The sequence below is a fragment of the Meles meles genome, chromosome 6 (assembly GCF_922984935.1).
Source record: "Meles meles chromosome 6, mMelMel3.1 paternal haplotype, whole genome shotgun sequence".
Classification (NCBI taxonomy): Eukaryota; Metazoa; Chordata; class Mammalia; order Carnivora; family Mustelidae; genus Meles; species Meles meles.
In genome coordinates this window covers 108,811,243-109,099,600 of record NC_060071.1, presented here as the reverse complement: position 1 = coordinate 109,099,600, position 288,358 = coordinate 108,811,243, and the positions used below count along the sequence as shown (strand labels likewise).

The 288,358-nt window shown below is 38.4% G+C and overlaps 3 protein-coding genes, 2 long non-coding RNA genes and 1 pseudogene across 5 annotated transcripts in view; 2 read left to right on the top strand and 4 right to left on the bottom strand.

Annotated features, from left to right (window-relative positions):
• Positions 1-17,406, bottom strand: part of NAA30 (N-alpha-acetyltransferase 30, NatC catalytic subunit) — a 21,433-nt gene extending 4,027 nt beyond the window's left edge. The window contains exons 1-4 of the mRNA XM_046009102.1: positions 17,237-17,406; positions 16,197-16,968; positions 10,856-10,979; positions 8,984-9,039 (exon numbers count right to left, since the gene is read on the bottom strand). Coding sequence (XP_045865058.1) covers positions 8,984-9,039; positions 10,856-10,979; positions 16,197-16,967 — 951 coding nt within the window. The 5' untranslated portion in view covers position 16,968; positions 17,237-17,406. The remainder of the gene's footprint in view (positions 1-8,983; positions 9,040-10,855; positions 10,980-16,196; positions 16,969-17,236) is intronic.
• Positions 17,407-21,031: 3,625 nt separating this feature from the next.
• LOC123943275 lies at positions 21,032-31,338 on the top strand. The gene is made up of 3 exons (XR_006818607.1): positions 21,032-21,111; positions 26,214-26,317; positions 31,279-31,338. It is a non-coding gene; the product is annotated as an uncharacterized LOC123943275 (long non-coding RNA).
• Positions 31,339-57,056: 25,718 nt separating this feature from the next.
• LOC123944438 lies at positions 57,057-74,179 on the bottom strand. Its single transcript, XR_006818790.1, has 3 exons — positions 73,257-74,179; positions 61,509-61,706; positions 57,057-57,207 (listed from the first exon to the last, which is right to left on the bottom strand). It is a non-coding gene; the product is annotated as an uncharacterized LOC123944438 (long non-coding RNA).
• Positions 74,180-82,320: 8,141 nt separating this feature from the next.
• LOC123943661 lies at positions 82,321-85,511 on the bottom strand (annotated as a pseudogene).
• Positions 85,512-93,628: 8,117 nt separating this feature from the next.
• Positions 93,629-113,831, bottom strand: AP5M1 (adaptor related protein complex 5 subunit mu 1). Its single transcript, XM_046009547.1, has 8 exons — positions 113,473-113,831; positions 107,925-108,570; positions 103,394-103,621; positions 101,732-101,871; positions 100,778-100,863; positions 100,571-100,689; positions 97,648-97,744; positions 93,629-94,355 (listed from the first exon to the last, which is right to left on the bottom strand). Exons 1-8 carry the CDS (start codon positions 113,544-113,546, stop codon positions 94,273-94,275), a joined length of 1,473 nt encoding a protein of 490 aa, XP_045865503.1. The 5' UTR covers positions 113,547-113,831; the 3' UTR covers positions 93,629-94,272.
• A 145-nt stretch (positions 113,832-113,976) lies between these two features.
• Positions 113,977-184,532, top strand: EXOC5 (exocyst complex component 5). The gene is made up of 18 exons (XM_046009546.1): positions 113,977-114,223; positions 140,703-140,797; positions 141,483-141,630; positions 143,628-143,822; positions 147,996-148,060; positions 150,885-150,913; positions 152,089-152,198; positions 157,712-157,756; positions 157,862-158,002; positions 158,997-159,079; positions 160,100-160,309; positions 162,289-162,436; positions 172,260-172,368; positions 176,618-176,738; positions 177,936-178,022; positions 181,143-181,251; positions 181,448-181,663; positions 182,306-184,532. Exons 1-18 carry the CDS (start codon positions 114,197-114,199, stop codon positions 182,492-182,494), a joined length of 2,127 nt encoding a protein of 708 aa, XP_045865502.1. The 5' UTR covers positions 113,977-114,196; the 3' UTR covers positions 182,495-184,532.
• The last annotated feature ends 103,826 nt before the right edge of the window (positions 184,533-288,358 follow it).

Genomic DNA, 288,358 nt, shown 5'->3' with positions numbered 1-288,358 from the left:
AGTTACTACTGTAACTACTACTACTAACCCTCAGGTGTTTGAAGCGAGACAAAAAAGAGCAAAGTATAATTAAACAAAGGCCCAAGTGAAGCCTATGAGACTCTGTTCTATCTCAAGCTATCAAAACATTTGACAAGAATTCAAACGGATATAAATAATAGGGAAAAGAATATACCTCAACTCATCCTCTGCAAAAGTGAACTCATTCATGATCAACTCCTCCTCCACAATTCTGTATCTTAGTAACAAGATCTCCATCCTAACAATGCCTCAAACCTGAAACCAAGAGTCATTGTTGAACTAATTTTTTTTCCTCTCTATGCCCTGCTACAAACATCCAAGCATGAGTATTGCAATTTTCTCTCTTAAATCTCTCAAATCAAACCTTTTCTTTCTCTCCCTGATACCATTCTAGTCCAAGCTCCCAGAACACTGAAATTTTAAGATCTGTCTAACTCAAAAGTCTTCCATACTCTGGTTAATTCCCTGCTTAAAACCATTTACTGACTCCTTTTTGTCCTCAAGATAAAGTCCACAATCTAAAAGCAATCTAAAGAAACCTAAAAGGCCCATTAAAATATGGCCTTTACCTACCTTACCAACTTCACTTTAGGTTCCCTCCAGCCCCCTGCCTGTGCTCTTTCAGCTCTCCATGATCAACACTGAACTTTCAGTTTCTGGAATCCACGGTGATCTTTCCCACCTTAGACCTTTCACACAAGTTGTTTTCTCTGTCTGGAAGGATGCTCTTCCTGTCCTCCTTGCTTTTGTTGTTAGTTTGTCCCTTCCAGACTGGGTGAAGTAGTATCCCCTTCTTTTGTATTACCCCAACAGCACTCTGCACCACTCCTTATCCAACTACATTCTCATTCAACATTTTAATGACTGTGACAGCTCTCCTAGGTGATGAATCTAAGAAGGGCAGGGATCATGTGTACCTCCTTCACAGCCGTTTCCTACGTACTTAACATACTGGCTAACACAGAGAAGGCTCTTAAATATTTGTAAATTATATACATCCTACATACCTTTCATTATATTACATATATTACATAAACATTAGACAAATGAAAGTTTTACCAAACTTTTAAATGACCAAAGTACTGAAAGAGAAAGCATCATCTTAAAGCAACTGCCTATACTATTTACTCATTAAAGTAAATCACTTGCTAAATATGAAATTTTAAAAGGTCTAAAAACAAGTAATGACTAAATCAGGAGCAAGAGAAAATATTACTAAGAAGGAACATTTAAATAAATGTTGTACAACAAATAAATTGGTTTAAGAATAAAAGTCCCCCTAAACTACCAGAACTCATACAGCAATTCAGTAATGTGGCAGGATACAAAATCAATGTACACAAATCAGTTGCTTTCTTATACACTAACAATGAAAATACAGAAAGGGAAATTAGAGAATCGATTCCATTGACTATAGCACCAAGAACCATAAGATACGTGGGAATAAACCCAACCAAAGAGGTAAGGGATTTGTACTCGGGGAACTACAGAACTCTCATGGAAGAAATTGAAGAAGACGCAAAAAGATGGAAGACCATTCCATGCTCTTGATCGGAAGAGTAAACATTGTTAAAATGTCTACACTGCCTAGAGCAATCTATACTTTCAATGTCATCCCGACCAAAATTCCACCAGCATTTTTCAAAGAGCTGGTACAAAAAATCCTAAAATTTGTATGGAACCAGAAGGGACCCCGAATTGCTAAAGAAATGCTGAAAAAGAAAAACAAAACTGGGGGCATCACATTACCTGATTTCAAACTTTACTACAAAGCTGTGATCACCAAGACAGCATGATACTGGCACAAAAGCAGACACATAGACCAGTGGAACAGAGTAGAGAGCCCAGATATGGACCCACAACTCTATGGTCAAATAATCTTTGACAAACAGGAAAAAATATACACTGGAAAAAAGTCTCTTCAATAAATGGTGCTGGGAAAATTGGACAGCAATGTATAGAAGAATGAAACTCGACCATTCTCTTAAACCATACACAAAGAAAAACTCAAAATGGATGAAAGATCTCAACGTGAGGCAGGAATCTATCAAAATCCTAGAGGAGAACATAGGCAGTTAACCTCTTCGACATTAGCCACAGCAACTTCTTTCAAGACATGTCTCCAAAGGCAAAGGAAACAAAACCGAAAGTGAACTTTCAGGACTTCATCAAATCAAAAGTTTCTCCACAGCAAAGGAAACAGTCAACAAAACAAAGAGGCAACCCACAGATTCGCAAATGACACTTCAAAGGGCTGATACCAAGATCTATAAAGAACTCCTCAAACTCAACACTCAAAAAACAGATTATCATGTCACAAAATGGGCAGAAGACATGAACAGACACTTCTCCAAAGAAGACAAACAAATAGCTGACACATGAAAAAATGTTCATCATCATTAGCCATCAGAGAGATTCAAATCAAAACCACATTGAGATACCACCTTACACCAATTAGAACGACCAAAATTAACAAGACAGTAAACAAGAAGTGCTGGAGAGGATGCAGGGAAAGGGGAACCTCTTACACTGTAGGTGGGAATGCAAGTTGGGGCAGCCACTTTGGAACAGAGTGGAGATTCCTTAAGAAATTAAAAACAGAGCCTATGACCTGGCAATTGCACTACTGGGTATTTACCCCAAAGATACAGATGTAATGAAAAGAAGGGCCATATGTACCCAAAGTTCATAGCAGCAGTGGCCACAATGACCAAACTCTGGAAAGAACCAAGATGTCCTTTAACAGATGAATGGATAAAGAAGATCTGGTTCATATATACAATGGAGTATTATGCCTCCATCAGAAAGGATGAATACCCAACTTTTTTATCAACATAGATGAGACTGGAAGAGATTATGCTGAGTGAAATAAATCAAGCAGAGAGAGTCAATTATTATATGGTTTCGCTTAACTTGTGGAGCATAAGGAATAATACAGAGGACACTGGGAGATAGGAGAGGAGTGAGCTGGGGGAAATCGGAGGGGGAGACAAACCATGAGAGACTGTGGACTCTGAAAAACAAACTGAGGGTTTTGGAGGGGAGAAGGGTGGAGGGTTGGGTGAGCCTGGTGGTGGGGATTATGGAGGGCATGTATTGCATGGAACACTGGGTGAGGTGCATAAACAATGAATTTTGGAACACTGAAAAAAAATATCAAATCAAGTAAAAAAAAAATATGTAAAAGTCAACAGGGGCGCCTGGATGGCTCAGTGGATTAAGCCTCTGCCTTTGGCTCAAGCCATGATCTCAGGGTCTTGGGATCGAGCCCTGTATTGGGCTCTCTGCTCAGTGGGGAGCCTGCTTCCCCCTTCTCTCTCTCTGCCTGCCTCTCTGCCTAGTTGTGATCTGTCAAATAAATAAACAAAATCTTAAAAAAAAAAAAAAAAAAAAGGAGAAGAAGAAGAAAAGTCAACAATTTTTCCCTGCTCTTAAAAATATGGACTTTATTTTTTAGTAATGTATGTCATCTTCCAGTATGGAAGAACACTACAATCTGATCGATACAGGTTTTCAATTTTGAACAATTCTCTTGGGTAACTCCTAGAATTCTGTTTTAGGCCACCACCTAATTAGAGCTAAAATGTGTCAAAACAATTAACATGTGAAGCAATAAAAGTACAACAACTCAAAACTTGGAACTTGATTTCACAGAAAAAGGAGTGAAAGTTTTTTTAAGTTACTATTTACTGAAGGCTTACTAAATGCTTTGTAAGTGATTTTACATGTATTAAGTCATTTTACATGCATTTGTCATTATGTTATTTTCAGAATAACCCTATGAAACAGATATGATTTTCTCCAATTTACAAAAGAATGAAACTCAAGGCCACCAGTACTGCAAAAACAGACCAGACTGCAAATCTGAACTAAAGCTTAATAGTATCCACTCTTCTGTGCCTCCCCCGCTGATTGCTTCCCAGAGTAAAACAAGGCAGCAAATGGGAGATCTAACCTACTTAAGACACAATGAAGGGGATCTAAGTCTATGTTTGTTAATATTTGGCAACTGAAAATAGTCAAGACACATCTGAAGCTTATTATGGCAACATAAATACACACATAAGGTGTGGTAAAGAGCTGTATTCATGTTTGCTGGCATCCTAACAGATTAGTGAAATACAGCCCAATTACACAGAAATGGAATTACACAAAGGGCTGACCTTAGTTTAAATGAAAAGATTCTCTCAGTACTCACATTCTCTAAACAAAGAGATCATCTGACAAAACAAAACGTAAAAAAAAAAAAGTAACTACTTTTTAATACTTAATCATTCTAATTCTTATAAACACATTAAAAGAGAATCCGGGTTTACAGTGAACTCAATGTAAAACTATTCTTTCAGTCCACATCATGGGAGTATTACATAGGAAGCCAAAGGATAATGAGGCTACTTTGGTCCCAAAGAAATTTGCCAAAGTAGAATTCTACTTAACAGAAAAAGGATTACTGTGAAGTTCCACGGACTCTCTTAGCAACACACCATTGTCAGGATAAGCCAAACTATTACAGTTTAGAAAGACTTTTTTAATATTGTAGGCTGGAACTGCTGGAGGGAGGGCAAGCTGTTCACTGCTAGAACCTAAGCACTGGCCTATGGTCTGGCACCTCACAGACCTTCCATCAATACTACTGAATACTACTATTGCTTTTTTTTTTTTTTTAAAGATTTTAATGTTTTGACAGAGAGAGATACAGAGAGAGAGGGAATATAAGGAGGGGGAGTGAGAGAGGGAGAAGCGGGCTTCCCGCTGAGCAGGGAGCCTGACGTGGGCCTCGATCCCAGGACCCTGGGATCATGACCTGAGCCAAAGGCAGACGCTTAACAACTGAGCCACCCAGGCGGCAGGTACTATTGCTTTTCATAATATTCCTTTAAGATCAGAATTACGCTCATATGGCACAGACAAAGAGACTATAACCCAGGACTCTCATAAGCAGTTCTTTAATTAGGACAAACTACTCAACCAAAAGTTCTTATAGCTTAAAGATCTCCATTTCACTCTGTTCTTTACCAAGCAGCCTGATAGCCAAAATATGTTTCCAGTGAAACTAAAACATTCAACATGTAACTGTTAAACATAAAAGGCTTAAAAGTCATCTTTGTACAATATCAAAAAAAATCACAAAAATGTATGAGATGTATTTGCACATATCAAGATATTACATGTATTTTACTAATATGTAACAGATTTATTATTGGTTATAAGAAATTAGGCCACTGTTGGTAGGAATGTAAATTGGTACAGCTATCATGGAAATAGTTATGGAGGTTCCTTAAAAAATTAAAAATAGAACTACTATATGATCCAGCAATCCTATATTCCAGAACACTTTTTCATGCTATTTGTATTTTTCTTACTATTTCCTCTACTGTAAGACACAAACCCAAGATGCTTGTTCTAGAAACGACTACATGTTTGGCAGCCCCAGCATGTGGGGGTGTAACCAAGTTAAAGCCAGGTCAGCAATCGGGGTAATGTATTTCTCTTCATGAAGCAACAAATCCACTTGTTTCTTTTTTTGATGTTATAACTTTACAGACAGCTCCATATATATAGAAAATGAAAAAGATATTAGTTATGCTGTTTAACATGTCTAACTCTGACATAAAAAGTTAGGAAAGACATAGTAAGGCAAAATGAAGATAAATATTAGATCCAGAGGGTATTTCATTATTATTCAAACAAAAACATCATCTACATTTCAACTCTGTGATTACTAATTTTGGTTTAATATGTTGTGAATTTATCTTAAAAATGAAAAGAGCTACCAAGAGCAATAAAATACGACTCAAGGTCGCAAATTCTACAAACAGAACAAGAAGGAAAAATTGACTGGATGTACATGGTAAGGCTTCAGAGAGATTTCCAAATGTAGCTCTCTACATGTGCAGAAAATTAAAAATCTCTCTAAGAATTAAAAAAAAATAGCAGTACAACCTAAGTGGTGGAAAATGTAATTTAAATCCCTCCTCAAATCTCTTTCCAATAATTTGCTGAAATTTCTTAACACTTTAAGAGAAAAGAAGGTTGACCTAACTTAATAAAAGTAAAATCACATGTTGGTTACTTTATAATTGGTTACTACATTCTTAGAAATTAAAATTTCAGTTTTCCTCAAAACAATGAATTATATACAAGACAGTTTTTACACATGATTTTGTTTTTACCAAAAGGTATTTTAACAACTGATAAACTCTGAGGATAGTTTTTTTTTTAAATCTTACTATGTACAAAGTAAGTAAGATGACTGCCATTCCTAGAAAGCTTATAGAAAGCTCAGAAGCAAAGACAAGGTAATAATTCAAAATTCAAAGTGCATTAAAAAAAAAAGAGGTACAGATAAAATGCTGGAAGCCCTGACTTAAGCAGTCAACAAATACTTAGGAACCATTGTACTCTGTCATAAATGCCACACTAAGTACTAAGAAGACAGCAGTAAACAAGAAGAGGAATCTCTGGTCTCCTTAGCAGCTAAGGCTCAGACTGAACAGCAAAGTAAATTTTTCAAAAACAGAAGCCAAGAAAACTTTCACAGAAGCCACACAAATGATTCTGTCCAGAAGGATTAAGGAAAACTTAAAAAAGTTATTGATATTTATTTTGGAACTTAAAAGACAGAGAAGTGTTTAATAAACAGAGGAAAATCAAGAAGTTACTAGGTCTAGCAAATACATCAGTGAGAAAATAGTTACACTGGGGTTGAGGGGGAAGAAAGCAAACCAAAATGGAATGAAACGGTAATAAAAGGAAGTGGAACCAACAAAGACAAATTAACTATCAAAAATTAGAAGGGAAAAAGGGATAGAAACACAAGGAAACACACAAGGAAAGGGAGAAGGAAAGCCTTATAAAGAGTAAACAAAGGTTCTAATCCCTTCATAGAGAAAAACCTTTATCTGAGCAATGTGGAACATAGACAATTTTTTTTTAAACATAGCAGAGTTCTCTAATCCAGAGACAGAGTTACTCAAACTGCAAAAACATCATACAAAAGAAATAAGTTTATGGAACTATCCTCATTTCAGACTAAGATTAGTTAAAACGCTTTTCTTCAAAAGTAAGGAAAGTAAATCAGAATTAGATTTTTAGGCCCACAATGAAGAGTATTTCTAACATAAAATGTGTCACTAATTAAGGATCTAACTTTGAGACTAAAACAATATAACCCAAATCTCTGTATCAATCCCCGGAACTTTCAAAGGAAAACCAATACTATTTAAACATTTGTTCAGTTAAGGTAAAGCACACTACTGTGTCTCACAGGTAGTGACTAGGCTAACTCACAGAAGGTGTAACACCATTAGGGAACACAATACTCCCTGTTTGTACATCCCTCTTCACTGGAAACCACTCTTTTCAGTAGCAGTAGAGGATTGAAACATGGTCTTATCAACCCAAAGATTTCTCCAAACTGTTCAGCAGCTTTTAGGAAGCTTAACTTCTCCTGATGAACTAACCAGTGTGGCTATGGTCCAAACATAGAGACTTACACCCATCAACATATACAATCCAATCCACTTCTGCAAATTTTAGTTACCAGCCATTTAAATGATCAGGGTCACTGCATCTTTTACTTTGCGACATTATATTAAAAGCTGTAAACAATATAAGCTCCTTCACTATGTGTGAATTATCTCATCTGAAATAACGTTGAATATCCTGAAATGCCAGGATGATTTCTTCTACGCTGCTCAACATGCCTGAAGGCCTTCTCATAAAACCACCATGTAGTGTGATGTCAGAATACAAACTAATGTGAACAAGAAACGTTAGTCTATGGTAAAGCTCTGTATTCCAACATGGAAACATGTTCATGACATATTGTTAAATAAAAAAAAAATTGCAGAATAATAATTATGGCTTCATTTGTGTAAAGAAAAAGTATTACACAGCTTAGATGTGTACTTAGAAATGCGAGGGTACATGATCTGATGAACAGTAGCTGTAAGTGGAATGAACAAAAAGAGCTGCAGAGTGTGAGGACAGTGAATGAAGGGACTCTGTACCCCCAAATCACACATCACGCTTAATGACTATATACTTTTTGTACAGAAAAAAAAATCCACCTTAAAAAAAAGTAATCAAAACAAGTTGTCTTTTGAGGAAAAACACCTAATTTCAAGTATTTTGAGAACTCTCTAAGGCATAGTTACACTCCAATAATAAAGATAATTGTCACCTGTACTGTTCATAAATTAGCACAACATAACCTTGTTCCTTCTCTGTCACCACACCTATATTAAAAACATCTATACTTCTCTAGTTTATACTTATTTCCTTCCACATTATGACAGTAAATCTTAACATTCCCAACCATCACCATGAATTATGGAGCACTCACTATGTGTATAACACAGTGCTATAGGAAACAAATTATAGCCATGGTTAGGCTGTACAAACAAGGTAAGGAGATAAGACACTCTTAGGCTAATGCACAAAGAGGTCTACATTTAAAAAGTGGTTGTCTTTTTTTCTCCTCAGCCTTCTCATTATTTAATGCTGAGAGATTTTTTTCAAACATGGAATGTCTTTCATATGAGCTGACAGTTGGCACACAGTTTTAAAAAAAAATGTTATTTAGAGAGAAACTAAGGCTAGTATGGAAGGAAATTGCAGTAAAATTAGTAATAAGATCTACCTTATATGACTTTAACTGTAACAAATCCTCTGAATACCAATTCTTCTGAATATCAATTATTTACTGAAAATGTCTAAGATTTCATCTTTACATTTTGACAAAGAGCAAATTTTAGCTCTCATTATCATCTTAAAATTTGTTCTAGGTCAAAATTCATGTGTTTTTAAAAGGAATATAATTTTTACCACAAGTGACAATTATATAATTATGTAATAATAGTTTGCAATGAAATTTGCAGTGTAATTTATTATGAGATATTAAAAAAAAACAAACTGGTAGAATACCAGTTTAAGGTTTTAAACATTTAGAAAGACTTACCTCATCACAGTCTCCTTCAACCATGGCATATATAGCTTTCTTAACCAAGTTAGTACCTAGAATATAGATATGAGTATTAATGAAGGAAAATGTAGTTTCTTAAAGATATCTAAATTATCATATTCATAAGCACAGAAATATCAAATGCTGGATTCTACCTTGAATGCCCATACACACAATCTTAAGTGAGAAAAAAATTTAAACTGAGAGGCCAAGAGAACCTACACATAGCAATGTAAGTTTCCTTTTAAAAGACCTATCTCCGTGTGTATCCTTTTTTCTTAGGTGTAATTACGTGCTCAAAGAAGGAGTTTGTGCTGTTCTGTTTAAAAGTAAGAGAAAAAGGGAAAAAGAAAAAGGCAAGATATGGTATGGCCACAGCAACCCAGGAAACCCTTGAACTAGCCCGAAGTTACTATAAGACTCTTGAGCTAATTTTGCCAAAAATCACACCAGAAACTGCTGGGACGCAGAGCGGGCCCAAAATACTGGTTGATTCCTACAAACCCTATAGGGAGCCTGAGCATACTGAAGTCCAGTTTTCCCAAATGACACCAGTGTTGTCTCTGTAAATGTCTCACAAAATGTATCCTAGTTTAGGGTCAGATGCATTTGGCTCGTAAGAGGGAAAACAACTGCCAACTCTGATTTTAAGAAATCCAAATTCTGTAAGGAATCTCTTAATTTCCCAACCATGCACATGAGGAAGAACACATTGCACCGGCCAAACAAAATGTCTATGGGCTAGCATACAGCCCTCAAGCCACCAGGTTCTGCCCTGAGAACTAGCCAGACAATTGCTTATCTTTTGCCATGAGCCCTTATCAACTCTTTTAAATGTGCCAAAAATGCAAACTTGGCTTATATAACAAGTCCAATTCATTAAAAACCTTAGTAGTAAAATTTAACCTCTAGTAAGAAAGGTTGGTTAAACCAAATGTATTAAGTCTACCTATTCATAATGATTTTTACTGACATCTCAAATTATGTGAAACGGTCTTAAATTGGACAGTAACACTCGTATTAAAAAAAAAACTACAAGTGACAAAAAAACTACTAGTAATTTAATACTGGTATAGGCATTAAATCTTTCACAAATACTTACTTAGCTTTACTAGATCCCAGAATGTGACATGGTCAGACTAGTGTTTGATCCCCATCCTGAACAAAGTGCCAGTAGATCCTAGACACTAGGACAATGGCTCTTAACCAGGCTTTCATCAGTCACCTGGGGAAACTCCAGCCCTACTTCTAACAGGAAAAACAAGATTCTCAGGAGGAGGGACCTACACATTTGCTTTTAAACCACCCAAATGATTCTAATGACCATTATAAATCACAAGCGTAAGATTAACTGAAAATGCCAGGAAAAGTAGACCCAAGAAAGAAATGGAATTGGGAATACTAAGAAAGCATTCTTTCTCCTGGTCCTCCCTGAACTGTCAATGTTTGAGGACTAGTACTAGCACTAGTACTAAATAATGGTAACAATTTCTCCATAATTTTGCCTTGAGGCCCACTTAACAGGTATAGACAGCTCCTAGAGGGCTGTTATCAGTGCCCCAATGATGCTACTGAAAACTGCAGTATACAGTATAAACGAAGAATTTTGAATATGATCAAAAGAAATGTTTGGAGGTAAAAACTGATAACCTGTCACTTGCCAGAAAGATAATTTCTCAAACAAAACAGTAATAAAGAAAACAATTCATTTTAAGAACATTTTAAAGATATTTTGAAATAAAAACAACCTTAATTTCCTTCTCTTACCTTCTTTCTCATTCCTACATATTTACATATAAATCTTTTGCTTTAAAAAACAAAAATGAAAATAACTTATGCATTCATTTAGTGACATAGTATTTTCCTTACCAATGCCATTTCTCCTGTATTTGGAATCCACGGCTAACATGGCTATATAACCTCTGCGGAACATCTTTTTGTGCATATCCAACTTGCAAACGATGGCACCTACACATTCCTCCCCTACCATGGCCTTAAAAATAAACAAACAGTTATGAAGAATACATTGCCATCAGGTACAGCACAATCACCCAGGGAAACAGCAACCAACCATTGGTCACACTTTTGAGGAAGAAGAGATAAGAATTCTAGTAATAGTAATCCCATAAGTTTCAGAAATCTCAATTCCAGAACTCCTTCAAATGTTCCAGTTTTAAAATCATTCAACATTGTTTAGGGCGCTTCTTACCAAACCCTAGGGGGAAAAGAAGCAAGATTTCCACAAAGCAAATAGTCAAGTACCTTATAAAAGGTGCTTACAATTATTTGCAATAAAGACCTACATGTTCAAGATTTGGGAAGGAGGAAATATGTGAAAGTAATTTTTTTAAGAAAATTCTTTAGGATATGATAAAATATTGTAAAATTTGTGTATCAAAGTACTGTAAATTTAACTCAATTCTAATAAAGTTCTGCTGAAAGAAAAATATAAGACATGATATCTATACATGAACAGTAGAGTTAGATTTTGACCAGAAAAAAAAAAGTAATGATTTTCAGAAAAAAGACTTTTTTTTAAGGTATTCTTTGAATCTTACCCAAGGCGTCTTCAGTGAAGGACTATGAAAACGAGATATACGACGGTCTCATTTTTAGGACACTCCTGACAGTATCCTTATCATAAAGCTCAGAGAATATCCAGAGCTTAAAATCAGAGCTTCATATTAAAGCAAAAGCTTTAATATAATTTTATACTTATTTTAATAAAAATGTATGTCTTTCCAGAGTGTTAAAGGTTATATGTTGAATAAATGCAAACCATCCCCCATTTTCATTAAGATTTCCAGTGTTACCATTAAAAATGTTTTCAAAAGTTCCTTCATTCATGAAAAGTTCTAGTAATACTGTATTCTGGTAAATATCAACAGGGATATAGCTTAAATTATTTAATAACATGTCAGCTTGCTAGAAATATGTGTTTGCTATAACGTGCACTCATTAAAAAAATAGCAAAACTTCAAATTATCTCTTAATAAAATTAAATTTTCAGAAGAAACTATTTCAACAACAAAAACCAGGAATTGGGTTAAAAAATTACAAAGACCAGTTTATACTTAACTTAAACTTAATTTTGACGTGACATTTTTCAGTTCATCATTCTGTAATATGATTAAAAAGCCCTTTTTTAATTATGGAGAAATCCTATAGGCAAAGTAATTCTAATCCATTTCACACAAACCTGAACTAGGTCAGAAAAATTTTTTTGAAAGGCTATTAAACTGAACAATCCACACTAATTCATTCCTGTTTTATCACACAATCAAATAAACCTCTAAAATTTCTATTTCCATTTTCATTCACAATAAATCAATCTGGTTTTATCAAAATTCTTTTGAAAACTAAAATTTCTTCCTGAAATAAGACCTGAAAAAGACACAAAAATTGGCTGGCTGAACAACTCTTAACAGCATTTTTCTGATTCGAAAGTAACTCACCTCAAATATATGTTTATGTGGTTGTGTATGTGTATACATGTTGTACACATTAAATGGTACATTAAAAAACTTTTTGACCTGGTAAGTTAAGGAAAATGGAAACCTATATAAATCTATGACACAAAACTGTAGGACAGCTACACTTCACAGTTAGTAAACCATCCAAAAGAAGCTTCTTCAAAATCAGAACCACTATAAACAATACAACTGGACAATACTTTCAAACTGGATAGGAATTTCAAACAAATCTTTGTCCTTTGACCAAGGAAGTAATAGGCAAACAAGTATTATACCAGTTCACACTTAGACTAGATTGTCTTCTTCCTAATTAAGAGTATGAAAGAACAAAGATCAGGTACAAAATCAGTAAAAAAGATAAAAGCCCAATATATAATATACTGTTACTAATAAGATGTTGATAGTGATGAAGTCCTATTTTTTTCCTGATAAATTACTGATGGTTATACACTTATAAGAATCACTAAAGTAGGGACACCTCGGTGGCTCAGTTAGTTAGGCATCGGCCCTCCAATGAAGTCATCATCCCAGTATCCTGGGATCCAGTCCCGCATCGGACTCCCTGCTCAGTGGGGAGCCTGCTTCTCCCTCTGCTTGCCTCTCCCTCTGCCTGCTGCTCCCCCTGTTGTGCTGTCTCTCTCTCTCTCTCTCTCCCTCCCTCTGACAAATAAATAAATAAAACCTTAAAAAAAAAAAAAGAATCACTAAACTGGGGAACAAGTGGGTGGATCAGTCGGTTAAGCATCTGCCTTCAGCTCAGGTCATGTTCCCAGGGTCCTGGGATCCAGTGCCACATCTGTGCTCCTCGCTCGGTGGAGAGCCTGCTGCTCCCCTTGCTTGTGCGCACTCCCTCTCTCTCTGACAAATAAATAAAGGCAATCTTAAAAAAAAAAAAAATTGCTAAACTGCTTGTCAGTTTTTCTAAATAAAAGCTCTGCACATATACTTGGAACTCTTACTATCAAATGTGTTCTTTTTTCAAGGATGGAAACTGAAAAATTCCTGGCAAGATTAAGACTTAACTCTACAAGGCCAAATGCTTGTTAATCTATAAAACTTGAAAAATGTAAGTTGTGTGAAATAGAAATTCCCCAATTCCAGAATGTTATACATGAGAAAACAGAGGAAGCCATGAAGTTAAATTTAGAATAAACAGACTATAATACATCACTGGTAGTAAGCTTACAATGTTCAAAAAGGCACCAACAGCTGAAAATACCATGAACTCAAAAAAGAGATAAATTAGTTAAGACTAGAGTAAGTGACAGTGTCCCGTTTGTCTGGTACCCTACTTTCACACCTTTTACAATTATTAGGAAGAATCATAAGAAACCGCCATTTTTGTTAGTCAGGTAAGGTCAAGTATTGGCAATTTTCTAAGGTTCAACCTCATACATTCCATTTGATCCATTACAGGTTATACAGAAATCAAAAACATTTTGGAGGTTTTCAATCTTTTCAGATTATTCATGTTTGCAAGGACAATAGTCCCTTGATGAGGCATAATTTGGTAACACAATGACCTTCACTGAATAGGTCAAGAATATGTAATTTTTCAGGTTCTTGCTTATTTCCATATTGAGAGGTCAGATAAAGTTCTAGCTTTACCTATCAGCCACTAAATACTTGAAGCTTTATTATTTTCTTTTTTAAAGATTTTGTTTTTATGTAATTTCTATACCCAACCTGGGGCTCAAACTCACAAACATGAGATCAAGAGTTATACATTCCACTGACTGAGCCAGCCAGGCACCCCTGACTATCTGAAGATTTAAACATTTTAAGTCATTTTGGTCCTTAATTTTTTTGCATTAAAAAAAGTGAAGTGAGCTAGATTATATTTAAGATCCTTTACAGTTCTAACATGATATGACTTAAAATAAATATATACACTTATATTTGTTTTAAATTAGTTCTTATAGGAAATTCAAAAATTGGGGCCAACATAAAGGCCCCAATTCTAAATGGCTTCTGATTAACTACCATTTTATGTTCAATACCTCCAGATATGTATTTGCACTAGTAAATCTTAGATGTCAACCACCTGTACATATCTCAATTTCCAGATATTCAGAATTTAATGTTAAACAAATTGGCTATTAAAGAGCTAAAGTACAAATTAGCTGATGAATTGGAAGGAGTCTATGAAATATCAAAATTAAAATTTACTAAGTTTATCAGAGTCTAAAATGGCAGACAAACTCAGAAAGGTCAAGGTAGTATCAGAATCCAAAGTTACCTATACTATATATACAACTGTTTTCTATAACAGAAATACATACTTCAATTTAAGGTGTGACTCAATTGTATGCTTTTGTGGGTAAACTTACAATTAAATCAATCATAAATTCTTAGCAATTACATTGGCATTTAGTATTACATATAGAATAGTATTATAAAATCACTTTCCCATGTTCACTGGCATAGGCATGGCTAAGAACTCATATTTATTTTCTTCCAGGTTTGAATCCTGGAAGAGCAGTTCTGTAGACTATAAGATAGTTCCCACAATTTAAACAAACATACTACATTGAAGTTTAGTAAACTGAACATAGGAAATAGCAGAACTACCATTACCTACAATACTGGAGTTATATTTTCAGATTATCAACATATGGAATAAAAAAGGTAGATTTCTAAAGCACTGTCAAAATGTCTTGCAGGGATTTGCTAAGTGCAACTAAGTCAATGCTAAAACAGTAAATAACAGTAGTGCTTCTCCCTTTACATATCATAAAATACTTCTTAAAAGCATGTTGCTTTTCCTCAGTGAAAGTCAATGGAAATAAAATGCTCGTGAGGACACAAATATAATGCATATACCCTCAGTTAATATTTAAGTGAAAGGTTTCATACAGACTAAAACTGGTCAATATTACTGGGAAGAAACTACTGGTACTGCCAGTACTGCATAAGTTAAAAAAAAAAAAAAAAACTATTTAGCTTATTTAATAGCCAGATCTTTTTTGTTTACACATAAGTAAAAAAAAATTTTTTCAACTATACTTCACAGAAGCCGGTGTTACTACTAGTATTTAGGTATATCTATGACCATTTTCTTAAAGAAAAAAATTAGTAACAATTTCACACTTAGTTTCCTACATTCCAAAAAGGCATTTTGTTCAAGTTTCAGGAGTCTTTCAGCCACCAGAAGTGTTAGTAGCGCCTTCTACAATCTAGCACTAGAAAACAGGCTGGCTACAACTGTTAATTGTCCTGTTGAAGTAAAAGGAAACAATCTCCATAATTACAGAAAATGCTTGTAAGATTTAATTCTCCAATGTGGCTACAGCAAGTTTACTGACAATCATGTTCACCAAAACATGTTTATGCATACACTCTTCCCTGATTACGGCTGCAATTGAGAGATTAATAAAGCCTGTATCCGAACAGAACCATGTTCAAATTAAATAATTGCAAAGTGCTTTGAGGACGAGGGAAGGTAATTAAAGACGGTTAAACATGATTATAAGCTAATATAAACAGGATCCAAGACCCCCAACATGCATCACACAGGCTTGTCGCATTTACATATCAAGTTCAGCCAGATGAAGACGTCTTACCTTCAGAACACTTTCATTAAATAACTAGTAATGTGCACACGCACTTTACATCATGTAACGTACTATGAAACGCAGGAGTATACATCCACTGCCACTTTCAGCCCTCACACTCCCTGCCCTGCACGGCCTGGATCTCTCTGCTGGGTTCACCCTCTTTGCATTCCATCCACTTACCAAGAAGCACAGCTGTGGCCAGTTGTGGATAAAATATCTATAGGTATAAATGGAGTAGGGTTCAGACAGATCTTTGGTGATCAGTCTCATGATATCGGGCATTTGTAGCTCGGATTCATATCGGACATAACGTATCGTCCGATCCTCCCCAGGCTCAACCTCCCTGCCTGAGGGGCTTCTTAAACTGCAGCCGGCGGTCAGGGATGAAGACAGCAGCCGCACCTGCTCGTCTTCCTCCTCCTCCTCCTCCTGCTCCGTGCCCTCCGCCAGTCCATTGCGGGCCGCCGCAGGATCGCTCGCCGCCACTGCCTCTGCCGGGCTGGGGAGCGCAGTTCTTCCATTACTGGGAAGGCAGTGAGGGGGACTCTCGCCCGAGTGTACCCCAGCTCCTTTTGTTGCAGTCGCTCTGGGCCCCCCGTCGGGGGTGGCCGTGGTCGTGGCCGTATCGGCCACGCTCAAAACCTTGCTCTTGAGGGAGGCGGCCGCCCGGAGGTGCCGCAGTTCGGGGCTGATCAATCCGTTGAGCTGCTGCTGCTCCTGCGGTGGCTGAGGGCAGCGGAGGCACGGATGCCCCTTGGCCGCCGGCGTCGCCTCGCCGCCTGCCGGGCTCCTGCCGCCGCCGCCTTCGTGCTCCTCGTCGTCCTCCTCGTCCTCGCTGCAGCAGGCGAGGGCGGCCCCCGCCGGGAAGGGACAGCGGGGCTCGGCCGCCGCCGAGGCCGGAGGTGCTGGTGGTGGGAGGAGGCTGCTAGGCCCAGGCGGTACCTCCGCCATCCTAGAGGCGACACAGACCGAGAGGGGAGGCCATGAGACCCGGCGGACTAGCGCGCAGCAGAGGGGGCGGCGGACGGGGGGGCAGCGGTGAAGGTGGGGGGGGGAACAAAGGCAGAAACCGTCCCTCACGGAGCAGCCCCCCAATTCCGCGCCCCCCCCCGCTCTTCAGCGCCGCCCAGCTGTTCAGCCGGCCACCGTCCCCGTCCGCCCGCACCCATCCGCTGGCCCTGTCACCCGCGGCCCCTCCCTGTCCCCTCCTCGCGGCTCACCCCGCACAGGTCCCCGCCGCCACTGCCGCCACTCCTCTTCCTCCTCAGCCGCCGCCGCCGCCGCCTCCTTCGCCGCTGCGGCCGCCTTCACCGCCGCCAAGGTTCACACTCAGCCGCCGTCGCCGTAAAGCGCCTCGGCTGTTACCCGGGGTAAAGTTTCCTAGGCCTGGCTTTACGACACTTCCCTGCCTGCCGGCTGCCGGGGCCAAGGGAAAGGGGCGTGGAGGGAGGTGACCTGTGGAGGGGCGGGGACGAAGGTGTCTCCTGTGGGCTCTGGGGGAGGCCGAGTGGTAATGGGTGGGGCTGTGGGGCGGGGAAGTTGCTCAGGGCTTCAGAGTATCCGGCACCCACCCCACTGTGCTCGGCCTTGGAACTCCTCCGCCGGCGGAGGTTAAGACGCTGGGCGGGGGAGAGATGGGCAGGCCCGGCGTCCACCGAGCGGCCGCGAAGCCCGCGGGCTGGTGGCCTGCCGACCCGAACGCACACGAGTTCGCTAAAACTGCTCCTCCTCAGCTGTACTATGTTTGCCCTGACCAGAGGAGGGGCAAAGGAGGAAGGCAGAGGGGGGATGGCGGTTAACTGAGTCCCTTAAAAATGGAGCAAAACGGGAGAAAATCGAAAGAGAAAGGCCGTTAAAAGCTGTTAAAAACTGGTTGTTTGCAGTGAGTTAAGTTTAATTAGTCTGCCCCTTTGAGACAAGACAAGCTGGACAGGTAGTCCTTTTCCTCTCCCCTTACCCCTTTCACCCCACCCAGGGATTTGGAGGTAAATGTGATTAAAAGGTGCGGGACAGATCAAGCACGTCTGGGGAAGAGTTAGAGATGGTGGAATAGAGTTACAACGGCTAGAAAAGCACAAGCCTAAACTTGTGACACAAACTGTCACCAGTAAAGTGATGTCCTGAACCTCCTCCTCACTCACTCCACCAAGTGGTCTGCCGGAGCGGATGCAAATAGAATTGAACAGCGGCACGCACTTGAGCTTGTGGATTCCCTCTTTCCTCTCTAGTCTGCAAATGATGATTTCCAGCGGATCTTTTGTAACTCTCCATCACGCGGAGCAAATTAAGTTTTTCGAAAATTGATTTGTAGAGCTGGTCATGTCAGCAGCATATAGATGTTTTCAGGGACTTAATTCTATGACTGATTATGTTTGCAACTTTCTGCCATGATAAAAACTCTGGAAAGTGGGTTACACTGTGTTGTAGCTGTTAAATACAATTGTTAGGATCGTTGTCACTAAAGATAGGACAAACTATCATCTTCCATCTAGAAGTTCAATCTATAGTAATAAAAAAATAATAAAATCTGTGACTATGTGCCAGGCACTGTTCTAAGCACCTTATGTGTATTTGTTAACTTATTTATAGGTTTTATAAAAACTAATTTATAGATTTTCATAGAAATATTGACATTTATGTACAAATAGAGGTGTAGGTGCTTATTTATGTCAGCCTTATCTATAACTGGAAACAAGTCCAAACCACCTAAGTATCTATCAATACAGGAATGATTAAAATAAGCTTATGATACCTAAATACTATAGTTAATTATGTTATTGCTGAAAGAATGATATAGATTGAATATAATGGAATATATTGGTACACTTCCGGTTACTATGATTGCATTGCAAATTACCCCCACGACACAGTTGTATAAAATAAACATTTAGTATGCCAATAGATTCTGTGGGTCAGGAATTCAGACTGCACAGCAGGAATGACTTTTCTCTGCTCTCTTTATGCATAGGGCCTCAACTGGAAGGCTGAGGATTAGAATCATCTGAAAACTTTTCACTTTCATGTTGATGGTTGATACTGGCTGGAGGCCACAGGCTGGAGAACTCAGTTCAGCTCCACGTAGATCTCTCCAGGTTGTCTTTTAATATGGACTGCTCCGGGCTTTCTCACAGCATGATGACTAGTTTCCAAGGGTGAGTATCCCAAGAGTAGGAGAGCCAAGTTTCTAAGGTCTTACCTTTTTCTGCCTTAGAAGTCATGCAGTGTCAATTCTGCTGCCTTCTATTTCTCCATACCCTCACAAAGCCTCATCCAAGTTCAGGGAGTGGGGAAACAGACCCTACTTCTTGAGGAGGAGAGGCAAGGTTTTTAAAGAGAACATGGGGCCAGAAATATTGCTGTGGCCATTTTTGGAAAGCAAAAGTTTTCATAGGTGCTTAAGACTTCCTAAACACCCAAAGGAGGTAAACTAATAAGTACAATGGTCCCATTTATGGTTTTCAAAAGAAAAACAAAACCATATTTCCAAATGTACATACATTGTTTAACAATACATATTTTTCAAATGACATAGGTTTGACGTATAATCTGGATGGTCAGCCAAAGAAACAATGATCTGTTCAAGTCATGCAGGAAAAAAAATGACCAAAATGGCCCCACACAACTCCCCAAAACATATTTAAGGGTTTTTTTTTAAGATTTTTATTTATTTATTAGAGAGAGAGAGTGAGAGAGCATGAGAGGGGAGGTCAGAGGGAGAAGCAGACTCCCCATGGAGCTGGGAGACTGATGTGGGACTCCATCCCAGGACTCCAGGATCATGACCTGAGCCGAAGGCAGCCGCTTAACCAACTGAGCCACCCAGGTGCCCCTAAAGTTAATTTTTACTTAGAAAAATGTATCTTGTTATCTGTGGACTATAACCTGTCTAATGTGACTCTATTGTAAGGAATGAGTGGCAGCAAGTCTTAATGTTTTTTTCCATACTGTAACTTGGCATTGAGCTTTCTTGCTGAGGAGCTCACTTAATGTTGTCTCACAGTTATTTTCAGAAAGACCTCCATGAGGTCAGTGATGGAGTCTTATTCACTTATTATTCACATATCTAATACTTAAAAGGAGATTTGTTGGGATTTTTTTTTCCTACACTGTGCTATTCTCTTAGCAGTCTAGGATGTTTATAATTACAAAGTAAATTCTGGCCTCCTTGCTAGTTAATAAGCTAATAAGATCTCTGATATCTAAGCTCCAATGACTCCACTTTATATCCCAGTATTAAAATCCCAATGCTGATCTTCTAAGAAGACTTCTCTAAGAAATCTGTCTTTATAAGCCTTTCCTTTTTTACTCATGTTTATTATATGCTGATATGATGGCAGCATTATTTTAGATATAAAAATAGGATTAGTTCGCTCTAACGCTTTAGACATATTTGTCTATTAAGAAGCTCTGAAAAGACAACTATCTCTGACAGTAATGACTTCAGAGGAAGGCATGGTCTCTGAGCAGGGGAGGTATAACCAGTGATAGTCTTCTATCTGGATAATTGGTATTTTCATTGCTTTGACATAACCTTATGATACAATAGTCGCCTGTTTACTATTGCCTTTGTTCTCTTTTGAACAATGAAAGAACACACCTTAAGTTTTTTAGTAGGAAAAACTCATTAAATCAATTAAAATAACCAAGAGCAATTTTGAAGCAATATCTTAAAGCAACTTCCTGAAGGAGAAAAGTTCCTTCCAAATTCTAACAGGTAGACATTTCTCTCTTCTTGGCCGGGTTTAAGGGGGAATCCTAGCTGTATACCTACCTGAAAGGTAAGTGGGGGAATGAAGATGCTAATAATGGAGAGATGCTTTAAGTTCTCTTGACTCAGCAGGATGTCATGTTATGTGCCATAGGCACACATACTGAGTAATTTAAATATTTGTGTAGTTTTATTTTACATGCCATATTGCTCTTAGTCCTGCTAATCCTATCCATTGGACATAAAGCCTTAAATATGAGTGTCTTTAACTTTTTTTTATTCTAGATGAAGGGAAGGGGATACATCAAATTTGAGATTCATAGCATTTTATCAAAGGATGAATATTGTTTTGCCACCTGTAATCTTGGAACACTGTGAGATTCCCAGGTAAAGTGCTTTGATTAACAATTTGATTCTTCCCTTTGAATTTGAGGGAGTGACGGTCTGTTCTTTAACCCTCTGACACTTTGACAACAGTGGTTGGCAGTCCCAGTTGTAGGCATAGATTTTGTTTGTATGACTGAGGCCCTTGGGGGTGTATGAGGAACCAGAGAAGACTACGGTCAAATGATCACTATTTCCACTACCTTGAACCTCATACTTCCATAACTTGCTGAGGTCACAGACAGGCTCTTTCTTCTATCTCTATCTGGGTAGGTGAGAGGTGCTCTAGAGAATCATATATTCCTATATATTAAAGCTATTGAAAAGTCTTGGTCTCCAATTTAGCTATGCCCTCAGCTATCAGTACCCTAGAGTTGTTTTTACCTGTTTTCCAGGCTAGCTTCATCCAAAAGCAACTATCATTGACCGCTGATTGCTTCACACTCTCCTCAGCAGATGACCCTGCCTCCACTTCACTAGGAAAAAAGAACTATTCCAAAGTTGAACTCCCTCTACCCCCACCCGCCATGTCAATAAATGCATCTATATCTGAATTTACCCTGATCTACCCCCCAACCCAGGAAAACCATTAGAGGGTAGAAGATGGCCCAATTCTTCAAGATTAATACCTCCCTCTACCTGTGAGCTTGATGTCATCCTTTCAATACCCTTTGGCACCTGTCCCATTATTGTTCTCATTCTCTGCCTCAAAGTTTATAAATGCTGACTTTCTCTCCTTTCCATCACAGTGAAATTGCTAATCTGCAATAGGTAGCCACCATCTCTACCCAGATGAAAGTTTGCTCTTTAGCCAATTGGTGGCCCTTCTACCTCAACCCTTCCACTAACACCTCCCTGGCAAAAGTCACCTGTCATGTCCCAAAGACTAGATCCATTCCACTCTTCAACTCTTCATGCCACTTTATTTTCCCATGGCATTTGATTTTGCTATGCCTTTCCTAAACTCTTCCCTTGGCTTCTGTCATACCATATTTCTTTCCCCTCCTTCTCTGAACATTCCTTCTCAGTTTTTCTTGATATATAGTAGTCTATAATCATCACAGCAGTAGCTAGCATTTACTGTCAGCCTACCATATATTAAGTATGTTATAAGCAATAGTCCACTTTAGTTCTCACAATAATGCTATGAAATACACAGCATGAACTGGTGGTTAGAAGCCAGACCGGAATTGGGTCACCAGCCTATTCCTGAGTCAGTCACTGGAAACCCAGTCACAGTGGTTTACTGAGAGGAATATGTGCTTCTCCTGATATGTATTACTGGGGGTAAGGGGTGTGTGAAGAAATGTCTATTATAAAATTGGGCTCAAATCCTGGCTCTGCCACTAGCTCTGTGATCTTGGACAACTTAATGTCTCTGAGCTTCAGATTATTCTATTGAATTCAGATAATACTACATGCCTCATAGGGGATGGGAAGGGTTAAATGAATTAATATGTGTAAAGTTTTTAGCCTAGTAGAAGCACATGGTGTGCCCTCAGTAAATGTTAGCCAGTCTCCCATCCCACCCATCTATCCTCAACATTTCTGCCACTGCTGTCCTCATAAAATGCAAACTATGTCCATCTCCTGCTTAAACTTCTTCAGTGAGTCCCCTTCGCCTAATAATCAAATCTAGATTAGGGTGCTTTGGCCACAAATAACAGAAAAACCATCTCAATCCAGCTTTTAGAAAAGTCAGAGAGTGAACTAGATGATGTAAAAGACTGTCAGAGGCAGGGTGAAGTTCAGGGTCAGTTGGTTCAATTATATTATTTAAGAACCCAGGTTTCTTTCTCTCTCATGCCATTCATAGAGTCAGCTCCATCCTAAACCTGCTTCCTTTGTAGTTACCATATGGTTGCCATAAGTATTTGGAGCCATGTATTTCTTGATTCATGCCCAGTGAGAGGAAGGGAGGGGTTTTCAGTAACACACCAAGAATTACTTTCCCAGAGACCTCTAGCAAACCTCTCTTGGTGTGTCGTTTATCAGAATTGGTCATGAGCTATAAAGTCAGTCTCTGGAAAAAGATTAAGTGTAACCTCTCTTGGGCCACATGGAACTAAGAGTGAGTGAGCTGCTTTGGAGGCATATGTGTTTTGGGGGGAAGGGTATATTCTAAACAAAATTAAGTTTCTGTTAGAAGAATGGGGAATGGATTCTAGGAAGGCCGCGTTCTATGTTCACTGCATAGACAAGGCCTTCTTAATGATCTTATCTTGAAGGACAAGTTATTTCTTGACATTCACAATTTTAACTCAAAGTATTCAATTAATAATTATTGTATCTATGGATGAGTGAACTTTGAACCAAACTATTACTTGTAGTACCCAAAATGTGCAAGATGGTTTTCTGGTCTCTATATCTGTGCTCATTCTGGTCCTAGAAGTCACCACCTTCACCATTCCTAATCTCTCTCTCTCTCTCTCTCTCTCTCTGACACACACACACAAATAGCAATCATTAGAATTATAATCCATCAATGAAGTGCATTCTTTATACATTCTTTATACATCTTCTCTACTTGCAAAACTGACTCCTCCCTGCTCAGGGACTGCTTTGGATTTCTGTGGCCAAACTTGTTCATGACTTCTTTGCTCTTCCGTGGCTTCTTCTAGAAGACTTTTAAGAGTGGGAATTATGTCTTATCCTCTTATTCCTGGTAGATGCATAATACATGATTCTGAATGTATGCATCAAAGATCGATCTCGTTCTACAATCTTTTCAGATTGTAGATGTCTCTCTTGATGTAAATGTCTTAAACAAGTTTATTTATATAGGACTTTTATTACTAGAAGTGATAAGAAAAGTATCTTTGAAGGTCTTAAGAATCTAATAGTATCTTCTAGGGTCTTTTGCTTAAGATCCTTCTGCTTAAAATAAGCACTTACAGGATTGGCTTGAGGGTCCATACTTGACTTTCATACATTCATTCTAAGTTGGAAGTAGAGACAAAAATTGGAGAAGCTGTCCGTCATTAATCAAGTCCTGGCCATTGGGGTCAGTTGTTACAGAAGTTAGTTTGGATTCCCAGATTGTTACTAGAGGTAGCAGTGTGACTTCCTACAAATCCAACTCAGAGCAGTATGGCTTCCTGGTTTATTCATGATATATAAGGGGTTGGTGGGCAGGGTGCTACGGGTTGTGGGTTAGAGCTTTATTTTTTTAATTAAAATTTTTTATTATTTATTTTTGAGACACACAGAGAGAGAGAGAGCATGAGCAGGGGGAGGGGCAGAGAGAGTCAGAAGCCAATTCCCTGCTTTGAAGGGAGCCCAAGGCTGAGCGATCCCCCAGGACTCCAGGGATCATGACCTGAACCAAAGGCAGATGATTAACCAACTGAACCACCTAGGTGTCCCCAGAGCTCTATTTTTATACATGTCTGGCCACTGTTGGCTAGTACAGTAAGTATCTCAGAGTAGAAGTCAGGAACGTGGAAGAGGGCCCAAGAGAGAGTTTTGAAGTGCTAGAAATATTCTATAATCTATTTTTTTAAAATCTGAGTGCTGGTTATTACATGAGTGTATCCTTTTTGTGAAACTTTATTGAGCCATAAACTTATGATTTATATGTGATATTCCAATATAAAAATTAATTTTTAATAAAGAATTTCACAAAAAGTGAAAAAAGATTACAGATGCACATGGCTGACTGAGTTATTTGGGCTATAGGTCACCACAGCCTGCATGAAATGCTTTACTGCAGAGAGAACTTCCATCATTGGGGACCTGAGTCTGGAAACCAGTTCAGGAAAAGCAAGTGACTTTATAGACTTTATTTGAATATTGAATTAAAACACAAACTATGCAAGGCAAAGTGGTTATTTTCTTTCTGAATGAGAAAATATAGCAACAACCAAGACACTAAAAAGCTAGGTTTAGAAAGCACGAAAAGAGAGTAGTGCTGAGAATAGCGCCGTAGCGCTCATTGGGAATGTGTAGGTCTCTAGTCCTAATCTATTTTGATTTATTACTCATTTTAATATGTGTACAAAACTGGTAAAATCCAAAATGCGACCACAGCAGAGAAGTAAAATAATGTAATCGAGATATTTGTTCTATTTCTATACTGCAATGGAAGTCTCTCAGTCATGTATAAACTCACAACTGCTTCTCTGAGTTCTCAAGGAGAAACCTTTGAAGTTCAGGGAGTGGTTAATGGTTCCTTTGATCTTCTTAGTCTTTTTGCACTTCAGGGAGCTTTCCAGGAGGGCAATTTTGCTTATCACTGGACCTATTGTTAAATGAAAACAAAAACAAGAAAGCAACTTCCTAGATCTATTGGGATAGGTGGTGCAGGTGAGGGGCTTTCCCAGGCTTGTCCCAACTGCTGCTTGTGGCCTGTTTCAAGAGGGAATTCTGCCCAAATTAGCCTCTCCCCTAATCAACTTCCAGTACCTATATGCTTATTAACTGCCTCCAGCCTATCCTTTAATCTCTTTTTTAAAAATGCCATCTCATTTGTGCTTGGCATAATAATGTATGCATTAATTTACTTTCCAAACCATTTCATAAAATACTCTTTGTTCCCTTTGAGAAATAAGGAAAACTCCCAACATGAGGATATCGGAGAAGTCAAATTCAAAATGATTGTAGTTCTATAGTGTCTTCAAGTAGTATCTGCATTAAAGGTCATTGCATTAGTAAATCTATTAAGTATAAAATCTTTGCATTATTTAATTTATTCAGTAAAATATTTTTAAGTATATATGTGCTGTATGGGAGTATACATACATAAGTACAAGGAAGAAAAGTACTTTTCTGACAGTGATGACTCTCAGAAATAATCACAATATACGTTTGATGCATTTTCTTCCAATCTTGGTATTATGTAAATGTGTGATATGTACCTTTTATATGTAGGAGAGATGAGCTTGTTCTGTATATGTGGTTTGTATACTTTTATAAAAATTTGGTTTTATATTATTTTCTTATGTCTTTAAAGATTGTAATTATTTTATGAATCATAATTAAATTACTCCTTTATTGTTGGATGAAAATATCTTTTTTTAAGGATTAGAAACAATTAGTTAATGTATCATAGTGACCCCTTTTTCTCTCATAAGGGGCTTGAAAAATTAATTTGAAAAATCTCTTAGGTATATACACACATGCACATGGATCTGTGAAGTGAGACTTGGATTCAGCATGGCAGGGCTGAACGAAGAACTCACAGCGTCCCCAGGACCACCATCATCACAAGGTATCCTCTTTATATTAATATGCACCTTCATCAGTTAGAGTACATCTTTAGAGAGGACATTTGGGGGAAGTTGAGTATAATGAAGCTATCTCACTTAATTCATCCATCCATTCATTTATTCAGTAAACACCTGTTGCTCTCCTGTTTGGCACTTAGGTATCTAGTTGAAGGGCAGACTCAGCCCTTGCCTCACTCAGAGCCCAAAGTCCAGATAAAGACCGTCAAAGCAGAGAATTTAATAACACCCAGAAAGGGCTCTAATCGGGAAACCTGGGATTATGATAGGTGCACATAGAGGGGCAGCTGCATTTTCCCAATGAAGGCAACACTGAACCAGACACTTAAAAACTAAGCAGGGTTAACTGAACAAGAGACAGGATGGGCAAAGCCTGGGGAAGATCAGAATGCTTGGAGAAGACCAAAGAGGAAGCTGGATATGTTTAGCCAAAGCCAGACCATAAAGGGCCTGTCAACCCCCATAAATTTAGAGTTTATCTCCAGAGGCACTGGGAATCTGTGGAAGCTTTGTTCTTTGAAAAGATCACTCTCTCTGCAGTCTGAAAAATGGATGAGAATGGGAGTTAAGGTAATCAGGGATTGTTGCTCCAGGCGGGAAGAGCAGCTCTTTGGCTACAGTGTCCCTGAGGGGTCCTAGGAGATGGTTGGACGGGAGACTGTGTAACCATCCTTTTCATCCAGCCATTCATTGCATTTAGCTTTTGACCCCTTCAAACCAACCTAGCATATATTAAGCACCAAATAAATGGTTGTTGCTTTCTTTGCTCGTTTCTGTGTTTGGAAAAGAAATTCACCACCTAATTCTACCTTTTTCTTCTCCCAAAGAATTAAGTATTGAGAGAGAAGGTCTCCATCCTATGGAACTATCCCACTCTTTTCCTAATCTAGGGGCTTCTCCAGTTTCCTACAGTGGCTCAGCTATCCTGAGCCAGCTGCACAGAAAACACCAAATTCCTGATCTGTACAATGAGGAGAGTACCTCAATTCTGCTGATATTCGTGACATGCAGGGTCCCCCTATTGCAACAGTAATGCATGTTCAACATAAAAACATGGAAAACACAGACAAGTGAAAAGATAGCCACCATAGAGGTGGCACTATGGTTGTCCAATGACAACCATATGTGGTTGTCCAAATGACAACCACTATTAATATTTTGAGGCATTTTGTTTTAGTCTTTGTTCATAATTTGGGAAGAATTTCTTTAAATCATGGTGATACACACCCACACATACACACATGTATATTTATACCCTGAATTTTTAAAACTTAACATCATAACATAGAAAAATTTCATGTCATTTTAAATATTACATTAAAATTGTAGTTGTTGCAAAAATTCCACTCTATGTATTCCAATCGAATTCAACACACACATAGCCATCTTTAGGCTGTTACCAGTGTTTGCGCTATAAATAAGGCTATGATGAGTAGTAGGGGCATGAAGTTTTGGAGGTACTTAGGATTGTGCTTTTGAGATAAATTCCTAGAAGCAAACCTAATAAGGCTTTTTTTTTTTTTTAAGGCTTTTAGAATACACTGCCAATTTGATTTACAAAAAAGCATACCAGATTTACATTTCAATATATGAGAGTACTTGTTCTAATTAGACAACACTGAAAAGAAATCTTGGCTAATTTAATAGACAAGGAAATTTTTCTTAAAATAATTTGAAACGGGGGCGCCTGGGTGGCTCAGTGGATTAAGCCGCTGCCTTCGGCTCAGGTCATGATCTCAGGGTCCTGGGATTGAGCCCCGCATCAGGCTCTCTGCTCTGCAGGGAGCCTGCTTCCTCCTCTCTCTCTGCCTGCCTCTCTGTCTACTTGTGATCTTTCTCTCTGTCAAATAAATAAATAAAATCTTAAAAAAAAATAAAAATAAAATAATTTGAAACGTTGGGGCACCTGGGTGGCTCAGTAGGTTAAAGCCTCTGCCTTCGGCTCAGGTCATGATCCCAGGGCTCTGGGATCGAGCCCCACATCGGGCTCTCTGCTCTGCAGGAGCCTGCTTTCTCCTCTTTCTGCCTGCCTCTCTGCCTACTTGTGATCTCTCTCTGTCAAATAAATAAATAAATAAATCTTTTAAAAAATAATTTAAAATGTTATCAGTGTTTTTATATAACCATAATAACTAAGTAAGCTAATGGGGGAAACTGACTGCTAGGTTATTAAGCCAGACCCATATAACAGACGAATTGGCTGCACCTTCCATAACTTGGTAAAATGAGTAGTAAGTATCAGGATTTCAGTATTCATTGACATAATTCTAATTTTTTGTTTATGTATTTACTTCTGATGTACTCTGTTTCCTTGTAACTTTAGGCCACAATATTTTAAAAATTAACTCAGAGATTTAAAGGAATGGGTGTACTATAAACCATAGCACTAACTACTGATCAGTAGGGTTGTGAATATAAGGCTTTAAAGTTCCTTTGGCAGTGGGTTAATTTTATTTTATTTAATTAATTTGTTTTTCAGTGTTTCAGGTTTTTATTTAAATTCTGGTTAGTTCACATAGAATGTAATATTGGTTACAGAAGTTAGTGATTCATCGCTTTCATATAATACCCAGTGTTCCACACAAGTACCCTCCTTAATGCCCAGCACCCATTTAGCCCACCCCCCACCTCCCCTCCAGCAACCCTCAGTCTGTTCTCTATTGTTAAGAGTGTTTTTTGGTTTTCCTCTCCCCTTTCCCCCCCATATTCATCTGTTTTGTTTCCTAAATTCCGCATATGTGTGAAATCATATGGTATTTGTCTTTCTCTGGCTTATTTCACTTAGCAGTAATACGCTTTAGCTCCGACCATGTTGTCGAGTGAGTTAATTTTAGATGGAAAAGTTGAAAATTGAATATGAAATTGATAAAAATAATAATGACTTAACTAGAGAAAACACAAGAGGGCAATCTTGCACAACAATAAATTATGTTTGCATAAGATAAAATAATTCAATGTTTTTAATCAAGCGTAATTCTTTCAATAGACATTTACAATCTTGTCAGTATGTGTTATCTTTTTAGTGAATTTGCAAGGAAACTTAGAGCCAACATCCATACAATGAATTTTGCATGTATTTGAGTTATATTTTTTAATACTGGAAAGAAGTGAGTCTACTTTCCATATTGCCTAGTTTCTGTTTATAGAAAAACAAGGATATAGATCCACTACAGAAAAGACGCCAAAGACAAAATATCTTTTTCCTCCTGGATTCATTATATATATGAAAAAAATATATATTACATAAAAATATATAAATACGTACATACACATGTATACACATATATTTATTTTTGAACTGGAAATAATTTCATTTTTTCTGACTAGGAATATGTGACCCATTAAATCTCAATGGAAGAGACTACTTTTTTTTTTTTTAAATATTTTATTTATTTATTTGACAGACAGAGATCACAAGCAGGCAGAGAGGCAGAGAGAGAGGAGGAAGCAGGCTCCCTGCCAAGCAGAGAGCCTGATGTGGGGCTTGAACCCAGGATCCTGGGATCATGACCTGAGCTGAAGGCAGAGGCTTTAACCCACTGAGCCACCCAGGCACCCCAAGAGACTACTTTTTAAGATTAAAAAAATAATAAATTTCTAAAGGAAGACCATGTTCTAATGATTAGATCAGAAAACATGTATGGTCTTTTACATATTTTAATTTCCTGGTACTTAAATAGGACTGTAATTTGATTAACTAACTAGGTTCTAAAAATTAAGAGCACGAGAAAATGGAAGGTTTAAGGCAATTGCACGCACCTTAGTATGTGCAAATTCTCACACATTTTGATTTCCATTTGCAAAGCAAGCATGGAGATAGTATCTGTGTGGTCATATTTTCCATACCCCCAGGGCCCTCCCCTATCTCAAACTCATTTGGAGTTTAGAGTGCCAAACAGGGTTAAAAGAGCATGCTGGTGGGAGCATACTGGTTTTCTGAGCATTTCTGAGCATACTAATGGGAGCAAGCCCTAAGAATTCTGTGATCAGGGGCGCCTGGGTGGCTCAGTGGATTAAGCCGCTGCCTTCAGCTCAGGTCATGATCTCAGGGTCCTGGGATCGAGCCCCGCATCGGGCTCTCTGCTCCGCAGGGAGCCTGCTTCCTCCTCTCTCTCTGCCTGCCTCTCTGCCTACTTGTGATCTCTCTCTCTCTCTGTCAAATAAATGAATAAAATCTTAAAAAAAAAAAAAAGGAATTCTGTGATCAAGTACTTGGTACTGAGAAAAGCAATATGACATAATAGTTAATCACCTGGAGTTTGAATCCTCAGTTTCTGCTAATACTAGCTGTGTGACTTTGGGTAATTTCTTAACCTCTCTGTGCCTTATCTTCCTTATATGTGTAATGCACTTATAATCATTCACATCTCATGAGGGTTTTTGTGGTTTTTTTGTATATTAAATGAAGATATAAATACTTAGAGCAGTGTCTGGTACAAAGGAGCTTTACATCAGTAATTGCTACTATGCAAGGAGCCTAGGAAAATCTGTAATGGAAATAAGAACCCAGATGTCAGAAATGAAAATGCGGGCAGGAATCCTATTGGACATACTGAAGCAAAAAGAAAATAATTTTAGACTATAACAATTCTTTCAAGCTAAGCTTGGCTAAGGGTTTTCTACAATTCCTAGGGGGAAGGATTCAGAAATTAGCAATAGTTAACTTACTAAATGCTGTAAGAGTTTTGTTCACATTAACCCATAGAAAACCGTATCTGCTTTTTCCTCCAATATGAGGAATGGCTAGTTATTCTCAAGTGTTGAATGTCTATAAAACTCTCTATTAAAGAGCCATTACTCACAGGATCTGAACTGATAAGTATGCTTCTACTGGTGGAGTTAGTGTAAGGTTTTCTGAGAGGGCAAATGAGAGAAGCAGCACCTATTAAAAGGTTAAAGGTTAAAGCTAAAACTTTAACAAAACTTATTTCTGCCATACGTGCAGGATAGTTCCATCAGGGCACTTTCATATGCAGAAACTTGTCTCTCTTCAAGCAACCCTGAAATTGGAAACCCAAGATAGATGAGTTCTATTCTAGCCACCACCATTGCTACGTTCTGAGAACAGGTAAAGGATTCTCCGTGGTTCTGTTTATTCTTTGAGTGAATTTCTCACCCCCATTATAGTGGTTTCTGAGTTGTTTGAAATATCAAGTGAAAAGTTAAACGAATCACTTAAAAAACTATTAACAATACTGTACTTTTGCTTTGCATTATTCCATCTATATTTTCCACTTTAGATAGAGTGATTAAAATCTTGCAATATCTTACTAGGAAGAAATAATTACAGTAATTTTAAGTACTTGTGCACATTTCTACAGAGATCATTTTGGAATATCAATGAAAATTTCTATTGTATCCCCACGGTGCTTGAGCAATTCTGAGTGTTACTGGGGTTTAAGAGGTACCCAGTGTGTGGGGAAGATTTCATCAGGGAAAGCAGCCTGATTGACTTTATTATATGGTAAGTTTATCTTGGTGAATTACCTGAAGTTACAGCTTTAACTTTCAAAGTTCTGGCATTTAATTTCCAGGTTCTGGTCTGAGTGGATTAGACCAACCAAGTCTATAAAAGATTAATGGTAAATGTAGTGAGCACTGTGTCATTGAGCTTAAGGGAGAGAAAGAGTAAATTAATAATTGCACAACTAATTGTCAAATTAAAATCTGAATAAAAGGGACACCTGGGTGGCTCAGTTGGTTAAATGACTCTCTTTGGCTTAGGTCGTGATCCCAGGGTCTTAGGATCGAGTCCTGCATTGGGCTCTCTGATCAGCAGGAAGCCTGCTTTTCCCTCTGCCTCTGCCTGCCACTTCCCTGCTTGTGCTCTCTCTCTCTCTCTCTCTCGCTCTGACAAATAAATAAATAAAACTTTAAAAAAAATAAATAAGTAAAAACTGAGTAGAGAAGTCCTGGGAGCTATAGAGCATGTCATGGTTGGGGGCGGGGCATGATCATCAAGTAGATTATGAGAAAAGACTATTTTTTTAAGCTTTTATTTATTTACTTATAAGAGAGGGGGGCAGAGAGAGAGAGAGAGCAGGTGAGCGTGGGAAAGGGCAGAGGGAGAGAGAGGGAATCCCAAGAAGACTCCACACTGAGTGCAGAACCTGGCTCGGGGCTTGATTCGATGACCTCGAGATCATGACCTGAGCTGAAATCAAGTCAGTCGCCCAACCGACTAAGCCACCCAGGTGCCCATGAGAAAAGACATTTTTTTTAAGGTTTACAATTTAGCATTTTTGTTTATTAAATATGTTATCATACTGTAAGAAATTGCTGTGTCTATCTCCACAATAAATGTCTCTGTTCCACAGACTTGTAATTTACAGTGTGCCTACCAGGGATCTCTAACTTCAAATTGCATCTTCAACTTCTGCTTTCTCTACACTTTTATACAAGCCATTTCCAGTTATTGATACTTTTTTTTCTTAAAATATCCTACTATCACAGATCAAGTTATATGAAAGGAAGGAATTCTTTCAGCTTTGGAGACTTTTCTTCCACTATGTGTTACTGTTAATAACTAATGTTATTAGTCAAAATCTGAATTTGGGGGCAGCTGGGTGGCCCAGTCGGTTAAATGTCTGATTTTGGCTCAGGTCATGGGTCCTGGGCTCTCTGCTCAGGGGGGAACCTGCTTCTCCTCTCCCTCTGCCTGCCCCTCCATTTGCTTGTGTGCGCGCTCTCTCTCTCTCTCTCTCTGTCAAATAAATAAATTAAATCTTAAAACACACACACACACACACACACACACACACAGAAAACAAAATCTGAATTTGTTGGTTCTTTAGTGCCCTACTACAAACACTCATGGCAAAAACAAGCTTCTTCAGGCCAGGAACTATGTCTGCCTGATCTTTGTAGCTTCAGAACCTAGCACAGTGCTTGGCACAAAATAAGTGTTCACGAAATGCTTGTTAAGTACTGTCGGCTCAGCTGGGCAGCATTTGTTATCTTGAAGTGGTACAATGTGGTCACCAGATGGACGTGCACTTGAGGCTACAATACACTGCTAAACAGTGATGTCCTCACGTAGTATGTGAACCTGGCCTGTTTACCGTACCACTGTACATCACGTGGTTAAGGCCACAGCCTACTACCTACTTTGAGAATCAGGAGTCCAGCGATATGAATCATGCACAAATAGTTTTCTTCTCCCAGAGTCCCCCCAGTTCAGGGGTAGAGGTGACATTCTTCTATGTCAGATTTCTAAAATGCCAACCATGAGCTTCAGGGGATCTCAGAATCCTAGATGGTTTTCATAAACAAGAGTTTGGAAGGGCCTTTTAGATTTATGCATGGCAGTCTTAATCTGCTAAATATTTTAATAATCTCCATCTGTAAAATATCAAGTAGAGGGGCAATTGTGTTCCTAGGACAGTGTGCTACAGCAGAGGTGGGATCACCACACCATGTAAATGTGGATTAAACACAAAGAATAAATGGAAATTTAGGTGCACTTAATTATTTCATACTTTTGCCCCAAACTTCATTTAATCCCTTTCATTTCAGGGTTTAAAAGTTAATATCATGAAGTCTATTCCATAAAATACTATTTTTAAATTTACGATGATAGACTATTTTCACAGGTTCCTAACTTTGGTTCCATTGCTAGTTGTGTGACTTTGGTCAAGAAATCACTTGACTCCTTATTATTGGGTAGATTAGTCAAAAATAATCAGTTTCAGCTTGCATGACTTTAACCTTTAGTCTTTTGGTTGTAGATGTGGGTAGCGCTTTGCGGAGGAGGCCTTTAAGGCTATGTGTCAACCCTCCCAGAAGATGCCATGGTGACTCGGCCCCATGCGTCATGGGCATGTGGAAGAGGAGGGCAATATACATGTGGTTGTATGTGCAGGTGCTGTTTTCTGTTTATTCTGTTATAAATGAATTTTAAGGGTTCTTCAGTTCTAAAAGTCTGTAATTCTGTTTATAAACATGAAAATATGTTAATGATATACTATCAGTGCATAATTATAATTATGTATCAGTCCTTTCTGTGTATACATAGTTTAGCACAGAATAAATTTGGAAAGATGCTCAACAGATTATTGCTTGATAATCTCTAGGTGGTAGAAATAAGGATATTTATGTATTTTTGTCTTTCTTTTCTTTTTTAATTTACTGAGTTGAGAATGAAGAGAGGACAGGAGGGAGTATGCAAGCAGGAGGAGGGGCAGAGGGAGAGAGAGAAACCCAAGCAAATTCTGGCTAAGAGCTGAGCTGATACAAGACTTGATCCCGTGACCCTGAGATCATGACCCTAGCCAAAATCAAGAGTCAGATACTCAATTAACTGAGCCACCCAGGTGCCCATTGAAAACACTGAGAGCTACTTTTCAAATTACGCTCGAAAGAAGTTTTACTTATTTACATCCTCAGTATCTTGTATGAGAATGGTAGTCTCATTGACTCAATGCCAAAAATTACTTACAGATGGAAATAGTAACTTGTCTTGCTTGCTCTTGATTTAATTATGAGCAGTGTGATCTCTTTCTGGATTTTTTATACCTGATTCTGAGAACTGCCTGTTAATTTTCCATTCCTCCATTTTACATTGCATTTTTTTCTAGGAGTTCTTCCAGCAATGGTTAATGAGTTAACAGACAATAATAAAACATTATCTCAAAATTAGTCTCTTCTAAGTCGTTTGTCATTAATGTCTTGAAAAAACAAAGATTCCATTCCACTTAGTTCAATAAACATTTAAGGAAAGCTTTCCAAATGCAGAGCTGCACATGCTAGGGGGACAAAAATTTGAAATTGATAAAAGGTTAGCTGAGGAAGCCCACAACTTAATACAGAAAATGAAAACAAAAGGTCATGTTCTTATAACAGTATGAGGGTATAGGAGAGTGCAAGACATTACTTTAGACATTTTGGAGTCAGTCATTGAAAGTTTAGTGGGGTAGGTGCCGTATGAACTCCGTATGAACTGGGCCTTGAAGGACGAATGTATTAGTTTCCTAGGCCTATTATAACAAAGTACCACCAACTGGTGACTTAAAACAGCAGAAATTTACTATCTCACAGTTCATTTGGGAGGTCTAGCCTCCTAAATGAACATATTGGTAGGGCCATGCTGCTTCTGAAACTCAGGGTGTAAAATCCTTCCTTTCTTCTCCCTTGCTTTTGGTGGGGGCCAGCAGTCCTTGGCCTTGCTTGGCCTCTGGCTGCATCCACCCAGTCTCTGTCCCTGTTGTCACCTGGCAGTCTTCAGTCTATGCATGTCTGTGTCTGTGTCCACATTTCCCCTTTTCATAGGGCCACTGGACATACCGGTTGGGTAGGACCCACCCCAATGACCTCAACTGAACTCGATCATCTGCAAAGACCCTATTTCCAAGTAAGGTAACATTCTCGGGATGGGGGTTAGGGCTTCCATGTACCTTTCTGGGGTATACATTTTAACCCGTAAGAATGGATAAGATTTCAACAGAGGAAAAGGGAGGGCAGTTGGTAAAGGGTAAGTATCCTGGGAGAAGAGAAACAAGTAAAGACTGGTCAATACAGGGCATGTCCAGAAACATCAAGTACTTTGTCTGTTTTTTTGAGAGCATGTTGCAAGAAAGCTGTGGGAGAGGGCTTCATGCCCGTGCACTCTCCAGGGTAAAGGGAACCACTGAAGCTGTCCATCATTGGTGTCTCAGGGAGATTATGCTGCAGCTGTGTGGAGAATGAATTGGATGGGGAAACTAGCAGAGGCAGGGAAACCAGAGAGGAAACTTCGGGCAGCAAATACAGAACTCGAGCCCGGGGGTTAAAGCATCTGCACTCACCCCTAGACCCGCTCCGACTGGGGGACAAAAGGCCTGCTTGCTTGTGATTTGAAAATTCTACAGTCCTGAGGATCTCCCCGCCCATCAGAAAATGGCTTGAAATACCCTCCTATATTTCTTCATCTGACCAGTGGCTTTATGAGCTGTAGTACCACACCTGATGGAGGTCACACAGGTCGCTTACTTTACAAGAGGCCCCCGGGTTGTTTGTGACTCTCTGGAAGACCTTTCTTTCTGCCTTTCTCCTTAGCAGTTTCAGACGGGCTCACCAAAACACCTGGAACCCAAAAAAATGCAATTTGAAAAGCGTCTTCACCTTTAAGTTCTTAAGAGCTTTTCTGCACCTTTTGCTCAAAAGAGTATATAAAAGTGGGTTAATGGCTGAGTTACGCAGTGCCAGCCAGGCAGGTATTGTCTGCGTCTGCAGAGGCAGTGTCTACCCACTGTTTACCATTGTGCTGGCCTGCAATATGCTTACGATTATGTAGGGGATCCAGCAACAAAAGAAAATAAAAGTCACCAGAAATAGATGAAAGGTACCATTGTGTATTCAGGACCGAAGTGTTGCACATTTCCAAAATGCCCTATTTTCTGTTCCCCGGAAAAGAGGAGCTGGGTACGTATAAAGTATCAGCCATCCTCTAAGACTAGGAAGCGTTCCCATCTGGGGGTGTTTTTCTTGAGATCCTCAAATACCTTTAGAATCTTCTTGGCTCTTCTTCACAGAGAAGGCTATACCTGGCTTTCTCTTTCTCAGCAATTGCCTTTCAATGTCACATAGCCAGTTGGCTTGATCCCTGGCGGCTTCTGCTGCTCCAACAGAACACAATGTGCCAACAGGCAGGTAGGGAGCAAGAAGAACAAAACTTTGTAAGCCTGAAATGGGTTAGCCTGAGTGCCCAGTGTTGGCAAGCAGCTGGCTGATACTCAAAAGACCACAGTCTCAACAGAGAGGAAAACTTGAAAAAGCAACTTAAATTCAGATTCAAATTCCAGGGCTAATACTTGTTTTAAGGATGTCTTCTGTTCTGTGCCAGACACCATGCTTCTATCTGGACACATTGTAGCCAGTGTGTATGCTCAAGGTATGCAGGAGACCAAAAAGCTATCCACCAGACAGGCAGGACTGAATGCAGTAGGCTGAGTTCTCACCGATAACATAAAATTTATAATCACAAGGTGTCCCAGTGGGAGATTAGGGATCCTTGATTAGGTACATTTTCTTAATGCAATGTTTTTAAATTCTAGCCCCAAATGTATTCATTGCCCTCTGGAAGAGTTAGGTATCAATTTTTCAGAGAGTAATTTAACTTTAAGATAGAAATGGCTTTTGTCAACACTACAGTTTATTTACTTATTGCAGATTTTTTTTTTTTAGCACATTTCATGGGTGGGAGCTGAAGTATCCCCTAATACATGCAATTAGCCTTTAGAATAAACAAATATATGAACACCTTAACAGCAAGTATCAGCCTAGGAAAATCTACACAAGCAATACTTCTTTTTAAACCATAAATAATAACCAGCCTGCATTATCCTTGCATTCAAGAACACTGCGAAATAAAGATCACTTTAAAGAAAGCCCTTTTCTCCTTAGTATATAATAGCAGAAGAGAAAAGCATTCAGGATCATTCTTTCTTAGTATGGTGTGTGCTCAGGAAATAAAGACCTTTATTTAAAGAAGTATAGATAATTTTATTTCTTTAGGGAGAGAGAGCACACAAGCATGCACGGGTAAGTGGGGGGACAGAGGGAGAGGGAGAGAGAATCTCAAGCAGACTCCACGCCCAGCATAGAGCCCAACACAGGGCTCAGTCTCAGGACCCTGAGATCATGACCTGAGCCAAAACCAAGAGTCAGATGCTTACCAGGCTGAGCCACCCTGGTGCCCCTAAAGAAGTATATATATTTTAAAGTTAGAGTAACAAGTTTAGTCAGAATTGTAGAGAGTAATTGCTTCATGTTTACCCTTTTTCCTTTTTGCCTCTCCATTTTTTTATCAACTTCTCTTTTATTTTCATGTTCTTCCTTGATTTCAGTTCTTTCCCCTTTTATTTCCATCTTCCCTTGTTAAATTTCCCATTTTTCCCTTCCTTCCTTTCTTTTTCCTCTTGACTTTTCCCCTCTTTCCTCATCACATGTATAAATATAGCAGCATATGCAATATAGTTATTATTTCATCGAAGTTAAACATGTATTAAGTGTTGTTATTTAATAAAAAAAACTTTCCAAAACCCAGCCTGTAACAAATAAAAGGATACAACTCATCAAGAAATTGAAACTTTTCTGCCTCTTATTTTACATAATGTCTACAAACAAATAACTCTGCATTTGCTATTCAAATACCAGAATGTAAAAATAAAGAGAAAATTTAAAAATTACTATTTAATAGAAATCAATTATATGGAAATTTAAAAGAAATTACATAGCTTCTGTGATATCGTTCTTTAATCTTTATATTACCAAAAACAATGCAACTAGAAAAGTATTCACCCATATTTGTTACTCTTGGTTGATAAGAAATATGGACATTACAGAGTAAAAATACATGGTAACAGAAAATACACTTGGAGGAGAGCTTCCTAGGGAAAATGGTGCCTACAGATCAAAGCAGAATACTTGAGATACTGGTAAGGCATGGTAACTTCGAAGATGGTTCTCCACACAGCTGTGTATCTGCTTTAATGTAAAAAGCTTGCAAGAACTTGAACATCCTGAGAACATTCTGAGTAATGTCCCAGTTTGAGGATATTTTGAAATGAAAATCCAGGAAATTAATTTCTAAGATATTCCTTTCTTGGGGAATCGTTTCTTAGGTAAAAGCATGACTTCAACATTTTGTTCAGAAACTGTGGTTAATAAACTATGACCGTTCAAAACAAACAAACATACAAACTCTGACTGTTCAAGTCAAGGAAGAATGGCAGATGCAGATGGATCCTAATTTGTAAATGTATGAAATACCAAAGATTACATCAGCAATACCCGATATTTTTTCCTTTAGGTTTTGCAGCTTAGACTCACTGCCTCTCCGTGCCTTCTGTTATTTTTAATCAGATTGAGTCAAGCCTGGTGCATTGCCATCCTCCTCCTCACCGCTCACTTTCTGAGACTTCCCTGCTGTGTTCAAGGGTGACACCTTTGTAATGAACAGACTGGGGTGCAGAAGGAGTATTGTTCAGATCTAATATTTCGATACGAACTCAATAGACTTTGTACTGAAGTGGAACAAATGTTAATCTCCCTTGTGCATTTACATCAACTTATTTCTTCTCTTCCTTTGTTTTCAATGATGTCATTTTTTTCTTCTACAACGCTCAGAAGTTATGCCCATGCAATGCCCCGCATGAAATCTACAAATTTTGCATGCTTCTTTTCCCATGTGGATCTCTTCCCTGCCAAATGTAATCTTGGTTTTACTGCACATTGGGACTTTCTTCTCCCATGTTCTCCCATTATAATGTAACTTATCAAATTGTCCAACAGTAATTCATCAGTGAGGTAAATTGTCCTCATGATGGCTTATCCATGAGCACCAGTGATTCCTGCTGCTAGTTTACACCCTCTTGTTGACACCCTCTTCTGTGGCAAGACAACTTTAACTGTAGAGCCACATTCTGCCCATGGAGACATTAAGAAGTAAAGACAGCCATCCTGTGGACGGGATTCCAGCCTCCTCAGCTCCCCCTAGCAGAGAGGATCTGCAACCATGTTTAAAACTCTCCCCTTATGGGGAGCCTGGGTGGCTCAGTGGGTTAAAGCCTCTGCCTTTGGCTCAGGTTATGATCCCAGGACCTGGGATCAAGCCCTGCATTAGAAAAAAAAAAGTCTTCCCTTACTTTTCTAGTAAATCCAGGGCAGACTGCATGTCTTATTTTCTTTCTTTCTTTTTTAAGATTTTATTTATTTATTTGACAGAGAGATCACAAGTAGGCAGAGAGGCAGGCAGAGAGAGAGGGGGAAGCAGGCTCTTTGCTGAGCAGAGATCCCGATGTGCCCTTGATCCCATGTCCCTAAGATCATGACCTGACCAAAGGCAGAGGCTTAACCCACTGAGCCACCCAGGTGCCCCCCTATTTTCATGCTAATATTTAATCCCCACAATACCCAAGGTAGGAAAACTGCAGGTGTAATTAATCAGTATCCTCTTCCAAGGGAGAGTGAATCATGGGAGGAAGATGAGCTTTAAGGTGTTTTCTGGTATTACAAATCCAAGTCTAAAGCATCTATAATGGTGACTAATTGTGACTATACTTAAAATGTTTTATCAGGGAAAAAAATTATGTACTGGATCTGTAAATGGGATCGTAACAGTACTTATGTCATAGGGTTATAATAAGGATCAAATGAGATAACACCTGCAAAGCACTTAGTGCCTGGACTAGTACTCAAAAATTCTAGAAACTACTAGCATTTGCTACTAATTAATGTATTGTTCAGTAAGCTACACTTTTTCACTATTCGATATAAAAATCACATAAAGGTAGGCAGTATTGTGTTTAAACAAGAAGTGATTTTTTAAAAGCATGTATTTTTTTCCACCCAAATCTGCTATGTAATTAGTTTACTCAAATGCAGGTATTTAGTGAAGAAAATAGATTGTTACTTTTAGGAACCTAATTTTTTATTCTCAATAACGTGCTGTCTCGATCTTGAGACAAAGTGTTGGAACAGAAGATGAACCAAATAATATTGATTTTCTCCTTTTATCTCACTCCCTAAATGTGAAACCATGTACATACTGTCCTTTTTTTTTTTTTTTTCTTCCATTCTGGTAATGGAGAATCAGTTAAATGTCCAAGAAGGCATTTTGTAATATTTGCTTGCCCTGACAATAGGCAGCTGTAATATTGCTCCCTTTAGACAGATAATGCTTTTCTTTCTGTTAATACTGTGGCCCGAGTCTATATGAGTCTAATCTTAAACAATTTTCTCTCATCATTTTTGTGTTTTGTTCCTTAAAACACAAATCAGAAACAGGCAGTTTAATACACTGTAGGTGTGAGGATAAATTGATATGATATGATATGATTTGGAAGTTGCTTTAACAATTTTTATTAACCATTTAAGTGTGCATCCTCTCTCATCCTACAATTTCACTTCTAGGGATTTCCCCCAAAGAGATATTTGCACAAGTGCCCAAAAACATACATACTAGGATGTTCACTGCAGTGCTATTTATGGTGGAATAACACTATTCACAACTCAAAGTTAGATCAGTAAGAGGGCTGGTTAAGATATGATGCATTCAGAGAACAGAATACTATGCTATTGTTAAAAAGACTAAACTAAATATGCATGAAAATATGGGCAGGAATGGGTACAAAACCACGAAAGAGTGGTTATTCCTCTAGAGCTGTTATGGAGGATCTTAATTTCTCCACTATATACTTCACTAACAGTTGAATTTTCAAAATAAGAATTAATTGTTTTGTTAGCAAAAATGCACACACATGCAAACACATACTAAATACATATAAAAACCCAAAAGACAGTGCCGGGCAAACCAGAGTGGTTGGTTGACCTAAGCAGTAATCGACTTCAAGTCTAGCATGCTTTTTTTTTTTAAGATATTTATTTATTTATTTGACAGAGAGAGCCATCACAAGTAGACAGAGAGGCAGGCGGGGGTGGGGGTGGGGGAAGCCAGGCTCCCTGCTGAGCAGAGAGCCCGGTGCTGGGCTCGACCCCAGGACACTGAGATCGTGCCTGAGCCAAAGGCAGAGGCTTAACCTACTGAGCCACCCAGGTGCCCCTCTAGTGTGTTTTTAAAAAAATAACCCCACTTCCGTTCTTGTGCAAGCCACGTATGGCATCAGTGTATCTGTGAAAGCAGGGCTATTAGAAGTCAATAAACTCTGTTCTCTAAAAATTTAGCATTCTTTTTTTTTTAAAGATTTTTATTTATTTATTTATTTGACAGAGAGAGAGAGAGAGAGCACAAGTAGACAGAGAGGCAGGCAGAGAGAGAGAGAAAGGGAAGCAGGCTCGCCGCCGAGCAGAGAGCCCGATGAGGGACTCGATCCCAGGACCCTGAGATCATGACCTGAGCCGAAGGCAGCGGCTTAACCCACTGAGCCACCCAGGTGCCCAAAATTTAACTTTCTTTATGACCCCAGGACTCCTCCTTCCTCTGTCCCTACTGGCACACCCTTAATGACTCACTCACTCCCTGGCCCCCAGCCTCTGAGCGTTCTTGAAGGGACTCTGGTGAGTGAGCTTGTTCTCTTGAGGCAGATCCAATGGAAGATTCGTGCTGCCTGTAGGAGGCTGCTGTAAAGGGGAAGGCAACAGCCTTGAGAGCAAATCTGGGGCATAGTGGCATGATCAGTTAGAGATGCCCACCATCTTGCATTTGCTAACTCAGACCATGCATACCATGATGAACACCATCCCCAAAGCGACCACCATTTCCACAGCTTCTCCCCAGGCTTGGTAACTCAGGACATTAAGAAGTTCTTGAAACTTGTCAAAACAGAGAGCAAACCTCCAACACATTGGGTTCTGAGTCATCATTTGGGTTAGAGCCTATTTGGTTTCTTGGAGTATATACTTTGGAAAGTAGAGGAGGATTATCAATTGCACAGAATTGTTCTACTTTCTTTGAATGGTTCGTTTTTCCTTGGATGTTAAGAACTTTTATAAGATTATTTGCTGTATTATTACACTCTCTCGGAATAATAGAATCATAGATTTATTTCATTCTTTGGCTGCTGAACATAACTATACTCGAACTGACTCTGTTCTTGTTTTTTTATCTCCCGGAGGCCCTATAGCTCTAAAATTTGGCATCTTTTTTTTAATGCTTATTTCTGTCATATATAGATCTACTAAATGACTCAGTATTACCTTATTTTGAAATCTATCCCATCTTATCATATTCCAAATTCAATGTTTGCCTATTTTATCAGCTTCTCAGTTGAATAAATGAATGTTAAATGTCAGTCGAAAAGTGTTAACGATCAGGGTTGCACTGAACCTAATGATAAATATTTGGCCTTTAAAAGATTCTTTAAAATGTGACTCTTATTTGTGAAAGTCTTTAAAACTAATCGTTTACTATTACTAAACTTACTTTTACTAAAAATAGTATCAGAGGGAAGGGACCAGGGGTGATACAGCTGACTGCTGAATCTGGGTTTTTTCTCTGTTAAATATTTTTCTTAGTATATAGCGACGGAGCTTCAAAGAGGACCACAAGTTTATAAAGAAGAATTCCATTTCTCTCCTACTTCTATGTTTTGGATATATGAGAAGGAAAGAATGGAGTATCTCCTTTGGATTCAGAATGACAAATAGACCTCACTCTAAGCCCCTTGGAAACTCAAGGAATTCTAGTTCTCTCCATTGCACACACAATACATACACATACACACACACACACACCATATATATGTACACATACCTATAGCACTATATACATAAGTATATATGTATATATGTGTGTATATATATATATAAAATGAAAGTTGCAAGGTATTTCTCATCTGACTTGAGTAAATTATTCTTATCAATATTTTTACACATCTCCAAAGGGAAATCTTTTTTCAGGAAGCTAATCCTATTTATGTCTATAGGAATTGGAGTAAAAAATATAAAGTACCTTGGGGTGCCTGGGTGGTTCAGTCAGTTAAGCGTCCAACTCTTGATTTTGGCTCAGGTCATGATCTCAGGGTTGTGAGATTGAGCCTCGTGTCCGGCTCTGTGCTGGGTGTGGAGTCGGCTTGGGATTCTCTCTCTCCCTCTCCTTCTGCTCTTCCGTCCCTCCCCCATCTCTTAAAATATATACTGTATATATATTATATATATATATATGTATGTGTATATATATATAAATACCTCCTATGCCGGATCTTATATATATTATAATATATAGCATATCATAATATATAATATATAGTATCTAGACCTGAGTTGTCATAAATGATACTAGTTGCTCTTTCCAAAGAATGCGAGTTCAAACCACAAGGTTGGTACCAGCTCTGTGCATCACCGTCTCCAAACTTCACTGTGAAATAGTTTCTGAAGTAAGCTGAGGCAGTATGACGCTACAAGTGCTATGAACCTCCTTACTGCACTGAGACCAGTGGCACTGGATATGTTTTGGGATAAAAAGCAACAGGAACTATATACTTTAAGATTTTTATCAGACAACTGTCTAGCTCACTTTTTTTTTTAATTTATTTATTTGACAGAGAGAAATCACAACAAGGCAGAGAGGCAGGCAGAGAGAGAGAGAGAGAGGGAAGCAGGCTCCCTGCTGAGCAGAGAGCCCGATGCGGGACTCGATCCCAGGACCCTGAGATCATGACCTGAGCCGAAGGCAGCGGCTTAACCCACTGAGCCACCCAGGCGCCCCTGTCTAGCTCACTTTTAAAGTTTTAAAAACTGACATATAATTGACATACCATAAAATTCGCCCTTTTAACATATAATATTTAACACATACTGGATTTTTGTATATTCAGAGCTGTGCAACTATTACCACTACCTAAAATATCTTCATTCCCCCAAAAGGAAATCCTGTACCCACTGGCATTCACTCTTCCTCTCCCCCAAGTCCTTGACAACCATGAATCTGCTTCCTGTCTTTATAGACTTGCTTATTCTGGACATTTCATACAAATGGAATCATATAATATGTGGTTTTTTGGTATCCCCCTTCTTCCCTTAGCAAAATGTTTTCAACGTTCATCCACATTATGGGAGTGTTGGGGTTAATGGAGAGCACGAAATGAGCCATAATACCTGGCTTACTAAAAGGGAACAAAAGGTTTGGGAGAAGGGCATAGGCCTTCAGAATGCCTAGGCCTGCCCTGCCGGACCACTCTGCCTTTGGAATGCGGCCTGGCTGTTACCTTCCCCAAAGCTTTCTTAGCCCAAACAGCTGCCCTGTGATCTAAGAGATGTATTCATTGTCCCTTAGGCTATGTTTAGCAGAACTTCTAGAACATGCAGATTAGCATCTCATATCTTTCCCATAAACAGATCCTCCTAGTTCCTGTAAGACCCCTTTGGCACACATCCTGTGCTGGAGAAACAGTGATAAGGATTTGTGATTATTCTGCAGGACCAATAAAAGTGGGAGCAAAGAAGAGCAAAGAGCAAAGAAGAGCAAAGGGTCTTCCTCTCTGAGGGTTGACCCCCCCCCCACCTTGTCTTCTTTCACAGCAAAGTTTGGAGTAATCTTTAATACAGTGATTGTATTACATATACATACATGTATATATACATATATGTGTATGTACATATATATATGTATACACACACATATACATATACATTGTATGCAGTATATACAGTGATTGCTGGCCTTTGCCTGCACGGGAGATGTTAGTATTTCATTCTCCTTTGTAGTTAAATTTCATTATATGAATATGCCACGTTTTGTTTATGCATGTATCCACTGATGGACATTTGGGTTTTTTCCACCTCTTGGCTATTGTAAATGGTGTTGCTATGAATATTCACATACAAGTATTTATTTGAATGCTTGTTTTCAATTCCTTTGAGTATATACCTAGAAGTGTTTTGGTAAATTCTATGTTTAACTTTTTGAGGAACTACTAAACTGTTTTCCATAGGAACCACACCATTTTTCATTCATACTAGCAATGTATGAAGATTTTAAGTTCTCTATGTTCTTGCTAATATTTGTCAATCTTGCTGATTATGCTATCCTAGTGGGTTAGAAGTCTTAGGTCTTTGTGGTTTTGATTTTCATTTCCCTGATGACTAATGACGTGGACCATGTTTTCATGTGTTTATTGGCCATGTGTATATATTTCTTCAAATCTTTTGGCATTTTGTACTTGAGTTGTCTTTTTATTCTGATTTCTTTTTAGGAGTTTGTCAAGCACCCGACATACCAAATGTCATTTATCTAGAATGAAGGGAAACTACTCTCAGACTTCCATAAGGAAAAATATCCAAATATTCTTTTCTTTCATCACAGAAAAACATATATTTAACTAGATTTACTTTTTAAATATGTAGTAAAAGGACCAAAGTTTCAGTCTTTTTCTGTGTGAGGAAAGTATTAAATAGTCCAATTTTATTTGTGATATGTGAATGAATAATATCTATCTTACAGGGTGGTTATAAGAATTAAATAGATATTTAGTTTGCCCCTATATCCTAGGGCTTAGTACAGTGCAGGGTATATAATAGACACCCAGATGCTGAATGAATTAATAAAGTACCCAATGGAGTCCCACAGTCATATGGAATACGTACATGGTCCCTTCCCATCCTCTTCGGGAAACTTGGAGGGAAGAATAACCATACTACTAGCAGATCTAGAATCCTCTGAACTGTGTTGATTGTCACTTGCCACCTAAATACCATGGGATTTATGGAGCCCTATCATTTAAAGGTAGGAATACTGGAGGGGCATCTGGGTGGCTCAGTGGGTTAAAGTCTCTGCCTTCGGCTCAGGTCATGATCCCAGGGTCCTGGGATGGAGCCCCACATCGGGCTCTCTGCTCAGCGAGGAGCCTGCCTCCCCCTCTCTCTGCCTGCATCTCTGCCTGCTTGTGATCTCTGTCAAACAAATAATTAAAATCCGAAAAAAAAAAAAAAAAAGATGGGAATACTGAAACTCCGCTTGTCTCCATTGAAAAATGGGAGTTAGAATATGTTGGAGAGTGTTTGGGTTTAGAAAGGTAAGAAGACACTCACAGGTTATAGCATGCCTAACTTTGTGATACTGAGTCCCTTGTCAGTGTGTTTCCTGATTTGATGTTCTGTATGTCGGTACGTGAGACCCCCAGCAAGGAGATGCCCATCATCACTGAGCCTTAAATGGAGAGTGGAAAAGCAACTCAAGGCACTGAGGTGCCTTCAACCCAGGGACGTTGTTTGACTTCTGGAAATGGTTGCAGGGCAACTGTCATAATTGGTATTTCAGTTGACAATAAAAATTTCAGATAACCTCTGTCTCACAACCCACCCCCTCATAACTCCCCCCCATTTTATCCTTGGTTATTTTATCAGGAAAATTCATTACTCACCTTCTGATATTATTGTCAACGTGCACAGTCCAACACATCCTTTTACACATCTTTATAAACAGTGTTTGATGCTGGACGTGAGGAAAAAGAGTTTATCGCAAACTGAAATTTTCAATCTCTGTAATATGAAATTGCCTATTAGGGGCAAGACAGTTTGTAATATGTAATAGGTGGAAAGTAGAAATGACTTACGTATAGTTTAAATTAATGCAACATGAATAACTCAAGTCACAGAAAGGATTATTTTATACTTAAAAGTAATTTAAAAATAATCAACAAACTTTGTGCTTTTAAAAAGATCTTATTTTTTTTTTAAAGATAACATTGCTGAACACTTGAATAATCTTTAGAAACAAAATGAAATTTACCTCTTAAACCTTTTAGACATACAGTCACCTGGGTGGCTCAGTCGGTTAAGCATCCATTCTGCTGGGGTCGTGAGGGTCCTGTGATGGAGCCCCAGTGGCTGGCTCTGTGCTCAGCATGGAGTCTTCTTGAGATTGTCTCCCTCTCCCTCCCTCTCTGCCCCTTTCCCTGCTTGTTTCCTCGCTCGTTCACTCTCCCTCTCAAAATCTTTAAAAACAAAACAAAACAACAACAACAACAAAACCAACCGTTTAGACACAGGGAAAATACTGTGAATCTACAAATCTCTTTTAGTTCCGATCCTAAACTGTGGTTAATTTCATCTCTTGAAGATACAGCAGGCAGAATGGAAAGACTAAGATACTCTGGTAGCTTGGATGAGTTCCCAGAGGAAATACATTTTCTAGCAATGCCCTGAGGGATAACATCTGCCAATTCTATGCTACTGAAAGATAGTTCTTACTCTATGGGATCTGGAGAGCAGAACTTCTTTCAGCCTCTGGGATTTCGTAGCAGTTGCTATCTGTGGTCTGATCACCCAACAGTGCACTTTAACCAGTTGTGGGTCTTCATTGGGCTTTGAAAGAGAAAAGCAATGGCTACTTACATATTTGCAATGTTCTCTCTCTCACGACCCACTGACTCGGCTCTACTGACTGAGATTGTTAGCTGAGATTTAAGGCCAAAGTAGAGCTAAAGGAAAAGGATGTGCCTGTGAAGCAGCAGATGTAATGTGAAAAACCAATTAGAAATAACATCGAAACAAATTTATGAAAATAGCTGAATTGTTTTGGCTAGTGGTCAAGTTCTTGGAACTTGAAGCTGCAAAAGATAATGGTGTGGCGTGGTAAGCACTCCTACTCTGTAATACAGGTTTTATCTAAAAGGCTGTAGATGCAGAGAGACAGTAGATGATAGCCACAGAGTGTCATCCCTGAGATGGAGCCCCTTGTTGGGCTCCTAGCTTAGCAGGGAGTCAGCTTCTCCCTTTCCTTCTGCCTCTCCCCTTGCTTGTGCTTTCTCTCTCAAATGAATAAATAAAACCTTTTTAAAAAAGAATTCTAATAGATCACTAATAGAACAATTAAACATACTGGCTTTAATTTTTTAAATTCAATTTAACATATAGTGTATTAGTTTCAGAGGTAGAATTTAGTGGTTCATCAGTTGCATACAACATCCAGTGCCCATTCCATCAAGCACCTCCCGAATGCCCATCACCCAGTTAGTGAACCCACCTCCCCTCCAGCAACCCTCAGTTTGTTTCCTATAGTTCAAAGTTTCTTATGGTTTGTCTCCCTCTCTCTTTTCACCTTATTTCCATCCCTCCCGCTATGTTCATCTGTTTTGTTTCTTAAATTCCACATATGAATGAAACCTCTGACTTATTTTGCTTAGCATAGTACACATGATAAATGGCAATACTCCATTCTTTTTGATGGCTGAGTAATATTCCATTGTGTTTATCTACCACATCTTCATCCATCAGTCAATGGACATCTGGGCTCTCCATAGTTTGGCTATTGTGGACAATGCTGCTATCAACTTTATGTATTCCTTTGAATCACTATGTTTGTATCCTTTGGATAAATACCTAGTAGTTCAATTGCTGGGTTGTAAGGTAGCTCGATTTTTTTTTTAAAGATTTTATTTATTTATTTGACAGAGAGAGATCACAGGTAGATAGAGAGGCAGGCAGAGAGAGAGAGAGAGAGGGAAGCAGGCTCCCCGCCAAGCAGAGAGCCCGATGCGGGGCTCGATCCCAGGATCTGAGATCATGACCTGAGCCGAAGGCAGCGGCTTAACCCACTGAGCCACCCAGGTGCCCCGGTAGCTCGATTTTTAACATTTTGAGGAACCTCCTGTTTTCCGGAGTGGCTGCACCAGTTTGCATTCCCACCAAGAATGTAAGACGGTTCCCCTTTCTCCACGCCTACACCAACATCTGCTGTTTCCTGACTTGTTAATTTTAGCCATTCTGGCTGGTATGAGGTGGTATCTCATTATGGTTTTGATTCGTATTTCCCCAATGCCGACTTTAATAGCAGTGGCAAGCATATATTTAAGTATGCACCGCTTATCATTGCCAACCTATCGTATCACATTAATACTGTCAATTACAAATAACAGCAAGACAAGCATCTTGATGAATGCAAAATACATGGAAATACACTTTCTGGTTGTGGAGTTCTGTGTATCACAGTGTCTCACATATATTATCCCCAATTTCAAAACATGAATTATTTTATACATTACACATAGTCACATAATTAAAGGTCTCTTTTCACTGAAGAAAACCAAATATCTACAGACTCTTACACCAGTTTCTTTTAAGTAAGTTGTTTTTTAAATGTTAACTTTTTTTTTTTTTTTTTTGGCTAAGTCCTATTTCACTGTGTCTACTTTCCCTGTTTTATTCTCTGGAATACTGCTACCCCAGGAAAATCTCTATCTTCATGATCAGGACTCTCTTATGTTTTCTTTCCTTCTCCCATTGAAGAGGACCACTTGAAGTCTTCCTTGGTAACTATGGCATATTTGTCTGTGTATTATAACATACTATAACACCATTCATCTTGTTTTGCCACAGGACGTATTGTACTACTCAGGCTATTTTCTTTACTTCTCTAATTTGTACATTTCACTTAGAATATAATAATGGAGCAGAGATAATAAAGATTTAATATGGAATCAAGTTTAAAATCATGTCTGCTATATAATAAAGGCTAGATTTTAAGACACCAGAAAAAAACGTATTCTGTATTTTCATGTTTTTATTACGACTGCTCTTTAGTTGAAACACCTACAAATGCACAAGAGTATGTACTTAGTAACTATTTGTTAGCATAGAAATATCTTTAAGATACTCTCTGCTGAACTGTCTTTAAAATGTATCTACAAGTCTATATGAAACTAGACTTACCAAAATAACTTATTTTTATGCTTCCTCATTTAACTTTCTCAAACTCTGCCTAAACTGAATTCTATTTGTCTTTGTGACAGTTTCCTTGGGACAGTGGTATCGGTTCCTTCCCCCAAATTACTGGTTTTATAAAATCTGTGTGGAGTCTAATGGTTTATCACTGTCCAAGCTACAAGAACTTATCATCTCATCGCTACGGCAATGCTTGTTGCTCAAGATTTGTACATTTTCTATGTACATGTTCATTGTTAAGTTGTACTCAGATACCAGATCTCCTACTTTGTTCTTGAAGTCATCTTGTGAGGGAATTATCCACTTGAAAACTTCCATAGAATTTATCTATGGCAAGCAATCCTCTTGTATCTTCCAGAGCCTTCCCTTCCACCATGACCCCTGGCTCCATTTGCATGTCTCACGCTGGCTGTCATGTCAATAAAGAGGAATTGTGTGATTGACCATGAAATGAAACAACCCTGGTGTCATTTTCACTTGTTTTATCTTTTTAAACTGGACTCTGAATGAATTACCAAACATGTGGGTTATTAGCTCTACTGTGCAAAGTTGCGTTGCTTGACCCTCTCACACTGTATTGTTTTAACAAGTGGTGGGAGTAGGCTGGAGGGGTGGATTTTAAGAGATGGTAATAGTTGCAAGGGTCGTCATCACAGTATTATAAACTTCTTTAATGTCTTTATATGTTCTAGTCACAGATGATATTTGAACTTAATCCAGGGCCATTTCCATCTTGTTCAAGTGAGAAAATGGCTCTCGTGGGAATTCTTTTGACTGCGTCCACCTGCCACAGGGTATTAGCAGATTAGAGCAAATGTTGGGAGGCGCCTCATGTCATCTAAGTGAACAATAGCACATTTGTTTGCCTTTCTACCTTCAAGGATATTTGAAGGTCGACTTTTGAAGAGAGCACTTTGTGAACATAAAAATAGCCACTTATTTGTAGAGAAATAAACAGACACTTGACTAAAAGGGGGATCTTCCAACTGCATAGTCACAAATAAGAAAGGCCAACATAGCAGACCAGTTCTCTTTGTGCGCTGAGGGCTTCGCTCCCCCTGGACATCTCCCACTCTGGGAAGCCCTGTCTTAGAGATGCTCGGGATCACACTGAAGCTGTGAACAGTGGTCTGCAATCCTGTCCCACTGTTGACACAGGAGAAAACCCCAAAGGGGAGGGGGTGAGAGAAGTGTTTTTTTCTTTGCAGAATGTTGCATTCCAGAAAGGATTGAAATGGGCAGATTTCTTGATGCTGTTCCCATACTAAGAGAGAACAAGATAATAGCGGTTAAGCCATCTTACTTGGTATTATTCCTGGAATTTTTCATGTCCCCACTGCATGGTAGGGGTCTGCAGGAATCATGCAACGGGCCCTTATTTCTTTTTCTACAGAATGGAAAGAGTAACATGTGCCTCATTCTTATGTAATAGGATGTTTTATGCACACCTAAGAAATGTTCACTGAAGAAATAAACCCTATGGGCAGACAGTTTTTAAGATGCAATAAATATCTTATTTTTAACATCCATAATATTAAGTGAAAGAAAATGCTTTTCCTTTTTACTCCTTGAAGAAAACAATGATATCTTTAAAAAGCTGATCTGCCATGACAAGTGGCAGAAGACACTCAGAACAGTGGTCTGTGTGGATTAGTACTGCAGTAAAGAGTAAATGGAGAATTGAAAGAGTGATTAGTTTGGGTTGTCAACCAGTAATGTGGGCAATAGGAAAACAAATATTAGAGGCTTGTAGCTAATTCCATATGCCTCTGGAAACAGCAAACTGCACTGGGCGTCGTTATTGAAGAAGAAATTATTTTTAGCAGTGTGTCATGCCTCATTTTATAGTTCATTTAAAAAAAGAAAAGCTCAAGCTTAAAACTGGTGAAGCCCGAGGTCTGAAATCTCCATCGGAATAAGCCTTCCAACGAATACACAGGAACAACAGGTTTGGGTGACCAGAGTCCTGCCTTCTCACAGTGGAGAGTTCTGCCGAAGTCTGGAGGATGAGATGTGACCGCGCTTCAGCTAGATGCAGGTGCCGCCACCCTTCTGCAGAGCAAGAACAATGTCTGGACTGAGCCGGCCCTGGTTTGTCATACCCCGTGGTGACTGCCAGTCGTTTGCGGGCTTTTGTCTATGCTTTGTGTATTACTTGACTCAGCTTGAGCCAAAGGAATCAGCAGACTAAGCTGGAGTCTACCTTTCTGCAAAGAGTGTAATGTTTGATGTTTCTGAACATTTTTGCCACACGTAACCCCTACCCCGAGCTCCTGCTGCCTTACAAGCTCTTCTCACATGAAAGTACAAGACTCTAAAACAGTACCTTCCACACACTCTACTCCCATTTAGGAGGCAAGCAGACAGTGTTTTCTGACAGCTGGCTGTCCATCTGGTGTTTGATGTGTGGCAGAAAAGCACGGTGGGGTAATAAGGGAGATGGATGTTTCTCTGGGTGACAACCTGGCGTTCCAGAGAGCAGACTCCCCTGGGCTCCCTGCCCTTCTGCCCTGAACACTGCCTCTCCCCACAGGACTGCAGGCTCTGTCTTCTCCGTATAGTGCCGCTGAGCTCTCTCTTGTACCTACCTGGCTTTTCATTGATTCGCAATATCCTCATCACAACAAACCTTCCTACCACTTTGTTCTGCTGCTGTCGGCATGAATCATTGGTAAAGGTTTGTAACAACTTCCATTCTTTTCCCATTTTGATTCACGCCTGAAATTCTTCATTTTTATTTATCTGTGAACGTTTTCTTGTGTCTGTTCTACAAAACTAGGAGGAACATTTAGGCTATGACAAAAAGCCATCACCTTGCAAACCATGTCAGACCAAAGATAATTTTTTTAGACTTTGAAAAAAAAATTCTTTTAAACTTTGATAATCTTCAGTTTGTTATGTTTGACGTTAACGAACAGTTCAAATATCGGCGTACACATTGCCATTTTACGCATACCCCGCTTAAGAATTATTTGGGCAGTTAAATTCTGAAACAACTACATTTTAAAAAATTATACTTGGTATCTGCAAAAATGTTTTGCACTTTTGACAGATGAATGCTTTACAAGTAATAACATGTGAAAGAAGCATGAATTATTTACATGTCAGAATTGTCTGAATTCCCTTAGTAATAGATAAAAGGACTATTTCCAAAACAATGTAAGTGCCACCCTTAAAAAAATCAATCATTGTATACACTCTAAAACATAGAAAATAATTTAAAATTGTATTCTCAGTCTCAGTGTTATCTTAAAATGAGCTTTACTTGGAATTGATTAAGGAGAAGTACCCAAAGGCTGTCACTTGAACAGGAGCAACTGCGGTGAGTTGTGATTATCAGAAAATCCACCCCACTAGGAAGGAGAGAAGCATCCCAAGGGCAGCCTGGCCTTCTCACGGTTTAGAGCCCCTCTTCGGGATCGATGAACATTTTGCTGTAAAGATGACACCGACCTGCTCATCCAGTGCTCTTTTCGCTGTTTTGATTCCTCTTCATATTCTTTGTCCATTGGCAATGAGAGGGAAGCTGTCGTGATTAGCTGTGTCCTGATGTCTAGTCTCAGGAATCCTTTAGTTCATGAGATGGGAGAAAACAGCCCAGCGATGGCCAGTGTCAGCCAGGCCTGCTTTGGGCCTTGCTCCCACCTCCTATGTCAAAAAACCAAGTGCTTCCGTCCTCTCCGCGGAGACAGAAAAAAACAATGGACTGAATTTTCTTGCAGCTTGTGAGGCCAAATTGGCTATATGTGGAGTGTAACAAACATGGCAATCTTTGCTGTGAAATTTATGGTTTCAAATAAGTGAATTGAGGAGTCCTTTGGAGTGTTAGCACATAGCTGTTTTATTTAAAATGGAGGGAAAATCTCCTGTTTTAAGAAGCACAGTTTGAAGGGGCCTAATGAGGTACCTATACATGCAAATAAGTAGCCTAAAAAGTAGCACCATACCATCTTGAAAATAGACTAAAAGGTAAATCAAGAAGAGGCAAGAAATAAAAAGATGCCAACACAATGTAACAACAAAATATGTTTAAAGAAATGTACTAAGTATGCACTAATTATGCAGTTTCTGAACTTCAAGCACGATGAAAAGATCAAAAGAAACAGCAGTTAAAAAAAAACCCACTTTCATGAAAGGGGAAAAAAATATTTCAACACCTGAGCCTGGTTTTAGATCATTTATTTTTTATCTAAAACATAATGGCTTAATATGCTTTCCGATTTTAATTTTTCTCTGAGGTGGCTATCCTGCAGAAAATATTGCTCACTCCCCACTAGACAAAGGACAGACGGGAAGAGAGTGAACAGCAGGGAGCAGCAAGGTCAAATGAAAGACAGTGTGACCAGAAGTGACAAGGCATAGGACAGTCTCCGTCTCGCCCTCTCTGAAGCTGAGGTAAGGACTCTGGTCTAATTTCCCAGAAGCAGGCACATGCCACAAAGCATCAGGGAGTCTTACGGTTTGTACTGAATCTCATGGAGGTGGGGGGTGACCTTGTAAGACCATAGATTTTATTGAGAATTCGTCAGTGAATGCCTTGTTTCCATCTTTCTATTTCACTATCAACTGCGAGGTGTTGAAACTCTTTTCCGCTCATGGCCTTTTTACCTTTTGATTTTCAGCAGTTTGATTATGTCTGGGCAAGCTTTTCTTTAATTTTATCCAGTTTGCATTCACTGAGCTTCTTGAAATCTGTAACTCTATGTCTTTCACCAAATTTGGGAACTTTTCAGCCATTTTATTTTCAAATAGTTTTTCTGCACCAGTCACTTTCTTCTTTCCTTCAAGGACTCCAATAACATGAGTGTTGGACCTTCAGTATTGTCTCGCAGGTCCCCGAAGCTCTATTTTGTTTTGTTTTGTTTTCTCTCTTCCAATGGATCAATTATATTGATCCACATTCAGGTTTATTGACTCTATATTCTGCCATCTCTGTTCTGTTACACAGCTCATCACAGTTAATTTTTTTTTATTTCAGATATTTTCAGTTCTAAGATTTCCATTTTTTTTATGCTTTCGATTTCTCTGCTGAAAACATTTCTTTCTATTCGTGATTTCAGTAATACTTAATCTCACAGAGATTCATTATAAAAGTGCTTTAAAGTCTTTGAATTGTAATTCCAACATCTGGATGATATGGGAGGTGCATTAATTGATGGTCTTTCTCTTGAAAGTTGGTCAGGGTTCAAGGTCCTTTGTATGTCAAGTAATTTGGGATTGTATCCCGGACATTTAAAATACTATGTTGTGATTCTCTAGGTCCTGTTAAAATGTCTAGAGAATGTTGGTTTTATTTTTCCAGCAGGTTATCAGCCTGTGTGGGTTTAGATCACACGCTGGATCTCACCTTCTGTGGACAGTGTTTCTAATATCAGTTTGGTTCTCAAAGCCTTTGCTATGCTTGGAGGAGAGCCTACGACTTGTGTCAGTTCATTCACAGAACTGAGTTCGTTTTTCGGATCTCTCTTCTCTGAGATTTTCTTCATGGGTCCTTTTTTCAGGCTTCTCTGGGTGTAAGGATGGTTTTCTTTAAGAGTTTTTGCTCCTGTGCTAAAGGAGATCACAGGTCCACACACTGACCATCCCCTTTAGGGTGAAGCAATGAGAAAAAAAAAGAAAGAAAGAAAAATAGCAGGGCTTCCTCCACACCCTTCTCATAACAGGAGCCCTTTTCCTGCAATGACAGTGCAGATCCACAACTGGCCTCAGGTTAGGGCTGGGAGGGGAAACAGAAAGTAGAAAAATGAGACTCCTCCCTTGCTTTTCAGCTTAGAGCGATTCTGCTTCCCACTCCTCTGATGAGAAAGTGAGCATTTCACTGATTTGAATCCTCTCCAGGAAAAGCTATGCGATAAGAAGCAAAAAAAAAAAGAAAACTACAAAAAAACTCCAAAAGGCCAAACCCTCAAAAATCCCAGCAGAAAAACTGTCACCACCACAGTGGGTGTTTTTTTTTTTTTTAATTTCATTTTATTTTTCAAATTTTGAATTCTTTCCTTAATCTTCCCTGTTCTTTTTTTACTTTTCAGAGTCTCCAAGTAGCATATTCAAAGGGAGAAGTAAAGTTAAAATAGAGTTTAATTATATATATGTAAAAATATTTGCTATTGCATATAAAACTTCTTTTAAAAGACCAGTGGGTCAAAATTATCATCTTGGTTATTTTGGACTGGTGAGATTATGGTTTCTTCCTTAACTTTTTTTTTTATTTTTTTATTTTTTTAAAGATTTTATTTATTTATTTATTTGACAGAGAGATCACAAGTAGGCAGAGAGGCAGGCGGAGAGAGAGGAGGAAGCAGGCTCCCCGCTGAGCAGAGAGCCCGATGTGGGGCTCGATCCCAGGACCCTGGGATCATGACCTGAGCCAAAGGCAGAGGTTTCAACCCACTGAGCCACCCAGGTGCCCCTAACTTTCTATTTTTTTAAATGTGTTATAACACACCTTTCTCAACTTTCCATATTTAATTCTGTTTCTTCCTCATCTTTGGTTAGTTAAGTCTTTGTTGAAGAAGCATGTAGTTTACAATCATTAGAAACCATTAAACTCTGTACCAGCTAGATTGTTTTCAGCTTCAAGAAACAGAAATCACCAACTCAGTGACTTAAACAATAACAAAAGTATTTTCTCACCTAATATAAAATCCACAGGAAGATAGTTGGAGAGTTGGTTGACTCTACAGCTCTATGTTATCACCTGCCATTCTTGGGTTTGGCTTTGGCTTTCAGCTTAGTTCCTTCATGGTTGCACTACGGCTGCAGCAGTTCCAGTTCACATCTAAAAATAAGCCATCCCTCTCTTTGAATTAGTATTTGATTTGACTGTAAATGACAGAAAACACAGAGTAACAGTGGCTCAGGTGTGGCTTCTTTTTTTGTTCTTCCAGACATGGTCTCCATTCCCAAGGTCATCTACCATCCCAAGTTATTATTTTACCTCTAGCTATCACATCCACCTTTCACCAAGAAGAATAAAGGAAACAAGAAAGAGTAAGTAAAGGGCACATGTCAGTTTCTAATAAGGAAGATTCTCAGGAGTTGCCACATCACTTTTCTGCCTTTATCCTCCCTTTCCTCCCTGCTCCTGCTCTCTCTGCTGTGTCTGTCTCTCTCTCTCTCGAGTCAATAAATAAAAGCTTTAAAAAAAAGTTCACTTGAATTAAGTTCTGAATATCGAAATTTTTTGCATTCAGAATGCAGGATTAGACAAGCTTCCCAGGAAAACTATAACTGTACCTTATTTAGGGTGAATGAGGAGGACCCCCGAGGAGTATAAAAGAGAGAAACAAGTTGGCATTTAGAATTTAGTCATGTGTACATTTTTTGGGGGGGGGCCACATATGTACTTTTTTGAAAGGAAGGAACCAACATATGAAAAAAGATGAAATGAAAAAAAAAAAAAGAGGGAAGACAATGGCAATGAATGAAAACAGGTGAGAAAGAAACAAAGAGGGCATGTATGTGAGAGGGAGGGAAGGAAGGGGCTGTGTGCTTTTGTCACTATTTTGTTTCTATGGTAATAAGTAAAATTGGGCCAATGCTGCTCTATTGATTTTGTTTTGAATGAAGGACCAAATATGTGCAAGCAGAGTGGCAAATTAAGTCTTCAGTAAACCAAAAGGACAGTCCACTATATTTCCTCTAAAAATTCAATATAAGAACTTCTACATTCTTTTGAAATAATAAAATCTAAAGAAGATTCTGTAGACTTATACAAAAAAATTGAAGTTTCTTCTTAGGAATTCATAGTGAGTGAAAGCTTCTCAATTATAAAATATATGCTCACCACAGAAAAAAAATTTAAATACATAAAAGAACAAAGCAGATTATTAAAAAAGACACGTGATCTTGCCTGTTAATGTTTCCATGTATAACTCTTTAGTCTTTTTATTTACATGCTCTTGCCAATTGGGATCACATTTTATTATTGCCTATGGAATGTTTAAGTTAATTCCAGTTTTTCACTGTCTTATTCAGCTTGGGCTGCTGTAAATAATTACCACAGAGAGGATGGCTTAAAAAACAGTTATTTATTATTTCTCACTGTTCTGGAAGTTGGAAAGTCCAGGGTCAAAATGGCGGCAGACACAGTGTCTGGTGGGAGCCGTCTCCCTTCTCATAAGTGCTCAGTCCTTATGACCTAATCACCTCCCAAAGACCCCACCTCCAAATACCATTACAATGTATATAGATTAGGGCTTCAACATTTGAATTTTGGAAAGACAAACATTCAATCTGATTACAAATAAGATTGTACATACTGTTACATATAAGATTTCAAGGAACACATTTTACATACTTTTTTTGTATCTCCATAAAGTACCTAGAAATATTCTTTAATTTTTACTGTTTTTTAAAACTTTTTTACTATTTACTATTTTTTTAACTATTTTTTGTTTTTACCATATATTTTTACTATTTATTTATACTATTTTTAGCCATTGAACAGATAGGAATTCCTATGTTCATTAATCACCACACATTGTTTAGTGTGGTCTGTAATTTACCTCGACTTATCAACTGGGGTTCCTTTCAACTATTATAGAAGGTAACTTGCAGGGGTTCTGTCCAAGAGGATGGCTGGAGGGTTAGCAAGCCTTCTGCTAGAAGGTCCCATAAGTGGCATCTACTTCTCTATGGCTTTCAGAGCTGAGTTTTGTACAACCTACATCCACCTATGCAGTCAGAATTTGGGGACGCCAACTCACATAACTAAACTCACAGCAGAGATGGCCAAATACGATTGCAGGAAGATGGTGCATTTTCATTCACAAAACCAGTACATTCTCTACTTATAGTCAAACAACAACTACTAACAAGAAACTCAGAGGTCACTAATGCACAGAATCAGGTAAAATGTTAGTGTATATGGAGCGTTGTTATTCAGAGAGGTCACTCTCTTTCATAAACAGTTCATACACTCTGTCTCTAGTTCTGGCACCATATAATTCACTACCCTTTTCTAAACACAATTCCAGATGACCTTGATTGGAATTGTGGGGGTTCCTAATTGTAGGGATGTAAGTCATGTACTTATAGCCCCTGCCCTGGTTTACTTCCTTAGAAGGCTGTTCGTGTTCATTTTGTATAGATACAGCTAGTTTAATTCCTGGCGTAAATGGGTAACTTCTTCATCACCATATTCTTTAATGGTCCCTGTTGGTTGGGCATTTTGGCAGAGAGAATTGAAAGGTTTCAGTCTATTTATTAAAATGCTTACAGAATAAAAATTTAGGGGGCGCCTGGGTGGCTCAGTGGGTTGAGCTCTGCCTTCGGCTCAGGTCATGATCTCAGGGTCCTGGGAGGGAGCCCTGCATCAGGCTCTCTGCTCAGCAAGGAGCCTGCTTCCTCCCCCACCCCTGCCTTCCACTCTGCCTACTTATGATCTCTCTCTTATATAAATATGATCTCTCATATAAATATGACCTCTCTCTTAATAAATAAATAAAATCTTTTTAAAAAAAAGAACAAAAATTAAAAGGTTATGGATGTATGCTGAAAATATCATTTGCTTGGCAAATATTTTTTGAATAGTTACTGATAAAAAAGAAGTGGACTGGGGAACATTCATTGTAACATTCATTGCTTTACACAGTACTCTTCTACCCTTTGGGAAATAATCCTTTCAAGTAAATGGTTCCAGTTGAGGCTGCCCAATAAGGAAACACACCTTCTTGGCCATAGGGTTGGGCATACCGTCCAAAGCAGTCAGAATCCTTCCACAAGATTTTCCAGTACCTAGGTAAGTGGGTGGTAGAAGGAAGAAGACATTTCCTCTCCAGGTAATGAACTGTGAGACTACACTATCTGGGACAATGCTCCACATGACCTCCCAAATCAGTATCTGTGGCTCTAATCTCCCTGTATCCTCTACAATCTTCATAGTCGTCCTCATCTGAATGTCTCGTCAACCAATGGCCCAGACAGAATTGCTCATCTCCCTCGACCCAAACTGATCGTCCTGCATTGCTGCCAGCGCACCAGATATCCAAGCCAGAAATCTGAAGTCATCCTCAACCACTCCCTCTCTCTGTCACCCCCAAACACAATCGGTCATTAACTCCTGTTAATTCTACTTCATAAATATTTGTAAATTTCCTCTCTTCTATTTCCACTGCTATGGCCATAGTACAATTCTTTATCACTAGCTCTTAACTGGACTTCTTGCCACCAGCCTTAAAAATCTCCAACCTGTTCCATTCTGTCCCATGCTCATCCTCACCCTAGGGAGAGTGAGGTGCTCCCTCCAGTCCTTTAGGGCTTGCTCCTGTTCTCGGGGCAGCCCCTGCCCTCCAGCCACACTCAGCAGCCCAAGGTTGCCTCCCTGCTCTAGGCTGCTCACATTACTTAAAATACTTTTTTCTTTCTTTCTTTCCTGTATGTATTTTTTATTTTTATGGGTAACCCCTATTGATGGTTTGAGATTGGAAGTGGGTGTTACTGGTGCACGCATCCTTTGGTGATAGTTTCCATCGTTCCCCCCTGGGCTCCTCCGGACGTGCGTTCTCAGCACCGTGGTTTATGCTACCACACGTCTCGCTGCCCTAGCCGGTGAAAGCACATCTATTTGTGTTTTTTCTCTACTAAGCTGCAAGTTCTTTGAGGAAAGGGATTGGGTCTTGTTCAGATTTGGATCCCATGCCCAGATTTGGAGTCTGACACATAGTAGACCCTTAGTAGTCATCTACTGAAGAATAAATGAATGAATGGGTGAATCTGGGGAAGACGTGCCATTAACTTCACTTCTTTGACTCTGTGAACCCATTCTCTTCTTGAGCATGATGATTTTATGAAGCACTGCTAGATCAAGTCTTGTTTGGATACTATATACTCATGACAATTTCTTTTGCTATTAAAGCTGGAAATAGACATCTTCATTTTTACAGACAAGGAAGGTAAGGCACAGAGAGGCTACGTGACACGCAAGGGCACACAGTAGAGCCAGGCTGGGTTAGGATCCTGGTCTCCTCTGTCCTGACTTTTTTCCCCCCACTACTCAGCTGCTTCCCTCAGGCACCTATAATTGTTTCTTTGAGGAATGTGTTGAAGGTTCTAGCCTCAGGAAATGAACATTCTCACCTCGCAGACAACTCCCAATAGATATTGAACTCCTTTCTGAAATGATTTTACTCCACACTTTAGGAAGGATGGTTAAATGGAGCACTTTCCAATTCAGCTGGCCCTGGTTGCCTCAAAGGTCACCTTCTCCTCTCATCTGGCCGGGAACATGAACACGGTCTCTGAGCTAGGATCCATTTGGTGGGGTAATGTGCCTTCCTAGAAGGTTTTTATAAAAACCATTCATAGGTTAGTCACAAACCTAAAGCATTTGGTGCTGGAGGTGGTTGGGTGGGTGTTGAGAAAATAAAATGCGAAGCTGAGAGCTGTTTCCGGGATCATTTTTCATAATAGTTTCAGCTTCTTTTCAAGCCAGACCTGGTTTTAGCGCATGCTTCTGTTGTCTTTTCTCCCCTAGTCACTCTGTGTATCTGCCCCCATCTGTTAAAATAATGTCTCTTGATTTGTCTTCACTTTATTTCTCCGATTACTGTACTTACTGCTTATGGCATTTAAACAGGTTTAACAAGTCAGCTTGACTGAGGTGTCCTTTAGTTATATAACATAACCCAGTTTAAATATTTGATTTATTCGAATTGTTGAATTCAAAAGCTTGTTGGGTATTTTACATTAATTTAAAAAGAGGATATCTTATATATGGTTGGTCTGCTTGTCAAATGATTGCTTTTATTATTTCTCAGGAGTTTTCATATTTCTTGTGATTGTTAAGGATGTTTATTCACCCAAAGAATAATAGGGAAAAAAAGCCATAAACCCAAACCCTAACGGGCAAACTGATGTGGAAGTCTTGCCATCTTATCAAGGCTTCTCTAGGATCCATTCTGAAGCACAGATAACTCACAGTGTATATATATATGCTGTGGGTATGTACATCTGTACCCATAAATAGATGTACTAAATATAGCCACCATGCATGCTTGTTGGAGTATTAGGTCAAAGCACCCCAAGAAACATTCTCACCAAGGACAGGAATAATTTTGAGCACTGTGGGGAAATTCCAAGGAAGCCTGATTAAAATTATTGCATGAACAGATATTGCTTTTTCATATCAAGTATTTATCAGAGAATTTGACGTTTCTTAAAAAAAAAAAGCACTCAAAATGTTTACTAATGAAATCTTCAGAATCCATTTCTTGCTCACCTATAGTTGAGAATTAATAAAAATTCTAGGTGATAGGGGCACCTGGGTGGCTCAGTGGGTTAAGCCTCTGCCTTCGGGTCATGATTTCAGGGTCCTGGGATAGAGCCCTGCATTGGGCTCTCTGCTCCGCGGGGAGCCTGCTTCCTCCTCTCTCTCTCTCTCTCTGCCTGCCTCTCTGCCTACTTGTGCTCTCTCTCTGTCAAATAAATAAATAAAATCTTTAGGAAAAAAAAATCTCGGTGATATGCTTAAGGTCTGTGATTACACAATAGAGAAGAAATGATTCTGGGACTGATGCTGGCGGCCCCACCTGGCAGGTGGAGGTCTGAGAATCCTCACAGATTCCTTTCCCCCTGCCCGTTCTTCCCAGCAGCCTCCAAGAATGCCTGTCCAGGCAGCCTCAAGCCTCCGGTAGGGGGTGCTGTTGTCTAATATAAGGCCTATTGTTCTCAGTACAATTTGATTATCCTTCAGATCATTTCTAACCTTTGCCCTTTCCCAGGATTTAATCTGTTTAAATTGATATGGGTTATTTGCTCTTGAGTTTAATGTGAATTTAATCTTATGTTACTGTCTAATACATTACAGTGCTATTTTGGTTGCTGCTGCTGTACTGATTAGCATTAATTTTCCCCAGAATGTGTTCTGAATATCAGTGAGCCTGTCTAGGAAAATGAATGATAATTTTGTTTTATTTGATCACTTTATAAAAATGCATGGAAGTGAATTTTGAAGTGATCGATTCTGGAATCAAATGAAGACTTTAAAAGGAATTGAAATACTGGCCTTACTATACAAGTTCTGCCTTTAGAATTTTATTTTTCTACTGGTAGACAGATGCATTATATTTGCATTTTTGAGCCTGAGTAATTTTAATTCCATTTTTATTGTACAAACCCAAGAGGAACATTTACTTTGTTTTCATTGATTGGTTATACAATTATTCTTTTCAGATACTAAAAGAACCATGAACCATAATATTATATTCCTTGCTAATACATTTGGCCAAAGTATTTACATGAAAACACAATACATAAATGTAATGACTTTCTCAAATGAGTACATTGTTGCCAATCACCTTTATTTTAATACAAGTAAAATTCATTAAATTTTTCTCAATTAGCAAAGCGATTTTTCCAAATGAACTAGTGAAGGAAAAACATTGCCTGTTTTATCCTAACCCAGCTGAATTGCCTTGTATTACCAGATGCCTATTTAAAGAGGAGAAAAAAAACGTTTTAATTTTAATACACTGAATGCAATGCTGACTTCTAGGAGATTAGCTATGCTTCTGATACACTTAGTTTCTTTTTGGTTAGTTTCAAAGTAAAAGTTAGATTCAAATGCAAAAGCCTTTCAAGCAAAGATTCTACCTTCAAGACTCTCTCATGTTGAAAGAAGGAACTTGAAGGCCCAAATGAACAAATCCTTTGAACTGCAAAACTTAATTTAAACAAAAAGAATATTGTATTTGTCCCCTTTCACTAAAATGCTTAAATTTCCCCATAAGTCTAATGACCAGATTAAGTCATTTGACACAGACAGTTGAATTGAGCCTTGTATCTGTAAGTGCAAATGTAGTTTTTTGGAAAAAGAATACAATTAACTTTGAATTCACACTTATATAGTATAGATTTCAGGTTAATTTAACTGTCTCTTTCTAAAGTAATTTTTAAATTCTAGTGTTGTTATTCATTTTGTGTGTCTAGTGAAACATCCTTTTTTTTTTTCCTTAAGAAAAATGACACCAGCTAGGCACACACTGAATGACTCAGGGTATGGGATTTATAAAATCTGTTAGATAGTCCTAATAAAAATGCAAAGCTAAGAAGTTAACTATCCTATGTATTTATGGGGTTCCTGCTCTTAAAATACTTAATATCACTGAATCTAATTCTTGGAATGCGTGTTTAGCATTCTTCAGATGGGTTGTAAAATGTTAGTCAAATAATATTTCTAAGGATATGTTAAGACTGAAAATTCCAATTTCTTTTTTTTTTAAGGTTTTATTTATTTATTTGACAGAGATCACAAGTACACAGACAAGCAGGCAGAGAGAGAGGAGGAAGCAGGTTCCCTACAGAGCAGAAAGCCCAATGCAGGACTTGATCTCAGGACCCTGAGATCATGACCTGAGCTGAAGGCAGACACTTAACCCACTGAGCCACCCAGGTTCCCTGAAAATTCCAATTTCTAACACTGTTCTTCTAGGATAAGGAACAATTAATATAGTCTCTGTCTTGTAAGAAGCTAGAGTAAGGTGTTAGAATAAATTCTACATTAATCTTGAGGAAACTTATCAAAATCTTTCTCTTTCCCTATTATTCCCAATAGCTCTTAAATTGACAGAAGGGTGAAGTCCTAAAGAAAAAGGAAAAAAGAATCATAGCATTAAATTAAGGTGGTATGATATTCTCTAATAAAGGAACCAGGTTCCTTGGGGACATGGCTGATTATAGGGCTGAGGGAGCAAATATTCAAGATGAACTGACAGGATCCTGTAATGTTAGAGAGTAGAAAGTGCTCAAAACACGAGCAGGAAATGAGGCATAATCAAGGAAAACAGGAGCCAACCTAGAAGAGCTACCAATGGACACACCTGGAAAAATTGAGGCAACAAAATAAAAAAGACGGTATTAGATTATAATCCAAAGTATAAAATAAATACACAGTTGAACAAATGCAAGTAAAAAAGGGATAGGGGAATATTTCCAAATGATTTATATAGATATTTACCACCCATCTTCATTCTTTACCCCTTGCGTGTGGGCTAAGCTTAGTGACTTGCTTCTGGGGAGGAGGTTGTGGGAAGGAGAAATAATAGCTTTACATGGATAAATGTGGCAAATGCTATCTGGGCTAGCTCATCATGGTTGACTCATCAGTGATGTCACACTGATAGCATGTATCCCAGATACGCTGTGACAAAAAATGACACTCACCTCCCTGGTCTTCCTCCCAAATACCCATAATCCCCAGTCTAACCATGATAATAACCATCAGAAACCCATATTTAGGGACATTCTATAAAATATTTTATCAACACTCTTCAAATTGGCCAAAGTCACCAAGAATAAGAGAAGTCTGAGAAATTGTCAGACTGGAGCAGCCTAAAGAGACATGTATGTAATGTGATGTCCTAGAATATGATCCTAGAACAGGGAAAACTGATGAAACAGAATAACTATAGAGTTTACTTAATGGTAAATAAAGTACTGGTGTTGATTCCCTAGTCGTGACAAATGAATCACTGTATGATGTTAACAGTGGGGACATTGAATGAGATGTTACCAGAGAACTCTCTATTTTTTTTCCAACTTTTCTGTTAATTAAAAATATTCTAAAATTAAAAAGTTATTTAAAAAAAAACAACCCAGGGGCGCCTGGGTGGCTCAGTGGGTTAAAGCCTCTGCCTTCGGCTCAGGTCATGATCTCAGAGTCCTGGGATCGAGCCCCGCATCAGGCTCTCTGCTCTGCAGGGAGCCTGCTTCCTCCTCTCTCTCTGCCTGCCTCTCTGCCTAGTTGTGATTTCTCTCTGTCAAATAAATAAAAAATATAAAAAAAAAACAACCCAAAAGGTATTTAAGATCCTACTTCTGTTACATAGGTCTTAATAGGTTTGGGGGAAGTTGGGAAAACAGGAAACTGTGACACAAGAACTAATCCTTCCTTTAAACAGCAGGTTTGAAAGTATCATACAGTAGGGGCACCTGATTGGCTCAGTGGGTTAAGGCCTCTGCCTTCAGCTCAGGTCATGGTCCCAGGGTCCTGGGATCCAGCCCCGCCTTGGGCTCTCTGCTCAGTGGGGAGCCTTCTTCCCCCTCCCCCTGCCCATGCCTGCCTCTCTGCCTACTGGTGATCTCTGTCCAATTAAAAAAAAAAAAAATCTTAAAAAATATAAAGTATCATGCAGTAAAACTGACCTTTTTTGCTTGTTTGTTTAAAGAGAAAGCACAAATAATATGTGAAAAATGCTCCCATCCCACACACACACCCCAACTTTTTCGCCCTTCCAGATATTAGTGATTACAATGTGAATTGGGAAGTCTTCTGTTTTGTATTAAGCTAATGGTTAACACAGTGGATATGCCTGACTGTGTGAGGTACAGGTTAGAACTGATTCTGACATAACCTAGAGGACATTGGCATCTGATTGCTTTTATTCCGAGGACTCCATTTGCCGCTTGAATGTAGTGGGATCCCCACTCTGTTGGACTCCCAAGTTTTTCAAAATTGTCAACCTCATCAATTTTGGGGGTCTCCTTCAGTAGTTACATAAAAAAGGACACACAAAAAAACAAATTTTGGGGAATTTGAATCTCTGAAAATGTCTCTTTTTAGCGATATTTATTTATTTATTTGAGAGAGAACACAAGTGGGGGCAAGGGGCAGAGGGAGAGGGAGGAGCAGAGCTCCCTACTAAGCAGGGAGACAGACTTGGGGCTTGATCTCAGGACCCTGGGATCACGACCCGAGCAGAAGGCAGACACTTAACTGACTGAGCCATCCAGGCACCCATCATTTAAGTGATATTTTGGCTGAGCCTAGAATGACAGAATGGAAATTATTTTTCCTGAGGATTTTGTAGGAAATACACCATTTTCTTCTAGTTTCTTGCGGGCTCTAGAGAAGTCTGTTTCTCAATCTTGATTGTTTATATTTAATCTGTTTCCCTTCTTTGGAAACACTGTGAATCTTCTAATTATCCTCTGAGTTCTGAAATCTGATATTTAGGAGCCCTTTATAAGTCTACTTTTTATTAACTTACTGGATTATTTTCAATGTGGAAATCATATTCTTCATTTAATTTTGGGAAATTTTTATAAATGTTTTTGTTGATGATTTCTACCTTATCTTCCTTGTCATCCTATTATTCAGGTATAATCTCCTGTATTTCTCTTAAGCCTACTCCTTTATTTTCTATTTGTATTTTAATCTCAGTTCTGGGAGAATTTCTCAGTTTTTCTTCTAATCCATTTATTGAATTTCTCATTTCTTTTATCAAACTTTTAATTTCCAAGGATTTTTTCTTTTACATTTTCTGAATATTCCTTTGTAATGGAAACTCCTGTTTCATGGATGCAATATCATCTTTTATTTCTCTGAAAAAAATTTGTTTTCTCTGAAAATTTTAATGATAGCTTTTTTAAAAGTTCTCATGTTCCTCTGTAGTCTTTGTTTTCCTCTAAGTTGCAACTTACTTGTTCTTTTCTTTTGGTTCATTTTGGACTTTATCTTTTATGTTGGACGTTTCCCTCAGATATCTAAGAATCTATAGCTGCTTGATAATAATGAAGAATGGATTACTTAAAAGCTCAGTGAAAGTTCTCGGGTTAGCCTGGGGGGCTTGATGATTATGGGTCTTGCTGCAGAGTCATCAGTCTGTTCTGTTTATGAGAACTCTCAGCCCACATCAGTATTTCTAGGTCATTTTTCTTGGTGGGGTCAGATTTCCAAAAAAGAACCTTTATTACTCCTCCCTGGGTTTATAAAGCTGTCTGCCTTCTGGAAGCCAGGTTGGGAGGCGTACAGGCAGTAGTATCAACATTTAGTAGGGATACATTTTCGGTACAGGGTCAACATTAGTAACTTCTCCTAGGCTCCCCTTCCCCCAAGTCCAGAGGCCCTCTTTCTCCTAGCTCCGTAAGGGAATAAGGTACTGGTTTTCTCCCAGGTAGAAGAAGGGATGGCATCTAGGTAAAATCCGTCTACCACTCTTCCCGTTTACAGTTCATCTTCTTATACATATTCTTAAGTCTCTGGGGCCATCAATTCCTGAGGATTTAGAAATTCAATATGCAAAGCATGCTGGGTTTTTGTTTTTTTCTTTCCCATAATTGCCTTAAGACTCAACTTTCTCTTTGTTGGCTTTCCACCTTCCAACATTCTGTTGCTATCATCTCCTTTCCTACTGTCTTTGAGACTTTATAGCTATTTAAAAAAAAAAAAACTTTTCAAAAACATCTTAATATTATACTTCCTGTGAGTTTTGGTAAGGGTGTCAGAGGAAATGTGTATGCTTAACCTGCCATCTCCAGATGAAGTCCTACATGTGTTTACTGAGCATCTACCTGAAACGTGCTGTACAACTTTAGCTTGTTGTGGCCTTGTGGAAATGAGCAGTCCAGGTTGCCCAGGGAAACCAGAAATCTGTATTGAGTATGAAATATTGAAATAAGATATTATAAATTAAATACTAAAATATTAGTATGAAATAGCCCAATATAAATTTCTTAAATATTAGCAAGTAGTTAAAAAATTTTAAGCACTGTACAAAGAAAACATTTGTGAACCAAACTGAATTGTAGATTTCCAACCTATGCCACAGTTCTATTTATCCTGGGTTCATGTTTCAAGATTATATATACAGTGTTGGTCATTCATAATTTTTATGGCAAGTGTTGCCCTAAATTTTGATGTTAATTTCTGGGGAAGAATAAGCTTGTTAATATGCAAAAAAAGGAGATGTGGATATACTAAGAAGGGAGCCTAGAAATTCTGTATATTCTTTGCCATGGAGCAATCCTATTTTCTCAGATAGAGTTGACCCAGCTCCTCAAAATCAACCTGAATTTCCAAGGTCCTTCTAATCAAAATGGATTCTGTAATACTATCTAGCTGCATAAAGGAGGAAGTCCTCTATCTATTGATAGGAAAATTTAGACAGGATACACTGTTAGGTGAAAAAAGCAAGTTGGAAAACAGTAAGTCTAATTCATTTTCTGTGGTAAAATGGAGAAAATACAGATGTATTTTTTTTAAGATTTTGTTTTTTATTTATTTGACAGAGATCACAAGTAGACAGAGAAAGGCAGGCAGAGAGGGAGGGGGAAGCAGGCTTCCTGCTGAGCAGAGCCCGATGTGGGGCTCTATCCCAGGACCCTGAGATCATGACGTGAGCTGAAAGCAGAGGCTTTACCCACTGAGCCACCCAGGCGCCCAATACAGATGTATTTTTATAGTTGCTTGCATATGCAACTATAAAATCAAAAAATCTTAAAAATTAAGAATGACTATTATTAACCTATGGGATGGAAATGGGCAGATGAGACAAGGTGGAGAGGAGGTTGTTGCTTTATGTCATTTTCTTCAGGTATGATATCACCTTTTTGAAAAATCAATTTTTTTAAAGATCTTATTTGAGAGAGAGAAAGCATGAGAGAGAGAGAGAGCGCGCAAGCACAAGCAAGGTGAGGAGCAGAGGGAGAAACAGACTTCCCACTGAGCAGGGAGTGTGACGTGGGGAGCATTCCCAGAACCCTAAGACCATGATTTAGCTGAAGGTAGATGCTTAACCAACTGAGCCACCTAGGTGCCCTGAAAAGTTAAATTTAACATATATACTACTTTAATGACAAATGCATATCCATCTAACTTAAATTTGAAAAGGGTGTTTTGTTGGCTTATGTACTAGAATTTCTTTCTTTCTTTCTTTCTTTCTTTTTTTGTACTGGAATTTCTGTCAACTCTCAGCTCCTGGGTGTTGGCTGCTCTCTCTCGCAGCAGATGAGTGCCTCAAATGTTCAGTAAAAATGGCCACAGATGCATGAGTCACGGCTTATATTACTCTGATAGCTTCTGAGGAAGAGAAAACATCTTTCCTTCTCTGGCAGTAAAGGCCTAAGAACTCTGGGCCATCCTTCTTGATCCCTGAACCAATCACTGTGGTCAGGAATTAACATGCTGTACCCTGATTGGCCATGCCTCCAGGCCATGCCTGGGTCACATGGGGTTGCCTTCACTTGGACCACACAGAGAAGGGAGATGTGTAATGAACCGTATGTTCTGTAGAGCCAATTGTGCTTAAATCCAGAACAAACCTAAAGGCTCAGACCTTTATATCTATACTTGCTACAGAATCCAGGGAGCCATGATGCTAGGAACATGGAAAATGACCATTAACTATCCAAAAGTATGCTCTCTATTTATGTGGGCTGCCAAGTTGAACCTGGAATATGACATCTTTCTCTAAGACCCTACCTGATTGAAGTTATTGTTGCAAACTGGGAAAGGCAATAAGTCCCTTCCCCTCATAGACTGTTTATTCCCTCCTGGTATAGTTTTTGAGTCTAAACTTAAATGGTGAGACAAAGGAAAATTTCTGCCAAAAGAAGGAATAATATAAGAAGCTCTGGTTTCAGAAATGCTGAGTTAATCTTCACAAAACTGCCACCTTTTTAGAAAATAAAAAACTCAGCTAAGCTTATTAAAAAGTCTTCTAACCTAGGGGTGCTTGGGTGGTGCAGTTGGTTAAGCAGCTGACTCTTGATTTCAGCTCAGGTCATGATCTCAGGGTCCTGGGATAAAGCCCTGCTCTGGGCTCTGTGCTGAGGAGGGAATCCACTTGGGACTATCTCTCCCTCTCCCGCTGCCGCTCCTCCTCAAATAAATAATAGATCTTTTTTTAGAAAATCATCTAATCTGATACCTGGAGATAAAAGAGTAGGTGTGCAGTTAGCACGTTACCTAATGCATGCATCTTGCCGCTTTCCAGAGACTTGGGACAACACATCTGCTTCAGGAGAGAATGCAGTTCTACTCAAAACTGGCTACACCTCCCCCCCCCCCCATGCATTGTGAGAGGAAACAGGGTGAGCTAAACCACTTGAATCCCTGAAATACTAGCTCTCTCAACTATAAAATGGAGATGATGAGTCTGTTTTGTAAAACCGTGGAGAGTTATATAGTGTCCTATTGCTGTTTCAACAAATTACCCCAGATTTAGTGGCTTAAAACAACACGGACTCGCCATTTACAGTTCTGGTGGTTAGAGGTCCTAAATGGGTCATCAGGACCACATTGTTGCCAGAGTCTCTAGAGGGATAATCCATTTTCGTGCCTTTTCCAGCCTGTGAGGCTGCCCACATTCCTTGGTTCATGGCCTCATCACTTCAACTTTTGCTTTTGGGGTCATATTTTCCTTTCTGACTCTGACCCTCTTTCCTTGCTCATAGTGATCCCGGTGATTACATTGGCCCACCTGTGTCCATTAGGACACAGGCTTGTTCGGAGGCCACTGTTCTGCACTACCACAGGAGTAGAAAACAAAATCATCTCTGTGAAGATTTTTAGTGTTGTGCTTGCCACATAAGAGTTAATTGACCAAATGCCAATTTGCAGAATTTAAGTTTTGACAATTCATGTATTTGACTATTTATCCAGTCTGCTTAATTCTTGCATGTTCAAGAATCTAGTGGGGGTGGGACACATAATTCTATGTTCTCATGGATGCCAGCCTCACTTGTTTATATATATGAGTTCTGTGTACTGACCTCAGAAGATACCTTCAGTTCAGAAGTGAGGGACAGTCCTCGAGTGGAACTATTTTAAACAGCAAAATCATTAATATGCAAGTTCTCCATAGTGACCCTTTAATGAAAGCCAAACAGAACACATAGGTTGTGGAGAATTTTCAGAGACTACTCCGTGTCCTAAAAAAAGTTTCAGCTCATAAAAGATAGTTAAAGGGCTATTTTATCAAAATATGTTGTAAGAGGTCAAGGTTAGGCAATAGAGATGTTTGTGCCTCAGCAGATCTCCTCATTTGTATTATAACAGGTTCCTAGGGTGTCCCCATATCCCTCCTCTGGGGAGGGTCCTGCTGACCTTGGGCTGTACTTGGTACACCCCTGTGTCCTGAATCAGGGTAGTGGATGCTAAATTTTGGTGTTTCTCTCATGGCCCATTATACTCCAAGGACCTCAGTGGCCACATAAGACTCCCCATTACTTTGAAGATGTGCAGAATCCCAGAAAGATTCATGAGGCTTTGTTAATACGTCTAAAGAAAGGTAAAGAAAGACAAAAGATTCATTAATTTTATTGAAAAAAAGAAATATCCATGATACCCAGAGGGGTCATTTTTTTGCAGTAATGAAGTTTGTATTTGGTATGATGGGCCATCCCTAGTACGTGTTCCCTCTGGTTAATAATAGTCTTTGTTTGGTAGGCACTCTCCTGGGAGGGAAGGCTAATGTAATACTCACTGAGTTTTCTGCTGCTGGCTGGGAATTATCAATAGGTCATAAATAAACTACCACCACATAGGAAAGACCATAAGATTATATATACTCCTACTACCTCCAATTACAGTAAGAGCAACAATTATAAGGTTGTACTCCTACAGCCACCCTAGGGAGAAAATGAAAGCAAAATGTTCCATTAGCTTAATGAAGAGAGCACAGCAGAGCTGCAGTCAAATTTTCTCACTATTAGCACCTATGGTGTGCCCCAGTGCACAAGGGAAGCTCAGTACAGGGTAACAATTAAACTTTCTGACAATTAGCCCCTACCATGTATGTTCCCTGAACCCAAAGGAGACATTTCAAAGAATTACATTTACGTTTTTCCTTCACCTCTTGACTATGAAATTTTAGTGAGTCATTTGCTTGTGGAAATGGAGTTGGGACTGAAAGTTTATCTTACCGCTGACGATCAAGTATCATGGGCAGGCTTGCTGGAAAGTACACATAAACTGAGCGGTACAGCTTGTTAAAGGGAGGGTTGTGAAAGACGGAAGTGGAGAAATGGTCACACTGACCTAATTAGGGAACAGATGGACTGGATCAGTGTTAGTAAGTTCAGGGTTTAGAGTAACTTCACTCTTACCTGTCTTAGGAAGGAGACCAGTTGGTGGACGTGGTGCTGGAAAGGGATGTGAGGTCTCTTATTCCAACTGCCAAAGAATCAGGTTTGCTTCCTGGGAGGCACTGTATAGAGGAAGGCACTCCTGAGACTGGCTGCCCTGTGCCCAGATTCTGGTCCATCACTCCATCTTGCCAAACTCCAATTTCCCTCCTCTACGAAACGGAGGTACCAAACTTCCACGGGTCATTGGGAGGATTAAGAGTGAAAATACCTAAGGATTAATCAACAGTAAGTGCTTAACAAATGCTAGTTACTACGATCTCCATTCAGAATCAGCCTAGAACATTACGCATTTGTATGGCATAAGTAAATATATGTGTGTAATGAATCCTTAAAATTTCCCTCTGGAGACCAAGATTTAAACTTCACTTGAGTGGTAGAGGGTGAGCAGTTGACTTTGTTTCTTTTCAATTTAAGAAGTAAAAGATGTTTTTGCAATTTGGGGAGGCAACTGTCTGAACTGTTCTACAAATCATCCATAAATATATGGATAAAGAGAGACATATAACGGGTTCCCCACCGCCCCCGTTATCCAGAGCATACGAGGCTTTTGCTTGGTCCAACTTCTCCTCCACCCCAGGAACTGGAATACTGACCTTGATCACACTAATCTACAACTGGTCTTGCTTCTTATTGTCACATGGAGTTGCTGTTGAAAAATGGGTGCCCCCCGTCCAGCAGGCCCCACCTGTACAAAGAAGTCTCTGGGCAGGACAAAGCACTTCTTAGGTGAAGGCCAACTCCTCTTCCATGAAGCTGGCTTTGACCAAAGTTCAACTCCAGTGTAAGCCTTTTCCCGTTTTATACCCCAGGACCGCCAGGACACCTGTTGGCCTCAGTAATTCTGGATTAGAATGAGTTCAACACAGAAGCCTCTCTTACCACACTTCCCTGGAGTTCACGCCTCCAGGAATCAGGTAACTTCTCAGTTTAAATCCTATTAATTACTGGTAGAAAGCTGAAAAGGAAAATGTCAAGTCAAGTAGTAGACTCTGTCTTATTGAGAAACAGCATTCCCTGGGATAGGGTATTTGAAGCATTATTATCCTTAGTATCTGTGGATTTTGTTGGTGTTTTGGAAGGTAGTTTGCAACTGCAGTTAGAATTTAGGTGTTTTATGATATTGCCACCGTTGTTTTATTTTTTCAAGGGAGGTTTTTATTATTTATTTATTTAGAGAGCATGGGAGGAGGGGCAGAGGGAGAGGGAGAGAAAATCTTAAACAGGCTTCATGCTCAGTGTGGAGCCCAACCTGGCGCTCCATCTTATGACCCTGGGATCATGACCTGAGCCAAAATCGAGTGGGACACTTAACTGACTGAGCCACCCAGACACCTCACCACCGTTGTTTTTAAATCATTTAGTTTGTATGAAGATACCGTATTTGAAAAGTAAAAGTCCTTCACCTGTCCTTGTGACACTTGCTGTTTTGTGATAAGCAAGGTCACTTCCTGAATGGTGTAGAAGCTGTTTTTCATAGCACTTGCTGCTCTCTCCTGATCACCAGAAGGTTCACTCTTGCCCCCTGCCACACTTGCCTTTGGTTTCTATGACAATTGTACATTATTATGTTGTAAAAATTGTGCTCCACTTCCATCCCCCAGAACTCTTCATTCCCCCCCCCGCCCTTTTTTTAACTCTAAAGAATTTATCACTACTGATGTACTACATATTTTACTTATTGTTGTGATTTTGTTAACATTTAGAACTCCAGGGTATAGGATGGTGGGCCACAATTCAACAAAAACCATAAGGGAAAGTGAAAGGGAAAAGAGAGAGAGAATAAGAGAGAGAGAGGAAAACCCGAATAGGAAGTTTCCGTAAGAGAAGGATTTTTATAACTCCACACCTGGCTTTCCTAACCTCGAGTCCTGTGATCTTTGTCACTGCCATCACATTTTCCTATTACTAACAATTTGTTTCTTCTCTTTTCCCAAAATTATGTGCCTAGAAATGATAAAATTTGGTTTATGTAAAATTTATTTTATATGTACAATAGAAATACAGAAGGTGATAGGGACCTTAGAAATCATCCGGTCATCTTGCCTTCTTCCCATGTTTTGGGGATAAAGAAACTGACAATAAGAGATAGTCATGATCGTATAGGCACCAGCACTGCCTTCTGTTTCAGTTTTGGGATAGAAGTCTTGTGACTTTTTTTTTTTTTTTTAAGTCTTGTGACTTTATAAAAAGATTGGAAACCTGTCCTTATCAAGACAGAAGCTCCCTTAAACTCATAATGCCCATGTGCAATCTTGAGGTAATGACGTGGGATAAGTCACTGTATCAGATGGACCGTGTGAGTAAGAGGAGCAGAGTGGTTGATGTGGTGTGATATGAGAGGTGGTATGAAGGCCCTATAACCCAAGATACAGAACACCGCTGTGTCAGAAATTGCACCTTTGGTTTTTATGCTAAGCTTTACTCACTCTGCAGTCCTATTTGAAAAGCAAATCCTCTGAATGGTGGAACACACAGGTTTCTAACACTTGAGTCGGGACACGGGAACTCTGAAGTGGTCCCAGAAATCTAGGATACAGTAGCACTGAGATTCTAGGATTGGGGAAGGAACAGAGTGGAAACCGGGAATGTGCTCAAAGATGAAGCAAACATGCCGAGAGTCTGCTGCCTACTTAAGGCCAGTCTGAGTTTCTTCTCCAGTTAAATGGGTTAAATAAAAAAAAAAAAAAAGGCTTTATAGTGTTAATGGTAGGATATGATGCAGAACTAGTCATGGTGTACAGTGGCCCTGGGAATCAGTGACACACAGTTATTTAACAACTGTTAATTTTACTAATTAACTCTTGGTTCTCCTCACTAAGTGAATACTGATGAACATGTGAAGATTGGTGCGGAACATCTCTGGGTGTTTTCTTCCTTTGATGTGCCTGGCACAAAACAAAGCCTGTTTTGTAGGTTGAGATGAAAGTATGCCGTCATGTGTGGAGGGCAGGGCGGTCACCTCCTGATGTAGGCATTGTAGAGAAGCTTAAACAACAATAAAACTGACCAAACATGGGTCTGGTTTTTATTGTCACGTGCCAACAATTCTAAACAATGTTCGTGGCAAAACAATTCTCTCCAAAACTGTATCTTGTTGGTCTAAATTCTAAATAATTCCTGTGGTTATTGTTGAGTTGAAACAAAATATATATAAATCACAGATTATCACATTCTGATAACTTACCTTTAAGAAACAATGCATCCTGCATGTAAGTTAATTTGGAGAATTCCCAATTATACCTCAGCCCCCATGCATGGACTTGGCTGCATCCATTCCTTTCTATAGTAATAGTTATTGAGGATTGTTAAAGCCTGCTCTGAAGGCAATTTCTATCTTCAGACTTCGTGGTACTACATGATACTGTGTTTAAACAGTATACTTGAAATTTATAATTTAGCACAGTGATTTTAAAGATTAAGAAACAACTTGAGTCACTTCAATCCAGTCATTCTGGGAAGTTTTTTTTTTGTTTCTGTTTTTGTTTTAGGAGTTTATTTATTTATTTGTCAGAGAGAGAGAGAGAACACGCGTGAGCACAAGCAGGGGGAGCAGCAGGCTTCCCGCTGAACAAGGAGCCCAATGCGGGACTCCATCCCAGGACTCTGGGATCATGACCTGAGCCGAAGGCAGCTGCTTAACTGACTTAGCCACCCAGGTGTCCCTGGGAAGTTTTTATTACAATAGTGAGACAACATGCTAAATCTGAAATCTGAACTTTTTGCCTGAAAAGTGTAAATCTTTTTTCAAACATTAAATCTTTTACTAAATTTGAATTGTATTTCTTTTTTATTGTTAATCTTTTTTTTTTTTTTTTCAGTAAAAAATAACTCAAGGAGGGCCCCTGGGTGGCTCAGTGGGTTAAAGTCTCTGCCTTTGGTTCAGGTCATGATCCCAGGGTCCTGGGATCGAGCCCCGAATCAGGCTCTCTGTTCAGCAGGGAGCCTGCTTCCCTCCCCCTGCCCCCACCCTGCCTGCCTCTCTGCCTACTTGTGATCTCTGTCTGTCAAATAAATAAATTAAATCTTTTTTTAAAAAAGCTTTAAAAAAAGGAATAACTCAGGGAAATAGAATGCTACATAGTGGTATGATTTAGTTCTCTAAATTGTACTTTTTACAGATGTTTTGATTTTATTAAAATTATATCAGTTACTGTAATGCTATTATGCATTAACTGTGACAGACCACTGTGTAGGTATTAAGTTCCCCCCTTTAAAGTGCATTAGTGTAACTTATAAGTATTCATATTTTTTATTTGTTCTGTAATAAATATTTCATTTTATTTTTTCCCCATTGGCATGATTATTATGCTAGTAAAAAAAACAAAACAAAACAAAAAAACACCTCCCCAAAATATCCATATACATACGGTCAATAAAAGACAATTTTCACTATCTGAATTCCTTTTCTGGACATCATTCTTATTCCTTTCATGATTATCACTGAAAATAATTTTGTCACATGGAGGTGATAGGTATTAAAAATAATCTACTCCAGGTGCCAAATACTCTAGTACGCCACTAATATCCACACTGATTGTACACTGAGATCTTCAGCTAGGATCTAGTAACTAGTTGCTGCTTTGCAATAAGGCTTTGCCCTGTGGTTGATTTTTCCAGTGATTACTAAGCCAATGAACCATGTAAGTACAATTTGAGTTCCATTTTTAACTTCATCAGAAGAAAGGAGTTCTTATTATTACAATTACTTTGTCTTTACTGGTTAAATTAACATTCAGCTATTGAGGTTGCTGTGCAACAGACGATATTATTTTACCTACTGTGTGTTCAAAGTAGTCTTGTCACAGTAACAGCATGCTAGCATGAAAAGCCTTATAACAAATAGGTAAATACATGTCTCTTGTGAATTAAAAGGGGGTAATTATGTCAGCTTTATTGCCTTTGTGGGTGAACAGCTAAAAATAATTGAACTAAAAATGCCAGGTAATATTTAACATTAAATACAAATAATCACAAGATTGTTATAAGAATGAGAATGACCTATAAAACATAATTTTTAGTTTCTCTTGATAGAGTATTCAAATTAGAATATGAAAACACACACATAACTACTCCTTTATTTGCCCTTCATTTTAGCAGCCCCAGTTCTATATACTAGAGCTTCAATTACTGCAATTTTTCTGTCAAAATAGATCTTTGCTATAAAGATCCCCAAACTATTATTTTTATTTAAAAATTTTATTTTTATGCTTTAATCAAACAAAACTCAAATAAATCCTGATATCGAAAATATTTTGGCTTCCTAGAAACATGTAAATTATCTGTATGGGATGTGCTTATTACTGAGATGCATTTAGAAACAAACACTCAGACTTGCAACAGAGCTTCAAAGTAGTCTCTTTGGTTAACTAAACACTTATTCCATTGAGTCGGTCATTGTACCAAGTCTTTCTGGAAATTCCATTTTCTTTGTGGATGGCCTTCAAATCATGTGGCATATTCTTCCAAATATTTGATTTCTTAAAAATTGAGTCCCATGAATATAAGACAGTTGATTAAGCTAGATAAAGTGGGTTTTATCTAAAGAGAAGAGGCAATCATAAAGTTCATTTTTCTTCTGTAGCTTCTAAATTAGCTTTGCAGGCTTTTGCAAAGAGAAGTCCCCTCATTATTTTTCTGGCTATGGTGGATTCACTAGAATCACCTCTGGAGGAGACTAATTTGAAAGACGATATGCATTTGAATACATAAGCTGGTAGAGTTAGTGAAGTGAGTCTCATTTTAAAAAAATAGTCAAACAGATTCTAATGGCTTTTGATATAAAGCAATAATTTGTGGCATTAACTAAGCTCACTGCATTTTAGCAAGAATGAACTGCTTAAAGTTAGAAGTCACTAGGGAATCGGAGAAAGACAACTATCATATGATCTCCCTGATATGAGGAAGTGGAGATGCAACATGGGGGGCTAGGGGGGTAATAAAAGAATAAATGAAACAAGATGGGATCGGGAGGGAGAAAAACCATAAGTGACTCTTAATCTCACAAAACAAACTGAGTGTTGCTGGGGGTCGGGGGGTCGGGAGAAGGGGTTCGGGTTATGGACATTGGGGAGGGTATGTGCTATGGTGAGTGCTGTGAAGTGTGTAAACCTGGCGATTCACAGACCTGTACCCCTGGGGAAAAAATACATGATACATTTATAAAAATAAATAAATAAATAAAATAAAAAGTAATAATAAAAAAAGAACTCACTAGGGAACTGTCTGACATGACCGGTTTCAGGATCATATTAAATTCTCTCCAATCTTTTTCTCTTAAATTTTGCCTAGAACATTATCAGTGGTAGATTAATGACACTATTTTGCATATATAATTATTCTTAAACTTATTCTAAAAATGACTTGAGGAAACCAACAATAAAGGATATGACAGGGGCGCCTGGGTGGCTCAATGGGTTAAGCTGCTGCCTTGGGCTCAGGTCATGATCTCAGGGTCCTGGGATCGAGTCCCACATCGGGCTCTCTGCTCAGCGGGGGCCTGCTTCCCTCTCTCTCTCTGCCTGCCTCTCTATCTACTTGTGATCTCTGTCAAATAAATAAATAAAAAATCTTTAAAAAAAAAGGATATGACAATAAGGATCAATTAATGAAAATCCATATAATAGGGTAGTAATATCAAATAAAAATTAGATACAAGGAGAAAATAATGAATGGTAAAAGGAACACAATATGAAGATGATAACCAAAAACATATTTTAAAAACTTTAGAAAATGTTGAATAAAGGTCAACATTTCAGCTCTTAGCTTTTAGTTACCAAAGCAGAGGAAAATTACCTGTTAGAAGAATGTATATGTGTTAAGTTCATTTATTCTGTGCATAAAAGGAGAAGCAGTTGAAGCTGGTTAGCTTAACTAGATGAAACTCTTACACTGTTGGTGGGAATGCAAGTTGCTGCAGGTACTTGGGAAAACAGTGTGAAGATTGCTCAAAAAATTAAAAATAGAGCTTCCCTATGACCTGGCAATTGTACTACTGGGTATTTACCCCAAATATACAGATGTAGTGAAAAAAAGGGGGGCCATATGTACCCCAAGATGTTCTTCAACAGACAAATGGATAAAAAAGATGTGGTCCATATACACAATGGAATATTACTCAGCCATCAGAAATGATGAATACCCAACTTTTGCATCAACATGGATGGAACTGGAGGAGATTATGCTGAGTGAAATAAGTAGAGAAAGTCAATTATCATATGGTTTCATTTACTTGTGGACCATAAAGAATAACATGGAGAATATTAGGAGAAGGAAAGGAAAAGTGAACGGGGGGGAAATCAGAGGGGGAGATGAACCATGAAAGACTGTGGACTCGGAGAAACAAAGTGAGCATTTTGGGGGGTAGGGAAGGGTGAGCCTGGTGGTCAGTATTAAGGAGGGCACATATTGCATGGAGCACTGGGTGTTGTACATAAACAATGAATCTTGGAACATTGCATCAAAAACTAATGATGTATTTTATGGTGACTAACATAACACAATGCAAATGTAAAAAAAAGAATATTTAAAAAAATAAATAATTGGGACACCTGGGTGGCTCAGTTGGTTAAGCCACTGCCTTCAGTCCAGGTCATGATCCCAGGGTCCTCTGATGAAGTCCCACATCGGCTCCTTGCTCAGCAGGGATCCTGCTTCTCCCTCTGCCTCTGCCTGCCTCTCTGCATGCTTGTGCTCTTTCTCTGACAAATAAATAAATAAAATCTTTTAAAATAAATAAATATATAAAAAAAGAAAATCTACATCTGACTTTGCCACTAACACAAACTTTGACCTTTTCTGTACTGCAGTAAATATGGGAATTCAATATGCTGTTTTCCCACATTTTGCTAGCACATTACCAAAAAAAAAAAAAAAAAAAATGGAATGGAACTTCCAGTTCAGAAGTTATAAAGAAAATAGAAACAGCTTGACATTATTCAAGGGCGAGTTAAAAGGAATGAATGAGCAACACCTATGTACTTTTTCCTGTGTACTATGCCATTTAACCTTATGAGGTTAAGACTCCTGGTTTACAAGTGAGGACCTTGGGCCCATGGTTGACTTATGCAGAGATGGCATTTGAATTGTGTCTGTCTAGCCCAAAAGCCAGAGTATATTCTCCACAGACTACACTGCTTATTAGCCCCTCTGAGGACTTTACTGAAAAACTATCTTGAGTAGCATAATGAAAAGTTACTCCTATTTTAGATTCCCTAAGTGTCGAATTCTGATTTTCAAAAACCCCCCAAAATAATTTTTCTACACTCATCTGCGTTTCCACCTTTCTGTTCACCATATACCACCTGAACTATTATTTACTCAATACCTTTCTTTATAAATGTTCGTTTTCAATTTATTTTTTAAATTTAATTTAAATTCCAGTATAGTTTATACTGTTATATATTCAATTTTAATTTATATTTAAGGAGGAAACTTTATATGACTACTAAAAATGTAAAACCAGTTCATTTGCTAGAAACAAAAACGTAAAGAGAAATACCCATTAGTAGCTGTGGGTTCATGCAGCCCCTAGGAAGCTCTCAGGTGCCACCAACTGGGCATCCCCAGGGTACCCTCTGATGCAGGACTGGGAAGTTGGGAAGGTCCTCCCTTCCTTGGGTGTAGAAGAGTGGTCTTCAGCGGGAGTTACTGAGGGTCTGAGAGTCCTCGATGTTATCCTACCATTCCCATTCATTTTTCCACTTTCAGACATCAGAGATGCTTGGCATTGTGGTCGAGACTCAGATCTGGGGAAGATGAAGAAATATGCCCACCTTCTATCAGAACTCTGCAGCTTAGGGTATTTTATTCAATCAAGTTAATTTGGGCAAAAGGGTCAGTAAAACAAAAGTAAACAAAATATCCCTATTCTGTGGGGAAAGAGCAAATTATTTTCAACACTTTTTAGCATTCTAAGATTTAAGTATCCTTGTTCTGTAACTTTAGATTTCCAGGAAGCTAAATTTGACAATTCAAGAAGTGCTTTATTGTATCAATAAACCAAGCAGTTTGACATTAAAAATTATGTTACCAACTAAATAAATATTTTCCTATTATTTATAGGAAAAAGTATTTCAAGAAAACTGCAGGGATAACAGCTAGTACTTAAAGAATTTATATATCTTTTAGATTATAAATTCTGGGAAAGCAAGCAATCTTTACATTTTTTCCTATACGTAGTACAGTATGTCACATAAATGTATGTTTCACAATATTCTGGATACATTCATTTCCTTACCAGACATCAGACTCAGGTTTAATCAGTGGTTCATCTTATGAAGAAATGACTTTCACATGTAACAATTAGTTATGAATGGCATAGACTATATCTTGGATGACATACAGAAAAACCTTCTAGAATCAAGCTCTATTAAAGGTTTGTGGGCTATTATTGTTATTTGTTCGATGTTCCTATTGACGGATTTTATTTTCATTCAGCCTCACTTTTGACAGATGACTGTTTTTTCAAACCTTACAGTACGAATTTTGAGGGAATGTCCTCCTATGAATAATGACGAATTGTTAAACTTTAGTAAAGTTTATAAAACTCTTACACTTATGTAAGTGATGAATCACTGAAATCCAGAAACCAATATTGCACTGTATATTAGCTAAAATTTAAATAAAACAATAAAATAAAACACACCCACTCAATTCTACAGCCGGTTTATTAATTCCAATGGCCCGGTCAAGCAGTGGAGTAGGCATCCCTACAAGATAAGATACAGCTGAACATATAAAACCCAAGCCCAAAAGGGACACCTAACTGGTCAGTCAGTAGAACATGTGACTCTTTTTTTTAATGGAAGCACTAGGGTTTATTAAACTGTGCCTTAGTACAGGTGGTAGGGCTTGCCCATGGTGCTCTTGAGGTATAAAGCCCAGACTTTCTGCCAGTTCTTCTTGAGCAATGACATCAGGAAACTGACAGTTAAGTGGATGTTGTACACAAGCTCATCACCTGTCATCTTTACATGGCCAACAGCCACTGCAAAGTGCAGCACCTTCTTCATCTTGAATTTGTTGGTGGACTTCACTTCATCTACTTTGGCCACCATGTTCTCATTGTGGGTCAGCAAGGAAGGCAACCTGCCAGCCTTATTCAGGCTTGGGCCCAGAACTCATGGACTCTGCTTGATCAGAGATTCTGAAGCCAAAATTGTATCCTATTTCTTGGCCAGGTTCTTGACTAATTTTTTATTCTTGTTGATTTTCTTTAGTGCTTCATGTCCACATGAGGGACATGTGAGGGATATCCACTGCCTTGGCCTCATCAAAGTGCCGCTGGTCCCTCAAAACACATATGAAGAATTTGGGGCAGGGAGTGGACTTAAGACTGATGGGCTCTAGGAAGCATTTGTCTAGAATTCTGACGGTCATAGTTCTTCAGGCTGATCTGCAGTTCCACTGTCTCCAAAAACTTCCGGCACTTGCACTGGTTCCCACGTAGGACTTCCTGTACCACCTCATACAGGGTCACAGGAGACTTTGCTGCTCATGGTTCCTCACGTCAAAGGAACCAAAAACAGCAGAACATGTGACTCTTGATCTTGAGGTTGTGAGCTCCAGTCCCATGCTGGGTACAGAACTTACTTAAAAAAACAAGAATAAAACCAAAAAACCCCACCAAGGTGAAATGGACAACTCATATAATTTTGATAAACTGAAGGTATAATTGTCTAATTATAAGCAGAGACAGTTACATGAAAAGGCCATTCTTATGATATAGAAGGGAAAGAACATTGAATACCTATGTGGAGAACTTGGTATCATTTAAAACAATAATCCCATGAAGCTAGGAGGAAAGGGAGGATCACAGAAGTTAAGTAATTTATCCAGGACCACCCAACTTATAAGTGGCAGGTTTTGAAATCAGCTGTGTATGACTTCAAAGATTGTAGATTTCCTCTACACCACTCTGCCTTTGTGGTTAATGGATATGTTCAAAATAATCACTTGGAATTCCTGGATACTGGTGACACTATTACATCAGTATATGGGAATCACTGAAAGCTGTGGCTTTATGGGATGAGAGGAGTCATAGCATTATCAGGTCATATTATATTGAACAAAATCAGGATCAACTCTGGTGAATAGTGGGGAACTCACAAAGCCATTGTAGAATGAGTTCCAGAAAGAATTTCTAAGAAGGGAGCACCAAGGGCTTTAAGGTTCACTGAAGCATAACTGCAAAGAATGTGTCCTATGATGGGCAGCAACCGCAGGCCTCAGCTGTTGCTGGTCTAACCGGCTGAGTCCAAGCTCTGCACAGCGTGTCTGAAGAAGTGTCACAAATGGTGGCAATTTCTCTGAATAGTGCTACAGATGGCAATCACAGGGCAGAAATCACCTGTGCTGAATGTGGACTGAACCACTGTTTGAACAATGAACTTCTTACACACACATGCAAAACCATAATCACTCAAACACCATTGATTTGTTTTACATGGAAAGACAATCTGCTTTATTATGTATTTAACATTTTACTACTTCACTGAATCAAGACTAAGCTTCTTTTGTTTCTCGTGGCACTGGGAATTGTTTACAAAGATGGGAAGATAAATGTCATTGTCCTCAAGAAGTTCAAAATATTGGCATGGGAGGTGGAGGAAAGATTTGTAAACTAATAGGTGAGACCAGTGCTCTGGAGCTTGTATTTCTCTTGTTTTACTTACTTATACAGACGTATATATGTGCATGTATACATATTCAAATGAAAAAAGGCTAAGAATATATTCCGAAGGTAGAAGTTCTAGTGTAGGTGAACTAGAGAAAACATTAGCTTATCAAATATAACATATTTTACTCTACCAAGTTATATAATTTCTTCAATTACATATTTTCTTTATAATCCTCTTTATACACCATTCTATTTTATTCACTGATCATACGGAGGCAAATCTCATACTAGCACATGTGAATAGGTATTCAAAATTATCAAGGAAAGGGAGACAGAGTGGAGGAATGTAGATTTAGTAGGTAGACGTGCTTTTGTATTTGCATCCTAGGGTGCAAGTTAAATATAGCAATAATTTCCTTAGAAATTTATATTTATCTATCTCTCCAAATCTCAAACATTGGGAACCAAAAAAATATTCCATGTATACACTTACTATCTTAGATGTTCAGGTTTCTGGAACTCTGTCAGACCTTCACAGATACCATGTTGCCTTTGGGATGCCCTTCTGTCCTGTTTGACTGGGGACTATCAACCATCGCTTCTTTGGACAGTTTCTGTATTAACAAATGTATAGAAGTAGCCTTCCATATTACAATGCTAATACATTGTGGGAGTCATAAGGTCACATCCAAAATCAGATACTATTTTTTGTTTTTGTGTTTAGTTCTGGAGTGGCACATAAGAGTACTATACAATAAAGTTTAACATTGCGTTTTTCTTTCTTTTTTTGTTTTAAAGATTTAATTTATTTATTTGACAGACAGAGACCACAAGTAGGCAGAGAGGCAGGCAGAGAGAAGAGGAGGGGAAGCTGAGCAGAGAGCCCAATGTGGGGCTCGATCCCAGGACCCTGGGATCATGAACAGAGCTGAAGGCAGAGGCTTTAACCCACTGAGCCACCCAGGGGCCCTAACATTTTTTATTGACTAAATTGAGGTCTCCCTTTCAACAAGATTACACAGTAATTTTTATTGTGAAATCACACCTTATGTTCAATTGTGTTTAGGTCTTCAATATTAGATAAAATGGCATGTTCTTTTTTTTTTTTTTTTTAAAGATTTTATTTATTCATTTGACAGAGAGAGAGAACACAAGTAGAGAGGTAGGCAGAGAGAGAGAGAGAGAAGCAGGCTCCCTGCGGAGCAGAGAGCCCGATGCGGGACTCGATTCCAGGACCCTGAGATCATGACCTGAGCCGAAGGCAGCGGCTTAATCCACTGAGCCACCCAGACGCCCCGGCATGTTCTTTTAATAGAAGGAAATACATATTCTGGGCATGAAGCCACTGATATCCACATCAGTTAAAAAGTCCTCTTGCCATTATTAATTAAGCTATGCACATTACTAACCACTTTTTTTAGTTACTTCCTTAGCAAAAGTAGAGTTAGAGGCTTGGTATTTGCTTTATTTAAAAATTTTTTTTTTTAAAGATTATGGACAAAGATAGTTCTTTAGGGAAATGTTAAAGTTCATTTTAAATATAAACTTCTATATAGTAATTCATAACTTTAAACTAATTTTTATAATTCTTTCTGGACTTTTAAGTAATAAATATATAATACTCTGTAAATATATGTTATAGACATGGTAAATAATAAAATATCTGGCAAAGAGGTTCTCAACAGCCTCCAGCATGGGCTAATAATCTTTGCTAATTGTGCCAGATAAATTTTTAGTTGAAATGTAGAAGACTGACAACCTGTCCTGGTGGTGAATCTAAGAAAACAGTTCTTCAGAAATTAGTGCATAGGAGACTGCAGAGTACTGACTTGCATTCATTAACACTCATTAAGAGACCAAATAAAATACTGTACTTTAATCCCCATTAAGTACTGTAATTTTTTTACTCCTAAAATATAAAAGTGATTTAAGTTGTTCATTTTAGATAGGTGAAAGCTAAAATTCTTTCTGAACTTTTAATTATTAATTACACATTTTACCAGTACATATAATACTTCTTAAATTTTTAAATGTCAGACTGACATATTATCATTTGCTGTCTTGACTTTTCTCAGCTTAGTTTTTATGAGGTAGTTCAAGACAACTGTACTTCACACAAGTGCTCACACTTACCACGCTGTTTCTCCAATGCACATACAATATATTATTATACATTCACTTCAGCAACTTCACAGCTGTTTTCATTTTTTGTTTGATTGCTTTCAGCCCATTATTCCTTATGCCTGTTCTTGGGAGGAAAGTTTTATTGAGCATTTGGAAATAATTTGAAGGAGTATAGTCAAGCAAATGAGTCTTTTTTTTTTAGGGGATACATTTCTTAGATGAAAATTTTCAAAAAAGAATATTGAAGTCTGATGCTTAAATATTTTGAAGATAGTTCAGAAACATTTAAGTTAAATGTCAGTTATCTTTCTAAAATATACACATAACTCATTTTTACTATCACTCATGCACTGTACTAGTCTGGAGAATAGCAGGTTGAAGATGCAACAAATATTCTTTGAACACTTCAATAAACGCAATACAAACATTCACTTTAATAATGTTGCCTTTGTTAATACAAAACTGAGTGCATTTTTTTTCCTTGCCCCTGGCTGAGCCATGACTAGCTGAGTAGCAACAGCAGAGTGCTGAAAGAATTTTTCAACAGCAATTTGCTTGTTCCAATTTACTTTTCAAGGTTGATGATCAGGATCATTATGTTGCTTGCAAAAAGATCTATTTCTATTAATTTGGCCCAGTCATTCCCCTTGTTCTCATCATGTTTAGTTTCCCTGGCAGCTTTAAGTGAATCAGAAGTGCCACTGGCACTCCGGTTCTATAGCTTACATACAAAATGAACTCCTATATCCTTTAGGAACAGAACTGTTACACCACTGAAATGAGGGACTCGATGAAACCTCTGCTTTTTGCTCTTCAAACAGAAATGCTCTTTTTAGTTAGCAGACCTATACAATAACACAACAAACCATTATCTGTTTAATTCTTTCTTTAAAGAAATTCTAAGAAGCCTTGTTTTTTAACTTGAACACAATCATCACTCATCAACAAGATCAATACATAGAACTTGTATGTAATTTAAAAGTTTTACATGATACATATCAAAAAAAGGCTTCATACCAAATGTATAATACCCTAAAAATATAAAGGGAAATAACCAAGTTATTTTCTACAGCCCCAATAAATTTCAAAATAGCTAAATGTTTTCCTGATCTCCTTTCTATGAGGGAAGTATTATTAGTTCCAATGTATATAGTTCCAACATTTAAAGAGCCCCAGCTAAGTGATTTGGAAAATCAACGGTAATAATACTTTTCACACCAAATACAACTATAAAACTGACAAAGGAACTCTAGCTTCAATCACTGACAAATTAACAAAGCTAACAATATAAATAAAATGGATCCCACTTAATTCAGGCTATGCTTCTTAAAGGGAAAAAAATCACAGGGTTTGAACACAGTCATTAATTATCCCTTTATAGCCTGCAGAGGGCACTCAAGTCCTTTGAAAGAAAAAGTAAAAATTTTAAGAGGCATAATAATGATTTTTCATTTTTATTAGTAGTAGTATATTAACTAAACAATATTGTTTTTACAGATACTATCGTTTAAAAAGAAGACATTTAAAGGAGAAAAATACAGTTTGACTTCAAATGTTTAATAGATTATTAAGACATGCAAATTTCCACATGTCTTACTGGAAAAAACAATTCAGTAGGTGGTTTCCATCCCAGGGTACCTGTCAATCCATAAATGTTATGCACCGTACATTAGCACCACACTGCCGACAATTACACAGATTAGTCAGGGCCTAAAGAAAGCAATCTGGACCTCACAGTAAACTAGTAATACAGATAAGGCATTGACTGCTCCAGGCTATACATACACAATAACATTATCATCTCCATAAAACAGTTGATGAAAACCATTAGAAGCTGGTTGAAAAGGCTTTAGCTCCTAAGAGTCGTAACCATTTTTCAGAGTAATTGCATGAGCTCTCCATTAATTTTCATTTTATCGAACCTCTCCATTACTGTTAACATGTTTGGAGAGAAGATATTTGATTTTAAATACTCTTCCTTTGACATGAACAAAACATTTCATAGGGAAACCCACCAAGTCAGATATAGTAACATATATTACACAAATACACACACATATGTGTATACATACGTTTCATCTAGAGTCTCTGATGGCATATTTCAAAATATACTGCAACATTTATCAACTAAATATTGACTGTATAGAGTAGTTAATTATTTTTTTTTCCATTTTATTTATTTTTTCAGCGTAACAGTATTCATTGTTTTTGCACAACACCCAGTGCTCCATGCAAAACGTGCCCTCCCCATTACCCACCACCTGTTCCCCCAACCTCCCACCCCTGACCCTTCAAAACCCTCAGGTTGTTTTTCAGAGTCCATAGTCTCTTATGGTTCGCGTAATTATTAAACATACTAGTTTCTTAGCAATATAGCCAGGGATCCTGCCCTTCTATCTTTTTCTGCTTCTCAATTTTGCTTTGGTATATGTGCTGCCAGAGTGAGAAGGTCAATTTTGCTTTGGTTAGGTAACTTGCTATCAGAAGATATTTAGAAACAGATTGGTTACTAAATTGGAACTCGAGAGACTGGTTTGGCACCAACATGAATTAGATGTGTACAAGTCATTGTTTCAATTTAGAAATTGGATCACACAATGTTTGAGGCAAAAAAAATGTGTGGGGAAAGTTATCTAAATATGTAACTTGTATTCTAAACTGCTACTAGAATAATGAACAATTACAAAGCATTTAAAAAAATGCCTTGTCTGTAATAAAATTAATCAATAATAATTTAGTGTTTTAAAACTATTTTTGTTACAAATTATCATGTTTCTTTTTTAAAGAGTCAAACTTGAAATATACTTAAGGAATAAATCTCCAAATTTGGTATCTTGGAAGATGAATATTGACATTGACGTTGCTAATAGTTTTCAAAAGCTAATTCTTTAAGAAGCCTAGCATAAAACACATCTTAAAATTTTATTCTTAAAATATTATGCAAAATTCCATAAAGTATTTTAAAGTTCAAAATTATGGAAGAAGAGTAGCCAATTAAATGAGAAAAAGGCAGAAGAAATAGTTAACAAGACAGCAGAAAGTAGTTATTTTGATAATTTAAAATAATCTGGATTATTTTTGTAATGGCATCATTTACCTTTATGGAAAAAAAACCCCATCCTTCTGGAAAAGAATGTGATTATTCTTACGGTGGCAATATAACAAGCCCCTTTTTCTCAAGGAAGGACTAAGTTAACAAATAAAGCTTTGAAACCATAAGTCTTAAGATGAATAATTGTGTATTACAATATGTTTTCCTCATTGGATTTCTTTACCACATAGCATGGCATTTTTTAATGGGGGGAGGGCAGGGAGAAACCATGCAGTTTAATAAAATAGAAGCATTTTCTCAACCTAAGTTATAGCCACTGCTTTGATTTTTGGTTTATCTCAGGGCCAATAAGTATACACTCTAGTACATGAAACAAAACTAGAAGATATACTTAGAATGTAGTCTTTGTTTCTTCTTTCTTCAAAGCCTATGTTTCCTAAAATCATTGTTAGTCAAAGCAAAAAGAAATGTTTGTTCTATTACGTAAAGAAATAAACTTCATTTGGTATTCAATTGACTTTCTAACTTAGCAGACAGGACTTTACATCTTCAAATACTGAAAATAAATTGCATTCTTGGCCCTTGCTTTAAAAGGTTAGAGAGAATAAACGCACACCCTGGTAGTGTTCTAGTGATCTCCCTAATCTCAGTTGCACTTTGTCAGAACGAGGTAACTGGTAGTTAAGTGAAATACCCTAGATCAAAGGGGGATTAATCACCAACTGAATCCTTGCTGAATAAACCTGTCATTCAAGAAAATTATTTCCACTGAACTTAGCAGAGGATTGAAGGTATTTGCATAACAGGGACCAACGTACTTCAGCCAGGTTAAAAGGTTCAGAATTCATCCCATGTTTAGCTTTTTGCCTCCTTTTCCTTTCAGCAGCCGCGTACAATGGTTTCTAATCTGATAATACAGCTAACTATCTAAATGATGTCAGAACAGGAAAGTATTGCAAAGTTTGGATGAGGGATGGATCAATTTCACTTTCAGTAACTCCTAAATCTGATTTGTTGGAATTTAAGATGTAATCCTAAAAAAGTCCCTTAAACCTGAGGACTGTTTATTAACATCCCTTTTCTGACCTTTGTCTTAGAAACAACCATTCTGCTATGGCAGCAGTCCCCGCAGAGGCTCTGGATGATAACTGGACCTACCTACCTCACAGGGGTGGTACAGGAGTCTACGAATGTCTGTAAAGCAGTGTGAAATACTATAATAAAAAAATAAAAGAAAAATATTGGTTGTTACTGTGTTAAAAACTGTGCTTTGAAAGACCTTAAATCATACAATGTATAAAAGCCACAATAATTTTAACTCAGAAATACTAAGTTGGTGTGGGAAAAAAAAAAGTATGAGACAGACGACTGTTTAATCAAAACAAAAAAAAAAAACTTTTTACACAAATAATTCCCTTAAGAATTCCTGATAAGGCTATTTAATTCAAACATGACATTTGAATCGATAATTTAAAAAGGAAAAATAAAAAGTGCCCATCCCTGTAAGGGTATTACCTTACATCATAAGAGTATTGGTGGCTTTAAAAAGTTTTAAAAATATTGTTCAGTAAAAAAATGAAGAAGTATTTTACGAAAATCATGAACTACTTTTTTTAGAGTACATTTTCAGAAATTTAACACGTCTTGTACCTTTTGGGTCTCCTGAAGAATAATTACCCTTATGATAGACATCAAATTTCATAATCATATTTTGGCACTAAAAGGGAATTTAGCAATTTTGCATCTAGAGTATGTCTGACACCATCCAAATCTTTTACTGGAAGTAGATGCTCATATATTCACTGCAAATGCAAAGCATCTTTCAAGTTAAAAAATGCAAAGAATAGTTATCAAAGAAAATGAATAAAATCCATAGTGAGATAATTTTTTAGAAAATGATTGAAGTTTTAACCCAAGAAAGGACTCTTAGAGTGTCTTATAGCTTAGAATAAGAACATGTCAATCACGATTAAGCTTCTGGAATCGGAATCCCTTTGAAATGCAGCTGTTTCTTCTTTAATTGTGGCAGCGGACTCTGAAGAAAAGAAAGGTCCAGCCTTAAAGATGAGTAAGGAATACAAAATAGCTCAGGATTAGTTGTGGAGTTCAAAGGTCGCTAATTACACTAAGGAGTTCCCAGACACAGGGAAAACATTAAACAGGTCACCTACCAAACGGGAAACAGACTTTGTCTTCAGAAATTATCCTGAAGTGACAGGTTTCTAGACAAAATCAAAAGCATCACAGTGTGCCCAGCTGATCTCAACAGGATGAAAACATGAGTTGGTTTTAGTTCTGTAGCGTTATGTTAGAATGGAATGGCAACAGATGGCATCAGGTTCCCTTTCACCCTACACTTTTCCAGTATTCCCTAGATTTTCCTCAGGCTTCTAGAAATGTCAAATCAAAGATTCACTGGCTTCTCTGATTGCTTATAAAGAAAGTTTTCCTTAGGGGATTATTATACTGAATATCTGTGTACTTACTAGATAAATGCCTCTTGCCTATCTTAGTGTACTTTACTCAACATTTATACAGTCAAGATGTCCAAATGGCTCCATTAATATTAACATAAGTTAAACGTTAAGCTTTCCTTCAGTTTAAGAGAGATCAAATAACTTAAGTGAAATGGGTTTTTTCTTCTTCCAAAAGGAAAGTTTTTACTACTGATTATCTATGATTAAGCCAGAATAATAAGTTAAAGTCCTGGTCAGGCAGTTATTCTATTTTCTTTGTTACTTGGGATAATTTTGAACATAGAGCATTCCGCCATGATAATGCCTTGCAGAAAATGAGAATTTATAATGAGTGAGATTGACGTTAATTAAAAAATCCTATTTCAAATCCTAAATTTATATGCACTCTCCCTTCAAACTGTCATAGCTCTTTTTCAAGAAGTTAGAAGCTTCTTCTAAGCTTTTCCTTAGGAGACTGATTAAAAAAATTGAAACCAAGAGCTAATTTAATTGAATATGAATCTGTAATGCATATTTTTTATACCGCTTCTAATTCTGTTCTATAAAAAAGAAACTTGACATGGATTAAGTTTTGTGGATCTTGAGATTTCATCTTTTCATGAATGGTCACTTAAAGTTCAACTTGACAAAGAACTGCTTTGAAAACAGAATGAAACATATAATTTGTAAAGACAGCAAATAAAAAGTTACGACTGGGTGGTTCCTGAAGAAATCAAGAGAATGCTAATAAAAATGCAGGAGTGACAAATCTAAAGGAAATAGGCTACTCAACACTGAAATAATATTAAGTAATTCTCTCTACCCACAGAAGAGCTTTTGAATTTTTACCCGAGTTCATTAATAATTTTCATATAATAAATATGAAAAACAGTATTATACCTAAGTTTATCTTTAAAAAATTTGGCTGCAGGCATAAAGTGACCACAAAACACCATGCTCATTTTCTGAAGGTACCCTACCCCTCTTAGTATGCTTACTAACTTCCTGAGCAAAATGTTATTGTGGCAGATAAGATTACCTGAAAAGTAACTCTAGAACAGAGATAAACAAACACCTTAAATATAATTATTCAGATTCTTTATTAGTCGGAAAGATAGTTCTGATTAAGAATAGGTTACTATTTAAACAATATCCCTTTGTCTTCATTGACTGGTTATTTTTTTCCCCCCAAGAGATTTACAGTCGTTACTGGTATTCCATAACAATATACTGTACAAGAAGCTTACTACTCAGGTTTTGAAAGAGCAGGATTTTTTATCTTTCACATCCATCTTTTTATCTACAATCCATCAGGAGTGGTTGTTTGCAGCTCTGCAATGAGAAGGAGCCTGAGCCCGTATTCAGGAAGGCATAATGAAGAAAGAAGGCTACAAATGACTAGCCATGCCTGCCACAGGAGCAGGAAAGTATATATGGTAGGGTGATCCAGCACTAGTTTAAAATAAGCCTCACGTGAATCACTACTATTTGATGCTCTGAATCATATTTGGGTAAAGTCAAAAGGGTAACGAAACAGACAACATTAGTCTTTAAAATGTTCTTTCAACTATGTCAGGCTAAAAATATTAAATAAGAGCATTTTATAATTAAACCAATGACTCTTTTTCTCTCATAGGTTATATGCACACACATTAAATATAAAAGACTAATGATTTAAATGAAGCTATGTTACCATTATAAAAGTCCTATTTAAATATGAAATAATTACAATAATAATGATCCATATGTTACTGGTGCAGGAGCTTTAGAATTCCAGATGTAATAGTCAGAAGAAATTAGTTTCCGGTCTACCCAAAAAAAAAAAAAAGGAAACAAATGATAAGACTGTATTACCTTAGCAAAAATTCAATGAAGAGCAAAGTCATGATATTTTTAAAATGGGGAAACAATTATTTTAAGAAAGGCAACACTTTGAAATACTCACTTTAATTTCACTTTATCAAGGCATAATTTTTACAACTTTAAAAATATGGGTTTATTAGATATTTAAATCTATCTTTGAGCTTATTTATGCCAAATTTATCCTAATAGCCCTTATTTATTCCACTTTGATCAATTTTTCTCATGGTTTCCTCAAATTCTGTTTCTTATGGACCATGACATCAATTACAAAAAAATTTAAAATTTTTTATTGGTTTCCAATTCTGTGACCTCTCTTCACCATGGTCCTTAGTCTGATCTTGCTGTTCTTCACCCATTCCAAATTTTAAAGACAGAAATAAACATCCCACTTTCTAGTAATACTTTTAAAAAGCTGCTTCAACAGTTTCTTAAAGTTCTGATCAAATTTAAGCTTTCTGTTTTAATAGCTTTGTAGTTTTGGACAAATGACAACCTCTTTCAACTAAAGTTTTCTGATATGTAAATTTGAGCTAATAATGCTTATTTGGAGTTAGACCCATATAAATTCTGATTATTACACACATTAGTAAATATCTAATTCTCTCTTTTCTACCTTTCTTCTTCACGTCCTTTTTCATAATGAAAAAGATAGAGGTAGGATGTATTACTATTTAATTAATTAATTAATTAATTTCGGTCTGAAAACCTAGTTAACATTGAAAAGCAACACAGCATACTGGTTAAGTGGACAAGCTCTAAAGCCAGACTGCTTGGTTTGATTTCCAGTCCTACCATTTATTAGCTATGTGACCCTAATCCTTCTGTTCCATCAGCATCCTCACCTGTAAAAATGGAGATAATAATTCTCACATAGCGTGCTACAAGGCTATGCCTGGCACATGGTAAGCAATAAATGTTAGCTATTATTATTTAAATTAATATTATTATTGGCATTAATATTTTCAGAACTAAGTTGTATATTTTTTTTATTTTTAAACTTTTTTTTTAAGATTTTATTTATTTATTTGACCGACAAAGATCATGAGTAAGCATAGAGGCAAGCAGAGAGAGAGGAGAAGCAGGCTCCCTGCCAAGCAGAGAGCCCGACGCGGGGCTCGATCCCAGGACTCTGGGACCACGACCTGAGCTGAAGGCAGAGGCTTTAACCCACTGAGCCACCCAGGCGCCCCAAAGTTGTATATTTTGAAAATAGACTGTATTGTCAAGATGATGGCAAAAGAAAGGTCTTACATAGTTACACAAAGTGGCAGAAATGTTCTGAAACTAACAGAGGAAGGAAATAAAAGATTGGTCATAATTATGCATTATAAAATAACCTCTTTTATTCAATATATTAATATTTTATATTAATTTATATTAAGATATCCTAATATTTTACATTAAGTAGGTATATTACTGAATAGTCCCATCCTGTATTATGCTTTCTGAGAATTGCTGTATTATGTTTAGCTAATATTAATAAGATACTTAAAATATTTTAGACATTACCTAAATAGAAAACATACCTTCCATAGACAATCTAAAATATTGGCCTGTTTGTCTTCAGTATCCCATAGATAGAATCCAAAATATTTGCATTTAGACAAAACCACTGGTTTGTCTAAATTGATATAACTATATCATGCCTTTATTTAAAAAATGCATTGTGAGGATTCTTCCATGTATATGCATTTCTTTAAAATACAACCAAAAAATGATGCATGAGAAAACAGCGAAATCCTCAGGAGGTAAAGAATGTGACTCTTTCTGATTACATAGAATTTATTATTGCCATTTGAAAGCAATTGCTCAGAATTCTGTAGTTCTGAGTTCTATAATCCTTTCGAAACTTTCATGTACAAAGTCTTGTCTTACCCTAACTGTTTTGGGGATCTTAATCCTTAGTTTAAGAAATATTTATCTAGGGGGCGCCTGGGTGGCTCAGTTGGTTAAAGCCTCTGCCTTCGGCTCAGGTCATGATCCCAGGGTCCTGGGATCGAGCCCCGCATCCGGCTCTCTGTTCTGCAGGGAGCCTGCTTCTTCCTCTCTCTCTGTCTGCCTCTCTGCCTAGTTGTGATTTCTCTCTGTCAAATAAATAAAATATTTAAAAAAAAAAAAAAAAGAAATATTTATCTAGGAGTCCCTGGGCTCAGAAGATCTTGGGGTCATAAGTTTGAGCCCCATATTGGGTGCAGAAATTACTTAAATAAATAAAACTTCACAGTTCTGCTTATGTTTAGCTAACATTTAACCTCATCCTAGTTACTCTTCTGTTCTGTGATACTATAAGTATTTGATCTGAATTAAATAATTCTGAATTCATTTATAAATTGCTTCTTGTCTCCCTGTGTTTTCATGTACAGTGTATATGTTTACTTACAATGAACTCACTGAAGGCTGGAAACCTTTCTATTGCCCTCCTACTTGTAAAAAAAATAATGCTCATTGACTATAGCATTTGCTAAAAATATTTAAAATTTTAAATAATAGGGACACCTGATGGCTCAGTCGGTTAAGCCACTGCCTTTGGCTCAGGTCATGATCCCCGCATCCTAAGATTGAGTCCCTTGCTCAGCAGGGAGCCTGTTTCTCTTTCCGTCTCTGCCTGCCACTCTGCCTGTTTGTGAATACTCTCTCTCTCTCTCTCTGACAAATAAATAAATAAATGAAATCTTTTAAGAAAAATAAATAAATAAAATTTTAAATAATAATCATCTAACATTTATTGAAACCATGCTACATACAAAGCATCATGCTAGGCACTTGGTCAATATAATTTTATCTAAATCTCCTAACAATCCTGAGATAAACAGTACTATTATTTCCATTCTATAGATGAGGAAACTAAAACTTTGATAAGTTTACTAATTTGTCCAAATTTATGCAGCTAGTAAATTGTCTGAGCCAGACTCAGACCCTTGTCTATCCAATACCAAAGCCCCTGGGAACAATTTCTGAATAAAAGAGTATATTATAACCAGAGCAAAACAAATCCAACTTTATACTAAAGCCCACCTCTATGCCAATCCTTGCTCACCCAGACCATTTTATAAACAAAAGAAGGTAGAGGGCGATGTAAAGTACACATACTGTTACACAGGCTAGGATCAGGTCAGAATTTTTATAAATTGGGATTATTCTCTGATCTCTTCTTGTTACATTTTAATTTCATCTTTGGTAATCATTGCATAGCACCATTTAAATTCTCTCAAGCTAGTCTGAATCTGTACAACTTACGTGTACTTATTTTTGGTTTTCCTGATGCAAAAACTTGAACTGAATGCTGATCCGCATAACAACCAGTGAGTGTATAATCTAAGATCCTAAAGTGAAGCTAGAAAAAGAAGAGAAATATACCAAATTGAGGTGATTTTTGATAAAAGTGATGGCCACATTTTTTTCCCTTGACACAATTTTACGAATTTACTTCACATAGTTCACAAAATAAAAATGTGTGTATGCACGTGTGCATACATACACATATACACTTTTCCCCCTTCGCATTAGGAACATTTCTTTGTAAGGTTGTCATTATGAAGTGCTTAACAACCACCAGATACTTCACTAATATGGACTCTAATCTATGTTGCGAAGCACCCCTATTTTACGAATGAGGGCACTGAGGTTCAGAGATGGGAGCAATTAGCATCCCAGAATGTAAGCAGCAGAGCTGGCATGTGAACTCAGACTCAACAGACAACAAAAGCTGGTGTTTCTTCCCTTAGGGTGTCTGGTATGTATTCTGCATATTCTAAGGCTATATGATTGTGATATATTTCAGCTCATAACTCTTTTACAAGCAGAAATTATACATCTTCTAGCAAAACACAAGAATACAATTACTAAAACTGAAACAATCTGTCTCATGTTGGGAGGGAATGAGATGTTCTGCTTAATGTTCCAGAAAACTGAAATTCAGTTTTTCTAGAACTAAGCTCAGAAAACATCCTTTCTCTGACCTATGAAAACTTTCTAAAATGTAATCCATATTTCTGGATTTAATTGATAATGTGGCATCATCAGTATAAATACCAGTTATTACACTACTATTGTAGAGAGGGCCATTAGTACTTTCTCTGAAGGCATAGTGGTGGGGTGCCTGAGTCATAGTGATATTCACATGAACGATCAAGGTCTGTGTCTTATCAAGAGAGCTCCAGTCTCCTTTTGCTGTCCTTATATTTGCTGCTAGAAGCTCCTGATTTTGCAGTATCTTATCTTTTCTGCACTTTTTTTTTTCTTTTCTGCATTTCTTCTTCCATCTCTCATCCCTGCAAATTTCTCCCATTTCCTAACTTTCTCCTTTTGATTGCCAAATTAACTGACTCACATACATAGAATATAAACTTTCTGATCTTCTAAGCAACTTTTTTCCTATTGCAGCTCATATTATCTCTAATTACAAAGGGCTTTAGCTTGCTTGTTTGGTATAATTCTGGATTCTGGAAGTTATAAGAAGATTGATTTCCATATAACTAAATATTATAAAAATAAATCTATTCAGTGAACACAAATATGTATTACATGCTTCCAATGAGATTATAACTGAGTAGGTGATAAAAATTAATAAAAAAAGTCATAATCCCTACATCTGCAAGACCCACAGTGTAGTAACATCCCATATTTTTTCTAAAAAATATCTGGAAGTAGGAATTTTTATAATAATCCTTGAAACAAAGCTTGTGGATATAGCTGAAGCCAAGATAGAAGAAATGAATATCACTAGTGTACTCCTGACTTCACTACCATTTCCTCTAATTTTTTTTATTAAATAGATTTCAATCTTTCTGATTTCTCTACCATTCTATTTAGATTTTCCTGCTGCTCTTCTGATCACCCCTTCAATTCCTCTCAATGGGTCTTCTAAATCAGCCACTTGTTTTCTTTTTTTCGGATCTTATTCATTTCCACTGCCTCAACTATTTTTTCTTCACAGGTAACCCCTAAATCCTTATATACTGTTGAATTTTCTCTTGAGAACTGAGCTCTAGGTTTTCAGCTACTAACTGTACACTTACATTGTGTCCAGCTATCACCAGCAACATACATATGTAGCCCACTTCCTCCCAACTTTTTCCATATTAGTACTTTTTCTAAGTATATTCACCCTTCACCAAATATTTATGTGGTAGGAAATGAACTAGATGTTGATGACAAAAATAATGAATGAATGATATTCATATGGTCTCTACCCTCTTGGAGCTTCAAGTCTTGATTTAAGCTACATTTTTTTTACATTAAAAAATTTTAAATCTTGGACATAGAACTATTTTTTGTTTCTATATTTAATTAGTGACCAATGCTTTACCTTTATCATAGCTTCTCCAGCAGTCTTTCTTTCTTTCTGTGACATTCAGAGTCATTAACTTAATACCTTTCATCAGGAAACAAGTTTTACTATTTTTTCCTACTCACCTTCTCACATCCATTCCAGATTGATCTTCATAAAGTATTGTTTTCTGAAAGACCACGCCCATACTCAAAAAACTATAAATATTTTCTAACAAAGGAATAAAAGTCAGAATGCAGACCTTCCAAAGCTACAGTCTAGACCTAAATACTTATCTAGCCTGATGTGTTACTACTATTTCTAGCACTGGTTCCTAGGTGTGCCTTGTCATCCTTCATTCCTTTGATTAAGTCACTTATTTACCTATATAAATGTTGGTCAATCATCAAAGTTTCATTTTCATGCTTATCTGGGCCTCAGAGTTTTGCTTAAACTCCATCTCTACTGCAAAGCTTTCCTTGACCACTTTGGACAGAAATGCTCAGTTTCCTTCAAATACCAAAAGCAGTTAGCACTGATCAATTACTGACATGCATCAGTGGAAAATTTCTGGAGGGCATCTTATATTTTTTACATACGAATCTTGAATGCGATAACTAAGGGCTGGGAAACAGAACTTCGTTGCTGCGATGTGTTAAGGTTATACTTAACTATTTCACCTTAAAAATTTTTTAAGTATTAAGTGAAATAGGAAGTGACTAATACTAAACAAACAAAAAAAATCTCACAAAAATCTAAAAAAAGACTTAGCACAGACAAGAAGTTCCCCCACAAAAAATAGCTAGAAAACATTAAAAATCAGTTAGATATATGTAATTTAAAAAACAAGGGAAGGGTTTCTACTCTAGTGAGCCACATAAATGTATTTACCTTTAAATATGCTGTACCTCCAATGCAAATCTCATCAAATGGCTGCTTCTCGTGACTCTTGGCTCCAAAAGTTACAGTTCCAGAAAGACTAATTTCCATTGATTTGGGGAACTTCTGTCCTAAAAACACAAATGTACCAGTTAACTATTTTAAAGTAAGTAGATTCTACAACAGATGAATGAAAAAAATCAATAAATAAAAGCTCACCAATAATCCAGACCAATAAGCTTTTCTCTCGAAATACTTCAAGTTGGCCAAAACTAACTTTGCATTCCACATGTGTGATTGGACCTCTTTAAAAAAGAAAAGGATACAACAGAAAGAAAAAAATGATCATAAAAGAGTTTTAAGAGATCTAAGTCAAATCTAGGTAGTATTACTTAATAGAAGGACAGCATAAAAGCAGATTTATATTCGAGTTTGCAGAATAAAGTAGAATAAATAACAAAAATCACAAGAAAACAACAGAAACACAATAAAAGTTTTTGGTGATGATAGACATTATTAATTCTAAAGACCACTATAAAATTATATAGAATGTCTTCATACAGCCCTAACAGTCTCATGGATTGGCATAATGTTAAAACGATTATTTTACTCTATCTTTAGGCATCCTATGAAAAGAACATCCTATGCTGTAGAACAATTTAAAAGCAGAACTGTAGAGGAAAAAAAATCTTATGTTATCATTCGCTTAATTCACCAGGAAGCTGATAGTTGGCTTTGCCTTGTATGTACAGCACCAAGAAATTGCTAGAAATAAAGCCAGCAGTGAAATAATCCCTGAAGAAGCTACACTGGCTTAAGTCTGTATTTACTATAAAGTTTATTTATTTACTAACATTTTTAAAATTTAAATTCAGTTAATTAACATATAATGTATTACTGGTTTCAGGTACAGGTCTGTTACTCATCATCATTCCATTACATTCCCTCTTGTATTTACTAGTAAGTTTAAGTAGAAAAATAAAAATACGTTTAAAGGTAAAGAGATTACTTTTATGTCTGAATTTTGGTTCAAAATCAGCATTCATTTAAGTAAAATAGAGTTTTTAGATCTTAAAAATAAGGTAAAAAAACAAAGATAAATAATTTACTCTAGGGCAATGGGAATGTACTAAGAAAGCCAGAAATCATGGCAACACGTTGTTTTATTCCTACCTATTATAAAAAGGTATATGAGCTTCACAGAATTCAAAATTATTTTTCACACTTTCATGAAGTTTTAAGTTAATTGTTATTTTTACTTGTATTTCTTCCTCTTTCATTTGATAAAAACCCAAAATTGGTGGGACTGGGACCTGGAAACAAACATAAACAAATTTTTGTATATTCTCAGGTTAATGGGTCTAAAATACCAATGATAACTGAGAAAAAGGTCTTGCAGTAATGTAGTTATTATGTATAGATTACTCCACACTGTTTTGATAATAGATGAGGGAGGCATTATTGTTCTAAGGGCAGGGATTTTTCCTTCTCTGTTTCCAGAGATAAGAAAGGTGCCTTACAAAGGTTTGCAATACATTGTTTTCCTTGCTTGCTCATTTAGGTTCCCCTCCTCCAGGTTCTCTATGACATGCAACATAAGATGTGCACTAGACATATTGTTTCTGATGCCCTGCTCACAGTGCCTGCTGCTCATAGTTCCCTATATTTATCTGTAACTCCCCCACCTGCTAGCTTGACAGTAGCTTACTCAACTGGTTATCAGTAACAGATTGAAGGAGACACTGTCTGTAGGCTGAAGTAAGCCAATCACTCTTTCTGGTACATTTGAAGTAATAAATAGACTCTACTTATGTAGTGTAAGGTTTCAGAGTTATAGGTCATGTGGAAGCAGAGAAAGCCAGTTGGAAGAGAAAACTGAGTAGGAGAGATGAGAAAGACAGTACAGACATTGAGTACAGAGTGATTTTAATTTTGATTTTCTTTTTATCCTTGAATAACAGACTGCCTCTTACATTATCAAAATAAATTTCCTTTATGTAAGCTAGCTTGGGTAGGTTTTTCAAACTATTGATTCATAATCAGGACAAAAGACAAATAGTATAGTAAAAAGGTTGGGTTTTAGAGTGTGGAGAATCTGGGTTTAGGGGCGCCTGGGTGGCTCAGTCATTAAGTGGCTGCCTTCAGCTCAGGTCACAATCCCTGCTTCTCCCTCTCCCACTCCCCCTGCTTGTGTTCCCTCTCTCGCTGTGTCTCTCTCTGTCAAATAAATAAATAAAATCTTAAAAAAAAAAAAAAAAGGAAGAAGAAAATCTGGGTTTAAATCTAGACTCTGTTACTTTTCAGTTATAAGACCTTGGGCATGTCATTTCACTTCTCTGAGACTTTCCTCATCTGTGGAATGGGGCCAGTAATACCTATATTAAGGGTTTTCAAAGTACTGGAGAAATCACATGTAAAGTGCCTAGGACAATGTCTGACACAAAAGTTATTCAACACACAGTATCTATAAATAACATTATGTATTTGTAACTCCAGTTGCCTGGGATTACAGAACTTTTATGTTCATAATTCAAACCATGACTAAATTATACCAGGACCTATCCTAGGACCATGGAGTCTTTATTAGGGAACATTGAAAAAAAAAAAAAAAAAGATCCCATGACTTTGAAAACCATTCAGTGCTGTTAGAGACATCAAACACCAGAGAGAAGAGGTATCTTATTGAAAGACCTGAATCTTCATCTTCATTCAACCATTACTATCTGGTAAATAATGAAAAGTTCTCATGTGGGCCAAAAGTATGAACAATTTGCTTACAACAGAATTCATAAATACAAAGTTTAGTAAAGTCTCAACATTTCCAAGGTTATTTACCTGTGAAGTATAGTAGCATAAGTTGAATGACTCTAAAGGAGGAGTGAATGGAAATTTGTAAGGTCCACTAAATGCAGAATCATCCATTGTATCAATGCTACTAGAAGTCAGAATGGCAGAGTCAAGAGAAGTCACACAAGGATGAACGAGAATATCTTGAAGTGGAGACCCATTGGTGGGGAGACTCAAGCTGATGGTAACATTTGGCATGATTCCCTCTAAATCACACTGTAACAGAAACAGAAACAGATATTAACCAAGATCTTAGAGGCATGCATCTTCTGGGTGAGGCTTTTGTAAATTTATCTGAGTCATTTCCTACAACTTATTTTTCTTTCAAGGTACTGTTCTTACTTTCTGTTTTCAGGTTAGTGGTTCTATTATACTTTCAGATACCAACAGGAATGAGGAAAGACTTCCTAGAGCCCTCTGCTTGCATCTAAACCCTTAAAAAACTATTTTAAATCCACTGACATCTCTTCCTTTCTATTGCAAACACAATGGTACAGGCCCCTACAATTCCTGTCACAGCCCTCCAAATGTATCTAAATTCGTTCTCCTCTAATCAATCCATCTCCTGGAGCTATCTTAACAAAACAGAATTCTAAATATATTGTATCCATGCTCAAGATCTTTCAACAGTTCCCCCTCAGTTTTGCATTACTTTTAAGCCTTTCATTGCTTGGCTCCCATCTACCTCTTTAATCATTTTTTACCCTGCAATTGGGAAGCCAGAGAGTCCCAACAGAACTCTCTGCTCCTGCTTTAAGGATGTGGTGGCCAGATGCAGTACTTTTCAGAACTTTCCATGAATTTCTGCTTTGAGGCTGTAACAGATAGACATGGTGGCATCTCAGACTTACCTGTGAATTCTGGCTTCTCCAGACTAAAGTCATTAGCAATTATTTCTGGAAGGCTGCAGCTAGAAGATCAGAATTTTTATTCTCTCAACTCCTCTTACACCTGATAGGAGCCTCAAAAAGTTCAAAATTATTTCACACTTTCATAAAGTTTTAAATTGTTATTTTTAGTAAGCCCTAAATCCTATATTAAATACCGTTAGTCCCATAAACCTTACAATGGCTCTTTTTCTGACCCAACCAGAATGATACCCCTTACTTGTGTGTTCATGGTAATTAACCATGAACCTCTATTAAAAGCACCCAATTGAAACTAGTCAAAAGAGCCATATAAGGTTTATTGATGTGTTTTGTTTGGTAGATCAAAACAAATATTTTAAGTGTTAATAGAACTTAGCAGGTATAATGCTTAGCTCCAAATGCAAGCAGCTAGTTCTACTATCATATACACAGTCCACATCATGCAGTAACTGCCCACCCCCTACGGGTATTTGTCGGTGTCCTGTTTGTTCCCCTCTTGAAACTTAAGTTCTTTGAAAGCAAGAACTTATATTTTTCTTTGTATTTCTAGTGCCTAGCACATTGTTATGTACAAGAGACACTCAAAAAAATGTTTACCGAAAGGTATCTTTTTCTAATTGTGGACCCTATCTTTGTTTTCCTAATGTGACATGTTTGTCTAATGTGACATGTTTTGCTTATGTTTTATCTATCACTTGACATATGTGTGAATTCAAGAATATATTTGCTATACAATGTAAACACTTAGCCAGCAGGCATTATGAACAGTACCAGGTATTAGTACCTGATAAAGATTTTTTGGTAACAGTTACAAAATGTCTATCACATTTGAAAATAAAGATGTCCAATATACCTTACCACAAAACTTAAAAATATTTTAGTGTTTTGAGTTTTAAACCATCTGCTACTTCACTCTATATGTGAACTAGCAAGAACAAAAAAAAGTTCTGTTTTTTGACAGATATTTATGGAGATAATAAAGTGAGCAAATATTAATAGTAAATATTATTAAAATATTTAAATATTCAGTTTATACTTATTAAATCAGTCTAATATTCTTAGAGGGTTTGGAAAATTACAGCCATTACAGAAACCACCAATGGATTATCTGCTGCCTAGTCATTTAAAATACCAGATCATCAGTCATTTACTATAGAATGAGGACAGTCATTCTTGAGAAACGTGGGTACTACCATTTAAACCAATTTGGCATATGTAAATCTCACTTTTAACTAGGTATTACAAAAACAGAAAGGACCTAGGAAATTAACTGATTTTAAAAATGAGAAAAGATTGCAAAAATTATGACTTTTCCAAAGACACCAAAGAATTAGTGGTGGAGTGACGACTAGAACTTCAGTCCAATGGCTTTTGGTTCACCAGGTTTTCTACTAGGACTAAGATTAAATGAAGATAATTATTTCCATTTACACTAGGGCTCATAATAAAACTTTAAACACTAAGCTCCTGAAGAATTTTTAAAAAAATGTTTGGCTAACAGATGTACTATTTACATACACGCCTTAAGAAACATTTAGGGCATGGATGATGGCATACCCCCATTCTTTTTATTTTTAGAAGAAAGTTTTTTAAAGAAGAAAGTTCTCCATCATGATGATTTGTATAGAAACCAATCCAAAATTCCCATAAGCAATAATCTAGGGTCAGCCTATCAAAGAGCTGAGATATTTAAATACCATGACACCAGTTAGTAGCAAATTATAGATAACATATTCCCTATTCATTGCCACAAAAGGAAAAAACAAAAATGCTGAATTTTCCTTTTATTTCACGACTTATGAGAAAGAAGGATTCAACTATTTCAAGTTTTATGAAGGACATAAACCATGAACACCTCAATTTTAGAGCCATTTATAATAGTTCTTTTTTTTTTTACTGGGGGGAGGACAGATGAGGGAGAGAGAGAATCTTAAGCAGGCTCCATGCCTAGTGCAGAGCCTGACATGGGCCTCAATTTCACAACCCTAAGATCATGACCTGGGACAAAATTAAGAGTTGGACACTTAACAGACTGAGCCACCCAGGTGCCCCATCATTCATAATAGTTATTTCTAATACATTAATAACTGGAATGTATTTTTGATCATGATAGAAGTGAGTTTAAAACAGACACATAAACTCCTGTGTTACTTTAAGGTTAAAGAGGAAAAGACCCAATTTGTCTGCCAGGACTGTTCTAATTTTCTGTTCTTGGTGAAATCTACTTTTAGCTATAGCATTTGTACATAGTCCCTCTACATTAAGCTTGATTAAAAAGTTTATATTCAGGCGCGCCTGGGTGGCTCAGTCAGTTAAGTGACTGCCTTTGGTTCAGGTCAGGTCATGATCCCAGGGTCCTGGGATGGAGCCCCACTTGCTCAGTGGGATCCTGTTTCTTCCCTCTCCCTCTGCCTGCTGCTCCCCCAGCTTGTACTCTCTCTGTGTCAAATAAATAAATGAAATCTTTTTAAAAAAGTGTATTGTCCTAAGTGCAGAGAATAAAGGATATCAGAAAAATAAAAACATTTAAGAATATTATTGCTATATACTTGTAGAAATTATAGAGGGGTTTAATTTTCAATTATTATTCAAAATGGCACTCTTTACTAGTAATTATATTGTTACTCCTATTGTCATTTCCTATATTTCTATCCTGAAACCAGAGAACCCTGTATTAACCTATAAATATGTTTAAATAATATAAGAGCCCTTCAAAATGGTTTTAGATATTAATTCAAAGATTTGTCAATTTCATCCTTTTAGAGAAAATGGAAAATAGATATGATAGTTTTAAAATATTTTCACAAATTCTTTTGACATTACTCTTTTCAAAAGGTGAAGCCTAATTCTAGTCCCCTTGAATGTGGATTGGACTTAGTGACCTGATTCTATGGAACAAAAAGTGGTCAAAGTGGTGCCATCTGACCTTAGCTGAGGTAATAAAAAGAATAGCTTCTATTATGTGCCTTCTCTTTCTTTCTCTTTCATCATTTGATCTACAGGAAGCCAGTCACCAAGTTGTGAGGATATTCTTAAATAGCCTATTGAGAAGTCCATATGGAAAAGAACTGAGTCCTCCCACCAACAACAGCACCAACTTGCTACGCATGTGAGTGAGCCACCTTGCAAGTAGATTTTCCAGCCCCCATCAAACCCTCAGGTGACTATAGCTCCAGCTGCAATCTTGACTGTGATCTCATGGTAGACTCCACACTAGACGTTCCTATAAGGATAATAAATGTTTATTGTGGGGATAATGGGACAATTCAGTATGCAGCCATATATAGCTAATATAAATCATAAGAAGGGACTCAGCTGGGCATCTGTCTTTGGTTCAGGTCATGGTCCTGCGGTCTTGAGATGCAGGCCCACATCAGGTTTCCTGCTCAGTGGGGAGTCTGCTTCTCCCTCTCCCTCTGGCTTGTGCACTCTCTCTCTCTCTCAAATAAATACAAATCTTAAAAAAAAAAAAAATTCAATTCATAAGGAATGCAAAAAGGTAATATTCCAACATTTCACATATTTAATGATTGCTATTTATGATAAAAATCAATAATGTCACATAACAATGTAAAATAAAGTTAGAAAATTTTACTTTTCTTCACTGGTGTTGAATGGTATGATAAAACAAGTATCAGAGAAAATCTCACCTTGCAAGTGACAGCTCCAACAACCTGCCATGTATCTGCTACATCCTGTTTATCATATTGCATGGATTTTACCTTTTCAGTGATAGAAATAGAAACTTGTGGTTTTCCTTTGTATGTTCCAACTCTCCAGGCTGGCTGTTTTTGCGGATGTGTCACAGAAGCAAAATTAATACTGTCAAATGAATTCTGTAAGTTGGCGTCTAACAAAGTTCCAAACGGACAAGCTTGTAGAAGCAAATCAGGCAGTTGGTTCAATTTTGTATTTAACTCAGTGTCATTTTTTTGACCCAGGAAAAGAAAATCCTGTATCCCAAAAAGAAGTTCAAAGCTTTGTGAAATTCCACTAATGCTAATTAATGGTGGATGAGGTGATAAAGTTTGTTCAACTAGTGGAACACAAGCATATATCATGTTATTCTTCAGAAAAGCAACAACTGGCCAGAGTTCTCCACCTCCTACTACGAGTCCATAGACAGATGTTTTATTGATGTGTGAACAGCTATCACGACTTTCTACGAAGTCCTTATCATCATCCAATAATCTAAGTTCAAAAAGCAGTGCTTTAAGAAAGGGACCATCTTCAGGAATAGGCACATAACTTGTTCCATTGAAGACTCTGGCTCGTTTTTCAACAGTTGGATACCGTCTGAATTATGGAAACAAAAATATTATAAATGGTTCTTCCAAGGAAAATAAAAACAGAAAAAACCCCCAAAACCCCAAAATAAAAACAAACCCAAAACACAAGGCTAAGAGTAATAACAACAAAACACACAATAACAAATACATATACCCATAAAAACCACAACCAAAAAAACATTATCACATGTTAAATTTCTACTGAAGTAACTAACTGTTGTATACTTGGTATATTATCTGAAATTATAATGCCATTATTTATTACTGAAAATAGCCTAATTTAGTTAATTTTTTAAATAGGTAGAGCACATGTGGTAGCTGGGTGGCTTGGTTGTTAGGCGTCTGCCTTTGGCTCAGGTCATGATCCCAGAGTTCTGGGATCCCCTGCTCAGTGGGGAACCTGCTTCTCCCTCTCTGGCTCCCCTGTGCTTGTGTTCCCTCTCTCGCTATCTCTGTCATAAATAAATTTTAAAGAATCTAAAAAAACAAACAAACAAATAAATAGGTAGCACATATGGTTCTAATTCAAAATTCTAGTTTCTTGGCCACTCAGATTCCTGCTTGGTAGGCCAGGAATCTATACTTGGACTTTCTAGGCATCTCTAAGAACTTTTTTTCCTCCCCGATTCCATCTTAGTAGAGGAGAATCAAAAGAAGTGGTTCAATTTAATCTGCCATAATTTCGGATTCATTAGTTGAGATGATGCAAATGTAAAAGGAATGTTCTATTCCACTCAATTAATAGTGAATAACAAATATCCTGGGTCTTTTTGCCAACTCCTTAAAATGTAAGAATATTTTAGCAATAAAAATGTTTATCTCTATGGCCCTGAAAGATATTATGAGGTAATAAAAATAAAATCTGAATAATCTTTTATGGTTTGCACATCTTAGACTGAACAGTAAGTTACTAATTTATCCTTTTTTGGGGAAAAAGACTAGAAGATGCTTTTACTCATTTATAAAATATTACATCACATTTTCTTAGTTTAAAAAAAAGATGTATTTTTTCCTATTCCTTTTTGCTCCACTCTCATGTCTAGAACAAAGTTAGTTATAGGCTATTAACTTCTGTGTAAGTCACCTAACTTCCCTAAGTCTATTTTCTTATTTGTAAAATAAAGGGGTGTCTAAAGAATACATCAGCAATTCCCACCAAAAATCAAAACATACCTGGCTAACATACTTTTTTCACTAATACCCCTAATTAGATATTGATGTTTACTAATAATTTTTAAAAAGAGAAATAGGAATGTATTCAAAGTTATCTGTATATTAGTAAACTTCACTCACTTACATTCTGATGTACTTCTTGATTGATAAAAGAAAAGAATTAGCTACCCTCCAGTAATGGCTTAGCAGTTGAATGCCATGCCATTTCTTTTTCTGGGTCTCTGGATAAGAATAGCTGAGAACTTTGGACTAAACTCTAGCCCAGTGTCTTATCCTTTGGTTATCTGGAGGATAATTAAAGTCCTTCCTAAGTGTAAGAATTTCAACGTTGGGGCGCCTGGGTGGCTCAGTGGGTTAAGCCTCTGCCTTCGGCTCAGGTCATGGTCTCAGGGTCCTGGGATCGAGCCCCATGTTGGGCTCTCTGCTCAGTAGGGAGTCTGCTTCCCCGTCTCTCTCTGCCTGCCTCTCTGCCTGCTTGTGATCTCTCTCTCTGTTAAAATAAATCCTTAAAAAAAAAAAAAAAAAAAGAATTTCAATGTTGGATGTAAAGATAAGAAGTTAATCTGGGACTGTACGCAATACCCTGGTGTGTGCCAATAAATATTTTGTTGGAAAACTCAACCTATCATTTCAGATTTGTTCTAGACCTTTTCTAAAATAGGACTCAAATTTTGGGCCCTACAGTTATGGGGTACAATAACAATCTAAGCCATACTTAAGCTGATACTATTACTATACATCTGGACAGCAAACTTCTATATTAGAATATAAACCAAGTTTTGTTTTGGGAAAATGTAATTATATACAGACAGACCATCGACTTTTAAAACTCTTAAGTGATGGCCATTAACCTTTGGCATATATGTGGATAATATGCCAGAGTATGTATGTTTAGCTCTTACACCAGGTCCAAGGGGCCACAAAATGAAAAATAATAAAACTAATTTCTTTAATGATACAGAATTAATAAATGACAGATGAGTTATTTGAACCCAACTTGCTCCTTCCACAGAGATGCTGAAAAGCCCACCCAGACATATCTGAACTTTTCTTCTGAAATACCCTGAGTACAATGGGAAAAAAAAAAAATCTGAAAACAACAATGAGTTCTTCAAGGAACTTATTTTTATAAGCTGTAAAAAACATCTTATCTCTGTAAGATATTAAGATAAGTTACAAAGCCATAGATATAAATACAGTATGGTACTGGTCCAAGAAGAGGAAATAAAGTAATAGAACTGAAACAGACCAGTATTTATAAGAGAAACATAATCACCTCTCAATAGCCCCACAAATCAATGAAAAATATATATATAATGAAAAAATACATTAAACATACAGGAAAACTGGCCCACCCTATAGGGAAAAATGGATTCCTCTATTAATACCACACCTGAAGATAGATTAAAGATGACCTAAACATGACAGATAAAATGATAGTTAAAAGAAGATAATATTAACAAGATAGCTTTGGGAAATAAGGATAGAGAATGACCTCAACAAAACTCCCAAAGTACTAACGACTTTGACTGTAATAAAATTAGTGGTTTCTGTTTAATCAAGTGATACATAAAGTTGAAAATGACAAAATGAGAGAAAATATCTGTAGTACCTAAAAATACCAAGGTCTGGTATCAAGAAGATACAACGAAAACAGAAGAATACACAGTGAATTAATTTCAGGAGAAAATTAACATGAAAACAGACTAATAGCAACCCACAAAGATAAAATGGACAAGGAAATGTCCAAGCAATCCAGAGAAGAGGAAATCCAAAGGGCTAACAATCACAGCTACACAGAGAAATGCAAATGAAAATAAGATATCCTTTAGAGCAATATTGACAAAAACTAGAATAAAGGTTAGGAAAGAATGGAGATATAGGAACTTTTGCTCACTGCTGATGAGAAGAGTGTAGACTGGAGAAAGTATTCTGAAGAGATAATTAATTGGCAACATTTAGTCAAAATCAGCATAGATAGGTCCTATTAGCCTTTTGAGGATGCCTACTACATCACCCTTCTGATGGCTGAATTGGAGGCAACCTGGGATTATCATCACTAGGGGAAGAGTACAGGTAAAACATGGAGGATGTAAACCATGGAGTACAACAGAGCAATGGACTAGACCTGCATTGTCCAAAATAGGAGCCACTAGCCACATGTGACTATTTAAACTTAAAATTAAACAAAATTGAGTTCCTCAGTTGTAAGAGTCACATTTCAAAAGCACAACAGCTACATGTAGCCAGTGGCTACAATATTAAACGGCATAGATTTAGAACATTTCTCATGTCCTTCATTGCATAAAATTCTATTGGACAGTGCTGCTCTGGATGAACACAAAGTAATATGGATATTTCTTTAAAATACTGCTGAGGGGACGCCTGGGTGGCTCAGTCCATTAAGCCCCTGCCTTAGGCTCAGGTCATGATCCCAGAGTCCTGGGATCGAGTCCCGCATCGGGCTCCTTGCTCGGCACGGAGCCTGCTTCTCTCTCCACCTATGCCTGCCACTCTGCCTGCTTGTGCGCGCTCTCTCTTTCTCTCTCTGACAAATAAATAAATAAAATCTTTTTAAAAATTTTAAAAAATAGTGCTGAGAAGTCTGGCAAATATAAGAAAATGAAGTCTATAGCACACTTGATTGTGTAATTTGAAAAATGCATAGGCAAACACAAATAAAGGGATAGCAAAAAATACATAAGAGTCACCTGTGAGGAGGAGAAGAATGGCAGAAATAAAAATACTCAAAGGAATATAAGCAGTTTGGATGAACCAATGAGGTTGCTGAACCATACTAAGTTATTATTAAACTCCTTACTTGAGATACAACAACAACAAAGCAAGCCAGGTATCCGGGAGAAAATGGTAAACTTTAATTTTGATAACCTCAGTAACCAAAAAAAAAAAAAAAAAAAAAAGTTTGGGTTGTGAAGAGGTAATCTTTCATATCCACACTGCCAACCACTTTCATTTAAAATCACACTCATCTTAATGTGCCTCAATCTCAATGCAAAGCCATGCTACCTCCCTACAGAGCTTTCCTCAGGGAAGAATAAATATGTTGGCAAGAAAGAAGTCAATAGCCACTAAGAATAATAGGTGATACAGATTACAGAACTGCCACTTACATTTTACAATGAGTTACTGTATAATTCTCATCACAGAGTTATTTTGATAGAATGTGCAAATTCTAAAAGTGGAGCCAGGTCGGTTTACACCATCTAAGAAGAAATGAATACGATTTTATGTTTTGTACTTTTCCAATTTTCTTCTGTTAGGAACTTTAAAGTAACCCATTTGAAAGTTTCTAAGAACGAAACATAATATGAAAATAATAGTCTTTTATTGATCAGCACAGATTTTCCGTAAAAATGAGCTAAAATGTCCTTGAATGATCTTTATTAACGAAAGTAGAAAAATTTGAAACATGCTTAGTGCTCAGTAAGTTTCCTTTCCTTTCCTTCGGTCATCTCCATCTCAACCCTAAGCAAGTGAAGTTAATTTTAAGATACAGTAATAGTAATATTGAAAAACTCCTAATACTTAAATGTGCTAAACGTCAACACACTTAATTCTCAAAATACTATTACGTAGTGGTGTTAAAACTTCCAATTAACAGATAAAACAGAGATAAGTAACTTGCCCAAGGCCGCGGACAAAGGCACATCCCAAAAGTACAGTACATCATCCATCCCTCCGCTCCATCGCCCCTGAGAATTCAAGCTGCATTTACCTGGAGAATCTGACGGTGCCACAAAGAGGAGTTCCCGGCTCGTGGCTTATGAGCCACACTGCCCGCTGGGCCATGACAAGCCACTAAAGCATCAGCTCATCCCTAAAGTCGCCACGGAAAAAGGACACACACCGGCTTTCTCAGAGGGGCTCCTACCGGAAGACCCGAGGCCACTTTCTGCCCCCACCACAAACAGGTTGGGCTCAGCAGAGACGCTGGCTCCTTCAGGTGAAGTTTAGTCCCTCCTGTCGACACCTGCCACAATAGTTCCGTGAATCCTCACCTAGAAGGCCGAGAATCTACCCTCCCCAGGAACCCCAACACTTTCTTCCTCTAAGGGCCACTTCCGGGACGGTGGCCCGCAAGGATCATTGTTCCTCACTCTCCCCAGCGACGAGTCTCTCTGCGGTTCGCCGGCTGCAGGCTTCCCTCTTCGGCCCCTCCCGCCAGCCAAACCCGCGCGCGCAGCTCCACTTCCGGCGTACGAGGCGGTGACAATGGGAGCGGCGCGGGCGGCGCCGGGAGGCAGCTGACAGGCGTCAGCGGCTTCGCTTCATGGCCGCCCTCCCGCCCTGCCTGGGCTTTGTGGGGAGTGGGGGAGCCCGCGGCGGCCCCGAGCCAGAGCTGGCGAGCTGAGAGGGGGACCTGTTCGCGGCGCCGCTGAGGCGCAGCATGTGAAGAGGAGACGGCTTCCAGTGCGAGGCGAGCGTCTCAGCCGGCCGGGATGGCTACTACGGCCGAGCTCTTCGAGGTGAGCCCCGGCGGCTCTTCGGGGAGTGGCCGGCCCGGGATGCGGGCAGCGAGGTGGGCGGGCGGAGGGGAGGAAAGGTGCGAAAGGCGAGGGGTGGGGTGGCGGCTCCGGTGGCGGTGCGGGCGGAGCATGAAATGGGGGAGGGGTGGCTTGGGGACCCGGGTAGGGAGGTAGGCAGGGAAGGGAACTGGTTTTGTCCGAAGGGCTGGAGGGGGAGCCTCGGAGGTTTAGGGTTTGAAAGATGTACTTGGGATGAGAAGTGGGAAAGGCTGACTCAGGGCGCGGAGAGAGGAGCCTGCAGCCCCAGGTTGGGCGAGCCCAGTCTTGTCGCTTGGATCCTCGCGTCATATTCTAAGGGGACCACCTGAGATTGGGACGACTGGGGTCTTCTTGCTGTTGAGTAATTACAATTATTCCATTATTCCACGTTACAAGTGGCCCTCAGATGCCTGCCAGTTTTCCTTTACATTCGAGAAGGTTAAAGTGTTTGTTAGAACAATAAAGGCCTATTTCTTCAGACTTAAGGGGGAGGCGAAACTGGAAATTAACATTTATGTTCGGGTCTCCAGGAATTTAAATGTATTTTAAAACCATGTAACCGCAAGCTGGAGAATCCGTAGCGCCTGAGACAATGAGGATTCAAACGTGTTTCCTTGAAGGTTTTCACTCCCTAAAACTTAAAATTTAATTTAGTGAAATTCAATATAAGAAGAAGCTATGATGTTGGAGATAAATAGAAGAGGAAAATTCTAATTGGACCACCAAACGATGAAACATATGAAGGATCTCTTTTTGTAAAAGTAATGAAAACAAAGATGTAAAGGAAAAGGAAGCAAAAACCCGTTTTGTGTGCATGTTTCAAACTGAATAGCAAAAGTGTGATAAGTGAGACGACTACGGTTGACAATAGAGAATTTCTTCGCAAGTGAAGATTGGATTCTTCTTCTGCTTGAGTCAGCAGGTTTTTGGCTTAAAATTTGAATGCCACAGTTTTTACAACAATTGGGAACTTTTCATTTGTTACTGTTATTATATTTTGGGCTCCTGTCAGCTCTTGGATAGATAATGTTTTTGTTGAGAAGAATAACATACCATTGTTACAATAACTAATAATCAAATAGTAATTTGTGAGTGAACGATTATAATTACAAGAAAGAATTTGGAAATATTAATTGTATGTTCTCAGATGTAAGTGCTAGGAGGTATATTGCATTAACTTCTCTAATTCAAAAGTCGTGCCATCTGTTTATTGATTGATGCAGGAGCAGGGAGACACTCTTGTTAAAAGCTTTTACTGTGTGTTTTTGGGTAAGATTCTAAATAGTTCTGTAGTTCCTTGTTTTAACTTTCACATCTTATGAAGGTAGAAAGCTTTTTATGAAATTGAGATCTTTAATTTGCTAAATGAAATATGTGACCAGTCAGCTATTCATAGAAAACTTACTATTTTCTTACAGGGTTCATAAAGCATTAACCTGTGACTTAATGAATTCTGTATCTCAGACCATATCGTGTCTATTTTTCTTTAGATGTTTGACCACATGACTCCACCTAACTTAACTGAAAATATATTTGATTTCTGCCCCCCCCAAAGGTAAAGGGGAAGATATATGTGTGTGTGTGTATATGTATGTGTGTACATATATATATATACACACACACATTATATATATATATGACTATGAAATAAATATATATTTGCTTTCTAGGATCATGCTATTTAGTAAAGTAATTGAACCAAATTAGGGTGTAATGTAGCTGAGTGACTTGTTATATATAGCTGGTAATTGTCTTAACTGATTAGTGATGACAGAGACAGACTAGTCCTGTCTGCCAAAGGGTTCATAGGGCAACCTTAAACATGCTTATAGATCTTAATTCATGTGACCTTCTCTTGTTGCTTCATCACATTTAAAAGCCCATTATGTTAAAAGTTATAACTAAATGTTAATATTTACAATTAAGAAATGTATTTATCTTTTCAGCCTACAGTGCACTCTATTCTTGGGTGAACTTTCCTCCCTAAGTGAAAAGTTGGTCTTTGCTTTAGAGTGAGAAGGAAAATAAAAAACAAACCTCAGTCATTGCTGCTATTTCCTGTTGCTGCTGCCACAGGATCTAGATTGTAGGACATGTCAGGGAGTGTTTTTTTCCCTTCCATTTCTTAGTCATAGCTGGAGAGCTGTAGGAAACAGGTCAGGATGTAGTCAGGATATTTTGTTTTTATGCATCCTGGTTTTAATGCATGATTAAGTTGAATTCTGTTTTCATTTCCACATTGAAAAAGAGGTTAAATCAATATAAAATTATGCTTTGAATCCATGAAGTTTTTTAAGTGTTAACTCTATTTCTTTTAAAATCTTAGTGTTGGTCCTGTGAGACTGCCTTTTATAACGTAAGCACCCTCGTATGACAAAATCAAACTCCAGGATATTTCTTCAGTTGGCAGAAATGCTAAAGTAATAGATGATTCAGTTACTTTAATAGTGTATATTCTAGAAATTGGCAAGAATACCTTCATAGTTTGAACCCTGTTGACAAATTTTCTGAAAGATTCTATCTCCAGTGAGCATAATTATTACTTCAGGATGGACATTGTAAACAGGCTTTCCTATGTGGTTTGGATTATGTTCCCTGCATATAAAAAAGTGGCTGGGGTAGTGAATTCTTCTGTTGTTATAAGTATTTTTTTCTTCTCTTACTGCACTATTGAGGACATTGTACTCCCCTCTCACTTGCTGTTTTTCTCTGCTGTCATTCCTGGAGTCTTTTTTTTTGGGCAGGCTGCCTTTATGGTAGAATCTGTTGTTAACCAGGATCTATTACCCATTCATTCAACAAATCTTTGTTGAATAGCTATTAAGTTCAAGATAAGGTGCCAACATTAATGAGGCTGCATGTCTCAAAAGTATGCCATAGGGTGCTCGCTTAGGCAGCACATATATCAAAGGCATGCCATAGAAATAGTAATACTATAGAATGAGTTGCAAAAAATTGAAAATGGTTTAGAGACCAAGTAAGTTTTGGAAATGGGCATACTTTGCTTTCTTAGAGAGTTACATCATACCTTAGTATATTAAAGGTTCTGAGAAGTTTATTTCCCAGACTAGTTGACCATGAGACTGTTATATTTTCTACTGCTTGTTAATTTTGTGAATTCCATGAAATGTACTTTGGACAATGTTGAGTTACATATAGAATCTGCCCTTATTATTAAATATGGGGAGAGAATGAAGATATATAATGGTTTACACTGGAAATAAACTTATAAATGGTGTTAAAGATAAAGTGCTACAGAAATTGAGGGAATGGGAAGATTACCTCTGGAAGTGGAAAGGATTAGGAAGTGGTATTTGAATGATACAGTAAGGATCTGTTAGATTTGAGTTTGTGCAGCTGAGTGGAGGGACTTTTTAATAAAGCAGACAATAAAATCCAAGACAAAAAAGGGAAGTAAGTATAGATCCTTGAGGCAAGGGAAGACTTCTACTTTGGCTGCAGTATAACATGCATAAAGAAGAGGAATTGCATGTAAGGTAAATTGGGGTTTAACTGTGGAGGTCGTAAATGCCAGGATTAGGAATTTAAGTGTTTTCTTTCCTGAAGTGTAGGCGCCTTGATAATTTGATTTGAGGTCAGGTATTTTGAACATGGTAACAATGGTTGTTTGACCTCCAGATTAGAATTTAAGTAGCCAAGAACACATTTTTGCACACAAATACTTGTTTGTTTCTTGAATTTTCAAACTAAGTTACAAAATATTTAAACACAGTTACTGAAAAAAGATCTCTCTTCAATTAACTAGGTAAATATATATTAACAAATGTGAGATATGTAAGTAAAGACTGCCCCCTTTACCTTCTGGTTGCTGAAATGCTACTTATTTTAGCCATATTAGCTGTTAGATAATTGTGGAACCTGGCTACTAATTAATTAATTATCACATATTTGAGAAAATGTGTTCATTCAGCAAACATTTATTGAGTACTAGGGCAGAAGTCATCTCAAGTACTGGAGTTAAAACATGGTTTAAGTTAAAAACCTAGTTGGGGGAGTGAAAGGAAAAGAACTGTTCTGTCAACAGCAAGGCTAGTTTCATTACTCTGACACCAGATATATGGGGATTTCACCTACAATATTTCTGTTTTCCAGCAGACACTGGGTGTTCTGTAATTCATTTCAGTTCTGACACTGTCTACCAGGAGTTAGCCTCAGAACCCAGAAGTTAAGGGCTCAATACCACAAGTATCTCCCCATTTTATATACCAGTTGCAATCCAAGTTGTCACCTGTGCTTCTGACAGTCTAGCTATAAATTAGAATTCTCATGACCCCCTCCTCAGGTTTGATAATTTGCTGGAACAGCTCACAGAACTCAGGAAAATGGTTTACTAACTAGATTACTAGTTTATTTTAAAGGGATATAACTCAGGAACAACCAGATGGAAGAGATGCCTAGGGCAAGGATGGGGGAAAGAGTGTAGCACTTTCAAGCCCTCCCTGGGTGTACCACCCTCCCAGTACCTTGATGTATTCAGCAGCCTGGAAGCTCTCTGAACCCCCATACTTTAGGGATTTTTATGGAGGCTTTATCACATAGGAATTATCAGTTATTAACTTAGTTAACTCAGGAGTAGAGGGGCTTCTAATCATGCTTGATCTTTCTGGTGACCAGCCTCCATCCAGGAGCCCTGTTGCTTCAGTAGAACAAAAGACACTTCTGTCACTCAGGAAATTACAAGATTTAGGAGTTCCATGTAAGACATTCCTATCAACCACAGCACTTAGGAAATTTCAAGGGTTTTAGGAGCTCTGTGTCAGGAACCAGGGTCAAAGACCAAATATTAGAACAAAAGATGTTCCTAGCACATTTATCACTTATGAAAAAACAAAGGCCTTACGAGTTGAGTATAAAGACTAAAATATGCATTTCGTAAGATAAAATATACATTTCTTATTATTTTATGGTATCACAGGGAGACATGTTAATAGATAAGACTGTTGTACAAGTACAGAATCTCTTCCTGGGACAATTAGGAAAGGTTTCATAAAGTAATGACATATAAATTGGGTGTTGATAGATGAGTAGAGACTTTCCAAGCAGATGGGCATTCCAAGGCAGAGACAGAAGTGACTGATTTTTAAGGTGTGGTGTGTTTAGGAAATACTGAGAAAAGATAGGGTCTGTGTATGCATGTTTTAGGCATGTGGAGTGGTGGCTCATAGCAAGGCATTGAGACCACAGAGGCAGTTTGGTGGAATCTTCGAGAGGGCCTCCTTATAGGCTATGCGTTTGGAAGCTGACATGACTTTTTGAGTGGGGAGAGAGGAGTGGAGAGGCAGATGATTTTAATGTTACTGTGAAGAATGGCTTTCAGTGGGGGAAAAGATTGATAGTTGGGAAAATAGAGGGTGTACCTAACCTGGCATAGTTCTTGTCTTTTAGTAGGTAGTCCAGAATTATCTATTGATTGATTAATTCAGGCAGGTGAAATTCAGTGGGGACAGAGAAGATAACAAATGTGGGAAGACATTTTGAAGAAGAATAAAAATATTTTGGTTACTGAGGAGTTAATTCCAAGTTTTTGAAGTTGGGAAAGTAACTGTGACAGAGAAAACAGGAAGGAACCTTTCAGGGGGAAAGAATAATGTATTTATTTTTTTTAAAATGACATTTTAAATTTTTAGCAAGATATTCTGGTGAAGAAGTCCAGAAGGCAGTGGGAAATATGAATTCATAACTCAGAAGAAAACTACAGCTAGAGATACAAATTATCATAGGAGTTGTCATTTTTTATGGGTGGCAGTTAGATAGACTTAGGAATGGATGACATCTCTCAGCTTTGTCCGTTACTATTTTGTGATCTTTGACAAGTTACCTAATCTTTTCATACCTTTTTCTTATCCATAAAATGGGAATAGTAACAGTACCTACCTTAGAGGGTTATTTCCAAGATTAAATGAGTTGATAAATTTAAACGGCTTAGCAGAATACCATAGAAGAGTAGTAGCTTTTTAAAAATTTTTTTTTTTTAAGATTTTATTTTTTTGACAGAGAGAAATCACAAGTAGGCAGAGAGGCAGGCAGAGAGAGAGAGAGGGAAGCAGGCTCCCTGCTGAGCAGAGAACCCAACGTAGGACTCGATCCCAGGACCCCGAGATGATGACCTGAGCTGAAGGCAGAGGCTCAACCCACTGAGCCACCCAGGCGCCCAACTAGTAGCTTTTTAAAATTAATATTGGCAATTGGGTTGGGAAGAGGACTAGATTGAGAATAGGTCAAGGAGAAAAAAATCTTCAAAGAAGACTAATAGGATATAATCCTAGAGGGAGGAGATAACAGTAGGAGAGAATAACAGAAAGGTGCTGTGGAAGGTTGGGTTTTTCAGGATGGCTGCAGATCTGTTATCCTATAATGGGATGTTGATGCTGTGCCCACAGAGGGGTAGGGCCCGTGCCCCCTTCTTGAATCTAGACAGGTCTATAACTGTATCAGAAGTGTTGCTTATGTAATTTCCAAGGTTAGGCCATGAAAGGCGATGTGCTTGACCTTCTTTTGATTCCCCCTCTCAGAACCCAGCAACTATGCTACAGAGCTCATTGGGAGAATCCAGGCTTTTGGCTGACTAAACTCCCAGACTACAGTCAACATCAACCTGTTAGCTTGAAAGTAGGTCTTCTAGCCCCAAGTTGAACTGCCTCAGCAGATGTAACATGGAGCAGAGATGAGATTTCCCTGCTGAGCCCTGCCCAAATAGCAGATTTGTGAACAAAGTCATCATCATTCTTATTTTAAGCCATTCATTTATTGGAGTGGTTATTATGTAGTAGTAAGTGATTAGAACAGGGCTGATCAACTTCTTATCTATACCAAGATTTAGTAGACCTCTACCACTCTCCTTAGAGTGGTGGAGATAGAGGCAGATGCTTAAAGCATAGTGGGTTTACATTTGAGTATTTTGTAGTCTGAATTCTCTGAAACCAACCTGGTGGTGAACTTCTGAAGTGAACAAGTCTTTAAGTTGAGGATCATTTATTGACTGTGTGTGTGTAATTAGTGTAAAATATTAAGTCCCTGGTGTGGTCAGGGGTTGAGTGGTATACAGTTTAAAAATTTATACATATAAGATATTTTAAAAATTTATGCTAACTTTTCTGATGCTATTTTCTTTCCTTGGAATTGAAATATAAAAATAGTAATAACAGAATGTAGTTAACTTTATCATATGTATACATCTTGGCTTTCTAGGGATGTAATGAATCAAAAAAGTAAATGATTCCAGGGCACCTGGGTGGCTTAGTTGATTGAGCGTCCACATCTTAATTTCAGCTTGTGTTGGCGGGCTCTGTGCTCAGCAGGGAGTCTGCTTGGGATTCTTGCTCTCCCTCTCCCTTTGCCCCCTCTCACTTTAGCTCTCTAAAATGAATAAATCTGTAATAATTTTTTTTTTTAAGTGAGCGAGTCTTTGGATCTATTTGCTTAATTTGATCCCAGAGGCATTTGTTAAGTGTGTGTAAGTATATTTAATGTGTAAATTTGTAAATATATTTGATTTGAAATGCTAATGTAAGATTTGTTAGATACTTTAAGTGATAATTTTATGTGTTTATATAATTTTAAAAGACACCATAATAGAGTGGAAAAATCCCTGATTAGAATACTGGTTTAATACCTTGACAAGATTTAAATTTCATTGCTTTAGTTACTTATATATAAAAATTAGATGAAGGGACTAGAATAAGATGACATTTAATGACCATTCTAGCTTTAAACATTTTTTTTTAATGTTATTTATTTATTTTAGAGAGAGAGAGAGAGAGAATGAGCGGGAGTGGAGCAGAGAGGAACAAGCCGACTCCATGCTAATAAGCACAGAGCCCAGCATGGGGCTTGATCCCAAGACCCTGAGATCATGACCTGAGCTGAAATCAAGAGTCAGACACTTAACCTACTGAGCAACCCAGGCACCACTCTAGCTTTGCAGTTTTTTTCTTTTTTAAGATTTTATTTATTTCTTTAACAGAGAGAGAGAAAGAGAGAGAAAAACAGAGATCACAAACAGGCAGAGAGAAAGGGGGAAGCAGGCTCCCTGATGAGCAGAGAGCCCGACGCAGGGCTCAATCCCAGGACCTGAGATCATGACCTGAGCCGAAGGCAAAAGCTTTAACCCACTGAGCCACCCAGGCGCCCCTAGTTTTGCAATTTTTAAACCTAATTCTGTGGTTCTTTTGAGAGTGGTATAAAAAAAAATACTATAACATTCTGTTACTTTCTCTTTGGGGCATAGAAATCAGATATTACTTTACTGCCAGAAGTGAGATAGATTCTATTCTAAAGAGAGATTTTGCATAAGAGAATCTAAAATATTTCATAAAATTCTTAAGTACCACCATTTAATCATCTTCAAAATAATTCTAATATGATTAATTGGCTAATTTTATCATAGTTTAAAGAGCTAGCATCCCGTTCAAGATGGAATGTTAAAATTGACTTTAGAAAAGTAGGGGCGCCTGGGTGGCTCATTCAGTTAAGCTTCTGCCTTCAGCTCAGCTCATGATCCCAGAGTCCTGGGATGGAGCCCCACATTGGAACCCCTGCTCAGTGGAGAGACTGCTTCTCCCTCTGTCCCTCAGCCAACTTGTGCTCTTTCTTTCTCTCTCATGTGCACACTGTCTCTCAAATAAATAAATAAAATCTTAAAAAAAATAAGTAAAACTATTCATCTCCTAGTGTTGCAGATAATTTTTAAACTTATTTTGGCAGAGTTTGCCTTAGTTGCCATTTCAGTGTCTTAATGTGCTTTATCTTCCTACCTTTCCACTTTGCCAGCCTGACACAAAATAAAGGGTTTATAGTGATTTAAAGAAAAAAAATCAATACTTATTAAATGTATTTCATCTATTAATCCCTCATAAAACACATAGTCTCGTGAAAACCAAATCAAATGAGGTTAAAAAGGAGAGGCTAAGTGTAATAAAATTTAGTTCTGTGCCAGAATTGCATAAGGTTCATATTTGGTTTTTATTGAAATTTTGAGTTTTCCAAAATTGGGAATGCCTGTTCTTTGTTTTTGGAATGTAGAGTGGTAGTACTGCCTTTGTGGTTTTGGATATGTGGATCAAGGCTTGATTTTTCAAGATCCTTTGCATGAAATTTGGCCATGGCCCCAATTTAGCAAGTGTTTTGACTTACTGTGCATCTGTGGTGCTCAGTATTATTCTGTTGACCATGGTTGGAAAGCAAGAGAAATATGAGACAGATGCTATGCTTGGTTTCAATTTAAGTGTGAGGAGTGAAACTTATAAAAGTTATTATAAAACAATAAATGATAGAAGTGACAGTATTGTTCTGTGTTGAGATTTGAATTTTTAAGCGTTGTTAGGGGTTTAAGTGAAAAAATCAGGGAAGGTCATGTAGGGATGGAACTCTTCAAGGAGGAAATAGGAATTGAGCTGGTCTTTGAGTAAATATAAAAAGGCGTTTAGATTGTTGGAAGAGAAAGAGTATCCTTGTGGGATGAGTTACCTGGCCACAGATAAAGAAGCAGAGATAGCATGGATGTGAAGAGAAGACTGGAATAAGCTGATGATAATATGGCTGTTCATTTTGGAGGTAAAAGAAGTTGGGTAGGAAGTGTAAGATAAGAACCTTAAAGGTGGATGTAAGAGTGTGAGCTTAGTAGCTTAGGAATTGCATAGGAAGTTTCTGACTAAAAGAAAGCAGTGTTTTAAAGCTTAATTTGGCAGTGGTATGCACAATAAATGTAAGAAAAATACTTTATAGGTAGTATTTGTGAATCCATGGGTTAGTTGCTTTCATAGGACCCAGAAATACTTCCTTGTGAAATCCTCTGAGCCTTTTTTTTTTTTTAACCTAGGCTAGGGGAAAATATTACAGTTTATTTTTCGTTTGTGGGTGGTTGTAACACATTGCATTCAATCTATTTTTGGGAAAGATACTTTAAGAAAACATAGAAGTTTAGTTTTATCAAAGAAACAATGTTAAATTAGGGATTTATGTTCCTGTCCAAGAGCTTGATGTCTTAATTTTTAGTAGAAGTGACCACAAACTCCATGGTTTCCTTACAACCAGTAGCAGTTGTAAAAAACACAAAATCAGTTTAACAGACTGACACAATAATCAATTATGTAAAGTTGAACTTAATATGGTAGTGTTTTAGTATGTGGTGTATACTTCTGAGATTTTTGTTTTTGTTGGGGCAATTTTTGCTTTTAATTACTGTAGTAAAATAGAAGGTAAGGATATAACTTAGGTTTGTGAAATTCTAAAAGATTTTTTGGGGGAATTGTTTACAGGTGTCTTTGAGAATCCTTTGGGGTGAGTTGGTTATTTGGAAGTCTTAAAATCTGTTAGTTTGGCTCTCTTTCTTATTGTAAATGCCTTTGCAGCAAGGTTACATGTTAGAGAGCAAGTTACTGGGATTTATTTGGTTTTATAAGCAGAAAGCATTTTGTTTTGTTTTGCTTTTTGCTTTTTTGGAACTTTCATTCCATTGTGAGCTGTAGCTGATTTATCTTAAACTCTTGTGATAATTCAATTGCCTTTGAGGATAAAATCTGTACTTTGCTTCCAGGACACTATTCTCTTCTGATTTTTCCTCCTCCTTCTACTAATCCCTCCTGCTTTGTCTCTTTTGTTGGATCCTTTTCCTCCATCTATCTGAATGTTGTTGACATGCTCTTCTCTTTCCTAGGTGTCATCTAGCTCTGTTTTCTTCCCTGTAATACAAACTTATTTTTCTGATTATGTGCTCTGCATTTTCTCTTACTGTATATCGAATAGGTGTCCACAGCAGATCTTATGCAAAGCAGAAGTTGTTTCCTCACTCCCTCTTTCCATCTCTTCCCAGTCTTGGTAAATGACACCACCCACCATTCATACAGTTAGTTGTTCAGGCTGCAATCCTCCATGAGTAATCATGATTTCCTTTTTAAATTTCTCCCCAAATCCAATCCAGCAATTTGTATGACTACATCCTTTAAAATGTCATGAACCCAATCATTCCTTAGTACCTTCACCACTCTCACTTTCATCTGAACTATTACCATTGTCTCTCAACTACCACAGTGTTACAGGTTGAGTTCTCTGAAAAGCAGACTTTGAGACAGAGTTTAGTGTGCAGAGTATTTATTAGGAGGAACCCTTGAGATGAGTATCTGTGAAGGGACAAGGTAAGGATGCAGGATTGGGCCTGTGGAGAAAGAGAGCTATGGTACTGGCCCTGTGACAGTGTTATTAGCCCTGTGACAGTGTTATTGGCCCCAGTGGGGAGTTCTGGAAGAAAAATGAACTGTCAGAGTTGTCCTGCTTTGAACCAAAGTGGTCAGGCCTTTATTTAAAAAATCCCTATCTTAGATATTGCTAGATCACACTGGGAAAAGTATGACATTGAGGGAATTGGTTCTCTGCCACTGAAGTGATCCCTGAAAATACTGCCGGCTGAAAGCTCTCTGCTGATAGCACAGCACTGCTAGCTGCTAGAACAAGACCCTTCTTGAAGGGAGATCTGGATGACATATGACTATGTCTACCACAGACCACTCCTGTGCCACTGGACTCCACCTTTTCCTATACATTTGGAAAGCAGCTCCTCTCACGTTCCAATTGGGGGGAAAATTAGGAGGTTAGTGGGGTGAACTGTGGCTCCCACTATTGTGTCTGGTTTCTCGTTACAACTGATACTCATTTCTCTAGTCTCTGTTTCCCTTCTCTAGTCTTCATTCTAATACTTCTTTACCTTCAGCTAATGCCCCTGCTAATCTTGGTGGCTTTACTGGTTACCATGCCCTTCTTAGGCCAGGGTTGCTATGCTTGTTTGTGTACTTTCAGAATTGGTCAAAAGAGTACCAAAAGATCTCCACGAAGAGATCTGTGTGTCACAAATATTGTTCCTGCACCTATGATGTAATAGCAGCCCTACTTCCTGATTAGAATCAGTTGCCTCTGCCAAAGAGTCATTCCTCTTCTTGCCTTTATCCACTGGATGTAAGCAGCTGAAGTGCCCAGGCAGCACTCATAGTTATTGTTTAATGGGACTTTTATTATATTCCCAGGTGAAGAGATCTTTGCCTTCGGAGATCAGACCTCTCTCTAGAGGTCTTGTAGGACTAGAAAGCACAAATTGAGAGTCATTCTAAGCAGGACCACTTCTGCTTTTGTGCATTGTTCTCAGACTCATGTTTTTCCTGTGAGAACACAGCATGATATAAAGGTTTTAAATTCAGAATATATACTGCATCTTGGAGAATAGTGCTCCATCTTTATAGTTATTGTCTCTGAACTTCAGCTGTGCCTTTAGCAGGCTGTTCCAATGCCCTTTCAGACTAGTAGCTTCTGGGTGGTGTGGTCTGTGATATGACCATTGGATCCATGGTCACCTCCTTTGCTGTAAAGTGGATCCTTTGAGGTGATGTGGTATGTGGGATCCAGTGCCACAGAAACAACACTCCCTCTGAGGAGAGGCATACCGAACTCAAATGTTTCTATTCCTGTCAGAATGAATTACTTATCTAGACTGGAAAGGAACTAATGTAATCAACATGCTACTACGTGGTTGATTAGTCTGCTTGACTAATCTTTCAGGGGCTCAGAGTTGGTCTTTGTTACTGTTAGGCTCGATATTGAACTTTGATGGTAACTGGATCAGCTTTAGTAAGTAGGACCTCATGCTGTTGGGGCTGTGTTGTCTCTGTCCTGTGTCCCCTCTGTTCATGTCCCCAGGGTGCTGATGGTAGGCAAAGGCTGACTGATGTCAACTGGTAGAGTCATTTTGTCTACCTGGTTGTTTGATTCTTCTTCCATGGTAGATGGCCCCTGGTGATACAGAGATCTTCACACTCTGTGCTCACTTACATGTATCCATCCACATGCCTCTATCCCAGATTCCTCCATCCTCAGTCTTCTAATTTTCTCCTCTCATAGCCAGGCCTTTTGCCATTGTCTTTGAGTCCATATATATGCTAACCTAAGATCCATTCTCTGTCCACCCAATCTGATGAGCAGGTCTGTTTTGCAACACTTCGCCTGTTGAGAGGATTTTTTTTTCTTGCCGCTTTTCAAGGCCGCCTGAGTGAGGTTTTAATTGCAGCTGCTTTCCATTTTTAGTCGATACCTGCATGCCTAGCCAACTCTGCACAAACCAAGCTCAGGCTTTTTCCTTCTCTATCACTTAGTTGTAAGAGATCCTCCATAAGGCTATACATGTTAATTGAAGGAGGAATGCTAGTGCAATAATGGTAGAGATCATGGGAGTTTGGACTTTCTGCTTATGCTTATGCAGTTTGCTTTCTGGTTTTGTTCATGTCTGATTCTGGGTTTACCCCATCCATCTTAAGATGACGAGTTCCTCAGTCCACTTGACATAATAACTTGGCGAGTCTATTAGAACCCAGCTCATGGGGGGAGTCAAGATGGCGGGGAAGTAGGAGGAGGCACCATTTCAACCTGTACCCTAAAGTGAGCTGATTACCTACCAAAGAACTCCGACCACCCATGAAATCAGCCTGAGATCAGAATTATACACGTCTGGATCTCTACAGGAGCAGAAGACTCCAGTGGCAGGTAAAGCAGACTGGGAACGTCCGACTGATATCGGAAGATAAACAAAAGGGGGAGGGAGCCACCAGAGGTGACTGATCGGAAAGTAACACCCCAACACGAGAGTGCTCTGCGTCTGGGGACCAGCATTAACTTGGAGTCTGGTTGAAAGCACTCAAAAAACAAACAGCAAAGGATCGCGGGGGGTAATAGTGGGAACCTGGGCAGTTAGGGTCAGGGACCTAAGTCCCCGGACCCAGGACAGCCTCCCCTGGCACGGAGCCAGAGAGAGTGCGGCGGAGAAATCAGGTCTCCGTCCCTGAGCCGCCAGTGCACCTGACCCGCCAGCGCGCCCGAGAACGAGTGGGGTCTGGCTCCCATGAGGGGCTGGGAGCCTGGCCAGACAGCAATCCTGAAACGCGCGCGTCCCACACCCTCCCTTGGGATAGGTGCTCATAGGCGCTAGCCTGGAGCTCTGGCAGCCGGAAAAACCAGACATTCCCAGCCCGGGACAGCGGGAAAATCTCAGTGTGATCTCTGCTCGGAACCTCTCTGGAGGTCTGGAGCTGCCTAGACAGCCACCGCTGCCCTGGTTTTGGGTACAACGAGGAGCTCCTGCATCCCCAGGGACCGTGACTCAGAACCGACTCTGCCAGCAGCTTTTGCAAAACAGTCTGAGGCTTCTCTCTGAGAGGGAGGTTGGGGTGCTGTTTGCTCTCCTCTAAACCTCCAAAAACCATCAAAAGCTGTCAAGGCGAGAGAAAGCAGATGAAAGAACATAAAAACCCCCAGAGAACAAAAGGCTGAAAAAAACAGTTTCCTGAAAAAAAAAAAAAAAAAAAAAAGAGCTCACCCCCTTGAGGGGAGCCAGAGGACCTAACTCAGGGAACATCATTGTCTGAAAACCCACGTGGCAGGCCCCTCCCCCAGAAAACCAACCAGGAAGGAAGAAAAAAAAAAAAAAAGACTACAAGAGAACAATCACCACTACTTCATAAATACAACTTTTATTTTTAACTCTACCAATATTCTGGTTCTTTTTTTTTTATACATACAGATAATTTTTTAACCTATTTACCATCACACTGAGATGTCCAGTACATCAAATTCTTTAATAACCTTCCAACCTGAACTTTTTGATACATACACCCGTGTTTTTCTTTTGTTTTTCTATTTTTTTAAATTCTTTTTTAATTTTAACTTAGTTTAGTCTAGTTTATTCTTTTTTAATTTTTATTTTCTACTATACATAATAGAGTTAAACTTCAAGGTAATCCCCTTTCCCCAATCAATGCTACCCCTATAGGCAAACCAGTTTCTAATCCCCCTGTAACTTAGGAAAGTTGAGTCCCTTAACAAAAACATCAAGATACCTTCAGGAAGAATCAAAATAACCTTCCTCACCCACACTGAGAATCTATAACCATTCTCCCAATTTTTCCTTCTGTCAGTGTTTCTGTGAATTTGTGTTTGTCCTGATAATATATAAACCTTATACTTGGGGTTCTTTCTGATGAGGTTCTTCCCTTTTTTTTTGCTTATATATACATATTTTTTTCTCTTGTCATATACTTTTATCACTCTTTTTGTCTGTCTGTTTTTGTTTGTATACTCCACAAATCTTACCTTGTGGCCCATTTGGGCTGAGCCTTCTCTTTTATCTTCCCTTTTTTTCCTATCTCTCTCTCTCTTTTTTTTCCCTTTTTTCTTCCCCTTTTTTTTTCTTTCTTCTTCTCTATTTCTTTTTCTCCTCGTTTTTCTCTCATTTGGGTGGGGAATCCTGATTGCACAGAAGCGTTCCAGGGTGCACATTGACTGCACCACAATCGATAAGTCCAGCTGCATCTGTTTAGTCATCTCTTACCAAAATGACTAGGAGGAGGAATACCCAACAGAAGAAAAATACAGAGGATGGGCCTTCTGCAACAGAGCTAATGGCTATCGACATAGACAATATGTCAGAAAAGGAATTCAGACTAACAATTATCCAGGCAATAGCTAGGTTGGAGAAAGCTATGGATGACCAAACAGAATTGATTAGGGCAGAACTGAAAGCCACCAGGGATGATGTTCACAATGTTAGGGCAGAACTGAAAGCCACCAGGGATGATGTTCAAAATGCTCTCAATGAGTTCCAATCCAATCTAAATTCTCTAAAAGCTAGGGTAACTGAGACAGAAGATAGAATTAGTGATCTGGAGGACAAACAGAGAGAAAGGATCAGGAGGAAGCCTGGAACAAACAGCTCAGAAGCCACGAAAACAGAATCAGGGAAATAAACGATGCCATGAAACGTTCCAACGTCAGAATTATTGGAATCCCTGAAGGGGAAGAAAAAGAAAGAAGTCTAGAAGATATAGTGGAAGGAGTTGTCTATGAAAATTTTCCCAATCTCACAAATGGAAACAACGTTCATGTACTAGAGGCAGAAAGATTTCCTCCCAAGATTTTAGATTCTCGAAAGTCCTCACGGCACCTTATCGTTAGAATGGGGAATTTTGTTTCAAGAGAGACCCTCTTAAAAGCAGCTAGGACAAAGAAGCTTCTTACATACAGAGGAAAGCCCATTAGAATAACGTCAGACCTTTCCACAGAGACCTGGAAAGCCAGGAAGGGCTGGCAAAATATATTCAGAGTACTAAATGAGAAGAACATGCAACCAAGACTACTCTATCCAGCAAGACTGGCATTTAAAATGGATGGAGAGATAAAGAGTTTCCAAGACCGGCAAGGCTTAAAAGACTATGCAACCACCAAGCCGACACTGCAGGAAATATTAAGGGGGGTCCTATAAGAGAGAAAAAATCCTAAGAATATCATTGAACAGAAATATAGAAACAATCTATAGACAGAAAGACTTCAAAGGCAACACGATGTCAATAAAAACCTATCTCTCAATAATCACTCTCAATGTGAATGGCCTAAATGCGCCCATAAAACGACACAGGGTTGCAGATTGGATAAAACGACAGGACCCATCCATATGTTGTCTACAAGAGACCCATTTTGAACCTAAGGATACACCCAGACTGAAAGTGAAGGGATGGAGAAGCATCTTTCGTGCCAATGGGCCTCAAAAGAAGGCCGGGGTAGTGATTCTCATATCAGATAAATTAGATTTTAAACTAAAGACTGTAGTCAGAGATACAGAAGGACACTACATAATTCTTAAAGGGACTATCCGACAAGACGATCTAACAATTGTGAATATCTATGCCCCCAATATGGGAGCACCCAATTACATAAGAAAACTATTAATCAAGATAGTCATATTGATACGAATACAATAATAGTAGGAGATCTTAATACGCCTCTCTCAGAAATAGACAGATCATCGAAGCAGAAAATTAATAAAGAAATAAGAGCATTGAATGAAACATTGGACCAGATGGACCTCATCGACGTATACAGAACATTCCACCCTAAAACAACAGAATATTCATTCTTCTCAAGTGCACATGGAACCTTCTCCAGAATAGACCACATACTGGGTCACAAAGCAGGACTCAACCGATACCAAAAGACTGACATTATTCCCTGCATATTCTCCGATCACAATGCTTTGAAACTGGAGCTCAATCACAAGGAAAAGTTCAGAAGGAACTCAAACACCTGGAAGCTAAAGACCACCTTGCTTAAGAATGCTTGGATCAACCAGGAGATCAAAGACGAACTTAAACAATTCATGGAAACCAATGAGAATGAAGACACCTCGGTCCAAAACCTATGGGAATCAGCAAAGGCGGTTCTAAGGGGGAAATACATAGCCATCCAAGCCTCCCTCAAAAACATTGAAAAATCCAGAATACACCAGCTGTCTCTACACCTTAAAGAACTGGAGAATCAACAACAAATCAAACCAACTCCACATGCAAGAAGGGAAATAATCAAGATTAGAGCAGAGATCAATGAGGTAGAAATGAGAGATACAGTAGAACGTATCAATGAAACTAGAAGCTGGTTTTTTGAAAGAATCAATAAGATCGATAAACCATTGGCCACACTAATCCAAAAGAAAAGAGAGAAAGCCCAAATTAATAAAATTATGAATGAAAAGGGAGAGATCACAACTAACACCAAGGAAATAGAAACAATCATCAGAAATTATTACCAACAGTTATATGCCAATAAGCTAAGCAACCTAGATGAAATGGATGCATTCCTGGAAAGCTACAAACTCCCAAAATTGAACTAGGAAGAAATTGACAACCTGAATAGACCGATATCTAGTAATGAGATCGAAGCAGTGATCAAAAACCTCCCAAAAAACAAGAGCCCAGGACCTGACGGATTCCCTGGGGAATTCTACCAAACTTTCAAAGAAGAAATAACACCAATTCTCCTGAAGCTGTTCCAAAAAATTGAAGCAGAAGGAAAACTTCCAGACTCTTTTTATGAAGCCAGCATTACCCTGATCCCCAAACCAGGCAAAGACCCTACCAAAAAGGAGAATTTCAGACCAATATCACTGATGAATATGGATGCAAAGATTCTCAACAAGATCCTAGCAAACGGGATCCAGCAGCACATTAAAAAGATTATCCACCATGACCAGGTGGGATTCATCCCTGGGTTGCAAGGTTGGTTCAACATTCGCAAATCAATCAGTGTGATAGAACACATCAATAAGAGAAGAGAGAAGAACCACATGGTCCTCTCAATTGATGCAGAAAAAGCATTTGACAAAATCCAGCATCCGTTCCTGATGAAAACGCTTCAAAGTATAGGGATAGAGGGAACATTCCTGAACTTCATAAAATCTATCTATGAAAGACCCACAGCAAATATCATCCTCAATGGGAAAAAGCTTGCAGCCTTCCCGTTGAGATCAGGAACACGACAAGGATGCCCACTCTCACCACTCTTGTTCAACATAGTATTAGAAGTTCTAGCAACGGCAATCAGACAACAAAGAGAAATAAAAGGTATCCAAATTGGCAAGGAAGAAGTCAAACTCTCTCTCTTCGCAGATGACATGATTCTTTATATTGGAAAACCCCAAAGACTCCACCCCCAAACTACTAGAACTCATACAGCAATTCAGTAACGTGGCAGGATACAAAGTCAATGTACAGAAATCAGTGGCTTTCTTATACACCAAAAATGAAAATACAGAAAGGGAAATTAGAGAATCGATTCCATTTACTATAGCACCAAGAACCATAAGATACCTGGGCATAAACCTAACCAAAGAGGTAAAGGACCTGTACTCGAGGAACTACAGAACACTCATGAAAGAAATTGAAGAAGACACAAAAAGATGGAAGACTGTTCCATGCTCTTGGATTGGAAGAATAAACATTGTTAAAATGTCTATACTACCTAGAGCAATCTATACTTTTAATGCCATTCCGATCAAAATTCCACCGATATTTTTCAAAGAGCTGGAGCAAATAATCCTAAAATTTGTATGGAGCCAGAAGAGACCCCGAATTGCTAAGGAAATGTTGAAAAACAAAAACAAAACTGGCGGCATCACGTTACCGGATTTCAAGCTTTACTACAAAGCTGTGATCACCAAGACAGCGTGGTACTGGCATAAAAACAGACACATAGACCAGTGGAACAGAGTGGAGAGCCCAGATATGGACCCTCAACTCTATGGTGAAATAATCTTCGACAAAACAGGAAAAAATATTCAATGGAAAAAAGACAGTCTCTTCAATAAATGGTGCTGGGAAAACTGGACAGCGATATGTAGAAGAATGAAACTCGACCATTCTTACACCGTACACAAAGATAAACTCGAAATGGATAAAAGACCTCAACGTGAGACAGGAATCTATCAGAATCCTAGAGGAGAACATAGGCAGTAACCTCTTCGATATCAGCCACAGCAACTTCTTTCAAGATATGTCTCCAAAGGCCAAGGAAACAAAAGCAAAAATGAACTTTTGGGACTTCCTCAAGATCAAAAGCTTCTGCACAGCAAAGGAAACAGTCAACAAAACAAAGAGGCAACCCACGGAATGGGAGAAGATATTTGCAAATGACAGTACAGACAAAAGGTTGATATCCAGGATCTATAAAGAACTTCTCAAACTCAACACACACAAAACAGATAATCATATCAAAAAATGGGCAGAAGATATTAACAGACACTTCTCCAATGAAGACATACAAATGGCTATCAGACACATGAAAAAATGTTCATCATCACTAGCCATCAGGGAGATTCAAATTAAAACAACATTGAGATACCACCTAACACCAGTTAGAATGGCCAAAATTAGCAAGACAGGAAACAACGTGTGCTGGAGAGGATGTGGAGAAAGGGGAACCCTCTTACACTGTTGGTGGCAATGCAAGTTAGTACAGCCACTTTGGAGAACAGTGTGGAGATTCCTGAAGAAATTAAAAATAGAGCTTCCCTATGACCCTGCAATTGCACTGCTGGGTATTTACCCCAAAGATACAGATGTAGTGAAAAGAAGGGCCATTTGTACCCCAATGTTTATTGCAGCAATGACTACGGTCACCAAACTGTGGAAAGAACCAAGATGCCCTTCAACGGATGAATGGATAAGGAAGATGTGGTCCATATACACAATGAAGTATTATGCCTCCATCAGAAAGGACGAATACCCAACTTTTGTAGCAACATGGACGGGACTGGAAGAAATTATGCTGAGCGAAATAAGTCAAGCAGAGAGAGTCAAGTATCATATGGTCTCACTTATTTGTGGAGCATAACAAATAACATGGAGGACATGGGGAGATGGAGAGGAGAGGGAGTTGAGGGAAACTGGAAGGGGAGATGAACCATGAGAGACTATGGACTCTGAAAAACAACCAGAGGGTTATGAAGGGGCGGCAGGGGGGTGGGGGGGGGTGGGAGGTTGAGGAACCAGGTGGTGGGTAATAGGGAGGGCACGTACTGCATGGAGCACTGGGTGTGATGCCAAAACAATGAACACTGTTATGCTGTAAATAAACAAATAAAAATAAATACTAAAAAAAAAAAAAAAAAAGAACCCATCTCATGCTGTAAAGTTCTGGATACATGTTCACTTTATGCCATGTGGTTAGGTGTGCTATCTCTGCCAGAGTCCAGTGGCACATCGGGAGTTATTTCTCAAAGATCTATAATTCTCTGCTATAGATGACACGATCTTGCTTTAATATCCAGAGATCTGTATTATGATTATCCTACTGGGGCTTGCCACAACTCCACTTGACATTGTTTCCCAAAACTGATACCTTTAGTAAACACTGATTCCTTTAATACTATAGTATTAAAGTTAAAATTGTATGGCCCAGACAGCAGGGTTGGTTGTCTGGCCCCCACTTATGCACAGCCCTTTCCTGCTTTTATGTCACTTGATAGATGTGCCAGAGCATGTGCATTCAGAACCTGGAAAGGTCTATCAGGTATTGTGTGTCCTTGTGGTGGAAGGTGCAAGGTACAATAATTGTCCTTTATTTTGGGTGAGATGTCTTGGCATGCCCCTGATTACCTTAAAATTTTACTGATTCAGTGGGCCTTGCATCTTTGTATAGTATATAGCAGTCTCTTGAGTTCATGTATCTTATGAAGACCTCTCCAATGATGTTAGTTACATATGATGAATCAGTAAGATGTTCTTCAGAAGTCCAAGTGGTACAGATTATGTTATAATAGAAGTAGGAGATTTCACATGGTCTTGAAGCAAAACTGTAATATATACCATTGTCAGTTCCATGTCTGATCCTCTTTTTTAATAGAGATAGAAAATAATGTATCTGTCAAATCATTAGCCATATACCATGAGGGTAGGAGATACTACATCTGGCATGACACATGTAATGGGCTACTTTCTGGTTGATTTTGAGATAATCACCTTCCAGGATTTGTCTGGTAAGACCCACACTAATGAATTAAGTGAGAAAATTATGAAGAACGTAACTCCAGCATTCTTTAGATAAGAGGTTGGCCGTCTTACAGCCCATGGGGCTGTTTTTAGAGTTTTGCTGATAGACAGCCATGCCCTTTCGTTTATTCATTGTCTGTGGCTATATTTGTACTATGGCTGCAGAGTTGAATGGTTGTAAGAAAACTGTATGGCTTATAGGCCTAAAATACTTACTGTCTGGCTCCTTAAGAAAAAAATTGCCCATCCTTGTTTAGAGCTTTAAGAGTGACACTAAATTTTGCCCTTCCACCTGATTTACTACATTGAGTAGAGGCAATTTCAGAGACACCTTGGACTTCCCACTATAAAAGCTCTTACTCTATGGACCAAGGACCCAATTGGGAATTACATCAGCCATCAAGTGTGTCTATCACTGTTACATGTTTGCAGACTGGGGAAATGGCCAGTAGTTGGATTAGTGGAGCCATTGGATCTTGGCTAAGAATCCGTTTATTTCTTGGTTCCCAAAAGACCTCCTTTTCTTGAGTCCATGATGTTTGGAGTCAATCAAGTATTGGAATCACCTAGGACCTTATATACAACAGACCTCAAAATGTTTGAGTGTTCCCCTTTCCCCAGTGCACAGTTACTCAAGTAAATGGTCATAGCTCTTTTAGGAGGAAGGAGTAGTAGAATCATCACTGCATATATTTGCTAGCATATTGGAGAGTCCTCCCTTCCAGGAACCTAGCCTTTTTTTCAATAAATAGCTGGAAATATATCATAGTACATACTCTAAGACCTTGACATAAGCTTGGGACTCCTACTACCTCTTTTGTATCTCATCTACAATATTCTCTGCTCTAGTCACACTGGCCTCTTGTCATTGCTCATATGTCAGGTTTGTTCTCTGTGCTTGGAGCATTGCTTTCCTCCATGGCTTATTCCTTAGCTGTGTTCGGGTCTTTGTTCAAAATTTGTTTTCATAGAGAGGCCTTGCCTGATTACTTCTGCCAAGTAACTATTTTAATCCATCACTGTATCCTCTTTAGTTTTCTTCATAGTTCTTATTTATCATTCATCTGTTCATTTGTTTGTCACTCCCTTTCATGACATCCATAGGGGCAGAGATTTTTCTCCTGCCTTATTTACTGCTATTTCCTGGGTTTGTAAAATAGTCAGTAACATGCACTAGGCCCTCCATGAATATTTGTTGAATGAAGAAATATTGTATTTTGAGAAAATTGAAATATTTCATATTAAAAAATGCTTGCTTGTTTTTTTTACCATGTCAGTAATATTTGTCTGCTGATGTATAAATTTTTGGACATATATAATTTAATAAAACTGGTATATTGAAATTAATGAACAGTGTAAATTTCAATGAAATTTGAAAGTTGAAAATTGCCATAATAAATTGCAATTTATTCTTACCGAATAATAAATTAATAACACATGAGAACTATGATTATTAATTATTTACTTAGATGTGCATGTGTAAAATATGACAAGGAAAAGGAACATGATTATTATGTAAAGTTATTTATGGGACTGTTGTGGACTTTTGGAAGAGGTGACTACTTTCTAAATTAATTTAGCCTCTTTTAAAGAAAAAACTCTGGATTTTACCAGAAGTGAAAATTTGGACTCTGTAATCAGATAAATCCGTGTGACCTTGGATTAAATAACCTTTTTGTATCACACAATTGCATTGGTATAAAATGAATCAATGTTGATAAAACCTACCTCATAGGTATTGACTTATATTATAGGTAAGACTTGTATTAAATGAGGTAAAGTATGTAAAGTATTAGGCACATAATAAGTACTTAAAAATTAGCTGTTGTCAACATTATTTAGGAGTATTTCATATGCTTGTCAGATTTTAAGTTTTGAAGTAGCTGAGTTTCTAAAGTTCTAAGTAGCTCTAAGCAAATTCCTTTATCTTGAGTCAATGTTTCCCAATTTATATATGTAAATTAAGAATTTTTTGACATACATAACCTTTTGTCTCAATAAAAATGAAGTAGACAGAGAAGAGGTTTGATTATTTAAATGATCATATGTTTGCTAAATGAGTTAATTATATTTCAGAGGGCCAAATTTTTCCTTTGTGGGATATCTAATTTATCCTTAGGACTTAATTCTCAAACATGTCAACACATGGATAAACTGTTCTTTTTTTTAAAAGTAGCCAACAACCTTGTTTACTTTCTGTGCCTTCATCCTATCAGATAGCTTCCCTATAATGGCATTCTTACGAGAGAAACTGGATTAATATGACAGCATTTTTCAGTTATTTGACTGCTATAAAAGAGACTTTTATAGGTAAAATGTAAAGTTTACAAAAAATTTTTTAATACCTACTTATATTGTTTTGTGTTCTTACTGCTCGATGTTTACTTTTTTCTTTTAGCAATTAGTGATGTTAACAGTCATAAAGGTTTTATGGTTTTCTCATAAAATATGAACCAGTTTGAAAGTTGATATTGGATTCTGCCTTCAGATAGGCATGTGACAGTGTATCAGTTGTCTGACAAAATTATTGGTATGCATTCTTGGTGGGTTGTATGATTGAAATGTTTATGAATATAAGTAGAAATTTTAAAAGACATGTTCAGTGATGTGCATATGCCTTCATGTGGCAGTTTTTACCTTTTTAGCTTCACCTATTATACTTACCATCTAACTTTAGGTACAGGGAACTACTTGTAGTTTCCCATAGTTGCCATTCAGTTTTACATAGCAATAGAACAGAATGATTCAAATCTCAGCTCAGCTTGTGTTACCTTGGTTAAGTAATTAACCTCTCTTAATTTTAGTTTCCTCATCATAAAGTGATGATAAAATAGGACCTTCTTTGCAGGTCTTATGTAAATGAGTAGTAAATGAAGTAATGAGAGTAGTAAATGAAGTAATACATGTAAAGTATTTATGTGAGATGTTATTCTTGTTGGTACATATAAGTTGGTACATATGACAAGAATGTGCACAATGCATATTCTTATCATAATGGTTATTGCCAGCCTGACTGAAATTCGTGCTCTCATTCCTCCTCTCACATGAGACTGGTGGTGGTGGTGATGAAGATGATGAAAAAAAAGAGCAAGTTTATTATCTGTTGGCCTTAATTGTCACCTCTCATGTTTGTTCAGATGTCCTTGTGATCTAGTCTATCTTACTTCTCAGTTCCTCTAATAGGTTAACTTCTATCTGCTCTTTCCTAATAGGAAAAGTATTTGTTCCATTATTGTCTGGCTGATTTTTCTTCTTTATTCTAGTCTCAGCTGAAGTGTTAGGTCCTCTGAAAGTTTGCGTGATGTAATGCCTACTTCTTGCCAGTCTTCTCTCCCTGTCTTCCCATCATGTCTGTTCCTGTTGTGTAGGCTTAGATCCAGGACTTTTCTTTTGCTTACATTTATCACAATTAACTAGTTATGTCTGTACTTGTTTATTGTTGGCATCCTTACCTAGATCATTCCTATGAGGCCTTGCAGGAACCCTGTCTGTTGAATTGACATCTATATTCTACTACTATGCCCAGCACATAGCAGTTGCTTAGCAAAATTTGCTGAATTAATAAATACCACATTTCTGTTGCCCAACTACCTGTTGAGGTAACAATGTACTCAGAAGTGTTTAATATTAAAGTTTGCACACATTCTTACTTTTATGTATCACATATGATGCATTCTTTATAATTTTTCCCCTATTAGGCTGTGAGTTTCTTGAGGTTACAGATTTTTAATATATCTTTTTTTTTTAAGATTTTATTTACTTATTTATTTGACAGAGATCACAAGTAGGCAGAGAGGCAGGCAGAGAGAGAGGGGGAAGCAGGCTCCCTGCTGAGCAGAGAGCCCAATGTGGGGCTCGATCCCAGGACCCTGGGGTCATGACCCGAGCAGAAGGCAGAGGCTTAACCCGCTGAGCCACCCAGGTGTCCCTTAATATATCTTTTTATTCCAAAGCCTAACAGAGTGCTTGGCACTGGAAATTTTATTGTTCAATGAGTGTTTATCAATGAAAATATGGTTTTAACATATGATTAACAAATGGAGAATTCAAACTAGAATCACCAGCAAATGCTACTAGTTTAAGTTACATGCTAGGTGGGAGGCAATATATGATATCCAGTTGTGTGAAAGAAGGTAGTATGAAAAGTACATAAATTAGTGTGTATTAGTTTAAAAATTTATTGTCAGTTAATGGTGAACATTTGAATGTTTAGTTTCTTGATTGGGTCTTCTACTTGAATACTCTTTTTTTTTCACAATTCATGCTTTTTTTCTGAGAAAATTGAGAAAAGTGTATCCTGCTTTTTTCATCAGTATTATATGTAAACATTTTTGCATTTAATTTTTTTAGGAATTTTAATAGGAAGATAGTTTTTAATAGGAAGATAGTTTTTCATGCTGCAAGTTTGTCATTATTTTTTAATAATGATTTATTGAATATTTATGAAACAATTTTGAGATATTATACATAATACCATAATACTCAGTGAACATTCAGCAAAAATTGTTGTATTCATATCTGCTTTCCCCTTAGAATTTTAAAGGTAGAATTACTGGGTTAAAGGGTATAAGCATTTGTAATACTGTTGATGTTATTAAATCGTTATCTGTTGTCCTTCAGAAATATTCTACCTATCATTGTTTCTAAAACATGAGTGTGTGAATTTCAGTTTACCCTCTCCTGTGTTGCATATTGTAATTACCAAAAAACCACTTTGTCAGTGTGTGTGGTTAAAAAAAAATGATAATTTGATTTTATTTGATGATTAGTGAGGCCACAAGTATTTCATGTTTCTCGTATATCTTCTATAAATTGTATCCTTTGGTCATTTTTCCATTGGGATGTTCTAACTAATTATAATACTTTTCTAATATTTTAATATTCTAATTTGTATTAATCTATTCATTTTTTAAAATGAAAAAGCTGTATACATTTTAATAATATTGATGTGTTTAAATGGAAATTTAATTCCATTTTAAGACCTCGCATAGTAGAACCTTTTTCATTTTTGTAAGTAGCGTTAAGTTATCTCCTCTGAAACTTTTTTAAAGAACATTTATTTTGTAAACTAGGAGCCTTTTGTGGCAGATGAATATATTGAACGACTTGTGTGGAGAACCCCAGGAGGAGGCTCTAGAGGGGGTCCTGAAGCTTTTGATCCCAAAAGGTGAAGTAAAAATGTTTTTTTTCCCCATAGATCCAATCTAGTACAAATTTGTGTTTGGAATAGAGGTGACTATTGAAATTCCTTCCAAAGTTTGTATAAAGGGATTTTAGTTAATACTTGGCCAGTAAAGATAAAAGCATTAGAATTAGGGGTTTGTTTTCTTTTATATTTTATTTTAGAGAATGACTTCAACTGGTGTTAGGGGAAGGGTTTTATTGTGTTAAAAGAATTTAAAGTTTTTTCCAATTAGTAATAAATTAGAAAAGGTTGGTTATATCTCTAAAATAAAAACATGTTGAATATGTTTTTTTAAGTACAGTTGTAAATCGGAGAAACAGAAAGTCACTGTTCCCTGGAATGCACAATGTTATTTTTATATAGTCTAAAATATTTTTATATTATATATATTAAAAATATATTTTTATCTTTTTGACTATTTTCTATAAAATTGATTTCTATTCTGGCAAGTGGAAGAGATTCTGGGTGAGGTTTTCTTTTCTTTTTTTTTCCTAGGTGAGGTTTTAATTCATCATAAAGATAATCCCAAAGATGTTCTTGAGAAAATTAACATGATCATCCCTACTTCAGGGGATGGTTATTGATACTTTATTACAAGTGAACTGGCCAGTTCCTAATGATTACTCATAGATGGATTGATATATATACTCTGATTTTCCTCTGTTAGATTATTAGAAGAATTTGTAAATCATATTCAGGAACTACAGATAATGGATGAAAGGATTCAAAGGAAAGTAGAGAAACTAGAGCAACAGTGTCAGAAAGAAGCCAAGGAATTTGCCAAGAAGGTACAAGAGCTCCAGAAAAGCAATCAGGTAAACAGTTAAGCTATGAATAGTTTACACAGGTTATAATATCTTTATTTCCTTCCACTTATTTCCTTCCACTATTAAGTTCTTTAAAAACTCTAGTCATATAATAGTAACTGTTGAGGTTTCTATCAACTGTTCCCATCCCTGGGGAAAAATGTCAGTGAATTATTTATTTATTTATTTTTTTTTAAAGATTTTATTTATTTATTTGACAGAGAGAAATCACGAGAGAGGCAGGCAGAGAGAGAGGAAGGGCTCTTCGTTGAGCAGAGAGCCCGATGCGGGACTCGATCCCAGGACCCTGAGATCATGACCTGAGCCAAAGACAGCAGCTTAACCCACTGAGCCACCCAGGCGCCCATGTCAGTGAATTATTAACAGCCACTCTTAGCACTGACTTGCTGTTGATCCGTGGTTTGTGATCGTGGTATATCCTTCTTAGGCTGGAGCGGTATCCAGTACAGTCACAGTGCAAACTTTAGCAGACTTGCATTTTTAGAAAGGGCTCGTGATTAGCTTGGATATTTAAGTAGTCATTTGTATTCTCATTAAGCATAAAACAAAGTAATACCAGAACAGCTATTGCCTGGATCAGTTTTTCCCCTAATCTGGGAAGTTTTCTACAAGTCATGTGGTATATACTCAAACGAGAACTGTAATGTCACAGTGAGAGGGGATACAGAACTCTTCTTCAGTCCATTTTGGAGTAAAGTCAAATCACTAGCCTGGCCCTGGGGTAAGTAAGTAAGCAGCCAAGCCATTCTTAAGTCCTAAACTGAATCTGGAACATGTGAACCCCTTTTACAGCTTGGGCCTTATCTGGAGCCTGATTGCCCTTTATAAATGTAGTTCATGGAGTCCTGCTTAGCATTGCTGCCTCCCAGGGGCTGTTCTTTAGTGTTAGGAATTAGCAAACTGATTTCTGCTTACATTATATTTACTTGATTTACTTCACTTAAGTATATATGGCTGTGAAAAAATATTTAATAAAATCAGTAATTTACGTAAGACAGAAAATGTCTTTTTAAGTAGTCAAACTGATAAGATTCCAAATACTTATAATGCAGTTTTCTCTTGGTAATAATAATAATATTAATAGTTAATTTAACAAGCTTTGGATACTGTCTGCTCTGCCACTTGCTAGCATTATAATCTCAAACAACTTCCCTGTGCCTCAGTTTTTTCCATCTATAAAATAAGTTGTTAAAAGGATTAAATAAGTAAATACATGTAATGTGCTTAGAACAGTGTCTGGCACAGAGGAAGTCCTTAGTGAATGTTTGCAGTTCCTTCCTCCCTCACCTCATAACTTAAAGTCAGAACAAAAGTGCCATACTGAATTATCAGCAATTTTGTTATTGGCAATTCTAAGGCATTCATTGTACATAACTTTAAAATACCACATGACAGTCTGTGTACCCTGGAAAAAGGGGAAGAATATGTGAGGAAGTATTTACCTTTGCTTCACTTGAATAATTGTTATAGTCTTTTATGTTTTCAAAACTGGGCAAAATCATCTTACCTTATTTCTAATACTAACATTGCTCTTCAGATATTTGAAATAAATGTTAAATGCTCTATTTTTAATTAATGCCTTTTATTTCTGACATTTTTGACTCAGTGTAATAGCAAGCAAATTGTTCAAATCACTGGTCCCTTTAATACTTAGTTCGTTGATTTCAGAATCATTGTTTAGGACTTACTTGTACTGGGAATATTGTTAAATAGGATACTCTTTTATTGCTTAACAAATGTTCATGATAAAATAATATTTTTACAGTTAAAGGTATAAATGTGTGCAACTTTGTTACAAAGTTTTCAGATCATGCAGTGCTAATGGGCATAAATTGTTTCTAGTTCAGCTCACACATAACTTCTGTGTTATCTTTAGTTACCTAAGTTAGAGAGTAGAGATGAGATTGATGGTCTAGTTTTGATATGAATTTACTTATAAACTGGATTCTCTGATTGTATTTTATGCTTCTGCACATTTTTCCTAGGTTGCCTTCCAACATTTCCAAGAACTAGATGAGCACATCAGCTATGTAGCAACCAAGGTCTGTCACCTTGGAGACCAGTTGGAAGGGGTAAACACACCTAGACAGCGGGCAGTGGAGGCTCAGAAGTTGATGAAATACTTTAATGAGTTTCTAGATGGAGAATTGAAATCTGATGTTTTTACAAATTCTGAAAAGGTGAGTACTGTCAGAAGGATAAAAGCACCTGCATCACTAATAACAATGCCCAAATTATGAACTACATTTATTATTTTCCAATTACTACTTTCAAATCACCAAGTAGCTGACTTATTAAAACTTTTTATTGTTCTGAAGTGTTTTAATACACTTGCTGCAGATTACTGATGAAGTGTGTATATTCAGATTTTTAATGCAGGATTGTCTGGAATTTTTGTTTATGAAATTATGTGTGTTTTGACAGTGCTGAGGTAACTGTTAATAAGTATTTCTTTTTCATAGTTGACTTTTAATATTAACATAGTTTAACGGTTATATTCCATTGGGTGAGGATGTAGTCTGACTTAAATCACTGACAGGCTGAAGTATCTTTCTCCACGAGGAATGCAGACCTTCTAATTTCTATTACTTGAATAAAGTGCTCTTATAAAGAATTCAAGCATAGTTTGGACTAAAGAGAATTGAAAAATCTGAATTGTTTATATTAATCCTTTTCATAGCACTAGTCACTTAATACTGGTATAAGTATTAAGTATTGGCTGTTCTACAGTCTTGAAAGGAAGATATTTAGCTGACTTTCTTCCTCCCATGGGGAAAAGTCAAAATACATGAAAAAATTCTTATAGATAGTATATACATATGGTAACATTATCCACTAATATATAAATACAGTTCTCCCTGAATTATTCCAAGTTTACTCCATGGAGTATTTTTGATAGTGGAATGTTAAAAGTTAGGTATTATTGAAGTTTACTTTGAATTAAGCAACACAGTTTTGTGAGTAGGAACTATAATATATAAGCTTATAGAATTTGTAATTTTTAGAGACCTTTGAAGAAACAATTGCATATTTTACAAAAATTCCTGTAAAGAAAAAGCAGTATTTTAAATAATTAGTATGGGGTGCCTGGGTGACTCAGTGAGTTACAGCCTCTGCCTTCGGCTCAGGTCGTGATCTCAGGGTCCTGGGATTGAGCCCTGCATCAGGCTCTCGCTCAGTGGGCAGCGTGCTTCCCCCCCTCTCTCTGCCTGCCTCTCTGCCTACCTGTGATCTCTATCTGTCAAATAAATAAATAAATAAAATCTTAAAAAAATAATTAGTATAAGCAGTTACATTTATAGTATAAAGTTGAATTGATAAGGTTAGCATTAAGAACATTATCATACCTAAACACTTGTTAAACAGTGGCTATATCTAGCTTTTATTAGATTTATGTGATTTTTAAGCAAAAGAGTAGATATACATATATACAGACACACACCCTATGTTCGAACAATGAACTGTTTTCCAGGATAGTTTATGGAATGTTTTATTTTATATTTACTAAATATAAACATATATTTATAATATAAAAGTATATATTTATGCATGTTATAAATGTTTTAAACATGAAAAATATATAGTTTAAATTTTATAACTTGGATTACCTTGGATTATACCTATAGGATTATGAAATCTATTTGTGCTATTATAAACCAAATGTAGATATTTTATCCAATGTGAGTTGTCCTGTTTATCTGAATGCAGCCAAGGCAGGCATTTAGAATCTAGGGGAAAAAATATGCCTGAACATGCATATTTTTAATCTGACTTGTATTGCTTGTAATATTTTACATCATGAAATTAGGTTCTTTACATTTTTTAAAAAACATTTTAATTGGGGCACCTGGGTGGCTCAGTGGGTTAAAGCCTCTGCCTTCAGCTCACGTTATGATCCCAGGGTCCTGGGATCGAGCCCTACATTGGGCTCTCTGCTCAGCAGGGAGCCTGCCTTCCCCACTGTCTCTGCCTGCCTCTCTGCCTGCTTGTGATCTCTGTCTGTCAAATAAATAAATAAAATCTTTTTTTAAAAATTATCCTCAGGTAATTGTATAGTTCTTGGTATTATTGTCACCTCTTAAGTTTTGAGGTTTTAATTGGAAGAAGAAGTCTTCAAATTGCTAGGTCATTCACTTGGTCACTTAACTGTAATTTTTGAGGTCTAAGTATAGACTAACGGTTTTTAAGTGAATTCCTCTTCTCCTTTGCTTCACTCTTTTCTATATTCCGTTTTCCTTCATCTTGTGTTCTTTTTTTTTTTTTTTTTAAGACTTGAGAGAAAGAGAGAGTTGTGTACACATTGGGGGTGAGGAGGAGCAGAAGGAGAGGGAGGGAATCTCAGGCAGACTCCCTGCTAAGCACAGAGCAAAGAGCCTGATGTGGGGCTCGATCTCTTGAGCCTGAGATCATGACCTGAGCCAAAACCAGGAGTTGGACACTCAACTGACTGAGCCACCCAAATGCCCTGTATTCCTTTTTTCTTATATTTTGTTCCTTTTCCCCCCTACTCGTTTTATTTTTCTCTCATGTCTTCCATAAGTTTTGAGTTACTGTTTGCTAACTGTGAATCATTATTTTTGTCTTGGTACTATCACAGTTAACTATACTTAGGAACTCATGTAGGGTATTAGACTGCTAATTATCAGATAACCTTCTGGCTGTCTCGATTTCTACCTTCCCAAAGGAAAGAAAATCACCCACATAGCTAGGGAAGTGTATGATTTTGGAAGGAATTGGAATGGGATAAGATATCTTACTGCTCCATAGCAGTAAGTAAGTTTTTTATTTTTTACTTAAGTAAAGTAAGTTATTTTTTAATCTTTGTTTTTCAGAATCTTTAATTTTCTTCCCTAGGAAAGACCTATTTTTTGTCCATATTACGTATTTCCTCTTACCTCTGTTCTTACAAAATGTTAGTTGTTTTTCTTCCTAGAATCACAGCTTTTTGTGCTTCATGTAGATAACGCCTGATGACTCTGATTATCTTTAACACCGTTTGCTACGCTCACCTCACTCTAGTTGTAAGCAAATGATTAGATTGTGGTTTGACAACTTCTGTACTTACTGTTGTAGAACATTTTAAGATGGATGACCATAAGAACTATAGTGCTTTAAATGATTTTTCCAAAACAATTACCTATAGAAATTCAATAAAATCAAGTGTTATTTGCTACTATATTCCCACTGCATTTATGCAAAGTTTGCAAATGGTACATAATGGGAACTTCCATCTCTTAAAAGATAGGAACAAATTTCTGATGGAAACATAGAAATGGCTGTGGTCCAGGCAGGTCTTTTCTGAAGGGGATATTGGTGAGGAAAAAAGGATGGACATTGCTAATCCAACTAAATGACATGGTGAAAAGTGATACTGCAGTAGTAGCTGTGCCCATGTGCAGCAGGATTGAGTGAGTGATAACTGAAAATGACAGTGACTTGCTGACCAGGAGAGAAGAGATAACTGAAACTGAAATCTATATTCACTGTTCTGTGAGAACAGTGATATTTTTTCTTTGACCCTGCTGTTAACCACTGTTGCTTTCCAGACTTCACATGATACTTACTTAGAAAGAGCTATAGTAATGTTTTTAGCTCTTCCTTCATGTTTTTAACAGTCTCTTTTTATTTTTTAGTGTAAAAGAGAGTGAGCATAAAATCAGTTATTAAGGGTGTGCTGAAATAAAACTCAGTACTTATGTGACATTTAAAGAAAAAGTGACTATTACAAAACCACCCTACATATTAGTGTAAGTAAGCACAGTCACATATTTGCTTATAAGAACTTTAGACCCCTGACCTTAGCCCTTTAATTTTACAACTTATAAATAAGTAACACATTTTTGTACCATATTTCATTCAGGAGACTTCATATTAAATTCTGTCTTTGCTTTTAGAACAAGTTTTATAAATTTATGTATTTATTAAATGACAAGTGTTTTTATTGTTTTATGCATTTAGCTTAAAGTAACATATATGCTAGCAATATGATCTGAATTACTTTCATAAATCTTATTTGTCTTTTTTGGGTTCATAAACCAGAAGAGACATTCTTGCTTTTAGCAAACAATGACTTAAATTTTTTCCAAGTAAATCTGAACTACAGGTTTCATTGGGAAGGGACTGTGGCATTATAAAATCACAAAATTTCAATACCAGAAAGACAAATATTGTGTTTTATTGACTCAGTATAGGTGATATCCCAGATGTCTTTCTGTTGCTTGCAAGGTTTTATTTTTGTGAATTTTAATAGAAAATTGTTAGAATGAGGGTCTGTGGGCTATTTTCAAGTATAAAAATATTTTTGATATGCATAGGTTTTTTTTTAATTACTGCTTTCATTTACTTTTGAATAGATAAAGGAGGCAGCAGACATCATTCAGAAGTTGCACCTAATTGCCCAGGAGTTACCGTTTGACAGGCAAGTTTATTTCTCAAGAGCTAATTTGAATATATGCTATAATTTATAGATAAAGTTGTATTTTCCCTGTATGGTTTTGCTTATTCAACAAGAATTTATTGAGTAACCTCTTTGTATAACACATAGTATATAATAGTTGGCTGAAAAAATGTGGTCTCTTAATATATACATTTAATGATACACCTTGAAGTACTTTTAGTCCTTTGTCTTTCTTCTGAAAAGAAATTGCTGAAGGAGAATTTTGAAATTTACTAACATGGTATTTTGAATTTTCATTTTTTGGACTTTGATAACCTGGGTGGGAGAGGACAGGGAAAATTTAAACATGGGGTCATTCAGCTGTTTTTTTCTTATATGTAGATAAGAATTCTTAAACTTTTGGGGGTTTTAGACACCTTCAAAAAGCTGATAAAAGCTATAAAGTTTCTTCTCATAACTCAGATACACACGGATTATGATATGCAACTTCATAGAATTTTAGACTCTTAGCCTAGCCACAGACTTTTCCCTAGGGACACCAGGTTCAGAAACCTCGCTTTAGATGCAAGGCCCTATAGCCATTGCTAAGTCAGGTATTAATGGTTTCATTTTAAAAGAAACTTTATGGAGAAGATATTTTTCATGATTTCCCTTTAGTCTATAGAATGGTGGATGTTTTAATAAAATCTTGGTAGTAGTAGTTTCCTCATGAATGTCTGAAAAAAATAAGTCTTCATGTAACAGACAATAGATTTGTTATTATTTGGGGCAGTACTTGGGGATCCTTGGGAACAGGTAGAATATAAATGTATTGCTATACTTAAAGCTTGCAATACAAACATAGGGTGAGAATGAATTCCCTACCCGCAAACTCTGAGTCATCATATAGAATGAGCAGTGATGACCATGTATCATTCAGCTATTGCTAATAATCTCATATTTTTCCCAACATGATGAGGCATGATTTTTTTTCTGAATAGTTCTGTTTTGTTTATTAAAATATTTTATTAGGGTCAGAAAGATACTCTCCTATATGTTATAAAGAAATATTAAGTCATTAAAAAAAATATACTTTGAGGGGTGCCTGGGTGGCTCAGTCGGTTAAGTGTCTGCCTTTGGCTCAGGCCATGATCCCAGGGTTCCAGGATCGAGCCCTATGTCAGGCTCACTGCTTGGCGGGGAGTCTGCTTCTCCCCCACCCCTCCCTTGCTTGAACTCTTTCAAATAAATAAATAAAATCTTTAAAATACATATATATACTTGGAAAAAATTAGAAAAGAAATGGTATCTTCAAAATATAAATATTACACTATATTGCTTTATCCTCACCATGAACTATCATCCCCATCTCCTTGATTAATTGATTGATTTTTAAAGTTTATTTAACTAATCTCTACACCCAGCATGGGGCTTGAACTCACAATCCAGAGATTAAGAGCTTCATGTCGTACAGACTGAGCCAGCCAGGTGCTTCATGAGCAATGATTTTTAAAGTCACCCACAAAAACCTCTCTCATTTCAGAGTCGGACCATTTACTTAAGTAGGTTAAATGTGTGGCTCACAAAAGGTGCTTCATAATTATTGGATACTCTGTCCATCCTATTCTACATATACTCATCTTCTTTCACTTCTCAGCTATATACTTCTCTTACAGTTTTGTTTTAGCCTCTCTACTGAGCCTTGGAATTGAATATATGTCCTAATTAGATTTAATTTTTTCGGAACGATCATATGGCCTTACATGCACTCTCTAATCCACCATGACTTTGATACATCAATTTTGTATAACTCTGTAAATTTTTATTACCTTCTTTATCTGCCTTTGCCATCTCTTTTGCCAGCCACCCTCCTCTCCAAACTGATATAAGATCTCTCAACATTAATTTTCCATGATGTACCTTCTCCCTTGATACTTAAGTTTGTAAAAATTTCAAGTGTATGCTAGTATGTGATATTTCAGTTTCTGAATTTGCAAAGATTGAATGGTTCGTCTGTAAGACATGTTACTGGGGGGCGCCTGGGTGGCTCAGTGGGTTAAAGCCTCTGCCTTCGGCTCAGGTCATGATCTCAGGTCCTGAGATCAAGCCCCACATCAGGCTCTCTGCTCAGCAAGGAGCCTGCTTCCTCCTCTCTCTCTGCCTGCTTCTGTGCCTGCTTGTGATCTCTGTCTGTCAAATAAATAAAATCTTAAAAAAAAAAAAAAGACATGTTGCTGGGTCCTTTTTATGGCCTTTATTTTTCATATACTTACCATTGTTCTTCTTTTAAATAACAATAATAGAATTTTATGTGAAAAAATCCCAACAGAAAGGGCAAATAGGTAAGTATCAAGGAATTTAAAATGTTAGTGAATAATGTGTTGAAATAGTAGCTCAGTGTTGGAGCTGGTGGAGTTGTTAATGTCTCATACAGAACTTCTCCCTCTTTAAGAAGTTACTGATTATTCAATGTGAATTTCATTAATGAGAACCAGTTACCCCATCTGAATTGCCCCAATTCAGTTTTGTTACCTGGCCTGCTTTCTCATCTGGCTGGCTGGCTCGCTGGCTGGCTATCTTGCTTGCTTTCTTTTTTCTTCCCGTCCATTCTTCCCTTCTTCCCTCCCTCCCTCCTTCCCACTCTCCCTCCCTCTTTTCCTTTTTCCTCTTTCTTTTCCTTCCTTCCTTCCTTCCTTCCCTCCCTCCCTCCCTTCCTCCCTCTGTCCCTTCTTCTCAATGATGACCTTTAGTAAAAAGAGTTCCCTTATACCCCTCAGATTCTTTTTTCCCCTTTTATTAACATCTTAGATTACTGTGGTACATTTGTCATTACTAATGAACCTTATCATTGATTTTTATCTTTCAGGTTTTCAGAAGTAAAATCCAAAATTGCAAGTAAGTTGTTAATAGTATTTAAAAGTATTTAAAATAGTGTATAAAAGTATTTAGTTTTGAATAGATAATAAAAATACTTGTGTAAAAGAAAAAAAAATAGTAAAAAGAGAGATAGTGGGAACAATGTCATCCTCCTACCCCATCCCTGAGTTTGACTCCTCTTCCTTAAAATAATCATTACCAGTTTCTTGTGTATTCTTGAGAGCGTGCTGTCGATATGTAAGCATAGGACATAAATCATGTGTGTGTGCGTGCATGCATGTGTGTATATAGAATTTAGTTCTACTGTCCCCAGTTATTTTAAAATAATTGGCTAGCATACTATACAAATAGTTTTATACCATGTGTTTTTAATTTAACAATGTATCTTGGAGATTATTTTATATCCATACATATATCTCTAAAGTAGGTGTTTCTTTTAAAGGTCAAGTGCATATAAGCATTTTGGTACTGATATGACTCCTTACATGATTAATGTTATTCTTTTCAATCTTTGGATTATATTTTAAGTAGGTCAGTGTAGGTTTCTGGAAAAGCCACTGTATTTGTAGGCTCCCATGGTAACCTGAGTCATGTTTGGGATGCCATTGCATAGAAGGTTCAGAGAGCCACCTGTTTTCCAAGAAGTGTTACATCAGAATGACATAGAGAGTTAGACTTCCTGGCACTGTTTTTGATTACTATAGATAAGTCCAAAGTTCAGGTTTTCATTCAGAACATTAATAGCCTCAGTAATGGAGTGAATCAGTTGCTATATATTATCTTAAGGTGGGATTTAGTGTTGAATCCACCATTGTTCATGGTAAAAGAATTCTGATCTCTAGTAAGGAGTTTTATAGTCCTCTTCACCCTTTCTATAGCTTTAGTTTCAAGATTTTTTTTCCTATCTCTTATTATCAAAAGTGAAATCCAGAGGTTTATCTCACTTAACTGATTTTTTAAGTAACAGTGGTAAATGGTAATCAGACCACTGGTTGGGAATATTTTATTGTGTTGAAAATATAGATTTATATATCGTGGTACATTATAAGGCTAGATTCACTTTGTTTTTGTAATTCTTTAAAAAGAAAGCTAGATCCATAGTTATTATATTTGTAAATAATTCATATGGTTGTAAATAACTTGGATACCTTGAATGTCCCATTGTAGATAAATGACTTTCTTTTTATGTTTAGGTAAATACCATGATTTAGAATGCCAACTGATTCAGGAGTTTACTAGTGCTCAAAGAAGAGGTGAAATCTCCAGAATGAGAGAAGTAGCAGCAGTTTTGCTTCATTTTAAGGTAAATAGTAATTAATAAAAACGAAGTTTAGTTTTCAAGATTGTGGAGATTATATAAGTTCTGTATAGTATAGCCTCTGATTTTATTATAGTTGTATAACTGTATCACAGTGATAATTTTTATTGTTTTGATATTTGAATATATATTTCACATCATAAATATTAAATTTTAGGTATTTTATATTCAATAATATTGATATTTTATCAGTTAATTTTTATATAGGTTGACACAAAATCATACTGTCTTCTTGTTTTTAATTAATTAATTTTTTTAGTCAAACATGTTGTAATAGGATGAAAGCAAGAAGATTTAGCTTTAAGGGCGCCTGGGTGGCTCAGTGGGTTAAGCCTCTGCCTTCGCTCGGGCCATGATCTGATCCTGCATCAGGCTCTCTGCTCAGTGGGGAGCCTCTTCCCCCTCTCTCTGTGCCTGCCTCTCTGCCTGCTTGTGATCTCTCTCTCTGTCAAATAAATAAATAAAAATCTTTGGGGAAAAAAAAGATTTAGCTTTAAATATCTGGTGGAATGTAGGAATCAAGAGAGTAGATGGAGGGCGCCTGGGTGGCTCAGTGGGTTAAGCCGCTGCCTTTGGCTCAGGTCATGATCTCAGGGTCCTGGGATCGAGTCCCGCATCGGGCTCTCTGCTCAGCAGCGAGCCTGCTTCCCTCTCTCTCTCTCTCTCTGCCTGCCTCTCTGTCTACTTGTGATCTCCCTCTGTCAAATAAATAAATAAAATCTTTAAAAAAAAAAAAAAGAGAGTAGATGGAATGTAACTAGTAAAAAATTTAAATTAAATTCAGAGGATCACAGGTGGTAATACAAAGGAATATTGTCTTCTTGGAATTTGAATTAGGGAAAGAATCCCTGTATGGCATTGTATTTATACAAAGAAGGTGCTTAAAGAAATAGTGTTTGCTTAGTTTCAGACCACAATACTATGAAACCAAAGTCAACCACAAGAAAAAAATTTGGGACGACCACAAGTAAATAGAAGGTAAAGAATATCCTACTAAAGAATTAATGGGTCAACCAGAAAGTTAAAAAATAATTGAAAGAATACTTGGAAGCAAATGAAAATGAAAGCATGACAGTCCACAATCTTTGGGATGCAGCAAAGGTGGTGCTGGGAGGGAAGTATATAGCAATACAGACTTTCCTCAAGAAGCAAATACACAACCTAATTTTACACCTAAAGGAACTGGAAAAAGAATAGCAAATAAAGCCTAAATCCAACAGGAGAAGGGAAGTAATAAGGATTAGAGCAGAAATAAATGATACAGAAATTAAAAAAAAAAAAGAGTAGAACAGAGCAACAAAAGTAGGAGCTGGTTCTTTGAAAGAATTAACAAAATTGATAAGCCCCTAGCCATACTTACCAAAAACAAAAGAGAAAGTACCCAAATAAAATCATGAATGAAAGAGGAGCGATCACAACCAATACTGCAGAAATACAATTATAAGAGAGTATTATGAGCAATTATATGCCAACGAATTTGGCAATCTGAAAGAAATGGATAAATTCCTAGAAACATATAAGCCACCAAAACTAAAACACGAAGAAATTGAAAACTTGAATAGACCCATAACCAGCAAAAAAATTGAATCAGTAGTAAAAAATTTCCCAACAGATGAGTCCAGGGCCAGATGGCTTTCCTGGAGAATTCTCTCAAACATTTAAAGAAGAATTAATAGCTGTTTTTCTGAAACTGTTCCAAAAAATAGAAATGAAATGAAAACTTCCAAATCTACTCTGTGAGGCCAGCATTACCTTGATCCCAAAACCAGAGGGTTTTAAAAGAACCCACTAAAAAGGGGAACCCAATATACAATTCTGGTGAATATGGATACAGAATGTGGATGCAAAATGATACTATCTAATTGAATCCGGTAGTACATCAGAAGGATTATTCACTGTAACCAAGTGGGATTTTTTATTCCTGGGCTTCAGGGGTGTTCAATATCTGCAAATCAATCAGTGTGATACACTGCATTAATATAAAAGAAAGGATAAGGACCGTATGATCTTCTCAGTAGATGAAGCAAAAGCATTTGACAAAATACAGGATCTTTTCTTGACAAAAATCCTTAAGAAAGTAGGAATAGATGGAACATACCTAAACATAATAAAGCCCATACATAAAAGACCCACAGGTACTGTCATACTCAGTGGGGAAAAACTGAGAACTTTTTCTCTAAGGTCAGGAATACGACAGAGATGTGCACTCTTAACCACGGTTGTTGAACATAGTACTGGAAGTTCTAGCCTCCACAGTCAGACAAGAAAAAGAAAAGGCATCCAAATTACCAAAGAATTCAAGCTCATGCTTTGCAGATGACATGATACTCTATAGAAAACACGAAAGACTCCACCAAGAAACTGCTGCAGCTGATACAGAAATTCAGCAGTGTCACAGGTAATAAAACCACAAAGAAGTCTGTTGCATTTCTATACACTGATATTAAAGCAGCAAAAAGAGAAATCAAGGAATCAATCCCATTTACAGTTGTACCGAGAACCATAAGATACCTAGGAAAAATCTAACCAAAGAGGTAAAAGATCTGTACTCTGAAAACTATAGAACACTTATGAAAGAAATTGAGGAAGACACAAGGAAATGCAAAAACATTCCATGCTCATGGATTGGAAGAATAAGCATTGTTACAATGTCTGTACTACCCAAAGGAATCTGTATAGTCAGTGCAATTCCTGTCAAAATAACACCATCATTTTTCACATAGCTGGAACAAACAATCCTAAAATATGTATGGAACCAGAAAAGACCCCAAATAGCCAAAGGAATGTTGAAAAAGAAAACCAAAGCTGGTGGCATCACAATTCTGGACTTGAAGCTGTATTACAAAGCTGTGATCTTCAAGACAGTGTGGTACCAATACAAAAATAGACACACAGATTAATGGAACAGAATAGAGAACCCAGAAATGGACGTACAACTCTATGGTCAACTAATCTTCAACAAAACAGGAAAGAATATCCAGTGGAAAAAAAATAGTCTCTCCAACAAATGGTGTTGGGAAAATTGGACAGCAAAATGCAGAAGAATGAAACGGGATCATTTTCTTGCACCATACATAAATTCAGAATGGCTCAAAGACCTAAATGTGAGACAGGAATCCATCAAAATCCTAGAGGAGAGCACAGGCAGAAACCTCTTTGACTTAAGACACAGCAGCTTCTTACTAAACATGTCTGTAGAGGCTGTAGAGGCATGGGAAACAAAAGCAAAAATGATTGGAACTACATCTAGATTAAAAAGGTTCTGCACAGCAAAGGAAACAATCAACAAAACTAAAAGGCAATGTATGGAATAGAAGAAGATATTTGGGGGCGCCTGGGTGGCTCAGTGGGTTAAAGCCTCTGCCTTCGGCTCAGGTCATGATCCCAGGGTCCTGGGATCGAGCCCCGCATCGGGCTCTCTGCTCTGCAGGGAGCCTGCTTCCCCTCCTCTCTCTCTGCCTGCCTCTCTGCCTACTTGTGATCTCTGTCTGTCAAAAAATAAATAAAATATTTAAAAAAAAAAAAAAAGAAGAAGATATTTGCAAATGACATACAAAGGGTTAATGTCCAAATCTGTAAAGAACTTATCAAACTCAACACTGAAAAAAAACGAAAATTGAGTCAAGAAATGGGCAGAAGACATGAACAGACATTTCTCCAGAGAAAACGTACAAATGGCTAGTAGACACATGAAAAATGCTCCACATCACTAAGCGTCAGGGACGTACAAATCAAAACCACAATGAGATACCACCTCACAACAGTCAGAAATGACTAAAATTAATAAGTCAGGAAACAAGATGTTGGTGAGGATGTGGAGAAAGGGACACTGTTAGTGGGAATGCACTGGTGCAGCCACTCCGGAAACAATATGGAGATTTCTCAAAAAGTTAAAACTAGAACTTTTTAAGTGCAATTGAGCAATTGCACTTCTAGGTATTTACTCAAAGAATACAAAAACACTGATTCAGAGGGGCCCATGCACCTCAAGGTTGATAGCAACAATGTCTGCAGTAGCCAGAATATGTAAAGAGCCCAGTTTTCCTAACTGATGAATAAAGAAGATGAGGTATGTGTATATATATGTGTGTGTGTATATACACATATGTGTGTGTGTATATATACATATATAGGAATGTTACTAAGCCATCAAAAAGAATTAAATCTTGCCATTTGCAGTGATGTGGATGGAACTAGAGGGTATTATGCTAAGCAAAATAAGTCAAGCAGAAAAAGACAAATAGCATATGATTTCACTCATATGTGGAATTTAAGGAACAAAACAGGTGAACATGGGGAAGGGAAGGAAAAACAAGATAAAAACAGAGAGGAAGGCAAACCGTAAGGAACTTTTATTTTTTTTAAGGTTTTATTTATTTGACAGAGAGAGAATGCACAAGCAGGGGAAGAGGGAGAAGCAGGCTCACTGCTCAGCAGGGAGCCCAACATCAGGCTTGATCCCAGGACCCAGGGATTATGACCTGAGCCGAAGGCAGACGCTTAATGGACTGAGCCACCCAGGCACCCCAAGAAACTCGTAACTATAAGGATCAAACAGGGTTGCTGTAGGGGAGGTGGAGAGCGATGGGGTAAATGGGCAACAGGCATTAAGGAGGGCACTTGTAATGAGCACTGGGTGTTACATGTAAGTAATGAATCACTAAATTCTACCACTGAAACTAATAATACAATGTATGTTAATTAACTTTAAATAAAATCTTAAAAAAAGAATAAATACATACAAAAATATATATAAAAAACTTTATATTTGTATCTGAGTAGGGAAATAGAAGTAATTTTTTTAGACTTTTCATTTAAGTAAAATACCTGCATGAGTATTGAAAATGGCTCTTCAAACAATAGTATACTTTGTATTGCTTACTTGTTTTTATGTATGGTTTGTTAATGAGTAAAAATCATTATAGAGAGCTTAATATGACAAATTATTTGTTTAAATATGTTCTGCTAAAATAGATTCAGTTTTAAAATTTCCAGAAGGCCAGTTGAGTATAGCTCTGTTCAAATTCTTGTAGGGAACACAAATGCTTTGAACCCAAGAGAGTAAAGAAGGAAATACATAGGTATACATGTACATACACACATAGGTATACGTATGTACGTATGTAAACCTTTTTTCAAGATTGTGAATCTGTGTGTGCGTGCGTGCACACAACATGTTTTAGAGTTGAATGAAGGAGGTGGCTAGGTGATCATAGGGCAAAAGACTTTACAGAAATCATACCTCAGTGTTCTTTCATTCTAAAGTGCTGCAAGGATATGAACCAGGTGATCAATTTCAAAGAAAGCAACTGATACTATATTATTAGTTTTCTGCAGTTAATTTTACTTAAGTCCAGTAACTGTTACTATTGGTGATTCATTAGGACATAGACATAGCTTTATTACATATAATAATTCTTTTATTGAGATCACTACTATTATGATTATTGTTGTAGTTAAACCAGAACTGTGATAATGTATTTCTTTCTTCTTCATAGGGTTATTCCCATTGTGTTGATGTTTATATAAAGCAGTGCCAGGAGGTAACATAATAGTACACTTTATTGGATTTTATTTTATTTTATGCTACTCTATTTTTAAAACCATTTAAAAACTATATATTCACTATGTAAAATGGCTCTGTTTAGGGTGCTTACTTGAGAAATGATATATTTGAAGATGCAGCAATACTCTGTCAACGGGTGAACAAACAAGTTGGAGATATCTTTAGTAATCCAGAAACAGTACTGGCTAAACTTATTCAAAATGTATTTGAAATCAAACTGCAGGTAATTTTAAACAACAACTAAATGGTTCTTAAAGCAATATGTGATTTTTTTTCCTCTCTGTTTTTAAAGTTTTTTAAAAATTTAGTTTATTCATATAATGCCCTTTGGGGTAATAATCTGTTTATTCGGTGAAGGGGAAAGGAATGGCAGTATCATGCTTTTTTAAAAAAATACTGTTCATCAAGAAAAAAGGTACTAATCATAATCACTAAGCATCATCAGAGCACATTTGAAATTTATTCCAGTAGCAATAGTAGTTGTAACAGGTTATAGAGGGGTAGCCTCAGATTTTAATTTTTATTGGGTGCTCACTTTGACCAATAGATGGCATATGTGAAATTGAGTAAAAATTGCAAGTGCAATCTGTAGAATTTTTTTTATAATATGTACTAACATTAAAAGAAAAAACACAGTAATTTAATTTACAAACTTGACTCTCATAGCATTATACATTAAAGCAACATTTCCCACACTATGTTTACTACTGGATTAAGCAACATTTAAGTGTTTGTTTTTAAAACATAATTCAGGACTTTTAATATGCTTAGAAAGTACTAATGTGTATTGTGATTCTCTGGAAACAGGAGTGTAAAGTACAGCATTTCCCCATTTTAGAGTAATATCTATTAATGTCTCAAGGAACACTAGGGTTATACCCAGGCCACAGTTTGGGAAATGCTGCTTTTAAGGAATTGACTTATCAATATAGCCTCAGGTTTTGTTTTTTAAATGTACTTTATGAGGCAAGATGGGCCAGTTTCAAAAGAAAAGATATTTTGAAATTCTTAATACTTATTTCCAAGAGGGCTATAGATGAACATGTAAATATGAGAAGCTTTAAAAATTAAAAACCTTTTTTTTTTATATTGGTATATTTTCCATGCATTGCCTTTGCCATTGTATTTTAATCAGAACAATTAAAGAATGTGGAATAATTTTAGAGAAAAATATATTTACTCACCTGATAAAATGTTGACTCTTTTTTTTTTTTCAGAGTTTTGTGAAAGACCAGTTAGAAGAATGCAGGAAGTCTGATGCAGAGCAGTATCTCAAAAATCTCTATGATTTATATACAAGGTATACTTTTAATTACTAGAGAATAGGAAAATAGTAGCATCTCAGATTTTCTTTCCTTTTTTTTTAATATAAAATGAAGTATTCAGCTATCTTTGAGTAATAGTTTGTCAGATAGCAGTAAACCTTTTAGCATTAAATCTTGGTTGTATAGACTACTGTTGTACAAAGAGCAGTATTTTTAGCTTGTTAACTTAAGGAATTGGATATTATGCTGTATAGTCATGTACTTTAATGTAACTTTATTTTACGTTAAGACTCAAAAATTTTGTTTCTGGTTTTAATTGTAAGTTAGTTCACTGTTCTTTCACTTTTTTTCTCTAAGAGATGGTATAATTACATTTATCTGGCATTTAAAACTTTAGAAATTGAGAAAGTCACAAATTCTTAGCAAATGACAGTTTCAGCCATAAGTGTAATATGAAAATTTACCTTGGGCTTTGTAAATGAAAGTGTAATATTTGGAAATATTGTATCAGAAGCTTCTTGTGGAGTTTTTTTCCCAGTCCTGTTGCTGTTCATCAGTGTCATCATTTTGAGAGGAAGGTTTTCAAAAGTAACCATAGTCAGGAAGTCCATCCCAACAACTTTTATCGTGAGCCTATCTTTAATAATGTGAAACAAAAAAATTAGAGGAAAGTCTACATGGAAAAAGAAAAAAGAGAATGAAAGAAAGTAGATCTTCAGTATTCTGACGTGGATACCATATCAGGAATGGCATTAGAACATATTGAAGTCATTCTGCCACTGTTGCCATTTCTAGACTGGTTGGTTGCCTCAGTTTCCTCTCCTAGAAGCAAAATTATCTGTAGTCAGTTTTCTAAACCTCAGTGTTGTTTGTAATACATTCTGCGTTACATATAGCCCTGTGCAGCTGCTCTTTGTATCCCGAGTGCCTTCCAAGGTTTAACAAATGGTGGTTTAACATGTTACTAAAATTACTTTGTAAAAATGTATATTCCTTAGTATTGTCAATATACCTAAAATATACATTAATCTTTTTTTCCCCTTTTCCATGAAAAGAACCACAAATCTTTCCAGCAAGTTGATGGAGTTTAACTTAGGTACTGATAAACAGACTTTCTTGTCTAAGCTTATCAAATCCATTTTCATTTCCTATTTGGAGAACTATATTGAGGTAGAGACTGGATATTTGAAAAGCAGAAGTGCTATGATCCTACAGCGCTATTATGACTCAAAAAACCATCAGAAGAGATCCATTGGCACAGGAGGGTGAGTGTTTTTTGTTAAATGTTGTAGTTAAAGCTAAAGATTTTAAGAACTTTATTATATTTGGACAAAGTTGTCAAATATTAACAGTCAGTGAATTTTCTGTGAAGAACTCCTTTAACCCAGCTCATTGATCAAATCCTCTCTTGAACCATGTCTTGAAATGCAACATAATGTAATTAAAATGTAAAGCAGAATACCAGCACTATAAAGAGTTCTATAGTCTCCTTTTTTTCCTCCCAGACTGAGTGAATTATTCCAGGTATTAACTAGGAAACACATTGTTTCTGTTGTTGCAGGTGTGGGGGAAAAAACAGCAAATAGTTTACAGTTTAGATACCTTGAGCTTTTTGATGACCTGGGGATAAAATTAATTAATATCTTGAAACCTATAATTCACATACTACAAAAAAATGATTTGCTATAGGATTAGTGGTACCTCTTATCCAGGTCTCAGCCCATTTGATTCTAGAATGAAGAAGAATGACTTAAGCAGACCCATATAATTAGAATATAGAGTACACTCAAATCAGTTTCTTGTTTCCCAGTTGGTCATATACTAAATAATGATCAGGGAATGGTTATAATTAGGAATGAGAAGTGACGTCTGAAAGGCAGCAGCAAGTAAGGGAAGAGAAAAACTAAAGAACAACCATGAGAATTAAAAAAAAAAAAAGTAATAGTTTGGGTTGCCTCGCTGGCTCAGTCAGTGGAGCATGCATCTCTTGATCTCAGGATTCTAAGTTCAAGCCCCATTTTGGGTGTAGAGATAACTTAAAAAAGAAAATAAAATCTTTATTTATTTATTTTTAAAATATTTTATTTGTTTGAGAGCGAGAGAAAGAGAGCATAAGCAAGGAAGGATCAGAGGTAAAGAGAGAAGCAAGCTTTCCGCTGAGCAGGGAGCCTGATGTGGGGCTCATTTGCGGGACCCTGGGATCATGACCTGAGCTGAAGGCGGATGCTTAACTGAGACACCCAGGCTTCCAAAAAATAAAATCTTTTTAAAAAGAAAATTCAGGGGCGCCTGGGTGGCTCAGTGGGTTAAGCCGCTGCCTTCAGCTCAGGTCATGATCTCAGGGTCCTGGGATCGAGTCCCGCATCAGGCTCTCTGCTCGGCGGCGAGCCTGCTTCCCTCTCTCTCTCTGCCTGCCTCTCTGTCTGCTTGTGATCTCTCTCTGTCAAGTAAATAAATTAAAAAAAAAAAAAAAGAAAAAAAAGAAAAAGAAAATTCATAGTGGTCTAGAGCTAGGTATTCTAGGAGCAAAAGAAATCCAACCTTCTAAAGATACCACCATATAGTAAATGTTCAAAGTAACCCTCAATCATTAAGAAAAGCTAAATTGTGTTTAATATATCTTGTTTAATAATGATAAAGAAATGTGCAATATGCTTAAATGCTTAAATTTATTTAAAAAACACAAAATTTTAAAGTTTATTTTAAGCAGGACTGTTAGTTATATTAACTTATTTGGAATAGTCCACTGTATAAGGAAACCAAACAAGAAACTTTTGACTGTTGAGTCAGAATTTTAGAGCGGAAAGAGACATTAAGGGTCATAACTCCAAATATACTCATTTTTCAGAAGATAATTTTCTGTTTAGAGATTAAGGCTTGAGGCGCCTGGGTGGCTCAGTCGTTAAGCGACTGCCTTCGGCTTAGGTCATGATCCCAGCATCCTGGGATCGAGCCCCGCATCAGGCTCCCTGCTTGGCTGGAAGCCTGCTTCTCCCTTTCCAACTCCCCCTGTTTTGTTCCTTCTCTCACTGTGTCTCTCTCTGTCAAATAAATAAATAAAATATTTTTTTTTAAAAAATAAGAGATTAAGGCTTATTTCACTTTATGGAACTAATTATTGGAATTAGAACTTTTAGGTCTGGCAATTAGTCCATTTTTTTTTTCTGATGATGTATACTAAGTTGAAGAGTACTTGAAATCTGTGTAAAGTGTTCTCTTTTCATTTGTTGTTATGATGCATTAGTATTCAGGATTTGAAAGAGAAAATTAGACAACGTACCAACTTACCACTGGGGCCAAGTATCGATACTCATGGGGAAACTTTCCTATCTCAAGAAGTGGTGGTTAATCTTTTACAAGAAACCAAACAAGCCTTTGAAAGATGTCATAGGGTAAGAGTATTTATAAATTTATTTTATTTATATGGTTGCGTTTTTTAATCTTTGCCTTGTTTTTAATATATAAATGTGCTCTCTGGTTAGGAATAACTATTTTTTGTAATAAAAAATGATAGAGGGTTTGTTTTGGAGAACAGAATTATTTTAAAATTATTTAGAAGCATATTTTAATATAACTTTAAAGTTGAATATACAAATTTTTCTTCTGTAAGCGATGTTAAATCAAGAAATGAAAGGGAGGTTTAGAGCCATCTCATAAAGAAAGAGAGCATTAGGGAAAGAAGGGTGTTTTAAGAACCCAAATATCAAAGGAAAAGTTGACTCCCTTAAAATTTAGAATTTCTGTCCAACAAACAAACTTTAACAAAGGAAACAGATAAGTCACAGCCGGTGAGAAGGTATTATAGCCAATATTATTAGCGAAGATTATGTAAAACAAATAGTGGCAAATAATTGTATAGCATATGCTATGTCAGTGCTCTTTAGATATACACCAGCTCATTTAATCATTGTAACAACCTTGTGAGGTTTTTATTCCATTTTACAGATGAAGAAACTGAGACACATATACTTCTTAAGCAGTAGAATGGAGAGTTGAGGTAGTCTTAATTTTTTTATTTTTATTGATATTATATGGTCTGTATTTTATATTGATGGACAGTAAATCAGTATAAATTACTTATATAAATAGTATATATATATATATATATATATATATATATAAATAAATAGAAAACAAAGACTAATAAATGCCCATGTGGGTTCTCAGTACATAAAGTAACTATCATCTGACTCCATTATATGTGGTAGCTAAGAGTGAGGTCTCTGGAATCAACCAGAGGAGAACTCAAAAGCTGGCTCCACCACTTCCTGTGGCCAATTACCTAATGTCTTTAGAGCTCAGATTCCTTACCTACAAAGAGGAGATAATATATGCAAGTTATTTTGAAAGAAGTTTTGATAAACATATGTAAACAAATACAGAAAATGTAAATTACCAATAAGATATTCAATCTCACTAATAGGAAAGTGAAACTTAAAATGGGAAAATACTATCTCATTCTCCTTCAGTCTGCAAAAAGTCTGATGATACTAAGTGTTGGTAAGGATAAGGAGCAATAGAAATTTTCTTATGCTACTAATGGAAGTAAAAATTGGTATAGTTTGGATAGTAACTTGAGAATTCCTTAGAGAAACTCATAGGTCTATATACCATATCTAACATCACAGCAGCATTGTTTATCATGGTGAAAAATCAGAAGCAAATTAAGTGTGCCTCAAAAAGAAAATTGATAAATTGACATTGTTTATACACTAGAAAGCTGTACAACAATTTAAATGACTAAACTAGAGTTCTATGTATCTTATATCTAAAAAATACAGTGTTGAGAGAAAAGAACAAGATGGGGGAAAGATATATGCAGTACAGTACCACTATATAAAGTTTTTAAAAAGTAGAAGAATACCTCATATTGTTTAGGGATGTGCACAAGCATGAACATGATAGATTCAGGGTAGTGTTTGCCATGAGGGAGGGGTACCTAAGGGACTTTATTCATATGTAGGACTTCCCTTCCTCCTTCCCCCCAAAAAGAAAAAAAATCTGAAGTACATTTGGAAAAATGTTAACATACGACACATCTAGGTGGGTGATGGGTATAATTGGTAAATTACTGTCTCTAGTTTTCTGAATGCTGGAAATAATGTTAAAATATTTCTAAAGATCATTGAACTTGAAGCTGTCAACATTATATTGTTTGAATCATAGTAACTAGCTCTGTATCATACCTTTTGTCTGGAAATTAAAAGATGGAAATTCAGTGCAATCTGATCCAAGAAACATGTGTTTACTTTGTAGCAGCTGCTATGTTAGACATTGAGGATGTAAAAATAAGACATATATATTACTTTTGCATACTGTGGAGAAAGGGAGACATATAAATAATCAGTGCAAAATAGGTACACCCTGCTGGAACCAAAGACAATGCAACCAGCTCTGCCTGGTTAAAGAATTGAGGAAGAGTATTTATTTGAAAAGGTTTCAAAAAGAAGGGGACATTTTAGGCTTGAGTCTTAAAGCTACATAGGTTATCTTCAAGAAGGTGATTCTTGGAGAGAATAGTTCATGTAAAAAGTAGTATGCAAAGATCAGCTGTGCAGCATAAAATGCTTGAAATAAAAATATACCTGGGAGAGTAATGAGAAAGGAAGTTGAAAAGATAAACAGACTTTTTGCATACCATGCTTGGAAATTTAGATCTGACCTTGTAGATGATGATGATGCAAACTTTAAAGGATTATTTAAAAAGGGCAGTGTAATGAACAGATTGGTGATTTTTTCCCTTTCTTTTTAAAAAAATAACTTTGAGATACCTTTGACATTTAGCAAACTGCATATATTTAAACTGCACAATGTGATAACTTTGATGTTATGTCTACATTTCTGAAGCTTTAATTTCAGTCAAGATAATGAACAGATCCATCACCCCAAAAAGTTTCCTTTTGTCCTTTTATAATCCCCCTTTTCTCTCCCTTCATTTCTGTCCTCAGAGAACCACTGATCAGCTTTATGTCACTGTAGATTTGTTTTCAAAAGGAGGGTGACAATAGGATATCTTTAAGAGGTTCATTAATTTTCTAGAATTTTTTGTAAATACTAGATTTTTTAGAAATTCATCTGTGCTGTATATGTTACTTAGTACGCTCCTTTCTGTTGCTGAGTTGTATTTCCTTTCATGAATATACTGCAGTATATCTACTTACTTATTGATAGACATTTAGGTTGATTTCAGTGTTTCACTATTATGAATGAAGTTACTGTGAACAGTCACGAATATGTCTTTATGCAGACATATGCTTTCATTTCCCTTGGGTATATACTTAGTAGCAATATGGCTGAGTCATATGGTATTTCTTTTAAAGGAACACCCAAACTGTTTTCCAAGGTTGTTGTTTCTTTTGATATTCCCACCAGCAATGTGTGAAAGTTTCATTTGCTCCCCGTGATCTCCAACATTTGATATGATCAGTCTTTTTAATTTTAGATAGCCTAATGATACGTAGTAATATCTTACTATGGTTTTAGTTTGCATTTTCCTAATGACTAATTGAGTATCTTTTCATGTGTTGATTTGCTATTTGTATATATTCTTTGGTGTATTTTGTGTATTCTGTGCATTTAAAAAATTAAGTTATTGTTATCCTTTGAGAGTTCTGTATGCATAGATATAATAAATGATATATTCATTTATCAGATAGATGATGTGCCAATGTTTTCTTTCAGTCTGTGACTTGTCTTTTTAATCTTTTAACAGTGTTTTCAAAGACTAGAAGTTCTATTTTATTTTATTTTCTCAGTGTTCCATGATTCATTGTTTATGCACCACACACCCAGTGTTCCATGCAATACATGCTCTCCTTAATACCCACCACCAGGCTCAACTAATCCCCCACTGTCCTCCCCTCCCCACAAATAAAACCCTTAGTTTGTTTCTCAGAGTCCACAGTCTCTCGTGGTTCATCTCCCACTCTGATTTCCCCCAATTCACTTTTCCTTTCCTTCTCCTAATATCCTCCATGTTATTCCTTATGCTCCACAGGTAAGTGAAACCATATGATAATTGACTCTCTCTGCTTGACTTATTTCACTCAGCATAATCTCTTCCAGTCCCGTCCATGTTGATAGAAAAGTTGGGTATTCATCCTTTCTGATGGAGGCATAATACTCCATTGTATATATGGACCATACCTTCTTTATCCGTTTGTCTATTGAAGGGCATCTTGGCTCTTTCCACAGTTTAGCAATTGTGACCATTGCTGCTATGAACATTGGGATACATATGGCCTTTCTTTTCACATCTGTATCTTTGGGTTAAATACCTAGTAGTGCAATTGCCGGGTTATAGGTTACCTCTATTTTTAATTTATTTTTTTTTTAGATTTTATTTATTTGACAGAGAGAGAGAGAGAGAGATCACAAGAAGGCAGAGAGGCAGGCAGAGAGAGAAGGGGTAGTAGGCTCCCCGCAGAGCAGAGAGCCCAATGTGGAGCTCTGTCCCAGGACCCTGAGGTCATGACCTGAGCCAAAGGCAGAGGCTTAACCCACTGAGCCACCCAGGCACCCCTACTTTTAATTTCTTAAGGAATCTCCACACTGTTTTCCAAAGTGGCTGCACCAACTTGCATTCCTACCAACAGTGGAAGAGGGTTCCCCTTTCTCCACACCCTCTCCAGCACTTGTTTAATGTCTTGTTAATTTCGGCCATTCTAACTGGTGTAAGGTGGTATCTCAGTGTGGTTTTGATTTGCGTCTCCCTGATGGCTAATGATGATGAACATTTTTTCATGTGTCTGTTAGCCATTTGTATGTCTTCTTTGGAGAAGTGTCTGTTCATGTCTTCTGCCCATTTTTTGACATGATTATCGGTTTTTTGAGTGTTGAGTTTGAGGAGTTCTTTAGAGATCTTGGATATCAGCCCTCTGTCTGTAGTGTCATTTGTGAATATCTTCTCCCATTCCGTGGGTTGCTTTGTTTTGTTGACTATTTCCTTTGCTGTGTAGTAGCTTTTGATCTTAATGAAGTTCCAAAAGTTCATTTTCAGTTTTATTTCCTTTGCCTTTGGAGACATGTTTTGAAAGAAGTTGCCGTGGCCGATGTCAGAGAGGTTACTGCCTATGTTCTCCTCTAGGATTTTGATAGATTCCTGCCTCACGTTGAGGTCTTTTATCCATTTTGAGTTTATCTTTGTATATGGTGTAAGAGAATGGTCGAGTTTCATTCTTCTATACGTAGCTCTCCAATTTTCCCAGCTCCATTTATTGAAGACACTGTGTTTTTTCCACTGTATATTTTTTCCTGCTTTGTTGAAGATTATTTGACCATAGAGTTGCGGGCCCATATCTGGGCTCTCTGCTCTGTTCCGCTGGTGTATGTGTCTGTTTTTGTGCCAGTACCATGTTGTTTTGGTGATCACAGCTTTGTAGTAAAGCTTGAAATCAGGCAACATGATGCCCCAAGTTTTGTTTTGCTTTTTCAGCATTTCCTTAGCCATTCAGGGTCTTTTTGGGTTCCATACAAACTTTAGGATTGCTTGTTCCAACACTTTGAAAAATGCCGGTGGAATTTTGATCAGGATGGCATTGAAAATATAGATTGCTCTGGGCAGTATAGACATTTTAACAATGTTTACTCTTCTGATCCGTGAGTGTGGAATGCTTTTCCATCTGTTTGTGTCTTCTTCAATTTCTTCCATGAGTGTTCTCTAGTTCCTTGAGTACAAATCCTTTACCTCTTTGGTTAGGTTTATTCCCAGGTATCTTATGGTTCTTGGTGCTATAGTCAATGGAATCAATTCTCTAATTTCCCTTTCTATATTTTCTTTTTTTTTTTTTTAAAGATTTTATTTATTTGACAGATAGAGACCACAAGTAGGGAGAGAGGCAGGCAGAGAGAGAGAGAGAGAGAGAGAGAGGAGGAAGCAGGCTCCCTGCCAAGCAGAGAGCCCGATGCGGGGCTCGATCCCAGGACTCCGGGACCACGACCCGAGCCGAAGGCAGAGGCTTTAACCCACTGAGCCACCCAGGTGCCCTTTCTATATTTTCATTGTTAGTGTATAAGAAAACAGCTGATTTCTATACATTGATTTTGTATCCTGCTACATTATTGAATTGCTGTATGAGTTCTAGTAGTTTGGGGGTGGAGTCTTTTGGGTTTTCCATATAAAGTATCGTGTCAGGGTGCCTGGGTGGCTTAGTTGGTTGGGCGACTGCCTTTGGCTCAGATCATGATCCTGGAGTACCAGGATCGAGTCCCGCATCGCGCTCCCAGCTCTGCGGGGAGTCTGCTTCTCCCTCTGACCTGCTCTCTCGTGCTCTTTCTCAAATAAATAAATAAGATCTTAAAAAAAAAAAAAAAGTATCATGTCATCTGCAAAGAGAGTCTGACTTCTTCTTTCCCAATGTGAGTACCCTTTATTTCTTTTTGTTGTCTGATTGCTGTTACTAGGACTTCTCGTACTATGTTGAACAACAGTGACGAGAGTGGACATCCTTGTTGTGTTCCTGATCTCAAAAGGAAGGCTGTCAGCTTTTCCCCATTGAGAATGATATTCGCTGTGGGTTTTTCATAGGTACATTTTATGAAGTTTAGGAATGTTCTCTGTATCCCTATACTTTGAAGAGTTTTAATCAGGAACAGATGCTATGTTTTGTCAAATGCTTTTTCTGCATCAGTTGAGAGGACCATGTGGTTCTTCTCTCTTCTCTTATTGATTTGTTCTATCACATTGATTGATTTGTGCATGTTGAACTGCCCTTGCATCCAAAGACTAGCAGTTCTTAATTTTAGTGAAATCCAATTTTACACTTTTCTGTTATGGATGGTATTTTGTATATAAAAAATCTTTGCCTAAATCATGGTCACAAAGATTTCCTATTATGTTTTCTTCTAGTAATTTCACAGTTTAAGGTTTTACATTTAGTTCTGTAATTAGTTTTGAGTTAACTTATACATGTCCCATGATGTATGGATCAAAGTTTAGTTTTTTTTTGCATTTAGGTATCCAGTTGTTTAAGTGTTATTGGAAAGACTGTCCTTTTTCCACTAAATTACATTGGAACCTTTGTCGAAAACTGCTTGACAGTTTATATGTGAATCTGTTTCTGGACTCTATTCCGTTCCATTTAACTATTTGTCTTTGTGCCAATACTACACTGTCTTGATCATTGTAACTATTAAGTCTCGAATCACATACTGTCCATCCTCTAATATTTTCTTACAAATTATTTTGCGTTCTCATTGGTCTTATAATCAGTTTTTCAGTCTCTGGGGGAAAAAGTTTGGGATTTTGATTGCATTGAATCTATAGTTGGGTTTGTGGAGAAGTGACATCTTAGTAATACTGAGTTTTCAGATACACTACGAATAAAGCATATCTGCTCATTTATTTAAGTTTTCTTTAATTTTCCTTACCAGAGTTTTATAATTTTTAGTGCTATTTTAATGTGAGTGGTATTTTTTTTAACTTATATTTTGGATACACTATTGTTAGTGTAGAGAAAAACAGTTGATTTTTGTATGTTGACTTTACACCTACCCAAACTTACGTATTAGTTCTAATAGCCTGTGTGTGTGTGTGTGTGTGTGTGTGTGTGTGTGTGTGTGTACTGCACAGGATTTACTATATAGACTATCATGCCTTCTGCCAATAAGCCAGTTTTACTTGTTCCTTTCTGGTATAGAAACCTGTTATTTTGTTCTCTTGCATTATTGCATTGCTCAGAACCTCCAGTACAGCGATGAATGGAAGTGATGAGAGCAAATACCTTATATTACTCTTGATCTTAAGAATAAAGCATTGAGTCTTTCACCATTAAGTATGACATTAATCATAGGTTTTTCCACAGATGCTCTTTGTCAGATTGGGGAAATTCTTTTATTTTCAGTTTTCCGAGTTTTTATAAGATTGGTTATTGGATTTTGTCAAATGCTTTCTTTTTATTCTGTTAATGTACTGAGTTACATTGATTTTCAAATGGTAACCTTTCATTCCTTTGATACCCTCTTGGTCATTGTGTATTATCATACGTATATTTTGTTGGATTAGGTTTGCTGAATTTTTTTGTTTAGAGGTTTTGTGTTTGTGTTCATGAGGGATATTGACTTACACATATATTTTTTCACACTATGTCTTTGTCTAGTTTTGGTTGTCAGGGCAATGTTGGCCTTGTAGAATGAGTTGGAAGATAGTTCTTCCTCTTCAATTTTCTGGAAGAGTTTGTTTAGAATTGGTATTACTTATTCCTTAAATGTTTAGAAGAATTTATCAGTGAAGTCATTTGGGCCTGCAGTTTTCTTTGTGAGAGTTTTTAACTACAAATCCAACTTTTAGAATAGATTTAGAACTATTTAAGTTACCTATTTCTTTTTAATTGAGCTTTGGTAGTTTGTCTTTAAGGATTTGTATATTTCACACAAATGTTTGGAATGTGTTGGGATTAAGTTGTTCATGATATTTCCTTATTACCCTTTTAATATCAGAAAAGTCTATAGTGATGTCACCTCATCATTCTTGATATCAGCAATTTGTATCTTTTTTTTCCTGATCAGTCTGATTTATCAGTTTTATTGATTTTCCCAAAGAATCAGCTTTTGGTGTCACTGATTATTCATTTTGTGTTTCAACAATTTCCACTCTGTTACTTTTCTTCTGCTTACTTGGATTTCATTTGCCCTTCTTTGTTTAGTTTTGTAAGGTGGAAATTGAGGTCATTGATTGGAGACAGTTTTTCCTTTTCCAATATAAACATTTAGCCTTATAAATTTCCCTCTAAGGTAAGCTTTAACTGCATACCACAGATTTTGATATGTTGTGTTTATTTTCATTTAGTTCAGAATACTCCAATGAGTGATTTAGAAGTGTTTTAGTTGTCAGCTATTGGGGTATTTTTTAGTTTTTTTCTGTTATTTGTTCAAATTTGATCCTGTTGTGGTTAAAGGACATACTTTGTATGATGTGAATCCATTTTAAATTTGTTGAGACTTGTTTTCTAAACCAGGATATGATCCAACTTTGTAAATGTATATCCTGATGTTGTTAGATGGAGTATTCTATAAATCTCAGGTCCAGTTGATTGACAGGGCGATTTACATCTTCTATTTGCCTATCAATTTTCTGTCTACCTCTTCTGTCGATTATTCATGGATATATGAATGTATACAGGCGGGTGGAAAATTTATTCTTTATTGTTTGTTAAGAGCATCTGTTGAGCATCACTGAGCAAAAAAGGGAGGTGAAGATAGTGGTAGAGCCACTAGTGAAGAGTAAACTTTGAGGTGGTATTAAGATCAGGAAGGGAATTGAGTAATACCAAATTGGGTCTTTAAAGGTAAATGAATAGCAACTACAGAGGCAACAATCAGTTGATAAATAATATAGGAAGCAGTAATAAGATTTCAAGAGGTAGTTTTCTAACTTTTTAAAAGATATAGTTTTCTCACTCTAATTACTGATAATTCTTCTGAGTAGTTAATCATCAGCAGTATAACAGAAAAATGAACATTTATTATTGTTAAGTTTACTGTGTACCATTTGTGCTTAAAATACTTACGTAGATTTTTATATTTTTATTCTCATCTCAGGACTAGGATGTAAGTAATGTTAACATTGTCCCCACCTTACAGATGAAGAAATTAAGGCCTGTTGGGGTTAAGTAATATCTTAGGGGTGATGAAGCTGGGCTTTGAGCCTGTCATATTTTATAGTGCATTTGTTACTGATTTCCCTATTCCTATCCCTCAATAGAATAAAGTATCCTTTTTATTCTGAGTTTTGCTAGAATAGCTTTCGTTAAAGTTGGTGACTCTGAAATTTCTTTGACCACAACCTACAAGAAATGGATTTTACATAGCAGTCCAGTGGATATTTGTTATATGTATGTGTATGTATATGATGTTTTTGTGTGTATTTATTTCATAAAACTATATTGACTTTAATATGGACATTATACTTTATTTCCTGTTGATTATCTCATTGATTCCCTCTTTCTTTGTTGTCACAATCCACTAATGGATTGCAACCCAAGTGAGAAAAACATTGATCTAAGCCAGGAGAATTGTATGGAAATAGGGAGCATTGTAACTATGTGTCAGTGTATGTGAGTGAGGCATTCGGAGTGGAGAGGAATAGGCATAAGTAATTGTTTTGATACCTGAATACTGGCTACATCTTATACAAAGTTGATTGCTTTTAAAAAAAAAAAAAAAAGCACTTTTAAAAAAATACTGGAGGAGTGATGTATTTGGTTTTTGTTTTTGAAGCTCTCTGATCCTTCTGATTTACCAAGGAATGCCTTTAGAATTTTTACCATTCTTGTGGAATTTTTATGTATTGAACATATTGATTATGCTTTGGAAACAGGACTTGCTGGTAAGTATATTTATTTGTATTATACTTTGTGTTAAATCCTTTGATCATGCTTAACTATATGTGTAATGTGTTGTATATATTCAACACTATATATATGTCAAATTCAGTTCAGTGCAATGAATAATGCTTTTTGAGCATCTGTAATGCAAGAACTGTCAGGTGCAGAAAGTTACACAAAGACAGTTCTCTCACATTACTTACATTAAGCAGGACAGGGTAAGCTACACAAGTCACTACAGTGTATGGCAGAATGAGGTACAATGTTTAAGTTATAAAATATCAGAGGAGCAGAACTGAAGGTGAAAGCAGTTCTGGTTGAAGCAATTGAGTAATGTGAAGTTTAGAAAGGAAAATATTCCAAAATAAGCCTGGAAAGTAATAGATTCATATTAAAATTTTTCCTTTGCTTTTCGTCTTTTGGGTTTACTGGTATTAATAGGATAATAATGATTTCTTTCCTATATTCCAGCCACATTAGTGCAGTTTCCTCCTTGAACTTTCCACCTGTTCAGTGTGCATCTCAAATTTAGCATATCCCTACTGAAACTCTTTTATCTTCCATTTAAACCTGGTCCACTCTCATTCTTCCCCATGTCCTTAAAAAGCATTACTATTTACTAGTTGCGCAGGCCCCAAACATTGGAGTTGCCATAGTTCTTCCTTTTCATCAAACCTGATAGCCAGTCTATCAGCAAATTCTATCAGTATACTTCAGACATAACTTTAATTCATCTACTTTTCTCAAGTTCTACTGATGCCACCCTAATTTAAATGCCATCATCTTTATCCACTCCTAACTGGTCTTTCTGTGTCTTCTCACTTCTCCACATGACTGACTCCACGTTAACAGTCAGTTTGATTATCATTTCCTTGTTTAAGACCCTTTATGAACTTCCTAATACTTTTAGGGGGAAAACAATAACAAACTTTACAAAAACATGGCTTTTGATCTGTCGTCTTCTTATGTGTTCATCCGCTTCTCATACTGTACTTCTTCTCACTACCTTAGCCATCAGCCCCTCTGACCCTCATTCTTTTTTTTTCCTGACTCAGCTTTCCCCCTATTTCCCAATTCCTTTTCCTTTAGCTCTTCTCATGCCTGCTATTTCAACCTCTAATCTCAACTGAGATATCATCTTCTTAAAGAGGGTTTTGTGGATTACCCTAGCTAAGATAGCCCTCTAGTCTCAGCCTAGTTACTCATTATTTCATTACTCAATTAATGTTTTTCATAACACTTATCACAATGAAATTTTCATCTGTTGATGTCTGCTTCCACTTACCAGAATTCATTCATTAACATACCTTTTAAGTGCCTACTCCTGCACTCATGGAGCTTTCATTCTTAGATAAGATCGATAAATGACTAGAAAGTGCAATGAAGAAAATAAAACTGAGTAAAAGATAGTGAGAAGTGTTGGGGAGGTGGGAGGAAGAATTCAGGAGCAGAGGACTTTTTTAGAGAGGTGGGTTAGATAATGCCTCTCCAAGGAGATGTATGAACCAGAGAGCTGAATGGTGTAAAAGAGATAAATGGAGTATTTAGAGAAAGTATTTTAAGAGAACAGCATATATGCTCTTCTGGCTAGGAATCTTCTCTTTTTTTTTAGATTTTTATTTATTTATTTGACAGACAGAGATCACAAGTAAGCAGAGAGGCAAGGCATAGAGAGAGAGAGGGAAGCAGGCTCCCCACCGAGCAGAGAGCCCGATGCAGGACTCGATTTCAGGACCTTGAGATCATGACCCAAGCCAAGGCAGAAGCTTAACTCACTGAGACCCAGGTGCCCCTGGCTAGGAATTTTATCTATCATCCACCATTATTATCTAGTCCTTAGCACATAGTAGATGCTCAAAAATGTTTATTGACTGTATATCACACCCTTTTAAAACGTTTTTTTAACACTGAAGCAAAATTGCCCATAATTCAGTAAACTTGTGAAGCATTTGTATCCTGCTTCTTTTTTAAACTTAATTACAGTGGACTATTTTTTTTAAAAGTTTCTTTTCTTTTTTTTTAAAGATTTTATTTATTTATTTCACAGACAGGGATCACAAGTAAGCAGAGGCAGACAGAGAGGAGGAAGCAGACTCCCTGCCAAGCAGAGGGCCCAATGCGGAACTCGATCCCAGGACTCTGGGATCATGACCTGAGCCGAAGACAGAGGCTTTAACCCACTGAGCCACCCAGGCGCCCCAAAAAGTTTATTTATTTTCTTAAGTAATCTCAGTACCCAGTGTGGGGCTCAAACTCATGACCCCCAAGATTAAGAGTCACATGCTTTTCTGAGCCAGCCAGGCACCCCAATTATAGCAGACTCTTGACATCAAATGTTTAACATTTGCCATTTGCAAATGACTTAATGTGGCAGTTTGTATTGGGATAATAATGCCTCAAAGATATTAAGAAAATTAAAGAAGATAATGAAAAAAAGTAACAATAATTTGAATCCATATGGTTATTTAGCTCATATGGAAATCTAGTATCTTCATTTTAGTAGCTATATTCACAATTTGGAAAGGCTTAGAAAATTTGCTGGTAGGATGAAAATGTCTCTTATAATTCATAAGTTTTCTTCCATGTAGCCATTTAATTAACAATTACTGTTGTTACTTCTAATGATAGTTCAAAATTTTGTCATGTGTATATATATATTATAAAGTTAAATAAAGTTAACTATCCCCTATTACTAGACATGTTGGATTTTTTTCAGCAATTTGATAATAGAAATAATGCTGCAGTGAACATTGTAGAGCTTAAAGTGTTTTCCTTATTTTGAATTATTTTCTCTGTATGAAATCCCAGAGGTGAAGTTAGCAGATCAAAGTGTGTTACTAGAGGCATGTGGCTGGCTCAGTTTTGTAGAGCATGCAACTCTTGATCTCTAGGTTATGAGTTTGAGCCCCATATAGGGACTAGGGTTTACTTTTAATAAAAGGAGGAAAAAAAAAACCCACAAGGTGTATTACCAGTTTTTAAAAATTTCTATACATATAGAATTTTCCAAAAGGGTTTTTTTACACTAATTTACACTGCTGTTGTCATAAATAGTTGTACCAGTTCTTCTGCATAACATTGAATAATCCTTTAAAAACTTCAGTGGTTAAAAACATACATAAATGGGGCGCCTGGGTGGCTCAGTGGGTTAAAGCCTCTGCCTTCGGCTCAGGTCATGATCCCAGAGTCCTGGAATCGAGCCCCGCATCGGGCTCTCTGCTCAGTGGGGGGCCTGCTTCCTCCTTTCTCTCTCTGCCTACTGTGATCTCTGTCAAATAAAAAAAAAAACAAAAAACCATAAATAACTACCACACAAATAACTACCTTAATTTTAATATCTTTTGTTAATAGTAAGGGTTTTCCACAAAATTTTTTTTTCTTGTAAGTTTATGTTGGAGCCTTTAATTTTCTTATCAGTTGGTGATTTTGACTTTTATGGGAAAATGAAACACCTTTGTTTTCATTTTTAAAACTTTGAAAAAAATCATCATCCTATAAAGAATTGTAGTTATTAATTTCATTTTCTCATACGTGAATATTTTCCCTAACCCACTATGCCTTTTAATTTTAGCTAGAAACGTAAACATCTAAGGTTGGAATGGACCTTAGAATTTATCTATAGTTCTTTTAAAAAAAAGAGGAAACTAAAGTCTGGAGAGGTCAGCTTTTTTTTGGAGTCAGCATATTGAGTCGGCTGAATATCATGCTGAAAATAAAGAATTTATTTTGTAGACAGTGAGGAGACTTTGAATATTTTTGAGGAAGTAAGGGAGAGCAAGATGAGTAAAATGTGTAAGTTTAAATATGTTACTCTGGCAACAATACATAGCAGGAAAGAGTGATTTGAACCCAAGAAACTAATAAAAAATTATTTTAACTGTTACCAGAGATAATGAGGCCTTGTTAAAAGAAAAATGGTGGAAATGTATGCATGGCTAATGTGGAACCATTAGGCATGAGAATGGGAAAGGAAAGGAGAAGATACGGTTCAAGATGATTCATTTATTGATTTATTTTTTGGTTTATCTCAGCAAATAATGAAGACTGGGTAGATGGGGAAATTTTTCATGTAAAAATTTTGGATTCACTTTTTATTAAGTTATTGAGCTTAATTTTACTCTTCTATTCACAAAAATCATTGCTGATTTATTAAAATAGGAGTTACTTTTATTTATTATGCCATGTTCTTTTTTCTGTTGCCAAGATGAATTTCAAGTATGATTCTAATACATACATGCCTTCCAATTTTAGGAATTCCCTCTTCAGATTCTAGGAATGCAAATCTCTATTTTTTGGATGTTGTGCAACAGGCCAATACTATTTTTCATCTTTTTGACAAGCAGTTTAATGATCACCTTATGCCACTAATAAGGTTAGTCAAATTGATTTTCTTGGTATTTCAGAGGTATTTCAATTATAATACTACATGTATAAAGGTATGCAACAAAAATTTTATATGATTAATTGGACAGATTTTAATAAGGCATTAAATAAGATTTGGTTTATATCTTCCTATCAGTTTATGTGACCTTTTAAGGTATGTGAGGATTAAATAATGTAGAGTATACTCACATGAACATGCCTTATAAAATTTGTATGTGTACTATTATTGAAGAGGAAAAATATATGTAAAAGATAAAATTTTATTTCATTTGTTTATTTTATTTATCAGAGAGAGAATGAGAGAGAGAGCACAATAAGGGGAGGGGTTAGAGGAAGAAGCAGACTCCCCGCTGAGCAGGGAGTCCAACTCAGGACTCTATCCTGGGACTCTAGGAGTATGACCTGAGCTGAAGGCAGTTGCCCAAACAACTGAGCCACCGAAGTACCCCAAAAGATAAAATTTTAAACATTTTATTGTATACATTGATATCCCAAGAAATTACTTCATAAACAATCTCAAAGATAAAGATAACTTGTGATCCCTGAATCACACTTTAAAAGGAAATGTACTATTTTAAGAACTGTAATGCCTTATGGTGCAAAACTCACCTGACTAATAGGGTTGCATATTCCTTAATAGTTTAGGTGGTTTTTGACATTTAGATGGCATTCAGAAGGCAGATGTGATTGTCAAATTTGTTTTCATAATAAAGGAAAGCAAAATACAACTGGATTGACTATTAGTTTTCAAATTTTAATTAGTACAATTTACTATATTCTTAAGACTCTGGTGATAGCCTTTTGGGGTTTGTTCATTTTTGTTTTACTGTTAATCTAGATATTTAATTAAAAAGGAAACCAAATAATCCCAAAATTTCAAAATCACATATGTTTATATTCTTAAGGGATATCTTCTCTTACATGAAAGTAACATCAAAATCTTCCTCTTCCTTCTCATGTAACTGGTTAATTTTTCCTAGTGTGACTGTTAAGCATAGTAATACTACTCAATTTCCTAGTATTAAATTGGGGATAGCAATTACTATGTAATGTGCTTCTTGGATTTGTGAGCAAATTAAAACAATACATGTGTATTTATAAATGTTTATAATAATACACATGTGCATGTGAAAAACTTTTATAAGGCTGCTAATGTGATTTTTTTTTCCCTTTAAACATTCAATAGCTCTTCTCCTAAGTTATCTGAATGCCTTCAGAAGAAAAAAGAAATAATTGAACAAATGGAGACGAAATTGGATAATGGCATTGATAGGCAAGTTGTTAGTTTTACCTTTTATATTTTTTATGTTTATTTTTAATTTTTTTTTTTAAGATTTTATTTATTTATTTGACAGATAGAGATCACAAGCAAGGCAGAGAGGCAGACAGAGAGAGAGAGAGGGAAGCGGGCTCTCTGCGGGACTCGATCCTAGGACCCTGAGATCATGACCTGAGCCGAAGGCAGAGGCTTAGCCCACTGAGCCACCCAGGCGCCCCTATTTTTAATTTTTTAAAGATTTTTAAAAAAGATTTATTTATTTTAGAGAAAAGAGAGCTCTGGGGGAAAAGGCAGAGGGAAAGAGAATCTCAAGCAGACTCCCTGCTCAGCATAGAGCCAAGACACAGGGCTCAATCTCATGACTCTGAGTTCATGACCTGAACTGAAATCAAGAGTCAGATGTTTAACTGACTGAGCCACCCAGGCATTCCTTTAAAGATTTTATTTTAAAGTCCACACCCAACATGGAGCTCACACTCAAAACCCTGAGACCAAGAGACATATGCTTCACCAACTGAGCCAGCTAGTTTTTCTCTTAAGTTTTTTAAATTGTAAAAATACCATTATAAATGCAACATGAAAATGTTTTTCAGTATGTTTAGTTATGCTTTTAAACTAGATTCAATTGAAAACCATTTTTATAGGCCACCACTTTCTCCTCCTCTTCCTCTTTCCCTCTCTCTGTCCAAACTCCTTAAAAATGGTATGTAACATAGAGGATTTTATTTTCATTTAGAATTTTCAGGCTTAATATCTGAAATGCTTTAAATAAATATACTTGTTTACTTGTTTTCTGTAAATTTCATTAAGTGAATGCAAACTCTGTATTCAAACATTTTTGTAACTTTTGTTGTAGTTAATAACCTTATTAATACTGTAGAGCAGTGGGTCTCTTTTCTTGAGATGATGTGGTGGGCATTTATTAATGATGATGATAGTTACCACTTTTCAAGCATTTGGTGTATGCTAGTGCAAGGACCTTTACCTGTATTATTTTATTTATTAGGTAGGAAATACTGTTTTACAGATGAGGAAATAGAGGCTTAAAGAAATTAAGTAATTTGTTCAGAATCACATAGTTAATGGTGGCAGAGGTGGAACTCAAATTCTAAAGCTCATGCTACTAGATTTGGGCCTATCTTTTTCACTTATTGTAATTCTGTTCCTTTCTTTTCTATGAAGGAAAGCATATTTGGCTGCAAGTTAGTTTCAGTGCTGTTATAAGGATAACCTGGAATCCACTCTAATTTATGAAAAAATGGAATAATTTTTCCTATATCAGTAATATCAAACTTGTAGCTACCTTCTCACTAAGATCAACAATTACCGTTGAGTATATGATAATGAAGGAAAGAAAGATTAAATTGAAAAGTAAAACTAGGAAAAATAAGGATGTTACAAAATTAGTTACTGAGATGAATTTACTGAATTATAGGCTTAGAATAATCCTAAAACTGGTCTCTCCCTTTTGTTTTTAGTTAGGACCTCATGAGATTATACATACATAGAACTGCATTTAATACAATTACAATGTGTATGATACATTGTTCACATTATAATCATCACTTCAAGAAGTATGTATTTTTCTAACTTAAATCCCTCAATATTAATTTGTTTCTTCTTGCTTTACCTCAGAATACCTGAAAATCATATTTGGGACATGGGGAGGTTAGATATGTTTAAATTTCAGAGATATAGGAAAGGTGTATTTTCTTGTTGTCTTCTTAATATTTTTCTGTATCAGCCTTAATCTCAGAGTCTTTGCACTAGTTGATGAATTGAAGGCACAGTATTCTGTAGTGGTCTCATGAATGTGAACTTCTCATATTTTACCCATGTACCATGGGGCCAAGAGGTGAGCAGAGCATTCATCTTATACCTTCTGATATTTTCAGACCAGTATCCATCTATAGGTGTTAGGTCAGAACCCCCTTGCTTTTAAAACTCACATCATCTTTTCTTATTGCTGTGTCTCTCAATCATTTATGTTAGTCTGCTGCATTTATTGAGGATTCAGGCATCTGGCTTACAGTTTTTCTTTTAACCTTAAATCTTAGGTTACTTCTACTTCCATGTGTGTGACCCATTCATTTTCTTGATCATCTTCACTTTAGCTACTTAATCTCATATCCTACTAGACCTCGTTATCATTGGTAACAAAAACCTCAAGCTTGAATATCCCACTCATTGCTCACAACCTCCTGTTCTTCCAACTCCATAACCTGCTTTCTGACCTCAGCAGGAACTCCAGCCCTTAATATATTTATCTTATGCCAATCTACTATCCTTTTCTTTATTGTTATGCTTAGGTTGTTTGATCCATCTCTTAAATTAGTCCCTTATAATTACCATAAAATCTGTTTCCATTAACCTTATCTATCTTATTGCAGATCCAAGGTTTTGGATCAGTGCAGTCTCTTTTATTCCCATAACTGGATGGCTGATCACTGTTGGAGAATAACACATAACTTCAACGTTATCGGTGCTGCTATAAACCCATGTTCTCATTTCCCCACTGAATCATTAGTACCATTTGTTCAGCTTCCTGCTTATCCTTAGACTGTGAAACTCCTATTCTTCTCACCAATTCTTCCAAACGTTGGCCATTATCTTAAATCCTCTATCTTCCCCTCTTCCTAACCAGTTTCTATATATGGTGGTTTTTTGTTTTTTGTTTTTAAAGATTTTATTTATTTATTTGACAGAGAGAGAGAGACACAGCGAGAGAGGGAAGACAAGCAGGAGTGAGAAAGGGAGAAGCAGGCTTCCCGCCGAGCAGGGAGCCCAATGTGGGGGCTTAACTTAACACTTAACTTAAAGGCAGACACTTAACAACTGAGCCACCCAGGTGCCCCTCTATATCTGGTTGTTAAGGAAGTAAGTTAGTGACAGGTTTCTCACATCTTTAAGATTACCATGAATAAAGTATTGGGCCAGAGCAGGAAGCTAATAATAGCAAGACCTAGAATTTATTTTTTCTAAAATCTAAAGTCTACAGGTAGTAAATAATTTTATGGTGCTCTGAAATTAAATAATTTAATTTAGTATAAATAATACAAATTAAAGGAAATTTAAAATAAATGGGTAAAATATATGGTGTTCTTAATTCTCTAGGACATTAAATTGTATGATTGGACAGATGAAGCATATCTTGACTGCAGAACAAAAGAAAACAGATTTTAAGCCAGAGGATGAAAACAATGTTTTGATTCAATATACTAATGTGAGTAAAATAATTCAGTATACTAGTAAGAATACCTACTATACATAATATTTTCATTAACATTTTCATTGGTGTATCTTACTGTGCTCTATGTTTTTTCTTTTATACTTAGAGATTAATGAGACACTGTATGTATTTTCTTACTAGCTAAGCTGATACACATTTCTATGTAATAAGTGTAGAAAAAATTTTACAGGCCTGTGTTAAAGTCTGTGCTTATGTAAGAAAGCAAGTGGAAAAGATCAAAAATTCCATGGATGGGAAGAATGTGGATACAGTTTTGATGGAACTTGGAGTACGTTTTCATCGACTTATTTATGAGCATCTTCAACAATATTCGTACAGTTGTGGGGGTGGCATGTTAGCAATTTGTGACGTAGCTGAATATAGGAAGTGTGCCAAAGACTTCAAGGTATGTATTCACAAATATAAAACTTGTAAATAGGCTCAAGAACATAAGTCAGACCATTAAAAATGCATGCTGACTTATAATCACTACTGAAAAGTTTAAAACTTGTTGATATTGTAGTGAGACAGATCTAACATTTCCTAACTGAAAGAGTAATGTTCTAATCATATTTTCAGTCTTAACACATTTTTGCTCTGTGCTGTATTTTAGATAAGGCCATATTTCAGTTCAACAGTCCAAATGACATTGTTGACTTCCATAACTAATGCTGTGTATATATATCACACATCAGGAAAATAAGTTCTTTCTTCATGTACATCTCTCTGAAATCAGTTTTCCTTAGGCTTAAATTATTTAAGAAAAGTGCTATATTAATGGTAACTAATTCTAATCCATAGAAGTATAAATGACAACTGTTGAAGGAAATTGGCATGGATCTTTTCAAAAAAATTATACCAAGTTTATTTAATGTCTGAAATATTTAGGTTTTAACAATTTCAGGAGTTTTTACAGTTTTTAATATTGAATCCTCCCACATTAGTAAGTCTTAACAGTATATAAATGAGAAGAATTTATAAAATAATTATAAAACTAGAAATTGTTTTGTGTCAATGTTATTTTTTTTCTTCTCTTATTTTAATTCAGATTCCACTGGTATTACAGCTTTTTGATACTCTGCATGCACTTTGCAATCTTCTGGTAGTTGCCCCAGATAATTTAAAGCAAGTCTGCTCAGGAGAACAACTTGCTAATCTGGACAAGAACATTCTTCACTCCTTCGTACAACTTCGTGCTGACTATAGATCTGCCCGCCTTGCTCGACATTTCAGCTGAGGTTGAATATACAAGGGAAACGTGTTGTACTTCAGCAGGCCTTGGTTGATAGAAAGCACAGGAGATTTCTTATGACACAGCCAACATTTTATTGAAAAATGACTGTTTGGAGAAACAGCAGCCATACTTACCCTTGAGATTTTATTTGAAATTTAGACACTACTGGCCATATTTTGTTTTTTTCCACTTAAGTTGAGTTTTAATTCTGTTCTTGAACTTACAAATTTCAGATTCTAAATTTCAAATTCTGTGAAACTACCTGTCACTCTTTTCATATTGGAAAATGTTGGTGTCAGAAGACAAATGTGATGTTATCAGTGTTCCAGTTGACATTCTTTAACATACTCTGTTGGGAAGTTTCACCATCCTATTTTGCGTTAATGGTAAAATACAACAAAACTGCATTTATTATTTACCAATTTTAATGACCTTTACAGCACTTGGTAATTGTTAAACAAGTTATTTTAGGTTTTCCTATTGAACTTTTGCCTCTTTCAAAAGGTTAGTAATTGAGCATAATTTCTGTAGTTGGTTAATTGGATTTTTTTCCTGAGGTATAATAATATTCCAAGAAAAATGTTATAGACTAAACTAAAATGATGAAATGTTTTCTGTAGATATTAGGTGTGGATCAGGATACATCTGCTTTCTGGGTAAAAAAAAAAAAACCTTAAAGTTTACTATTTCTTATTTTGTAAACAGATTTTAAGCCAATGCTAGCAAGAAATTAATAAGTCTGCCTTATTTTATATTTCACTTAAGATAAGGTGGAGGACCTTAACTAAAGGACCCTATTTATTCATTATTTTAATATTACAAGGGAAATAAAATGAGGTATAGTCTAAATGGTGAATATGAGAAATATTGACAGTGTTTAGCAATAGTACAGTCCTTTAGGATTTCTTTCTTAATGCTAAACTGGAATAAGATGGGATGGCTAAACATAAGTAATCTATTGTTAAGGAGAATTGGGAATTGATAGCCTTATATATTCTACATCTGGAGATAAGCTTTGTAAAAACTGGTTTGCTTTTCAAATCTATAGTTTCTGTCATTATCTTTTTCAAGGTATTTCTGAAGCAGTTCTTACTGATTGGAATTAATTGAATTGACTTAATGTGGTGACATAATAAATCACTTATAAAATTTTAAACATCAAGTGGAAATTCAGAAAGGCTATTACTCTACAATTTCTATAAACTTGCTCTGTAAGAATTCATTCTTATCTATATGTAGTGTTTCAGCTTCCTTTGTGTTTTTCATAATCATCTAGGAACAGATAAACTTTAATGTTCAGCTCATTCTTGGCATTTTTTTTCCCTTTAAGAACATTTTTGGCCTAATTTTGGCAAACCACTTTTCTTTTAAGACTATGTTTCTGAATGGTCGTCAATTTTACCAAAACTTCCAGGTCCAACGCTAGCTACTGTTTAAATTACTATTGACTGAATATTCTTCATTTTCTGTTTAGCCCAGTGTTACCAAGCTAAGGAAGAGAAACAAAGTATGCCAACTTTTATCAAAGCATTTCAGGAAATCGTGGCAGTTTTAGAAGGCTGTCTAGTTTTCTATTCCTTAGCCAAGGGAAGCCAGAACAGATTTTGGATTCTAGAGAAAGTCATATGCTTGTACTATTGCCATTTTAGAAAGCTCTGATGTGAATTCAAATTATACCTCTGTTACTTAAAGCCAACAATTTTAAAGCAGTAGTTTTACTGGCCATTTGAACTCTTTGTACACAGTGTCAATTTGTAAAAAAAAAAAAAAAAAAAAAAAAAAAAAATCTTAAATAAAACATGTGAGAAACATTTTAAGACTTCCAAATCAGAGAAGTGCTTCAAATTATTTTGTTTGGATTAATTTTTAAAATGTAAAGCCTATACATGTTGCTTAGATATTTTGTTAATTATTATTTCCATGCTTGAGTTTTGTGCAATATTTTCCGTTATGTCCATTGACCAAGGCAGTGACAAAGAAAACTCGTAAGTGAATACTTAGAAGTGTTAACATTAATGCTTTAATAAACAAATTCCCTGCAGTTGTTTTTTTTATTTCACTCCATTTTTACATCTTTAGGATATCTGTACTTAATTTTATAAATTATTTCTATTCAAGTTTTCAAGATGTTCCTTATTTTTTATAGCATAGGTCTTCTCACTTCCTTTTTTTAGCAGAAAAGTACTTTATAACTAAGATTAGAAATTTAACCTAAACTGATTATCTTTCTCTAAGAAAAAATTGTTTTTTTACAAACCCGTATGCATTCCTTGCAGTCTTTGTATTCCAGTTTTTAAAGTATTTTTTATATTTGTGGCCACTATAAAATTATATCCACAATTTATGACTCAGATGATCAATAAGTAAGATGTTTTTCATGTGCACACGGTAAAATTTTAGGTAGCAGTAACAGAACTTTGTGTATTAGTAACTTTAGCCAACAGTGAATAAGGAAAATCTTTACAGTTTTCTACAGTTCCACATGAGCTAACAGGCAATGTTTAGGTAATGTTTGGAAGTTGCAAATATGCACCAAAACACTACAAATTATATTTCTTTAACTTGAGTATATTCTGTTTGCAAAAAATGGTACAGAAAGTGAAATACAGAACACAAGTTTAAGAAGTCTAGCGTGTATGCTATGATATTGAAAATGACAGTCAACCAGAGTAGATGAAAAGCCCTTACGAAGAATTATTAAATGACTAGCCCTTACAAAGAATTATTTTTTTTTAAATATTTTATTTATTTGACAGAAAGAAATCACAACTAGGCAGAGAGGCAGGCAGAGAGAGAGGAGGAAGCAGGCTCCCCGCGGAGCAGAGAGCCCGATGCGGGGCTCGATCCCAGGACCCTGAGATCATGACCTGAGCCGAAGGCAGAGGCTTTAACCCACTGAGCCACCCAGGCGCCCCACAAAGAATTATTAAATGATGCTTGGATGGACCTTTAGATAGTTGACTACTTCAAGACAAGTATTTAGCCTCTTTTTGAGCATCACCATGGTTGCAAGTCCCTAGCACCTTCCCTTTTTAAGTAAGAGCTGCTTTGATATATTTAAATGATTTTCTTTCCTCTTTCATTTAAAATATTTCACTATCTGAATATCAGCCTTCTGACTTACAGTGAAATAATTGAATTATCAGACCGACTCAAAGTGGAGAATTTACTGCTTCCTTAAAATGCCTTTTCTTCATCTGTGATGGTGAATAGTTACTAGTATCTGGATAAAGAGATTTTGATTCCTGAAATGCCACAAAACCTTTTAAGGTTGTCATGTTTATAAGGTAGTGGCTAAGGCATGCTTGAACATATGAGAGTAAGCAAGGTTCACTTAGGGCATAATTTGTCATTGACTTAAAAAGCTCACCTTTGGGAATTTAATTTTTTTTTAATACAAAATTATGGTGTGTATTACCCACATATTAACTCATTGACTCAGGAGTGTGAGATGTTTCCTAGAAGTGTACTGAATTCTTATGATTTTTTTTGGAGAATTTAACATCAAAAGTACTTTATGCTTTTATCCAAGTGAAATTAGTTTAACTATATTCAGTTCCTGTAGTACCTCCCTCTGCTTGAGAAAATTGGACCTGAAATACATTGTGTACTTTGGAGGAAAAGACCAGTCCATGTTGTTAGAGTAAGTAATTCTGCCTAAAGTAAAAATAGCAATTTTTAAATTTTGATGCATAATAAAAATAATGATAGCTACATTTATCTAGTCAGGTCCTATGTACTATGCTAACCATTTGTATACATGATCTCATTAGATTCCAAAGCAGCCTTAGGAGTTGGGTACTATTACCTCCATTTGACAGATGAAACATCTAAGGCACAAAAATGTTAAGTAGACCTACTCAAGGTCTATAGCTAATAAAAGGCTCAGATTGAAACCTAAGTCTTTCTCACTCTTTATGTTCTGTACACTCTTCTTGTTTAACATTTAAATAGGCTCTTAGTTTTGATAGCCTTATTAATTTTTGCTTAATCTAATCCTCTTCTCATCCAGTGTTTGGTTCACTGTAGTGTTTAGACTATGAATTTGGTACACAGGATCAGTAGCTAATTTACTGTTGGATTTTTTAATGTGCCCAGTGTGTGATCATACTTTTTAAATTTGGTTTTTAAAATTTTATAAGTGGTCATGAAATTTTAATTTAATATTAAGTTTATATTTAGTAGAAATCTTTCAACCAAAAAGTTCTTTTTAATATTATTTTACATAATTATAGTACTATGTCTGCTTAAGAATTTTTACAGAAGGAAAAGCCCAGATATTTTGTTTCATATTTTATAACATAGGAGTAAATAACAACTCTACCTTGGAAAATATGAGGAAATCAATATTTCTACCTTCAAAAACAGACTACTTTAATGTAGTTTGTTGGTTTGCCAATTCTGTTAATTATTTAATGTGTTTCAGTAGTTTTTAAGTGACTAATGCTGGAGTGAACATACAGGGAAAACGTACTCAGTGTATTAGCAATAGGTAGGTATTTTCATGTAATCAAAAGTTGCATGCTTAATCGTTTAAAAATTGCCTTAACTCTTTTATTCTTACTACTGATCAGTCCTTTCTCTTTCCAAATTTAGGGGAAAAACAACTCCTCAAGTGTATACTCCTTACACATAACAGTGTAAGAATTTTAACTGGTGATTTGGAGCAGTTAGGCTGATAACCCTGGGCTTAACAAGGTTGATATTTTTAAACTTGGCCCTGTATACTTTAACACTTTTATTTGGGTGGTAACAGTAAACTTCAGTTCTTGTGATAAATATCACTTTTGGGGGAAAGTAATTAACCATACTTTGTTCATTTTCTAAGTGTTTTAGATGGTTGCAGTCGTCTGCTTCACCATACAAAGCCAATTTAAATATGAATATATCACATCATACTCCAAACACCAAATAACCTCAGAGGAAAGTCATTTATTCAGAAGGCATAGATTTGTGCTAGACAGCAGTGATGCATTACAAATATATAATTATTTGCACTAATATTTGAGCAGGTGGAATGGATTAGAACATGGTCAACATTATGCTGCTGATAACATGTATTTTTCTATATTAATATGTACTGTGCAACATGTATTAAAATTGTCAATAATTCATTTTAGCCAAGATACTAATATTTATATTACTATGTTGAAGAAACAGTATCCAACTGAGCCACTTTTAATTTAAAAGTCTGAAACTGGAATTAAGTTTACTTTGAAAAACCACTTAAATTACTTTATAATCATGAGAAGGTCAGTAAAACAGAATTATCAGTGACTGGTGACTTAATAGGAAGAAGTGTGGAGGGTTAAGAACAGGGCTAGGAATCTGCAATGAGTAAGTTAAGTTTCATTTATTTATAGCTCAGATGAGTAACTTCCTTTTATTTTCACTATTAGCAATCTTAAATGAAGGAAAATGTCTTATCCCTTCCAGAGTATCTTCGTATTAATACGCTAAGTCTGAAGATTGGATGCAACCAACTCCCAAGGAATTAACCTCCAATGGTGGACTTTAAAATTTTTTAGATTAAACTTGGAGAGGTAGGAAGCCTTCTTGATAACCCCTGTAATCTTAAACAGGCAGGTGCCTTTAAGTGAGACTATCCCTTTTTACCTGCCTATCATTTTAATCTTTTATATTGTGGGTAAATTTGGTTCCTTTGAACTCTGGTATTTTGTGATGGAAATTCTTATCAAATCTGCAGCTTTTTGATGTAGAGAATATTATCTAAACGGAATCTGAACAGTGCTGACCTAAGGAGAACTGTGACACTACCTCTAAGTGTATTGTTTGCAAATGCTGTGTGCTGTTTAGAGGATTCACATTAAAATATGTGAAAATACTTGATAAGGAATAATAATACTAAGTGCCTCTATGTTAGGATTCTCCAGGAAATGTACTTTCATTTTTTGCCACCAGGGGGAGAAGTTATTTTTATAATAATACCTACATTTTTTTTTATTTTAAAAATAGAATTCACATAGTTTCTCTCTACTGAACCGCACCTATGAACATATCACTATCCTAACTAATAGGAAGAATGTGTGTTTGTGTGTGTGTGTGCGTTTAAATAAGATTGTGAAAGTCATGTGAAAAATTTCTGGGTCAGTTAATGGCATAAAACTAAGACAGTTTTGGTGAACCTGTATGTGCACAGTGGACACAGGAATTGGAGAAAGTTCATTATAATTATGTTTTTGGAGTTATATAGCTCATTGGATTACGTTATCAGCTCTTTAAGAATAATCTCTTGATAGTTTTCTGCATTCTGCTTTTTAAAGAAAAAATTTTGAAACAATCTCAAGCTTACAGAAAGGTTGTAAATAATGTACAAATAAAATTTTTCCACTTTGAGATTAAGTCGCTGTCATGATGCCCTATCACCCTACAGTACTTCTATATTTCCAAAAAGAAAGAATTTTCAATATAACCATAATACACCCATCAAAATTAGGAAATTAACACATATTTTTCCCTCAGACCCTATCTGATTTTCATTAATTGTCCCACTAGTGTTGTATAAAGATACAGTTCAAAATCACATATTGCCTTAGGTTGCATTATCTTTTGTTTCTTTCACTCTGTAACAGTTCCTCAGTCTTTCCTTGACGTCTGCTACCCTTGACTTTTGTAAGATTATAGGCCACTTATTTTGCAAAATGTCTTTAAATTTGGATTTACCTGTTTACTTTTGATTAGATTCTAACTGTGCTTCTTTAGCAGGGATATTACAGAAGCAATTCTGTGTTCTCATTGCATTCTGTTAGGTAGTGCATAATTTCATTTTGCCCCATTTCTGTTGATGTTCATTTTGATCACTTGTTTACGTATCAGGCTTTTCCACTATGAAGTTACTGTTTTTTTTCTTTGTAAGTAATTTTTGGGAGAAGTAGTTGAAGCTATGTATATACCCTGCTAATCAAATTTTCAATCTATTGATACCACTATGAATTCATGATTTTCCAATCAATGGATTATTATCTGTTACTTCTTTCGAATCTCAAATTGTCCCACATTTAGCCAGTGCAAGCCCCTTCACGTTGGCTCCTATGCTCTTTTGATATGTTGCCATCATTTTTTAAAGTACTTCCTCAGGCACACAGGATTCCCAAACTCATCTTGTACTTGCCTTGCCCCAGCCCTACAATCAGCCATTTCTCTACCGTTTAGTGGGAATTGGTATTTAGAAGCCATGATTTGTGTGTGAGATGTGTTTTTGATGACCAAGATGTCACTGTCACTACTCCCTCTCAGTGGACAGTGCTAGGGGGTTTTGTGTGTGTTTTCACACACTTTTTTTTTTTTAATTTATACACATACACTCCCTCTCCTGTGTAACATCCTTCTCACTCCACTTGCACTCCAACAGCGCATATTGGGTTTCTCTCCCACTCTGGAGGGCTTCCTCACCCTATTCAGCCACCAAAGCTTTGGCTTTAGGATAAAGAGGAATGAAAGTGGTCATTACAGAAAACATGTAAAAATTCTAAATAAAAATTACTCATAATTTAATCACTCAGAAAAAAAATTTTTGGTGTGTTTTCTTCTGTAGTGAGCAATTAATAATTCACATTGAGAATGGTTAAAGTTTTTATGCCAAAACACGGCACTTTGATTTTGAAAGAATTAAATTTGAAGTCTATGTTATATGTTTTTCTTTTTCCTACTGTGAGTAGTTACTAATTAATGATAAGGATACCTCAGAGAAACTGATGTGTGTGAATGCAAATTTGATACCAATAGGATATCTTTACTAATAAAGCTCAGAGGGAAAGGGATCATACAGTTGTCATTTTATAGGCCAAAATATGTATATATGTTTCAGTAAGACAGACTATGTGAGAAAAGGGTCAGTATCTGGGATGAATTTAATACATGTTATAATGAACATAATGTGAAATAGGAGTCTGTGCATGGACAAATTACTCAACTCTCAGTTTCCTTGTTAGGTCTCTATGATTACCAAAATTCTTTAATTCTGAATCCAAGAAGATGCAGGCATCCTATTAAGAGCTTATGGTAATGTCAGAAATAGATTAGCTGAACAAGCCATCTCTGAGCCCAGCTGAGAATACGAGAGAGAGTCACCTCCCCTAAGCTACCAGGATGCAATAACCATACACCATTGTGATTAAAAGTTAAGGCTCTTGATCAGACAAATGGCAGATGTACATCTTGTCTTTGTGACCTTGCACAAATATTGTAAAGTGGGAAGAAGAGATACTTATGATTGTTTTTCATTCTCACTGATTTCTCTCTTTTTTTTTTAAGATTTTATTTATTTGACAGAGATCACTAGTAGGCAGAGAGACAGAGAGAGAGGGAAGCGGGCTCCCCGCCGAGCAGAGAGCCCGATGCAGGACTTGATCCCAAGACCCTGAGATCGTGACCTAAACAGAAGGCAGAGGCTTAACCCACTGAGCCACCCAGGCACCCCCTCACTGATTTCTATGAGCTTTTAAAGGAGTTTCCAATCTCCTGAAGGATCACTTCATTCATTCATTCTTCATTTGATAAACATTGAAATTCTGTTTTTGCCAGGTATTGCATTAGAAGTTAAGGATATTAAGATAATAAGATCCTGCCCTCAATGAGAGAATGTATGCAACCAACCATAGTGCTCTCTAATAAGTACGATAATAGCATGGAACCAGATGCTACAAAACCTCAGAGAAACTGTTTTCAAAGGGCTGATGGGGGTGAGGTAGGTAATTAAAACTACTCAAATTACCATTTATTAAATACCTACGAAGTCAAACACCTTGCTAATAAGTACATTTGTTATTTCACTTAATTCTCACGCTGCAAGATGGGTACTGTTATTATCCCCACTTTACAAATGAGGGAACTGAGGCACAGACAAGTTTGATAACTTGACTAAGGTTATATATCTAAAAAGTGATAGAGTCAGAATTCAAATGGTACCCACAAGCTTCCAGAGCCAGTGGTTTAACTACTTTGTTTTATTACCTCTAAAAAGATTTCCCAAAAGAAGGTTACATTTCAATTGGACTTTAGAAGGCAAGGCTATGTCAGGATATGAGGCAGGAGGTAGGGCATTCCAGATGGAAGTGGCTCACTCTTTCAAGGGTGTAGCACATGAGTCACTGGTATATTCATTGAATGGCAAGACTGACTAGAATTCCAACTGTGTAATCTATCAAAAAAAGGCAAGTAAAGGTGGAATACTTGGGTCAGAATTAGCTTATTAAGAATCTTAAATGTTATGCTCATTGTTTATGCTTTATCATGAAGATGACAGACCAACCACTGATGATTAAGCAGGTGAATGACATGAACCTCTCTAAAAAAGACGACTGATAGGAATGTATGCAGTGGATGAGAGGGGAGAAGAGAGCAGAAGCATGCTTACTGCTTTAATCTGGAAGGTAAAAGCCTGAACTAAGGAGTAGCACAGAAATGAAGAGGAGGTGATAAATTCAGGAAACACTTGGAAGAGTAAACCAATAGGACCCATCTATTGCTTATTGCATGTGGAGGACAAGGAAGAGAAGGAATCAAAGGCAATTCCAAGATTCTTAGCTTACGTATCTTGGTAAATGCTAACATTATTGGTTTATACAATAATGTATAATATCATATACCTTAGCAAAATAGGTTTAGAGGGAAAGTCAAAGAGTGCTAGAAGAATATCTGTTCTCTCACGAGGAGAACTTGGTTAAGGTCATATAAAAAATTTAAACTTTAATCTGTATTTTTTTCAGAAATACTGGAAGTTATAGCAGAATAAAAAAATTCCATTGGCTTTGAAACGGGAATGATTTTGAAATCTGAATAATAATAATATTTGATGCTTGTATAGTGTTAAGTTTTTGTATTTTACTTTAGACCAAAAAAAAAAAAAAAAAAGCTTTCTTAGTGTTTTAGTGTATAGGTATATTGGATAGACTCAAAAGGAATGACACCTTTCCATCTCCCTCCCCATCAAAGTCAGTCCTTTAGAAAGTTTAAATTGGGAAGTATATCGATGACTTCCTATGGTTGGATCATTTACGTGTTCTATAATTACCATTATCTGACTTCAAAATACAAGGCTTACCATGGTATTTCCTTTGTAGGTGCTTAAGACCTGTGTGTGTGTGTGTGTGTGTGTGTGTGTGTGTGTGTGTGTGTATATAATATTTTTTCTCTTTTCTCATTTCTAAAATAATGTGTGTATACTATAAATTCTCCAAACATTACAGAAATATACAATGTAGTATAACCAGAAATATATAGTATAGTATGCTGCTTTCCTGGCTTGGTCTACAGAAGGTCAATTTTTAAAAAATACTGAAATTCTAGCAATTCCAATCCAACACCTTCAATTCCCCCCAAACCTAAAGTTGTAGTGTTAATAAAGCTTTACTACATGCTTGGGGGATAACCAAAGAACAGCTCCAAAAGTGATTTACTCTGCCATTGGCAGTGATTCTTTCTCAAGTTCATGAGCCCCAAATTCAATATCGGGGACCCTGTGGAGTTTCTATCAAGCTCCCAGATGTTGAGGCCAATTTAATGCCCATCAAAAAACTCTCCAAGAACTTTCATGCTCCAAATCCAGACCCAAAGAAGTTCTTTTTGTCCCCCTCCCACTCCTCCCACTCCAAGTTCCTTCATTTTTCTGCTTTAAGATGATTGAGAGAGGGACTAGAAGGTCAGTTACAGTAGAGTGGATTTTCAAAGCCCAAGTAAGTTCATTTTAATAATACCACACAGAAGCACTGAGAGTCCTCTATCTAAATCTACATATAGGAAAGCATTTTTCCAATGTTTTCAGGAGCCCAGCTTAGCTAACACCAATCACATTCAGTTATTAAACAGAACTAATGATGATAGCTAACACTCATGAAGCATTTACTTTGTGCCAGATGTTATTTTAATGATTTTACATCCAGTCTACACAAAAACTCTGTGAATAGGTACCAATATTGTCATCATTTTATAGATGGAAGAGTCAAGGCATGGAGAAAATCCAGTGCAAATTTACCCAGGTAGGGAAAGGTAGAGCAACAATTGAACATAGGTAGTGAGACATTGGTGCCCGTAACTCTTAACTCTACCATGTTACTTTTCTGAGAAAATCAGCTGCTCAAATGATAACATCTGGATTTAGACTTCTGATGACCTCACATGTTTCTTCAAGATCAACTGGTGGAGTTTATCCTGCGTAATTTTCCCCAAAGGGTACATCTCAAATTATAATGCGTTTATCTACTACTGGGAATCCTAACTATCCAGCAATCCCCCAAAGCTAGATCATTTATAAAACAAATGAGCCAGAATTCTGAAAAAGTGAAAAATCGCAGTAATCTTGCTCAGAGTTAAACTCTTAATAATCAAGCCGTGGATTTCGACTGGTATAACCCTTTCAACTTGTTCTTACCCTTAAATTGATATTTTTCATTTTCAGTGTGCAGATTGAACATTAATGTGGCCCTTCATAACATGAGCAAAAATACCTAATCAGCATAAAGAGTTTGGAGAGTGAGCCTTTCCTTTCTTATTTAGAGCCAGTGGATAAGAATTCATTGGCCAGTTGATAATGTTGCCTAAATGTTAGGCTAGGCCAGACCCAAACCTGGTCCAAGGTCCAGATTCCAAGACAGGGAGTAAAGACACCGTAGGCCCATTTTAAGGATACTTTTACACAATTAACAAATCTGCAAATGAGCAGCAATACGAGTGTGTGAATAGAGAGGTCCCCATGTTTGCTTTGCTCTGTGGAAGGGTGCCCCAAATTCAGAAGTTTAACAAAACACCTTTCTAATGGGGAATCACCACAAAACTCTACCTCATAGAGTTTTATTAGCCTAAGCATAGAGGTCCTGTTAACACTTGATTTATTTTTTTTCATTCAAGTCAAATATTTACTGAATACCTACTATATGCTAGGCACTGTTTTAGGCACAGGGGATATATCAGTGAACAAAACCCCATTTGTTGTTGAGCTTCCATTCTAGCAGCAGAAGCCAATCAATATAATTTTTTTCAATCAGTTTAACAAGTAAATTCTAAAGTACATTAGATGGTGATAAATGCTTTGGGGGAGAAAATAGATCTGGATATAGGGAAAAAGAAGACTTGGCAGGGAGGAGTTTCCACTTTAAATATGGAGGTCAGGATGGCAGGATTAGCTTTGTATGTGTGCAGTCTGTAGTTGCACACGGCCCATGCAGAAGGGACTGCCCTTGTTTGGATGTTTTGCTGACATCGTGAAATTCTTGATTTTATCTTTGAACTTATGCTTCTCAAGTGAAGTCTGATGGGACAAGGGAGTATGTGTATAAGCAGAGGGCAATTTTTATGTCTGTTGAGATTCTACTTGAAACTTCAGTATATTGGCATACTAATTTGGGAGAATTTGGTATTTTTAAAATATTATGTTCTTTCCATTCAAAAAGATGGTATGATTTTTCTATCTGGTTTTATGTCCTTCAGTGATATTAAATAGGTATTTTCTATTTAGGGTCTGCACATTTCTTTTTTAATTTAAATTATATTTGAACTTATTCCTTAGGACTTTTCTGGGAGAACAGCAATTTCAGTACAAACCACATCTTTTTCACATTAAAAATCCAGCATTTGAGGGCACTTGGCTGGCTCAGTTGGGGGAGTGTGCAACTCTTGATCTTGGAGTTGTGAGTTCAAGCCCCACGCTGGGTGTAGAGATTACTTAACTAAGTAAATAATTTTTTTTTAATCCAGTATTTTGTCCTTTTACTCATAATCATAGAAGGGAGAAAATTTTGGAGAAACATACAACTAGAAACATGTTTCTTGGCATGTTGTATTCCTGGCCATGCTTTGCTTGTAAGTTTATTCTGAAACTCATCGGAATCTGATGCATAATCCCTTTCTGGAGAAAACAGACCAGTGAGTCTGAAAGTTAGAGTAGTAGTGGACAAGACAAGGTCTGTATTGGCCATGAGAACAGATTGCTCTGTGATTACTTGTTGGAATAGCTATGGTTGTCAGTAAGACCAAAGAGAAGAGGCTAAAAAGGTCAATAACCACGTGTCCCCTTGGGTGAAGTCTACATATGTATCATCAACACCAATGGCCAGTGAGAACTGAATGCAAAGGGCAGCACAAGCAGGGACCACACTGGCTGATGGGTGTGTGGTCCAGACTTGATTCGCACAAATGGAACTCCTCCCAGATCAATAAGGCTATACATCTTATTGTAAACCACACCAGACACATTTGATCAGCAGAAGTATCTTCACCAGCGGTGCAGGACATGCAAATACATGGAGATGGAGCAGCTAGATGAAAAATAAGAGCAAAACCTGGAAAATAACAACACTGTGGCAGAAAGAGCCAGGCATTCTAGACTAAAACTAAGTGGACACAGAGGTATTTGATGGACTGTGCCAGCCTGGCAGCATACTTCTGGAGACGTTGTGATTCACAGAAGACAATCAGCCCAGCCAGGATGAGCATGGATCCAAGAGGAGATGAGGCAGAGAGAGGGGTCCAAGATTAGGTCTGAGACTTCTTCTTTCCATTTCGGACTCTAGGAAAACCCTAGCCTTAAAGAAATTGTGCGGATACGGTGAATTAGTTGTGCTCAAATGACCCACTTCAGTGGACCTATATGCCATTCACTCATGTAGGCATAGTTTCTTACCAATTTGTATTTCTTTGTTTACAGGGGCTAAGGAGATCTTCATTCAGATGTTAGAGTAAAATCAAAGGAATCTGCTCCCAGATAAATTTCAAGCCATGATAGTGGTTTCCACCAGAACACTTAATTGTCAGGCTCCAGTTTCACAGATTGCTGCAAATTTGCAGTTATGGGAAGGTAGAATGGGAGGCTGTTATTTAGATCCAGAATGGCAATACCACTCTTAGCATTCATTTTTCAGCTGAGCATTATATGAACCACAGGCAGGGTAAGAGTTAAGTGTGTCAAACTGTATGCACAAAACAAGAAAGGGGGAGAGAGAAATGTTACCAGCATATTTTTAAACAAAAGACTTGAAAAGGGAGGCTCTTCTAAGTATAAAAAAATTTTCCTTTTCATACATATTGGCAGCTGGGGGGGTTATTATTGAGAATATGGGTAAAGTTACTGCCAGTTTCTGCTGGTACTCATGCTTAAAAAGAAACTATGGAAACCAGGAGAAGGAATATTAATTAAGTTCAAATTTGGAATGTCCTTGCCAGGAGTAGATGAATGAATTCAATGAAGCAACCTGTTGGGTTGTAATTCAGCGTTTTGTTAGCAATTTAATAGAATGCTGAACTTTTCATAAATTAACACTTTGTTTTAATAATCTTATTAAAAGGTTATTTTTTTATAAGATTAGTCCTAGAATGGGATTTTGTTTTACATTTAAAGAACCAGGACATATTTTTTTTCTTTTTTCACTATTTTAAATAACCACATTCTTGGTTATTAACAAAAAGTATTTAATACATTTATATGTTAAAAAGCACAAAATAATGTAGACAAGTAACTGTCTTTCCCATTCCAGACTCTCAGTCTTACCCCACCACTAACTGAAGAAAACCGTTACCAATTTCTTGTGTATTTCTTTAGAGATGTTATTTGTACATCTGTTTCATACAAATTCACAGAATCTGGTGTTTTTTTTTTACCTCTTCTAGCTCTTTTTAAAGGTTCCCTAACATATATTATATATGCATATATGTTTATAAATATATTACATGATATATATTTACTACCCTTTGATGATTACATCTTTTGGGTATTATTTATTAAGAACACTTGCCTTTTAAAAGAATATTTTCTAATAGTGAAAGTCATATGAATGTCTGGAGTGGGTAATGCTAATGAGAAAATACAAAATGGGAAAATTATTCACCTGAATAAACCTGGAGAGTTTACAAGTAAAGCTTCACTGGTCACTGCAGGGTTTAAAGTTTCCACTTTACAATGTAAATATGTTGTGGTCGTCTTAATTCTTAGACTAATTTGCTTCTTTCTGGTGGGGAGGATAGCAACGTTGAGAAAACACTGACTAAACTGAAAACCAGCTCCATTTAAATGTGAAGCCACACTGGAAACACCAGCATAGTCTGCCGAAGGGCTCTGGACATTAAGCTGCATGCCTTGCTGACTTTTATTCCAAATAGACAACAGCAGATGGTAACAATGCACTTCTCATAGATGGTAGGAGGGAGGCAGTCTTGTTTCAAGTAATACTATTTCTGGGCAATAATCCAAAATGTGCAGTAGGCAGAAGTTAAAAGGAAGCGCTTGCTTTTAGGTTTTTAAAATATATCCCTTAATCCTGGGTGATGATTGACAATCATGATTTAGAGTATGAGGGGCCTCTCTTTAATCTGGCAAGTTTGATGTTATTTGCGTATCTAGTAGGGCTTTTATTCAACTAAAACTAAGTGGAAGCCTATGCAATTGATGCCGCATTTCAGAATTGATTTCTGGCCTGGTACTCTATTTACAGATTAGTAAGTACACGGGATCCGTCCTCCTCATCATCTTTTTGAAATTTAAAGGCTCTAAAAGGCACATTTACAATTAAAATGTTTCTTGCTGTGTAAGACTATGACCAGGAGATGACGTTTTCCCCTTATAATTTAATTTCTTGAGAAAAGAAGCATCTGTAAGATTATATTAATCCTGATTCAATTCTTAAAATATAATACTAGCCATTGGTATTTACAAATGCTCAACATGTTGTCATTATTGACTTCATTCAATTTGCTGTAAGTTCTTGGGAGAAATTTTAGGAATTACCTCCAAGCCTCCTAGCAAAGCCTTTGTAAGGAATACATCAGTGTTCTGCTATTTAATTCCTATTGTTTTATCAGTTTTGATAATAAATTGATGTTAAAGCACACAGTATTAAAATATAATTGATTATAAACTCCAAATCAAAATATAACTAAGAAAAGAAAATGCACAAGGATGAAAGTTAGGTGAATTTTACAACAGTGACAAAGAGCAATTTTCATTAAGGCATTTAAGTCCTAGCATTAATGTCTCTCTCGCAGTTGCCTTAAACAAAGCAAAATGGGGCTCATAAGAAGTGAGAGAGAACTAGCTGTGAAGCTCAAGTGATTTAGTGCTTAAGATATCTCATTATGATATTTTAAATTATGACTTGGGTAAAATTTTAAGAAATAAATCCATTCATTACCCAAAAAAGTGGAAGGTACAGAAAAATATATAAAGAAGGTAAATATTGCCTTCAATCCTGGTTTTCAGGGATAGTCACTCTCGTGTATAGTCATTTTTTTTTCCTCATTGTGTTGCACAGATCCAGATTTAAGGGCTAAAATATACTTTCTGGGAGACATCCTGGCTGCTGGGGGCATGCTGAATTCAGAAAGGGAAGCTTGCAGCCTCTGGAGTGGGGTGTCACTGAGCGACACGAAGTGCTGCAGTTTTGGTTTGTTTCCTATCTCTATTGGCAGAGCTTTCTTCCCATAGAAACCCCAGTGGTGGGATCCTTTGTGTTTAGAATATATTCTAACCTAATAAGTGAATGTTGATAATACTTCTTTTTGTTAACATTTCAAAAGCCTGTTTTTGCTGCAGAATCATGTGTTTGATATTTAAAGGCTAATACAATAAGTCCAAGTGATAGAAAAGTTGTATGAAAATCATATTGGAATACCCATTGCAAACAGTTATTAAACTCAAATTTCCTTTTTGCCCTTGGTCTTGCAGTTTCTTGCCACTAAATGATTGAGTGATTGCAAAAATTTTCTGGAAACACTACTTGCCTATAGCTTTGCTCAATTTATTCATAAGAATTGCATAAGGTAACTCATCAAATCTCAATGAGGATTTTCTGAGAAGTATAAGAGGTAAACGTTAAGTCTGCAGGCTCAAAAATTAAATCCCAACTCCCAGAATGCCAAATCCAGGGGACAGTCAAGGACCTTCCTTTCTGGTCAACGATCAATGGCCGTCATCTCAGAAACCTATCTTGTCACATGGCTTCTGCCTGCCATCCTCTTTCCCTCCCTAACTCCTACCCTCACATCACTGGCTACACATTTCTTATGGGATGCTGCTCTGATATCTCCTGCGCCATGAAACCAATGCCTGCTGCCCTCAGCAAGGTCACAGTTTCCTCCCTCTGCACTGCCAGGACGCCTCACACACACACACACACACACACACACACACACACACACACATACACACACTGCGGCGCTCATCACTATTTATTTATTGTCTGTTTCCCTTTCCTGTGAGCTCCCACAGCCTAGCACAGCATTAAAGAGTGATTTGTTGACTGATTAAATTACTAAATAGATGAATAAACACATGGACAGGTGAATTTGCTCATGAGATAAAGGTGTCTGGCACCTAGTCTAGTTCATACCCATAGTAGCCATAATAACAGTCTCTGATACTTACTACTCTTACTAAAGACTTATCAGACATTGTGTTCAGTATTTTAATGAGTTGCTTGTTTGTGATGACATATCCTTGTTGCACACAGGAGGAGACTCTGATTGGATGGAGTAAATCACTTGTCCAAAGGCATAGGACCAGCAGCTCACTGGGCAGAGACTCAAGTTCAAGCTGTTTCATTCCAAAGCCTGTGTACTCACCATTATCACACGCTGCCTTTTTCTCCAAAAGGCAGTCAATACAAGTTGAGCAAATGAATAAAGGGGTGAACGGATGCTCTCCCTGTATGGAAAGAGTTTTAGTAAGAAGTAGGAAGTTGTAGTAAGATTTAGCACTGGAAGTGTAGTAGTGCTCAATAAATGACAGCATTATTGGCTTTGTTATATAATCATATGATCTACCCGGAAACAACCAACCCAAAGAGCATCAGTGAAAATCTGATATGAAATTAGGGCTGGATTTATATATGGGAGGACTGTGGCTGTCAAACTTACTTGTTCAACATCTGTTTAGTACTGGTAAGAATGCTTTCTTTCCTATTCCTTTTTCTTTTCATTTCTTTCCTCTCCCCTGCCCCATTTCCCCTCCCTTTTTCTCCCCTGCCCTCCCTTCCTCTCTGCTGTCTTCTTCTTTCCTTTTCTCCCCCTTAATTTCTTCTGGAAGGTCATCTACTTCAGTAGAAATGGAACCAGGTTGCATTTTACCCTATATGTCAGGAGGTACATATAGAGACCTGAGTTCACTGGCCATATATAGTCTGTGGTATTTTTGACACTTCTTGATATATTGGTACCACAGGCAGTTGTCTGGTTGGGACACCCAATAATCTGTTTTGTATAAAGATCGATGTTGTGACAAGTGCCAAAAGATCTAGGTGATCTATGTGGCTCAGTGATTCTCTCAACCTTGGCTTTGAATCAGCTCATCTGGGGAGTTTGAAAAACCTTCAAATTTCCAGCACCCAATTTCAGTGTTTCTGCTTAAGGAGACCTGGGGAGGGCTGTGGCTGACATATGCATTTTTAGGAAGCTCAGCCCTGTGGGTTAGAATGTGCAGTTTATATTCAGAACTAATGAGACAATATACATAAAGGCCTCTGCAGTGACTGCAGTATAAATGTAAGCTTTCCTTACCCTGAACTCTCCCAAACAGGATGGCAGACAGAAAAGGGAAGTAAGGGATTGTTTCCAAACTTGTCTAAGGAAGAAGAGGATCTGACTGTGAATATGCCAACTGGTTTAACCTAGTTCAGGGGTTCACAGACTTGGCTTTTCTGGGGGAGTTTAAAAAAATAACCTGAGTTCACTAGAGACACGTTTCTATAGTATATTTAGAACCCCTAATATGTTGATGTTCTGGGCTTCCACCCCCAGAGACACTGATCTAGTTGGTCGAGAGTGTGGCTTAGGTATCGGGATTTTTTAAAGCTCCCAAGTGAATCTAATGTGCAGAAGACTTCGAGAACCACTGGTCTGGTTGGAGAGACTAAATCAGATACCGAGTAACTGATTCTCTTTGGCAATATGCCTCAACAAAGGTATGCTCTTGTACTGATCCTTCCACCATTCCCAAGTCTTGACTTCCAGAAAGCAGGTCTCTATTTCAAAGATAAGGATAAAAAGAGGCAGTGAGTATGGCTAAAATGTTTTCTAGAATTTCCAGATGGGATCTCAGGAAGTATGTGGTGGAGGCACTGCCTTATTATATACTTTTGCTCTATCTTTATTCTCACTAATAAAGCCCTTGACCTTAATTAAATTTTCTAAGCTGAGGCATAGCCTGGACAATGGGAGTAGTCCACATTGCAATCAAATATCTCAAAAAAATGAGTCCATTGGGACTATGACTTGTGTGGTAAATTAGTATGGGCCACCTCTTGAAGGCATGATCACTCTCAGGTACAATAATAACACTGAGGTTCAGAGCCCACAAAACTGAGAGCCAGACCCTGCTTTCTACCAAATTGCCACCCCATGAGATTTGCCCAGAAAGTGACAGCCAGCTTTTATTTTTCTCGTTACAGAAAGACCTGAGAATGACTGCTGCCACATTTACCATGTTAAAGAAATTGGGACCCCTTTCTCTAGCCGAATGCTGGGAGTCATGGACAGGTATTTGAATCAAACCTACAAAAGAAAATAATCTGACAGCGTGGAGAAAAAAGAGAGATAAATGAAGGGGCTCTGATCGCAGGCAACATGACACCAGTCAAGGGGTGGTTGCTTGAGAGGTGAGCCATAAGATAGAACAAACGTAAGCCACATACACATTTGAAGGACCCTCCAAAGACAATCCCACAAAGCTCACAAGGGAGATGACAACCATGGGAGGCAGGGAGTGATTTCAACACAAGGGTCTTCTCCTCCACCCTAATTCTCCTTCTACTCTACATTAATCTTAGGGGCTCCCTGAAAATGCCACTACTATGGCTGTGTTACAACATAAAATACAAATCTCTGGAAAGGCTTATATAATAAACCTTTCCATTTATGTATATATAGTGATTCTCAACCCTGGTTATATGGAATCAGTTGGAGATTTTTTTTTTTTAAATAGTGAAGTCAGGATTCCATGCCAGAAATTCTGATTCAGTTAGTCCAGAGTGGAGCCCAGGCATCAGTATACACACGCTCACACGTGCACACACACACACACACACACAATCAGTGTATATATTTATATACACTGATGTATGTATGTATATGTATATATACACATATCAGGTACTGATGTCTGTGTGTGAACATGTGCGTGTGTGTATATATATATTTATATTATTTTTAAAAACATGATTTTCGTGTGCAGCCAAAGTTGAGAACCATTGGTCTAGAGGGTGAAATTTTTGATCATATCCTTTCTGGAGGGCAGATTTTGATTGAGAAGAAAAGAAAACTGAGTCCTTGGGTGAAGGGAGGTAGGAAGAAGTACCTAGGGTTTTTAGAGGAAGATGGGGAGAGCGGGGATTAGGAATGAGGAGGTAGTGCTGAAAATAAACTTCTATTTGTCAGTTTTGCCTCAGGCTGGCTCTGACCCAGGACGTAAGAGAGATAAGAAGGGAGGCGGAGAAGGAGCTGAGGGGAGAAGAGCATCTTCATGAATACATATTTTAAAACTGGCTCAGTAAGCATTTTCAACGTCACTGGCTCTCAGAGGCTGACCACTTCTAAAAGCAGTTTTAGTTCCCGTAGTACTGAGTTTCCCTGGAAAATCCTAAAATAGAAACTATCACAAAACTGAGCATTAAATATGTCTGTGGGAGTAGTGATGACTGAGAGATCTGCGTCATCTCTCTGTCAGGAGATGACAGATCCCTTAGGATAGCTCACTTCAGAACCTTGAAGTGTGCCCTCAGAGAAATGTCTTATTTTGTTACAGTGAAATCACTGAGGTTGTACCCTCCTGACTTGTTTGGAACACTTTCCAGGGCTGCGGCTGTACCTCTGTTCATGGCCTCTGAGAGGCGCTGTGGCATCGTGCTCTGAGCCTGTGTGTTGGTGGTTTGACTCTCAAGTCTTTGAACTTTGGCAAAAGGTACTGATGGCCATTTCCTCATCTGTAAAATGGGAACAATGTGAGTACCCTTGCAGAATTACGAAAATTAAATGACAATATATGTGAAAATTGCTTTGTAAACTCTAACATGCTGGGCAAGGGATTTCCGTCCTCTTCTCTGGCCCATCCTACAGGAAAAGGACCTGTTAAACAATTCAGCATAGCATGAAAGAGGGCTGGATTATTTGCGGATATTTTGAATGTATCTGTTCTTGGTTTATGGATCATTTCAGAACAAATGTGCTGAGATCATCCTCTGGTCTGCCTGAGGCTCGACTTGAAAGTCATTGTCAGCAGCCTCTGCTGATATCACTCACTGAAGGCTCTGCCCTAGAATCTGGCATCAGAAAGATTTGTGTGGATTCCTGGGTCTGTGGATCTGACCTTGGGTAGGGCTCCAAATTAAGCCACTATAGTCTGTGATCATTAGAGTTAGCTACGTAGCTTTGTGGATATAGGACCAGTTTCCTCTTAAGCCATCTTAGTGGCTTTGGGTCCACCCATCTCTCAGCCCTTAAAGGGCCCATTTCTTTGTCTGTAATTCCCTGCAGGTGTCTCCCAAAACATCAATCCAAGGCAACCTCAGAGCTAGAACTACATTAGTAGGACTTGTGATTGTTCATCCATATTGTACGATGGAATCTGCCATACAAATATAATTCAATAAGAAGTATAATGTCTGTGTTCTTTTTATTTAAGATTTTATTTATTTATTTGATAGAAAGAGAGAGAGAGCACAAGCAGGGGGAGCAGCAGGTAGGGCCAGAGTGTGAAGCAGACTCCCCACTGAGAGGGAGCCCGAAGCAGGGCCCTGAGATCATGACCTGAGCCAAAGACAGACGCTTAACTGACTGAACCACCCAGACGTGCCTAAAGTCTGTGTTTTAATAAGCAACCCACCTCCCAACCCCCCAATGATTCTGATGCTCACTGAAGTTTGAGAACCACTGGTCTAGAAATCAGCTACCTGGGAAGCTGTGACACCTGTGTTCTCTCCTGGGTACATTACAAGTAGAAATGATGATCTCGAGGGGGTTCTCTTAGGTCCCCTCATGGTAGTCACCCAGTGAAGGAGTCGTCATCTGTGGCCCTGTGCTCTGAAAGCAGCCTGACGGGCTGTCATCGGGCTCTGCACCCAGCTGCTGCCCTCTCAGATCTTCGCTTCATCAACTTCCTGGATTCAGCGGCTTTTACTTTCAGCCCTAACAATTTTGGGAAGAAAGGGCTATGATTTCTCTGCCTGGGTAAATGTGCATTTTGTTATCTGACCTCAAGAAATAGCATGAAATTAACTTATTTCCCCTACCCTTGGTTAAAAGAAACGTAATTTTGTTCCATGGCTCTTCACACGTTTGGTAATATCTGACCATAAATAGTTTTAGGACTAGAGAGGGTCAAGCAAATAAAACAGCCTTGCCCATAGGCTGGGGGAAAAAAAAATTCTGCCCAACAAATTTAAATTGCCTTTCCTTTGATCATAACGCATATTGGTGGCCTGAAGGAGGATAGTACCAGTGTGCTGAAGGCTAAAATTTCCATTTCTATCACTTTTTCTTTACCCTCTAGAGTGGCTATCTGAGACTGTTGGTCATACTCTCTAAGTGGGTTCTGTGTCACTTTCTGCTTTCAAAATGTGCTGGAAATCAGTGTAAGATGGCACTTTTTATCAATTGCTAATTGTGGTTATTTTCTTGTTTTGAATATGATTGCTATTATGATATTAATATCTGAGTAGTCACATTAGGAAGACACGGGAAAAATATTCTCCTTGTTTTGTTATTGGTCTTGAGCCCTAAAAGGTTGTTTCACAGTTTTAATTGGTAAAGGAAAGAGACACACGGGGAACCATAAATTCAAAGGTGGTTTCTGACAGCTCTTCAACTCCAAGATTCAAGAAGAGACGTCCCCCACTAAACAAGATCCCCTCTTCATTTGGTCATGAACTCAGGATTCTACTGTGTACCAATGAGCTCTTCACCAAAGCTTTATCAGTAAAGCTAATACACAAGATTTTTTCATTTTCTCCCTACCAAGTACTTCAGAAGAGAGCTAGTGATCTCTGACTTCCATCCCATTTTAAGTCAATTTCTGTCATCTCTCTTCATCATAATGTGACGATGGGGTGCTGAAAAAATAAATGGGCTGAAATACGAGTGACAGTATCACAAGGAAATGGCCCAGGCCGTGGTGTTTAGCTAGCTGCTGGGTCCCAGGTGAAAATGAACAATTCAAATCTATCCTTTTCCCAAATCGGCACCCGTGGCTGTTTTTCACCCTGGCTTATATTACAGTGGGGATGATTCTGGGTCTTGTGGCTGTGTGGGACTGAACAAGACAATGACAGCAATTCCAAAAAGCTCCCAGATAATTACCTCTGTTGCATTGGTGTAATAGCGGGAGATCCGGCTGGGAAGATCTGGGACTATAAGGCTCCGCACTCTGCTGCTCTGCTTTCCAGGGTTTTCCCCTAAAGCTTCACACCCTCCCCACAGAAGCTTAGAATTTGAGAATGAGGGCTGGAGGAAGACAGAAGTCAGTTGCTAATCTTGGTACATCCAAACTAATTAGGGTTTCCTGTATTAAGACTATCAGTACACTCAAGGTGAGAAAATATTCAATTTCTGTTTGATAAATTGAGTTAAAAATACAGCCAACATAACCTTGGGAGAAATGGCCAATTTTTATGAAAACTTTTCAAAGAATTATTCTCTATCTTCTACCTCGTTTTATTCCTGCAAGTTTATATTCTTGTAGGTTGGGGCCTCTTTTGCGATCTACATTTTTCAGATGAGGAACGTAGGCACAGAATAGGCAAATGGCCTGTCTGAGATCACATGACTAGAGGGCAGCGGGAGATGGGACCCAAATCACTGCTTGCAATTTCCAGCCCAAATTCTTTTCCACATCTATTTAAAGCACCATTGGTTTTATAGCAGAAATGCTTCAAACCGTATTCTCTTTTCCCTCGACCAAAAGAGTAATCCAAACAATGGTCTTGCATCAGCAAAACAGAAGCACCTTTGGAGAAGGTAGTAGAATGAATAAAATAAGAACTGGACTCAAAGAGGACAAATTTTTATGCATGTTGTCCAAGGGTTTGGAGACAGTTTTATTCATAGTCATGAGCCCAGCACATGCTTTATTCACTTCCCAAGCTTTGCTTTCTTCAACATCAGTACTGTATGGTCTTGGGGAGTCCCCTTTTTCACCCTCCTTAAGTTAACAGGTAAAAGCATGTTTCACTTTGTTCATTATGAATGTTTTAGAATTATCTTCTGTGACTAGAAGAGATTTTAGAGGGGCAGAAACCACTAATTTACAGACCTATCTCATTCTTAGTCAAATGTTATTTAAATGAATAATTTTTTAAAAGATTCTATTTATTTATTTGACAGACAGAGATCACAAGTAGGCAGAGAGGCAGGCGAGAGGCTCTCCTCAGCAGGGAGCCTGATGATGTGATGCGGATTCGATCTCAGGACCTCGAGATCATGACCTGAGCTGAAGGCAGAGGCTTAAACCACTGAGCCACCCAGGTGCTCCTATATGAATAATTATTTAAATTAGTTGGAAGGAGTATTTTTTTTTCCTTTAAGAAGAAATAAAATGTTATCACTATTTCTTTCCCCAACTCTTTTCTCTTTACCTCTACATTTTATATTAACCCTCTGAGTTGCTCTTTTCCAGTTATTCTTCATTATTTAAGTCAACCAGGCAAATATGTACTCTTGCTAGTCTGAGACTATGTGAATAAAGAATGATGATTTGGGGGCACCTGGGTGGCTCAGTGGGTAAAGCCTCTGCCTTTGGCTTAGGTCATGATCCCAGGGTCCTGGGATCAAGTCCCATATCAGGCTCTCTGCTCAGCAGGGGGCCTGCTTCCCCCCGCTTCTCTCTCTGCCTACCTGTGATCTTTGTCAAATAAATAAAAAAAATGTTAAAAAAAAAAAAAGAATGATGATTTTATTTTATAACTTGCGTACTCCCTAGAGAAAGTAACTGGCAAAAATGTCTTGGTGTTTAAGTTCAAGGTTGAATTTTTCAATGATTTGACTGTGAAACACATGAATTAAAAAATCAGCTATTTGGAACAGTCTGTCCTGAATTCTGGACATCAAATGTGGTGTTTTTATTAGTCTTAGTGTGGACATACCAAAAGGCTTCTTTTTGACGGTAAAATCTATGTTGCAAGCTATTCATATAAGCTCCCCCATATTATTCATCTAGGTCAGGGGTCAGCAAACTTCCTGTAAAAGGCCAGATTGTCAATTTCTCAGGTCTTGCATGGAGAGTATAATACTATATTTGATCTTTGTCCAGGTTTCTAGCACAGAGCTCCTAAAACCTTTGTCATTTCCTGAATGATGGGATGCTAAGAGCATCTCCGGTTCTAATATTTGATCTTTGACTCAGGTTCCTGACACAACAGCTTCTAGAACCTTTGGAATTCTGGAGTGGTAAGAGGGTCTTTTGAGAGAACTGGTCTAATGAGAGAGAGGTCTAATGAGAGAACTGGTGCTGGAGCCCCCCAGATAGCTTCAGGGTAGGTGCTGACCACCAGAAAGACCAATCCATGTTTAGAAGCTTGGACCTTTCAGTGACTCCCCTACCCCATTCTCCAGGGATGGAGATTGACTAATAATCCATGATGCCTACAGGATGAAACCTCCACAAAAATCTCTAAATGACAGGGTTTGGGGAGCTTCTGGGTTGATGAACACATCCACATACTGAAAGGACAGTGCACCCTAGTTCCATCAGGATAGATGCTCCTTTGCTTGGGACACTTCCACACCTTGCTCTATTCATCTGGCTGTTCACCCGTATTCTTTATAGTAAATTGGTAAAACCTAAGTGTTTCCCTCAGTTCCATGAGCCATTATAGCAAATTATTGAATCTAAGGAGGTTACATCCCATTGGTCAAAGGCACAGGTAACAATCTGGGACTTGTGGTGGACATCTTAAGTGGGAGAAGTCTTGAGGGGCTAAGCCCCTAACTTGAAGGTCTGTACTAATCTGGGTAGTCAGTATCAGAACTGAATTGTGGGACACCCAGGTGGGATCTGGAGAGTTGGAGAATTGGTTGGTATGGGGAAGAGTACCCACACATTTGGTATCAGAGTGTTAAGAGCAGAAAAGGAGGGCGCCTGGGTGGCTCAGTGGTTTAAGCCGCTGCCTTCGGCTCAGGTCATGATCTCGGGGTCCTGGGATCGAGTCCCACATCGGGCTCTCTGCTCAGCAGGGAGCCTGCTTCCCTCTCACTCTCTGCCTGCCTCTCTGCCTACTTGTGATCTCTGTCAAATAAATAAAATCTTTAAAAAAAAAAAAAAAAAAAAAAAAAAAAAAAGAGCAGAAAAGGAAACCGAGTTTTTCCTTTAGTGAGTCATACAATCTCTGTTGCAAGTACACAGTTCAGCCATTGTAGTGGGAAAGTAGTGTAGACAGTCTGAACAAATGAATGTAGCTATGTCCCAATAAAAGTTTATTTACAGGGGAGGAGTCAAGATGGCGGAGAAGTAGCAGGCTGAGACTACATCAGGTAGCAGGAGATCAGCTTGATAGCTTATCTAAACATTGCAAACACCTACAAATCCAACAGGAGATCGAAGAGAAGAAGAGCAGCAATTCTAGAAACAGAAAATCAACCACTTTCTGAAAGGTAGGACTGGTGGAGAAGTGAATCTAAAACGACGGGAAGATAGAGCGTGGGGGGAGGGGCTGGCTCCTGGCAAGTGGTGGAGCAATGGAGCACAAAATCAGGACTTTTAAAAGTCTGTTCCACTGAGGGACACTGCTCCAGAGGCTAAACCGGGGTGAAGCCCACACGGGGTCAGCATGGCCCCAGGTCCCGCAAGGTCACAGAAGGATCGGGGGTGTCAGAGTGTCACAGAGCTCACAGGTGTTAGAACGGAGAAGCCGGCTACAGAGACAGAGCCGAGGACTGAACTCTCAGCTCGGGGTTACCTTGAACCGGTCACAGGCTGGGTGAGCTTGGAGCGCGGCTGGAGGCTAGGGATATGGGAGTGATTGGGTGCTGTCCTCTGGGGGCGCACTGAGGAGTGGGGCCCCGGGCTCTCGGCTCCTCTGGGCCGGAGACTAGGAGGCCGTCATTTTCATTCCTGTCCTCCGGAATGCGGAAAGCGTCCTTATGGAAAGCGTTCAGGGAACAGAAGCTCCCAAAAGCGAACCTGAGCGGATTACTTAGTCCGGCTCCTGGTAAGGGCGGTACAATTCTGCCTCGGGCAAGACAATTGAGAGTCACTACAACAGGCCCCTCCCCCAGAAGATCAACAAAATATCCAGCCAGGACGAAGTTCATCTATCAAGGAAAGCAGGTTCAATACCTAAGACAGCAGCGGAATTCCAGAGGAGGAGAAAGCAAAGCATGAAACTCATGGCTTTCTCCCATGATTCTTTAGTCTTGTGGTTAATTCAATTTTTTTTCTTTCTTTTTTCTTCTTCTGCTAAATTTTTTAAAAAACTTTTACCCTTTTCTTTTTAAACGTTTTTTGACTAGTTTATCTAAAATATAGATTTTTTTCTTTCTTTTTTATATTTTTTCTTTATTTGTTTTATTTTTTAAATTTTTTTTCTTTTTTTTCTGAACCTCTTTTTATCCCCTTTCTCCCCACCACAATTTGGGGTATCTTCTGATTTGGTTACAGCACATTTTTCTGGGGTCTTTGCCACCCTTTTAGTATTTTATTTGATCCTTCATATCCTCTTATCTGGACAAAATGACAAGGCGGAAAAAATCACCACAAACAAAAAAACAAGACGCAGTACCGAAGGCTAGGGACCTAATCAACACAGACATTGGTAATATGTCAGATCAAGAGTTCAGAATGATGATTCTGAAGGCTCTAGCCGGGCTCGAAAAAGGCATGGAAGATATTAGAGAAACCCTCTCTGGAGAAATAAAAGCCCTTTCTGGAGAAATTAAAGAACTAAAATCTAACCAAGTTGAAATCAAAAAAGCTATTAATGAGGTGCAATCAAAAATGGAGGCTCTCACTGCTAGGATAAATGAGGCAGAAGAAAGAATTAGTGATATAGAAGACCAAATGACAGAGAATAAAGAAGCTGAGCAAAAGAGGGACAAACAGCTACTGGACCACGAGGGGAGAATTCGAGAGATAAGTGACACCATAAGACGAAACAACATTAGAATAATTGAGATTCCAGAAGAAGAAGAAAGAGAAAGGGGAGCAGAAGGTCTATTGGAGAGAATTATTGGAGAGAATTTCCCTAATATGGCAAAGGGAACAAGCATCAAAATCCAGGAGGTGCAGAGAACCCCCCTCAAAATCAACAAGAATAGGTCCACACCTCCTCACCTAATAGTAAAATTTACAAGTCTTAGTGACAAAGAGAAAATCCTGAAAGCAGCCCGGGAAAAGAAGTCTGTAACATACAATGGTAAAAATATTAGATTGGCAGCAGACTTAGCCACAGAGACCTGGCAGGCCAGAAAGAGCTGGTATGATATATTCAGAGCACTAAACGAGAAAAACATGCAGCCAAGAATACTCTATTCAGCTAGGCTATCATTGAAAATAGAAGGAGAGATAAAAAGCTTCCAGGACAAACAAAAACTGAAAGAATTTGCAAACACCAAACCAGCTCTACAGGAAATATTGAAAGGGGTCCTCTAAGCAAAGAGAGAGCCTAAAAGTAGTAGATCAGAAAGATACAGAGACAATATACAGTAACAGTCACCTTACAGGCTAATAATGGCACTAAATTCATATCTCTCAATAGTTACCCTAAATGTTAATGGGCTAAATGCCCCAATCAAAAGACACAGGGTATCAGAATGGATAAAAAACCAAAATCCATCAATATGTTGCCTACAAGAAACTCATTTTAGATGCAAAGACACCTCCAGATTTAAAGTGAGGGCATGGAAAACAATTTATGATGCTAATGGGCATCAGAAGAAAGCTCGGGTGGCAATCCTTATATCAGATCAATTAGATTTTAAGCCAAAGACTATAATAAGAGATGAGGAAGAACACTATATCATACTCAAAGGGTCTGTCCAACAAGAAGATCTAAAATCTTTTAAATATCTATGCTACTAACGTGGGAGCAGCTGACTATATAAACCAATTAATAACAAAATCAAAGAAACACATCAATAATAATACAATAATAGTAGGGGACTTTAACACTCCCCTCACTGAAATGGACAGATCATCCAAGCAAAAGATCAACAAGGAAATAAAGGCCTTATATGACACACTGGACCAGATGGACATCAAAGATATATTCAGAACATTTCATCCCAAAGCAACAGAATACACATTCTTCTCTAGTGCACATGGAACATTCTCCAGAATAGATCACATCCTGGGTCACAAATCAGGTCTCAACCGGTATCAAAAGATTGGGATCATTCCCTGCATATTTTCAGACCACAATGCTCTGAAGCTAGAACTCAATCACAAGAGGAAAGCTGGAAAGAACCCAAATACATGGAGACTAAACAGCATCCTTCTAAAGAATGAATGGGTCAACCAGGAAATTAAAGAAGAATTGAAAAAATTCATGGAAACAAATGGTAATGAAAACACAACAGTTCAAAATCTGTGGAACACAGCAAAGGCAGTCCTGAGAGGAAAATACATAGCAGTACAAGCTTTTCTCAAGAAACAAGAAAGATCTCAAGTACACAACCTAACCCTACACCTAAAGGAGCTGGAGAAAGAACAAGAAAGAATCCCTAAACCCAGCAGGAGAAGAGAAATCATAAAGATCAGAGCAGAAATCAATGAAATAGAAACCAAAAAAACAATAGAAAAAATCAATGAAACTAGGAGCTGGTTCTTTGAAAGAATCAATAAGATTGATAAACCCCTGGCCAGACTTATCAAAAAGAAAAGAGAACGGACCCAAATCAATAAAATCATGAATGAAAGAGGAGAGATCACAACTAACACCAAAGAAATACAATTATAAGAACATACTATGAGCAACTCTATGCCAACAAATTTGACAATCTGGAAGAAATGGATGCATTCCTAGAGACATATAAACTACCACAACTGAACCAGGAAGAAATAGAAAACCTGAACAGGCCCATAACCAGTAAGGAGATTGAAACCATCATCAAAAATCTCCAAACAAACAAAAGCCCAGGGCCAGACCGCTTCCCAGGGGAAATCTACCAAATATTTAAAGAAGAACTAATTCCTATTCTCCTGAAACTGTTCCAAAAAATAGAAATGGAAGGAAAACTTCCAAACTCATTTTATGAGGCCAGCATCAGCTTGATCCCAAAACCAGACAAGGATCCCACCAAAAAAGAGAACTACAGACCAATATCCTTGATGAACACAGACACAGAAATTCTCACCAAAATACTAGCCAATAGGATTCAACAGTACATGAAAAGGATTATTCACCACGACCAAGTGGGATTTATTCCAGGGCTGCAGGGTTGGTTCAACATCCGCAAATCAATCAATGTGATACAACACATTAATAAAAGAAAGAACAAGAACCATATGATACTCTCAATAGATGCTGAAAAAGCATTTGACAAAGTAGAGCATCCCTTCCTGATCAAAACTCTTCAAAGTGTAGGGATAGAGGGCACATACCTCAATATTATCAAAGCCATCTATGAAAAACCCACCGCAAATATCATTCTCAATGGAGAAAAACTGAAAGCTTTTCCGTTAAGGTCAGGAACACGGCAGGGATGTCCATTATCACCACTGCTATTCAACATAGTACTAGAAGTCCTAGCCTCAGCAATCAGACAACAAAAAGAAATTAAAGGCATCCAAATCAGCAAAGAAGAAGTCAAACTATCACTCTTCGCAGATGATATGATACTATATGTGGAAAACCCAAAAGACTCCACTCCAAAACTGCTAGAACTTGTACAGGAATTCAGTAAAGTGTCAGGATATAAAATCAATGCACAGAAATCAGTTGCATTTCTGTACACCAACAACAAGACAGAAGAAAGAGAAATTAAGGAGTCAATCCCATTTACAATTGCACCCAAAAGTATAAGATACCTAGGAATAAACCTAACCAAAGAGGCTAAGAATCTATACACAGAAAATTATAAAGTACTCATGAAAGAAATTGAGAAAGACACAATGAAATGGAAAAATGTTCCATGCTCCTGGAATGGAAGAATAAATATTGTGAAAATGTCTATGCTACCTAAAGTAATCTACACATTTAATGCAATCCCTATCAAAATACCATCCATTTTTTTCAAAGAAATGGAACAAATAATCCTAAAATTTATATGGAACCAGAAAAGACCTCGAATAGCCAAAGGAATATTGAAAAAGAAAGTCAAAGTTGATGGCATCACAATTCCGGACTTCAAGCTCTATTACAAAGCTGTCATCATCAAGACAGCATGGTACTGGCACAAAAACAGACACATAGATCAAGGGAACAGAATAGAGAGCCCAGAAATAGACCCTCAACTCTATGGTCAACTAATCTTCGACAAAGCAGGAAAGAATGTCCAATGGAAAAAAGACAGCCTCTACAATAAATGGTGCTGGGAAAATTGGACAGCCACATGCAGAAAAATGAAATTGGACCACTTCCTTACACCACACACGAAAATAGACTCAAAATGGATGAAGGACATCAATGTGAGGAAGGAATCCATCAAAATCCTTGAGGAGAACACAGGCAGCAGCCTCTTCGACCTCAGCCACAGCAACATCTTCCTAGGAACATCGGCAAAGGCAAGGGAAGCAAGGGCAAAAATGAACTATTGGGATTTCATCAAGATCAAAAGCTTTTGCACAGCAAAGGAAACAGTTAACAAAACCAAAAGACAACTGACAGAATGGGAGAAGATATTTGCAAACGACATATCAGATAAAGGGCTAGTGTCCAAAATCTATAAGGAACTTAGTAAACTCAACACCCAAAGAACAAACAATCCAATCAAGAAATGGGCAGAGGACATGAACAGACATTTCTGCAAAGAAGACATCCAGAAGGCCAACAGACACATGAAAAAGTGCTCCACATCCCTCATCATCAGGGAAATACAAATCAAAACCATAATGAGATATCACCTCACACCAGTCAGAATGGCTAAAATTAACAAGTCAGGAAATGACAGATGCTGGCGAGGATGCGGAGAAAGGGGAACCCTCCTACACTGTTGGTAGGAATGCAAGCTGGTGCAACCACTCTGGAAAACAGCATGGAGCTTCCTCTAAATGTTGAAAATAGAACTACCCTATAACCCAGCAATTGCACTACTGGGTATTTACCCTAAAGATAAAAACGTTGTGATCCGAAGGGGCAGGTGTACCCGAATGTTTATAGCAGCAATGTCTACAACAGCCAAACTATGGAAAGAACCTAGATGTCCATCAGCAGATGAATGAATAAAGAAGATGCGGTATATATACACAATGGAATACTATGCAGCCATCAAAAGAAATGAAATCTTGCCATTTGCAACGACGTGGATGGAACTAGAGGGTATCAAGCTTAGTGAAATAAGTCAACCGGAGAAAGACAACTATCATATGATCTCCCTGATATGAGGATGTGGAGATGCAACATGGGGGGTTAGGGGGATAGGAGAAGAATAAATGACACAAGATGGGATTGGGAGGGAGACAAAACATAAATGACTCTTAATCTCACAAAACAAACTGGAGGTTGCTGGGGGGAGGTGGGGTTGGGAGAGGGGGAAGGGGTTATGGACATTGGGGAGGGTATGTGCTATGGTGAGTGCTGTGAAGTGTGTAAACCTGGTGATTCACAGACCTGTACCCCTGGGGATAAAAATACATTATATGTTTATTAAAAAAAAAAAAAAGAAAGAAAGAAAGGATGAATACCCAACTTTTGTAGAACATGGACGGCACTGGAAGTGATTATGCTGAGCGAAATAAGTCAAGCAGAGTCAAGTATCATATGGTTTCACTTATTTGTGGAGCATAACAAATGACATGGAGGACATTGGGAGATGGAGAGGAGAAGGAAGTTGAGGGAAATTGGAAGGGGAGGCGAACCATAAGAGACTATGGACTCTGAAAAACAACCCGAGGGTTTTGAAGGGGCGGGGGTGGGAGGTTGGGGGAACCAGGTGGTGGGTAATAGGGAGGGCACGTATTGCATGGAGCACTGGGTGTGGTGCAAAAACAATGAATACTGTCATGCTGAAAAAATAAATAAATTAATTTTTAAAAAAAGTTTATTTACAAACACAGATAGTAGGCTAGATTTTGGCCCAGGGGCTGTGGTGTGATGAACTCTGATCTAGGAACTTCTTCGAATAAATGTATTATTCTGAACTTTAGGAAATTATATCAGATAAATGTTAAAAAGTCAGCCAATTGTAGGCAAGCAGCTTTATGGTTCTAACTCTTATGATTTAGGCTCCAAAACTTTACCTTTGAAAGAGGGACTTTTTTTCAGGGTGCCTGGGTGGCTCAGTGGTTAAGCATCTGCCTTCAGCTCACGTCATGATCCCAGGGTCCTGGGATGGAGCCTGATGTTGGTCTCCCTGCACAGCGGGAAGCCTGCTTCTCCCTCTCTGAGTCCCCCTGCTTTGTTTCCTTTCTCGCTCTCCCTCTCTCTGTCAAATAACAAATAAAATCTTTCTTTTTAAAAAGGGACTTTTTGTCCTCCCATCAGGAATTAAGAGAACTTAATTTAAGTGCTTCATTTTAAAATACAACTTATAAGTGAGGTATATTTCTCAGGAAAATATATATATACATGTTTTCCTATATAAATATATATATGTGTGTATATATATATATAGTATCTATGTATCTAATATAGTCAAACATGTCTAATATGCTGTGAAACCCTACAACAGCTTCTTCAAACTTTATTTTTAGTAGCTACTTTCACAAAGAATAAGACTAGATCCCTCCTTGGTCCTTCTCTGGACTCCAAGTGAAATAATCATCCCAGATCCACCAAATGTCTGTTAGCGATTCCAAGGTTGGTCTATTCCAGATGAGAGCTGTCCATGGGGGCTGGGCACAGATATCTGTGGCTTGAAGGCCGCCCCCTGCCAAAGTGATTCTTTGCCAAGTTGTTTGATCAAAGGGATGGTAAAGGGATTGGTAATCACACCCCAGGTCATGAAGACAAAGGCTGGAATTGGCAGGTTAGGTAGATGGATAGGAGAGGTTTAGCACACTAAAAGGTGGTAAAGAATAGTCAAGAGGACAGTTTGGAGGCAAATTCTATGAACCCTGGGCATCTGCTGGGACATCCCCTCTGAAGGGCAGCCTGATCCTTTGCTGGCTAGAGGCCAATGTTTACAGGGAACGAACTTGCTGGGTTACTTAGCCACCCATGCTAGGGATCTGTAGGGTCCTGAAGGAACAATTCCCCTTAGACCTCACAGCATAAAGTTGACTGGCCAAAATGAAGGCCAGTAAACCTGTCATCAGTCCACCACCAAATCTCCTTTAATTGTTTGTTAGTAGCATTTTCAGCATGACTTAGGGCTTTAGCTATCCTTGGAGGCAGTCAAGGTTAAAAACAAGGTTCTGAAATTCAGCTGTCAGGGTTCAGCCATCAACTCCACTGCTCATTAGCTTTGTAGTGGTACTGTGTAAAATAACCGAATCTTTCTAAAATGGTCGATGTTTTAAGATAATCTTTTCTTCTTTGTAAGATAGCATATGCTCCTGCCAGCCTCCTCTGTTTCCCCCAACCCTGCCCCCCACATACTTTTCTCTGGCTGCCACCAATTGCTGGGTGGAATCATCCGAATCCCAAATTGTTTTTAAAATTTGACGTTACTTTGCTGTAAGCCAACTACTTCATAAACTGTGTCAGCTAAAGGTCTCCCCACCAGTTAGTCTGAAGAAGTTTTTGCTGTCATATCTGTCCTGTTAATTTAAGCAGAAACTGTAATTACATGTAAGTGGTCCTGTTCCCACAGAAATGAATGGCAGCATCTGTAGAGAGACAACCGTTCCAAACCCTTTTGGCGACCGGGACTCTACAAGTTAGCAGTATGGAGCGAGGCCCAGATCCAGACTTCTGTCGGCCTAATTTTGTATCTGTGGATGCACAACACTAAATCCAATATTTCGAATGCCTTGCTGTGATGGGTGCAAAGCCAAGCACATTCCAGACTTTTGTGCTGGTGACTCCTCCTGAGAAGGACACACTGTGTGTGAGTGTGGGTGTGTGTGGCCGTGTGCGTTTGATTTTTCTCAATCCCTTAGCACAGATAGGAAAAATAGAGGTTATCTAAGCAGCGATATCCAAAACCAGAAAATCAGAAAAAGTAGTAAGTTGTGCTAATAACTGAGCCATGGAATCACAAGATATTCTGTAGAAAGAGGCTTTGCTCTTTTGTTTACCTCTCTGATAAAGGAATGAACGGCTTGTGTTCTGGAAGGCTGGCCAATTGTAGAGTTAAGTGCCAGTGCCAGAGCCCCTTGGGCATGTGGGGATGTATTTGGGGTTGGAGTGTCTATGGGAGACGGTTTTCTATCCAAGCAGTTAAAGAAATCTATACTGAGACAATTCACACTGTACTAAATATTCAGTAGTGCAATAAAACGTAGTTGTTGAATCTTTACCCTTCATCCATACCACACGAGGCACTGCGAGGTATATAAGAACTATGGGAAACATGATTTCTCTTCTTAGTGAACTGGGAATTTGGCTGGGAGTTGAACATAAAATCTCAATAGTAACACTACATAAAATTGAGTGTAATAGTAAGTAGAGCAAAACTCTAGCCATGTAGGGTCCAAAAGATGAGACGTAGGATCCAAAAAATTCACTTGCTTAAAACCTGGCATCATATTGCAAAATTAATGAAATGACCAGAGTAAGGTTGCCCAACTAGCCATCTGGGACTTCCAGGGGTCTGTGCCATCTAAATCCATCCTGGTCCTGGCCCCAGTTTGGTGCCACCTGGTGGCAGTTGTCCACTCCAGCTTGAATAGACGTGGAATGATTCTGGACCTTGTGGTTGACGGGACTTGGAGAAAAGAGCTAGTGATTCCAGGAGTCCCCCAGATAGTTGGCTCCCATCTCATTAGCTCAATCCAGGGAAACTGGGGACTTGGAGGCAACCCTTGGTTTCCCTGCTTCCTGATGGGGGGTACCTACATAGGTTCCTCTTTCCCTTCCTAGCCGCCTATCTCCCCAGCCACGAGCATCTTTGAAGACAATGCTGGGCAGGCAACGGCAGCCAATCATTACTTTTATCATATTCAAATTTGCCTTTTAATGTTAAAAAAACTTGTTATTCTTTTACTCTACAAACTTGAAGAGGAGTTATTCCAGTGTAGCAGCAAGGATTTCTTAAAAGTTAGGCTGACATCTTAATGAAAATGTGAAATGTAGTTGTCCCAGGTGACCATGGAGACATTTCAGGAAAGAGAAGTTTCACAATATCAAGTAAAAAAATATCTCCTATCTGATTTTTGCAGTTTCCTAGAAAATATTTACCTGATTTAGCATGTACTTGACCAAATAAGATATATCTGGGGGGGACTTTGAAGTCTCTTTAAGTGGTAGTAAGGGACAAAAGTGTATGCTATTCTCTGTTTTCAAAATATTTGAAGGCCTCTAAGCACTTTTGTCAGTAAGGAAAACGCTTCTTTTCACAGGTAGATATTTAGCTCTACTATTGCACAAATTAAAACACCATCAATTGTTATATGTTTGAATATGAGAATCAATACACGACAGAGAGAGAAGGAGATAGGGAGAGAGAGACAGTCAGGGAGACAGAGAGATAAAAAGTGCCCCAATACTCACGTAAGAATTAAGTTACCTTGAATGTTTCTAATTTTAAAAATGGGCCTGCCCATTATACAAACACAGCAGCTTTGCCTGGAAATTTGATTTTAGTTAAGTCTCAATCAGGCAAACTACAGGTACTCCAGGGATCGAAGCAGGAAATTTAAGTTTATATCAATCGTGTAGCTCATTTTTATTGAAGGCTTCCCTTCTGCTTGATTCACTTGTTATTACCTTCCCTTGGTGATTTTCCTGTTCCTCCCTATGGTTAATGCTTTGCTTTTTTTTTTTTTTTTAATGTAGTGCATTTTAATCTTTAAAGTGCCATGCAGCCAAGATTTAATCTCTGGTGGTATTTTTTCATTTTATTGATGGAAGAGATAGCAGAGGAGATGTAGATAGATTGTCTGGAAGTCCAAAGTGGAATGTTTTCAGAGCTGGGATTTGGTAAGCAGTCCAAGCCCCAGAAATCCTGAAGCAGCACTAAGAGATCTGTTTTCTCTTGGATTGTAGCTCCTCTTGAACCATATTTATGAATATATGTGTCTGTATGTTGCTAGGGGAAGAGAATGAGAGTGACCAATGGATAGAGTTAAATCATATGTTTTCAATTGAGCCAATTGTAAAAAACCTCAACCCAAACAAGAAAACTGCCGATGGCTTCAGATATAATAGAGCTCTGGGCAATTACTTTATCCTTTTGAGGTTCAGTGCCCTTATTATCTATAAAAACAAAACAAAGAAAGAAGTATTTACTGAGCAATTATGCATTACCACATATGTCTGATACCAAATTAGGTGTATTCATAATGGTCACTGAATTTCCCAAAGTACAGTAGCTTAGAAAAAGGAAACCCAGAGAGATGCCATAGCTTCTCTCATGATTTGAGCATGACAAATCATGCTCATGATTTGTCGTAGTTCATTGAACTATGAACAGAACAGTCTAGTCCTGAGACCTAGGTCCAGTGCTCTTTCTGTCACATTATTGCTACCTCAGGAGCTAGCTGATCTTGGAGGTCCTGGATGGCTCCATGTAACATGGTCCCATGATGACTGAGAGGGTGCAATTCAACAAGTCTGAAGGGAAGATACGAAATGAGTAAAGAGCTGATCCTCATGTGATGGCTCATTGAATCTAGAGGAAATGTTCTCAACCTTGACTTTACATCAGCATCATTTCATGAACTTATAAATAAGTAACCCTAACACTTAGGTCTATCTCCGCACACATTAAGTTATGGGGGAGGGGTGCGGATACCAGTCTTTTCAAATCATCCCCAGTGATTTCAATGGCCAAGATAGAATACAACTCTTTAGACTCAGGAATTTGTACCAATGAACCTCCTTGTTTGACACCGATACACTCCTTTCCCTTTCTCTCACATCTCATCTCCTTATGCTCTTGCAAGCCAATGGGGAGGACAGCAACATTCAGCTTTCTTGCTTGTTCTCCTTACCGTTTACAACAGAGCATGATTGCTGTAGGGGAGGGGAAGAGGGAAAATTAATAACAACAGGCATAAACAACAAACATTGGCAACAGGTCTATTCCTGACAAAGACTTAGCAGTGCATAATCATGACATGCCAAAACATTAGCAAGGAAACTACTCACGCGTGACTTGCTCGGGTGGCTTTGCCAGCAGATATCAACGGGCTCTTGGGAGTAGCTTCCACCCAGCCCTTCAGATAGAGGGTGTTGTGGCTTTTCTTTAGGGAAGAAACAAAAGTGATACACAATGTCAAAGTATTCCCATGTTCAAAATGACCCAACACCATATGGGATTCTATGAGCTAGAAAATAGTTGATTAAAATTTCAACTCTCCTCACAGACCAAAAGGGATTTTATCCCCAAATCTGGCATAAGCTGTGGCTGCCTCTAGAGTTGGATTATATCCTCATGAAAATGGGTCTTAACAATTTCCATGGGTTCTTATTCAGAGTCAGGCTCCCTGTTTTGGAATTTGATTTCAAACTCTGACAGACGGAAATCCACACTTCTTGAAAATAAACATGGCAGAGTTATGGAAAATATCTAGATCACCTAATTAAGTTTAAATCTAATATCTATAATATATCTATCTATCTATCTATCTATCTATCTATATATACACACACACACACACATTTCAATAGTAAATTGACAAAAATGGGGCTGGGTAATATTTGATAAAATGTTTCCAAGACTTTCCTAAATTTTAAACATGTGAGGAATACTTTTAAAATGAGTCAATCTCTTTCTGATATTCTCAACTGGTAAGAAAGAGAATGTGAAAATGTAGATGTTTCCAATTTGAGGAGAGGTGTCTCAACTCTCCGATTATCAAAGGGAGTAAGAGTACTCTCATTTTTTCCCCCAGCATTTTGAGTTTCAATTATCACTGACCAACACAGCAGAAAGAAATGCTTTTAATAATTTTTAGTCTTTTTGTTGTGAAACATACACACACACATCAGAAAATTGCTAGGATACGTAATGTTTCGCTCTAATGATCTACCACAAATAACATTTGTAGACCTACTACCAGTCCAAGGAATATAGCAAGTCCTCGTGTAGTAAATTTTTCAAGTAGAAAAAGGCCATCATTTTGACATCCTGTCTTTCTTCCTGGAAAAGTAAGAACATAAACATCGGAAGCTGGTTTCGAAAGATTCCTAAGAGGGAGAAAGAAGGAAAGCATGTCAGTGGGAAATGTTAAGTTCATCTGATATGTTGAGGAATCATCTCTACAACAACTGGGATGTTCCCGTTGCCGAAACATATTTCTGTGCCTCTGCCCCTGCTCTTCCTTCCGTTTAGAGAGCCATAACCCTGTGGAATGTAAAAAGGAGTTGATAATGCCTTTCCAACCAGAGGCTTATATAATTATGTGACTTCGATATTAACGAAAGCTGAAGTAGCCTGTCTGTGAGAAGCTCTACTCTTGAGAAGCCCAGTAACCACAAGAAATTAAAGGAATTCTAATTCTTACTTCAATTACTTAAAGAACAGTTGAGGAGGTATATTTCATATGTCCCTCTGACAAACATCCCCTTGCTTCTTCTCACTCCTTCCATATTTGCTCCAGTTCCAGAGACTCTCACATACCACCTCCATCCCAGATATAATTTCTAGACACCTCATACTGCAGTGTTTTCTCTGTTCTTTGCTGTGTGGACCAGTTAGACCATTCATGCTTCTTTAAAAAAAATTCTTTCAAAGAATTAAATTTTTTTAATTTAATTTAATTTTAATTTTAAAAAAATTTTTAATTAAAAAAAAATCTTTCAAAGCTTTTTACATCCCCTAGAACAACACAGGAGAGCAATGGAAGCAGCCCTGCTAGAAAGACTCTTTCCCACTCTCTTCTTTCTTTTATTATTTATTTATTTATTTTCCTATTTACTCATTCCTCAAATTCTGTGTTGCAAAGAGCCCAAACTGGTTTGGCAAAGTCCAAAAATATGCTTTAGAGGATGCAAAAGTGGGAAGGAATGGACAGCAATCTTCTAGCCGGTAAGGGTATGGAATGTGTGTGTGGATGGGTGGGAGAGTGGGGTTGGAGACTGAAAATGCTCACATTAATAAACATTATCCCAGAAATGACTCATTGACTTGAACTGGATTTTAAAAACAACATGAATTGAATGTGAATTAAGGTTGGGGATATTATATCTTAACCTCATGTAATAAAAAAGGTTAAAAAATAGGGACGCCTGGGTGGCTCAGTGGGTTAAGCCGCTGCCTTTGGCTCAGGTCACGATCCTGGGGTCCTGGGATCGAGTCCCGCATCGGGCTCCTTGCGCAGCGGGGAGCCTGCTTCCTCCTCTCTGCCTGCCTCTCTGCCTGCTTGTGTGTACTCTCTCTCTCTCTGACAAATAAAATCTTTAAAAAAAAAAAAAAAGGTTAAAAAGTATTGAGAGACCTCCCTGTGTGAGTCTGAGCTGCAGAAAGAAGGACTTTGTCCCTGGGAGATTTCTGAAGATTTGTGTGGCAGTGGTTGAGGGTAAGATGGGGAGAGAAGTGTCCAAAAGGAAGGAACAAGGCTAAGTTAACTCTCTGGGAGATGGTTGTTTTCCTCCTGGTTTTTTGCTGAGATTCTCTTTTTTCTCCACTCAAATCTGCAGGGACCATATGGATATGGTCAAAACCTGCCTCATGCAGGACAAAGCCAACAGTAACAGAGGTCAGTCAGACAAGCAGGACTGAGGCAATGCAAACAGTCCATGTGCAGCCATTACTATTTGGCTGTGACCACCTGTGTGGGGAATGTGATGAGAAAGAAAAAGTGACCTGTCAAGTCATAGAGCTGAGTCCAGGTAGACAGTGGTTACTTCCTTTTTCTAATGTGTCAGGCAGCCTAAGAAAAAAATGTAGCCTTCATACAAAATAAGGAACATGAAGATGAGGGCAACAGAGTCCCCATAATGTAAGACAATGCCCAGATGTATAGGCTGCATAAGAACAAAAGAAATGATTTTCAGAGAACAGTAACAGAAAGGATCTAAAGAGTTCATTTAATAAAACTTGCTTCTAAGCAACCCCATGGTATGATTTGGGAATTCTGAAACCATGCCAATGTTTCTGAAATCTCGGTTAAAGAACCATTCCGGGATTGTCCATAGTAGACATACCTGAATTTGATTCCAACCAGCAGAGCATCTGTTCACTCCAGTCATGGCGCCATGGCCCATCAGAGACTGTTGTACAAATGACGTCTTCCCAGGGATAATGCCAAGGTCATCCTCCCATTATTCCTGACTGATAGTACTGATTTTGAACTTGTAGTTCCTCAGCTTATGTCTACAGGTTTATAACTAATTACAACTACTCTTGCTCACAAGGCTTTATCACAGGACAGAAGGGTTCAAGTTCCCCTCTTCAACTTCCCTCTATTTATTGGTGTGACCACAGATTCATATCTTTGTTATCCTTAACATCTCCATTTCCTTGATTCCCCTCATCTGATTTCAGATCTTCCTTTTTAATGTGCTTGGAATCCAGGACTGCCCCTGTCATTCGAGGGACCCAGAGCAAGAGTAAAATAATAGTGGTCCATATACCTTGTGTCTAACACTTAGAAGTCATGAAATTTTGAGCCCACAAACTATTGAATAAGATATGATCCCTTTTGTGTGAATAAATAATACCTTCATAGTGACATAATAATATGAGTAAAGCTTTGGTATATATATGACTGAAAGTTTACAAAATGTCAAAGACAACTGAATTTAATTACAATTGCCCATGGCTGGGTCTATCGTTGATGGGCTGGCAATGTTTAGGTGAGTGACAAAATAAAGATACATATTTCATAAGTTGTTTTATATATACTCAATAAAATTTATTTTCTTCCCTTTATTTTAGCAAAATCACCAAATATGTTGCTATAATCAAGATTTTTCACTCAATTTGTATTCTACTAACAGAGGTGACAACAAATTAGAAAATAAAGTGTAATTGTATTTAAGTGTATGAAATTTGAATATATTTTTAGCAAAAATATGAATTAAAATAAAAGTAAACAAAATTACTTCTCAATGTGTTTTCAGAAGAATTATTTTCTTCTAAAATATATAAATTTATTTATTAAAGGCAGAATACAAAAAGTGAATTTCAATGCTTTAAAGCAAAATTTTTAGATAAAGCTAGCCCTTCTATTTAATTTTTAAGATGAATTCAGTTTTATTAACTATTCTTTTTTTTTTTGGTGCAAAAAAGGTGATTTGATTAAAACACAGGGACAGGACCCATGGGCAGAATGAGCTAACTGTTCTTATCAAAATGAAATTATTAGCATTAGTGAGTAGTCCTTATTACATGCATGTTATATCTAGATCCTCAAGTTGAAGAGTGATATGAATTGTTTAATACTGCAAAATGTTCTTCAGCTCCCAATGCAATTGTTTTTAATATACATTAATTCATGAGGACTCTGAAACCACAAACTGGGGCACAAAGAGAAGCAAGAAAATGGATACTCAACACTACTAGGAAAGGATTTGTTTTAAGCAAGAATCTGGTGCAGTCATGCTGAGAAGAAGGCTTTTTATAAGTTATTGTCTTTTCTTGAACATATGCCTGCTGCTCAAACCCTCCTGTACTCCATAGTCTGCCTCCATGTAAGCACTAGCACAACTGACAACCTTCATGGTATTGGACACAGGTGGCGGAACACCACTCCAATTTGTTTCAAGAGCTTAGGGCAAGAAAGGTGGAAAAGCATTTCCCTGGGACCTAAGAGGTGTTAGCAGAGTAGACATTTAGACTTAAGGGTTGTGCTGTACCATCACAGAACATCGAATTCAGAAAGATACGACGATGTGTTCTTTACAAAATTTAATTTTTTTTTTTAACTTTGTGATATATGGAGCCCTTTACAGCTTGGGATCCCAGTCCCTTTGCCTGGGTCTGAAGGTGGGACTCTTCTATTATGTCTCTTCCTCTCCATTTTTTAGCCCAGTTCTAATTATCTAATGCCTTGATATTTGAAAAGTTCCAACCACTTATGGGCTCTTCTCCTTCCAAGCCATCTGAATCATCTATAAGATGAATGTCCCTTCTATTCTGGGGTCTACGATGTCATTTCTTTGTCTTAGAACTTATAGTAGTTACCTGATGCTTACTGGATCAAGTCCCATTAACAGACTATCTCATGTCATCAAATTAATTTTCTTTGTTTACGAATAAATACCCTTTGTTTAACCAAGCTGTTTCTTCTGTTTGTATCTTCCAAACTTGTAGTTATCATTCTTCTCCAAGCAACTTTGCTTACATGCATCCACTTGTTTATCCATGACATCTTGGCTAAGACAATACCAAGCATCTTCACTTACCCATGTTAAATTCTATTGGATGGTTTGTGGATGTTTTTTCCAGCTGGGTTTTATTATGTCTTCCAAATATTAGTAAAAGTAGGGTAATTTTATTCTTCTTTGTTCTTTTAAACTGTGATCCTATTTTAATTTTGTGAATATTTATTTTTTTAAAATAAAAATTTAGAAATACATGAACTACAATGTGAAACTCTCTCTCTTCATCACTTTCAACTCTCATTCCCCAGGAGAACATTCTATCAATAATTTAGTTTCCAGGGCTGCCTGGGTGGCTCAGTGGCTAAGCCTCTGCCTTCGGCTCAGGTCATGATCCCAGGGTCCTGGGATCGAGCCCCATATCAGGTTCTCTGCTCAGCAGGGAGCCTGCCTCCCCCTTTCTCTCTGCCTGTCTCTCTGCCTACTTGTGATCTCTCTTGGTCAAATAAATAAATAAAATCTTAAAAAAAAAATTTAGTTTCCAGTTCCAGGCCTTTTTCTATGTACAAATGTTTGCAAACATTTTTGTGTACACTTTTTTATTTTTTTAAGTTATTTTTTAAAGATCTTATTTTTTTTAATTTTTAAAAACTTTTAATTTATTTTTTATTTTTTTATAAGCATATAATGTATTTTTATCCCCAGGGGTACAGGTCTGTGAATTGCCAGTTTTACACACTTCACAGCACTCACCATAGCACATACCCTCCCCAGTGTCCATAACCCCACCCCCCTCTCCCAATCCCCCTCCCCCCAGCAACCCTCAGTTTTTTTAAGTTCTTAAAAAATGTGTTTAAGTAATCTCTACACCCAATGTGGGACTCAAACACACAACCCCGAGATCAAGAGTCACAGGCAACTCTTACTGAGCTAACTAGGCAACCCCATGTATACTTTAAAAAAAAAAAAAAAACAAAAAGGGTGATCATCCTAAATATTTGATTTTCTTTACCTGCATAACAATAATTATGGACGTCTTTCCATGTCAGCACATCAGACCGCATTATTACTTCAAAGCTGGCTATGATGAACATTACGTGAATGTGGTATCTCAACTGTAAATAGGTAGAATAATAGCATGTACTTCAGAGAGTTACCCTGGGGATTTGAAAGGTTAAGGGGGGGCGCCTGGGTGGTTCAGTCGGTTAAGCGTCTGACTTTGACTCAGGTTGTGATCTTGGGGTCCTAGAATGGAACATCACCTTAGACTTTGCTTGGTCAATAGGGAGTCTGCTTGTCCCTCCCCTTCTGCCCCTCCTCATGCTCATACTCTCTCTGTCTCTCTCTCGAATAAATAAATACAATATTTTTTTAAACCCTAAAAATCATTTGAAGTGCTAAGAATGGCATGTAGCACATGTAAGAACCAGTAAATTTTACCTACCAAAAAAACCAGAGATTAAAATAGTAAAAATAATTATTAATTTATTTGCTCATTTCCTGCTGGTAGACATTTATGTTTTCTTAAATTCTCACTTCTACAAATAAGCTACAGTGAACTATCCTTACAAATACTCCTACACTCTAAATCATGCTAATCCACCTTTCCTTCAACAGAGTAAAAGAATACAGTGTGTCAATTTTTAAAAGTTCATTGTGTTTCTGATTATAAAAGCAATACATGCTTATTCTAGAGAATTTTGAAATTATCAAAAATGGCAAGAAAATAAACCCCATCATAGCCCTACCATTCAGACATATAATCACTATTAACATTTTAATGTAATTTATTGGAGATCATCTCATTAAATTGATTTTTTTTCATTCAATTTTATAGAGAAAACACTTGCCCATGACATTAAATGTTTTATCCCAGGAAATTACCATCATTTACTTTACTATTTTCCTATTGCTGGATATTTAAACTATTCCTAATTTTTCCCATATAAACAAGTCTGCAGTTAGCTTTTCAACATATATTTTTATCCATGTTTCAGTTTTACTTAAACATAAAGGATACAAACTTTTGGGAGCACCCGGGTGTCTCAGTGGGTTAAGCCTCTGCCTTTGCCTCAGGTCATGATCTCAGGTTCTCTGTTCAGCAGGGAGCCTGCTTCCTCCTCTCTCTCTGCCTGCCTCTCTGCCTACTTGCGATCTCGCTTTCTCTTGTCAAATAAATAAAATCTTTTTTTAAAAAAAAGAAAAGGATACAAACTTTTGATTGTCAAAGTCCTTTCTAGAGAGGTTGTCAGTGATGTAAGAGAGTGTCTTTTCCAGGAATGGCCTGCAAAGTCACCCTCCACTTTTCCCATCTGGACCCATCCCCTGGATCCCTACTTCTCCACCTTTTCTGGTGCCAGACTGCTCCTGGTGATCTCAGCCACAGGTAATACTCAAGACCCTTGACAGTCCACAGCCTGGGTACCTGCTCTGTATTTAGCTTATCTAATAATATCATTTCTTGTTCTTCACAAAATTCCTTTCGAATTCTTTATGATGACATTCCATCCTCTTTTTGGATATCATTGCAGTAAACCATAGGAGATTGGAATCTCGGCAAATCTAAATTCTATTTTCTGCTCAGGCAGGGACCGGCTGTGTGACATCGGGAAGTGATTTATCCCCTCGGTGTCCGGGTGTCCTAATCAGTAAAATAGAGGTATGTGTCATAGGCCTTTTGGCAATATGATAGTTAAGATATTTTTGTAGTGAGCAAAATCACTGCAGAATGGTTTGAAAGCTGACAGTTCACTTGCAAGCATGCCTATAATGACTATCTGTGGCTCATAATTTTGTTGCCCCATCAATGGAGAAGTCTACTTTTTTGATCAAGCTGGATTTTTGCATTTCTTTTGGCTCGGAAGGAGACAGCTGTCCTGGCCTTTACCTGGTAGTAAAGGCCTCTTATAAGGAGACAGGCAGGGAGAATGGCGTGAAGGCAGAGAGGGGGCTGGCAGGACATAACGGAAGCTTCTGGAAGCACAGTCTACCTGTCAGGTGTGTTGATGGGTTTGGCCAAGAATTCACATACCGGGAAGTCAGGTACAAATACCACAATTTCTGCAGCCACGGGCAGAGAGTTTGTCAGTCCCCTTCTTCCTGCTTTCATCCATATGCAAGCAAGCGATAACATGTACTAAGTTAAATAATGCATGGTACTTCAACTATTCTTATTTTCTATCCTTTGGTTATTGTAATTACATGTAATTTTGTGACGGATTTTCTATTTTTTAAGAAATCGCACTTTTGTACTTGATCCAGCTAACAGGATTTTCTTACATTACTTCATAAAGAGACCATCTTTTAAACTTCTAATGTTATTTCTTATTCATTAGTACATTTGCCTGTGGGGTATGTTCATAAATGGGTTAAAGTTACAAAGTTATGCTTATAAAAGCTCATGGTAATTTGGAGTATCAGGAGGATTTATTAATTTTGAAATCTTAAAAGAGCAAAAGCTAAAATGAGATTGGATTAAGTATATTCTTGCATGCAGTTATTCTAAACACCCTTAAGGACCAAAGACTAACTTACAGAGGACATTATGCAAATGTGAATATATCTCTAAGTGCCTCGTAGGCTTGCTGATGTAATATTTTACATGGTTAGTTAAGTACATCAAGTAAAAGGTTTGACCTTGATAGAGTAGAAAGGTGCTTATTTCAAAACAACTCAGTTGTTTTCCCGGCCATTGCAGAGCTGTCAATGTCAAGAGAATGAGTCTAGAATCTCGTCATCAGGCTCTCAGTCAGCTAAGCATCTGCTTTGCAGGAAACCAAAGGTTTTCTTGGAAGACACCCCCGTCTTCTAGTTTCCCATCTAAATGTTCCCTCTGCCGAGATGCTTCTTAGGGAACCCACTGTCAAATGTGAAGAAAGAGATCCCAGATGTGGCCGATCTCAAGAAAGTTTAAAAAAAAATAGATTTCCAGTGTCACCAATATTCAGGTGTTTTTTTTTCTTTCTTTCTTTTTTTTAGGGTGGGCCCAAGAATATCGAGCTTTTTAAAGAAAAGCTTCCCCACATGAACCCAATGGTCTGGTTTAGGAACCAACAGAGGCCTCATGAACTGTAATTTGACAGACTGCTATGGTATTCTTGTATCCTTCCATTGGCCATATTATCATCTCAGTATGATGAGGAGTAGATACACTTTCCTGGGATTTATGGCTTCTATGTTAATATGAGAGGAAGAGAGTGTTAACGAGAGTATCATGACTAGACTCTAGAAACTTGGAACAGAGGGGCCGTTCTGTTCCATTCTGGCTCACCCATTATTAATAGGCGTCTCCTGTGGTGTCCGTATCTAGGGTTGGCTGAAGGTAAGGGTCTGGGGGAAAATGTTACAAAGAAACCTAGACATGCGTTACCTTACCTCTGCTTCGAGTAGAGTTTTTTCCCCAAAAGAACTTAAACAAATCCACTAACTGATCATTAATCACTAATTGATCACTAATTTAGGTAAACATTCTTTTTAAAAATTTAGTCAACGAATATTTACTGAGCATGTACAAGGTCCAGAGTTCTGTGCTTGCCAAAGAGCCAGTGTTTGAGGAGCTTTCTAAATGTTCTCTGCCTTTTTCATTAGCCACAGGCAGGGGGAAAGTAGAATGTACATCTGATCGACAAATTCATTTTAGAAGAAATTATTCTGAATGTGTGTGGCCCAGGAGGGATGCAAATTCCCATTTTGAACTAAATCTATTCTTTCCCATCTTAATAAGAACGCGGTTCTCTCTCTCTGTGTGTGTGTGTGTGTGTGTGTGTTTATTTCTCTCTGATCATTTCTTTGATCATTTTAAGCATCACTAATGCCCCAGCAGACTACAATGGGGACAACTGGCAGGTGGAGAAAACTGATGATGGTACAATCGAAATGTAATTTCTTCCACTATAATTCTCTACAAGCTGTGTAAACTCTCCTCAGTTAAACAAACATTTTTAAAGACAAAGATTTTACATTTTCATCCAAACACTGCTGGTAACAACTGCTCACTTTCACTCTTTTGGAGCCTTCCCAAACAGCCAGGAGATTTGCATTTTCCTTAATAGTCTCAGCAGTATGCTGCCTTCCAAAAAGAGAGAGAAAATGAAAACCCTGCATTTCCCTGAATGCTGAGTAAAATAACACAACTATATTCCAGGTAGCCTAGTGGATAAATATGCAATTATTATTATTATTATTATTATTATTATTATTATTGATTGACTTATACAGCAAACATCTCAAGCATTTGACCTTCACACACCACTATTTAAAATGACATCATAGCCTGGATACCATGAGGAAAGTAGTAAATGGTGTTTCAATGTCCATATATGAGTGTGCCTTATCCTCTATGAGTCCTTAACATCTAAATTCAAACTAAATCCTGGGACCATTGTATAAAGATGTGATGAAGAGGAGCCCCTTGTCTGGTTCACAATACATCCCAAAGCGAAGCTCTCTCCTCTTTGGCATATGTTTTTATTTTGCTGATTATTTTTATGTCTGTAAACAATGAATAGTGAGGAAATCTCCAGCTTGACTCCATAATAGCCAGTGGGAGCTTATTGGAACATCAAATGGCATGTTCACTGTATTTGAAGGGAAATTAAAAGTTTAAAAAAAAACAGTTTAGGAAAATTATGGGAATAAAGGGCTCACAACAGAGGGTAATTTGTTAGAGATCCCGATGACAGTCAGAGGCAGAATCTCAATATGGTGGCTCCCAGAGAACGGGCCTTGGCCGTGAGCTGTCACAATGATTTCAAAACAGTAGTTATACTCTTGCGCTTAATGGTGATACCCTAAGAAATGACTCAGAGCCCAAGTATTCTGAGTAGTCAGCAAAGGGCCTCCGTGGGTGTGTTGTTGTATGTGGCTCTCCTGGCTGTGATGAAAGAGGCCAGCCTCTGAGTATAGAATGCCAGAAATTCAGAGACCTAATACAAAGACTGAATCGACATAATTTTGTGTGGTGTTTGTCTCCCTGGCTTGCAGCTGGAGTTGAAACCTGACCTCCAAATGTTCCACTGATGCTCTCTGCCTACCAGCAAACCGCTTCTGTTCTAGATTCCCAAAGCAGGAGAATGCGATGAAGCCAGGGAGAGCAGCCGATCGTAACTCTTTGGCTGTAATAAAAAGAATTCCAACTTCAATTAGATTATCCCCCAAAATCTGCTCATGTTACCTGGAAGGCAGACATCGCTGGATCCAGGACCTCAATGATGAGGCCTGCTCTGGTCTCTCTATGTCTCTTAACGGTGCATTTCTTCTTTTCGTTTTTTGGTCTCATTCTTTCCCACAGCCCAGTGCTAGGCATCCAGTAGCACCAATTACTGTCTTTCCTCGGCCAACACAGCTTCATAGGTGCCTTGCTTCTTTCCTCCAGGCGGCCTCCTCCCCTGAGCATATTGCTAAATGTGAGTGAATGGGGTGAGCTGCACGAGGGAAGCACAGGGCAGGGTTGTTTCCTCCTGGGCAAGTATGGGGATGCCGTTGGCTGAATTCATTGCACAAATTCCATCTCTCAGAATGGACGGTATTCTGGTCTGTGACCAGCAGTAAAGTCAATCAGCTCCCTTGCCTTTGCATAGGCTGCTTTTGACTCAGAGTGCCAGTTGTTCATTCAGTAATTATTTCTTGAGTTGCTACCTTGTTTGGGGCATTACAACTTATGTTGTTATATTGTTCTCGTCCTCCTGGAGCTTACGGTCTATTAGAGAGGATAGACATTAACCAATGAACCAAGTTACCTTCTCAATTTTGTTATCTTTTCAACTATTGTTCCTTTACCCATTCTCTGTAAAGTAACCAAACTGATCTTTTAACAACCTAAATCACATCATTCTTTTGCTTGAAATTCTTCAATGACTTTTTATTTTTCTGGGAATAAAACCTTTGTAATTTAAAATTTTTTCCAGCTTTATTGCCATATAACTGACAAATAACACTGTGCAAGTTTAAGGAGGACAATGTGTTGCTTTGATACATTAGGCACTGCAAAATGTTTATCACCATAGTGTCGACTAGTACTCTATTACATGACGTAATTACCATTTCGTTTAGTGGTGAGAACATTTAAGGTCTGTTTTCTCTTGGGGCGCCTGGGTGGCTCAGTCAGTTAGGCATCTGCCTTCGGCTCAGGTCATGATCCCAGGGTCCTGAGATGGAGCCTGCATTGGGTTCCCTGCTCAGTGGGGAGCCTGCTTCTCCTTTCTCACTGTTCCTCCCCTTGCTCATGCTCTCTCATCTCTCTGTCAAATAAGTAAAGAAAATCTTAAAAAAAGAGATCTATTCTCTTAGTAACTTTCAAGAATATAACGCAGTATTATTAACCATAATTACCATGCTGTACATTGTATCTCCAGAACTTACTCATTTTATTCCTGGAAGTTTTTACTTTGACTAGCATCTTCCCATTTCTCCCACTCCCTGGCCCCCGGTAACCACCACTGTACTCTGTTTTTATGGGTTCGACTTTTTTAGATTCCACATGTAAATGAGATCATACAGTATTTGTTTTTCTTTGTAGGACTTATTTTACCTGGCATAATATTCTCAAGGCCCGTCCACGTTGTTGCAAATGGCAGGATGTCCTTCTGTCTCATGGCTGTATATTTATATATATCACACCTTCTTCAACCATTCATCTGATGTTGGACATTTAAGTCATTTCCATATCTTGGCAGTTGTGAATAGTGCTGCAATGAATATGGGAGTGCAGATATCTCTTTGAGATCCTGTTCTTATTCCCTTTGGATATCTACTCTGAGGAGGGATTGCTGGATCATATGGCAGTTCTATTTTTAATTTTTTTGAGGAAACTCCATACTGTTTTCCACAGTGGCTGCACCAGTTTGCGTTCCCGCACACCCTGCACAAGGGTTCCCTTTCCTCCACACCCTTGCCAGCCCTTGTTATCCCTTGTCTTTTTGGTGATAGCCGTTCTTGATTAAGTGTGAGGTGATATCTCATCATGGTTTTGATCTCTATTTCTTTTTTGTTTTTTAAGATTTTATTTATTTATTTGACAGAGAGATCACAAGTAAGCAGAGAGGCAGGGAGAGAGAGAGGAGGAAGCAGGCTCCCTGCTGAGCAGAGAGCCTGATGCGGGACTCGATCCCAGGACTCTGGGATCATGACCTGAGCCAAAGGCAGAGGCTTTAGCCCACTGAGCCACCCAGGCGCCCTGATCTCTATTTCTGAGAATAAAATTTACCTAACATTTACCATGGGCTTGATGGCTCTCTGGGACCTGGTTCTAGCTAAGTCCCTAGCTTTGTCCTCCTTGCTGTACCTGGCAAGACCTACCTCCCCAATGCTTCTTGCCTCTTCCAGCCTCTTTCTGGGCCTGGTACTTGCTCTTCCCTTAGCTTTGCATGTGAATAGCTCCTTGTCATCCTTTCTCTTTTAGGTCATAACTTTAACATTACCTCAAAGAGGCCTTCCCTACATCTCTATCATTATTCCCTTCACACCACTTATCACAATCTGCAATTATCCTCTTTGTTCTCTTCCTTAACGTCTGCTCCCTCCCAGGAGAATGAATTCAAGGACTGTGTTGGTCTTCTTCAGGGCTTTATCACTGGTCTGAGCAATTGGTAAGCTCTCATGTCTGTGGGGGGACCACCTCCTTCACCATGAAGCCTGCCTTGGGCAGAATTGATTTCCACGTCCATGATGCCTCCACTGTACTTCGTGCATAGCTTGGTTACAGCACTTGCTCTGCGAGGCTGTAATTGCTTCTCCCCACACCTGGCTTCTCTGCTAGCACACAGATCCGTGACATCAGGGACTAAGACTTATCTCTGTATACCCAAAGCCTATCGGTGGTACCCAGGACATAGCAGGGGCTCTGCCGCTTAGTGGTGGAATGAAAGCAACCCCAATTAATTGGCAGTCCATATCTGTGTGTCTGTGTATTCATCAAGAAAGGGAGGGGCAGAGAACCACAGAAAGGAACTCCATGCTTTCAGCTTTATTTGCTCTATGGATGGGGAGGGTGGAGAAGGATGAAGGAAAAGCTTTACGAACAGAAGACAGAAACAAGGAAACTTGCAAAGAAAGAAAACATATTGTCAAGCATTTAGATTCAATTAGCAGCCTCGGGTGGGTTAAAAAGAGAGCAGTACTAGGGGAGAACCAGAAGACAGGTACTTGACAGTATTCCTTTAATGCTTTTCCTGTTCCTTGATGCATTGTCTTCTTGTGCAAGTATCAACATTGTATGTAGACAGGGGGAAACGCATCATCTTCAAACTGTAATGAATCTAAAATGAAAACAAGCCACACAGTTGGCCAATACTGCTTTAAAATTGCACATCAAGAACACTTCCAGGAACAAACACTTTCAAGGCAAACAAACCAAACAGAAATTAAAAAATCTCTGTGGGGTATAAATATGTAATTACACTCACACAGGGAGCATTTTATCAGGTAAACCATCCCACTTTGTTAATTGAAATGCTCCAGCTCTGAGCTTTTTTGACAAAATGTCTGAATATGTATGTGTAGGGTGTAGGCACGCGGCTTCACCTCACCCTTCCTTGCTGGGGCTAACCGCCTCAAAGCCATTCTCTCCCTGCAGCTGCGAGGTCAGTTCCGAAGCCTTCCTTTTGTTTGTTTGCTTCTGTTTCCATCTAGCTGAACGTCGCCAGGATGCACTCTTGTTCGGAATTCTAAATATCTGTCCAAAACACAGCCCGTGTGGAAATTAAGATGGATACTTCACCTCTATATAGCTCATTTGAAATCCATAGATAAGCCATCCTGTTTAGTAATTTAGACAAGTTAAGGCAACCGAGCAGAGAGCTGTTGGAGGCACCTGCATGAGTGTGGTGATGTGGAAGAATGCCCGGCTAGACTTCCGGCACCCGAGCTCCACGTGACACGGCTGACTCCATATGTGGCCATGGGCCATCAAGACATGGCCGCCACATTTCTGTCCTCTAAAATAAAGGTTGGCCTGCGATTGCTAATAACTTCCTTTCTACTTTAACAAGGCTTAAAATCCACTATCCAAATAGTACTGCCTTTTCTAGAAGGTTTTTTTTTTGTTTGGGTTTGGGTTTTTTTTGTTTTTTTTTTTTTTTGTGTGGGCTTTTTGGTTGTTGTTGTTGTTGTTATTGTTTTAAGCCATTGAATGATCAGTTCCAAATGTTTGAAAGGTCACCCAAAACAGGCTCTGGAGTATGTGGGGCCTTTGGTCTGTTTTCAGGCCCCGGTTCAGCCAATGCTGGCCCACGGGCTCTGTGGCCACCATGGCGGGTCTCTGCTCCTGGTCCATATCCTCATATCCTCATACCCTGGTTCTGCCACATATACACTGAATGATCGCAGGCAAATTAGCTCACCCCTCTCTGACACAGTCCCTTCTTATATATGGTGCATATACACATACATACCTACATATAGTTTAGTATATATCAATAGAAGTTAATATATCATTAACCATTGAGCACAATTTTCGGCTCAAAGTAATGCCCAGTGAAGCCAGGCTTCACATCCTTATCTCATTTTCACAATCATAAAGTTGTCCTTGGGTGTCATCCTCTGGGAGGCTGATCATTGAGGTCCCTGTTTCCTCACCTTTGTTGGCTCTCGGTCAATGCCTCCATTGCCTCCTTCTTGGGCTGGCTTTTCCAGCCTCCTACCTGGAGACTCTCTTGACCTCCCAGGTGTAGAACAATCCTCTCCATCTCTGCACTCCTCTAGGGCATTTCTCATGGGGAGCAGAGTTTACGCCATGTGTTGCATCATTAATCTTCAGGCCACATGTGCATTTTTGGCCGAATCCAGAATCGGGAAACATGATCATCATCAGGTCAAAAAGGAGATCAAACATTGGCGATGATGAACTTAAACCCATGATACTGAGGTGAATATTAAAGAACAGATAACTGTTTATAATAAATTCAGGTGTCTCAACCTAGATGAATTATATACCAACTGCTCTGTTCTTACGTCATTCCTTTCCTTGCTTTTTCCACCAGAGCACCCTTCCTCCCAGACAGAACTTCCCAGAGACCCTGTATTATTTCCCTCCTTCCCTTCTTCTGTCTCTAGCTTCCTTCCTCATCCTGGCCTCTCCCGCCTTCTCTCATTTCTTTTTTCACAACTATTTATTGAGCATCTTCTATGGGCAGGGCCCTGGAGACCCAAGGGTAAGCAGAATGAGTAAGACCCCAGTCCTCATGGCACTTTAGCTCAACAGGAAAGACCGCAGTGTGGTTGGACATTGAGAGGAGGTTTGGGAAGGCATAGAGTACACGACTGAGTGAGCACTTGCTGTCCCTCTCCAGTGAGGGAGGGATTTCCCAGAAACACACTTTGGCCCATAGAGAGAACATAAGAAATGAGAAAACTGGAAGCCTAGTAGGTGGAGATAAAAGGAACTTCAAGCCCCTACCCAGTTTCCGTTCTCTCATTCTTTACCTTTCTTTCACAACTTTTAACTACTGGGTACCTGCCATTGACTGATTCAGCAAATACTCAGGGAATGATTGTTGCATGTCAGGTAACACACCGGGAGTAGAGAATAGAGCAGTGAATAAGACAAAGTTTCCTGCCCTCAGGTAGCTGATGGTTCTAGCCGAGGCCTCAGGCCAGGCCTGAATTTCGTGATTTATAGGACAGTGTGTGTACTCTACTTTGTACATACTAAGTAATTTAATCCTCATATTTGCCCTACGTGGTAGGTACTGTTGTCGTCTTCATTTTATAAGGATAAGGAGACTGAGGCACAAGGAGGTCAAGTAACTTGCTCAAGGTCCTGTAACTAGGTGGCATGTGGCCTCTCCCACTAATTAGTTATGTGACTTTAGCTAAGTGACTTAATCTTTATGCAGCTTTGTAAGACAGGGATTATTACTATCGTCTACATCTTACAGGTGAGAAAACTGAGGCACAGAAAGATGAAGTCAGTTAGTCCACCCAGAACCCTTAGCATGATGCCTAGCAATGGTTGTTATTATTATTACTCTTGAGAGAAAAAAAAAAGAAGAAGAGATAAGGAGGTTTCAGAAGCCTGGAGATGAGCCAGTATGATTCCAAATTTTCATAATTGTGTCCTTCTACCAACTGTAATGTGATGAGCTAACACGGACCCTGGGTAGATTCTGTTACATTTGATGGAAAGAGTTCTCCATGAAGCATTTAAAAGGTGGTGTCGAGCACTTGCCTTCATGAAGAGCAAGTCTCCCCATCTCTTTGTCTCTCACGATTCTTCAGGTTTATTAAGTCGACATGGCTTCACGGCAGCATATGAGGAGGGAAAATGCAGACATGGCGGATGATTGACAACAGATGACTTTTATTAGTCTGCTGAGGCTGCCGTCACAAAACACCTCAGAGTTGCTGGCTTCAATGACAGACATTTATTTTTCTCACAGTTTTAGAGGCTAGAAGTCTGTCATCAAGGTATCAGCCAATTCAGTTTCTGGTAAGGTTTCTCTTGCTGGCTCGCAGATGGCCACCTTCTCACTGCAGCCTCACACTGCTTTTCTCTGAGGCATGGAGAGAAAAGGAGCTAGTCTCTTTTCCTCTTCTCATAAAGATATTAATTCTATCCCATTAGGGCCCCCATGACCTCATTTAACCTTAGTGACCTCTACAAACATAGTCACATTAGGCATGAGGACTTTAACATATGAATTTTGGAGGGACACTAGTCAGTCCATAACACGCGACATTAGTCATCCGTGTGACACAGCTGCCGAAGACACCAGCCTTCGGTGAAGGTATTGGCCCATGATGCGAATAGAAGGAGAGTGTCCCAAACACTGTATTTCATCTCATTTGGTTATGGGTGTCTCACTGGAAGATGAGAAGGGAAAGTCAACATTTATCGGGCATATACTGCATTTGATACTTTATGTAGTCCTATGACAATCCTGCAAGTTGTTGGTATTATGGTTCTCACTAGAAAAAACTGATAAACAATCTGTTACTTAAAATGACACCAGCTCTCTTACCAAGGTCAGCCAGCTAAGGGGGTGGTAGCGTTTGAACCAGAAGAGAGGTATGGGAATAGGGGGTCTTGAAAAGAGAAACTCCGAGGAAAGATATTATGGATGATTATCCTGAGAAAGGGGAATTTCAGTGTGATTCCAGAAGACAGTGCATGGATGAATTGGTGGAGATTACAGGGAAGAAGGTTTGGAACAAATGCTTGTTAAAAAAAAAAAATTAAAGATTTTATGTATTTATTGGAGAAAGAGAGCACGGGAGAGAGAGAGAGCAAGAGAGAGAATGAGCAGGGGAGAGGGAGAAGCAAACACCCCGCTGAGGTAGGAGCCTGATGTGGGACTCAGTCCCAAGACCTTGAGATCATGACCTGGGCCAAAGGCAGTCGCTTAACTGACTAAGACACCCAGGTGCCCTTAATGTATGTAAAAAGAAGTTTAAAGCTACAACTCTCCAACATGGAATGGATTATTTTTAGAAGGGTGTAGCAAGCTGCTCACTAGCGGAGGAATTCTAAACCTAGAAAGTCTTGTTGCGGGAGAAAATCAGCTAGAGCCAAGCATCAGATGGATTGAAATGGAGAGCAGGCTTAAATGTGCTCCATTACTCCAAGCTTGTTGAGATTTTCTGTTATCATCGAAGGACCTCCCCAAGGGCAAGTTTTGGTATCTGAAATTCTAAATACCTTAACCTCTGGGCACTAAGGTGGTATGAAAAACCTATCTGATGCATAATTTTTGCTCAATATTTTCATATGAAAATGCAGTCAATTCAGTCAGAATCTATTTGAACCAAGTTATTAAAATAAAAACAAGCCATGATAGCCATTTCTGTTTATGACAGCTGGGAACTGTATTCCAGGAACGCCCTTGTAACGGCATTCGGAGTTGCTTACCTAGGGCACATCAAAGAATTAGATGCAAGTTGTCATTGCGCTAATGAAATGCTTATCTTTCTCTGTTCATCAGACTGAAGAGCTTTTAGAAATGGCTGATATTTGGACTCTTTTTCCAATATTAATTAACCGAATGGGCATCGGGGCTCCTAAACTCTATTAAATGAAGGATGACCTAGATTAATTTTTTTTCCTGTGTAATAAGTATGTTTGGAAGCTAGCAATTTCCAACATAGTCATAAAATAGACTTAGGTTGGGACATGTCAAGGAACAGCACTACTTGCCATCAGAGGTGCCTGTTTTGTAAAAAGTAAAAGCAAAAGGGGCCTTGAGACCTTGTTCCACGGGGAACCTGAAATGTAACTTACATCATTGCCCTTACAATAAGTATCTTCTAGAAACCTGAGATATATTTGGGTTGTCACAATTCTCCAGGTGTATTTGTACTTCATGTTCTAATTCTGAGTGTGTTTGGGCCTGAGAGCTCTTGGTTAAAATGAGTCGTGAGGCAAAAATACTTCTGGCTGCCTTGGCTGCCCCACTCATCCAAATGTTTCTGGCAAATAAAGCTCAATGGGCAAACACTAACATTCCCCAAGAGCTCCTGGCCTGGGGAAATTTTTGCCAAAACTTTATTTGTCCTTACTACCAAAACAAATACTGGCTGTAACAGAGATCACAGCAAGCTCTCCCAACTGGAGAGCACTGGGAAATAGAACAAAATTTCCAGCTGAAATGTTTAGACCACTGAAAGACACCCAGATGGAGTAAAACTTAATTATTCACAAGAAATTTTGGCTTCATATGGCCTTTTGGTGTGTCTGAGAGCTAGAGGCCAACTTTTACTTTTCTCAGCTCTGCTTTATAATATGCCAGAGAATTCCAGCCTCCTTTCTCAACTTGTGTCTCAAGCCTCCTCTCCCTGCTCATCAGTCCTTTTTTTTTTTTTTTTAACTAAAAGAAAGCTTCAAGCACCTGGTGTAGGAAAACTCTGTATGGATTGCTCAGCATGGGAACTAATTATTTTAAGTCACATTGTTTATTGTGTTTTACCTGCTGGGGTGAGCCTCACTTCCCAAGCAAGCTGCCACAGGCCAGCTTTTGCTCAGAACTCAAATGTGTGTTGATTCCACCCTGACCCGAAGACTTAGTGTGGGGAGCACGTTTGCACGTTTCATGCAAACCAAACATGATGCCAGGTTTTGACAGTTTCTTTTGAAGAAGTTGACCTTTGACTGAACTTAGAGGGAAAAATTTATGCTCAGTTGAGTAACTTGATGCCGACTGGAGTGGTAAGAATATCAATGACGTTCTGAATAACTTCAGGGATGCTGGAGGGCTCCCTGTTTCACGTTCAGAGACTCTCAGGTTGGGTCAAGTGTACAGACTGATTACTGCCTGGTCAGGAAGCAGCAAAACCTGATATACAAATACACCTGCAATTTGATAGGCTCCAGGCATGATCTTTACAAGAAAATTGCTTCTTCAGAACTGTCATATGAAATTGCTTTTATCTACTTTTCTTTTGGAATGATGGGCCAAGTGAAGAATCCATAATCATAGTGTTCTGTTTGGATGGACTGTGGGCCAAGTCTATCGAGTAACCTGTTGTGATATTTGAGGAGCTCCTAAACCTTCTTACTGCTCCCAGTTTCCCCAAGACTTCTCCCTTGCTAACCCCGTGAGGGCCTAAAATATTTTGACTCATGGTTCTCAAAGTTGGAATGAGCCTTCTCCCCTGAATGGTCATGTACTTCTACTTTCTTCTCAGTGGAGGGATCTCCTTCACAAAAACCTCACTTGGTAATGCACATTTCTTATGCTGTAGTGATTAACTGAAAGAGGACTCATACCGAGGATGGCAAATATTCTGAGCAACTTCTACCACTGTCCTCAAATTTGCCCATGGCAGACATTACCAATTGATCCTGATCCTCTTTCCAGTTGAGCCAGACCCAGGGTTTAGAATCCTTTCTAAGACAGTTCTGTATGCAGCCACTACCCTGCCTTTGGTGTTGGGACAAGAGAAGAGACCTGTTTCCTGTTTTGATTTTAGGACATTAACTCCTTCACTCACATCCATTCATTAGTCAAGTATCTCGTGACCTTAGAGAGGTGGTTCATAGGACATGTGGATTTTCCTTTCAGTAGTTTTCCTGAGTAAATTTTTGTTTCTTTTTTATATATTCCTTATATGTGCACATTTTATATTCTATTTTTTTTATTTAACATGAAAGTTTTATTTTAATGTTCTTATAAATACTTGATACATGTATTAAATGGATGCATAATATTTCATATAATTGGCATGAAGATTTACATAACTATCTCTTTATGTTGAACATTTAGTTTCCTTCTGTTTTGTTACTATAAATAATATGATATATGACAGAATTAGTTTTTACACTTAGAGATCTTTCTATATTTGGAAATATTTTCTTAGGTTACATCCCCAGAAGTGGTTTATGGGGTCATGAGCATTTTATGATGGTTAATAGATTACTCAACCACTTTGCAGTGGATTTATATCGGTTTACAATCCCACCATGTATGAAACTACCTAACTCAGCTATTCCCTCCTTGCCAATTTTGCATATATATTTAAATTTAGCAGGGCTCATGGCATATGAGTTGCTTCTTCTGGGACTCCTGACATTTGCTCTGTGGTTCTGTGGTGCTCACCACTCTGCTGCCATGCTCTGTCATCTGCTAAGGGGCTGTTGAGGTTGCCTAGGTCCCCAGGGGATTTATAGCTCTCCCCAAGTTCCCTAGGCATTGACCTGTGAGTTCCTCTGTTGCATTGGCCAGAGATTACCATTCTCTTGGCAGTAGTTATAATTAACAGCTTGGTCCTCTGCTTCCCAACTCCTTTATCTTCATCCCTAACAGTAAGAACAGCTACCACTGCTGTTACTATTGCCACTTACTGAGTACTGGTTAAGCACTGGGCATGATTCTAAGTACTCCAGATGTAACATTTTCCTAAGTCCTCACTGAAATGCACTGAGATGGCTGTTACCATCCACAATTTACAAATGAGTGGGTAATTGAAACTTAGCAAGTTCCATAACTTTGAGAGCACCCAGTTGCTAAGTAGAGATGCTGAGAAGTAAATGGAGGCTCTATCTTATTTCCTACCCCAGGATTATAAGCATTCTATGTAATGCCTCTATGTCCCCGAGCCACCCCCATCTAGGCTCAGTCCATTTGTTGACTCGGAAACCAATTCAGTTCTGAGTTGGGAGAGATGAAGGAACTCTAGCCCAGCATCTGAAGTCACCCTTGCTGCAATACCAGCTCCAGTCGGCACTTGATTTATGCTAAATGGACTTCTGCTCAGTGATAGAGCTGAGAAGACACGGCGCAGGTGGAAAGGCTAATGAGAATATTCACTGAAGTGAGTTTTTGTGAGCACTGAAAGACGGTCATCTCAAGGTGGTGGCATATTTTAGATATTTCCTCCTCTGAATGGTGAAATCTGGCTAACCACAGCTCCTGCTTTTACCTTCCCTTGTCACCAACTTTCCACTTTGTTCTCAATTCCAGTAACCATACTCTTGCCTCAGTTTTCCATGACTGATTCCTGGGCTTGATAAATTTTGTTAGCTCAGTTTCTATGAGATCTGCAAAGGAATAGTAAGATCTGGCTCTTAGGTACTGGCAGGAAAGGGGAGAGCCCTTGCAGAAAAGATCTCAAGGGTTTTAGACAAGGGGGTGGAATAGAAGAATAAATTCATTGGTGTGCGTATTTTCACCTGTGACTCAGGACTTAATATCATGTCGAGTACTTGTAAAGCTAGTCTGAGTGTTTACTGGGATTGTTCCTTAACATCTGGATTTGAAACTGGTTTCTGAAACAAAGTGGAGATGCAGAAGTTCCTGGGCATAGAGGAAGGGGTCAGAAGGCTCAAGGATGTGCAAATTTTAGGATATACTTATGATGTACAAACTCACAACCAGTCACCTGACTATATTCCCTTGGGAGAGTCTAAAGGACACTGTCATCATTTTAATAATAAGAAATTCACTAGTAAAGGAGGCACACACGTCTTTGATAAACTTGGGAGTGGCTGTATTGTATAACCACGCTAAGTTCAGTGAGTGGTATACTGCCTTGGAACTGGATTCCCTACCATTAGATAGGGTCAGTGGGGTTGGGAAACAGTGGAGATCAAGTGGAAACTTTAAACTATCTGTAGCAGACACTGTGGTGCTCTCCCAGGGCCCTTGTCCAGAGCAAGTGCAGCTTGCTGATGGCAATATTGTTGGCTAACAGCTCAGAGATGTGCCTAATCTGGGGAAATACCTCACCCAAGTTTATGCCCATTCACTGGGGTCTCCAGAGAGCCCAATGTAAGATACTTGGTGCCACAAGAGTCCTAGGAACCAGACTCTAAAATACGCAGATTCTGGAGCTGGATGGTCACCAGCCAACAAGCAATAACTCTATCACGGTAGTATGTAGAATGTGGCTAGTCCCTAGCTTGCGGTCACAGTACAATTGTTAGCACTTTCACCAGTGGTAAGTTGGGTTGGGGGACCAGTTGAAGGGGATGTACTATCTTGTGCAATGTCTCTATTGTGTAAGGGGCATGGGAGAAAGGATTCTATGAGGACAATGGAATTGTATGGCTTTGTTGAGAGCCACTGATAAGATGAAAGGAGATCAGGCTCCAGTCAGTGATCAATACCTAATTTGAGGCAAAACATAGAAGCCAAAGGGCCTGCTTGTTAACATTTCAGTGGACCCTAACGTCTTACAGCCAAAGTGTAGGCAGATGGAGGGCCAGGCTCAGGACTTAATCATAAAGTAGTGGAACTTTACACCAAGGTCCAAGTAGATCCTGTGATTTGAGATAGAGCTATCTAGGTATATATGTTTGAAAATGAGCCTCCCAAATTCCCTGAAACCAGCAAGTCTATAGAAGGGGGCCTTCCTCCTTGTCAGAATGTAGCGGAACCCCTTGATTGGAGAAAATGCAGAAGATTCAACTCATGCAGGTGCCTTGAAAGACCATGTTATCTCCCTCTTACCTCCCTCCCTGCACTCCACCTCCTCTCCCAGTAACCAGACCAATAATCTCAGCATAGACTGGGGATATGCTAGGCTGAGTAAGAAGGAGAGATAAAACATAGAACATGCTATGGCCAGGGTAGTATGCTTGGGACTGGTTGCTGGAGTTGCTGACTCAAGAGAGTAGAACCTAAAATTAAGTAAGAGAGAGTTTGAAATGGAAGTAATCTCTTGCAAAATAAGATTTAATAGACCAGAAAGGACCCCAGAGACTGTGCTGATATAGTGCTGGGAATGCTCCTAGAAGCTTGGGAAAAGGGATGGCCACACTAAGTGGAGAAGTACCAGAAATGGCCTGACAGGTAGTAGAGGAAAGTTTCAAAAGGCACAAAGAAGTGGGCATACAAAGGTAGGTATACTACTTAAATCTAAAAACTGCTACCAGCCAAATATATTCTACATTCTGTGGGAAGGCAAGGGGCACCAGCATCATTGAGCAGCTTAGTGGTGGCTGTTCTCTTCCCCAACTTAGGTCAGGGATGATGATGGAGATGCTGTTACAGAAATGGGCTCTCTGAGAACAAAGAGGGATTATAGTTAGCTGTCTTTAAACATCAGAAGCAAGGTACGTACAATTACCGCAACTAGTGACAGGTTCAGGGTGGTGCCAAGGGAGGTCTGTCTGACTTGCAGAGCACTATGAGATGGTTAATTATCAGGAGCAGGCAGGGAAGAACACGATGGTGTTCAGTATACCCACTGCTGTATCTCTGGTGCTTCTATGTCCAATTTTAACTATCAGTGGACAAGTGCAGGACTAGGGCCTGAGAAGAACATGATAACCAGGGACTCAGGTCCCTTAAGATGAGAGTCTGGATTATCCCATCGGACCAGCCATCTACACCAGTGTAGTGGAGGAAGGGAATGAAGACTACTAGTTAAGGCATCCTAAGTACATTGTGTCCACTCTGCGTGGAGGTAGAAGAGGTCTGATGAATATATGTGGTATGTACATGGGCTCCTGGGTCATGGCAAATAGTTTGACTGATTAGTGAGGGGCTCTAGAAGGAAGAGAACTTGAAGACTGCTGACAAGGAAGTCTGGGGAAGAAGTAGGTAGAAAGCCTGTGGGAGTGCCACAGAACATGTGCACCCCTGAGTCTTTTGTGACCGACTTCCACAGAAGATGCTTTTTGCAAACAGGTGAAGAATTTGACCCATCCAGTGGATGTTAATCAGCCTTTCTCCTTAGCCGTCCGAGGGTTGCTATATGACCCAGAATTAGTGATCAGAGTAGAAAGAGTTGAGGCTGTACATGGCCCAACATCACGTGAGTCCCTCTCATTACGTCAGAGCTAGCTTCGGCTACTGCTAAGTCCAACCCCACCACCTACAGAGATGAACGCTGAAACTTTAACCCGCCACCATTCCTCAGAGAAGCCACATGGTGGTCGTTCAGGCACATCTAACCCCTGACACCTGAGAGGGGGCAGCAGTTCATCTTACCAGAGCCAACGTATACTTTGGGTAAGAGTTTGCTTTGCCTGTTTGCAGTGCCTCCGCTAGTATTACCTTCGGACCCATCAACACTGTAGCTCCCACAAATTACCTCGGGCTATGGAGGCCTTTTTTTTTTTTTTTTTTTTTTTTTTTTGACCAAAAGAAAGAAAGAACAGTGACAATAAACTCACCACCAAAGTGTTACCATGTACTTTATCCCCCGACAGTAGCCTGCCTGATTCAATGGCAGGACAGCCTGTTGAAGGCTCATCCAAGGTGTTGGTTGACTAAGGGCACCCTCTTGCACTGTTGGAGTGCTGGATTCTGGGGAGTGGTAGATGCATTGAACCACTGGCTGATATGTGCTAGCTTATCTCCAGGAGCTGGAACATATGGGTCCGTGAAGGTTGAAAGTAAGTGTGTCCTTACTCAATGATCCACTTGTGAGATTTGTGCTTCCTGTTTCCATAATCTGTATTTACTACACACAACATATATGGGTACGTATGTGTTTGTGTGCACACAGGCACGCACATATATAATGAATATAATGACCACACTGTAAAGCATACATTCAAGACCCTGGAGATGGTACACATGCCTTTCATTTAAAGCAGCGTGTTACATCTATGCTGATTTAATCATTAACATTAGTAAGAGGCCAATTATACTGTTCAAGAGTTAAGATGTTTTACGAGAAAATGACAAAAAGATACATGTAATCATTGCAATGCCAGTTTACCATCAGATAGGATGTGCAGTAATCCCTTTAGCAAGCTTAAGCTTTTACATATTAATGGCAATGTTGGAGAGCAGGAAGATGCCTTTTACGGCATTGCTGAGATCCTTACAATAAAGAAACGCCTTTGCTAGTTGGCCTTATTACTGGAATGTATTGGGAGAATAATGTGGGTTTCGTGGCTCGTCCCTCCCCACTACTGGGGCCTGGGGTGGTTTTTTAAAAGCCATGCTGTATAGCAATTAATAATGAGGAGGGGGAAAATTCATTTAGACGTTTGGCAACATCTTTGTGGCACTCAGTATGGGACTCATATAGAGTAGATTGGCCCTGCAGAGAAATGCTGGCAAAGCTTTATTCTTAAACATACGATTTACCAGCAGCCAGAGACAATAGAACATTTAAAACTTCTATTCCAGGGACCAAGTTACCCTCTACAAGTCTCAGAGCTACTAAAATGTATTTTAAAATGAGCTTCAGGGCACAACGCGTGTTTCCTCATGCTTAAGACAATGGCCTTGGGTTAGACTACGGCCTCGCCAGTCCCCTCCGGACTCTAGAACTTCACAAGGTAAAGGCAAATCAAGCAGCAAAGGAAAGCAACCTGTTGACTTTGTGAGTCAGAAACTAAAGAAAAGAAATCAATAATAAGTCTAAAGGAAAACGTCTTTCTTAGTTAAACAAGGATAGTTACTCTCATCCATTCTGGAAGATAAGCTGAGGAGATATCTCATATTCTTTCCTGGGTATCACAATATACCAAATAAAGTATCTACCTTTTCTTTTGAGCTTAAAAATTATAGAGATGACACCCCCGGCGTCAATCAAGAGTGAAAAGGATAACTAAAAGTGGAAGTCTGTTCAACAATGACAACGAGCAAGGAACAGCACACGTGCATCTCATGAATACCACGTTGCGAGAGAGAAGGCCACAAGAGCACCGACCGCGCTTGTTACAGCTCAGAAACAGGATCACTGGACTCCATTGCTGAGGATGCAGACACGGGGGGGTGAAATCGTGGGGGAGAAATCAGGCCACCAGCGACGCACCGCTCCGGATGGAGATGAGCGCTGGGAGGGGCGCAGGACGCCACCACGGCTGGGAAAGGAAATCCGTGGTGCTCCCCAAGTGCTCTTACATTCTTTTTCTTGACCTGGATGGCAGTCACATGGCATTTGCTTAATAATTGTTTGCAAAACCTTACAGGTGTATTTTATGCCCTTTTCTGCGTATACATTGTTTCACGATAAGAAGTACAGAGGAAAACATACTTAAGAACATTGTATGCATTACCTAAAACTGTCTGATTTTAACATGCTATCCTTTTAAAAATAAAATACGTGGGACCTGAGACCTACAAGTAGGGTCCCATTATGTGCTTTCCAATCCCCCTCGCCCTGCTCTGAAGCAAAGATGCCATGAACTTGGTGCGTATTCTTCCTGTCCTTGTCTTTATAATTTTCTACCCACGTGCCTCGTGACTAACACATTTCCTTGGACGTGTTGGAACTTTACATCAATTATTGGATGCATGTATTATTCTGCCAACTTGCTTTTTGCATGCAGCCTTGTTTGTAAGATCTGTCCATGTTGGTACACATAAAGGGGTTCTGCTTCTCCATGCCCTGTTTCCTCATCAGCAAGTAACGATGATAATAATGGGTTTCATGAGATTGAAGTGAGTCTAATCTAATTACTTAATCTAATTTTACCTGCTGTGTAGAATGCCATCATTTCTTTGTCCAGCTACTTATCTCTTTATTGCTGATGGACATTTAGGGATTTCCAACATTTGGAATTATAAGCAAGGCTATGATATAAATAACTGTATATTCCTGGCTTTTAAGAAACATCCATTTGGCATCTCCTCTAGACCTCATGGGCCAGTGTGTTTTCTGGCTCCAACGTTGGTGGGAGGGAAGCCCTAGAACAGAGCAGTCTTCGCATCTTTGGAATTCAAGGGCAGTTGTGAAAGCTTAGAGTTTTTAGGATGAAACTGAAAAAGAGTTGGGGGAGGAGAGGAATCCCTGAGAGCCAGGCTTAGCGTTACGTGTTTTGTCTATCCTATCTCATTGATATAGAAAACAAATAGTCTCTCCATTTTTCAGATGAGGAAACTAAGGCCTGAACAGTTGAGGATGAACTAGAATAGAAAGGATCATTAGGTGGACCCCCAAAAACCCGTGTCTTGGAAAAATCCTATCACACTTGAACTGAGGCCCAGGTAGGCTTTCTCCTTCCAGATGACCTTGATCAGAACCTTTGCCTACCTCTGCCCTTTGCAAAGGCCCAAATGGTCTGGAGGTGTTCAGGGAGTGGAGGGGGAGAGGAGACAGGGTGGGAGAATAGAAAGGGATATGCTACAGAGATGATTATGGAAAGTTGACAGCTGCCCAACACACTGTGTCCCTGGCAACACCTGTTGAGTCTGCCACAGTGGTGGAGAGTCAGATGAAGAAAGACAGCTGTACACATGCCAACAGCAGCAGGAAGCTGTGCTGGGCTTGCGCTCCACCAGCAGAAGACGTGCCAAACTTGCTGGCCCTGATTCAAATGGCTGGGTGTCGAATGGGTTTGCCAGCGACTAAGCCCAGGGAATACATTTGCATTAACACCGCTCACCACCTCCCCCTGCTCCGGCCTCCCCCGTCCCTCCCCCGCCGCCCAGAACAGAGTTCCTCTTCCCAGAATGTCATCTTCAGGCTGCTTTTCAGAACCTGTATTTCAGTGGAACATGAGGTAAGCCAGATGCTGTCCTGAATTGCCTTGAAGGAAGCCAGCATCAGCAGTCGAGAGCAAGACAAAAAAAAAAAAAAAACACAAACCCTCCATTTCAGGTTTTTGGCAGTTGGCTAGAAAAATATGCTGGGTAATTTTAATTTTTGGTGTGCATGTGAAAAGAAAGAATAGATGGGGTTTTACATTTTATCTCATGCAAACATTAGGCTCACCCAGACCCTTCCTTTATTCGTGCACCTTGAAATTCGGGGGATTCTTGGCTAAGCAGGGAGAGTTTCACAGTTGCAGTGCGATGTTACAGGAAAGTTTGGCTCTGCCTACAAAATTGCTTCCAAAGATGGAGAAGTGTCAGATATGTCTAATTTCTTCTTATCTTTTCTCAAGACTCGAAGGATACCCTTGAGAAATACGAAGTCTCAGATCTGGATGAGGGAGTTTTTTTTTTTCTGCACAGATCCCTGTTTATGATTTAGAAAAGAGATCTATCCCAACTAGCTATCTCTTCCTATATTATGGCATGCCATAATTTCATCCACTTCATGCCAGCATGCAGTAGAGGTGGTGGGAGCCATAAAGCCTTAAGGAAGAGAGAAGCTTTGTGGATTACTGCTTTTGATAGCCTTTCTCCCAGAGGTCTTAATGGGTAACTAGACTTCAAATGGTAGAAATTACCCTGATCTTCTGACCTTCTAACATCACACACGCACACACTCACGTGCATGCACACGTGCGCACACACGCCATTTCCTGATAAAGGCTCTCACTTCATTTCTGTGTGGTGTTGGGGGAGGAAGATCATTAACACTCCTGATTCCATTCCCTCTTAATGATGATAAATCTTGCTTGAATACCTTTTGGTTGAAATAATAAATCAGGTCACAAATTCTTAGTGAAACAACATGTTTGGAGTCACAAATTTTACTTTGGGATTTATTTACTTAGGGATTTATTTACTTAGGGATATACTTACCTACAGGCATAAAGGCACGGGTCCAATGATGTCAATAAGACATTTTTCAAATACTAGCAAAAGGCTGGGAGAACCCATCTGGGGCACACCTCATTGATAATACATCTCTAAAAAGAACACTCTCAAGTGTTAAGAAGCATGAATGAGCTCGGCAGCCTAACTTGCAAGACACATCAAGGACAAAAGGCAAGACGTAGAATAATCTGTGTGGTCTGCTACCATTTGGGTAAACATAGAAAGGAAATACACACATATGCATATATATGTGCCTATCTATACATAGACTCCATCTAGAAGGATAAATAAGAAGAACTTAATAGTGGTTAACTCCGAGAATGAGGGCCAAGTGATCTGGTACACATATTTTATTATGTATTGTTTTGTACTTTTTAAATTTTTTCTGTTATTGTGTATATACACCACATTTTCAAAAGCATAACAAATATAGTAATAAACATTTCTCACTAAGCTCTCAACTTGAGTACTAGATACTTAATTTCTAAGTTCTTTTAAGCTGCAAGTGACGTCACATACAACTACTTTGACAATGATTACGGATTAATAACTCGATTAAATGTAACTGCCTAGTGACTAGTTAGAATATATGAGTCAATGTAGTCAAAAGATCCATTGTAACTATAAACGATGAGGTTCTTTTTCTTCCTCAGTCACATAAGTCAGCTCAGAATAATTGTTGCTCACCATGAAATAAGACTGCTTTTAAGGACTTAATTGCCATCATTGTGTAATAACATTTGAGCCCCCAACCCCTTATACTGCATTTTGAAAGCATTTTGGTGCTTTTAGTTTACATTTATTCTTGTATATACATATTCACATGACTCCATTTATAATAAATAATGGGAGGAACTGGTGAAAATTTTTCATGGATCCAAGAACATACTTGAAATGTTCATCTACCTTCACAACAGAATTTTGTCTCTCCTCTCTCTTCTATAGATAGTATGTCAAAGAAATAGAGAGGAAATTTTTGCCTAAAGAGCTCATTAGATATATACTTTTTTCTTTTTAGAGAGAATGAGAGAGAGTGGGTGAGAGGCAGAGGGAGAGGGAGAGAGAGAATCTTAAGCAGACCCATGCCCAGCACGGAGCCTATCAAGGGCTCGATCTCACTACCCTGAGATCATGAGCTAAGCCAAAATCAAGAGTCATTGCTTAACCGACTGAGCCACCCAGGTGCCCTGATCTAAATTTTGATTTTGGCCTTTCATGAAAGCACATTGAGCTTTATTAATTTATTGATTATTGCAGCATCGTTGATATACAATGTTATATTCGTTTTAGGTATGCGACATAGCGGCTCGACAATTCCATGCATCGCTCAATGGTCGCCACATTGCGCATAAGTGTATGTCACCACTCATACACTTACGTAGTCAAGATTTAAATCAGAGGTGGACTTGTTCTCTGAGGGAATTTGGAGTCAGAAAATCTGAGTTTCTGTCCAATTAGCCTCCAGCCTGTTCCAGTCTCAATACAATAGAAAATGAATGTGATAATGCTCCTTGCATGGGGATATTCGGAAGAGCAAATGAGCTCATAAGTAATGAACGTGCACTTGGAAACCGCAATGCTCAATTAGTTATTTTTGTTCAATACCACACTCATCTGGGGTAAAAATAAAATGGATTCGTTTCAAAGTTCTTCGCTGAGTCTGGTTTCTGTACAATGGTTAGAATAAAAGATGTCAGTATCTTCAGGCTGATCTACTATCTACCATTGACTAGGGCAGATTCCCCTGTGAGGACAGGTGTGGTGGCAGTATCCAATCCAAGTGAGGCTACATGAGACACAAGACACACATTTAGAGCAGGAACACTTAAAAAGAACCAGACAACCGGACTGAGCTCATTCTTGTGCTTTTATGTGAGTATAAGAGCAGAATCCTGGAAAACACAAATATGTTTTATGAGGTGACAATTTTACGCTTACATAATCTTAAATTCATGCAAAGAATTTTGATTTAGACTCTTTAAATAAGATAAAAGTGCGGTCTCTCGGTCATGTTTCTTGTTTCTCAGAAATAAGAGATCAAGAGTTTTGACCTGCTATAATACTACCCTTTAATTTTGCTTGTTTTGAATGCATCTTATCTGATACACTAATTCTTTCTCTGTATTTCTTTTCATTGATATACAGCATTTCTTAATTGAGAATTCAACTTTAAACGTAGCAGTTTTAAGTCGAAAGACAACTTTTAAGGTGTTATACCTCATCTTTCAGCACAGTAGTTTTCAAATATATGTTACTAAAGTGACAAAACATTTTGTTCAAAGGAAATAGTAGACATATATCCAGAATGTTAAAAAAATGTGGGGGTTGGAGGAAGTGGAGCTAGAGTGACTGAGTGAAAGAGAAAGAGAAAGAGACCGAGTACATGTATGTGTCTGTGTGGTTGTGTTAAGCCTATGAGTCCAACTTACTGAACTGCCTCTTCTCCAATGCTCTCTTATGACAATTTCCATTAGTAGTCAATGAAATCTAATGAGTATTCTCATGATGTAGGATCCGTATGTTGATGTTGACCTATAGATCCAGGTTTGCCTCTGTTTCTTGCATAGAGAACAAAAAGAGCTAAGTGAAAGTTCAGAGGACAGAAATGGTTCCCCTAGGATTTCTCTTGCAGCTCTCTGGTTATTATGAGTCATGCCAGGATTACAGTTTAGGATTTGAAGACACTTATAACAGGAAATATAATAATAGAACTTGCAATGGCTGGGTTGAGAGAAATGCTCATGGCAGAAAAGCAGTTAATTGTTGGTAAAACAGTTACCAACTGTTTTGTAAAAGCAGTAAAAGCAGTTTATTGTTTGGTAAAGAAGTTAATTTCTGAACTTCTATGGACAGAGATGAAGTGAAAGTCATTCTATATTGAAAAACACCATGATACATTCACTTTCTCCTGTAGCTCAAATAATCTTTGTGTTGTATATTTCAATTTTTATCTGTGTGTGATTGTATAGGGTCATTTCCTTTATCAGCCATGAGTCATCCAACCCCTCACCTTGGCATAAGTTAATAGATATAGCTATTTATCCTAAGATGCATATTAAATTAAGATTTTGATGGCCACGCTCCTCTGCTCAAATAAATTCAAACATGTATGGGATGAAAGGCAATTTACATATGGCATTGTTAGCCTCAGATATCTAGGAAAAGCCTTGAAATATTTATTTCTCAAAGAGAAACCAAGAGAGATATTGAAAATCTTTTCCATTTGTTAAAGGAAAAACAGAGTTCACTTTATCACTCTATGAATAGACCATGTATGTCTCTTGGCATATTTAATATGAATAAAAATAGATCAAGCAGCAACTTTTATTTAACATAGACTAGGTGTTGGGGATTATCTTTTATAAGCTTTTCAGCCTAGGAGCTCAGTTCAAAAATCTTCATTTTTACTGTTATATCTTGGTTCTAATCATTCTGGTCTTCTCATATTCTTATTATTTTTTATATCTAATTATGTTTCACATCTTCTCTTTTCTGCTTTTGGTAATGTGTTGCTTCAAAATTTAAGGTGTCTTACATGTGCACATTTTATCTCTACAACTAGACCATAAATTTCATGAGGGCAGACTTCTTCACTGTCCTCAAAGAATACCAATTTCAGGCTTCTGTACCAGATAATCTATGCAGGAAATGTGTGTTTGTTGCCACTTCCTACACTCTTACTTCTTCTTAACATGTGGTTGCTTTACACGCAAGGAAAACAAATTGATTTGTAGTCTAAATAAGCAATATTCAATACAAAGCTAACTTAGAAGCAAAATTATGTGTAAAAATAAAATAAATCACACACTGAGCAAAATATAAGTGGTTTTTGCGTTATCCACCATCTGTGGTCTTTAAACAGAAAACATTATTGTCTGGTTAAAATTGCATCCATTACAAAGAAGCAATATTTCTAAATAAGTTCCAAACACTCATGACTTCAGACAGGTTCAATGGGCTTAGATCATAAGAGAAATTGGTAGACCTTTATGCTTTTCTGTAAAGTACATTAAATTATTATTTTTTGTGTGTGTTCTGGTAAATCCAGAGGGTTTTTAAGTGTCTAGGTGTGGTTTTAGAATAAGCATCATCTGGGGGCACCTGGGTAGCTCAGTGAGTTAAGTGTCTGCCTTCTGCTCAGGTCATGCTCTTAAGGTCCTGGGATCAAGCCCAGTGTTGGGCTCTCTGCTTGGCAGGAAGTCTGCTTCTCTGTCTCCCTCTGCCTTTCCCCCACCCACTGGTGCTCTCTCCCTCTCTCTCAAATAAATAAAATCTTTTAAAAAAATGGGCATTATCTGTATTGTTATTTTTAATTTATGTTTTTGGTATTGTTACATGTGGCTATACTATATAAAGGAAGTTGTTCTGGGGTTTAAAATCAAGAGGAGGAATTCTGCTCCAGGGTTGAAGTAGATCACATCTTGCAGTCACCACCAGTCTTCCTCACCCTCCCTCTTAGCAACAAACATCTACAAGGATATACAATGTTCAGGACAGTCAGACCTGACTTTGGATCCCCTGCTACCCTGCTGAGTGAGCACACAACCTTGCGCAAGTTTCTTAACCTCTTCAATCCTCAGTTTCTTCATCTATAAAATAAGGACAATAGAGACCGTAAAGATTAAATAAGATAATGAATGTCCAATACTTAGTAGAGTTGCAGGTCCACATTAAGTCCTTGAGAAATGTCATCTATTCTGATTATCAGATGCTCCTCTAAGTTGTAATTTGACTCCCAGAAAGGACAACTCTGCTCTCCAAATCCAGGACACTTCTCTGGACACAGTCATGGAAAGTGTGCTACACAGCAATAGTGGCCATATTTGGTTAAGTGTCCTGTTCTCTTCACGTAGGTGGGAGACCCAACACAGATCGGGAAGTGAATCCAAGCTGATGTCGAGGTAGGATGTATTTGCAAAGCTGGACATACTTGGGAAAAAGTAGATCTTCCAGTGGATTGTGTTTGAGTACCAATGGCATTTAATGAGAAGGTTGTTGCAAAGTGATGCCTGGGTCCCAAGCCATGGAAGTTTCTTAGAAGTCAGAGCATTTTACACCAATGGGCTTTGATGCTTACCCTCTAGGTGGTGTCTGAAGTACATTTTCTTGCTCTGAAGACTACACTCTTCTCGGATTTTTCTACTAAGGTCTCCATGATACTTTCAGCTTGTTCCACACCCTCTTGTTCCTCTCCCAATCCCAGAGATGCTTCCATTTGGCTGCAAGATGTGTCCAGTCCTTTCCCAGGGCATCAAGCAAAGCCACATGAACTGAAGCACTCACAGATGCATCTTCAAATCAGTAGGGTTGAGAAACTCTCTAGCACCACATCTTTTGTTGAAAACCCAAATCACTGCAATGGTGGTCCCTCCCCCCACTCTCACATGCATGCTCTCTTGAAAGAAAGAAAGAAAGAAGAAAATCTTTTTTAAAAAGTAAATGGAATCATACAGTATGTGAATTTTGAGACTGACTTTTTTCTGCTCCATATAAAGCCTTTGAGATCCAGACAGGATGCTTTCTATATTGTGTGATGGACATTCATTGGTTTCCCGCCTTCTCCTTCCACTAAAAGCACACAAATTTTCTTTAAGAGGATCTTCCTCCATTCTCAGTCCACCCACCCACACACACCCCACACACACAACCCCAATTTCCTGGGTGGTCACATGACCAAAACCTGTTCTTAACTGTCTCTGAGTGAGGGGCAGGGGCAGGCTTGGAGACAGGTATTAATACCCATTAGAGTACACAGTGTTAAGTCTTCTCGTAGTGACAGTGTAGAGAAAGAGGGAGAAAATAATAAAATTCTGACAAGGAATTTTGAAAGCCTTCTCAGAGGAGGAGATACTTGGGTTAAATCTTGAAGGCTGAATAATATTTTTCTAGCAGAGTAGATGGAGAGGGCAATAATAAATCATTATCATTGTCAGTGAAAGATCAAGATAGATACCCACACCCATATGTTGAAAGACAGAAAAACACATGGAGATTATGTGTACCATTATCTGAAAATATGTCTGCATGTAAAAACTCGAAAAAAAAAATCTATGAACTAAGCATTTATCACTAGTCAATTTAGAAAGATAATTATTTAACTAAGGCCTCTGTTTTATTAAAGGCTATTGACAAATGAAATTGTGTTTAGATTTGAAAAGTGTGTGCAAATTTTATGAAACATACATAATTATATTAAGACATTCAAATTAGAAAAAGATATTTCATTAAAACATAAAGACTTATTTAAACAAGGGAAAGTATAAAGAGAAGGCTAATTGATGAATTTATCAACTTGTCTATCTGACCTGTTTCATCTTCAGACACGTTCAGTCCACCGTACTTCTTTCCCTCCATCAATCTTGATACATGAAGAGAAATGCTGTAGAGAGGGATTACAACAATCTCTCGGCAAAATGGTAATAGGAATCTCTCAGCACCTTGATTGACATTCTTCTGCTCAACTGCTGAAGCAGAGCTTTGGATTGACCCACTCCACATTCACCCCTGCCCCCGTTTTGTGTGTTTTCTGAATTGCAGAAGCTAGAAAGCTGAAAACTACATTTCCTATACCCCCTTCCCACTAGGTACTCAGATGTACTTTGGTCTCACTGATCAGATGTGTTTGAATTTTATCTATTTATTTACTTATTTAACAAAGACATGAATATAGAACTGGGTTAAGAAGAATTAACAGGTCTGCTGCTTTGGGCTGTTCTGGAAACTCAGCCTAGAATCTGTTTCTTTGGCAACCACATCCATTCCATAAACCATGCTGTACGATGTAATAAATTCATGGCTGCCTGAGTGAACCAGAGTAGATTCTGTTCACTGTATAACTAAACCCTGACTAATATTGCCACCTTTGGTCAAAGTTTCTGGATTTGATTTTTTTTTTTAATATATGGATTATTTAGGTGTAGGTTTATGTACTAAAAGTAGAACTTGGGGGTGCCTCGGTGGCTCAGTCTGTTAAACGGCTGCCTTCAGCACGGGTCATGATCCCAGAGTCCTGGGATGGAGCCCAGCATGCTGCTCCCTGCTCAGCAGGGAGTCTGCTTCTCCCCCTCCCTCTGCCTGCTGCTCTGCTTACTTGTACTCTCTAACTCTCTGCCAAATAAAAATAAATAAATAAAAATAAAAGTAGAACTTGGTACCGAGCACCCAAAGTTTTTATTTTAAAATAAAATGTATTGCTTTTATCGTTGCTCAAAATGGAAATCGCTTTGTAGCTTTAATGGGTTATAAATGAACTTCTGCCCGTAAAAAAATACAATAGATAATAGTGAAAGCAATAAGAAAGAAAACAAAAGTTTATTTACAAATCTTTTATCTGAGATAATCTCTATTCTTTTCTGTTTTTGGACATAAAGCACACAAACTTTAAATCAAGAACATAACAAAAAAATTGCTCTGTAATATGCTTTTCACATGACATCTTGTGAACATATTTTCATATATCAAATCTGTATCACTGTTATTAAATTCTCAGAGATGTATATATCTTCCACATATTTTTATAAACCATTCCCTGTTTTGAATATTCATGTTGTTTTAAATTTTCAGTTGTTACGAACAAAGCCAAAATTAACATTTTTCGTTTCCTCTCTACTTATTTCTTGAATGTAAATTTGTAGGAGAGGAATTTCTAAGTCCATTGCAAAGCTTATTGATGTGTATTGTCAGATTGCCCTTTATAGAGAATGTATCAATTTTCAAGGTCACCAGCAGCTCTACTAGTGTCTATTACTTTGCATGTCACCAACCCTGGGTGCAAATGGTCTGATCACCCAACGGGGAAAACCAAATCTCACTTTATTTTGTTGCTTTTATCCTCTCTTTTTTCTTCTCATTAAAAAAAAGGAGAGAGAAATCCCCAAACCCTGTATTTTTTAGTTGTATATATATTTTTCTTCTCCCTATAATCACTCTTTTATTATCTGCACTTCTGCAGTTCAGAATTATTATCCAGATATGTTTCTTATCGTGATGGTAAATATAGATAGGCATTTAAAAGCTTCAAGTGGGGTGCCTGGGTGGCTCACTCAGTTAAGCATCTGCCGTCAGGTCATGATCACAGGGTCCTGGGATCGAGTCCCACATTGGGCTCCCTGCTCAGCAGGGAGCCTGCTTCTCCCTCTCTCACTCCCCCTGCTTATGCTCTCTCTCTATCTCTCTGTCAAATAAATAAATAAAATCTTTTAAAAAAACAAAAGCTTCAAGTGTCCTGAACTATAGTTTCCAAAGCTAACACTGAATCAGATGGCATGTTTCATGTCTCATTGGCTACAATGATACTCTAGGATGTAGAAGCCCAATGTCACAGCTTTAACCATTCAGGCTTGGAAAGGACAGCCCCCTGGCAATCTGTGTATGGTTCTGTGGTGCAACTTATCAGAGCTCATTTGATTGCTACCTCTGGATACCGGAGTCTCTCTTCAAACAGCCACAGGGCTCATTGCTATTATTAATCTGTCTCTGTTGCCAGATTCATAGCTTCAGAGTAAGAAAATATTATCTGAGCAAATATTTAAGCAGAATTCTCTACACTGTTATGCTTCATTAAAGAACAGTTTTCCTTCAGTTTGTTCTGGAGTAAAGTGAAATGCTCCGAATCAATACACTCTCCAGTTTGCCCCAGCCTTCCCCCACCACCCACAGTAGGAAGACAAGGGCTTCTCAGGAAGAAAAGCTTTATGAGGATAAGCCTGTCTCTCCTAATCATGCCCTTTTACTGGAATTCAGTCTGTGGTGGTAAAACACTGTGACGGAAATGGAGAAAATGAAGGGTGTTGGTCTGCCCCCACCCTCATGGAAAGTGGTTAAATACCACTGACATTCTTCTGCCCATCTGCTGGCTGACGCATGTGTTTTTCGTTGGCCCATTCAACATCATCCTCCTTGTGGGTTTTCCTATGCGGCTGAAGCTTTCAGGTATGTGGTTGGATTGGAAAGCATAAAAATGTGTCCTCTGTAGGGTATCCTAAAGTAGTATGGTGTCAGGACTCCTATCCTAAGATATTATAGGGTCTTCCTACCCCCTTCTGTTTCAACTGCCCCCCTCCCCACTCCCCACTTGAACATTCATGCTTTAGAGAGCACAAGCAGAAAGTGACCAACTGTAAAAGAACACCAAACAGACAAACAAACAAAAAAATGCTAGACATTGAAATTACAGATTTGGATACGTGGTATTTGTACAACAAACTGGTGTAATTTATCAAACACAAACATAAAACGTGGAAAAAGGCATTCCTAAAATTTCTAATCACTAATATTTTTGAGGGTACTGGGGCCCTTGTCTTTTTGGTGTAGTTCACACTGACATAGATGATTGAGGGAAATTTTTGTTTTCTCTTAAAAGCAGCCGTTTGCAGAGCAGTGTCTTTTGACTGATGGTGCTCATGTCAATAAATACCCATTCATGTTATTGTTGATAATAACCTATGAGTGGGAGAAATGCCCATGAGCTTATAGAAGTATGGAGAGACTTGGAAGGGTGAACTTTGCAAACTCTTATTTGACTCATCTCAGATCAGGAAAATATGGAGCCAATAAGCCAGATTCCCTTTTCTTTTCTTTTTCTTTTTTTTAATGTTTCAAGTTTTTATTTAAATTCTAGTTCACATTCTCTTTCTCTTAAGAACTTCCTTCCTTCTGTGTTTATATATAAGCCCACTAAAAAATGGATGGCTATAGCTCATCCCACCTTATTTTCTATTAAAGCTTTGTGGAATAAAGACCATAGAGTCGATAATTTCAGTGTCTTCAGGCAGATGAATTGGTTCTATTATTTCATAACTTCAGAAAAGTTGTGGCGTGTTTGTGTCATGGATTGCTGGTGAAGCTGTCGGGGTTGGTTTTTATGGATGTTTTTTCAACACCCATCAAGAAGGAAAACCACCATTTATTGTTTTGTATCACAAAGTTGTATTTAGAATTACGGATTAAAATATCAAACTTTTATCTTATATTTAAAAATAGCCATTTTATTATATTAAGAAAAAACATCCAGCTCTATCTTGTTATTTCTTTATCACAAAGAAGAGAGAAGTGAAATCCGTATTAAAAGGCTGTGGAACATTGTGCATCTAAAGTACTCAGCAAGTTATTCCCTACAGCACTCCATATGATATGTAAATCTTTTGATCTTTCACAAAACACATGAATACTATAAAGAATAATGAGTACAAGCCTGGGAAATACAATATTGACTGTCAATGTAGTGCACTTAGCCACAATTATTATTTGCGTGGCTTCAACCTCACTGGAGGGGATACTTCTGTGAATATGTTAAGTACATGCCAGTGTCTGCTAAAGAAGATTTAATTTTATAAGAAAGAATTCTTTTTCCCTTTCCCCTTCCACTGGTTATTCATTTTTTGGAAACCATTTTCTCAAGACAGAAAGAATCTTTGGGAAATGATGGAATTGACTAGAATTTAAAAAGAGAAGCCCTGCTACCCTGTTGTTATTAATTACCCTATGATGGATAAAATAACTTGGCTTTGGAAAGTATCACTCTAGATACCCTGCAGAAAGAATATTTAAGTCATGGTAAGCTGTTCTTCATAGAAATCTTTATTTAAAACTTAGTGTAGTGATGGGAATGCAATTTCTTCAAGTTCAGTTTAGAGAACAGTTTAAGTGGCATTTCTGAACATTTTAGAAATTACCAATTTTGTTTGAACTCGGTCAGCAGGATTTATTTGAGACAAACAAATAAGCCACAATCTCTTTTTAAAAAGGTTTATTTATTTGAGGGGTGGGGGGATGAGAGAGGATGGGAGAGAGAAAGAGAATCTCAAGCAGACTCCCTGCTGAGCGTGGAGCTTGAGGCAGAGATCTACCTCAGGACCCTGAGATCATGACCTGAGCCGAAATCAAGAGCTGGACGCCCAACCGACTGAGCCACCAGGGCATTCCAAGCCACAGTCTTTTTTATGTATCCATTAAAAATTTGATATTTTAATTCACTTGGTTTTAGTCAAAGTAATGAGCTATTGTACTGTTGTGGCTAGCTGTGTTTGCAATGTGATAGGACCTGGTTAATTAATCCAGTCCTAAAAATGCAGAGCTGCTGGCTGAGGACAAATGGCTCACTGGTAGAAGCAATGCACCACAAGATTTGGGAGTAGTTCAGGTACAAATGGGAATAAAAATTGATGCCCACGATGAGGTATGTAATCCCAAGATGTTAGTGTCTCAACATATACAGAGACGTGAATGCAAGGAACTCTACTTGGATGCATAGCTGCATTAAGCCTTTTGAATTTAAGTTTTTAAGAGTGTATGAATAAAATTTTATTCTAAAATTTGGAAATGCAAAGAACCAACAAAGTCTAACAGGATTTTGATAAAGATGTATAAATTTGGACAACTTTGTTACCTGATTTTGTGACTTACTGTAAAGCTACAATAATCAAGATAATATGGTATTGGCATATGGACAGATAAGTATACAATAGAACAGAATAGAGAGCCTTATGTTTACAATCATTTGCTAAAGGTATCTAAGTAGTCTAATAGGGAAAGAAAGTCTTTTCAACAAATGCTGCTAGACTAACTGGACAAATGGTGTGGGATCAGGGGGAGTGATATGGGAGTGAATCCCATATCATGTTATACACAAAAATCAATTCAAGATGGATCACACACAGAAATGTAAAAGCTAGGACTCTAAAGATTTGTGAAGAAAATATAAGATAATATTTTTTGCAACCTGAGGGTAGGCAGAAGCTTCTTAGGACACAGAAAGCTTGCAGATGACAGACTGTGGGACTTCTTAGTTTCTGTAGTCACGGGAGCCAATTCCTATTATAAATCTCCTTTTGTATGTATCTTATTTCATGCATATGTACAGATGCTTATGTCTTATATAAGTATATATATGTGTGTGTGTATATCTATATTATACTACATCTTTTATGTAGCAATTCTATAGAATTCTACAATTCTATGTATATATTCCATTGGTTCTCTTTCTCTGGGGAGTCTGGACTAGAGTCACTTTGAGTAATCATCTCTTAAGCAAGCATGTTCATTTGTTCCTTCATTCAGTGAACATGCTTCAAGTCTGTTATGTGCCAAGTTCTAAAATAGACCTGAGATATACAGATGATTGCAAAATAATTACAATCTTCAAGGAATTTGCAGGCAGTTTGGGGAGACAGAAAATGATGTAAACAAATAATTGCTCTATGGTGAGATCACCCCTATAAAGACAGAAGTGCAAAGCACCAACATGGTGTGAGGCAGGGTGTGACCAACCCTGTCTAGAGAAAGGCAGGCAGGATAGTCGAGAGGAAGAGACCATGAGCTGGTTCATGGGCCAACAAAGTGGAAGGGGCATTCCTGGCAATGCCCATTACATGGGCAATGTCATCCATTCTTGAGAGAAAGACCTGCAGCTTACTTTATCTGGAGGAAGGTTGGAAGCAAGAATGACCCAGGGTTGTTCTTGCTTCCAGGGTCATGGTCAGAGACAAGCACCCAGAAGCCTCATGTGCCTTGCTGAGAGCTTTGGGCTTTGCTCTATGGGGAACTCCTAGGTTTTCTGAAGCAGAAGACCGTCAGAGTGAGAAGTGTTCATATTAGAAAGATTGCCCTGGTGGCGCAATGAACTAAAGGTGAGATGCTAACAATCCAGGATCCAGAGTCTAATTCAGAAACTTACAAGTAACTTGATATTTGTAATAAGGGTAGACAAGCAGCCTTAAGGAGGAAGGGATAGAGTTGACACCTAAAGGGTAAAATAAGCAAGAATTCATGAAGGAGGAGATTTAGAGGGAGGGACTGGCAGAGAAGGAGGAGTGACGGTTTCTTCCTCGGTTTCTGACTTGGGTAGATAATGCTACTATTGACTAAATAGGAAATGGAGAGGAGGAGCCCTTTTGAAGAGAGTTTTTGAAGCTGAGTTTTGGTTATTTTGACTTTGAAATTTCTGTGGGAGGTACAGCTGGAAATAGTCAACTGACAGCTGCGTGGGCAGGTTATAAGCATGAATACAACCCCCCAGGGTGAGTGTATAAATTAATAAAAGATTAAAGGTCAGAGTCCTTAGAAACACCAACACGTGAGAGTGGGATAGATGGCCGGAGGTGTAGAAGATAGTCTGATTCCAGAGAAGCTGCTTAGGAAGGAGCAGTGCCCCAGAAACAAGGAGCCTGTGTTCCAGCTAAACCTGGGTGGGTGGCTGGATCCTTCTGGAAGTTCCAGCCTTTCAGTCAAACCTAGCAGCATGTAGAAATTGGAAATAGGAAGCTTCAAGGCAGAAGTCACATGACTGAGGTTTAGCTTTAGGTTTAGTTGCCATAATAATGCAAATTCTTTTTTTTTTTTTTTTAAAGTCCCATCACTAGAGTGTGCCGCTGGATCTCATAGGGCGACACAAGGTCAGCAGCATACACCAGCCCTTCTAGCGTTCCAGGAGTTTCAGGACAGGAATCCATTTCTGTGTGGGGTTGCACCTATACACTGTGTTTGCCCCAAAGTCAGAGAGGAAGAGAGACAATTTAAGGGATATTTGTATCAAATCCCGTGAATATTTAGAAAGATAAAAATGGATTGGTTGTGGGGCAGCTGGGTGGCTCAATCGTTTTGCATCCAACATTTGGTTTTGGCTCAGGTCATCATCTCTGGGTCATGGAATCAAGCCGTGCATCAGGCTCTGTGCTCAGCAGGGAATCTTCTTAGATTCTCTCCCTCGCCCTTTGCCCCACACCCGCCCCCGCTCTTGCACTCTGTCTAAAATAAATAAATAAGGCTTTTTAAAAAGTGAATCTATTCGTACAACCTCAAGGCCCAAGAAAACTGTCATGCTGATTGTTTCTGTTTCTTTTTAAAAAATGCCTCATTATTGCAGCAAATGGGCCATCATAAGCTCTTTCTAGTATTAGCAAGATGCAGAACATTTTTTGGAGAGATAGGAAGAAATATTGTGTCTTTCTACAGCTCACAGTGTTTTCAGAAGTCATGTTTCTTTGGCGAAGATGTCTTCTTATTTTGAGTGACAACTCAGAATTACACCAACAAATACTACCATTCACTTCAGCAACCAAACAGATGGATACCCAGATCTACCCACTGGAAAATCAAAAAGACCAAGATCTAAATTCCTCTGGTTTTTTTGTACATTTATTTTTTATTTTATTATTATTATTATTTGCTGTTGTTGATGACTCTAATGCCATTTGACCCTGAATATAGAAGTCCTCAACAAAAAAGTGCCTTAAAAAAAATTTACTGTTCCTGAATAATTGATCCTATTTTAACTTAACCAATAGCTAAAATGTTATTTAGAAATATTTTTTTTATTCAGATTCTAGTTTGAATGAAAAATCTTTGAAAAAAGATCAAATGTTGACAAACTGAGAGTAAGAGTCATGATTTAGGCTTTGTCAAGGAAAATATTCTGGATGAGTCCATGTTTTGCTTACTCAAAAGAACAATTAAGGAAAAATGATATCCCAGTTTGAAGGTAGTTATGCTTTGATCTAACCTCATCCTTTCTAATATATTTAAGAAGTTCAGCCAATTAAGCAAGAGTTTTCATTAGGGTAGAGGTTAAGTTGCTTTAACAAAGGAAACTTAAATACAGTATCTTAACAAAGATAGTTCTTTTTTTTTTAAAGATTTTATTTATTTATATGATAGCGATCACTTCTTGGTCTTTTGGCTAAGACCAAGTGTTATTTGATAGACAGAGATCACAAATAGGCAGAGAGACAGGCGGAGAGAGAGGAGGAAGCAGGCTTCCTGCTAAGCAGAGAGCCCAGTGCGGGGCTAGATCCCAGGACCCTGGGATCCTGACCTGAGCCAAAGGCAGAGGCTTTAACCCACTGAGCCACCCAGACGCCCTTAGTGAAAGTAGTTCTAAGGAGAATATTCCAAGATGGTGGGAAAGTTCTATACCACATGGCCTTTTAGAAACTTATCCTTTTGGTCTGCCATCCCTTAGAGCATTGTCCTTGTCTATAGAATCAAAGCTGGCTTTGATTAATCAAAGCATGGGCATGATCACATACATGCCCCAGCTTATGATAATTGAGGAGAGAGGTGCACTGGGACACATGGATTATCTTTAAAGTTGGAGGACCCAGAAGTTGTACACATCCTATTGCCTGACCTTGGTCATGTAGCCACATTCGGTTGCAAGTGAGGCTGAAAATGTAGTCGTTAGCTGGGCATCCAATTACCTAGTTTAAACTCTAGTGCTAGGAAAAGGTGGGAGAATAGACTTTGACAGACAATCAAGAGTTTCCTGATCTTTGTGAGACACACTGATAGAAACATGACAATACTAAGCTTGGAAGCTTAGCTTCAAAAGGCAGGACTTAGGGCTCAAACAATGGTTAAATTGTACTAAAGATCATATTGCAGAATAAGGGAAATAGAATGCATTCTATTCCAAATGGATATTTTTGGGAGAAGCAGTAATGCAGAAAGATAGTAAAAGGCCCAGAGCTTAAATAAACACATTTAAATAGGAGGTGATGTGTTGCAAGACAAATGAAAATCAGTTGATTTACCAGGCCTCTATCCAAATGAAAATAAGGTCACCCCTGATTCTGAGAAGTTCATATAGGAAAGGGAAAGAATTCTAATTAGGATTAAGAATATTATCTCTCTCCAAATGTCTGCAAGCATAGAATACTGGTTCTGTCTATGGCTATACCTATAATTTTGCAGTATGACTTTTTTTTTAAGGAGGAGACAATTTGGTAAACTGATAACTAATTTAGATAATGCTAATTGTATTGGGTGGAAGATGATTAGGAAAGTTATAAAAGAAACCTCAAGTGTGCTCTGCATGGGATATTATTGAAAACATGAATATTGCGTAAAGCTGTTCTCCCTTCCACAAAAGGAAGTTGATTCCTAGATGGACTTGTATTATACAAAATCAGAAAAGGAGGAGCCGCTGGCAGAGGTGGAGGGCATAGTATTTACGCTGATTTTAGTATCCTTTGGAATCCCTCTTTAATTCCCTTCTGTGAATGGCACGTGCGCATAGGCTCACACATGACTTAACTGCATTACGTTGTTACCTGGCTTTATAATCACAGACCATACTTTGCATGTGGATTGCCAGTACACATTTACTTCCCTCTCAGTTAAATGCAAATCACCTTGGTTATTAAGTAAACCATCTCTATTTTAGCTGTGCATACAACTTGCTGCCTTAGAACGCTGTGGAACTTATATATAGCCCTCCCTACTGAATGGCTGCTATCACCGAATCAGGTTTTGGAGAGTTTGTCAAATATTGGTTTCCCGTTTTAAGTAAACATAGCGTGCTAGTCTACATGAGTATGGTGTCCTATAGAAAGCCTGTTTAGTGTTCTTTGGAGTCATCATATTTTCTTCATGCCATATGCTAGTCAACAGGAAAGATATGGTAACTATCCCATGAGCACTCAATCAAGCAAAAGGCATGGCCTTTATGAGAGGCAACTAACATCCCTCCACTTCTGTCGTACAAGTTCAGGCAACCCCTCTGGTCTTGTTATTTTCTGTTCTTCCCCTCCCCACCTGCTGATTCATTCTCTATTCTTCTTGGCCTTGCTTTGTGCCATGGGAAGATGACCCTTGACGAACACATCTCCTGAGCTCCCTTGCTGGTGGAATTATGATTAGATTTGGCCAATATTTGGAGGTTAAAGGGTGAGTGTGAAGGTTTAGGGTATTCTTCCTGGCTCCCTCCTTCCTTCCGTGCTCTATTTCAGACAACATGTGGTTCTCTCCATGACCACAGCTTCCACTGGGTGACTCTTCTTTGCTCTTTTGTCTCTCATTGTGATCCACTAACCCGACCTCTTCTCCTTGTCCCTTCAGTTTAGAGGTAGTAACATCTTCCCACTGAAGTTAGTTCCTGAGTACCTCACTATCTGTTGCTTATTCCCTCAATACAACCCACATCTCCACAAGTAATACTTTCTTTAAGTTCCTTCCTTTGAACCTGTTGGGGTGAATTTTGTTCCATTCTACAACCATGGCAAGGAAGGTAGCTATTAAGTCTTTGTGTCGATCTACATTCAACAAATTCTGCAGAGAGTTATCCATGCCTACTCTGTTTGATTTCCTTCCTTTACTCTTCTCTTGAGCTCATTCACCAAGTCATTGCCCTTGCCAAAGTCACCCGTGGTAATAATGATAATCCATGGGTCAGTTCTCAGCCCTCATCTCTTTTGATCTTTCAGTACGCCTGGATACAGCTGATCATTCTCTCCTCATTGAAATTTTTTCTTCACTTGGCTTCTGGGACATCATGTTCTACCAACTTTTCTAGGATTTCATTAGCCAGTCTTTCTCAGTCTCCTTTATTGGTTCTTCCTTGTGACAGAGCCTGGATGGCAGTTTACCAAACATGCTTTCTGTTTTTCATGAGCACTTCATTAGACAGCATTTCTGAATCTCCCTTGTAATTTGGAAAGGCCACGGGTACCAATTCTTGGTGTGATCCTAAAATAATTATGCACCATCTACCACATTCTTTCCCTTTCTCCTTGAATGATGCAGATGTTCATGATCACCTTAGAAACCATGTGAAGAAGAGGAGCCACAAAATGGAAGGAGAGCCACCACCAATCAAAACATACATTTTGGACTTTATGTGAGTGAGAAGTATACTTCTATTAAGTTTGAGCCATTATTCACTTCTGGTTTTGTTTGTTATAGCACGTAGTATTACCTGGAATAATCTCTTTATCTCATTGTTCCCTCAACACCATGCCCAGGGCTTAGTCCTTGGATCTCTTCTCTTTCTATGCTTCCATCTTATGATTTCAACCAGTCTCGTGTCATTAAATACCATTCCTATTTTTATTAGCTTCATCCTTCCCATTGTTCAGACTAAAAACCCTTCTTGAACCCCACATCTGATCAGTCAATGAATCTCATTGGCTCTATGTTCAAAATATACCCAGGGGCATCTGGGTGGCCCAGTTGGTTAAGTGTCCAAGTCATTATTTCAGGTCAGGTCATGATCTCAGGGTTGTGAGATCCAACTCTTCACTGGGTCCTATGCCCAATGGGGAGTCTGCTTGGGATTATCTCTACCTCTCCCTCTACCCCTCAACCTACACCCTAAATAAATAAATAAATAAAATATTTTTTTAAAAATCCAGTGTTTGTCCCCTTCTTACCATCTCCACAGGGATCATGGTGGTCTACTAGCGGCACCTAGAATGCCATAAGAACCTCTTGCTGGTCTCCTTGCTTTCGCCCTTGCCCTTTCCGGTCTGTCCTGAACCTAGTCAACAAATTACTCTGTTATGGGACGCCTGGGTGGTTCAGTCGGTTAAGCCACTGCCTTCAGCTCAGGCCATGATCTCAGGGTCCTGGGATCGAGTCCTGCATCAGGCTCCTTGCTTCGCAGGGAGCCTGCTTCTCTCTCCGCCTCTGCCTGCCACTCTGCCTGCTTGTGTGCTCTCTCTCTCTCACTCTCTCTCTTTGACAAATAAATAAATAAAATCTTTAAAAAAAAATGACTCTGTTAGAATGAAAGTCAGATCATGTCCCTCCTCTGCTGAAAACCTTTTGGCTTTTCATTGCCCTCTCCACAACCACAGGAGTCTTACAACGGCTTGCAACTTCTTGCATGAGCTATCTGTTCCTTCTTGGACTTCAGATCCTATAGCTCTCCATCTCCACATTGCCTCCATGCCGGCCTCCTCAATGCCCCCTTGCACAATTCCACCTCAAAGCCTCTTTTCTTCCTGTTTCCTTTCCCAGGTGGTCCCAGGGCCTCCACCCATTGCCTTCTTGACTCAGATACCCCCTTGTCAGTGAGGTTTCCATGACCACCCATCTAAAGTGCACCCCATCCACTCAGGCTCACTTCCCTCCTTTCCAGTTCAGTCTTTCACATTAACAGTTAGCACCATCATGCTTCCAACTCATTTGATTAAAGTTTCTATTTCTTGGAGCTTCCCTCCCCAGAATTTAGCCCAATGCAGGCAGAGATTTTTGTTTGCTTTGCTTCGTGCTGTATTTCAGTGCCTAGAAAAGGCCCGACACACATAAGAGTGTTTGAGAAACACTGGTGGAATGAATGAATAGGTGAATGAATGAATTTTCTGCACTCCTTTCAAACCACACAGGAATTCCAAGTTTTAAAGTGATTCTTAAAAAACAGACCATAAATGAAAGGAAGAAAGCAGGAAAGAGTAAGATAGGGATGGCTTCACCCTGTAACAGAAAATACGCTGCACCGTTACCAACCAGCATTTTCCCAGCCATCAGGATTGAACCCTTCCCAATAATCATGCTGACAGAGCCATTCGTAGGAGACTGGGGTCTTATGACCAGCGTTCCAAGAACCCATGGCAGGCAGGCACTCCAGGCTCGTACTGTTAGGTTTGACGTAACAATGTGCTAAATCAAGTGTGTTTTTATTTTACAGAGTATGACCAAGTGGTTATAATTGTAACACTTTTTAAAATGCATTTAGATTTCTCTTTGTAAAAATATCTGGTATGCATGATTTGGAAAATGTAGAAAAGAATAAAGGAAAAAAGAGTGACAGAGAGAGAAGTTGGAAAGGGAGGAACAGCCATTTTCACAAAGACTTATATAGTTAATGTATTAATGCACGGCCTCCCATCTTTTTTCTGTGCTTTTTTTTAAAAGTGATCTGTTTGGGGGCGCCTGGGTGGCTCAGTCTGTTAAGTGTCTGTCTTCTGCTCAAGTCACGATCCCAGGGTCCTGGGATCGAGCCCCACATCAGGCTTCCCCACCTCCCCCGGTCTCTGCCTGCCACTCCCCTTGCTGTGCTCCCTCTCTGTCAAATAAATAAAATCTTTAAATATATATCTATATATATTTTATCTCTCTGTTCAATGTGGGGCTTGAACTCACTAGCCCAAGATCAAGCGTCACATGCTCTACCGATTGAGCCAGCCAGGTGCTCCTTTTTCTCTTAACATTAAAAAACAAAACAAACAAAAAAACAGTCATCTTTGAATGACCTTAATAAACGGAATCCATGAGCATGAACCTCAGTGCACATAACATGAATCACTTCTTACACGCTGAAGTGGGGCTGCTCCCGTTCCTTGCGGCACGCACTTGGCAATCAGCTCACGTGATCGTAATTATCCTGTCATCAGCAGCATTGAATGGCAGACAGGACCGTTCAGACCTCACCAACGGCCCCGTGTGTGGATCTCAGTCGCCCGTTTTCCTCCATGGGAAAGGGCAATTCCATTTCTGTAGCGGTCATGAAACATTTTTTAGTGAGAAAGCAGGAGAGATTAAAAACGGTTTTGGCCTTGCCTGTGAGTAACGATGTCAAATGATGGAGCGGGGTAATTATTGTGAGGACTTAATTCCCATGTCATCAGGTGTTTATAGACATACAAAGCATTCTACTGATTAAACAGCATTCAAGGTGACTAAACCTTCCCCGTGATTGACAGTTTACAGCTCAAACTAAAAAGATTAAATAACATTAGAAAGTGGCAGGTGACTTCTTTCCCCTCGGGGCATTGTGCCCTGTGAGGAAACGAGGGAGACTTCTAATAATATTGCTAACAAGAAAGTTCTGGACTGTTTGCTTGCAGCAGTCATATTCTGAGAAGGAATGCAAATCCTGTTAGGCATCTTTTTTCATCTTGGGGAGGTTGCGGGGGCTCTAAAAGTTAGATAGAAGGTAAAGGAAAAGTATACCTTCCCTTGAGACTGAAAATACCCTGAAACGTGTCCAACGTCGAGGGGCAGATAATGTTGCGGAGCTGCTGGCCAAGATCAATTTGCTTTCTATCGGATACATCCTTTCTCCGAAATACAGTCAAGATGATTCCCAAATTCAGTGATTCAGAATTTCAGATAACCAGCAAGGCTTCTCTGTAAAGGGGCCCCTGTAGCCGGGCCTTTGGTTACACTACATGATTCCCAATTACATATCTATGTGTGCCTTACCTCAGCCTCTCTCTCTTTTTTTTTTCTTTCTAGGAGGTTAAGAAGAGATTTTTTTTTTTTTTTAACATCTCCACTTTAAGCTGGATAATACTACTTCCTACAAAATGGTAATCATAAAACCTTACATGCTTGTGGTTCTTTGAACTTTACGAAATGTTCCTTCTTTTTTTCTCTTTTATCTCATGGGAGTAATAGTACCCACATACAGGGTTATCATGAGAGCCAGAGGAAAGAGTGCATGGAAGGTGATTAGCACAGTGCTGGCCCACCGCATTTGCCAAAGAATGGTAAACCATTTTAATGAACTCATTTACTATATTGCATCCTCATGATAGCCCCCAAAAGTAGATAAAATAAGCAGCCTTATTTTGGGGTCCCGGGTGCCTTTGAATCCGAGATGCAAATGTTGAATAGCTTTCCTAAATGCAAGAGTTAAATTCAATTTTAATTTTTTCCTAAATTCCATTTTAGGGACCTGAGTCAAAACTAGAATCCAGATCTGCTGGTTTCCAACTCACACTTGTTTTCCCTGGAGTCTTCTAGAGCACATCATGGCTCTGGGCTGAGAGACGGGCCTCAGTCCGCCATGTCTTCTCTCTTTGGGCGTCATAACTGTCACTCACATTCCCAGCTGTGCTCCTCTTGGCTCCTTTAGCCTATCGCCTATCGCTCTTCTATTGAGACAGCGTTCTGTGCTTATGAAAAGCATAAGCTTTGCTTCCTCACAGACCTGAGTTTGAATCCTGGTTCTGCCTCTTAGTAGCTGTAGGGAATGAGCATAGATAGATTCGTTGGGAGGATTAAAGAACGTAAGATATTGCCTACGTAGTACCTGGTGCATGGAAATCACTCTCCAAATTCTCGTTATTCTTACGATGGGTAGATGAACTCCAGAGCTACACTGCTGTACCTGCTGTCACAGCCACGTCCCCACACCAGCTGTCTCCTTGGGCTCCAGCCAACCTGGCTCATGGCCTCGCTATTTCACTGAAACTACGGCTCTCCTTGTCAATAAATACCTCCTTCTGACCAATCCAGGGTCTCCCTCTGGCTTGGGGCACCGCGGACTCATCCCTTGCCACTGGACGCTTTGCAGTCTTGGCATCAGCGCCCCCCCACCCCGGTGATTTTCCTCCAATGTGGCTCCCTCTTCTCATGGCACCACTTCCCTCATCCCACTCATCTGAGTGCTGTCTCTCCCTGCAGGCAAAGGCTTGGACCTACCATTCTCTTCTTCGGCTGCACCCTACAATGATCATGGTTTTACTTACGTCTCCATATTTATCTCCTTGTGCTCACCATCTCCACAACTAGAATAATTAATTGATTGATCCCCACATCACATATATATATTGTGTCTATAATAATTTTTTTCCAGCTCTCTCAAGGCTTGGTGAGAACACTTGAGGGAATGGGATGAATAGCGCTAGCAGGAAGCAAAAGGTGAAATGCCTAAACATCATCCAGATCTTCTGAACTACTCTTTACAAACCTTCAGAGGAGCAATTGTGGAACCCCATGAGTCTCATCCCTTCAGGGCGGGTGCCCCGTAGCCATATGAGTGAATGGCTCTCCCACAGCATCCTTTCCGTGCAATGTCTTAGCAACGTCTTAAATTGTCAGGGATTTCTGAATAAATAAGGCATACTTCCCAACACTGGTGTCCCACCAGGAGCCTCAGTAAGATGACCGTTTAAGCTTGTAAATGCTCTGGCCCCTGGGGACCCCTGGTAGAAGCGGGACTCCGGCATCCTGTTTGAATAACCGTGTCTGCTGCCACTCTCTCAACACACGGGAAACAGTTACTCTCATCTGCTCGATGCCATCATATGGTCCTGGAAACCCCTCTAGAGTCTTGTCCCCCCATTCTGGTAGTTTCCTTCATGCCCATGTGTCATGATGTATCCACCTATGCAACTCTCACCACTCCTGCATGTGTCATTGACTAGGGTGACAACGATTAGGGCGTTGTTGTTGCCACCCAGGTGTTCTGGACACTTTGTTACAAAGACAAGGATACAGCAAAACTACGGCCACCACCCCAGAGTGGTTCTAATGAGGAAGAAATCTGGGGGTAAAGGGTGCGACCCGCGAAGCCTCTTTCTTCTTCTCTGGTTCGGTGCCTGGAGAGACCTGAGGTATGGTATAGACATGCATGTCAGTGCCCTTTTACATAGAAAATAGGAAATGAATTCCAAACAATACTGGAAACAGCTGACCCTTTTAGCACGATGCTTAAATATGCTAGTGCTGAGCCAAGGCAGCATGTGCAGAGTAAATATTTTAATCCCTAATTAATCACTTTGGTTAGATTGGTAAAACACAAGCCTAATGAAAATAATTTGAAATTTCCTTCATGAATAATTGCCTTGTTTGGGGAATTGTGGGAAGAGTCAACTGACTGACCTTCCATTCTTACTCAGCTGTACTGCTCTGAGACTTAATTTGTGTCCTTCAACCTCTTCCAGTCACCGTCATGAGATTAGAAATACCTTCCGTGCAGTTTAGCAGCAACTATGCAATATGACAGTCAAGTCGGCAGAGAGGTAGAGACCCAAGTGACTCCTTGCTTCCTCGCCGCGGAGCTTGCCCTACCCTGTAGAGAGGCGAGTGTCTTCGCAGCCCTGCGTTCTTTTATTAGGCTGTGGACATGATGGATGGTTTCAGGTTATTGAACTGTTCATGTTCCTTTTTAATTAAAAACTTGAATAATAAAGTGCCCAGGGTTGGGCATTTACAAAGGGGAGAGAAAGAATTTTCCAACTCTGAGTGCTGATGAATGGTGTTCTGATTAGGTCTGTGCCACCAGATTTAATTACTTCTTTGAGTAAGTCGAATTTTTCTTACGGAGCAATGTTCCTGGGTGTGCAAAGACCAAAGGTTAAGCCACCTTGCTAGTTACCTGTTCAGACATGTTGGAACCTGTTAGATGTGGGTGGGGAACACACTCTATCCCATCCTTCTTCTATCTTGCCTGCCTGTTCTCCTTAACTTCCTCCCTGGTGTCCCTCAACCCCCTTCCGGCAATGAACTATTGCTTATCTGGTTGGAATGTCACTAGGAGCGATGACTGGCAACGTGCCCCATGGCTGGTGCACTCTGGCTCACACTGCAATCATTGCTAAAAATTGCCTGGTCCACCAGTCGGTTTGGCCAGTTCTGTGGACTGTCACGGTCCACCTGCTGGACCATCTGCCACCTCTCCCTGGAGGTTCCTCCTCTCTTTTGTTTTCCAGTCTGGTCCTCCTCCTCGATCTTGCTCCTTTATTTGGGAGATTCAAATATTTGGGGGAATTTCTCTTTTGCTTCTCAGCAAGCCGGGGCGGACATGATGTTTTTGAGTTGCTGAAATGCATTTGGAGAAGAGTGCCTTAACTATTTGCTGTCCCACAGTTGCCTTACAAAATGGCCAATGACTGGCTTAAGAAGCTTGGTTATAAAGCAGAAAAATGCCATTCGGATGGAGAGGCATGGAGGCAGGCGCCTTGTAACCCAGGTGATAATTGAACCAAATTTGGGGGCCAAATTTGGTGTCTCTATTCAAAATGGAATTAACCATGTTGTATTCCAAAAGGGCCATAGAAGCCCTCCCATTTTGCAGGATCTGAGGCATCGAGACTTGGAAGCCAAATCACTGGTTTCCAATATGTTTTCACCCACTGTGGGTGTGTGTGGCATTACTGTGCATCCAACAGAGTGACATATAGACAAACCTGACTGGTTGAATGTTCCGTTGTCCTGATGACCGTCTTTAAAAATAGCTCTAAAGAGTTCCTCCCCAGAGCTTCTGCTGCCAGACCTCTGCCAGCAACAAGTCTAATGCAGGGGAAATGGCAGAAAGAGGACACTGGACTACAAAAGCACGCTTTGACCATTCTCTGTCATTGTGCCCACGTTGGGTCCTGCGGATGACACCTAGACAGCACTTGCTCTTCCTCACCAGGAAACGTGTGCTAGGAAAGGAGCAAGATGGTTCACTCTTCCAGAGCTCACCTCTGCAGCCTGACCACCCCTCACTCTGGCCACATGACCCCGTGCGGGAGTTCTCCATAAAGCAGACCTCGAGCTGGTTCTGGAATTGTCTGGCCACACTTTGGCTTTTCTGACTTAAGTAAGTCAGGTTGGAGCACCCGTAGACTCCCCCAGTATGAATACAAAAATGTGCCTTGGGGTTGTCTGATTCTGTACTTTTGGAGTCATTGAATAGGATTTGAACTACGATAGTGCCTCCCTTGCCACTTAATCCTACATGGAACACGTTCTTTTTGTTTCCTGGGAGTCTTCGTTTATGAGCGTTCATTTGGTAATGTTAAGTGAGCACCTACAATTACAGTGCTGGGCACCGTCCTAACTAAATGTAGCCTCTACCCTATTTAAATTGTTCCTAATACCACAATTTAATTCCCTCTTCCTGCCTCTTCTGTTGTTTTGAGGTCTACCATTCAGTTACCATCCATTTGGCCGTTCATACATTTCTGCTTTTCCTCCAACACTGCTTGCTTTAGTCTTAAAGACCTCTGATGGCTGCAGCGGGAAACATAGTGAAACTGAGACTAGATTGGACCACTTTGCAGGGGTGGGTATGGATATGTGAGTAGATGGATGGATGGATGGATGGATATAATTAGATAGCTGTAGATATATCTTTTGGAGTGAGCTGTTATGTAACACAGAAGCTTTACACTGGAAGAAACGTAAGAGGCCCAAAGCCCTTCTCTCCTAGAAGTTCCCAGGTTTAAGTGACTTGCTCAAGATCACAGCTAACTATTTTTTAGAGTTGAGACTAGACAACAGGCTTCTGAATCCTACTCTTTCCTTGAGTAGTATCTTTATCCTTATAACCCGTATATATGTATCCCATATAATTCAGGGTCTGTACTCTAATTACTTCTGCCATCCAATTAGTAAGAAATGGGTAAACGGGGGCACCTGGGTGGCTCAGTGGGTTAAGGCCTCTGCCTTCGGCTCAGGTCATGATCCTGGGTCCTGGGATGGAGCCCTGCATCGGGCTCTCTGCTCAGCAGGGAGCCTGCTTCCTCCTCTGTCTCTCTCTGCCTGCCTCTCTGCCTACTTGTGATCTCTGCCTGTCAAATAAATAAACTCTTTTAATAAAAAAAAAAAGAAAGAAATGGGTAAACGATCAAGAAGATTAAGAAATTTCACAATAATGTATGAAATCTGGGGCGCCTGGGTGGCTCAGTGGATTAAGCCGCTGCCTTCGGCTCAGGTCATGATCTCAGGGTCCTGGGATCGAGCCCCGCATCGGGCTCTCTGCTCCGCAGGGAGCCTGCTTCCTCCTCTCTCTCTGCCTGCCTCTCTGCCTACTTGTGATCTCTCTCTCTGTCAGATAAATAAAATAAAATCTTTAAAAAAAAATAAGTAAAAAATAAAAAAATAAAATAATGTATGAAATCTGCTGATTTCAGCAGACCCAAATATATTCACAAAATGGTGGAACTTTCCACTGCTCTTCTCTTAGGACACCTAATCCTGCCAACATCCCAGAACTTCACTGGGACCAACACTGGAGAGATTTCAAACCTTCCTGTCTCTTCTGCCACGCTGTTTGAGTTACTTTGGTGGTGCCCCTTCATCAGCTGAGTCCTGTGCCAGAGCTGCCTACCGGACTAGATAAACTGTGGGTCAGAGTTTGGAGGCCGAGAGGTGAGTCTCCCTTGTTGTCCCCTCACCTTCTCATGACGACATTTCCAGAAAGAACACAGACCTTTCTTTTTTGATAAAGATTCATAATACACTGGAAAAGAGGGGGGTGGGAGGGGTGGGGTGGCTGGGGGATGGACATTGGGGAGAGTATGGGCAGTGGTGAGTGCTGTGAATTGTATAAGACTGATCATTCACAGACCTGTACCCCTGAAACAAATAATACATTATATGTTAATAAAAAATAAAAAAAAAGTAAAATAAAGCAAATAAAAAGATTCCTAATACAGTTTCCAGAAATGAACCCATCAAACCTAAAGCAAACAACACTCGCTTTTGGGGGGCTTTCTTATCCTGGGCCCCTACGTATCCTCTCTGGCCCACAACAATATCCTTGAGAATATAATTTCACTTGGAAAGTTCTCAGGAGGGAGAGAGGGGAAAGCTGCACCCCTGCACTCATCTTACCCTCAATGCAAATTGCCCTTCCAGGGAGGCAAGCTTGTGCTCAATACGAGTAAGAACATTTTAACAATTAGTGAAGATCAGTCAGCTGAGGCGTACAATGAGCTCGCTGGCATTGGAAGTAAGAGGCTTACGGACTATCTTTCAAGGATTCGGAAAGGGGGTTCCTGTTTTGAATGGGAAGTTGGATTAGGAGACTGAAAATGCGTATAACCAAAAGGGTTGTGACTCCCTGAATATTTTCGCTTGCACATAACTCCATGTCATAGGTTTATGAGTATTACTTAATTCCATTTCCAAATTGGCTCATTAGTGTACACAAAGGCTGGTGGCAAGGCCAGAACAGGCCATGGCTTTTGGGATTGGGTTTCAGCCCCCCCACCCCCACCCCAAGGCTCCATTGATTAAGGACACACACAATAACAGCCTCACTCCTTTGCTGAAGGCTATGTCCCCTGATCAAAGGCAACCCATCTGGGAGAAACAATGCATGGTTACCGGTCATCTTATGAGACACATTGAGGTGAAATGATTGTAGAGGTGTGTGATTAAGAGAACAAGCTTGGCATGAGACTACCTGGGTGGGAATCACTGTGTGAGTGTCGGCAACCCCTCCGCCTCGTCTCTAGAACAGAAATAAGAATAATGCCTATCTGTGAGGTTGCCATGAAAATGAAGGGTTCATACACATAAAATGCTTAGACCAGTGCATGGCAAAAAGTCAAAGATCAGGAATTATGCTATTCTGTGCTCTTTGGTTGGAAGGGTTTGGTCGGACTCCTTGGGAGAGTACCTTCGGCTCTGCGTGGCCCAAGGGCAAGGAAGGATTTTTGCAGGAGGGAAGGCTACTCTTGGAAGGACTAGAGATGGGAACCAAGGGGGAAGAAGATTAAAGACAGCTGACATGGAGAGCAGAGGAGAAATACCTTTGCAGTGTTGCCCCCCCACGCCCAGCCCTGCCTGGCTATCTGAGTTCCCGGTTTGATTCATAAAGCCCAGATAAAAAGTTTTGAGAGCTCAGTCGCCTATCCACCCATCAGACTTGCAATGCAGAGGAGATCCACCAGTCTTTTCAGTCTGTAAGCTTTTCCCCTCCTAAGTAAAAGAGTCTGGAGAGAATCAAAGGCCGCCAACAGACCACATTGACCGTGAGGGCTTAATATACTTCCTGAGAAATAGTCCACAGATTTTAATTAAGTTCTTCTAAACACCAGTGAGCCTAGAGGGTTCCAGACAGAGTGGGAGAAGAGGCCTGTCCGGCAGCAGATCTTTCCTCAGCTTCTCAGAGGGAAGTCAGGGTGAGCATTGTGACTCTCATCTCCCTTTTATCTGGGATCGTGTCCTGATGTGGACGAGGTTCTTGAAGCCTCCTTCTGGAGTTGTTTTAACAACACAGGGTAGCCTTGCTATTCCTTACCCACCCCCCACCCCCACCCCACGCCACCCTGCCATGTGCGGTTTAAAAATTAATTTAGAATACACGAGATCAGTGAGACCAGGGCATTAGGCGGTGTCCCCCAGAAATGGACCTCTTGTACTCCGAAAATGTTCTTAGAAACACATGTGAGTTTCTTTGCTCTCAAATTAAGGGGGATTAAAGCGGCCAGACAGTTGTTGCTCAGTTCCTTCGGATCATGTGGCCAAGGCTGAAAGCCTTAAGTTGCTGGCATGAGCCTAAGTCAGTTGCCTGATCTCCAAATTAATTTTTGAATTAAATGATTGTCCCCCCTTCCTCTTTTCCCTTCTAATTGAGACTTCCATTGAAAAATGCTTAGCAAACAGTTGGAAAACCCCAGAACAAAAGGCTGTTGTGAACTAATGAAATGGAGGTCATTGGAAACAGTTTTAGGTTAGCACTGGGGATGCAATTAAATCTTTTTTTAATCGTGTTTTTATTAACTATAAAAATGTTTAAAAATAAATTATAAGCACTGCAGTTAGAACCTAAAGAATGGTTGGAAAGAGCTTAGATCACTTAGGTCACTTTGCTTGTGAGCTTCACCCAGTCAGGCAAAGTAAACTCATGTTTAATTTTAAAACAATGATGTTATCTCATAGATCTTAAAGAATGTTCTAATGACTGGACACTTGTCAAGTGTTTCTGTAAGGTAAAATAAAAAGAAAGATAATTTTATGATTCAAAAATGAAAAAAGATTCACAGTGAAGACAGACTAGTGCTTGAAAAAGGAAGTGGTATTTTAAAGGAAAGTTTTATTTAAAAAAAAAAAAAGACAAAATGCTAACTTCCGGGCTATGCAAAAATTTCAGTTGTGCCCAAGGCTTATATTCCAATGGAAATATATTGTGGAAACTTTACCATGAAATATATATATATATATACATATATATATATAGTGTTGTGTACTTAGGCACATTTCAAAATCTTAGAAAGTCGACTTGATCAATAAAGGCAGCCTGAATGCCAATAATTATTGGCTGACAGTGAACTAAGGTTTACCCAATCAAATTTATTTAGATTAGCCATCCCTCCTCAGACCCATGATAAGACTGTCTGTGTGTGGAGAGTTTGGGGCTTTACGGTTCTATATCCCTGAAGACTTCTTTATGGATTCAGAAAAGGTTAAGGAATCAGCATGAACAAAGTCTGTTTCCGAATTAGGTGCTGGAAGGCTTTACTGTGGCTCAGTGAGTCATAAGAAACTTCTCAGAGCTCTTCAAATATGGTTCTTACCCCCATGTAGGGGTGAATGGTAGCATCTTTATTAAAGGAGGGGTGGGGAAGGGACAAGTCCTTGGAACAGCAATTAAAAACCAGTTGCTGGGGCGCCTGGGTGGCTCAGTGGGTTAAAGCCTCTGCCTTCGGCTCAGGTCATGATCCCAGGGTCCTGGAATCGAGCCCCGCATCGGGCTCTCTGCTCCGCAGGGAGCCTGCTTCCTCCTCTCTCTCTGCCTGCCTCTCTGCCTAGTTGGATTTCTCTCTGTTGAATAAATAAAATATTAAAAAAAAAAAACAACAAAACAAAACAAAAAAAAAAAACAGTTGCTACCTAGACAGGCCTCTTTCAAATTTCTTTCATCTTGGGTTTTAAAATGTTGACTTCTTTGTGATCAACTTGTTTGCAAACTCTCATAGATCCTTAATGGTTAACCATATTGAAGTTCTGCCTTTGCTAGTCTGGAGACAGGCAGGATTCTCTACCTACTCTCCCTGCTTGTAGAGGACGATGCAAGAGAACTTCAGATGGCTGAAGAGATGGTAGGAGAGTAGTCAGTTGCTCCAAATGAGTTTGCTAGGGTCTTGACCTTCATTTGTTCATTCAGAAAATATTTAGGGGCGCCTGGATGGCTCAGTTGTTAAAAGTCTGCCTTTGGCTCGGGTCATGATCCCAGGGTCCTGGGATCGAGCCCCACATCAGGCTCTCTGCTTAGCAGGAAGCCTGCTTCTCCCTCTCCCACACCCCCGCCTGTGTTCCCTCTCTCACTGTCTCTCTCTGTCAAATAAATAAATAAAATCTTTAAAAAAAGAAAATATTTATTGTGCGCCTATTATTTGCCTGGCACTGTTCTAGATGCTCTCCAGCATATGTTAGTGAACAAAGCAGACAGAAATCCTGCCCTCCTGGAGTTTACATTCTAGTGGAAGAAGGGAGAACAGACAATAAGCCAATAATTACGTCACCAGATGGTAAGTGCTGTGAAGAAGAGTAAAGCAGAGGAGGGCCAGAGGTGGGGAGGGAGAGGCAATTTTGAATAAGAGAGTCAGGGAACGCTCACTGAGATGTGAATCTTCAGCAAAGGAGTGTGGGGGACATCTCTGTAGACATCTGGGGTGAGAGCTGTCCCGACAGCAGGAAAGACCTGTGCAAAAACCCTGCAGTGGGTTTGCCAACTGTCCCCGGGGAGGGGGCGGGGATGGGGATGGGGGAGGGGAGTGGCAAGAAGGAATCAGAATCCAAAGATAGATGTCTCAATGGACCAACCCAAGCAAGATGGAATTTAACAGGAGTGGACATGGGGGAAAGGGTGGTAGATGATGAACCTCTCTAGAGGGGTTCATTTGTATAAGGTCTTATGGGCCACTATTCGGCCATTTTCATGACCCCATGGGAAAGACCAAAGATTGCTCAACCATTATGGCCTAAGAGATAAAATCAAAATGGAAGAGGAGTGAAAAGCCTAGAGATGGGAAATGTCTGACATTTAGAAGGGAGAAGCAGTTGGAGTCTGTAAATTATAGACTCCAACTTTTAAAGTAAAGGGTCAAAAAGTAAATAACTTCGGCTTTAGGCCATCTGGTTTTGTCACAACAGCTCTACGCTGCCCCTTGTTACATGAAAGGAACCACAGACAATACATAAATGAATACGTGTTCAATAAAACTTTATTTATAATAACAGAAATCAGGCAGCATTTGGCCTATATATAGGCTGTAGTTTGCCAACCCGTGCATATAGCCCAATGACTTGTAAAGAGTCAGGTAAGAAAACAAAAGATCACTAAGAATAAGATGGTATAGATGCCTTTTTTAAATTTTCTGGGACTATCAGTCTATTTGGAGACATCAAATAGGGTCAAGATTATGGATCTGGATTTCACCAGGACACCTGACGAATTCTTTATTTTCTTGTGACCAAGATGAAGAATTGTCTCAGGTTCAAGAACATTCCATTAGTGACTAGTTAAACAGCCCCACACAAAGGTGGGGGACTATACCATAATCCTCAATACAGTTTTGTAAGTAAAAAATAAAAGAGCAGGGCACTAGACCAGCTGGGGCCTGTGTAAACTCCAATCCATTTCTTGCCCTTCTGCTCCCACACGCTCTATAACACAGAGACTCTGTTTCCCAAGCTCCTGTGTCAGCCGGCTTCCAGCTGAGTTAGACCGATGATTAGACCAATGACAGGAAGGAAGACATTAGGTACTTCTCCCCCACCTCTGTGACTTGGGTGGCAGCTCTGACGGTGGCTGCATCTCCTCCCTGAGCTTACCTTTCACTGCTGTGTGGCTTCCCCCACCCCCTCACCCCCCAGGTAGTCAGCCTATGAGTGACAATGGCCGCCTGCTGTTGCTACACTTGTTTGCTTCATTGTTCCCTGATGGACTTCTCAGGTCTTCCATTGTCTGTGGAACAGCTCCCTGTATTAAATTCTCTCTCTCTCTCTCTCTCTTAGATACTCAGGGTGGTTTTGGTTTTCCCTCTTGGACCCTGACGGACATGGGGACTACTCTATGGCCCTTGCTCCAGAGAGTGGTTTGGACTCTGGCGCTGCCGGGCTCTCCTCTTTCTCTCACCGTTTTATCAATAACTCGGATGATGATGAAGCAGATATGCTAATCACATTTGCAAATGGCCTGGAGCTGGCTGGAAAAGCTGTTTGCTGGATGGCGGCCTCGGAATCTAAAAATACCCCAGTGGGCCAAACCTAACAAAAAGGAATGTGATAAGGAAAATGTAAAGTCTTGCACTTGGGTGCAAAGATCAAGTATGGGATGGGGAGAAGCTGTGATGTTAGAGTACCAGAGTTTCAGGGGTTTGGACTGATATCAAAATGAGGCAAAATGCACCAAAAAAAAAAAAAAAAGAAAAAAGAAAGAAAGAAAGAAAGAAAGGAAAAGAAAAGGAAAAACCATGGAGCACTGGTTCCATTAATGCTTCTGTACAGAGAAAAAGGGAATTAACTGGTTAACTGGACTGTTCCATTGGCTATTGGGTAGACCACTCTCAGAGCGTGGCATTCAGTGTGGGCCACAGCATTTAAGATACTTCCGCTAAAGTAGTTGGAGACACAGGAGACTGACAGACTATTAAAAGAAGGTGTTTGTGGGGCACCTGGGTGGCTCAGTCACTAAAGGCTCTGCCTTAGGCTCATGATCTCAGGGTCCTGGAATCGAGTCCCTCATCAGGCTCCTTGCTCAGTGGGGAGCCTGCTCCCTCTGCCTCTGCCTCTCTCCCTACTGTGCTCTCCTGCTTCTCTCTGTCAAGTAAATATCTTAAATAAATACATAAATAGGTAAATAAATAAATAAATAAATAAATAAATAAAAGAAGTTGTTCGTTACTGAAGGAAACAAGAAAAAAGCAGAGAGGTGGGTAGGGAGAAAAATATTTCGTGTCTGAAAGGATGCCAGGCCAACGGTGGTTGTGTGGGATGAACTCATTTGTTGGTGGCTCTTGTCCCAAAGGGCAGAGGTTACACCCTCCCCTTCTGTGGAATAGTGACCCACCTTCCATATTCATATTAGGAAACTTTTCCTTACATCTATCCCGAAATTATCTTGCTCTAGTGAAAGTCCTGCCGCAGTCATCGTTGAAACGAGAGCTTAATTTTGCCCGTCATCGGTGGCTCAGGAATCAGACTGACCCCAGTTCCAGGCACGGATTCCTTGCAGACCCTGGATCCCGCACTCCTTCACTGCCCACGTTTTCTCACCAAGAAAGAAGCTGCCGAGGCGGAGGCTGTGTTGCACATTTAGCACGTACCTGGCTTCCAGAGCGTACTGAAGTTTTGGGTTTTGTGTTTGTTCCTTCTCCTGCTTCTTACTGTGTACAAGTTTTGCAGGAAGCAGAAGTACCAGCGTCCCAGGGTTTCTGTGCAGATGTGACGAGAAAAAATGAATAATACAAACTAGGATGAAGTAAAGAATGGCTGCCCTGATAGTCCCTTCAGGAGTTGAGTCCAACCCCTTAAGAACTATGGTCTTTGTCATTAGGTCTCCGGAGGGCTTTACGGCGTTTCTTGCCCTTTCCTGGGTGGGGAGATGGTTCTGTAAACTGGAGTCTTTGGTCTGCATTGTCCTCTAACAGAAAATTAATGCGATTCTGAACACCAAGCTGTTTTTCCTCTCCAGTCGGGTTCTTAGCTGTGGGATGCTTTCAGTCTGGCCTGCTTACCTGGTGACTGCGTCCTTCTCTTGCTTTGGAGGGAAGAAATTAAGAAATTGACTGACGCCTTTGCTGCACAGGACAAATTTGCTTAGGACAAATAACTTAGAGTCAGGAATCAGCATATCCTGATGTCGCCTAATAACGCTGAACTCATTAGCCCACTGAATGTCTTGGTGCGTTTAATATGGGCAGGTTAAAAGAAAAATTTTTAATAACGCTTAGCCTGGTATTTTGTCTTACGTTGATGGACTTGGGAAAAACCATGGGTGCTGCTGCCGTGACATGCCATTCTCGTTCGCGTCTTAGAGGTACTTTGAACTATTAAGTTTTCTTTGTGATACAGTTGTCGTGCTTAAATTCTAAAGCAATCAACACAGCTCTGTGATAAGAACACCACGCTTGTATAGCATACAGCATATCTGCCTTCAAAGGTTTTATAACTGGAGGAGGTCTTAGTGATCATGCAATTTCTGTTTCAGACAAGGAAACTGAGGCTCAGAGAGGTGAACAAGTCCCCCACTGTTGCTGGCGAGAGTGAGACGTGGGGTCAGAACCCTGAACTCCTTTCTAGCAGACCAGCGCTCTTCCCACTGTACTGTCCCGCGAAGCTCTGGGGCCCTCCTGGGAAGCAAGCTCTAAGCTCAGAGTGGAAAGAATGTTCTAAGGCCCTAGGACGATCAGCTTCAACTTGGACTTATCTAGAAGTCTGTGCTAGTGAACAGAAAGTGGACATGGGCTTGTAGACAGCTCCAGTATCATTTGCACTGAGGTGCCCTCAAATGTAAGTTGCATCCTTATAAAATTTCTTTTTTTACTGAAAAAACTCTTTTAGATTTACTTAGACACTGATTTCTAGACTATTTTACTCTGTGTATCAATAAAAAGAAGACATAAGCCAATCTAATGATATTTCTAAGACTTCTTTACATGCAGAGCTCTTTCAGGCTTGTAGTCAGTGCTATGCATGTCTTTCCGCCCTGTGTTCTTTGTGCCCTTGAGAAGACAGTCGCACACTTTTTCTGAAAAGAGTGCTCTGTTGTGGTCTCAGGAGGTGTTTCCTGAGCCACAGGCATTCATTCTGAAGCTCTGATGCACGTGTCCAGGTAAAGACAACTATGTCTTAACTGCCACCTGGTGACAGCAAATTTAATTTCATAGATGTTAAAGTGCTGAAAAAAGTGAAAGGAGGAAAGGAAAGGAAAGGGGGCAGAGGAAGGGAGGGAAGAGGAGGATGAGATCGAGTATGTCATTGGTGTTCCACTTCTCTATTCAGTGTGTAGAATGTTTGTGTGTATGAGTTTGGGAACCCTGGTGGCCAAGTCCTTTGAGGAAGGACATTTGCAAAACAAGAGAATTAACAAGACCCATAGACAGCTGAAGGAAAATCTGAGAGACAGAAAGTTTGGATGACAATTGCCTCTGGATTCAGCCATAGCTGAAGCTAGTCTTGCACTTCTCATTTAAGTGTTCCAATCAACACCTTTCAAGGCTTACACTAGCTTGATCTGGCTCTCTTTCACTAGCACCCCAAAGAGTCTTGCTTAATATGTGGGACAACTCAATGCACATTCAAGGAATGTTCTATAGATTTAAATATTTATACAACAATAAAAAGAAAAAAAAACAAAACAAACTTAAGCCTGGCTGCAACGTCAGATAATCATCTTCATGAACATGGACCGAAAAGAACATTGGGAAAAGAGAAAAAGACCAAGACAAATGACAAAATTTACTAGCTGAACTTTTGAAATTTGGTCTGGAAACTACACCCCAAAACACGAGAGGGTTTACTGCTAGAACAAATCCCTGGATGTGTTCAGCTTCCTCCTTCCGGAGATGCTGTCCACACAGTGGGTCGGTTATGGCATCTGTGCGCCTGCGCATCGGTAAGGGCTCGTGGTCTTCCACGTGGTCCCACAGACGCTGCCACTTGTGGGAGATGTCACACCACTGACACCTATTTCCCATCCCTGGCTGTCACATAAGAAGTAGCTAAGAAACTTGCTTGCTTTCTTCCACCCCAGTCATTGCACGTGATTTCAGAGGAAAGTTCAGAGTCGAGTTCCCCCACTTCCCTTCCGGAGAAACTTAATGTACACCCTTGCTTGGGACAGCATATCTTTTAGGACAGCTCAGGAGTTTGGCTGATGGTTGTGTGTACGTGCCTGTCCTTACCCAACAGCTAGGGTAGCTACAAAATTTAGCCTCTAAACAAGGACATATATGAGGCTTGGCCACCCCGTGCTTCATGAGCAGAACCTTCAGGAGACTGAGCAGAGATGAATAGTCACCCAGAGCAGAGGACATATTAATAAGTCCATATTTCTGACTCATTCACAAGTATGCCCACCCATGAGCTTCCTGCCTGGTCACTGGGTGGACACGGGAGCAGCTCGTGTGACTTATACACGGTTACAGCTGACAGAGGGAAGGAGGTGACATGAGGCAGGTAGTCGCTCTTAGACCTGAAGGCACCTGTCTCCAGATCCTTGTGTGAGCTGGGGGATGGGGTCTGCTTTCTGTGAGGAGGGGCTGCCTGACCACCACCACCCCCCGCCTCTACCAAGTGTTATGAGTCAGGATGGGGGAAACCCTAGGTGTTCCGGCAACATTGGCTTAAAGCAGAGCTACCTTCCCCTCTCCATCCTCCCTAAGTGGTGTCTTTCTTCATGGAAAGAAACCAGAACCTCAGAATCAGGAATCGTGAGTTTCAGAGACATAAACACAGGCGAGAGGGAACAAGAGAAGTGTCACCAAAGGAGGGACAAGAGAAGTGTCCCTGACTCATTCGTGTCACTGTACCTGGTAAGGAGGGACTTGGGCTACCCCCTGGGTATCCCCTTCCCTCCCCTCCCACCTTCCCTTCCCACCTTCCTTCAAAGTTCTTACCTAAGTCGGGGTGGGGGGGGGGTGCTCTGAATTACTTCCTACTCTAGCAAAGTTAACTTTATATTCTCTTCTTTCTTCTCCTTTTCTCTTTGCTTTCCTTCCCTAAGGCGGTGGAAAGATGAAGTAGAAAGGAGCAGGAGCAGAAGGTGTGGTGGAAGTTTTGTGAGGGTCGCATTCTGACCCAGCCTGGCTCACAGATGGTTAGGGGTTCTCACTGAAGGCCGCTGGGGCCGCGTCTTGACAGGGTTTCCCCTGAGTGGCGGTGTGACCAGGAGAAGAGGGTGCCGACTGGGCCATCCCAGCAGAGAGAATGTTGACAGGTGACCTGACTGAACCAGGGAGTGAGCCCTAGAGGGCCAAGAGGGGGGCCACACACACACAGAAGACCCTAGAACTGAAGGGACCGGCAAAGCCTGCTTTGGTGAAGACCTGCACAGAAGGGCTGGAGAGAGGCGGGGAGAGGGAGGAGCGGGCCCGGATCGTGGCACCAAGATTTCCCAGCCTGTGGAAATAGGCCTGAGGCACTCACAGGAGGCTGACTTTGTTGGGGTCAGAGGGTCTGGGTCTTGGACCTGCTTTGTGATTTTTCCTCTTTGGGCCAGGAGGACAGCTCGGCTAGTTTCCAAGCCAGCACGGAACAGACACTGTTGGGAAGGTTGGGGGTAGGAGATGAAGTGGGGGCCCACTTCAGAAGGAGGTGATGTTCTTTCTTGAAGCCCTCACCTCTGCGTTTGGAGATCCTTTTATAATATTTCTACGTGCATTACCATGGGCGCCCTGGCTACGGAGGAGGCTTACGTCCTACCCGGGCCAGCCTGCTGGGTGGGGGCTCTTGCCCACAGCTCAGCTCTCGTCCTGCCTCTCCTCCCT

Excerpts from the sequence above, each read along its gene's own strand:
- AP5M1 (XM_046009547.1), bottom strand. The coding sequence starts at position 113,546 with ATGGCCCAGCGGGCAGTGTGGCTCATAAGCCACGAGCCGGGAACTCCT. Across the intron at positions 108,571-113,472 it reads GGCACCGTCAGATTCTCCAG|ACGGTATCCAACTGTTGAAA; the intron begins GTAAATGCAGCT and ends TCCATAATTCAG. Across the intron at positions 97,745-100,570 it reads GAGGTACAGCATATTTAAAG|CTTCACTTTAGGATCTTAGA; the intron begins GTAAATACATTT and ends TTCTTTTTCTAG.
- EXOC5 (XM_046009546.1), top strand. The coding sequence starts at position 114,197 with ATGGCTACTACGGCCGAGCTCTTCGAG. Across the intron at positions 162,437-172,259 it reads CCTTTGAAAGATGTCATAGG|CTCTCTGATCCTTCTGATTT; the intron begins GTAAGAGTATTT and ends TTGTTTTTGAAG. Across the intron at positions 181,252-181,447 it reads TTTTGATTCAATATACTAAT|GCCTGTGTTAAAGTCTGTGC; the intron begins GTGAGTAAAATA and ends AAAATTTTACAG.